Raw genomic sequence first — 273,091 nt, forward strand, 5'->3', positions numbered from 1 at the left:
GACGGGTTGAAGTTTTCTGGAGGGTCTCACAGCTTGATGCCAAAGTCACTTCTCAAAGAAGTGATCGACATGGCTCATCACCATGATGTGTACGTTAGCACTATTGTTGAGGTTTGAGTCTCAGAAATTCTCTTTATTTGTTTCTAATTAGTTATTTGTTATTGTTGTGCTAAGTCAATAATGACTTGTCAGAAGAAAGCAAAAAATGAGTTTTGAACTTTTAACACAATTGAGCTCAATGTGGGCTCACTTGGGATTTCCAAAGATATTCTTTTTCTTTATCATTGTCAACTGATTAAATTGAGGAGAAGGAAGAAGAAGGGGAGAAAAGGTACGGAGGAGGAAGAGGGGGTGATGGTGGTGGATTGGTAAGGTACGATTGATGGTAGTGGCAATAGAATGGTGGGAGGTTTAGACATTAAGGAAGATGAAGAAGCTAAAAAAGGGGTAAAATGACGATGTTTAGATGCAAACAACAAAACGATTTAATCGTGTCATGTCATTTTTCAAGTGATGGAAATGGATAGAGATATCAACTTAAATCCCTCTTTAAAGTTTTAGATATAATATGAGTCAATTGAAAATTAGAAAGCTAAAATGAGTCAGAAATCAAATTTTAGAAACCATTTTTAACATTAACTCGATCTTTTTAATTAAATATGAGATAATAATGCTGTAAGTTCTCTCATTAAGGTGATAACTGTTCCATAAAACATATTTAGATGCATCTTTGCATATTCAATGAGAAGTGCTATAAAATGGGCCAAGTTCCATATTTGCAATGCCACATCATGCTCTGTCCACGCTCTCAAATCCTATTCCACAATCACTTAACCAACATTATATTATCAAATTTCACATATGAATATGAATATGAATGTAAATTCCTTTGGTATATTAAACCTACAATATCATCATGTTGGGAGTGGAAGCACTCTATTGTAATATTCTTTCAATCATTTACTTGGTATAGTCAAAGGCATTTCATCAGGATGAATGCACCATGAAGGAAGCAGCCACAATCATATTCAAGAAGTAATACAACTGAGCCAAGAAGACTTTTAAAATGGATAAATTTCATTCACCAAGTACAAACAATACAACATTTATTTAATATCAAAAGTTAAGATAAAGGTATCTATTATCAAACAGGTACAACAATAAACCAGATGTTAATAAAGGATACTTATTTTGATCAAGAAATTGAACCTTAAGAATTGTGGGACGCTTTTTTTGCATGCATGTTACATGGTGAAGATCTTGTTAGGAAGAACTCGATTTATGATAGTAGGGTTTTTGGCACCTAGAATAGGAGCATTAGTGTCAGGGAAGAATTCAACTCCTGAGAGATTTGTGAGTGTTCCATCATCAGCAGAAATGTCAACAGGATATCGAAGCAAGTGACCAGGAAGGTTATTAGATCCAAGTAAATCCTTGTTAGAATACAACTCCCAATACTTGTCTCCAAGTTGCTTCACTTTGTTAATACATTCTTCACTTTCTGGGTTGAGGAAGGTGTCTTCATGCATGCCAAGGTGCTCGTACCATAGGGACATGCGAAAGCCATGGATTTGGCCTCTTGCACCACCCTGGCTGGTAGCCAAATGGTGCGGTTGATAAGCTCCCATGGCAATTTCGGTGTCTCTTCCACCATCCATGGATCTCTGGTTGATGTTGGCAGATCCAATGATTATGTACTCATCATCAACTGTTAAACAAGCAAACAAAAAACAAACAAGAGAAAAAATTAATGGAGCTACTCAAATGAAGATGTCAAAAATATCTTTTTATGAAGATATTTTGCATAAAAATGTGATTTATTTATTTGGCTATATTTTAAATGAAAACAACATCTTTATAACATATTAAAATTCAACCCTACAATTCATCATCCAAGGGTCAAAAAATTTTTTTTATACGAAAACAATTATAAAATCTTCATTGGAATATTCAACAAAAATAAAAGAATCCACGTAAAAAACTAGGTAAGTTTTTACAATAAAAAATTACTTACTTTATCATAGGAAGGCATATAAACTAAATTAAATGGCATAAAAATCATGCGTTTATTTTAATTGACTAATAATATAAAGACTTTTTATGGATGACATTTTAAATAACGAATGCAAATATTAATTATTATTTGTATACGAAAAAGAGTACCTGAATATTAAATTCAAAATAAGGTAGAAATTCGGGTGCAACTAATTTCATGTGAAGTTGATAGTTAGAATCGTTAGATGATAATTTAGTCAAGGTAAAAACTCAAGTACGTCATGAAGTTGATAACTGCGAGTTGTTAGATGAAAATTTAGTCAAATCATTTAACCGCTCTCAGCTATGAACTTCACGTGAAGTTAACTCCACGTGAATTTCTGTTAAATCATTTAAAAACTATTAGCTATCAACTTTATATAGAGTTAATTGCACCTTTTCACTTCAAAATAATCATTGACTTACCTATCATCATCTTGGAATGCACATAAATCATGAAGCGTCTGGCTTCTTGAGCTTTCTGGTAATCAGAACCTTGTTCTGGTCTCTGTGGAGGCACATACTCTCCGTCCTTCTTTACCTCTCGATTGCCAAGACAGAAGAATGACAAATATTTCCGAGGATCTTGTTCAATTTTCTCTTCCTTGAGTGCTTCAACAATGTCCTTGTACATCATCTCTATAGTCCTCCTCTGCAAATATAGTATTTTCTGAACAGTTCCAGTAGTCTTATTTATTGGAACACCCTCCGGCCACATTGGAATCACTACATACACCATGAACTTCTCCTTAGCTTTAATCTTGCTAACAATTTTGAGTGAAAGCTCCTTTGGGATAAGATGAACAGCATCAAATTCTGTGCTATCCACACTCCACCCAAAAGCACTTCCTATGAAATATTGGTTCTCAATATATATGAAATTCTTTGCTCGCCGAATAGCATTAATGTATGCATCTTGAATGCTTCGATCTATCATCTTGTTCTCCCCACTAACAAGCCCATGTTCAAAAGCTTCTTTAGCAGTTTCTGGAAAACCAAGAGTAGCTGTATCATCAATGGATCTGAACAACTGAACATTCCACGTCTCATTATCATCATCAGGGTTCGTTGCTTGAGATGGTGCAATGATGAAATCCTTAAGCTTTTCTTCTGAAAGAAGCATCCCCTGATCTGTGCCCTGTTTTCGAAATCTCTGCACAAAGGTGGAGTAAACATTCCATGCAATAGGCCCTTCAAGCTTACAGTGTATATCATGCCATGGCTCCCTAGGACCACCCTTTTCAATTGCAGATCCAGAAATACTTGGTTGATAAAAATCTTTACTGTGTTCAGCAGCTAAAGTTTGAAAAAGAGAATGAAATTGAGTATCATATCTTCCATTACAGAGATCAATACCTCCAATGAAACTCACAATTCTTCTTTGATGATCTGAGTCCTTTCCATTTGGCAACTTAGCATCCACCACCACAATCTTTTGGTGATGAGTGTAAAAAACACTGTCACGTGGGCACAAAATGCAGTGGACATTTGTGTCCTTGAAATAGCTTTGGGTTTCTTTATCATGAGTACCCATGGTTCTGGCGTAGCTTCCAATTCCTGGAACTCGAATTATTCCATCCTGCCATAGAAGCAGAACAACCCTGACTCCATCTTCCTTTGCCTTTTTCTTGAGCAACTCACCGAGTGTTATGTCTCCACCATGCTTTGGCCTCTTAGGATCTCTTATCAGAGAAATTTGAGTGTAAAGAGACCAACCAGTGATGTATATAAAGTGTTTTGCTTCGTTGATTGCATCAAAGATATCCTCCCAGCATCTTTGAGGCTCGTAAGTCTTACTTCCATCAAGCACTACTCTTGGAGAAAAATCATCTAGGACATGAGCATCTTGGTAAAGAGTAACCTGAACATATTTGCATACAAAAATGTTATTCATACATCAAAATTAATGTATTTGTGTATAAATATACGTATGATTTAATTTTTTTTATGTATATTTATATTTCAACATATGACTGATTTTAATGATTGATTTTGTTGTACACGTAGTATAATAGTTTTAGATAATACTAATTAGTTGAACTCAAAGTAGGAATGTGCATGTACTTAGATCTGAATATATCCTAATATTTTATAATGGAATGGATATTCTCACTCCAATTTTAATAACATCACTCTTTTTTTACAAATTTATGCAATATATAATGTAAAAATTTATATATAAAGTAACATTATAAAAAATAAGAATGAAATTATCATTTTTTTTAATTTTTAATACACGAAATTCGACCTTAAGTTAATCCGAATATAAATCAGATTAAATCAAATCGTGACGTATAATTGGTGTATATATATATATATATATATATATATATATACTAAAGATAGGGAGACTCAAACCCACGACTTCTAAGTAAGTATAGAGAGACTATGTTATTTAAGTTATAACTCATTCGCTATAATTAGTATATATAATTCTTACAAATTTTGTACAACAAATAATAAAATATGATATTTAAATGTTAAATTTAATAAATATTATGTATATTTATATTAAGATAAATTATTTAAAAATAAAATAATATTATATAATATAAAAAATAAATATGATATAATTATTAATTTTATTATAAAATATATATTTTAGTTATATAACATAAATTTAGACCGATCAATTTGCTCCATTTAAAACATAACTTTTTTTAATTTTATCAAATAAAAATAATAAAAATAGAAATTCAAGTGCAATCAACTTTTTACGTAAAATTAACAACTGAGAATCGTTAGATAAAAATTTAGTCAAATCATTTAATCGTTCTCAATTAATTTTACATAAAATTAAATGTACTTAAATTTTTATCTTTAATAAATCTGACAAAATATATTCCGAGCAGAAATACCGCTAACAAAGTGTAATTTAGCTATAATGTCTAGACTTAACAAATAATAATAATAAAGTAAGTAATTTTGTTTATCATGATAATATATACCTTGCATCCCTTATGCTGGGAGAAGAAAGTGCGAGGAACTCCAGGGAAGTCAGGAGATTTGATGCCTTGAGACCAGTTTTGGTGTCGTTTAGCATCAAAAAGTTGTAGCTTCACATGGATTTTTGGACCCCCAGATATGGGCTTTTTACTGGCATCAACAATTTCAACCCATTTGTCAACTTCAACACCATTTAACATTTTCTCATCAACTTCCACATATGCTTCTCCAATAACACCTCGTCCACGAAGAGAAGAAAGCCATTTGTCACGTTCCAATTTGACTACGATATTTGATGCCATATGGGCACAACGAATGTAAAAACACTCTTCCAATTTAGGGTTAATAGGCTCTTTTAAACGCCTGCTTTCAATCTTTACTTCATCCAGATAAATGCTTGCATAAAGGGGCACCTGGAATAGGACGAGGACAAACTTTTTGTAAATGGAAATATATATATATAAAATCTAAAAATCAACTTAAAATAGTCGAAATTTATTTTTATTTTATATTCATTAATTCTTGCTGAAATAAATAGATAATTTTACATATAATAAATATATAATTATAGATATTATAATATAAAATTATAAATATTAAATTAAATAAAATAAATTTGTTTATTATTTTTTTAATGTTACTTTTATTTTTATTATAAAATAATAATAATAATACTGATTTTTTATGTATACATAAATTTTTGTCATTTATAATATAGGTACAAATCTTGTTAAATTCAAATATTTTTTATAAATCAATCTAATAAAAATTTTATAGAATTTAAAATTGATAGCCAAGGGGCCAACAGGGCCTAGGGCCATGGACCCCAAACAAAATAAGTAGTTTATATATGTGCACAGGCAATTTTGATTATAAATAGTTTAATATTCGTGTAATATATTTTTATATAATGTTGACTGACTCTATAAAAAGAAATTAAATATGTATATAACTATATAATGTTTACATAGAAATTGAACTTTTCAAATTAATTTTTGTAACAACAAATTATGATGACCCTCGTGGATAAATAGTCACAGAAACAGGACTAACCGATGAAAAGGTGTCGAACTTTTGAGTCTCATAAATGGTTGCATTGATATCTCCATGCAGTAAAAATGGTGCCATCACTTATACCTGCAAGTAAAAATGCAATTAAAGTTCAAAACAAAGCACGCACGTTAAGGTTTAGAATAATTAGATGGCCATGAAAATTAAATCAAACTTGAAAAGAAAATAAGAAAAGATTGTGTGAGAGAGTACGTAGTTCTGACTTGGGAGAGTTGAGAAGAAGCATGGAAAGAGAGGACATACCATATACCTATTTATAGTTGGCGGATAATGCATGCATTCCTTAGTAACCATTAACTTGCATGCTATTAAATTATATTTCAAATTAGATAGTGTGAAATAGAACCACATGGAGGAATTTATTTAATATCACTATTTCTTCTCTTTTACAGATTTTTTTATCTAATGCTCCCATCTCCGATCCAGGGCAGAACCATGTTCATGTGTAAAGGTTTGTTTCAATTATTTCAGGGTCAAACATTTTTTTAATTAAATAATTCCAGATTTTCGTGTATTCTCACCAAGATGATTTTAATTTTATTATTGTTTCAATTTTATTTTTAACATTCTATTTCATTTCAATTTTATTATTTGCTAGAGATAATTTTATATATGTAAGAACATCTTTAGAGATAATTTTGGACTAGATTTTCACAAATTGGAGTTCAATTTATAAATTTGACACTGATTAATGAATTATTACATACACATGAAATTTTATCAAAATACTTATTTAAACAGACAAGTGAATTAATTATTTTATCGATTCATGTTTGTTAGCATTTATTTATAATTGTAAGGTCTCAGTGCATCACCAACAAAATATTAAAAATAAAAATAAATATATTTTCAAAAACTGAATATATTTTAAATTATTTGGTAAAATTACATAAATAATTTTATGTATCATAAATACAACAAATATTTTAGAATATCATATATGAATAAATTATATTAAGTATATACATATTAAAAATAAATTAAATTACACATATATATTTATACATAAATATATAATAACTAATTTTAGTCACCTATACAAATAGCATTTTTTATACGAATACAAATTAAATATGTGGCAATGTGGCCCTAAGTTGCGTTCAAAGATAATTTCTCATACTACATGATGCTACTTTGTAAAAATGTTATTTGTATATTAAAATTAGACACTAATATATTTGTATATAAATACATGTGATTTTATTTATTTTCAATATGTATTTATATTTTAACATATATTTTATATTAATAACTGATTTTAGCAACTGATTTTAATATGTACGTACCATAATTTAATAACTGACTTTACTGACTAATTTTCCTGTATGCGTAGCATAATACAACTACTTGAGATCTAAGCACATGGAGAAAGAGACCAAAAATTAGACAAAAAGAAAGACCAAATTGAAAGTCTTACAAAAATTATTTCCGAATGAATATATATGCAACAAGTTGCGAAGAGAGCGGAGAGGTATGGCTCGCCATGCACCAAGCCCAAGGGACGCGGGTCAAACTTTTTTTTTTTAAATTACATACATTATTCATCCAAGACTTTTTTGAATCAATTATCTAACAATATTTGTTGAAAGTCTTGTTTTTAATTATTATTTTTCTTACGATTAGTCATCTAATGGAAGTTGAAATAGTGATTTGTTCTAAAATTCAACCATTATATATATATATATATATATATATATATTATTGCATATTAATTTATATATTTTTAACGTTGTATTTTGTTTTAGCTTTGTTTTCACTGTTTAAAATGATAAGAAAAATTAGTTAAACCTTTTTTGCACTTTTTAAAATGATAAAAACAATGAAAGTCAATTAGAGCATGCTTGTTAACGTGATAGGGAACGAATTTTCCTAATAAAACCCATATTAAACCACAATTATTATTTATTAACAAAGTCTAATTTTTATTAATTGAATAATCAAATCTTAGGTCCTAGCTAGTTTGCTAAATTATAATATGCATGATTCATTAGACAAATTAATATGGAAAGTAATTTTCAGACAAATTGATCAGTGGTATTTTTTATTAAATCTGAAGTAAGAATGCTGTAAGTTTTCTTGGTAAGTTGGAAACTCGTGTACAGTGTAATTTCACGTAAAATTGATAATTGAGAGTCGTTAGATAAAAATTTAGTCAAATTATTTAACAATTTTTAACTATCAACTTCACATAATTGCATCTGAATTTTTACCATATATGAATATGCATGTAAATTCTTTTAGTATATATTAGACCTATAATTTCATTTCATTTTTTATAAGATATTTATTATTTAAAAATTTAAAATGCATCTGTGGGCAATTTTTTGTGACAAACTCCTGTGTTTCTGATAGTGAAGACAAAATAGTCAAAAATATTTGACACATATATACCTTTGGAAGATGATTGAGGAACAGAGTGTCTGAACCTCCCATCACCCAATTGCCATCACCTTCGACCAGGAGCTGAGCTTAGTTGAAACAATTGAGGCTATGACTCCCCAAATTTTTTATAAAAAAAAGTAGTAATACTTTTTTAAAAAATAAAAAATAATTTATTTGACTTGGATATTTTACTATAATTTAAAGCACCTATCTTCAATCCTCATCTCTTATTTTTATTGCACAATAATTTCTACATGTTGAATTTGGACTGAACTGAGTGGGTCTTTGTTGACTTTCACAACACATCAAAATTAAAAGATAAAATCAAATTAAATCAAAAAGTTATCTAACAAAAAGGATAAGAATAAAAAAATCATCTAACAATCAAATCAAATAAAAAAAAGTAACTTTTCTATTCGTATTTTACAGCTCTCTATTCAACAAGTAACATTTCTTCTACCTTTGAGTCAAATATAAAAAATTAGGTATTTTTATTTATTTAATTTAATATTATTTTATATTTTATTGTTTATTTAATTTAATTTTTTAATTATAAAAAATATTAGAATATTCAATAAGTATTGATATTATTGTATTTGTATAAATTGATAAAAAAATTTAATAAATATTATAAATTGCTGAAAAGTTCAATTCTGATCCAATTATTGAAGATTTTAAGTCACTAAAGACTCGAAGAGTACCATTATAAACTATTTTATATTTTTTATCTATAGAATTATTTATTTATTATCTTATTAGTAACAAACTTAAAAAATAATTATATTTATAAAATTTATTTTAATATAATATTATTATTAAATTTTTATATTAAATTTTTGCCCCCCAAATTTTATTTCAAACTCCACCACTATCTTCAATCATACTTTTCCAACTCCACCACTCTCACCACCACCCTCCTCCTACTCCTCACCTCTCCCTCACCTCTCTCCAAAGTCACTTCTCAAAGAAGTGATCAACATGGCTCATCACCATGATGTGTATGTTAGCATTGGTGATTGGTGTAAGAATCCGTTTTTCTGCAACAGACTTTTTTTACTATTTTAAAATTTATTTTGCAAAATTTCGACCCACAGCCCAATAAAAAATAGTGAGGTTGACCCAATATTAGCCTAGGGGTGCACAGACCCGGCCCGGCCCGAAGGCCCGGCCTGGTCCCGAACACTTTTGGGGCTAATTTGGTGTGATTTCATCGGGTTTTTGGCCGGGTAAGGGTCTAAAAAATAGACCCGGTCATTATTTTGGGTCGGGTCCGGGCCATAGCTCGGGTCACCCGAAGTCGGCCCGGTGACCCGGTCATCATACACAATTAATATTTTATGTTATTAGTGATGGATCATGACTATTCTTATGTGGAATTTAAGTATTGTAAATCTTAATATTTTGTGTTATTAGTCATTATAAGACTCTAAGTTAATGTTTTATGTTTAGAATGCATAAGACTTTAGACTAATGCATAATATTGTGTTATTTGTATTGATTTAAATATTTGGTATTATTAGACAATATTAGTATTGATTGTGGTTATACTTTAGTATTGATTGTGGTTATGCTTTAATTTTAAAGAAGGGTTGGTTCTTGTTATATTTTTCTAAGTGAATTTTACCATGTTAAATAATGGTTGGAGTCTTAGAAATTTGGATATTTTTACATGTTAGCTTACAAGAAGGTATCAACGTAATGTAATGTTAACGGCCCGATTTTCACCCGGTTTTCACTCGGTATAATTGTGGCCCGAAAGTGTATTGATTTCATCGGGTCTAGGGTCGGGTTCGGGTCTAATAAATAGACCCGGTATATATTTCGGGCCGGGTCTGGGTCACATCAAACCCGGCTTCACCCGGCCCATGTGCACCCCTATATTAGCCATCCATTCATGATTTACTCCGTTAAGAATAAATATTAGCTATTAATTATTTCACTACACGGTAAAATTTACTCCGAACCAAATTTCTGACTAGTATCCCGCAAATAACTCCTAGAGACCCAAAATCTTCTTACTTGCCACCCAAGTAACTTGTCTCTCCTTCTCAGCCTCTGGGCTGAGACTATCTCAGCCTTTCACCCCTCTCTGCTAAGTTTTTAACCTTGAGTAACTAACTGTGGTTAACTGTGGATAAGCTTGACACGCAAGCGCTGACCAAGCTTCCTCGTTTTCATGCCCTTTATTCATTGAAGCCCAGCCTTGACCATAAAAATTTCAGTCACTTTTATCATCATAAATTCAGCAAGACTTTGATTTTTTTTATTTAAGGAAGCACTGACCACAAAATTCACAAAATACTTTACACATTTTTACACTATTTTGACTGAATTCTTGAGAGAGAAAGAGAGAAAATTCTTGCACTTGTTCTCTGTACCCCATCCCCTATTTCAACTCTTCTTCCATTATTCTTCATGTGTTCTTCAAGTACTCAATCTATACAAACACGAACTCTTGCCCGTTTTTGCTAATTCTTGCATTTATACCGAAATTTTGGCTAGGTAAACTCTTGTTCTTTCTTCTTTCATTTTTTTTAAAAGTAGTAGTCATGATGAATTCTTACTCTCCTCCATGTATAGAGAACTCCTCTTGAAGCATCCATGGAGCACGCCTAAGCAGTGGCGGATCCAAAAATTTTATAAGAGGGGGACCAAATTAAATATAAAATAAATTAAAATATAACATAACAAAAAATCAACAAAATATAATTTATGGTATATAGGTCAAAATTAATAAATATATTATATAACAATTAATATTCAACTACATACTTTAAGATTTTGGTATTTTTGAATTTATTCTGCGATATTTCATATAACTAAAATTATCAATTTACCATCTGAAATAAATTTTGAAGTATTCTCTTTTCAACATATACAATCATATAATCTGTTAAAAGTTCGTCTTTCATCTTGTTTTAAAATATTGTTTTTATAATTTTTATTGTTTAAAAAATCTATTCAGTTGTTATTACTGTTGTCATAGAAAGAGTCAAAATAATTTTTTTTTAATTGTCACTTTTTATATTAATCCAAATCTATATTTTTCAATAATTTTTTAATTATTTATATATTTATACGCTTTTATTATTTTTTAAACCTATTTATTAATTTCTATTGATATATTATAATACACATTATAATTTATACATATAAAATTACTAACATATAAATTTTTTTAGTGTGTAATATACAAAAATATATTTAATCTATAATATATATATATATATATATATATATATATATATTAATTATATAATAATAAATTAATGATAAACTAATAGTAATATTTTTTTTTTTTTGAAAAAATTTTAGGGGGACCATGGCCACCTTAGGCCCCAGCCGTAAATCCGCCACTGCGCCTAAGGAGTTAAGGAGTTTCGAATTCACATTGGTCGAATTTCGACGTTTTGCGACGCTTTAGGCCAAAAACGAAACTCACCACCACCAGCTGTGTTTCTGCCCTTATGTGCATATTTTCTAGTGTGTGAAAGGTTTAGTAACCGAATTACATAAGAGGTAAGGATTATGATTAGTTAGAGTATGGTTGTGCTTGTTTTCGGTGATTATACGAGCCACTTTGTGGTGAATTTGTGCTTGTTTTGAATTTCTGAAAATTTTGTGAGTTACCACTGTTTTGGCTTGCTAAATATGTGTAATATACTATTATATTGCCTCTAGATTTTGTGTGAAAGTAGCCGGAAACATGGAAGCACTTGGGGTTTAAGTTTCGAGCTTTAAACGTCACAAAAAGCGAAGAAAAATATAAAAACTGCACCTTTTAAATTTTTAGTCACTAAGAGAACGAAAATTATGATGGAAAAGAATTAAAAAATAGTTATAAAAATAGTTTTAATCCTATGGAATAAAGGTGTAAATGTAAAAAGCGTGTTATGGTCATTTTTAGGCAAAAAGAGAGTTAAAAATATAATTTAAACGAAAAATAAATAAAATTCTGAATTTGGTGTCATTAGTGGTAAAATAATAATTATATAAATTAGTTGGGTCGAGATTAAATTACAATAAAATTTCGGGCCTAAATAAAAGGTGTAGTAAAAATTAGAAGTAAAACGGTAAAAAGCGATAACTAGAATAAGTAAGTAAATTTAATAAAGGATAAAATGATCTTTTAGGTCTCTAAGAGTATAATTGGCATTAATTAAAAGTATTAAGGATAATTTGGTCATAGAAACGTATTAGGATTAATCCGATAACATTTTGATGGTAAAGCAGGTTAAACGGTAAAACTAGAGTACTTAGGGGTATATTAGTAATTTTAGGTATAAAATCAAAATTAAAAATCATTAATTAACTCAATAATGGATAAGAAGGTATTTTAGAAAAAATATGAGAGTAAAATGGTGAAGTACACTAGTGGTGAAAGCGTCACTAAAAGGCTAAAGAAAACTAAAAAAAAAACGAAGTTACGTATAAATCGGGTAAAATTGAAAATGTACAAAATACCAAGGGTAAAATAGTAAAATATGTGACAAGGCTGAGATATGTTAAGAAAGGACCGGGCACAAGTTTTATTTAATAAAAAGGACAGAGAAGTCCTTTAGAGATAAATTTTATTGAGATGTGCCGCGGAAAAGGAACTGTAAACCCCAAGGTGTTTGAGGTTGTTTGGAGGCGGGTATTACCCACTGGCTGCTAAAAATCTATTTTTCCTTTGTGCGTATATTATGGCATCAAGCTTTGCAATGATTGTCTGTTATCACAGACTGGTGGTATTCTTAACCACTTCGACACATATGCACGGACGAACGCAATCGGGAAACTAGGACTAGTTGTTGTAGGTAGTCAACTGACGCATGAGCTCATGGCCTGCATAGGATCAGGTATGCATCATACTTGGTTGTTGCATTTATCTATGATTGTGATTTATCTCTATTTCCTGTATTTTGTGTTTATTTACTATTCTACTATATACTTGTGCTTGTACTTATTTGTGTGACTTACCAACCTAATTGCGCGAAGTCTTAGACTTAGGCTGCAAAACCCCTTAGGCTTTCCTGTTAGTACCTTGCTAGGAACCTTAGGTTCTCACCCCTTACTTCCCTGTTCCACATATGCAAACCAGCGAGATCTTCTTTGAGTTTCCTGCTTTGGGACTAGCGAGAAACAGTAGCATTATCGGAGGGTCAAAGCAACTTCTTTTACTTCCACACAGCACTTTCGTGATTCTTCAGCTGCCAAAGATCGGTGACCAGTAGTAGTTATAATAGTCATAGTAGTAGTCTTTGCCCTCGCTCTGTATTAACTTTTAGAGGGCTAGGTGCTTTTGTAAATATCTATAAAAACAAGTTAGAACGGGTCGCAGACTAGAGTAACTCTTGTGAGTCGAGGCCTGTTAGTATAAATATGGAATCTATAAATATTTTCATGAATAAGCAATGACGTAACTTGGTATTAATTATGATGTACTAAATGATCCTTCGGGCATATATGTATGATTTTACTATGTTTTCTGTATTTTCTGTGCATCATGTATATATTATCTATTTAACTATTATCTATTTCGTTATATCTATATATCTGACACGCGATCTCGACTAGCACTACAGGCTCATATGTATATATTTAATATAAAGTCTAGAGTCTCTAGAAAAAACCATGTAGTAGCGCCTAGCGGTTAACATTGGTCATGACGTGCTAGAAGTTGGGTCGTTATAATTGGGCTGAGTACACCATTCCCTCTGCTTTCAAAGATTTTATTAAGGTTTGAGTATGAGAATTCTCTTTATTTGTTTTTAATTAGTTATTTGTTATTGTTGTGCTAGGTCAATAATGACTTGTGACAGGAATGCAAGAAGATGGGTTTTGAACTTTTGACACAATTGAACTCAATGTGGGCTCACTTGGGATTCCTGAAGATACTCTTCTTCTTCTTCATTGTCAACGGATTAAATTGAGGAGGAGGAAGAAGAGGGAAGAGAAGTGAAGAGGAGGAGGGTGGTGGTGGTGGTGGTGGTGAGGTTGATAGATTGGTAAAGTATGATTGAGAGTGGTGGCAATGAGACGGTGGAAAGTTTATACATTAAGGAGGATGAAGAAGAAGAGGGGAGGAGTAAAATGACGTAGTTTAGGTGCAAATAGCAAATCGACGTCATTTAGTTGTGTCATATCATTTTTCGGGTGATGGAAATGGACGCAGGGATCAACTTGAGTCACACGTTAAAGTTTCAAATACAATTTAGGTCAATTAAAAATTAGAGGGCTAAATTGAGTCAGAAATTAGAATTTAAGAGCCATTTTGAAGATTAACTCGTTCTTTTTTATTAAATCTGAGATAACAATATTGTAAGTCAGTAGGGTGATAACTATCCCAAAAGACATATTTAGATGCATCTTTGCATATTTTCAATGAAAAGTGCTATAAAATGGGCCAAGTTCCATATTTGTAATGCCACAACATGCTTTGTCCATGCTCTCAAATCCTGTTCTTTGAGAAGTATATATATCAAATTTCACATATGAATATGAATATGAATGTAAATTTTTTTGGTATATTAGACTTAGAATATCGTCATGTTGGGAATGGATGCACTCTACTGTAATATTCTTTCAATCATTTACTTGGCATAGTCAAAGGCATTTTATCAGGATGAATGGACCATGAAGAAAGCAGCCACAATTATATTCAACGAAGTAATACAACTAAGCCGAGAAGATTTTTGAAATGGATAAATTTCATTCACGAAGTACATGGAATACAACATTTATTTAATTCAAAAGTTAAGATAAAGGTATCCATTATCAAACAGGTACAACAATAAAGGATACTTATTTTGATCAAGGAATTGAACTTTAAGAATTGTGGGACACTTTTTTTGCATGCATGCTACATGGTGAATATCTTGTTAGGAAGACCTCGATTTATGACAGTAGGGTTTTTGGCACCTAGAATAGGAGCATTAGTGTCAGGGAAGAACTCAACTCCTGAGAGATTTGTGAGTGTTCCATCAGCAGAAATATCAACAGGATACCGAAGCAAGTGACCAGGAAGGTTATTGGATCCAAGTAAATACTTGTTAGAATACAACTCCCAATACTTCTCCCCAAGTTGTTTCACTTTGTTAATACATTCTTCACTTTCTGGGTTGAGGAAGGTGTCTTCATACATTCCAAGGTGCTCGTACCACAGGGAGATGCGGAAGCCATGGATTTGGCCTCTTGCACCTCCTTGGCTAGTAGCCAAATGGTGTGGTTGATAAGCTCCCATGGCAATTTCGGTGTCTCTTCCACCATCCATTGATCTCTGGTTGATGTTGGCAGATCCAATGATTATGTACTCATCATCAACTGTTAAACAAGCAAACAAAAACAAACAAGAGAAAAAAGAATCCACATAAATAGCTAGGTAAAGTTTTTACAATAAAAAATTACTTACAATATAGAGAGTTTTTAAATATTAATTATTATTTGTATACGAAAAGAGTACACGAACATTAAATTCAAAATAATGTAGAAATTCAGGTGCAGTTAACTTCATGTGAAGTTGATAGTTAGAGTTAGTCAAATTTGTTAAATCATTTAACGACGGTCAACTATCAACTTTACATAAAGTTAACTGTACTTAAATTTTCGCTTCAAAATAATCATTGACTTACCTATCATCATCTTGGAGTGCACATAAATCATGAAGCGTCGTTCTTCTTGGGCTTTCTGGTAATCGGAACCTTGTTCTGGTCTCTGTGGAGGCATATACTCTCCGTCTTTCTTCACCTCTCGATTGCCAAGACAGAAGAATGACAAATATTTTCGAGGATCTTGTTCAATTTTCTCTTCCTTGAGTGCTTCAACAATGTCCTTGTACATCATCTCTATGGTCCTCCTCTGCAAATATAGTATTTTCTGAACAGCTCCAGTAGTCTTATTTATTGGAACACCTTCTGGCCACATTGGAATCACTACATACACCATGAACTTCTCTTTAGCCTTAATCTTGCTAACAATTTTGAGTGAAAGCTCCTTTGGGATAAGATGAACAGCATCAAATTCTGTGCTATCCACACTCCACCCGAAAGCACTTCCTATAAAATATTGGTTCTCAATATATATGAAATTCTTTGCTCGGCGAATAGCATTAATGTATGCATCTTGAATGCTCCGATCTATCGTCTTGTTCTTCCCGCTAACAAGCCCATGTTCAAAAGCTTCTTTAGCAGTTTCTGGAAAACCAAGAGTAGCTGTATCATCAATGGATCTGAACAACTGAACATTCCATGTGTCATCATCATCATCAGGGTTCGTTGCTTGAGATGGTGCAATGATGAAATCCTTAAGCTTTTCTTCTGAAAGAAGCATGTCCTGATCTGTGCCCTGTTTCCAAAATCTCTGCACAAAGGTGGAGTAAACATCCCATGCAATAGGCCCTTCAAGCTTACAATGTATATCATGCCATGGCTCCCTAGGACCACCCTTTTCAATTGCAGATCCATAAATACTTGGTTGATAAAAATCTTTACTGTGTTCAGCAGCTAAAGTTTGAAAAAGAGAATGAAATTGAGTATCATATCTTCCATTACAGAGATCAATACCTCCAATGAAACTCACAATTCTTCTTTGATGATCTGGGTCCTTTTCATTTGGCAACTTAGCATCCACCACCACAATCTTTTGGTGATGACTGTAAGAAACACTGTCACGTGGGCACAAAATGCAGTGGACATTTGTGTCCTTGAAATAGCTTTGGGTTTCTTTATCATGAGTACCCATGGTTCTGACGTAGTTTCCAATTCCTGGAACTCGAATTATTCCTTCCTGCCATAGAAGCATCACAACCCTGACTCCATCGTCCTTTGCCTTTTTCTTGAGCAACTCACCGAGTGTTATGTCTCCACCATGCTTTGGCCTCTTAGGATCTCTTATCAGAGAAATCTGAGTGTAAAGAGACCAGCCAGTGATGTATATAAAGTGTTTTGCTTCGTTGATTGCATCAAAGATATCCTCCCAGCATCTTTGAGGCTCGTAAGTCTTACTTCCATCAAGCACTACTCTTGGGGAAAAATCATCTAGGACATGAGCATCTTGGTAAAGAGTAACCTGAACATATTTTGGATACAAAAATATTATTTGTACATCAAAATCAGTTATAAAAATAAGTTATCTATGTATAAATACATATGTAGTTTAATTTAATTTTTAATATATATTTATATTCCAACATATATTTTATACTCATGATTGATTTTAGTGGCTGATTTTAGTATATACATAATATAGTCGTTTTGAATAATAGTAGCTAGTTGAATTCAAAGTAGGGGTGTGCATGTACTTAGATCCGAATATGTCCTAATATTTTATAGTGAAAAATGGATATTCTCGCTCCAATTTTAATAACATCACTTTTTTTACAAATTTATGCAATATATAATGTAAAAAATTGTATATAAAGTAACATTATAAAAAATAAGAATGTAATTATCATTTTTTTTATTTTGAGTACACGAATTCGACCTAAGTTAATCCGAATATAAATCAAATTAAATCAAATTGACTCGACGACATATAATTACTATATATAATTCTTATAAATTTTGTACAACAAATAAAAAAAATATGATATTTAAATGTTAAATTTAATAAATATTATGTATATTGATATTAAAATAAATTATTTTAAAAACAAAATGATGTTATATAATATTAAAATATAAATATAATATTAATTACTAATTTTATTATAAAATATATATTTTAGTTATATAACATAATTTTAGACTGAATTTGATCCATTTAAAACATAAATTTTTTTAATTTTGTAAAAAAAAAAATACCAAATAAAAATAACAAATCTGACAAAATCTATTCTCAACAAAAAGACCGCTAACAAAGTGTAATTTAGCTATAATGTCTAGAGTTAACTAATAATAATAATAATAAAAAACTAACTTTTAGTTAGCCAATGTTAGGATTATAATTTAAAATTTAAAATTAAAGATTTTTTATTTAAAATCTAAAATTTAAAATAAATAAAATTTAAAAAAAATGGTTGATATTGACGAAAAGAATTAATTCTCTAGTATTACTCTATATAATAATAATAATAATAATAATAATAATAATAATAATAATAATAATAATAATAATAAAAAAGTAAGTAATTTTCTTTATCATCATAATATACCTTGCATCCCTTATGCTGGGAGAAGAAAGTGCGAGGAACTCCAGGGAAGTCAGGAGATTTGATGCCTTGAGACCAGTTTTGGTGTCGTTTAGCATCAAAAAATTGTAGCTTGACATGGATCTTTGGGCCCCCAGATATGGGCTTTTTACTGGCATCAACTATTTCAACCCATTTGTCAACTTCAACACCATTTAACATTTTCTCATCAACTTCCACATATGCTTCTCCAATAACACCTCGTCCACGAAGAGAAGAAAGCCATTTGTCACATTCCAATTTGACTATGATATTTGATGTCATATGGGCACAACGAATGTAAAAACACTCTTCCAATTTAGGGTTAGTAGGCTCTTTTAAACGCCTGCTTTCAATCTTTACTTCATCCAGATAAATGCTTGCATAAAGGGGCACCTGGAATAGGAGGAGGACAAACTTTTTTGTAAATATATATATATATATATATATATAATCTAAAAATCAACTTAAAATATTCGAAATTTATTTTTATTTTATATTCATTAATTCTTGCTGAAATAAATAGATAATTTTAGATATAATAAATATATAATTATAGATATTATAATATAAAATTATAAATATTAAATTAAATAAAATAATTGTGTGTTATTTTTTTTTATGTTACTTTTAATTTTTGTTAGAGTAAAGTATCATTTTTGTTCTTAACGTGTATTTGGGGTAAATTTCAAAGTTGTCCCTAACATTTGAATCGTCATATTTAAGTTTCCAACATTTCAAAATTGACTCAATGTTGTCCTGACGTTAGAAATCTGTTAACGGAATTGATGGCGGGACAAAATTGAGACGATTTTAAAACGTTAGGGACTTAAATAGGACGAAAACGTTTGGGACTTAAAGGTAGCGTTTGGTAGAGAGACAGAGACGAAAATACTGAGACTGAGAGACAGAGACTAAGAGACAGAAATTGAAATAAATCTCAGTATTCTATTTGGTATAAAGTGGGAGACAAAAATTGAAACAAGAATGAAATTCTAATTTAATTTGTACAAAAGGATAAAATTGAAATTAATTAATTGAAATGAAGGTATTTTAAATATAAAATGTTATTAAAATTTTAGTCTCAATCTCTAAAAATTTTAGTCCCTTGTATCCCTACTTTTTGGAAGTACTACTGAAATTTTGGAGACAGAGACAGAAATTTTAGTACCAGTCTCTGAACCAACAAACATGATACTAATAAGTCTCAGTCTCCTGGTCTCTGTCTCAGTACCTCAAAACAAACGCTACCAAATAGAACGAAAATGTTGGGGACAAATAAAAATGATATATATATATATATATATATATATATAGAAATAAATTTTAATTTTATCCTTCACTAATATCAATCTTTTACTGTACATAGTTATTCAATTATTTTTTAATCACATTTAAGTAAATTACACTTAATCACATTACTTTGATTCTAAATAATTTTTTTTTAATAATTTTACTTTTAAAGATTTTTATTCATCATAAAATATTTGTAAAATGACTAGAATCACATTACTTTATGTACTAGTCATTCTACAAACATTTTATGATGAGTAAAAATTTTTAAGAGTAAAATTATAAAAAAATAAAGGGTAAAGTATACTTTTTGTCCCTGAAGTTTGGCAAAGTTTCAAAAATACCCTTAAATTTTATTTTGTTTCAATTTTGTCCCAAAAGTTTTCGATTTGCATCAAATATACTCCCGACGGCTAAATTTTCAAAAAAATTAAGACCAATCTAACAATAATATGCATGAAAATGATGCTTGATTTGCTTATGTTAAGGGTTGTTCTTATGAAATTGTTGTTGAATTGGTCTTAAATTTTTTGAAAAATTAGCCATCAAGGGTATATTTGATACAAATCAAAAATTTTTGGGACAAAATTGAAACAAAATAAAACTTAGGAGTATTTTTAAAATTTTTGTCAAACTTTAGGGACAAAAAGTATACTTTACCAAAAATAAATTTATTTAGAATAAAATTAATGTGATTAAATGTAATTTACTTAGATGTGATTAAAAAATAATTGAATAACTATATACCATAAAAAATTGATATTATTGAAGGATAAAATTACTATGGATCGTTTTTGTTCCCAACGTGTTCGTCCTATTTAAGTCCCTAACGTTTTAAAATCGTCTCAATTTTGTCCCGCTGTCAATTCTGTTAACAAATTCCTAACGACAGGACAACATTGAGTCAATTTTGAAACGTTATGAATTTAAATAGAGCGATTCAAACGTTAGAGATAATTTTAAAACTTACCCCAAACGTTGAGGATAAAAATGATATTTTACTTTTTTGTTATTTATAATATAGGTATAAATCTTGTTAAATTCTAATATTTCTTATAAATCAATCTAATAATAAATTTATAGAATTTAAAATTGATAGCCAAGGGGCCTAGGGCCATGGACCCCAAACAAAATCAGTAGTTTATATATGTGCACAGGCAATTTTGATTATAAATAGTTTAATATTCGTGTAATATATATATTTTTATATAGTGTTGACTGACTCTATAAAAAGAAATTAAATCTGTATATAACTATATAATGTATACATAGACATTGAACTTTTCAAATTAATTTTTGTAACAATAAATTATGATGACCCTCGTCACCGAAACAGGACTAACCGATGAAAAGGTGTCGAACTTTTGAGTCTCATAAATGGTTGCATTGATATCTCCATGCAATAAAAATGGTGCCATCACTTATACCTGCAAGTAAAAATGCAATTAAAGTTCAAAACAAATCACGCTAAGGTTTAGAATAATTAGATGGCCATGAAAATTAAATCAAACTTGAAAAGAAAATAAGAAAAGATTGTGTGAGAGTACTGACTTGGGAGAGTTGAGAAGAAGCATGCAAAGAGGACATACCATATACCTATTTATAATTGGCGGATAATGCATTCCTAACTAACCATTTGCAATTTTGCATGCTATTAAATTATATTTCAAATTATATAGTGTGAAATAGAACCACGTGGAGGAATTTATTGAGGAGTGCTAGAGGTCAGTAACTTTTGTGTTTTGTAACTATCAATTAGCTATCAATAGTATTTTTAATAACGTGAGATTAAATCCAATAGTGTGAAATCATTCAATTTTCTTTTAATGATTAAATATTGACCAATTTTTTAAAAAATTGCTGGCCTCAGACTTTTTCGAATTTTATTTAGCTAGCTTCTTTATTATTAGAGAGGATTTTTCCTTTCAGCATTTGAGATTCACATTCACTTGCACTTGCATTATTTAATAGATACGAAGTCATTAGATTTGATAAGTTTGATTAAATTATTATCTAATTATTTTTAATAATTAATTTTATATGAAGTTAATTGTACTTGAGTTTTTTTTTATTTTTTTTTTAATTTTTCACGATACTTTTTAACCTAGCAAGCCAAGGATTAATCTACCACAGTACTGAGCTCCATTTAAAAATTTACCGTTAGTTAATGAGTTGCTACATGCATAAGGTGGGATCTTAACTTTCAACACTTACTTAAATAGACTAATGAGTTAATCACTATAGATTAAATTTTCACCTATTTATAAATATCACTATTTCTTCTGTTTTAGAGATTTTTTTTTTTTTTTTTTTTGTGTGTGTGTCTAACGCTCCCATCTCCGATCCATGGCATATTCAATTTTTGCATGTAAAAATTATATTCAATTTTGGTCTTTTTTTTTTAATTTGATCATACCTAATGATTCTAATAGACCATCCATATATATGTATATAATCAGATGCGGAATTAAATTAAATTTAAGAAAGAATAAAAAATTAATTTCATAATAAAAAATAAATAAAAATTTTAGAAGAAATTAAATTTAAATTTGTAATTAATTTTTAAAAAATTGAAATTTAGGAACCATATGAGACTCCGCTTTTGTTTGAACAATATGACAATTTGGTCTTTGAAATATCAAATAAATAAAAATATGGCAATATGACCCTAAGTTATATATGTTCCAATCCAAGAAAATTTCTCATAGTTGAATCTTGAGATCTAAGCACATGTAGAAAGAAAGACCAAGCTAAAATAATCATTTTCAGGTGGACATGTGCAATAATAAGTTGCAAAGAGGGAAGAAGATATATAAAACTGGAGGGTCAAACATTTTTTTAATTAAATAATTTCAGATTTTCGTGTATTCCCACCAAAATGATTTTACCTTTATTATTGTTTTAATTTTATTTTTAACAATCTATTTCATTTTAATTTTATTATTTGCTAAAACTTTTTTAAAATGATAAAAATTTAGTGAACCCTTTTTTGTACTTTAAAAGTCTTGCTTTTTAATTAGAGAAAATAATACTTTAATTTCTTCTCTTGTAATTAAAATGATATGACCAAAATACTCTTCAATAACTATTATAATTATATATAAATTAATAATTATTATTTGATTGATTCAAATAATAATGATAATGTAAAATATTTTATTTTTTTATAAAAATATATAAATAAAAAGAATTAATAAGAAATAAGAAAAAATAATAAGAATATTTTATATATAATAAAAGAAACATGCACCCTTAGTATATAGGTAGGATACTAAAGAGTAATATAAATATAATTTTTTAATTAATTAATTGGTCCATGTAATAAGAAAATAGATATAAAATTAAAGAAAATAATAAATATATATTAAAATTATTGTTTTTATATGATAAAAAATTATATTATTTATAAAAATATTATCAATTAATCTCATATAAATATCATCTACTAACTCTCAAGTGTCAACTACTTCTCATTATTTTGATACAATGCTTTATTAGCCGTGGGTCAAATTAGTGGCCATTTGCATGCATGTGATTAAATTCTATTTTAAATCGTTTGAAATAGAACCACTAGGGGTAGAGCATTCAATTCTACATAAAATTACAATACTTTCGTGCTTATAATATAAAAGTTTTTAACATTAAAATAACAAAAAAAAAAAAAGCACTGATGAATACCTGTTAAATGCTTTTGTATTTTACGAAGTATTTCTACATTATTATTAGTTAGTTAGTGATCATTTGTGAATAAATTTGTTATTATAAATAATGTGAGAAATTTTCAAAGAAGCAATTTGCAACATTAAGATCTTCCGTTGATAAAATTTGGAGTTCGGAAGAAGTTGCACGAGTGAAAGAAGGTGTGAGAGGAGAGTGGCAGAAAGAAAGTGTGGAAGTGAATGAAAATTAGGTGCTGAAGAATAATAGAGAGTCACATTTGTAAGAATATTACAATACAGTATTTATACATCAGACTAACTAGATTCAATTAACTATGGCTAATTCTAATTCACACTAATGGACATCTAACTACAGTAATTTAGTTACTTTTTGACTATAACTATTCATTAACTTACTTCTATAAATATTTAGGTTGGAGTGGCACCTATATCAGTTAACATTCCCCTCAAACTAGGAGTGTGAAGATTGTGAATGTCCAACAATCCTAGTTTGGAACAACATGGGTGGAATGGTCCTGGTGCCAGTATCTTTGTCAAGAGGTCAGCCGTTTGATTACTTGAGGTTACAGGTAGTAGCTTGATTACTCCCTCATTTGCTTTGTCACGAACTATATGGCAGTCCGCTTCTATGTGTTTTGTTCGTTCATGCATAATTGGGTTGGCTGCCATGGCTAAAGCAGACTGGCTATCACTGTACAGAACAAGAGGTTGGGCATGACTCACACCAAGCACATGTAGCAGGCGAAGAAGCCAGAGAGATTCACAAGTGGCATTGGCCAATGCAAGGCTCAATATTCCGCTTCAGAGGACGATCTCAACACAGTTTGCTGCTTGCTGCTCTTCCAAGAGATCAGCGTTGTGCCAAGAAAGAAACAGTAACTAGAGACAGAGCGCCTGGTATCGGGGCATGTTGCCCAATCTGCATCGGCAAAACCAGTGAGTTTGAAGTCAGTAACAAGAGGGAAAAAGAGACCCGTGGCCAGAGCGTTCTTCAAGTAACGTAGAACTCGTAGGGCCGCTTTGTAATGGTCTTGAGTAGGAGACTCCAAATATTGACTTAATTTTCCCACTACAAAAACAATGTCGGGTCTGGTGTTGGTAAGATATTGGAGCTTGCCAATGAGCTTTCTATACAAAGTGGCCTCGGTGAGGGGTGCTCCTGAGGTCCTGGAGAGATGCACTGAATAGTCCATCGGTGTTGAAGCAGGTTTTGCCTCCAATAGGCCAAAATCCTCCAAGAGATCTGTTGTGTACTTCTTTTGATACAATGCCAAACCCTTTGGGTTATAAGCAACTCCATTCCCAAGAAGTATTTGAGTTTTCCTAAATCTTTGATGCTAAATCTGGCATCCAGAACTGATTTGATGTTTTCAATCTCATTGGTGTCATCCCCTGCAAAGACAAGATCATCCACATAAGCTAAAATTGCAGTGAAACCTGAAGCAGTTTGTTTGGTGAATAAGGAATGGTCTGACTTAGACTGTGTGTAGCCAGATTCAGTGAGCACAGAGACAAGTTTGGTATTCCATTGACGGCTCGCCTGTTTGAGGCCATATAAAGACTTGTTCAGTTTGCAAACTGAGCCTGGAGGTGCTGCTAGACCTTGAGGAACTTGCATGTACACTTCTTCAGGTAAATCGCCATGAAGAAAAGCAGTGTTCACATCCAATTTTTGGAGAAACCAATGCTTCAGGACAGCAACAGACAGGAGAACTCTTAACGTAGTCATGCGAACAACAGGGCTGAAGGTATCAAAATAGTCAAATCCGGCCATTTGAGTGAAGCCCTTTGCCACCAACCTGGCTTTATGCCGTTCGACAGTTCCATCCGCATTAAACTTCACTTTAAAAACCCATTTTGATCCAATAGCTTTCTTCCCATGAGGCAGACTAGTAATAGTCCATGTTTTATTTTTCTCAAGAGCTTGAAGCTCAGCATCAATTGCATCTCGCCAACAACCCAATTTCACAGCGTCATCATAGGTTTTAGGTTCAGAGATGGCTGCCACCGCCAATGAAAAACTTTTGAAATTTTGAGACCGTTTATTATAAGAAATATGTTTCGAAAAAGGGTACTTGTTGGTGGATGAATATGCCAAAGTCGATGGAATGGTGGGACAATCATAGTCATGCAGGTATGCAGGTATTTTTCTAGTCCTAGATGATTTTCTGGGAGCTGGCTGTGGAGTTAAGGATGATGATGCAGTATGAGTGTGCAGGGGATGTATGTCACACTTATTAGAGGGTGTGGGGTTATCATGTAATGCAGATGCATCATTAGAACATGAGTGATATGGTGAAGGTTCTACTAGTGATTCGAATGGAATGGGTGAAGTATGATGTGAAGTGAGAGGGTTAGGCATGTGTGACCCATGAGGCAAATCAAAATGCAGCAAGTTGTCATAAAGATGCAAATCATGAGAGCTTGAACTCGGATTAATGCCATCTATTACCAGCTTGCTTTCAGATGCATTGGGGTTAAAAGCCTTTTGAAAAGGAAATACAGTTTCATAGAATTGTACATGTCTGAAAATAAAGATTTCTCGTGTGTTGATATCATGCAGAACAAACCCTTTAGTGTTGAATTTATATCCTAGAAAGACACATTTTCTAGCTCTTTTGTCAAATTTTCTTTTATCAGTAGTTAGTGTAGTGGCATAAGCTAGACACCCAAATACTTTCAAGTCCATTAAGTTTGGAGGTTTCCCAAAAATGACTTCATAAGGTGACTGATTTTTCAAGTTTGCATTTGGAATTCGATTTATAAGATGAGCAGCATGCCCAACTGCAGCTGTCCAAAAACAGGTTGGAATTGAAGAGTGATACATGAGTGCTCTAGCCATGCCTAAAAGGTGTTGGTACTTTCTCTCAAACACCCCATTTTGTTGGGGTGTCTCTACACAAGAAGTTTGATGCATGATACTATTTTCAGCAAAGAATGTTTGTAAGTTCCATTGTCTAAATTCTGAACCATTATCTGATCTAAAACACTTTACTATCTTGTTAAACTAGGTTTGGACATAAGCTAAAAATTGTTTTATCAAAACTGGAACCTCAGATTTTAATTTCATGAAATAGAGCCAAGTCAATTTGCTTTTATCATCAATGACTGTCAAAAAATATTTATGTCCAGCAGTTGAAGGAGTAGCTAATGGTCCCCAGACATCAAGATGAACCAAGTCAAAAATTTCATTAGAATCTGAAGAGCTGTTTACAAAAGGTCATTTCTTTTGTTTGGTTTAGTGACAAAAGTCACACGATTGTACATTATCAGTACAATTTATTTGAGGATAACTCCTCTTTATTACATGCATTCTATCTATAGGTATATACCCTAATCTAAAATGTCACAGGGTTGCTATGTTATTCATGTCCAACGGTGCATCAAGTGGACCTGTATGTCTAAAATAAGATGCTGATGACAATGCAGTGTGATTTTGTGGTTGTAATCTCAATGGAGGAATGGTCAATGTATATATACCTCCACTTTTTTTAGCATATCCAATCATCTTCCAGGTTTATATATAAATCACACTAACGGACATCTAACTACAGTAACATAGTTACTTTCTGACTAACTATTCACTAACTTACTTCTATAAATATTTAGACTGGAGTGGCACCTATATCAGCTAACATCTGTTTTTTTTTTTTTTAAAAAAAACCTATTTTAGATGACAAAAGGTGAGTTCGAGCTGCATCTAAAAGGAGTGACTTAAGAACTAGTGGATTGTGGAGAGAATATTTCTCTACACATTCTTTTGTTGAGAGAATTTTATTGAAATTGGATTAGTGTTTGAACAACTTCTATCAGTTACATGTTTGTGTATTTATATATAAACTTGCTAAGGAGACTAACTGGCTGACTATAAATAGAGTCAATGCTAACTAATTCTAACAAACTTAAAGCAGTGCTAACTAATCTAATCTAATCAGGTGAGTTATCAAGTTACACCCTGCCTCAAGTCAGGCGCATATATGTTGAGGAGCCTGAACTTGCGATGACGTGAATTGAACAACTTGGGACTCAATGCTTTAGTGAGGATATCTACAGCTTGCTTTTTAGACTTAATGGGCAGTAGCTTGATCATTTATTCCTTGATTTTGTGGCAAACGATGTGGCAATCTGCTTCTATATGCTTTGTTCTCTCGTGAAACACTGAATTAACAGCTATGTGTAATGCTGCCTGGCTGTCGCAGTAGGTGGCTATTAGCTTCATTGGTGGGAATTTGAGCTAATTTATGATGAAGCGTATCCACTAGGCTTCACATGTTGTTGCCGCGAGAGCCCTGTACTCAGCTTATGCTGATGATCTGGCCACCACATTTTGCTTCTTGCTCTTCCATGTTATCAAACTTGTTCCCAGGAAGAAACAATAGCCCGTTACTGACTTTCTCGAATCGGGACATGCAACCCAATCGCTATCCGAATATCCAATTACTTCAAGATCTGACTTGGTAGAAAAGAACAAGCCTTGTGCTAGGGAGGATTTCAGGTATCTTAGTACTCTTAGGCCAACTTTGAAGTGTTTGTTAGTGAGGCATTCCAGAAATTGACTTAACTTGCCGACTGCATAGCTGATTTTGGGTCTTGTATTTGCTAAGTAGAGTAGGCGCCCAATTAGTCTTCAATATTCAGTGTTGGTCTCTAACCTTGTTCTTGTGGATTTTAATAGTTGACTGGAGTAATCCATTGGAGTTGTGGCACTCTTGGCAGCCAGCATACCATAATCTTCAAGTAGTTCAAGACAATATTTGCATTGGTACATTGCAATCCCTCCCTGCTTCTGGGAAACTCGATGCCTAAGAAGTACTTAAGTTCACCAATGTACTTGATCTGGAATAATTTGTGCAAGTGATCCTTGACAGCCTGAATCTCAACCATACAATTTCCTGCCAAGACGAGGTCTTCCACATACACAAGTATGGCGGTGAAGAAATTATCGAAGCCTTTGGTGAAGAGACAATCATCATGCTTTGATTGATGGTATCCAAAACTGGTCAGAGTGGTGGCAAGTTTGGTGTGCCACTATCTACTTGCTTGTTTTAAACCATAAAGCAAGGGACCGTGTAAGCTTGCAAACCAAAGCAAAATCATCAACCTTAAGGTCTGGTGGTACTTTCATATACATATTTTTAGGGAGATCGCCATGGAGGAAGGCTATGTTGACATCAAGTTGATGAATGATCCAATCACTTGTGGCTGCAACAGCGAGAAGAATTGAGTGTGTTCATTTTAACCACAGGGCTACACGTATCGAAGTAGTCATGGCCAGGGACTTGGGTGAAACCCTTTGCAAAGAGACGCGCCTTGTACCGCTCAACACTTCCATCAACTTTGAGTTTAGTTTTGAATACCCATTTGCAGCCGATCGTGCGTTTCCCTTTCGGCATAGTAGTAAGAAACCAAGTGTTGTTCTTCTCTAGAGCTTCAAGTTCTGCACTAATGGCCTGCTGCCAACAAGGATGCACAATCGCTTTTTGATAGGTTTTTGGGTCTTCAACGGTAGAAAGTGCTAAGGATAGGTTTCTATGTGAAGATGACAGTGACTGGTAGGATAAGACATCACTTATTGGATATTTGCATCGGGTTGCAGGAGCTGAAGATGATTGGTAAGTTGGTCCTGTGTTTAATAAGGAGCAGTGAAAGTATCTCAAGTAAGAGGAGGGTCTCCGTTCTCTTGAGGATCTCCTAATAGACCCAAAAGGCAATGTAGTGTTTTGATGTTGTGCAATAGTGTGTGATGCAGTTTGAAATTCATGTTGTGATGGTAGATGATTATATGGTGATGTGTGTGAGGGAGAAGTCGAAACTATTTAAGAAGATGCACACGGTGTATTATTGGATGAGAGGTGAGTGATATTTTGTGAATGAGAGTGAATGGTTGAATCAAAAGGATCTATGAATTGATGAATATGATTTTCTGGTTCGGGTATAGAATCAGAGATGTCATGAGTAATTGAATGAAAAGAAAAAAGGTGCTCATAGAACTCAACATCTCTAGAAAGTAGAAAGGAACATTTCTCTAATCTTTAGATTATAGAGAAGGTAGCATTTAACTTCTTGCTTATGCCCCAAAAAAATGCATTTTCTGGCTCTTGAATTAAGATTTTTTCGATGAGTTGAAGTGGTGACAGCATAAGCAAGACAGCCAAATACTCGAAAGTAGTTGATATCTAGTAGTTTGTCATATAGAATTTGGTATGGGGACTTATTTTTCAAAATTGTACTAGACATTCTATTGATTATATGAATGGCTTGAGCACTTGAATAATTTCAAAAACATTTTGGAATATTTGCTTGAAACATGAGTGCTCGAGTCACTCCTAGTATGTGTTGATGTTTCTCTCAACAATGCCATTTTGTTGAGGAGTTTCAACACAACTAATTTGGTGGATAATACCCATGGCTTCATAGTATGCTTGCATTTGGAACTCTAATCCATTGTCAGTTCGGATTTTTTTAATTGTTTTGTTGAACTGAGTTTGGATTAGTGTCACAAAGCTCTTGATTAATTCTTTGACTTCAGACTTTAATTTCATAAAAAGAGCCATGTATATCTACTTCTGTCATCCACAATTTTAAGGAAGTATTTATGACCAGCAGTAGATAAGTTATTAATGGGTCCCATATATCCAAGTGAATCAAATCAAAATTATTTTCTGCCTTTGACAAACTATGTCCAAATACCAATAATTTTTGTTTTGAGAAATGACATGAGTCACATAGTTTATTACAATGTGAGTTTTCTATGCAAGCATAATATTTTTGCATTACAATAATCTTATCATTTAGTAAATGACCTAGTCTACAATGCCAGATGTTATTATACAATTGTGTGGTGTCCCTTTTGTTGTGGTTGTGTGTGATGAGTGCTGCTGCTGGTACCTTGTTAGTTGACTGAGTTGAAATTAAATTATCAAAAGCATATAGCGCTCTTCTTTGCTTAGCTTGACCAATCATCTTCCTGGAAGAGCAATCATGAATCTTGCAGCAAACATCATTAAAAACAAATTCACAGTGAATGGAGCTAGTTAGTTTAGAAACTGAAACCAAATTGAACTTAACATTCTGGAATGAAAAGGACATTGTTAAGAAAGAATGACTTTGAGAAAAATATGGTTCCCGCTATTGAGGTGTTGGTACGGGTTCCATCTGAGAGTTTAACAGTGATTGGATTAACATGATGATATTATTAAAAGGCATCTAAAGAGAATGACACATGGTGTGTGGCCCCTGAGTCTATTACCACTGCTAAACACATTGAGAGACATTACGAAAGTTATACCTTGGTTTGATGGGAGTGATACCACTTGATTTGTTGTACCTATTGTCTTTTGTATTTGTTGTGCATCTGATTGTTGTAGCATAGACAATAGCGCGCGTTTTTGCTCTAGGGTAAACTCTAGCTCAGTCTTACTGTCCTCTCCAATGGCGCTGCTGTTTGTATCAGGATTCTCTTTAGCAGCTACATTGTTGATGAAGCTTGTTCCACCTTGTTTGAAATGAGGTGGCATTCCGTGTTTTTTGTAACACATATCAATTAAGTGACCAGTCTTACCACAATATGAACATTGTTTTGAAGATCCTCTTCCTCTGCCAGCTCCTCTATCATGCCCCCTTCCTCTATTTTCTTGAGGAGTGTTGCTTGAAACGCTCATGAGGGTTCTGGCATCGAGTATCGGTTCAGTCTGATGTATTTGCCTTTCTTTCTGAAGTAGCAGGGAGAAGGCTTGGTCAATATTTGGCATTAGTTTCATCAACATGACTTGAGACTTTACACGAGAATAAACTTCATTTAATCCTTTCAAGAATCAGATGACATATGCATCTTCTCTGTACTTTCTGACAATCTCCAAACCACACGCACAATTAGTCACTACACACGCTACACAAGGGGGTATAGGTCATAGGTTTCCAAGTTCTTCCTAAATTGCCTTCAATTTGGTGAAGTATGTTGTGACAGAGAGTTCACCTTGCTTGATTGTGCTGAGCTCATCATGAAGTTTGGCCATCTTGAATATATCCCCTTGACTATACCTGTATTTTAGGTCTCGCCACAAATCTGCTCTTCATCAACAAATTTTACCTTATTTTTCGACCTCAATGCTCTCCACATTGCTGTTTTCCAATTGTGGTAGTTTAAGGATGTCAAGATTGTAGCGATCAGAGGGGATCGTGGACTTTCACAAGGATGCAGGTAGTATGGGTTCAACGGAATTGTGAGAGGACTTATGTTGTTCCCTGCTTGCTGAGATTGCATGATGTTGAATTGATTCATCATATTCGTAAAGATGTGTATGTCCATGTTTGGAAGCTCGTTTCTCTAATCTAGCGCCATATACATCAATGAATCTTTTAGCGTTCAAGATTCAAAACTTCTTCTCTAAACTCGTTGATCGAAAAACAATTGTTAGTATCGAGAAAACCGAAAATTTGCTAAGCTCATTGTAATCTCATCAATCTCTATCATGTGAGTGAAGAGGAAGAATTGGACAGAAGCGAAAAGGAGAAATTGTAGATTAAAGAATTTGGGGAAGAATTAAAGAAAATTGAATCAGGAATTGAATTTCAAGGGTTTGAGGCAAGAAATTGAAATTGAAGTTGCAAATGAGGATTTGATGCATCAATAACAATCAAGAATCGAATATCTAAGGTTTTGAGGCAAGAAATTAGATTTGAAGTTTCGAATGAGAATTCGATTTGATGTGTTAATCACCTCTTTCTCGCTGTTTGTTTGAATCTACTCGACCTTCAAATTTTATCTTTCACACTCACCGCACCATGATAAAAGGTGAGTTCGAGCTGTATCTAAAGGGAGTGACTCAAGAACTAGTGAAGTGTGGAGAGAATGTTTCTCTGCACATTCTTCTGCTGAGAGAATTTTGCAGAAATTGGATTAGTAATTGAACAACTTCTATCAATTACATGTTTGTGTATTTATACATAAGCTTGCTATGGAGACTAACTAACTGACTATAAATAGAGTCAATACTAACTAATTCTAACAAACTTAAAGCAGTGCTAACTAATCTAATATAATCCGGTGAGTTATCAAGTCAGGACTCAAGATGATTTTATATATGTAACATCTTTAGAGATTATTTTAGCCTAGATTTTCTTTTCTTTTTAATTTATTCATTAACTACACTACTATACATGCACCGGGTATGTTGAAGTTGAGAGTTGAGATCTAAGCACATGAAGAAAGAAAGAGTATGTAAGCCTAAAAACAGATTAAAAAAGAAAAGGCTACAATTTTTTATTATGAAAGAGAAATATGTATAATTTAATTCTATTGGTTGTGTATGTATTTTTATTTTAGTATGGGAACCATTAATCGAACTTATCGATTATTTTGTAAGTTAATTTTTAAAATTTTTTTAATATCAAATCGGAGAGTCTGATTTATTTGTTGTTATTTTTTTTAAAAAAAATCATAAATCAGAACGTCTGATTTTTACATTTTAAATTCAAAAAATTTTATATTTAAAAATAACACTCTTATAATCTATGATCCTAATACCATTTTCACTCTAATATAAAAAATTATTTGAGCTATTATCCAATTTTTTTTTTAAGTTCAGAATAAAACTCGAATTCACAATTTTTAAGGTGAATATCGAAAAACTATGTTATTTAAATTATAATTCATTAACAAATCTCTAATATTTACTTAAAGAGACATATAAACTAATTATTTTGACCATTCATGTTGGTTATATCACCTATTTATAATTGTAGGGTCGTCACCAACGAATTCGGGTCAACTTTTTTCTTGAGGTAAATGGCGAAATGCCTAAATGCACTCTATATTCCAATAATATTCTTTCAAGCATTTACTATTGATATTAGTCTTCTAATAATATAATTAACGAACACACTTGATCCTCTGACTTAATCAAAGGCATTTCATCATAATGAATGGACCTGGAAGGAGCCAGCCACAATCATATTCAACGAAGTAGTTTGGGTAATAAAAGTTACCACCGTATTAGAGGTCTACACTAAAAATCAGTTGCTAATATAAAATATACGTTGAAATCTAAAAGATACATTAAAAATGAATTAAATAAAATATATTTTTTTGTGATGATTTTAGTTTAAAAATGGTGATTTATTTATTTTGTCACATTTTAAATAAAGATAGCATTTTTATAATATACAAAAAAATTTAGTCCTAAACTCTATTATTCAATAGTCAAAATAAAATATCTTCATATAATGATAATTATAAAATCTTAATAGGAGTATTCACCTTAAAATAAACCTTCTAAACCAGTGTCCAAATAGAAATTATCCATCATATTAGATATATATAAAAAATTAACTATTAAATTAATTAATAATATAAAATTTATTAAAATATAAAATATATATTAAATGATCTCATTAACTAATATTTATTTAGTTTTTTGGGGGTTGCATAGTAAGTAGAAATAACTGAATCTCATACAGGTTTTCAGATAACTATTTGTTCAAAGAAGTGAAATTCTTCAAATAAGTTTCTTGAGCTGCAAATTTAATTAAAATCATGGCCTGTTTTGTTGAGTTGAATTTTAGAGGTTTTTGGCGTATCAAGTTATTGAAGGAGGTGAGGCGCAGTTAAATGCTGGATCTCTTTCATGTGAGTATTCATGGTTTTTTGTTTTTGTTTTCTTCATGTGATACCTTTCATTACTTTTTACCCCTTTTTCTTTTGACTTATTATTTTGGGCCTTATGATTTACTGGGTTATTGATGGGTGGAAAACGATCTAACACAAAACTCAACGGCAAGTGTACCGGATCGCATCAAGTAATAATAACTCACATGAGTGAGGTCGATCCCACAGGGATTGAGGGATTGAGCAATTTTAGTTTAGTGATTGATTTAGTCAAGCGAATCAAGTATTGGTTTGAGTAGTTTTTAATTGACAGAAGCTAAATTGCTTGAAATGTAAAGGGAGAGGGAAGAATTGCAGTAAATTAAAGAGTAGAGAAAGTAAAGAGGCTGAATCTTAAAGTACAAGTAATGTAAATTGCAGAAACTTAAATTGCAAGAAATTTAAATGGCTGAAGATTAAAGTGCAAGAAATGTAAATTTGCTTGAATTATAAAAGGAATTGGGAATTGGGATTGCAGAATTTAAATAAGAACAAGTAAATTGCAATAAATAGAAGAGTAAAAGATGAATTGAATTGAAGTAGATCTCAAACAGAAAAGTAAAAATGCTTGAAGAATTAAAACAGAAAGTAAAATGTAGCTTAATTGCTGAAACAAATAAAGAAATGGTGGATCTCAGGAGTGGAAGAGACTAGAAAACAAGTCTAGATCTCAAATCCTTCCTTGATCCAATAAGAACAATTGCAAAAGAGAATGGAAAAGTAAATTGCAGAAGAAAAGAGAAGATGAAGGCAGTAAACAGAATTTGAATTATGCAGAAAGATGAATAATAGATCTCAAGGTGAGATTGAAACAGAAGTTCTTCAATTCTCCACCCAAGATCCAAGATAAGAAATAAAGAGTGCTCAAGCAAGAACAAGGAAGAAGAGAGATCAATTCTCCTTCCCAATTCTCTAAGATCCAAATTCAAAGTAAAAAGCTCAAAATTACAAAAATAAAAATTCAAAAGAAGCAAAAAGGTAAAAGTCCAAAAGTAAAAGTCCCTACTAAATCAAACTAGTTTCTATTTATACACTTTCTATTCTTGGATTTAAGAATTTGGATGGGCTTTTTAATTTGGTGAAGAATTGGATTTAATTGGATTTTAAATTTCCAGCCCAAGTGTTGCTCCCAGTGGAATGCTCTGCTCTTGTGGGGAGCGGAGCATTGAAGCTTATGTTGGAGCCCTTTGTTGTGTGCCAAGGCTGTGAGGCATTCAGGATAGCGCTCCGCTCTTGTGGGGAGCGGAGCATTGGCTTGTGTTGGCATGGGGTGTCTTGCGCGTCTTGCCTCCTTGCCCGTGTCATGTTGCATGTGTTGCACCAAGGAGTAGCGCTCTGCTCTCCTTGGGAGCGTAGCTTTCCTTGTTCTTGGGTGAGGGTCCAAGTTCGAAACCTTGGGGAAGCATGCGCTGACTAATTTCTTTTGTGAAGGAAGTGGCGCCTTACTCCTTGCTTCCTTAAGGTGCTGTGTTCGATCCTTGGAGGTGGCAATTTAGCCAAGTGTGGCTCATTTTTCCTTGTGAGTAGCGCTCCCCACTCCCCCTTGCTCATGGATTCGAACCTTGTGGCAAGCATTGGCAAACTTTTTCCCTTGCAATTGTTTTGGTTGGAGCCCGATAATGCTCTTAAGGAGAGCGGAGCGCTATTCTTCTCCCTTTTCTTTCTTGGTTCAAAAGTGTGCTCCGCTCTCAAGGGGAGCGTAGCATCAAGCCTTGCTTTCTTGGTCCATTGTTGTGCTCCCTTGAGAGAGTGCTCCGTTCCTGAAGAGAGCGCTATGCTTCCTCCTTCCATGTGCCATGCTCCATTGTTTCCTTTGCCACACTCTTTTCTTCCTTGGGCCACGCTTCTTAGGCCACGCTTTCTTGTTTTCTTCTTTTCTTCACCTACAAGTAATCAAAACAACCAATCAAAGTATCACCAAATTCACAAGGTTTATAAATCAATTAAATATCAATTAAATTTAGCTTAAACCTCATGATTTAGTATCAATTAAATGGTGGTTGATTGATTCAAAGAAACCATGCAATTTCATTCTAAATTACTTACTTATAATGCAAGAAAGTGCATAAAACTTAATAAAAACAAAGAAAAAGACTAGTGAAACTAGGCTAAGATGACTTGTCATCAGTTATTGTCACTTCTTTTGCCTTCAATTGTCTCAGTCATAAGCGTCCAAGGTACCATGACACAATCATGGAAAAGTTCTCTAAAGGTATTGAACAACTCTTTGAAGGTATATCCAATACTTGGTAACAATTTTTGAGCTTCTATTTTATCTTCTTGAAGAGAGGAGTGACTTGCCAGTTCTCTTTGGCTGGGATTATGATATTCTAATATTTAATTTTTTAAGAACTAATTGTTGGATCTCATTTTGTTTTGCATCATGTTACCCTTCTAGCATTTTCTTTTATTTTCTCCTCTTAAAAATATCTAATTTTCTAACTTCAGACACTGCAACATCAGGTCAGGTCCTTATTCTTGAGTGGAATATCATAAGAGTTTACACCAAGTATAACAGCCCCTAATTGTAACTGCTGAAGATATGTGTGAGAGAGAATGCGACAGACAAGTTGTGATGTGTTTGCGCTGTAATATAGTTTTGGAATGGACCTCTGTTTCATGTCTTGTTTCTCAAATGCAAGATGTGCCTTGGAAGTCCTTTTTCCGAAGCCCTGCTATATGGGCAATGATATATGCTCACTTTTGAGGTAGCTGGGGTCACTACACTTGACTATCATGGCTCCCAACATATTTTAGGTACCCTTTGATAATTTAATTATCCACTTGTTGCTACTTTTTGCTTTTCTTCATTGCAATCCAGCTGACGAGGGAATTGGTTAACACTTACACAATTTTGTTCTTTCATATACTGTGTTTTTATGCATTGTTTATTGCTGACCAGATGTTGATAATCACTGACAGCCATTTGGCAATCTTTTTTAGTTTTAGAATTATTTATAGGTTTGACCCAATGGAGAATCTAATTCTAGTCAAATGGAAATAATTTAAAAATTTTTTATTTAAAAATAGAAGAATAATTGAAAGTCTAGGATGTGATTTGTATCTGAGTTTTGCTCTTGCAGTTTATGATTGTTTCTCAAATTATTCCGGCATTGCTTAACAAGTAGTCACCAAGATCCTATCCACGTCTAAGATTGTCACATAAAGTCAGTGACTCAACATCTTCTATGTCAGGTATATATTATTTAGAATCTTAAAATTTTGTTCATTGAAAATCTGGGATGGAAAATTGGCTTTGGAGTGCCTACAGGACTAATGTTCATATCTGCTCTGTTTCATCATCGGTTCGCCGTTGTATGTTAAAGGTAAACCAAGGAGCAGCTTACTTACTAGCTTTGTTCAAGTGGCTGTCGTCGCCATAAAGAATCAGAAACCCTGTGTTCCTGATTCAAACTTTGATCAGTATTATCAAGGCAATGATAAAGAGCTGGTGTTTTCAACGGATAGCCTAAGGTATTTTATTGATAATTTTTTCCATCATAATTTCTCTTCTTTTCATTTCACAGTGAATGCTTCTTTCATTAAAGAAGATGCAAATTTTGTCTGCATTCGATTAACTTTTTTATTATATATTGATTAATGAAATCTTTTGCTAACATCTTCAAAGGCAATTTGTTAGCGCCTTAAGTAAAGGATCATTTTGACTTTTGAAATTGCAGCCAAATTCAAATTAGTCCTCAATATTTCAAAAATAGCAATTCATTCCTTGAAGTTAAACTTTCTAATTTATGATCAAGATAAAAAGTCAAACCGAATCACACAAACCGTAATTTTAAGGACTAAATTGCTAGTATTTGAATCTCAAAGACCAATTTGAATCATGGTCGCAATCTTGAGGACCGAAATGAACATTTACTCATTTGATCTCCTTTTGCAACATTCTACTTTTGTAAGAATGCAGAGTAATTTTGTAATTTAGTACTTGTCCTAAATTTGAACAAACATTATCATATTATTATTCCTTTTCAGGTTTTTGAACAAAGCTTGCATAATAAAAAACCCAGAGAATGACTTAAATCCAGATCATTCAATCAAAGATCCATGGAGCCTATGCACCGTAGGACAAGTTGAGTAGCTGAAATCGTTGCTTCAAGTCCTTCCCATGTGGACTACCGGCATCTTCATGATGGTTTTCCTGAGCTCCTTCTCCACTCTCCAAGCAAACACTATAGACACAGTTGAGTCTTCAAGTCTTCATGATTTGTATGTTGATAATAGGTTAATGAAGAGTTTTGATTGAGGTGAATTTCATGGAATTTATGTTGAATTCTCAACCATGGAAGTTTTTTCAGGTCACAGAAATGGTTTGCTTGGTTCAATTCACTAGAAAATCAGTAAGAGTACAAAAGTGCTAAGTGATGAAAGTGCAGAGAGTGATGCTGATAAGAGTACAAAAGTTTGTTGTTAATATGGAATATTTGTCGAAGTTTTATATACTTTTGCTCAAAATTCATTAACCCCACTTACAAGCCTTTAATAAGAATAACCAAATAATTTTCATTTATTTTTAAGATTAATTATAAAGATGTCAGATTGTTTTCATAGTATTCCCCGTTTTATGATTTTAGAAGTGATACAACTTACAATATTTTCTTATTTCATTGTTTCCTTTAGAAAAATCTAAAACCATTTAGCTAAATGAAAACAAGTTGGCATTCTTTAGTAAGAGTGCATATAAGAGAGATATCATTCAATTCAGGTCCTAGAATTCCAAGTACATTACAGTGAATGATTTTCCTCACATTTATGTGACCTTTCTATTTGATCTTGTACGAAATAATCTAGTTGTGGCTGCGAAAGCTAAGGAAGTCACATATGTACTTAAAACTTAAAAGTAACTTGCATACTTCATTCATGAATATAAACTTAACTTCATGTTTTGATTTAAGGGTAATCTCAATGATTATTCAATTATTTGTTGGTGATATGAAATGAGTTGTCTTGCATGCCAAGCTGACAAACTTAAAATTTTGTTTCAGAAATTACTACATAGGAAGATCGTTATGATGACACGAACTTGTAGGCGAGGATAATCCAGTGAAGCAGGTGAATTGTGAATTTTGTGCACCGCTGCTGTTGTTATTGTATTTTGGTTTAAGACATAAGACGTTTGGTTTATCTAGAGCTAACTTGGAGTGCCTGTTTTGAGGATTCAGTCAGATATAGAGATAGAAGTTACATGGGGGAATGTTGAAGAGGAGAGAGTGGTCAGAGATAGAAAAGCTTTCCTGCTGTAGAGTCGATTTGTTGATATCTCGATATTCATGGCCATCAAGGCAATACAGCATGTCATGGAATCCAATATAAAGAATGAATCAAATTCTCCAAATTCAATTATGCATGAAGAGCGCGTAGGAGACTTGTCAGTTGTTGTCAAATGCGATATTCGCAATGGAAATAGAGTTTAAGTACTATAAGTATTTTTTTCTCATTTTATTTGCATCATGAAGCAAACTTATACAATGATTATTAATTAATAAAAGAGTCTATACAAATTTTATTTTGTGAATTTAATGAAATATTTTATGTTGTAGTAATTAATTTTAGTATATTTATATTGTGTATAATATAAAATAAAAAATAGTATAATATAACTAAAAAAATATTACTAAAGATCTTTTGTAATATTTTTTAAGTGTTACAATAAATATCTATGGTAACATTTTTCTAACTATTACAAAAAATATCTATGGTAACATTTTTTTAAATGTTACATAAAATATCTATTGTAATATTTTTTAAGTGTTACAAAAAATATTTATGGTAATATTTTTTTAAGTGTTACAAAAACTATCTATTGTAACATTTCTCTAAGTGTTACTAAGAAATATCTATTATAACATTTCTTAAAATATTACTATAGAATATCTTTTGTAACATTTTTACTAAATGTTATTAAATCTTTAGAAAAATATTAGTAAAACTCTTTAGTAACATAGGGTATATTTAATATTTGTTAAAATGTTACTAATATACATAGATAATATTTTAATATAATTTGGTAACAATTTTTAAATGTTAGTAAAAGTCAATTATGTAATAGTGAAGTTGCGTTCAAAGATAATTTCTCATACTAGAATCTTGCATTACCCATGACAGCAAAAAAGAGTTGAGAAGAAAAACTAAACGATGCTTAACTACTTGAGATCTAAGCACATGGAGAAAGAGACCAAAAATTAGATAAAAAGAAAAACCAAATTGAAAGTCTTACAAAAATTATTTCCGAATGAATATATATGCAACAAGTTGCACCAAGGGATGCGGGTCAAACCCTTTTTTTTTTTTTTTAATTACATACATTCATCCAAGACTTTTTGAATCAATTATCTAACAATATTTGTACTTGAAAGTCTTGTTTTTTAATTATTATTTTTCTTACAATTAATTATCTAATGGAAGTTGAAATATTGATTCATTCTAAAATTCAACTACTATATACTTGTGTATATTATGCATATTAATTTACAGATTTTTAACATTTTATTTTGTTTTTGTTTTATGTTTTTTTATTTTTTAAAATAATAAAAAAATAGTTAAACCTTTTTTTATGAAAATCAATTAGAGCATGCTTGTTAAAGTGACAGGGAACGAATTTTCCTAATAAAAACGATGTTAAATCACAATTAATAACAAAGTCTAATTTTTATTCATTGAAATAATCAAATCTTAGGTCCTAGCTAGCTTGGTAAATTATAATATGCATAATTCATTAGACAAATAATTAATATGGAAATTAAATTCAATTTTAGACAAATTGATCAATGGTCTTTTTTATTAAATCTGAGGTAATAATACTGTAAGTTCTCTCGGTAGGATGATAACTGTCCCAGAAGACATATTTGGATGCATCTGTGCAGATTTTCAATGAAAAAGTACTACAAAATAGGTCAAGTTCCATGCTTGCAATGCCACAACATGCTCTATCCACGCTTTCAAATCCTGTTCCACAGTCACTTAAATAATTACTATATATATCAAATTTCCCATATGAATATGAATGTAAATTCAAGCGTAGTTAACTTCACGTGAAGTTGATAATTAAAAGTTGTTAGATGACAATTTAGTCAAATCAGTCAAATTTTTTAATCACTCTCAGCTATTAACTTCAGATGAAATTAAATCCACGTGAATTTTCACCTTAAAATAAAGACAGATATAGATATAGAAAATAAACTGACCAAATTGGTTGGGGTGTTGAATAAGCATATTGAGTGAATTATGAACATCAAGGTATACAATTCTGGAACCAGAGAGGGTCTTCTTGAGAGCCATAAGTGATTGATAGAGCATGGTATTGTAGACTTGTGCTGCCTTTGTTACTGGTTCCACACAATTCCTTTTTATGCCTCCTCTCACTGTCCTCTGCATTGGGATGCATCCTAATGCTGATAAGCTCACTGTTCCAATCCTTCTTGCTCCCAATCGATATAGTTCCTTTTATTCATTCAATTCAATTCATCATCATTATATACTATTTGTTTGAATCTAATAATTCAACTTTTTCAATAGTTAAATGACTGATTATGGTAAAGTAGTGTTATTGATAAAGGAACATGAGACATATTATATATGGGTGGAAACTCAGGTGAAGTTGACTTCACGTGAAGTTGATATTTGAGAGCCGTTAGATGATTTGACTGATTTGACTAAATTTTCATCCAACAGCTCTCAGGTATCAACTTCATGTCAAGTCGACTTCACTCGAGTTTTCACCTTATATATGTTCCTTGTATTAAATTAAACAGTTAAATGACTGATTAATCCGATTAAACTAATAGTCTATCTAATCGGAACCATAATAATATCACACACAATTCAATACTACTTGATTTGTATTACCCTTTGCATTTTAAGAAGTACCATATTCTAATATCACTTAACTTTAGGCCTAGGGAGTTAAAAGAAAGAACCACTCATTAAACAAAAACACTTGTTCATAATTCGAAGGGAGTCACTTAGATAAAGACACTGAAAACGTTTTTTTATAAAGATGTTTTTTAATAATTAAAATTTAACACATATAATCGATTAAATTGTGTTATTTTTATTAAAATTAGGCTAGACAAATTGATTTGACCGAAAAATGGTGAATCAAATCTTGAACTGGTCTAAATTAATATCATTTTTTATAGAAAATGACTACAATACCCTATTATAAAAAATGACTAAAATACTTCTATTATATATATTAATTTTGAGAATCCTAAATTTTAGTTCTTTATTTTTCTATTGTAGGATTATGATTTAGAATTTTTAAAATTAATATATATATATATATATATATATATATATATATATATATATATAATAAGAGTATTTTAATCATTCTCTATAATAAGAGTATTGTAGTAATATTTTTTTATAAAAAAATAATATTAATTTAGACCAGTTCAAGATTTGATTCACCATTTTTTCAGTTAAATCAATTTGTCTAGCCTAATTTTGACAAAAATAACATAATTTAATTGATTATATATATTAAATTTTAATTACTCAAAAACATCTTTAAAAAAAGACGTTTTAGACGTCTTTATCTGAGTGGCTTCTTAATCCCAAATTCATATTCATACAAACCACTAAATATTTTCTAGCATTATTCTTGCATTTGAAAATTTTAGGCCAAATTAAAACTACATACTACTAATTTCATAAGTGAGAATAAAACTCTTATCTTATTTAACCAACAATTCAAGCTATAAGTATTATTCAAATAAAGGTCTTCTAAATATTCAATTGCATATAGAGTAATTAAGTATTTACATACCAATATAAATCTTGTTGTTAATCTGATAAGCCTTCTTGAATATTGTCTGACATTGTAATGGACTCTCCTATATGGTGTGAGAAAATATGTTCCTGCAATATCATTGCTTCCCATGCTGATGAGAACTATGCTCTTTTCAAGAATGTAAGCTGTTCTTTCTTCTCCCACAGCACCCTTAAGTTTTCCAATGTATTCTTTGAACATGTCTAATTGATCCTCTGTTGACAACACTGACTGATATATATAACAAAATCATAAATAGAAAAGAAAATTGTTAGAGGATCTTGTAACACATACATAGTCTTAGGAGTAATTAAGGTTTTGAATGAGCACTTATAGTTTAAAAATTTATAATCAAATTTATTATAGGTTTAATTACTCTGTTGGTCCTTATAGTTTTGTGAAATTTTCAATTAGATCTCTATACTTGGTTGTAAAGCTACTGAAACACCTATAGAGCCTAACTTAAAATTGAAGCCAGCTGAACCAGAAAATGTAATGGACAAAGGGAGATATCAGCGATTGGTAGGGAGGCTAATCTATTTATCCCATACCCGCCTGGATATAGCCTTTGCTGTGAGCATGGTAAGCCAGTTTATGCATTCACCTGGTCAAGAACACATGGATGCTGTCTTTAGAATCCTAAGGTACTTGAAAGGGTCGCCTGGGAAAGTGTTACTCTATAAAAAGCATGGACATCTTCAAGTAGAAACTTATACAGATGTAGATTGGGTTGGGAATGTCATGGATAGAAGGTCAACATTTGGGTATTGTACTTTTATTGGCAGAAACCTGGTTAGTTGGAGGAGTAAAAAACAGAGTGTTGTAGCACGAAGTAGTGCAGAAGCCGAGTTTAGAGCAGTGGCTCATGGAATATGTGAAGCAATATGGGTAGAGAAAATCCTACAAGAACTAAAAGTTTCCATCCTCCACCAATGAGGTTGTATTGTGACAACAAATCTGCAATTTTCATTTCTCATAATCCAGTGTTGCATGATAGAACTAAACATGTTGAAGTTGACAAGCATTTTATCAGGGAAAATATTGAGAGAGGACAGATTTGCATCTCATATGTTCCAACCACGGAACAATTAGCAGATATTCTAACTAAAGGATTACCCAAGAAGACTTTTGATAGCATAATAAGCAAGCTGTCAATGAATGATATCTTCAAGCCAGCTTGAGGGGGAGTGTTGACTAAATCAAATCAAAATCAGATTCCTAATTCCTTTAATGAATCTTTTATGTAAATAGAATTAATTATAAATCTTTTCCTTTTTGGGTTTAGCTTAATTTTAGGGATTTTATGATTAGAAATCTTTCCTTTATTTTAGGCTAGTATTTTTCCTTCTTTCCTATTTTCTAGTTATTTCTATTTCTGTAATTCCTCTATAAAGAGGCTGATTCCCTGTACATTTGATAACACAATACATTTAAACACTTCAATTCTGAATTTTTTTGTGGTGAATTAATGGCTTACATCATTTTTTAGAGGCAAAGCACAATCTCAAGCATGTAAATTTGGGATCTCATTGGATAAACAATTTGCTACTACAATCATCTCCTCGATTAAGCCTCAAATCAAATTTTAAATCCTTAATTTTATAGTTTCAATGAAGAAAAGATAAAAAAGATTACAGTTGATTCAAGAAATAAGGAGTTGAGCTTGAGAAAAACCCCTAGCTATGACTTAGAGCAGATAAGAAAAATTGATTTTCATTTGAGCTCATTACACCAACACTAAAAAAAACAATTCGTCAAGATAAAGAACAATGTTTTAAGTTTAAAAATTGAATTTAACATATAGAATTAAGGTTGTGATTCATTATCTCCTTTATGGTTTGCTGTTTGTATTTTTGTGTCAATGTTATATATTTTTGTTTATATTCAAATGTAAAAAGCAAGAAAATAAGGTATTGTGAAAAAGCTATTAAGTGAAAAGACTGAGGAAAACAATGTTATATATATATATTTTTTTTGTTTACATGTTTCCCTGTGTGTTTTTGAGCAATCTGAAGCACAGTAGCGCAATGTATATATATTTAATGAAAAGGAAGCCAATTAAATTCTAAGTTAATTACTATGGTGTGCTTAAAGATAGTATCTAATTTATTAAAATTTATTATAAAAAGTAAATTAGAAAAAGAGAAAATATAAACACCCATTCATAATTATCATATAATTACCCAAATTCCAAGCTTTTTGCAGCAATAGAGAATCTAAATTAAAAAAAAAAAGGTAAAATTGGAAGTCTTGTAATATCATATATGAAAAATCAACTGATTCTCTTTATATTCAATTTCTTGATGCAACAAGAAAAAAATACCTCAATCTAATTTATTCATTGGTTTGAAAATTAAATCAAAGAAACTCACTCAATTTTAGGTTAAATAAAGAAAATTCTAAATTCTCTGACATAAAATTCAAATTAGTAACTAAATAAACAAAATTAAAATACGTAAAATTAAATTAAAATTAATTCGTCATATTACAAACATTTGAATGAAACAAATATCACTTCTAAAAATCTAAAAAGAATATTTAATTTTTACGTGTAACTCTACTATTAAAATTATGGTTGATGAATTTAATTCCACTAATAAAAAAATAGTTTAATTTTTCTAGAAAAAAGTGTATGGAATAATAATTTTGGACTAACTTTTTTTTATTTAGATTCAACAATATAGAACATACATGTCATTCTTAAAACTCTGAATCTAAGACATAATAATGCTTAATCAACCCAAATAATTATCACTTTTATGTTAAGTCTCGTTGTTAATAAATTCGTGCTATCTATTAAGTTTAACATTGTTTGCTCTCCGTCCACATGTAAAATATGGCAGAATGCATTAGATGCAAAACTTAAAACAATATTTTTTTTTAATTTATTTTCCAATTTTAAGTAAAATCCTTCTCCGGTCCCCTCACCATTAGAAAATAACAACACAGTCCTTATCTATTTTCTCTGTGTGACTGAAAGGACCCTTTTAACCGGAAGTACCGATAAAAGAATTTTTTTAATCACATAGAGAGAATGATTAAGGACCGCGTTGTTAATTTCTAATGATAAGAAAGCGCTAGGTCAATTTCGTAAATGGTTAAGAATCGGAGAGGGATTTTACTCTTTATTAGCGTAGAGTTTGATTCCTACTCCAACTCTATCAACACGTTGGAGTGGATGTGAACACTCTGGAATGGAAGAGTGAGTGGGTCAGTGGTGGAAGTGACTGTGATATATATGGCTCTCCATCAAACACGTCAATGAGAGTGGCGATATTAACACCATCGGTCCATCGCTCAAGTTGTTAGAGTGGCGATATTAATACCATCGCTCAAGTTGTGGTTGGACCGTTGATTATTTAAAGGAATAACCACTTTGTTAGCTAACAAGAGCTGCATTCAATGTAGGGCTGGTAATCGTAGGGTAGGGTAGGATTTGAAATTTACTCTAATTTTATCTATAAGTTAAAAATTTTATTAAAACTTTATTCTATTCTACTCGTGAGTTGAGAATTTCTCAATCCTAACCCTATCCGCACCTTAAAATTCTAAATCATACCTTATTCTATCCTACCGTAGAAATATCAAATCTTTCTAAAGTAAATATAAAATTCATTCATTTTGAATTTTATACATATTAATAACATAAAAAATAAAAAACTAATACTTTAAATTATTAAATTAACTAACTAGTTTAAAGGCTGTTCACTTATTGTAAATCATTACGTAAGGGAGGTTGTGGATTTAACTCTCACTTCCTTTATTATATATCTAATTTTTAAAAAATATGTGTTATATATGAGGTGTGGATAGAATAGAATAGGATACACCCTAAACTCGTACCCTACCCTACTTGCAAGAATACCCGAGCCGTACCCTACCCTACCCAAACGGGTTGGACCGGGTTGGATACCCGCGCCCTATCCTACCCAAACGGAGTGAATCGAGTTGGATACCCGCAGCTAGGATATAAATTGTCAGCCTAATTTAATGGTAGCTAATTAGTAATTTTTTTAATTTTTTTATAAAAAGAAATGTAAATTTAAGTTATCATTAAAAATATTTAAAATTAAAAAATATATATCCTGTAATAATTAAGGGTTACTAAACCCATCAGCAAGGACGGATTTATATTAATTAGTGTGGGGCAAGTGCCCCACTGAGTTTTAAAAATTTTATATGTAGTATATAGTAAAAATATTTTTTTGTCCCCACAAAGTAAATAAATTTGACCCCATTCATATTTATTTTTTTGGTTCACAACATCTATATACAAATAAAAAAAAAGAAATTAAATGATTTTATTATTTTATAAAATATTATATTAATTATTTAATAAAAATAATTAAATAAATAATAAAAAAACTAATAATAGTAATTTAATCAATTTGAATCATTTTAATTTTTCAAAGTGTTGTTTAAAAATTATTCAAGTAATTTAGATATTTAATGTTGTCATCTGTTTTTTCTCTTGAACATTATTTTGCTCCATTGACTACGTGAATGCGTGATTGTTGTCTCTATTTTTAAGAATAATATCTTCCATTTAAATATATTAAGATAGAAATTCAGGTACAATTAACTTTATGTAAAGTTAATAATTGAGAGTCACTAGATAAAATTTTGGTCAAATCAGTCAAATTATTTAACTGTTCTCAACTATTAACTTCACTATCAATTTTGATTCATCTTTCTATATGATTTTATTTAAGATCTTTTTAGTGAAGTGAGAATTAGTTCATATATGTGAAAAAAAATTAAACTCATGCCTTATTACATGTTTCTTTTTTTTCTTATTTATGTGATTAATTTTAGCACAAAATCAAAAAAAATTATAGCCAAAGCAACAATAGTATATTGTGTATATATGGTTTCACTACTACTTTTACAAGTGTTTTTTTATTTTGTTTTATGAATTGATTTTAAAATTATATTTGATTAGTGAATTTAATTTTAATTTTAATTTTAATTTTGTGATGTTGAATTATTAACAGATTATTATTTAAATAATTATTTTATTGTTTTAATTTATTTGTGAGATAATTTGAAAATTAATTATATTTTATAATAATAAATATAATTATAAAAATAATTATCATGTTATGTATATTTTGTCCACTCATAAAATTTTCTGGATTTATCACTACCCATCAGAATGCTCTTTACATATATATCCTGTAATAATTAAGGTTACTAAACCCATCAGAATGCTCTTTTCATTAAAAAAAAATCAAATCCACCGCTAACTAGATAACCAGTAATCCACGTACCTGATGGTTCTATATTTCACAACATTTAAAAAAGAATTTAATCACATGCAAAAAATGGTTATTAATAAGTAATAAGTACTAATGCGTGTTTAAAAAAAACCAAAATATTTGGTATTTGATAATTAAAAAAAATTAATAAAAAATATCCATAAAACACACTACACCTCCAAATTAACCCTCTAAATTTTAATATTAAAATAACCATCCGTACACTAGTAAAATGAACATCCGATATATCTATTGTTTACATTGTTTAATATTTTCATTGTTTACCTATACTTTTCCTTAATTGAATTCAAATTTGCCGATCCTAAACGAAACACACAAAAGAAAGCTTAGATTATTAAGAAAAGATACCCGGTGGTAGGTGCATGTGAAGTTCAAAGAACCTCCCGAAAACATCAAATGTCATGAGATAGTTAACTCTCAACATGCAACTAAATTAAAGACAAGTATTAGTCTGAAGCAAAAAGAAATCAAAATGTATCAGGATGCCACCATAAATAAAGCAACGAAGGAATACCTCAACCTAGAAGAAGATCCCGAATAAATGGAAGCCTCGTGTATATGTCATCCTTTCCTAGAATCTCAGCATTAGTGTCCGGAAAGAACTCAAATCCAGGAAGCTCTGTGATGGTTCCATCGTCAGAAATGTGATAAGGATAGCGAAGAAGGTGGCCATGAAGGTCAACGCTAGATATATCGGAATATGATTTCCAATTCTCCTCAGCAAACTGGTTCACCTTCTCAATACATGCTTTACTCTCAGGGTTGAGGAAGGTGTTTTCATGTTTGCCAAGATGCTCCAACCACAAGGACCTGCGGAAATCATGCACCTGGCCCGTTGCACCGTTTGGCCCGCTAGCCAAATAGTAGGGTTGGTAAGCTCCCATGCCAATCTCAGTGTCTCTACCACCATCCATGGATCTCTGGTTGATGTTGGCCGATCCAATGATTATGTATTCATCATCAACTGCCAATAATAGAGAAAAAGTAAGATTATGTTTAGTTTGTGTTTTTATTTAAAAAAAAAAAGTAAAAATTATTAGTCATAGCATATATTTATACGGTCTGTTATAACTTAACAAGTTAGTTAGAATTTGAATTAGTTATATTAATTAGTCGCCTTATATACATACGATAAAAAAAATTCAGGTGAAGTAGACTTCACGTGAAGTTGATATCTGAGAGTCATTAAATAAAAATTTAGTCAAATCAATCAAATTATCTAACAATTTTTAGGTATCAACTTCACACATGAAGTCGACTGCACCTGAGTTTCCACTGTATACAATAACAACCAAGTTCACCTTCTCACTAGACGCACGTATCATAAGTTTTTAACTGAGTTTGGTAGTCTTAGTGATTTAATATAGTAAAAGTTTAGATTAACTTTCGACATACCTATCATTAGCTTAGAATGTACATAAATCATGAAGCGCCTGGCCTCTTGGGCTTTCTGGTAACTGGAACCTTTGGATGGCTTGTCTGGAGGTTCATACTCTCCTTGCTTCTTCACCTCTCGATTTCCAAGGCAGAAGAATGCCAAATAATTTTGAGGTTCTTCATCAATTCCCGCTTCCTTGATTGCTTGATTAATGTCCCTGTACATCTTTTCTATTGTTCCTTTCTGCAAATCTAACATTTTCCGAACAAAGGAACATTCTGGGATACCCTCAGGCCACATGGGAATGACAACATACACAGCGAACCTTTCCTTGGCTTTAATCTTACTAACAATTTTAAGTGTAAGCTCCGTTGCAATTTGATGTGAAGCATCATTTTTTTCAGAACTATTTCCTATAAAATACTGGTTCTCAATATAGATGAAGCGCTCGGCAGCTCTAATAGCATATATATACGCATCGTGAATGCTCCGATCTGTCTTCTTATTCTTCCCTCGAAAACCTTTTTTTGTTTCAGCAGCTTCTCTAAACAACTGAGCATTCCACGTCTCATGATTAGGCTCAATTATTTGTTGGTCACTTATGACATCTTTAACCTGTTTCTGTGGAACAAGTATGCCCTCTTTTCCTTCCTTCTTGCAGCTCTCCACAATGCCACGGTCACCCATGACATCTTCAACCTGTTTATCTGGAACAAGTATGTCCTCTTTACCTTCCTTCCTGATGCTCTCCACAAAGTTTTTATAAACATCCCATGCAACAGGCCCTTCAAGGCGACAGTGCGCGTCATGCCACGGTTCTCTAGGGCCTCCTTTTGTGATTGCAGTACCTTCAAAGTTGGGTTGATGAAAATCCCTGCTGTGCTCACCGTCCGGGCCCAAACTGCTAAAAAGTGGATGTGATGGAGTGTCGAATCTTCCTTTGCAGAGATCTAAACCCCCGATAAAACTCACTAATCTTCTCTTCGCATTATTGGTCAATGGAGCGTCCACAATCACCACTTTCTCGTGATGAGAACACATCCATTTCTCATGAGTACGTAGAACACACTCCACACCAGTGCCTTTGAAATACCGTTCCGTTTCTTTGTCACAAGTACCCATGAGTCCTTCATTTTTAAATAACCGAACAGCTGTTACATCGTTCCAAAGAAGTAGTACAACTCTTACACCATCTTTCTCTTTTTTCTTGAGCAGCTCACCAAGTGTTTGGACACTTCCAGGATTCATCCTTGGATCCCTTATGAGGGTTATCTTAGTGTCAAGAGACCAGGCTGTAATGTATATGAAGTGTTTTGCTCCATTGATTTTATCAAACATATCCTCCCAGCATCCGTGGGACTCGTATTTCCCAAGTCCGGCATCGGCTTTTCTCTGGACAAATTCATCCCGGGTATGAGCATCTTGGAAAAGAGTTACCTCACATCCAATTCTCTGTGGAAAGCATCTGGTGGGAAGCCCTAGCCATTTTTTAGCTTTAGAAAACTGCAGCCTCAGGTGGATTGATGCATTCAATGGCTTCTCATTCTCATCCACTAGTTCGAGCCTTCTGTCTATAGGACACTTTTCCGAGATATCCCCAGCAAGTACCCATGCTTGTGCAAAGGCATCAATTGGTAGCTGACCAGTAGGTTTTGCATAGTTGTCGTCACAGTGCAGGACGAATACCATTTTTGATGCTTTAAGGCAACATACAAAATCCAAGCGCACTTCCCAACTAGAATTGTTGGGTTGTTCTATATTTTTGCTTACACATTTGGTTTGCCCCACAAAAATAGCCACATGGTATCCAGTTACATGTTTCCCCGTGTTTTTTTGAGCAATCTGAAGGACAGTAGCGCAATGTATATATAATTAATGAAAAGGAAGCCAATTAAATTCTAAGCTAATTACTATGGTGCTTAAAGATAGTATCTAATTTATTAAAATTTAATATAAAAAGTAAATTAAAAAAATTTAGACACCCATTCATAATTACCATATAATTAGCCAAATTCAGAGTACATATTTCCTTAAGCTTCGGGATTGTCTTTCTCTGACAATATGTACAATTTTAAATACAAGAGTAAAAAATATTAGCTCTCTCTTAGGGTTAAATGCAGCAGTGAAAGCAAGTCATTGGAAATGGGACTAAATGACTAACCGAGGTAATGCTACCGGCCTTGGTGCCATTTTCAATCCCCGAAATAACTACCTGTATGGTTCCGTTTAACAAAACCGCTGCCATTGCTAGCCTGCTGGAAGTGAAAAGATTGAATGTAAGATTGAAGATCGCACGAAACAAAAGCTAACTGCTTTCACATTCTTATCATCTTTCCTGTCAGGATCTCCTCTCCATACAAACACATACATACAAAATCTAAGAAGAAAAGAATGAAAAAGAACAAAGGCTAATAACAAAACCTAGAGAGCACTCTTAACGAGTTTCAGGAAACAAAGATCAGCTTAAAAGAGAAGGCGCAATTTTGTGCGACTGATGAAGTAGATATGGGGAAGTATAAAATAAGATTATTCTCTAAAATAGCATAAAATTTTCATTTTCGTTTATACCCACATTGCAAAAATGTTTAGCAAAACCGCTGCCAGTGCTAACCTGGAAGTGTGGACAGATTGAATGTAAAATCGAAGATCCCACGAAACAAAAGCTTAGTTCCCTGTACAATCACGTACATACAAAATCTAAGAAGAAAAGAATGAGAAGGAACAAAGGCTAATAACAAAACTTAGAAAGAGTTACCGAGTTTCAGGAACCTATCAGCTTGAAAGAGTTAGCAACAATAAAACACATCCCAGGGGTGTGACATGTAAATAATAAAACAATATGGTGAGATGCAACATAGTTTTAGATTTTTGTTGACTAATAAAACACATCCCAGGAGTGTGACAGTAGACGATGAATATTCTTGAAATTTGATTCGACATTGCTCAAAATTATGTACGTGATTGAAAAAAGTAGGGGCAACTGTATAAAAACAGGCTGGCCAATGATAAGGAAAAGTCATATTACATAATTAAAATTATGCAATAAATAATTATATTCAACCATTTGTAATATTTTGCCAAGTTAATATAATTTGTAATAAATAATAAATGAAATCATATTTGTTATGAAAAAAAATCTATCTATGTATTATGCTTTTTTTTAAACTTAAATAAAAAACATAATTTATTCCATTAATTATTTAAGACGAGATTGATGGAGGCATGAAATCACGTATTAACAAATATTAACTAAAAAATTATGTAAATAGGCATCATTTCATCGTAATTTTATGTTATTGACTATTAGTTGGTGTCTTAATTTTTGTAGAGTATTTTATCCAAATATTGTTACTATAAAACAAAATATTTATATTATTAATAATATATGTTATATATAATTATAAATTTTGAATATTCTAAAATAAAAAATAGTTTAATTTATTTTACAATGATATTTATTTTAGAATTACTTTAAATTATAAATTATTTTAATATTTTTATTATTTGTGTAATACATTATAAGTATTATTTATCTTCTAATTTATTTAAGTTACAACTATGTATATGAATGAAGTATTCGGTAAATAAATAACAAAATTAATATTTACCTGCATTTAAGAGTATATTCAAGAGTAAAACACACTGATAAATCATTTCCGTCTTAAAATTATGTTAATGTCCTATTTTAATTTTCGTTACAAACATATCTTAAATGATTCTATATAACTCAAATAAATTAGATTTACTACTATTACAACATATACATGCTAAATTGAATCAAATTGATTCGATTTACATAAAATCAATTTAGAACATGCTTGTAACAAAAATCAAAATAAGATATTGGCGTAATTTTGAGACTGAAATAGTTTATTAATATGTTTTATCTAAGTAAATGTACTTTTCAGTTAAATTATATTTATTTTTATTTTAAAAATCTTTATTATATATTTTTTTTATTTTTATCTTATTTGTTAAGTAAACATTTTATAAAATTTAAACTGAAAATTTTATTAAATATCCTTTCTTGATATGAATTTATTGTAACAGTATAATTGGTAATTCAATGACACATAATATATATAGAACTTAGATTGTAAGAATGATCATCAAATATTAAAATTATTTTGAATTTTACACTTTTAATTTGTTTATCATTTGTGTAATGCATGATTAGTATATACCAATTATCTACAAATTAATTTTAAGTTATAACTATATTTGAATTAAATATTTTTTAAGTAAATAAAAATATGATATTTATCTGCATTTAAGATTTTATCAACAAAAATTTAAATTAATTATTTCTCTTTTTTTGGTTCCATAGGAAAAAAGAAACAAAAATTGTCAAATTTTATTTGACTATTATAACATTTTTAACTTATACTTTTAACTTATAGAAATATTTGCAGTCATTTATTTAATTGTTTTTTAAGATGTAATTTTTCATTTGTAGTTATTTTTTTTATTTTTATTTTTATCTCATTTGGTATTCAAACTTATTATGAAATTAAAATATTTAATATTAAAAGTTTAAATCTGCACGTAAATTATGTAAATTGAGAAAAGCATTGTTTTCTTACTCTCATATAGCAAAATTATTATCTTCTCCTATCTCACTATTAACTTTAGACAAAAAAGTTTTACTCTTAGAAGATTTTAACAGATCTTATTCTCACAGTTAGTTACATATTTCCTTCCACTTCTCAACTCCTCCAAATATTTTATTTAGCCATTTTAGCCACCAAACATATTTATTCATCATAGACGTCACCAATATATAATTAAATACACATACAAAATTTTTTAAAAAACAATGCCGTAATTATACACGAGTCAACATTCTGTGTACTAAGAAATTTGCTGAGCATTTATTCCTTAGGTGTGAGGTAGCTGTGTGGTGCAAGTGGTTGAGGTCACTAGGTGGAGAGTGGGTGATCCCTAGAACCATTAGAGAAATGTTTGAAAATTGGCATGGCTTACATAATAGACAACAAGGGCAGAAGATGTGGATGATAGTGTTCTTTGCAGTAATTTGGAACATTTGGTTGGAATGGAATGCACAAATCTTTAAGAATACAAGAGCAAGTCTGGAGGTCATTCACACAAAGACGGTGATGAGCTATACAGAATGGCGTGGTGGTGATTCTGGGGGAGGCTATTGATAGGTCTGGGATTGTTAGGTGTTGGTTTCGTTGGTAGCTCGTTGTATGTCTTCTTCTTTATTTCTTATGCTTTACTTTAATGTGTTGAGCTTCCTTTATTTCAAAAAAAAAAAAAAAACAATGCCGTATAAAAATTAAGTCATTACAAAACAGTATTGTGTTCGCACTTTTTTTTTTTGGAGGGGGAAGGGATAATAACTTATCGAGATTTATTTTTATTAATTGAAAGTACATAAACTTGCTTATTAAAAGTAAATCTACTATATATCTAGTGTAACAAAAAAAATATAATTTTCCATATATATAGTTTTTGGTAGACTACCATATATAGTTTTACAAATAAATTAAAGGAAGAGTTAAATTGATAATGTTGAGTAAGTAGATAAATTAAATATTAAATAGTAATCATGTATAACATAATGCATTATGCATATGTTTGTTGGATATTTAAGTTCTTGTACAATACTGTATTTGGTATAATTTATTTGAGATGTTAATCCTATTAGAGAAGCAATTATGTAGCAAATTCTCTAATTTCATGTTATTATAATTATTTTATGAATAATATTTTAATTTAAAAGTATAGGAAAAATTAAAATAATGTAAATACCTTATAAAAAGATCATCTATCTAGTTCAATTTTGTAGCATCTCATTATTTTTAATGAATGCAGTGAGCATTCAGTGATCTAATACTTTATTGAATTATATTTATTAGTTGATATACATAACATAATCATTATTTTTTATATATAAAACTTATGTAAATATAAGTACAAATTATTATTGATAAGATATTAATAAAATAATAAAACATATTAAAATTTTATTATTTATTAATTATTATTATTTAAAAATATAAAATAAAATATATTATTTAATTATTAAATTAAAAAAATAAATTAATAATAAAATAATAAAAAATTTTAATATTCCTAATATTTTTTAAAATAATAATATTTATTAGCCACTGTTCGTTACTTAATTTATAATTAAAAACAGTACATAGAGCGTAGACGCAATGAGGCAACAAGGAATTCTCGAGAGGGAAAAGTCTAAGGGCCAGCAATTTTTATATTTTTTGCCCAACACTTAACCATCAAAATAAAAGTGAGTGATCTTTTATTATTAGATATAATTTCACACTATTAAAAATACTATTAATGACCAATTGATGGTTACAAAACACTAAAATTACTGGTCCCCTAGCATTCCTCTTCTCGAGAGTGTCTGAAAACCCATTTTCAGCTTCTTCTCTTCTCACAACCCGACAAAACTCTTCTCTTTCTCTTTCTCTCTCTGCTTCAGTGGCTGTAGCTCGTAATTTTCCGTCAAAAACCTCACCTTTTTCGATTCCCTTTTTTTTCTCTCATTCATTCAACTTTTTGTAATTAAAGGGATGGTTAAATTTTTATTAACATCTTAACCAATGAAAAAGCAGCTAGCTTAGATGCATTTAACTATTTATGTAAAGTTACATAATATCTAGACCAATTATTGAATCGATAAATTTAGAGCTTTGAAAATTTTAAAAATTTAACATGAGTTTATTAAATAATATATAATAAAATAACTTTTTATATATAATATAATATATATTTTTAAAAAGCAACTTTTTAAAAATTAAATTTTTAAATCAATTTTTTAAAGAACCACACCGATTTTTTAAGTTCCGGTTCATTATTCAACTCAATTAAAGAAGGAAAATAAATAAACGAATGGGATTTGCGTTTTATGTGAGTTTTGTACTTGCGAATTGTGATGTTAAGCTTTTTTTTTTTGAGAGAGAGAGAGATAGAGAGAGAACCTTTTTAGGCGTGATTGTTGGAGGAGACAGCTAATGTTCGCACTTTATGCGCAGGTAACTGAGGTAAGTGTGTTTTTGTGGGGTGAGAACAATTAGGGAATCAAAAGCATATCAGCCAAAAATCAGCCAAAATGTGTTTGGGTTTCATGAAAAATCAGGTTTTAGTTTGTGTTTCGTGATCCCAAGAGCAGTTTTCAAATATATTATTCAAAAAGTGATTCTAATTAAACGGTTTTGTTTACTTTTTGGCTGATCACCTTTTGTTTGGTTCCATATACTTTTCTAAAAGTATTTATGATGCTACTATGGCACTATGTTAAATAAATTTAATTTGATATTACTAATAATTAAAAATGTTTTGTAAAATTATTTAAATTTATTCTTTTAGATAATTATTTATATAATAGATACGAAAATTTATGCCAGAGAATATATTTATGCCACTGTCTCAATTCCTCTGGTCCCCAACTTTTGGATGGATACCAAATTGGGCATATTTTGGTAGAGAAAGTATTATTCACAATTTCTTCTTATTCACATTCATTAATGGGTTGAACTTTTGCCTTATAATCCCTCTCCTACACTCCCCTTGAAACTGGCATTTACTCGAAGAGTCACACATATCATGCCAGGCATGGGATTATTTGTAAAATGATTGATTTTGTGTTTTGAATTTCACTTGTGCTTCACGTCAAGTGAAAGTACCAACTTAATTAATAGCATTGTTGATTTGTTCAAATCATTATGCCGCCTCCAATTGATAGAATGTTTTGTTTCCAGTTATAATATGTCCTAATTTTGACTGTCACAGCAACAGAAAGGAAACCATTCATGGACACACAAAGTGAGACTAGGAAGTTGGGGCAGGACATCTTCAAGGGAAGGCATCGAGCGCGAGCTCAGGTCAAACTTAATTCGACTGTCTCTAGCAGCAGCATTAGCAACAAAACTACCATTGAGACTTGGAACTTGGAAGGTTTCATATTGAAAATTATGCATCTCAAGGTTCTAAATTATAATTTTAGTCCACATTGGAAGTACTACTCTTTGAGGACTTCATACCCTTTTCTCTCCTATAAAGGCTTTTTATTTAACCTTAAGAATTTTCTCTATATTCACCTTTCTAAGTTAGAAATTCAGGTGAATTTTTTTTTATTTGAACTAGCATTGGAATTAGTTAAATAAAGCGTGTGTTTTTTCTCTGTATTCCAATGCGTGTGTTTTTAATTGTCCATTTGTCCTATCTGGTCACGAGCAAATTAATTTAAATTCACCCTCTCCAAAAAAGTATATTTTTTAATTTCATGGTCAATTTCAGCTGAATTTTTTAATTTTCTTTATAGATGTCTTTGATTTTAATATTTATTTGATAGTGTTTCATTTTGAGAAATCAGTGTGACGTGGCTGACTGTATTCTTGATTGGCATATAATGCAGCTTAGCACATTTCCTGGTCCATGGTGTGTGACAAAGAAACAGTTCCGACAGAAGCCGAGACTCAACCTCATTTGGTGTTTCACCCAACTCATCTAAATCTTTTTATGAATGTAAATTATTCATCTTCCTCCTGAACAACAGCAGGAGTGAATTATACAGCAGAATTTCTTGTATGCGTAAATAATGTGATGTCTTTCTTTACAAAAGTATAGATGGTAAATGGGCTGATTTATGTACACAAAAACAATTGGATAAAAAATATTCTTATAAACCAAGTTGGGTTGGTCTAGTGGTTAGCTCACTAGTCCGCTTAAGCAAGTGTTGGGGGTTCGAATCTCGCCTTGTGCATGCAGCAACCCATTGGCCAACGGCAAACCCTTAAATGGAGCTCAGTACTGCGACGGATTAGTCATTGACCTGCCGGATTGGGGGATACCGTGGGAAACAAAAAAAAAAAAAAATTCTTATATTGCATCTTGCGACGAAGCTACAAATAAAATTGCAGTCCACAAAATGAGGGATTCGATGTATCACAAACGATGTTATGGTAGTGAAATACATTGTTATGATTTTTCGGCTACTACACTGGCTTGGCTAAAGGCCTATTAAGTATTGTACACAAAATATTAAAATGTATATCAATGTCAATCAGTATGATTATAACAAACATACCCTGTCTCCACATTGGGTCAAGAACAGGATCAGAGGGATCAAAAACTGCTAATTCATATAGAGCCATCGAACCGGTCCAACCAGCAACCAGAGCCTAATTTTTATAGGTCTGCTCAAAAGAGAAAAAACACAACCAAATTATGCAATAACAATTCACAAAAGAATGATTTCATTATTCCCATAAAAGCTAAGCAGATACACTATATTAACTACAAAAGCCATGAAGCTGTTTCATTTAAATATTTCGTTACAGCCAACAAGGTGGTGTGGGTTATAGACCTATGAATTTATATATATCAGAATTTACATGTGTTGCGTCTTACTATTCAAGCTCGCAGAAAAGTCAACCAATCTGAACCATAATTGATGCAAAATCCAAATCAGATTCTCCTTCTAGTATTATAGAAAGATCACGATAGACTCTCAGCATTCAAGAGAACACAAAGTCGGTGAATTATCAAAGCACTTCGTCTAGAGCATTAAGAAAAAAATAATTTAATAACTAAAGATAAAAATAAAAGCAAATACATAATTTTAGTGAAACTGCATAAATAAAGATTAAATTTTTGAACAAGAAAAAAGCATACTTCTCCAAAAGAGAATTGTCTATCCGAAATTTCTCCACCTGAAAAACAACAATCTACCGAAAGTGCTGAGGATCTTTTGCAATAGCTGCATGAACATCGAGAACTAGTAGTACATCCTGTTTAATTTTGTTTAATTACAAAAAAAGAAAGATGAATAACTGATAATATAGTAGTGCATGCTATATAGTCACAATTTTGATCGAGTTAGACTTTTATTTTTATTGTATATTTTAATTACGTTAGGACTTGAGAAAAAAAGTCTAAATATTGATAAAGCAAATTCAATACTCAGTATATAGTAAAAGCAAAAGCTTAATGTGATTTACCATTCTAAACTATATTCTGTTAATGACTTAATTATAGTACTAAACTCATTATACTCAACCCTAACCCATGTTTAAAATGGATACACATTTGCTATAGAAAAAAACATTCACACATATTTCTAAGCAGGAATTATTTCTAAAACACAAAATGCATTACCTTAATTATTAAGGTAGCTCCTTGATAATTATCATGAATTTGATATCACAAGCTCATCAAAGATGACAATAGTAAAATCTGCATTCAATTTAGCAAATGACTAAACAACGATCAATTTTTTTTTTGGTTTCTTATACATATTTTTATTCTATTGTTTAGATTATTTAAAAGTATAAAATTATGATTAATTGAATTCTAAAATTTGATTGATTTAAAAGATATTTTTGTCTAATCGAATAAAGTAAGGATGTTTAAGATTTTTTATAAAATTAAATATTTTTATTTTTATTTTTATTTAATTAAAATGATATTTTAGTAAAAGTTGTGATATAATATATAATTATTTTTAAAAAAACTAAATGTGGATGTGAAAAATAAATTCCACGTGACTTATTATTATTTGTTCATATTTTAAACGTATAAGTACGTATGAATTTATCATCATACCGTAAAAAATACCTGTATTTATTAGTTGATATAATGTAATCTATTTAATTTGGTAACAATAATTAAGTAGAAACTAATTAACTAAATACCATTATAGTGAAAGATAAATTTTCAATTCCCAAAATAGAGAAAATACCGGATGAACTACATGGTGCAGTGTTCTTTTTAAAAATACTGGATGAGCTACATGGATGAGTAGTTGAAGCGCTGATAATTATTAATTTAATTATTAACAAGTAATATATTATTATCAGATTTATTGAGAGACAAATTTAATAGTAAAAAACACTCAAAAATCTAATTTATAGCACCAAAGTTATCCATGAAAATTTTCCGACAATAACAACCTTTAGAGTTTTGTCAACTAAAAATTTATATTCGCTAGTAAATAATTATTTACGAAGTTTTTATTGTCTAATTTCGTTTCTCACTAAATTCAATAGTAAATAATTTTCCAGCGGATTTTTTAGTTATTTTGCCAATAAATCAGGCAGATTTTTTTTTGTAGTGTTTAATTCATTGCAATAATCAAATCTTAGGTTCTAGCTAGTTTGGTACAATAACATGTATCATTCATTGGACAAATTAATATAGAAATTGAATTTTAGACAAATTGATCAATGGTCTTTTTGATCAAATCTGAGGTAAGAATGCCGTAAGTTCTCTCAGTAGGGTGATAACTATCCCAGAACACATATTTGGATGCATCTTTGCATATTTTCAATGAGAAAGTGCTACAAAATGGGCCAAGTTCCATACTTGCAATGCCACAGCATGCTCTGTCCACGCTCTCAAACCCTGTTCCACAGTCACTTCACCAATTAGTATATGTATAAAATTTCACATAGAATATGAATGTGAAATATTTTTTAGTATATTAGACCTATAATTTCATTTATTTAAAATATTTATTATTTAAAAGTTTCAAATTATGTCCTTAACTTGTATAATTATTTTCAATATGTGTAACTACTCTAGTCTTATAGTTAAAATATTGTTTATATATGTATAGAAAACTGACCAAATTGATTGGGGTGTTGAATGAGCATATTGAGTGAATTATGGACATCAAGGTATACAATTCTGGAACCAGAGAGGGTCTTCTTGAGAGCCATAAGTGATTGATAGAGCATGGTATTGTAGACTTGTGCTGCCTTTGTTACTGGCTCCACACAATTCCTTTTTATGCCTCCTCTCACTGTCCTCTGCATTGGGATGCATCCTAATGCTGATAAGCTCACTGTTCCAATCCTTCTTGCTCCCAATCGATATAGTTCCTTTTATTCATTCAATTCAATTCATCATCATCATATACTATTTGTTTGAATTTAACAATTCAACTTTTTCAATAGTTAAATGACTGATTATGGTAAAGTAGTGTTATTGATAAAGGGACATGAGACATATTATATATGTTCCTTGTATTAAATTAAACAGTTAAATGACTGATTAATCCGATTAAACCAATAGTCTATCTAATCAGAACCATAATAATATCACACACAATTCAATATTACTTGATTTGTATTACTAGGGGTGAGCACGAGTCGGTTTAATTCGGGTTTATGGTAAAATTAGAATCGAATCAATCAAAATGTAATTGGTTTGGTTTGGTTCGGATTTGCATTTTTTTGTATATGTACCTGAACTAAACCAAACCGATTAAGAACGGGTTGGTTCGGTTCGGGTAATTGGGTACCCAATGACTTTAAAATTTATAAAAAAAAAAACCAAATTTTTATGTTAAAAATTCAACAAGTACAATAAATATGTAACATCAATAGAAATAATCCAAACATGTTAAACACCAAATATATTAAAAACTAAACTCATTAAAATCCAAACATATTAATAATGAATAATCATTGTCTAATGAAAAAATCATATATATTTTTTATTTTTTTTATTTGATTAATATATGATCAGGTTCGCGGGTTGGTTTGGGTTCCGCACCCCCAAAACCGATACCCGAACCAATCACTAACAAAAGTCATCGATTTGGTTCGAATTGGACCTGATTACCTATTGGTTTCAGAAATAATTTAATTGATTCGGTTCAAATTCGGACAGGTAATCAGGTACCCGCTACCCGTGCTCACCCTAGTATTACCCTTTGCATTTTAAGAAGTACCATATCTTCTAATATCACTTAACTTTAGGCCTAGGGGAGTTAAAAGAAAGAACCACTAAATATTTTCTAGCATTATTCTTGCATTTGAAAATTTTAGGCCAAATTAAAACTACAAACCACTAATTTCATAAGTGAGAATAAAACTCTTATCTTATTTAACCAACAATTCAAGCTATAAGTATTATTCAAAGGTCTTCTAAATATTCAATTGCATATATAGTAATTAAGTATTTACATACCAATATAAATCTTGTTGTTAATCTGATAAGCCTTCTTGAATATTGTCTGACATTGTAATGGACTCTCCTATATGGTGTGAGAAAATATGTTCCTGCAATATCATTGCTTCCCATGCTGATGAGAACTATGCTCTTTTCAAGAATGTAAGCTGTTCTTTCTTCTCCCACAGCACCCTTAAGTTTTCCAATGTATTCTTTGAACATGTCTAATTGATCCTCTGTTGACAACACTGACTGATATATATAACAAAATCATAAATAGAAAAGAAAACTGTTAGAGGATCTTGTAACACATACATAGTCTTAGGAGTAATTAAGGTTTTGAATGAGCACTTATAGTTTAAAACTTTATAATCAAATTTATTATAGATTTAATTACTCTATTGGTCCTTATAGTTTTGTGAAATTTTCAATTAGGTCTCTATACTTTTTTTTTTAATTGGGTCCTTGCACCAAATTTTTTTTCAAGTAAGTCCCTCTTAGTAGTAATTAGCTTAATTTTATAGGGACCCAACTAAAAAAAAAATTGGTGCAGGGACCCAATTAAAAGAAAAAAAAGTATAGGGACCTAATTGAAAATTTTGCGAAACTATAAGAACCAGTAGAGTAATTAAACATTTATTATATATAGTATAATAAATTTTAAATAACTCATATATATATATATATAATTTAAGATTTAATTATCTTGTTTACTTTTATAATTTCACAAAATTTATAATTAGATTTTTATAATTTTTTTTAATTAAGTCTTTACACTAATTTAAATTTTATAATTAGGTTCTTATTAGTATAAAAAATATTAGAGTTAATTAATTTTTTTTTTTTTGCAAATTGAAAGTACCCACAATTAAAATTCTAATTAGATTTTTGACCACATGTCTTTTAAAATGAATATTATGTTAACTTTAATGTTTCTAATACAAAAATAACCTAATTACAAAATTAAAAATAGTATATGGACATAATTAAAAAGAAAAAAATATAAGAACCTAATTGCGAATTTGGTGAAACTATAAAAACCAATCGCGTAATTAAACCATAATTTAAATATTTCGAGTTAACTAAGTGTTTATATTTTATGATACTTTTTCAACTATGTTCTTAAGAGACAATAATGGAGGAGTAAAGTGAAGATTACAGCTAGTTCAACTGTGAGAGGATCATATCCTGAACCAGCAGAGGCAAAGCTCACCCCACTTAAGAGATCTTCAATCTCCAAATCTGGATCAAGATAAGGTGGCATGGAATCCTTAATTCCAAGTATTTCAACTGAAAAAAAAAGAAAAAAAAATCCAAATCTTTTAGTACAAGTTTTTTCCTATTTGTGAATTCATAATAAGTATTTTATCAAAATGACAAATATTACCACTACTAGAAATATGATTTTTTCGGACGAATTTTGAGACGAAATTAAAATAAATTTCGAACAAATTAGAGACAAATTTTTTTTCAAACAAAATTGGAACGAATTTTTTTTGTCCCAAAAAACTTTGTTGCTAATTTACATTTTGTTTAAAATTTCGTCCGAAATTTTTTTCAGACAATTTTGTAAGATAGATATGAATAAAAAATAGTCTATTAAAATGTACTATTATTTTAACTAAAAAATCATATCAAAATCTTTTAAGGTGGTATGAAATATAGAAACAGAGTGAATATTTAACTGGCCATTGGAATAAGGCATTATTATTAGTTAATAATTAATTACCATAAAAATCTGAAGGGATTCTGCCATTGCAAAACCTTCCGGTGGATTCTTCTGCAAAGAAATCTCTGCCATAAGGTTTAAAATTGGACCTCAAAGCTGTTAGAATGTAATTGTTGTTGCCAGTATCCAAGATTGAATCACCAAAAGCTATGACAGCAGGAAATGAATAGTTCATATATGTAGGTTGTTGTGACGATTTGGCTACTGTCACAACAAATAATGAATAAAACAAAACTAGAAGAGGAGAAACATAATTGAAGGTTGAAAGCTTCATCATGTGATTTAAATTTCACTCTTTTGGTTCCCCTTTTTGGAATATAAATTTATATTTGGAGAATATTTGTTGAGTCAATCATCATATATTGAAACATTTTGTTTAAGACAAAAATATTCATATTATAGTAATATAAAAATATTATTTGTATACTAAAATCAGAACTAAAAATTAGTTATTATATATTTTTATATAAATATAATACGTATTTATACTAGTGACTAATTTTGTTGATAATAATAATGTTAATTCTCTCACGGAAAAAATGTAAAATTAATGTTAAGCATATATGTTAATTAATTATAATTATTAACAAAATATTTGAGAGCTCTAGGTGTTACTTGTAAGTAAATGAAAATTAAAATAGATAGCAATTTAAAAAATTTGTGAAAACCTTATTAAAGTGTGAAAGTAAATTTTTTTTTCTTCCTTGAATATAAGTCAAACCTTAAATTTGCATTATAAGGTTACTAATTCTACCTTTTAATTGTCTCATTGGTGAACAAAATTCATGGTATGATATAGTTATATTACACACTCATTTGGAGATCTTTGTTCTTCACGTAAGATAGGTCATACATATGTTGTGTTTCCCTAAATACATTCTCCCATTGATTGGAAAAGGAAAACCAATAAAAATAGGTCAAAAATTGAGGTCATGCATTTGATGCTTGGAGACAATCACCACTAATGATGGGAAAGGAAATTTTGATACTACAAGAAAATATAAACTAAGGAGAAGTTTAGTTTTTTGTAAAAACACTCAATAAATTTTTTATACCTAGAAAAATGTATGAATTGTGTTTGTTATGTTGTTAGAAAATTTAAATAGAACTACCATTACTATTAGAATTTAATTTTAAGCACAGTTAATATTAAGTAATTTTATATATGTATTTAATCGGCTAAAACTTTTATATATGAATAATTTTAATGTAAAATACAAAAATATTTGATTATTTTAGTATTTTACACTGTTGTGATAGCAGCATAAAACGTTAATAATATTTTGTAATAAAAAAATTTAATTATAAAAGAACAAAACGTTACATTTTGTAATAAAAAAATTATTTTAATTATTAAAACATAAAATATTATTGACATTTTGTTAAAAAATATTATTTTAATTATCAAGGTACAAAATGTCAGTGTCGTTTTGAAAATGACCATAGCAATGTTTAATACATAACTTAGTTCATTATTATGGAGGATTTCACATCTAATAATACAATATAAAAAAAAAGTTTTATCCAATTATATAATACTATATTAGCAAAAACAAATTATTTTTATATCGACTGTAAATAATTATCTAAAAGAACAAATATAATTACATAATTACGTAAAATATTTTACACTGTCATTACATTAAAATTAAACTCGTACTATTACGTAACTAATTAAAATTCTATTCACAAGTCTTAAATTGAAAACCTCATTTAAATTAAGATAATATTAAAAAGTATATGATCCACTTGAATCACCACAACAATGGTTTTAACTAATGCATGCAACAAGATAAATAAAATTAGCAAAACATATAAAGCTATAGATTGAGTATTAATTAAAATTACATATTATTATTCATCATAACATCAAAATCACTCAATCTTCACATGAACACGAAAAATTAAAAGCAAGCAATTCTTCCCATTATTATTACACTTATAATAATGTTCTCCTAATTAAGGATCATTGACCCTTACTACTAAAATTGAGGACTTATGAAGTAATATATATAATGGCCCAATAAAACACATACACTATGGCATGAGAATTAAGAATAGTAGAATATATAATAATCATAATTAATTTCATTAATAATTGTGGTCAAAAGAAGTCTTTGATTTTGTGATCAAGAATCAAAGAACTAAGCACAAAATAAGCCTTTTGAGTAGGATGATAACTATCCCAGAAAATGTAATCAGAGTCGTTGGAACATGTGTTAAGGCTGTAACGGTTGCACAATATGCTCACTTCTATGTTCCCTGTGCCACAGCATCCTTTCTCTACCTCAGCAAAACCTATGAGCCATAAAAACTAAAATTATTATCCAAAAAGGTAATAATAATTTATTATAAGTTACAAGAAAGTTATTCAAAATAGACCTTATTATTCTTAGATGCTCCTTGTAAAATAAGTACTATACTTTTTATAATTAAATCATTTTAAATTTCTATTTGTTTATTTTGATATCAATAGTAGTTTAATTTTAGAAGGATAACTTGCTAATAAATAGGTTAATTATTTTTTTTTGGGAAAGATTATAAAAAAATAAAAGTCTAAAATTTACTAATTTATTTGTTACTTTTAATAGTAGGTTATTTTTTAAAGAGCACTATATTTTTTATTTTTTCTAAAGTGCATTAGTATTCACTATTGTAACAATTTTTTATGTAGTTAAAAAAAAGTTAAAATTGATTTTTTAATAGAAAATACTCTATAAATATGTAAAAAGGTTATTTTTAACATATATATATATATATATATATATATATATATATATATATATATATATATATATATATATATATATTCAGAGAAAGCTAAAATAAATGAACCTTTACTTTATTTATACAAAAGTTGATACATCATTTTGCTCATTAAAAGTATTGAAATAATGTATTTCATATATATTGGAATTAAATTTTTGTTACTTTATTTCATGCATACCTACCTACAAAATGAAATATCATATAAATAAAGGGAATTAATTGATTGATAATGGAAACCTTTAAATATTATATGACTTAATAATGAACAACAACAATGATGTGCTATTATTTTTTCTTTATTATTTATTAATACACAAGTGTTATTCTACAAAAGTAATAATGTCACATATCATGTACAAAGAGTATTAATTTCTCCTCGGCCATGTCTCAACTATATTTTTCCATTTAAGTTGGTAGTTGAGGGTATTCTCATGCTAATTATTTGTGAGTCACATGGAAAGTGCATGAAGGAGCAACTAAGAGTAACACATATACCCCCAACAATTATATGAACATGGAACAACTAATAAAATTACAACTTAATTTTAGTTTAAGTTGTGCTTTAAATAACAATTAGGTTAAACTATGTTTATGTTAATTCATATAATAACGAATTTCATTCGATTCGATACTGCAACAAAAGCAGCAGATAACTCCAGCTTATTAGTAGCGATTTTGACAATCGTCACAATCTGCTATCTTTTTGTAGTATATAAATCGATCATTTTATATAAAGTGAAGATTCACATGCAGTTGTCTTCATGTGAAATTGATAGTTGAAAACTATTAGATGAAGCTAAGATATCTGACGATTCTCAAATATAAACTTTATACGAAGATATCTGCATGAGAATTTTTACCATTGTCTAATAATAAGTGATGATATATTTGTTTAATAATGCCTCATAATATGTAGCTTTTTATTAAAAAAAAATAAAAATACTTGAATGAAATTGTGATTAATAAATAGTAGTATATATATGATTACCATATTTTGTAGGGTTTTGAAGCATATCAAGGAATGGATTGTAGGAATCAAGATAGACAAATCTAGCATCTGGAAACTTCTTTTGAAGTGCATCCATTTGGTTGGAGAGCTTTGAGTTAAAGAGTATTGCTGCTTGGTTTGTAGAATATGAACATGCTCTAAGGATGCCTCCACTAATTGTTCTTTGTGAGGGCACACAACCTATAACTGGTACACCAAACACTCCAATCCTTCTTGCTCCTAATCCATAAAGTTCCTATAATATCACAATATCAAGCTTCATATATATTAAAAATAATTTTTTCTAAAAAAAATGATAATAATAATAACAATAAAAGAAAGATATATACAATAAAATATATTTAAAAATTAAAGGAAAATCTTTTGAGGTGAATACTCGCATACAGTTGTTTTTATATGAAATTGATAGTCAAGAGACCTTAGATAACAATTTAGTCAAACATGTCAAATCATTTAATGAATCGAAACTATCAATTTCACATAAAAATAACTGCATGTGAGTTTCCATCTTCTTTTGATACTCTTCAATTTATTTATAAGAGTATGCGAAACTTTCATATATTTAATAGTTATCATTTAATTGTAATTATTTAATGTAATTAAGAAAATATTTTAAATTTTAGTGCAATTTTTTAAAACTTAAATTTGCAATAAATAAAAATATTCTTAAATTTTAATTTAGGATAGGATAAATCTCTAAACTTAAAATGTCCATAAAATTTAGACAAAATAACAAAATTATTCTTGTTTGGTACAGTGATTTTGCCAGATGTGGACAGCAGAGAAATTCAAACAATAATTAAATCCATGTTTCATATATAAATAGTATAGTAGTTCTATGTTTGTTTATTCATATTCCAAATTTGTTCATTTCATATTTGAAAAAAGAAAAGGAATTTTAGCTAGCAATGTATTGGAACTAAGACTACATACATATAAACAGTTTAAAGAAGATGCAACTGCCACACTGCTAGACCTAATTTTGACAAATAACATATATAGTATGGGAAATATTTCAAGTGCACCGGTAATACCGGTGTTCCAGTTATTTTAACCGTTCATCTGAATTATAAAAAATATATATAATATATATTAATTAAAATCAACGGTTAAAACAATTGGTATATCGGTACTCTCCGATGCACTTGAAATGTTTCCTATAGTATGAAATAGTAACATAACCTAAGATTGGAAAAAAATTACAACTATAATTTAGCATTGCATTTATAAGGTAACTAATAACTTTGGAATGAACAATATTCAAGCACATGCATTGGTATTTTCAGCATCAAAATGTTAAATAATTTAATGTTAAATAAAACAATAAATAAATGTTAAATAAAACAAGTTTAAATTATCTAATTTTTTTTCCTTCCTAACATACCGATTCAGCATAATATATAGTTTGATAATTAATTATCTTGTTACTACATAAATTAAATTAAATGTGGGCATGTCTTAAATAATTATATCAAACCATACCTGAAAGAAATTTGAGGCTTCAGAAGCCATAAAATCTGTGTATGATGGAATATCATACTGAATTTTTCTAAATGGTGTCTGAACATAAGTGTTGGCAATGTCATCACTTCCAATGCAAATTATGTATATACTCTTTGACACTATCATTGATGTTCTGTTTTCTCCAACTGCTTCCTTAATCTTGTTTATGTACTCCTTAAACATGTTTAGTTGTTCTGTTAATGATATCACAGACTTACAATAAAAAGAACACAAAGTAAACAAGAGTTAGGTTTCATACTTTCATATATATCATATGCTTAAGAAAATTATTCAAAAAATAATAGATATTGTAGAATAATGAAAATAGAGTATTTATATAAAGTTGCATAAATAATTTATTTATTTACCATTAATTTGGATGTTAGAGGATCATATCCGGCACCGCCGGAGGCGAAGCTTACTCCGGTGAGGAGATCTTCAAGTTGCAAATTCGGATCAAGGTAAGGTGGTAAAAGTTTCTTGACTCCAAATCTTGCAGCTGAAAAATTAAAATTAATATTAAAAAAAATAAAACATATTATTTTGTTAGGTTTTATGTTTTCATAATTATAAAATATGCATAATTGTAGATTTAAGGATAATTTTTTACCAATAATGTCTGATGGGACTAAACCGTTGCTAAATCTTCCGGTCGGATAATTTCCGTCACCAAAATCTCTTCCGTATGGTGAGAAATCGCACTTGACAATAGTACTGATATAATTGTTGTTGCCGGAATCAACTATGGAATCTCCAAACACAATCACTGCTGGCACAGTTTCATTGTTTGGTAGATTTTCAGCAGAAACATGTTGGAATAATATGATGATGGCAATGATGAGAATGGAAGAACAACACCAAAGAATTGCTTGAAACAATTGAAAAAGAAGCTTTTGCAAGAGTAGTGATGGCCTCATTTTTTTTTTCTTCCTTTGATGATATTAGTTTCTTACCTTTCTTTTTCAAGAAGTCTTGTATATATATAAGAGATGTTATATTGTATCCAAGTTAAGGTGGAGCCACTTATAAGAAATTAAATTTAGGTTTAATTACTTTATTAGTCCCTATAGTTTCGCAAAATTTTCAATTAGGTCTTTATAATTTTTTTCCTTTAAATTGGGTCTCTGTACCAATTTTTTTTTCAATTAGGTCTCTCTTAGTAGTAATTGACTTAATTGTATAGGGACTCAACTAAAAAAAATTTGGTGCAGGAATTCAAATAAAAGGAAAAAAAAGTGTAGGGACTCAATTGAAACAAAAAATTGGTGCAAGATCTAATTAAAAGGAAAAAAAGTATAGGGACTTAATTAAAAATTTTACAAAATTACAGGACCAACAGAATAATTAAACCTTAAATTTATTGTTATTTATTTGTTTATTGAAAAATGCCATCATAATTATATAATAAAAAAAAACTTGAATAAGAAATAATAATATAATAAGTAAAAAATTATTGATATGAATTTTTTATCTTGATTTTTTCAAATAACAAAACTTTTAGCATAATATATATGAATATGGGAAGAATTAGTATTTAATTTTTTTTTTAAATATTTTTTTTTAAGTTAAGATCTCTTAGGTAAAAATTATATATAAGCCACATATCATCTTAACAAATTCATTTTATTATTATTTTTATACATATTTGATAAATAAAAAAATAAATTATTAATAGACACAATAGTATTAATACAGTAGTATATATAATTAAAACAAATGTGACTTGAATGCGCAAATACCTAGTATATATTGATATGGATAAAGTAGGTATATACATAACCAATTAATACCTTATAAAGTATCCTTTTCATCATTGGGCAAATGCAAATATATACCAGACTCATACACAAAGCTATTATAAGTAATTGAAGGAAAGAAGACACTCCATGCATCCAATAGATGAGTCTTGTAAGTTAAGCATGCACATCATCACTAATATTAATTTTTTTTTGTGTAGTTTCTAGGGGTGTCCATGGATCGGATCGTATCCGCAAATTCGCGGTAAGTATCCGCATCCGATCCGAAAATTGCGGATACGATCCGATCTGCAAATTGATCGTATCGGATCGGATCCGATCCGCACCCTTTGCGGATCGGATCGCGGATATCTGCTTTACATTCGCATATCCGATTTGCGGATCCGCAGATCCGCACTATAATAATTAAAAAATAAATAAATATATATGTGTTTGGTATTATATTTACTTGTTTGTATGTTTTAGTTAGTAATTATTATTCATATATTGTATTATTTTATTTTTGTTATTTAGAGAGAGTTCGATTAAAAATATTTTAGGAATAAATAAGTTTAAAAGTATGAAAGAAATATTTTTATCGAATTCTTTTATATAGAAATATGATTAAAAAGAGAATGTTTAATTATGCGGATATATCCGATATCCGAGGTGCGGATCGAATCGGATCGGATCCGACACTAAAAGCGCAGATATCATATCCGATCCGATCCGATTGAAATTGTGCGGATCGGATCGAATTTTCGGCCATATCCGATTCGATCCGATCCGCGGACACCCCTAGTAGTTTCCACGGTATTCCCTAACCCGACACGTTAATGATTAATCCGTCACGAATTTGAGCTCTATTTAAAGGTTTGTCGATTTGAATTTCCGACACTAACTTAAACGGACGAGTGAGTTGACCACTCGACCAATTCAAGTTAGTTATATTAATTTATTTATTTTGGTGATTCTATCAATTTGGATGTCATATATATTATTTTTGAATACCAAGAAACTTTTCTAAATTAAAAAGGAAGTGTATGATAAATGATACTGCAATACTTGGGCCAGTAGTTAATGTTTAAAATTAATTTTACATTATTATTGAGTGAATTTCAATGCAAGAATATAATTATTATGTTATGTTATCACTAATGCATTAACAATAACTAACTATAGAAAGGCTTATTTGAATTGAGTATGTAATTTGATATGATAAACACCTTTGTAGTAAAATAATATATGATACTATACGTCTATACCATATAATAATACACATTAATATAAGATCACCAATCATCTTCTCTCTCACGTGATTAAAAGCATTATTATGTTTGATTTAAAATATAGAAAACATATATTTGGATTTTTGGTTATTGACAAGAAATAACTTATATTATTTCATCATCAAAATTCGATAACCAGCAATCGTGTTTTTATATGCGAATTAATTAAACTGAAAAATAAAGACAAAAAAACTATCATATTATTAACAAAATTTATATACAAATTAAGGATCTCTTTTAACCTTTACTATGAATCCTATCTATACAAGTTTTGGTATAAGCATATAATACATCAAGTAATCCAAATTAGTCACAAAATTTGCATGGGCCATCAATTTATAATTTTTTTTTTTGTTGGTAATCAATTTGTAATTTTATATCATGGTTGAGCTTCCTTACTCGTTGGAACATATTTAATGCATAATACGCTTATTTTTAACGTAACATGCATATAATAATGTAACTATCAATATATAATTGACAAAAGTAATTATGTAATGCCATAACGTAGACTTCTGCTGAAAGCTCATTTTATGATCATTACTTCATCAACTTCTTCTTTATGTTATTATTATTATGAGTTTAATTTTAATGTATAGAAAATATTATTATGAGTTTAATTTTTATTATAACACATTAACACAACACAATTAATATTTTTTTAACTTTTTGTCCTTTTGGGGTCTTTCCCTCCTTATTTTCTGCTAAATTTTGTGCAAAAGCCCACCATCGTTAAAAGGGCAAAAACGATATAAAAAAAAAAAAGCAAATACATTGTTTGTAGTGGTGACACTACCAAAAAGAAGGGGTTTAGCCACGGAAAAATCCGTGGCTAAACTCCAAAAAAACTGTGGCAATTATGCTTTTGCAACAAATGAACATCCGTGGCTAGGGAGGGCGACGCGTTTTTAGTTAGCCACGCTTTTTACTCCAATAGCCACGGTTTTAACATCCGTGGAGACATTTGGTTAGCCACAACTTTAGGACGTTTAGACACACTCTTTTCTGTGGCAAAATAAAACATTTACCTGTGACAAAATTGACCAGGCCGGGCTTTTTTGCCATACTTTTTTCCGTGGCTAACGATAGAAGTTAAATTAAAAAAAAATATCATAATAAAAATGCTCTTTAATATAAAATTACATCATATAATATTAAAAAAATTAATCACATTCTTATACGTATTATCCATAGTATAAAAATATAAAATTAACAAATACTTAGTATTGAAAAGCAAATATCCTAGATTAATGGATTTAATGTTAAAAAAATATTCAAATAAAACTATTACAAAATAAATATCAAACTTTGCTAAAATGATACAAATCTTGAAAGTATCAAAATAATGAATTTATCAAGCTCTCCATTTCTTATTACAAAGACAATCTACATGCAAAAATATTTTCAGGTAAATAGTAAAAAATACACATAACTTCAGCCACTAAATTATACACCACTGAATTATACACGCTGTCGATACTCCAGTTGCTTTGTGTACTCCAATAAAATCTGTTAAGCAAAATAGAGATCAAGAATTAAGCTAAAAAATTAATAGGTCATGATTTGACTCATTCGAAGATGATAAAAAATTAAGGTACAATACTTACTTCTCGGATGTAATTTGCAGCTGCTTTGCGGCCTTCAATTGTCAGTTACATAACATCTTTCAAAATGCCAATTGGTGATTTAGAATCTATCTACAACCAGTAACAAAAGAAAGAATGCATGTTGGAATAAAAAAAAAAAAAAAAGTCTAAAATTAACTTTCATTGTTGACTAAAAGAAATATAAAAAACAAAATGATGTCATGAAAATCTTCTTCGCAATTTGGGTTTACAGATAGAATTCTGATTCCACCGATTTTGCTTGCTTCTTCGGCGACTCAAACTGACGGTACTCGAACTGCAAATCATGGTCCCTGCTCTTTCACAGAACGTCCGGTGTGATCGTACTTAGAACCTAAAAAGGAACGTCTTGAGCGAATTGCTCTGAAGGTTAGCTGAATTGATCTGAGTGCAGGAGTTAAGAAATTACGATCGGGAGAAACGGAAGAAAATATTATTAACGAAAGGGTTGGCTGCATGTTATCAAACTTGAATCAATTGCAGGAGCTAACAAATAGGAATTTTGGAAATAGTGGAAGGGAGTTATTGTTAAGACTGGGTGAGTGGGCTACTTAATAAAAGTTGCGCTTAACATTGCCGCTCAAAATTTCATTCGTCTTATTATAGATGTTAATTTGAATTTTATTTAGTGAACTAACTATAACTTTTTAATTTAGTGTAAAATTTAATTTTAATAAAAAAATATCAAATTGTAAAATTTACAACTTTAAATTATATTCAAAAATTTCACATACTAATTAGAATTTAGAATTTTTACTCGTTGAATTTAAAAAAAATGGCATCAGTAAAAGTTAAAATAAATAAACTTAAAATTTAAGAATTTGATACCTTTAAATTGAAGAAAAAAAAATTTGTACATAATTAAAAAATGAACTCCCATAAAAATAATTTTAATTTATTTTTCAAAATAAATTAATAAAATATAGATATAAAACTAATATTCTGAATTTTAAAAGTTAAAATTCTGCTTATTAATGTTGCCATAAATTAAGAGTGAGTAATTAAATAATGAATAATTAAATTAGTTATTATTTCAATAAATCATAGTTAGTATCTTTTACTTTCTAGAATTAGTTAGAACTATTTTATCAAAGATAAATATGTACTCTTTTTATAAGTACTCTTTTTTATAATTTTAACATTTATTTTCAATTGAATCATTTTATTCTATCACCAAAGTCTCTAAATAATGCATACGGTAAAATTGGACATTGAAACTGCATTTGACCAAAAAGAACATACACAAAAAATTAACAACTAAAATATAAATATTGAAATTGTATGTATATAATTTAGTCTTTTTGGTTACATTACAATCTGATTTATTAACAAGTAATGAATAATACAACCACGTTAAAAAACTACTGTTAAATCAAAAAGAAAAAATTAATCAAATCAGCGCATAGCTAATACTAAGTAAAAAAACACATGATTCAGAGATATGGCCAAATTCAAGGATCATATGAAGTGAGAAAATTGCACATCATCAACAACATCTAAAATCAAACTATTAGCATACTTTATTAATTTCTCATGGCAGCACTCAAAAGGAGGGAGAAGAATTCAACAATTAAAGAATTGGAAAACCCTGCACATGATAAATCGAATTTATCTTTAAGTTACGGTTTAAATTTTGAAAAAGTAAAAACTGCATAAAAATATTTTGAGAGGGATGGAGGACAAAACTAAATTAAACGCGAAATTTAAAAGTGAAAATCGTTCGATTTTGCCACGGTAATCATTGAGTCTGTGGTCATTGAGAGAACTCATCTCAAGTTAGCCACGAACAAACAAAATCGTCGAAAAATTTCACAAAATTTGGCCACGGAAATATAAGACGTTGCAAGTGATTACCACGATCATATAAATTTGCCACTCTTTTTAGTTCGTAGGTATCTTCCCGTTGGTAATATCCGTATTTCTGGTAGTGTGAGTATCTCTCTAAAGTAGTCTTTGACATTGGTATTATATATCAAAATGGTTCATGGAATTTAAATTATACTAATTATATCCTGAAATTCATAAAAATATATCATGTTAGTCATTGATTCTTTTCCTGTTAGTAATATACTAATTTAATTTGATGATGATATAGCTTGATTTTATTATATGTGGTCAAATTATGATATTGTACATACATGTATTAATAATTTATTTATGTCATTAAAATACGTCAGTATATTATTAATAGAAAATGAATTAAGAACTTACCTAATATATTTTTGTTAATCTTAAAAATATAATTAGTAATTTAAGTTTTTAAAACAATTTTAGACGCAAACAGTAATTTGAGGATTATTCTTTTTAATTTTTGTACAAATTAAATTAGAATTTTATTATTGTTTTAATTTTTGTCTTTCATTTTGCACCAAACAAAATACTAAGATTTATTTTAATCTCCAATTTTTAATTTCTGTCTCTCAATCTCGATCTTTCTATTTCTGTCTCTCCACCAAACGTTACCTAAGAGTCTATTTGTGTCAAGTTCCAAATATTATTGACAGCAATCATATTTTACTTGCAATTTAAATTTTTTTTCCAAACACATTTTATAAATTTTTTTTTATCGGAAATATAGAAAAAAGAAAAGAAAAAAAAAATACAAACAAATGAAAACGAGAGAGAGAGAGAGAGAGAGAGAGAGAGAGGGGTTAAACGAGTTTATTGGCGAAGCGAAGATTGGTTCGCTCAACGAACGCTTCAACGGCAAAATTTCCCGGGCGAAAAAAAGAGGAGGGGGTTCGTGTCTCTCTCTTTGATCTCGTTCTCGCAACAATTCCCTTCATTCCCCCCTCACGCATCCACCATAAGGTTTAGGGTTTCTTAATTTCCATTTTCCTCTTTCAAATTCCCCCTAATTTCTCATTTCGTTACAATTTAGTTTTTTTTTTTGTCCTTTTTGAAAGTTCATTTTGATTGCTATCCTCTTGCATTTTCCGGTTGAGCTTGTTCCCAATTTGATTTGTCCATTTTTCAAAATTCCACCTTTTCCCCCCTTTTTGTTCCTGATTGTTGATGGACATTTCTGGATTTTTTTTTGTTTTTCTTCTTTTGGATGGTACAGACGGTGATTAATTGAAGCGTGAGGAAGTTGCAGCAAGTGGAGGAGAGAGAGAGAGAGAGAGAGAAGAAAAAAGGGGTGGTGTTGTTTGTGTGTTTTAGAGTGATTCAGAAAAAAAGGGGTCCTCAGGTGAAAGATCTGAGGCTTTTAGGTTTTTGAGGGTGTAATCGAAGAAGAAGAAGAAGAAGATGAGCGCTTCAAAGTTCATCAAGTGCGTTACTGTTGGGGATGGAGCTGTGGGCAAAACTTGCTTGCTAATATCCTACACCAGCAACACCTTCCCCACCGTAATTTCTCTTCCTTTCTCACTTTTTCTGTTTTAATTTTTGCCTTTTTTTAATGTATCTGCTGTAAAAATATTTAATTTTTTTCCCTTTTTGAAGTGAGAATTTCCTTGAAAAGTGGATCCCCCACCCCCACCCCCCTTTTTTTTTTCCGGGGTGTTGTGATGATTGTCAAAATTTTGTTGCTCAACTCAAATTGTGAAATGTTACTAAATAAGAATGCTGAGTGACCTCAGGATTCAAAGTGTTCAAGGAAATTTGGAGTATGCCTTTTCTAAGGAGGCAGTGATTTTGAGTTGGGACTGGTTAATTTGGGAAGTTGGGTTGGCAAACAATTAATGAGATGAAGTGAATGGAAATGTCTCTTACTTTAATGGTAAAAAATATGTACACAAATGCATATATCTCCATTTCATGGTGGGGGAGTAATGGAAGATGTCTAATATGTGTAGTAAATGAAATGAAATTGGTTTCCTTGAGAGAGTTTTAATGATTATATATAGGTGAAGAAATCAATGTTTGCCATTCATGTTTGGATTGTTCTGCATATAATGATTTGTTCTTCTTTGAATTTTTTTATTGTATTGTAACCTTGTAATATGATATATCATTTACTTGTACTTATTGAAAAAAGAGAGATGGTTATAATTTTTCTATCTCCTTTTTGCTTGGAAACAGGATTATGTGCCAACTGTGTTCGACAATTTCAGTGCAAATGTTGTTGTCAATGGAGCCACAGTTAATCTCGGTTTGTGGGACACTGCAGGTAATCCTACATATTTACCCTTCTTTTTGGATTTTTATTGTGTTGTTTTGTGAAAGATATTTCTTTTTGGATTTTTATTGTGTTGTTTTGTGGAACAGGGCAAGAGGATTATAACAGACTACGACCTTTGAGTTATCGTGGTGCCGATGTTTTCATATTGGCTTTCTCTCTCATAAGCAAGGCCAGTTATGAAAATGTTTCCAAAAAGGTACTTAGCCTATTGTGTTACTATAATCCTAGTTTTGCAATAGTTTAAATTGTTCTTTTGATATGTATAGAGCTTTCTATACGAGCTATAATGAACAATATTCTGTTTATCTTTACTAAAAGTTGCTGATGAATTGAATATGTGTTGTTTGCTTTTCCAGTGGATCCCAGAATTGAAACATTATGCACCTGGTGTCCCCATCATTTTGGTTGGCACAAAGCTTGGTAAGTTTCTTGCTGTCTATTGTGTACCTCATATTTGTGAGATCATGCATTTCGTCCTTGCTTTCTTCTAGCATGTTAACTGATGTTGATAATCATTTCGGGTTATAAAATGGTAGACTTAATTTTGTGGATTCACTGTTTTCAAGAAAAAGATGGAGGATTGTTACCGCAATTTGCCTCTTATGAGCCTCTTTTGGTAGTTATGGTCATCTTGTTTGTTTCTAATTGGGCATCGTGCTATAACTTTTCAGACTTGTGTCTATGGTCTGGTATGTTTTGCTGGAGCGAATTCATGAATACTTTACATTGACCAGTTTGAAACCTAACAGTTGCTGGGAGGGTCTCATCTGATCATATCTTCTTTAAATTTCATATCGATGGTCTTAGCAGCAAACTTATTAATAACGTTTAAACTTTTAAAAAAATTATTACATACTCAATAAGTCTATATGATGATTGTGCTTAGTTCTGTTTTCTGACTTTTCTCCAATTGCCTGTTATATTAACGACCAGATTGAAAGCACTGGTTGAGTCTAGTGCAGTTTTCATGCTTGACTTTGTATTGGATTGGGAGCTGTGAGATGAAAATGTTTTAATATCTGGCATTAATTTATTGTGTTGTCCATAATATAGTTGTTTGAACTTTTGGATACATTCGCAAATCTGCATATCCAGATGCAACTTATATTTTAACACATTGATTTATCGATATGGAAACGCGGGAGTTATATTTACAAACGATCTAGTAACGATTGTTTTGAATCTTCCTGATCTGAGCATGTTCTATATAATTATAATGTTCTCTCAGCTAAGATGTGCCCTTTATTGTTGTGTTATTTGAAATAAAACAGATCTTCGGGATGACAAGCAGTTCTTCATTGACCATCCTGGTGCCGTACCCATCACTAATGCTCAGGTGAATACTGTTTCTGGCTCCCCTCTAATTGTTCTAAACTCCTATGACACGTTCGTCATCTGTTTTCTTTTTACATAAAATTAAAAATCTGAAATTTACATTTCCTTCCTTGCTTTTAAGGGAGAAGAGCTCAGGAAGCTTATCAATGCACCAGCTTACATTGAATGCAGTTCAAAATCTCAGCAGGTGGATACTTGAATCCTTGTTCTTTGGTTGACGGATTGTATTGGTTAACTATTTCTAGATGTTCTTACAGTTTATAGGATCCTATATTGTATTAAACTTTTTAATCAAGCATTTCTCATTTACATCAATATAGTTTGCACAGTACTTTTGTACAATACAAAGACTTAGTTAAAAACACTAATTATAAGAACCTAATTAGATGGTACTTTGTAGAGCATAATGGTTATTCTAAAATCGATTTTCACGGTTGATGCAGAACGTGAAGGCGGTCTTTGATGCGGCTATTCGAGTCGTTCTTCAACCCCCTAAGCAGAAGAAAAAGAAGGGTAAAGCACAGAAGGCCTGTTCAATATTGTAATTCGACTAGGATTCTAAAGAGAAAGATCCATATATGTCTCCTACTTGTATTTCCTTCCCTCCCTCCTACTTGTATTTCCTTGTCTCCTCTTCCCTTCTTCCTTTTCTTCATTCCCCTTTGCAGTTGAAGAAGTTGGTGTCTATGTGAGTTTATTATCTGTCATATATTCCGAAAGAAGAAAAAAAAAAACTTCCTTGAAGCTTAAGGTTGTTGATGCATTGCATTAGTGGAATTAATTGTGGAAAACTTATTGTCAAAAGTTGCATTTCATGGTTCCAACTTCCAACCCCTTTATTAATGTTTTATGTATTAATATTAATATAAATCTATAAATTAGGATAACCACCTTGTTTGCTTGAGGATACAGAAATATAAATTATTTGTGCATGAATCTCTAATGCTTCCTTAGGTGTCATTTGGTGGTTTTGGAGTTAGTGGGAGCAGTTTTATTTGGTTTCATGCGTTATTTTTTTACTTTAAGGCAAAACAAAAAGACCCTAAAGTATAATATTAGAGTTTGTTTTGGACGTGATATTTCATATTATAGATTAATTTTAATGTATTGACAGTGAAAAATGTTTTTATAGTTGTCTAATCATATTTGTTATTTTGAATAATTATTCACACGGTTAATGTAAAATATAATTATTTTTTATGAAATGGTATTATGTAATTAGATACTCATGTAAAAATTTTTTATTCTAAAGATGTATCAACATTAAATTCATAATATTATAATAACTTAAAAATGATACTAAAAAAGCGTTTTATGAAGTAATCTATGTTGATTGTTCAAAAATTTTAATTGATATTTAAGGTTTTTTTTAAAGTGTCCCATCCCAAGCCTTTAGCTATGCTTGTGAAGCATATCATTTTTCGGCTTTTTATCTGAACTAACCCAAAATAATATTTGTCCAATTGGTCACTACAAACCTAACCCCACTAGATCGTTGCTCTTCAACGTCTGAGGTCAAGTTTTTCAAGTAACACATTTTTATTAAAATAAATTTAAGTGTTATTATGAACTTAACTCAATACTAGGTTGGTTTAGTGATAGATAAACTTATTCCCATGACATTTCTCTTGATTTTGAGCCAAAAAAAAAAAAAAGAATTAATACGTTATTGTTTTTGTCAAAAGTAAGACTTAATGGTGTTACTAAAATAAAAAAAAATGGGCTAGATATGGGCCAAGAAGAGAACATAAGGCCCATAATGATGATGGGCCCACAACCCCGAAGGCATGTTCCCAAAAAATCAGAGAAGCAGATACCCGCGTAATTTCGAAACCCCCGCACTTCGTCTTTCTCACAATTCTAAAATGGTTCCCAATTTCGCTTTACCATCATCACCATGAGCAGCAGAGTCTCTTAGTTAATCCTAAACCGCGAACTCACAATCCTTGATCGAGTTTGTTAGTTCGTTCCTTAGTTAGTTATTATTCAATCAATCAATTAGTTAGTTAGTTAGTTAGTTGTAGGGTTTTTACTTCCTTCAGCAGCTGCTCATGGCAAAACGAAACGGCTTCGTTGTGATCTCTTCCGACGATGAAGGAGGATCCGAGAATCGCTCGTTGAAAGGGAGTAGAACCAGAAGCAGCACCAGAAACTGTAAGAGGCCGAAGTCGAGTTCGAGTTCAACAAGCTCACGTGGAAAGAAGAGGGCTAGAGATTCTGCTTCTCGTTCTCGCCTCTCTAAGCTCCATGAGGTATCCATTTTTTTTATTTGTTTTTTTCTTCAAAGTTTTGCCAATATTTGTCGAAAATGCTAGGTTAGGTTTGTGGACTTCAATTTAAAATTGTTAACTATTGTTTTCTATTTTTTGTGGTGTGACATTATAGTGATAATTTTTTGATACTGTAGTGTGAGTTTGGTATTTTTCTGTTAACATGATAATGCTTGATTGAATGTTAATGTAAAGAATATATTCTGTTTTAAAGTGCCAAAACGAGTTGCATTTCTTTTGGAGGTGTGTTATTTGACTAAATGAGGATGTGTTGAATTGAATTTATTGCAGATCAGCTTATTTGAAGATGACTTCAATGATGTGTTCACAGGGTCAAAGGTATCTGCTGGTATGCTTTCTCTTTGTTCATGTTTCAACACAGGACTTCGTATTTTTATGATGAAGCTGAGAACTTAATTTTGGAATACTGGAAACTCTTTAAGACAGGCATGAGTCAAAGTTCATTGACTTGGAGAAAAAATTTGATTTAATGAATTTAAAAGTTTCTAGTTCACAATCCTATAGTCATGGAAACTTTTTTGTTTTCTGAATCTGTTGTATTCCCCTCTCTCATGAGTCATAACTTTTGCATCAGGTACTAGGAGGAGCATTGGAGAGGATCTGTGGGTTGATAAATACAAGCCCCTTTCTGTGGAAGAACTTGCTGTTCACAAGAAAAAGGTCAAGACACTGATCCTTAAGTTGTTAATTTTGGTGATATAAATGGCGTCTTAATTTGCTCTTTCTGCTTTGTTTTACAGGTTGATGAAGTTAAGATGTGGTTTGATGAAAGGGTGAATCCTTCAAAGGTACATTTAGCAAAAGAGGTTTTAGGATTTTAACTGATGTTTGTGTTTTGTTCTCGGATTATAGAATTTGGGTGATTATAAAAGGAGGACTGATGTTAGTGCCTTGTTTGCAGATTATACAATTTGGGTGGTTAAAAGGAGGATTTTTACTTATTAGAAAAAGGGTCACTTGTTGGCTTTTAGTTATTTTGAGTCACTTTTTCAGTGTTTCTCCATATGAATTGTTTACATTTGGAGTTTAAATTTCTATAGAAATGCTTTCCCCAGAATTTCGTTATACTAATAAACAGTGAATTAAAATTTTTCTGATCCTTAGATACGTAGTGTGTTGTTTGTCTTTTCATATTGTGTTTTTTTTAATCCCCCTCCTTTCTTTTTGTAAACCTACAGGATGTCATCGGAAGTAATGTTCTTGTCATCACTGGACAGGCGGGAGTTGGAAAATCCGTATGTACTCTTCCATTCTCTTGTTAACACCTTTACCCTCCTGCCTTTTTTTATAGACACAACCCGACTCTGGGCAATCTAGATTTGTCGAAATCTGGTGCATGCTAATGTGGCTTGGAATTCTTTTATCAGCATTTTGATTTGTTTCTTATTTGGATTTCCTTCTTTATTTTAGCTACGTATATATGCACATGTTAGTTCAATTATTACTGAATTTCTGCATTTCAGAATTATGAACTTTCCTATGAATTCTACATTGACATTGGAAATTTTATTCTTGTTATGTAGGCTACTATTCATGTAATTGCATCTCACCTGGGCGCAGTAGTATGTGGATGGGACACACCTACGCCTGTACTTTGGCAAGAGCATCTTTACAATTCTGGCGCAGGTGGGTCAAGCTAGTCTACACTTGATAAGTTAGTACGAGAAGAACTTAATTCAATTCTTTTCTGCTTTAGCCTCTCTGATTCTAAACCATGAGGTTCCTTGTGTTAGTGTATGTTCAAAATCAAATGACAGTGTGCATTTGGTTTACAGTCCAAATAGGAAAATGCTTACATTAAATTTTGGAGAAAGGAAAGAGCATTCTAATCAGTTGTACCTAATTACATATTTTCCCCATAATTTTATTTTCTATCGTCAGGAGTAAAATACACATCCAAGTTGGAAGAATTTGAAACTTTTGTTGAGAGAATACGGAAATATGGAGTAATGTCAGCTTCTCTTACAAGCGAGTCAAAGCCATCTGTCATACTTTTAATAGATGACCTTCCCTTGACAAATGGGAAAGCTGCTTTCGGAAGGCTTAAAGATTGCTTGCACCTTTTAGTGCGCTCAGCTCAGGTACCCACAGCAATATTGTTCACCGACTATGGCAATACTGATTCAGCAGATCCCAATGCGCGAAACCTGCATGAACTTCAGCTATCTCTAGAGAGTTCTGGGGCTTGTAAGGTTACTTCCTTGAAAGATTCTCTTGCATTTTTTGACTTCTTGTTAAGAGAATTCTAACCCAACTTTTGGGAAACTTTCAGGTGGCATTCAATCCAATCACTACTAATTCTATTAAGAAGGTTCTCTTTAGAATATGCCAAATGGAGCAGTGTGATATTCCTGCTGACCATGTTGATCTAATAGCAAAAGCCAGTGAAGGTGACATCAGACATGCAATTACTTCGTTACAGTTTTTCTGTCTGAAACCAAATCAAGTCCCTTCCTTTTCTCAATCCGCTGATGCTCTTGGTCCATTACAAGATCACAGTAATACATCTGAAGGATTAGAGGATGGATATTCATTGAATTTTGGCAGAGATGAGACACTTAATTTATTTCATGCCTTGGGGAAGTTTCTACACAATAAGAGGGAGGCTGGTGCTGCAGTAAACTATGGTACTATAATTTGGTGAAAATTGACACTCATATTTTCTTTGGATTGCAGCTTATTCACATTAAGTTGTTTTTCTTATTTTGTAGACCAACATGGCTTTCATATACAAGAAAGATTTTCAAGATTACCTTTAAAAATGGATGTCCCAGAGAAGATTCTTTCTCAAGCCCATGTACAGCCGGGACAGGTTGCTGATTTTCTGCATGAAAATGGTATTTTTCCTGGCCACTTTTTGTTGATGTCCTTTGTGAAAACTTTATAATGAAGATGTTTTATTCCATTATTTATTTTCAGAACCAAAGCCAGTAAGTTTTATTTTTCCCACATTCTGATTTCTTGCAGTTCTGGAGTTTGTGGATGATGAAGCAATAGATGATGCATGTACCGTGTCTACATATCTAGGTGATGCAGACATCCTTCTTTCTAAACTTCGGGGAACGCTATCTAGTTATAATGAAGCAGAGAGCATGCTGCAGTCAGCTGCTGCATCAATTGCTGTGCGCGGGGTTCTGTTTGGAAATTCTCATGTAGTATCATCTAGGTTAGGATATCACTTATATGGATGCGTCTGTTGTGTGAGCAAAATATCTGTTTCTCTGTCATGTTTAATATTGTTGACTTTTACAGGTGGCATGCAATTCGTAGACCAAATCTCTGGCAGGTTGAGAAATCATCACTTTACAACAAGGTGTTTGATTGTGGCCTTTCTTTCTGTAAATTTTAACATCTTCCAATTTCCAATATTGGAGGAGCTCATTTAAAATATGCTACCTGTTCATTTAATTTGAGAGAGAAAAGTAATTTAGAGAGCAGAAATAGAGTATAGTTTTCATCACACTAAAAAATTGTCTTCTGTTCATGATCTTCCATTGCAGGATGAGTTGTTTAGATTGAGAGACTCTGATTGGAAATTGAGTTCTTATAATACATCTGTTATGGCCATGGAGTACATGCCTATGCAAAAACTGCTTGGAGATAGGGCATGTTATCAGGATTCAGTGCAGGACTTGGATATGGAAGATGTTGATGTTGACAAAATGAATTTAGATGCCCAAGAAGATGATGATGATGACATAGAAGATTGGTAGAGATTCTACAATTAAGGAGGTTGACATTTTATTGTCGATTCAAGGACTATGGGGAATGATAAGTTGTGAGTAGTTTTTGTTATCACTGTGATGTAACAACATACGTGTCAAGGTGGTAAAGTGTTAGTCCAATTTCCTGGATTAAATTTTCGGTCTGGGAAAACCATTGTAAATATCAACTTTTATTTTATGAAAGTGTTTTTATTATATCCAAGTTCATGGAACAAATAGGGATCGATAGAAAAATGTTCTATCATTTGTCAAGGTGGTAAAGTGTTAGTCCAATTTCCTGGATTAAATTTTCGGTCTGGGAAAACCATTGTAGATATCAACTTTTATTTTATGAAAGTGTTTTTATTATATCCAAGTTCATGGAACAAATAGGGATCGATAGAAAAATGTTCTATCATTTGTTTTCTATTTCTCAAAGCTCAGAAAGGAAAGGCCATAAAAGAAAAATTGCAACATCCTCAAACTCCCCTATTTCTCATTCAACTATTTGGCGTGAATAGAACAAACTAGATGCAGCAAAGCTACGGAATAATCAAATTAATTTGATTTCAAGATGTATCAACTCAAAATCGGCTTATTACAAAGTCAATGTGCCTGGATTTACAAGGCATAACAAATAAGTAATAGACAAAGTAAACTAATGCAAAATAGTCTACATGCAGCTACTCCTATTCGTAGAACTGCTATAAAAATGTAGCATAAATGCATAATACACTTCATCTTCCTCTAGCATGAAATGAAGTTACTTAAAAAAATGGAGACCAAGTTCATCTCCAACCTAAAAAAAACTATGTTATTTAGGTAATTAAATTATTAAATCAAATTGGTTGGTTTTCAGGCCCTAGGACTCAAAGATAATGTAATATCTTGAAAAACCTTAAGCCTCTTGTCAATCTTGTTCTGGAAAATCCCAGTGCTATTTGTGTCATTTGATGTTGTTGTATGAGACTCATTTGGGGGTCCAAGAATTGCAGAAAGAATAGCATCTTCAAAGTCCTTGTTGTTGGGTAACAAATCTGTTAACTTGTTCTTCTCATCATTATTGTCCTCTAATGATAGCCTCCTTCTTGTTTTGTTCTCTGGCACCTCAATTTCCCTATGCAACTTGTTGTTATTGAGCTCTCCCACATCATTCAACACCCTCATGGATCCTGCAGCATTTCCAGACCTTGTTCTCTTAAGGGTCTCCGAGAAAGGATTCTCAATAGGTGGCTGTGGCATAGGCTCCTTGAAAGACAAAGAAGATTTTGATACATAAAATGGTGGGGCTGCAACATTGAGTGAGTTATTCCCCAACATGGCACTAACAAGTTTGGTACTTTTCTGCATTGGTGGTGGTGCTGGATTTATTGTTGTTATGTTGGAATTGATGTTTTCATCGGCGAATTCATCCTGTGCTGCTGCCTTATTGTTCATCATTGATGATGGCATCATGCTTGTATGATGATCCTTACAAGGCTGAGGCTGCCAAATTGATGATGAACCCAAGAAAGCCTCAAAGAGTCTCTTCTGTTCAATCCTATCACCATTTCCTTTGCTCATCATCTCGGATTCGAGGTCTTTGAGCATTTGCTGTGCCCTTTCATAGGCCTTGAGATGGGAATCTGAGCCTCTTGGGCCGTCCGGGACAGCCGGTTTCACTCTAAAGAGGGTCTCTTTCGCCTCGCTTATCCTCCCTTGCTTCATCAGACAGATGCCTAGATTGCACATCTTGTTGTTGTCTGGAGCTATCGATAGCGCGCGCCGATAGGCCTCTTCTGCTTCTACATAGTTGTTCTGCTGCATCAATGCCCATCCCAAGTTCCCCTACACATTCACAACAACAAATTCAGCTCAGTTTCATGTAATTTGTGATGGAAAAATTCACTTAATCACAATGCATATCAAATAGAGATATAAAAAAAAAAGGAAAAGAAAACAAAGTATTCCCAAGTTAAGTGATCACAAGGACACATAAATATAAGAATCAAAATAAATAAATGACACAAGTTAAAATTGAGACTCTGAAGTTTACAATTTTCTTCATACCAGTAACCTTGTGGCTTCTTGTTCCACAGATACTTGAAACTTTTTCCCTTGAGATCTAGCAGTCTTTGTACGCTTGCCATTGAAAGCCAAACCTTGTTGAATCAAGAACAGCTTGTGCTTCAATAGACCAATTTGATCATCAAGTCTACCACATCTCTGTGAAGAAAACAAGATTCAACATTGAGTTTTTCAGCATTGCTAGTGAACAATGTTGAAGGACTAACACTTACGAAACTAGAAACAATTAAATACACTGGTGCACATTGGATGCATCATCATCATCATCTTAATAATAATTACCTTGTAAAGATCCAAGAGGATGTTATCAAGGGATTCTTGTGCTTGATCAGAGCATCTACTTCGAAGAGATTTAATGGCTTCGATGGCTTCTTCGGCCCGGTTCTGCTGCTTCATCACAATTGCCATGTCTTTCAAAGCACTATCTACTCTATCTCCGGCATTAATGGCTGCCCAAAACAGTGGAATTGCTCTCTCTGGATCCTTATCCACCAACTGAAACAAAGAAAAAAAAAGAATTAGATAAAAAAAAATCATAATTAGGTTGGAGCATTTTATGAATCAAACACCAAGAAAGAAGCAAGTTAACCAAGATCCTAACCTGAACATTTTTTGCTCTAACATAGGGACTGTCACCAACGGGAACCTTGTGAGTGACGTGGAAGGATTCGGAGCGTGTTCTTGAAACCCCGAGAGGCTTCGCCGGCGACGAAGGTGCAGACTTTGTTGGTCTGAATCCTGGGGGAGCATTCCACATATCTTGCAACATTATTATCAAAACTGAAAGGAAAAAAAAAAGATAAATTCTTTTCTTCTTTTTGTTTCTGTTGAGAGAAGATAGAGTAGAACAGTGTTGAAAATGAAGAAGCAGAAGAATGAGTGATTAGAAGAAGAAAAAGCAGAGAGAAGAGAGTGTGGGATTGTTCATGCGGATGAGTTCAGGTTTTTAAGTTTTTGAAAATTGAGTAGCCGTTAGAAAGTAGCCGTTGGAAGATGTAATATTAGATTTAGCGGCGTTAACACGTTCGGGTTGCTCATACCTTAAATAACTTTGCATAATTTTTTTCTTCTAATATCGGAAAAAATTGCACAGTTTTTTAATCTATTTAATAAAAAATAATGTTGTCTTAATTTCTAAAATGTAAATTTGTTTTTTGTTATTAAAATGAGAATACATTAGTGCATTTATATTTGATTATTGTAATTAACATTCTTAGATTAATATTTTCATTACTTTTATTTAATTATTCATAAGTTTTTTTTGGGCACATGAAATATTTTTAGTTGTTGACTATATAGTTTTCAAGTATATTTTTATTTTATTCATTCCAATATGGCATAAAAAGAAATTATAACAGTATTTAATTATTTATTGAGATAAGTAAATAATTTTGGTTATTCATATTTTTAATAAAAATTTGACATCCTATATAATAGCCTATGTAATATCGTATATCATTATCGAATTTTTTTATGTATTGTGGTTTATTATATAAATAGTAAATGAATACTAAAAAAAATTATTAACGAATAAATAAATACTTACAATTTGTAAGACTTTTGAAATATACATGGTTTAGTAGGATACTTTTATTAATTTCACCAATACATAATTCTGTCCTAGTTTTTTCTTCTTCTTTAGATTGATAGTATATACAAACAAAATCCTATTATTATTATTATTATTATTAAATAGAAAGATAACTTTTAGCAATATCTAAATATTGATGTGCATTTAACTAATTAATAAAATGATTAAAATCTCATTTTTTTTCCATATCTTCCGGGGAAAAAAAACCTAAAGAGAAGATCTAGGGTATTTATAATGACAGTAACATAATTTTATGAGTTCTACCAGAAAAAAAAAACATAATTTTATGAGAAAAAAAACTTCAAAATTTTTACAAAAAACTCATTAAACAAAAGTTATTTGTAAGGTAACACTTTTTGGTAATCAACCTTGTGCTTAAGAAGAAAATGGATAATATATTTTCCAAGAAACAAAACATTATTACACTTTTATAAAAACTATGAGACACTACACAAAAGGATAACATAACTTGTGTACCAATGCAAAGATGCAGAACAGTGCTTCTAAGGAACCACATATGAACAACATCAACAAAGGAAATCTTGTCACATAAAGTGAGATCAACTACATAGATCAAATCAGATAGGACATGAAAAGTAGTCATAATTCTACTTCTTAAACAATAACTATGACAATTAGCAACTACAGTGCGCGGAAACTGTCAACTTTATCAAGTCTAGCTGTTCCTGAACTTGATGACTCCCCCATTGCATCGGGAGAGGCTGCGACCTGCGTTGATTCTCTATTTAACGAAGTTGGCATACCTGAAATCTCCTGAAAGTGATAAATGGCATTTATGAAAGGATGGAAAGCATAGATAACTAAACAAGTGTTACAACAGGCACAGGGATGTTGTCTCATACCTTCATCAAATGTAACCTCAAATCACAGGGTCGAACCTGGTTTCCAATGGATGCCATCACGAATTTCGAGTATTGAAACAATACATCAGCAGCAGCTTGCTTTTTCTCTTCTACCTGAAAAACCAAATTCAGTTCAGTTCTTTCACAAAAATTGTTCAAAGTGAATGCAATTACTCGCTCCACAGACTGCGACCGGTAAGATGGAAACCCAAAGGGGAAGGAGAAAGAAACCAATGCTTTTTTCCCCAAAATCACAAGCTATTTTGAATTCCAAGTATTGGAGTTGTTGTTAATGCTCAAGACCAAAACTTCTCTATCAATTCATACATTTAAGGTATATTGTTTTATTTGACATGTAAGAACAGAAGCATCACTTTTTTCCTACTATTTATCTCCCAAGCTTTCAAAAAAGATAGCTTTCCATGGCAATAACAAACACTAAAGCAAGAATCAGAATCGAAAAAGCAAATCCCGAGTCAAACATCATACAAGATTCTGAGTTAATGCTTACTGAAATTCAGGGGAACTTAACTATCTTGCCATCATATGTATGATCAGGTAAGAGATAAAGCATAGCTTCAAACCAAACCACCAACCAGAATCAGAATAAGTCACATCAACACTTAGCTTCAAACAATGATTCTCATTTCCAAAAACTGTAACTGAAATAAATTATCCATATGCTTATCTTCCCATCCTTATGAACTAGTACCATCAAGAATCACAATTAAAATGTGTTTGAGACTTTTGAGGTGCAAGTGTGCAACCTCTTACAAACATAAATTATATGGAAAATTCTAAGAGGTTTACTATCTTCCATGAATGAACCCAAAACTCTAACCCTAGCAAAATTAATGAAATTCTCTCAAGAGTTATCATTCAGCTGGAAAAGGAAAAGAGCAAAGGCAAGCATAAACTAACAGATTCATAGCTCAAAGCGAACAATTGATCCAAAACAATCAGAACGATAACCAAAAATGATGCGAGAAACTGAAAATTGACGTATTCACAGGAAATGGTATCAACGAGATCGACAGAATATACTGAATCAAAGAAAACAAATACGAAATTAGGGGTTTTTACTTTTGAAAGCATTTAAAAATAGGAAATTTCGAATTTTTACTTTAATTATTATCTTGAATGAATTTAGGGGAAAAGGAAAAAAGAACAACAGAGAACCTCGTAATCTTCGATCATGGCGGGCGTATGTATGGCAAAATCTGAAGATGTTCCTTCCTCTTGATGCTGTCGATGAAGTTCTTCAATTATATTCTTGTGGAGATTGTTTATGTATACATAAAATAATAACTAGCTCTATTACCAACTGGCCTATTAGCTCAGTTGGTTAGAGCGTCGTGCTAATAACGCAAAGGTCGCAGGTTCGAGACCTGCATGGGCCATTTTACAATTTTATTCTTCCTTTTACAATTTTGCCACTTCTAGTCCATTTTTCTCCCTTCCTATAACTATCAGAATGATATTACTCCCTATTTTGACTCGCTTAATTCATTGATTTTAATCATAAAAAGGCAATGATAATTTCTTGGTAAAGTACATATAAACTTCATGAAGTAAAACTGCTGCACTGGGTATTCAGTAACGAAGACAAACTACTACAACTGAATTTCGAAGAAAGAATGTACGATGAATATTCAAGACCAAATATTGTTGATGCATTAAAGCTCTTGATTACTCTTGATTACTTGTTGATGCATTCAAGACCTAATAATCTAATTTAGTTAATGCATTAAAGCTCTTGATTACTCTTATATTCTGGTTAATATGAACTTCTACTAAATATTGTTGTATGCCATAACTCAAACTGTTTATATACTAGTTGCTAGTGCCTGTCAGATCATGGTTCAACACAAAACTCAATTTGTGACGATATAAATTAAATTCTATATGATTTGACCCACAAATAATTAAGCACTCATTTTGTGTGGACCAATAGCACCTACAAGAACAATTCATGAGAAAAATTGAAAAAGAAAAACATAAGTAAATAAATGTCTCCTCAAACGATCTTTCTTTGCAGCCTCAGCAGCTGTTTTTCTTTTGTTTCAATATTAGCCACAGTGGCTTTAATTTTTGTTCACTAAAGTACGGCCAACACCTAGTAAGAACATTGATCGCATAATACAAAACAAAAGAAACAGAAAATTCATGTCTCCTTAGGAGGAGCTTTCTTTGCGGCCTCAGCTGCTGCTTTCTCGGCTTCAATCTCGGCCACAATAGCATCGATTTCGGCTTCCTCAAGTTGACGCAAGCCTTGCTCTTTCGTCATCACAGCAACTTCAATGTTCTTGCCTCCGCTCTCAACGACCTTATTTCATACACCAAGAAGGAAAAGTCATAAGTGAAACAGTCATTATTGATTTATCCAGTTCCATATAAGATGAGTTACTAGCTCACACAAGCACTGTAATCATTCAAAACACATAAAAGAATCACTTATGACGATTCTATTGTTAGGTCGTGTCAAGCCAGTGTACAACCATCAGATTTATCAGGTTTGATTGTAAATTTGTCAAACAATATATGAAGAATCTGGCAGATGATTAAAGTAATAATGTGACTCCCTCTTGCAATCATGTACTATACACATCCTAATATAATTGCTTAAAAGTTCTGGGCTGTGTCGCAGCATAACAATTAAGGAACCCCTCACATAAATATTTTGCTTTTTAAGAACAAATTATCAGACAAGTGCTTGCTTTAGTCAATATATTATCAACCCACTAAATGATATTAGTGGATTTTTAAAGAATTCTTAAGTATAATTCAGTCGAACAAAACAAACAATTAACTGGAAAAATGGATAATGATGAAACTTTTGAGGCTAATACTACTTACCATCATCAACACTTATAACAAGCTGAAGTAAGGAAATATTAGATTGGATGCCTGAAATGATTTCATGATACTCACACAATTGTTTTTAATAAAACAACTGAAAAATAAAACTATTTAGTATTTACATGAATAAATTGCTAGATTATGTACCACATAGTTTGCCAGAACATGCATCAAGGACAAAGACTTGAAAGATTGGTACATTTTATGTAAGCAGAAAGGTTAGGCATGATTTCTGTATTGGAAAAATGAATGTAAACTCATAATTGAAGAAACCCTTTTAAATTCAAAGCATCATAAGATAGACACATGCAAAGAACAAAGGAGAAGAGTTCCCTTTAGCATTTGAAAGAAGAAAAACCTTCAAAATATTGCAGCAAGAAACCAAGATACATAATAAATTCAAGTATGCTTCCACCAAGACGAAAAGAACAAATGACCTCACCTCAAGCAATGCTCGGATAGCCAATTTTATGGTTTCTTGGCCAGAAACTTCCTTGTAGTTCTTCTCTAGGAACTCCCGGATGGAATTTGAGTTTCTACCAGTTGCGTTGGCTTTCCAAGCTGAGAATGTGCCAGAAGGATCCGTTTGGTACAGGGATGGTGTACCAGTGTATGGATCAAAACCAACAATCAAGGTTGAAAGGCCAAAGGGCCGAACACCACCACTTTGTGTGTACTTCTGCTGAAGACCTGCAATGTAACGAGTTATGTACTCTACCGTCACTGGATCCTCGACAGTAAGCCTATGGCTTTGACATTCAACTCTTGCCCTGTTTATAAGGACACGTGCATCAGCTTTTAGTCCTGCACAAGCAAGAGCAATGTGATCGTCCAGATTGACAATCTTCCTCACCGTTCTGCAAAAATATAATGCAACATAATGGTGAGACAAGTAAACACCATACTATCTCCTATATTGCTATATATAGCACACAACAGAAACTGCAAAACTCAATTCTTTGAGTGCTTCTAAAGAGGAGCTAACAATTCTTGCAAAGCATTGAGGGTTGTGGCAAAAGCATCTTAAAGGCCTTCCTGAAACTAAGAAATTACTTCACATCAAAAGTCCAAACACTACCGAAGGGATCCAATATTCTCAAACCTAGTCATTAGTGATCAAATTATATGCTAACCAAGCAACAGAAAGGTTTCAAAATGGAGCATTATACAACAAAATCAACCTATATATGTTCTATATCATACTTCAAAGCTAAAACAACATTTCTCTGCAAAATCATCCCAAAAATATCTACATTCTAGTGAGCATCCAAGTAAAATCAGCATATCAACACTGAAGTCAACATAGAATGCCTAATTAGAGAAAGTTCCAAATAAACATAAACCCTAGAAGCCATTCTCGGTACCAAAGGGATCTATCATCTATCTACCCTACAAAAATGTACTCAGCAAGATCACACCCCAGAAAGCCTAACCACAATAATTATCACAATAACAATTAGAAATACATTAGAAAAATTGAATCACAGAACTAGTAATTGGGGAGTGGAGGGTCCGAAAGATCACCATTTCAGGCAAAGTAAGAAAATTTCGGAGAGGGATTTTATGAAAAGTCGCAAACTTTGGGAACAAAAGTTTAAAATATAGGATTAGGGTTATGGTGTTACCTGGAGTCTTGGAGCTTGGCGGTGGATTTCTTCTCGACGCCGAGCACGACGTTGTCGGTGCCACGGACTCCAACGGCGGCGTTGCCCTTGCGGACGGCCTCGAGAGCGTATTCGACCTGGAAGAGGTGGCCGTCCGGCGAGAAGACGGTGATAGCTCTGTCGTACCTAGCCATGGGTGGTGGTGCGATTCAAATCTGTGTTGTTTAGTCAAAAAGGTTTCTTCTTTCTTTGCTTTGCTTTGTGTTTTAATTTGCTGATTCTTCTGTTGAGTGTGATGATGCAGTAGCAGCTGCTTAGGGAACAAGTATACTATAACACATTAACACTATTATTCTTATTGGGCTTTTTGGTCCTTTATTGGGCCTTCAATTTTTTGGTATTATGGGTCCATCTTTGCTTGCCAATTCCCCAACCACTGGCTCAATACTATTAACAAATTTTCTATAACCAGCTTGAATTGATAGAGTAGTCAGTCTACTCGTCTACTTAAATAAGTATCGGGTGTTCAAATTCTGTTTTGTGCATGCAATAATTTATTAGTTTAAAGAGTATTTCCTTACAAAAAGAAATTGTGAATGGAGTTTAGATCTAAAAGATATCGTGGGCAACAAAAAAATTTTCTATCGAAAAAAGTTTAAAGAGTATTTCCTGACAAAAAAGAAAGAGTATTTGGTTTGTATTTTTTATTTTTAATATTTTTATTTTATAGAATTTCATTTTTTTTTATTTTATAAAATCTTTAAAAAATAGAAAATACTAAATATGATAACAGAAAATAAAAATACAAATCAAATAATAACTAGTTCATTGAACTGAAAAAAAAAGTTTAACTAATTTAACTATGATGTGTGGTATGGTGTGGTGTGGCAAAGCTTGTTTTGTTCACTAATTATGTGGTTGGGAATTTGATTATTACTTATAGAAATAAAAAATATCTATGATAAATTATTTACTTAAAAGTTTTTACATTCATTGAGATTATATATGAGTCATTTATCAAAGTCCACCTTTCATTGTTAATGAAAATTGAGCTCATATCCTTGTAAAATATAAGATCATTATTACAAACCTTGTTAAGCATATATGGTAATTCATTTGTAATGCTTTCCCTTTTTATTCTATTCTTCAAGAGTATTTAATTTTTTTTCCTCTTATTTAAAAAAAAAAAAAATCACACAAGAAGAAATGTGAAAATATGAGGAACAAAAACAATAAAAAGATTAAAAAAAAAAAAAAAAAAAGAAGAAGAAAAGAAGGCCTTATCTGAATAATGGAAGAAGCAAAGAGCAACATTTACAACTGAATCAATTAAGGTAAATATGTTGAGCTATATTTTTCTTATGTTAATATATATATGTAGTAAACTTGAATACATATATATTATTCTTTTTGTACTTGCCTATGATGTCTAAAAAGAAGAGACTAAATCTATAAGTTAGGATATTGTTCTTCTTGTGAGAGAAAGAATAGTGGATTCCATCAATTTGAAGTCAATTGGTTTGGTTAAATAAGCATCCATTCCAACTTCTAAGCATTTGGCTTCATCACATGACATTGCATGAGCAGTGAGAGCAACTATTGGAATGTGAACTCCACTTCCCACTTCTGATTTTCTTATTGCTTTTGTTGCTTCATATCCATCCATCTTTGGCATCTATTTTCATCACAAAGACACAAACAAGAATTAGAAGCTAAACTCAAGTGTGACAGTTAACTATGATCTATATGGATGAAAAATTGAAAACAACTACTTTACATGAGGCACTATTTGCCAGCAATATCTGGGATCTTGGTAATTTTAATTAATTTTCAACTAGTTCTCTGTAGTTTAATAGTTTGTAAATAAAATTCTATGTTGTACAAATTTTTTAACCTAATTTAAGGTGAGTTTGGTTTGCGTTTTCATTTTCAATATTTTTTTGTTTTCAGAATTTCGTAAAGAAAAAAAAAACGACGTGAAAACAGAAAAATATAAACACGAACCAAACGTACATCTAAAACTTTTCTAACAAAGTCGTAGTTTTTATAGTTTAGATTTTGAGAAAATAAATAGGTCCTGACTTTATAATTCAAAGACACATAAGTCTCTAAGTAATGAAAAATACAAAAACGTCCCTCACTTTTTATAATAGGAGACATTTAAGATGTCTCGCGTTTTAGAAAGTGACGGACGTTTTTGTATTTTCATTTAGTCGAAGACTTATTTGTTTTTGAGATAAAAGGTCAGAGACCTATTTGTCGTTCTAACAAAGTTCCTATACTTTTGGTTTTTTTGTATAATCATGAAGGAGCTTCTAAAACTTTTAAGATAAAATGAATACTAATACAGCTTTTTTTCATTTTCAGTTCATACCTGACAATCCATTAGGACCAAGTCATATGAAGGGAAACTGAGAATTTCAGTTTGAGAAGATGATGATCTTGTGTTCCTTTCATTCAAGTTTGAGTCTCTTCTAAAATCTTCAACACCAAGCAAGCCATTCAAAGCATCCACTGCTGCTTGTCCATCACCAACTGCTACAACACTTGCTCCCATCTTCTCAAGCATTATGGTTGCAACTCTTTGAATCACAGGTGTGTCTTCTGCAAGCAATATCCTTAACCCTTCAAGAGATTTCTTTCCATTTACCGGCCTAGCCGAGCCGCCGATGATCCTATGCTCTTCTTTGCCTCTGCTCTCAGAATCTTCACCTTGATGAGCTTCTCTTGGAAAATAGTCTTGTTCTGGAGACAATGATTTTGGAGAGTTTTGGTTATTTTGACATAACTCTTCCTTCTTTGGAGTATTATTAGCTTCTGAATGTTCATCTGTTAATCCTATTAAGCAGTTGTTAATCCTATACAGTGATAATCTATGAAACTGCTCAACCTTCTCACTTTTTTTTTCATGATTAGTACTACTAACAGGATTACAAGGACCTGATTCGGATATGTCCGAATCGTCCGAGCTAGCAGCATCACAATGAGTATAATCACTCTCATGAAGCTCATCCATGTTCTTCTTTTGCATCTCATGATTTCTCTCTTTTACAACTTCCTCCAAAATGTGAACAATTTTTGCTTTGTAAAGTGGTTTGTTAACTGTCATCATATATCCTTTTCTTCTAAGCTCCATTTTAATGGTGTTAGAGGTGTCATGGTTTAGAACCCATATAAATTTCGCCCTCCCCACATATCTGTGAAGAAAGTTAAGCTGCTCCTTCCATATATCTGTGCTCAAATCGAGTAGTCCTATGTCGACTGCGATGACAAAAACTGGATTCTTGATTTCTTGTATGCTAAGTAACTTGGACTTCAAACTCTCATGTATTGGATAGTGTAAATCAAAGTCATTGTTAATTCCTGCTGAATTCCTTGTATGAAAGAGTTCCCTTAGAATTTGTGTTAATCCATTCCATTCAGATGCTTCCATTGTGAACACCCCATTTTTCTGCAGCCACTTAGATGTGATTGATCTTCCCATGTTGCCGTGCAGTGCAAGCAATACCTGAAACAATGCATATTATTTCAGGACTTAGGCCGTGTTTGGTAAGCGTCTTAGGAGAGAAATACAGAGACATTAAGACAAAGACAAGAGTGATAATTCTACTCACCACTAAGCCATTGTTTGCAATATCTACCAAACAATGTTGTTCTGTGTCATCCCCGGCCGTATCGAGGCGCAGGTATAATCTCATCAGTGTTCCGGGACCTTCCTTTTTGACAACTTTGATTTCTCCACCCATCTTATTAACCTGCCACCCCAGAGAACTAAAGAGATCAAATGCATTTATATACAAATCTAGGCATGAAAATCTGATTTTCTAAATAATGTTCTCTATATGCAAAGTAATGTTAAAGCTTAAAACATGCAACTGATATTAGCATATGCTTCATGCTAGCACAGGGTTTTTGTTGTTACAATCACATTAATGGTGATTTTTAATGGTATTTGTACTTGAATTGTGGAAAACATAACATATTAAGGGTCTAACTCACCAAGCTTCTGACAATGCAAAGACCAAGGCCAGTACCTCCATGCCTGAAAATAAGTAAAGGTTCCATAACTACCTAGGCCTTCAGCCCATATCATTTCAAAGGTTCTTTCTACTATTGGATATATGTTCAAAATAAATTGAATTTGAAAGTGCAATTGACAACTCTAGATAATAATAAATAAAATCAGGTTCATTTGTTAGCTAAAAGAAAATTTCAGCAGATTTTATGTTAAAACTTAAATTACTTACAGTCTAGTAGTTGAGGGATCTGCTTGCTCAAAGCTTTCAAACACAGAATCCCATTTACTTGGATCAATACCTATAAATGCATGAGATTCATATGAATAAGTTATATATAAACATGTCAAATAAATACAAACAGCCTAACCTGATAATTACATAAGGATTCCACGACTTGAACCCGTGACCTTGAGGTTTCACAGACACAGGCTAAATCTTTTTAAGACAAGTTTAGCAAGGTTCTTACCACAGCCGGTGTCATCAACTTCAAACCATAGGATTGCTTTGTTATCCCTCTTAGAAGTCCTCTTTGCATGGTTCTCATGTTGCCTTGCTCTAGTCTTTTGTGCACATTGTAAATTCTTCTCTTCCATAAGATAATTTGCATTATCACTACATGGATTTGGATTCTCAAACCATCCTCTCAGAATAATGTGACCAGCTGAAACCGATTCAAAGGGTTAAGATTAGTAATCCTAGTTATTTATTTATTGATTGATTTATTTGATTCATAGTAAAAGAACCAATATGACAAATCTTTATAAGATTTTCTTAACTTCTTCACCAGCACTACTTGTGTAGAAAAACTTGAACATAAATTTTGGCTTACAAGGAGTAAATTTAATTGAGTTGTTGATCAAATTTGCAAAAATTTGGACTACTCTAGCAGAGTCGCCGCGAACTAGCTTCGGCATATCATCTGCAAAAAATTAAAATGTTGCATCAGAATCATTGTTGAAGAGATTTCTAGTCACCAAAATAAGATTTTAGATTCATACTAAAATATGATTCATATTATATACTAACCAGATAGGTCTAAGACAGTCTCTACACTGTGATTCATGCATTGCACTGAAAACATATCCACTAGTCCTTCAAGTTCCCTTCCCAAGTCGAATTCAGCATCTTCTAGAACTAGCTTTCCTGATTCCACCTATATTCTATGAATCTTTAGAAAGTTTTTCCAAACAAGTAAGTGCATATTTTTTCAAGGAACTTATAATTGAATGTTCTTGAGCAAAATAATTAAATATGTCACCTTGCTGAGATCCAAGATGTTATTAAGAAGCCGGAGCAGCGCAGTCGAGCATTTTCTTATCTGAGTAACCGTTGCACACTGCTCGTTGGTTAGACAGTCGTCGGACATAAGAATGTCGAGTAGGCCAATTATTGCAGCCATAGGTGTCCTCAATTCATGGCTGCAATGCACCAAAAAGAAGGATCCTAATTACATGTTTGATAAAACAAAAGTAGATACCAAAATCTATACACAATTTTAGCATAATCAATCAGATTGAAGCTGAGAAAATCAACCTCATGTTTGCAAGAAATTGGCTCTTATAGTTGCTTGATGCCTCTGCCTTTCTTCTAGCTTCAAGCTGACTAATAAGTTCTGCTCTTAGTTTCATTTCTTTTGAGACTCCATTTGTCAAAATCAAAATGCAAACCCATCCAATGACTATAATACACATTGATGCAGATATCAGAATAACCAAAGTCTTGAAGGCTCTTTTATCTTCCTGGCCTAATATATGCTTTCTTGGAATGATTATTACACCAACCTGCCACAAAATTCAAGCAATTAATTTGAAATATAGTAGTAGTTGGTTATTCACAGATTCTTTTTAAATCCTAAAGGCATTGTATTTGTATTCAACTGTACCATAGGAAGTCTCTTCAAGTTTAGGAAGAACGAATCGATGTAATATCTGTCGTGGCCTAGCCTGACATTCGCGACATGAACCTCATGGCTAGGAGGGAATTTGTTACCAGAACTTTTCTTCAAATACTCAGCTCCAAGCCTTATCACTTCATCTTCACAATCTACAGCCATCTTAAGCTTAGGAGGCTTTGTTGAATTTGTAAGAAGAGGTGCATCAGTGGAAGTTGCAAGCAAGTAACCTTCTAGAGAAGTTAAATACATATGTCCACTATGCAACTCAACAAGCTCCTTCATTAACTGTCCTACACTATAAAGTGCAGTTGTTACTCCCACCACAGCCACAATACTCTTGTTAGAAGGATCCCAAACAGGCAATGCAGCCGAAAGCAAAGGCGAATCTGTGAACTTGCTCACGACGACACGCCATGAAGCCACCCCATCAGGGACTTGGGATAGGCCTGCTATGTGGATTGAGTCTTCTGGGGCAATCTGCATTGCTTTTCCAATCTTTTCGCCGGTGACAGGATCCAATGGCTGGCGATACCATACAGCAGACTTGTTATCATGATCATTCCAAGATTCTTGAGAAGAAAGTGATGAATAATTAATGTCACTGTTAGAGCTACTTGCACTTGCACCAATGGAATAATTTGCAAGATCAGAGTAAATATAGAATGTGTTGTTATCTTTAAGGTCTCTATGGAATGCTTGAACAAAACCATTATTGTATTTGACAGTGATTGAGTTAAGAGCTTTTCTACTAGCAAAAAGTGCCCATGTTACTGCTCTCATTGCTTCATACATCTGCTAAGAATTAAAAAAACAGAACAAATAAGCAAACTGATAGTAAAGTGATATTACCAATCACAAGTTTAATTTTGATGCAATGATAATGTAAATTACACAGTCGTTCAATTATATCCCTTCTTTCAGATGATTATTCACGCAATTAATGTAAAAAGTAGTTCGTTTTTATCGACGTGTCGTTATGCGATTGAATGATAAAACTGCTTTATGCATCAAGATTAAATTCAAAACATAACTATAAGGTTTAATTATTTTGCAGTCATTATAGTCTGGCCTAGTTTCCAATTTGATCACTATAGTTTAACAATTTCTATCAAGTCCCTAGAGAAATTTACCATTACAAGAAGAAAAAATGCTTGAATTGAATAAACTGTTGTTTCACCTTACAAATTTAGATAAAGATCAATTGAATTATATGAAAATTTGAAAACTTTGCAATAGTAAGGACTTGATTACACAACTTAATTAAAATTGAATGGAAAAACAATGAAAATTGATTAACCTCAACTTGGTTTTCTTGAGTGGTAAGATTGCCATGGCTTCTAATCACATACTGAGAAAGCTTGACCTGAGCCATTGTAATTTCAGAAGTAGAATTCAAAATGTTCCACATCCTCAAGATTGGGCGTTGTAGAAGCTCATAACGCAAGTCATAGGCTAAGCTATTAAGAGATTTTGTTGTATAAATCTTTGTGAAATGCCATGTTAGTATAGTAAGAAGACCAATCAAGATAGCTAGCATAACCTACATGATGAAACAGAATCAATGGTTAGAAATTAGAACAACAAAAATGGTTATTTCATTTTATGCACATCAAAGGATCAAATCTAACTAAGCCTTGTAATTAGCACTAAGAATTTCTCTCAGCAAATCATTCACATTGTAACTACCAACATAGGTTGGTCGAGTGGTAGACTAACTAGTCCACTTTCTGATAGTCTCAAGTTTGAGTCCTACATACAGATTCTCGAGACAAATTAGTCGAATTTCTGGTAATAAGATCAAAATACTAACATAGGCCGAAACAATTCTCCGGCCGAAAATTAGCCTGATTTCTGATAATATGATCCAAATACCGGTGGCAAAACCAAACAAAGTTTACACTTTACATTGTAACTAACATCTAAAACTTAAAAACAATCATATAAGTTAGAATTGAATTGATATTTTACCATGATTGCAAGACGAACCACAAAGACACTATAGTATTTTGATAGGCACAGAGTACTAGCATACTGAAATTCTTCCTTTTCCACATCCCTTTGGAGAATTCTTGAGCCAATTGGGGTGCTACTATTTTTCTTACAAGAAGTAGCAAAACCCCATAATCTACCAAAGACATGTCTGAACTTGGTAGTAGCCATTGTTGTTGTTGATCTTGATCCTTGTGAGCATATGTGGAACTACTTTAAGAAGATGAGTTTATAAAGTAGCTAGATAGATAGATAGCAGCACATTGGATTCAAAGAATTCAAGGTTCCATTTTCAAACTTCAACTTGTTTTTGTGTTTGTGTTTGTTAAGATTATTAGAGATAAGTTCTTCACTGTTTAATAATGTGCTGCTTGTACTTTGTGTCATTTCCCACTCTTAGTGTAGAACTCTAAAAGAGTGTGTTATAATAATTTATTGTTATTTATTTGAGTATTAATTTTTTGTGGACAGCATTCACACAATTGTGGAATTAAATTAAATCACATACATGTAAGTGATCACTGGTAATTTCTCTGTTGAGTTATGATGAATTTAAATATCTGAACTTGTTATGAGTATACCACTACTGATGAAAATTGATAAAAAAATTTAGAAAAAAACCCAAAATAACCCTGACAATTACTTCAAAAGACAACGAGACCCTTGACAAAAAAAATCCAACTCGGCTCTTGACAATTATCTCGAAAGGACAACGAGGCCCCTGTGTCAAAAAAAGTCAATGTTGTTTTTGTTTTGGCACAGGGGTTAATCAGTCAAAAAAAAAAAAAGATCAGGGGCCAGATTATGTGTTTTTATTTCTTGGGGGCCTCGTTGTCCTTTCGAGGTAATTGTTAAGGGTCAGGTGGAGTATTCACTCTAAAATTTACTGTATTTCAGATTTATTTATTATTTGTCATTAATATATTACAACCATAATTATTATCAAAATCAAATTGGTAATAATGACTTGATCCAAATACTGAATCATTGAATTAGTAGTTTTTGTCTTTTTATTAATATTTTCTAATTTAAATCTTTTAAAAATATTGTACTAAGAGAATTAACTATAATTTTTCTTACAAAATTAGTTAAATTCTTAATAATAACATTTGAAAATTAATGATAGATAAGATTATTTATAGTTATTTATATTTTATTTTTAAATGTAAAAATAAGATCTAAAAAAATTGCTATTATGTTTAGAATTTGGTCATAATACTTTTAAGGTGACTATTCTATAAAATATTTTCGTATTAAAATAATAATTGAGAACTATTAAATAATTTAATATTAGATTACTACTTGACATATACATATTTGTATCTCAATATATATAGTAAGAGAATTAACTATAATTTTTCTTACAAAATTTGTTAAATTCTTAATAATAACATTTGAAAATTAATGATAGATAAGAAAATATTATTTATAGTTATTTATATTTTATTTTTAAATGTAAAAATAAGATTTAAAAAAGTTGCTATTATGTTTAGAATTTGGTCATAATACTTTTAAGGTGACTATTCTATAAAAATATTTTCTTATTAAAATAATAATCGAGAACTATTAAATAATTTAATATTAAATTACTTCTTGACAATTGACATATACATATTTGTATATCAATTATCATTTCATTTTTCACAAGAAAACTAGTTATTTTTAAATCCTTAAAGAGTTGTTCTATTCCTTAGTATGTGTTATCCTTGGTGACAATATTTTTTATGCCAAATTTGCCCTTATGCTATGTCCCCTTAGCTTGGCCCAAATCCACCGTTGGCGCCATTTGAACCACACTTAGGGCTATTGCAAGTTTGCAACGAACAAAAGGAAGGGACCATGACCATGACCAATCATGATTCATTGATTCTTATGTTTGGGTTTGGATACTATGAATTTGTGCAATGTTGGTCCACAATCTTAACTTTTGTCTTCAATCATGCTGCTTCCTCCAACCAAGGAATAAAAGTTAAATAATTAACATCTTTCTATGTTCTTTATACTTATATCTATGATTTTTAGTTTATTAAGTGTCACTAATAATAATCCTTTTTAAAAGGTTTTATGCGAATACTATATTGTTTTCATATTCTCATAACATGTATTAGGAGAAATTAGAGAACAACTTGGTAGACAATAAATTGGTTTTCAACTATTAGATAGCCAACATTATTTATTTTGGCTTTATTAATTGTAAATATCTCTACAAACCTTACAATTATTCATACTAAATTCAACTTTGAATTTTAAAATTAAAAAATTGCAGAATATTCTCATTAATTAGACAATCTTCAAAATAAAATGTCCAAAATTTTAGCATTCAGATCATTTTTCTCTTCATTTCATCTCTCTTATATTTATTTCGCAGTTTCTATAGTTTCTAGAAGGGTAAAGTATCATTTTTGTCCCCAACGTTTGGGGTAAGTTCTAAAGTTGTCCCTAACATTTAAATCGTCTTATTTAAATCCCTAACATTTTAAAATTGGCTCAATGTTGTCCTGCCATTAGGAATCTGTTAACAGAATTGACGGCGGAACAAAATTGAGACGATTTTAAAACATTAGAGACTTAAATATGACAAAAACGTCGGGAACAAAAACGATACATAGAAATAAATTTTAATTTTATCCATCAATAATATTAATTTTTTACGGTACATAATTATTATTCAATTATTTTTTAATCACATCTAAGTAAATTACACTTAATCATATTACTTTCATTCTAAATAAATTTATTTTTTATAATTTTACTCTTAAAAATTTTTACTCATCATAAAATATTTGTAGAATGACCAGTAAATAAACTTGCGGAAAAAAATTTCAATTTTTTTACGACAAATAACTACTTAATTTATTTTACAACATTTCAGACTATATTGATCCCAAGAAAATTTTAAATTTTACACTTTAATTTTTAATAAATTTTTATTCTCTATAGGTCCACAAAAATTATTTCTTTCAGACAAAATTATCCTTCTGTTGTTTTAAAAGAGGACTAATTTATCTTATAGTAATATTTTTTTATCTAATTCTCTTATAATTATTTTTTTAAGAATTTATGTATCCAGCATGTATAATAAAAATTTGATTGAAAATGATAAAGATGCTAATTTATTTGACAGAATTTGATCACATACATGTGTAATTTTGATTTATTTCAAGAGATGTATGTGATTTATCTTTTATTATTTAGTAATAGAAATGGTAGATAACTTAGGGAAACCATAGTAGGGCATCAAAATGAGGGGTAGGTAGTTAATATTTTATCTAATATATTGTGATACCTAAAAGCAGAGATGCTTTTGTAATCTAAATTGTTGGCATTTATTTGGCAAAGGAAATTAAAGCCAAATTGAAGTAGCATGATAATAAAGTGAAAAGTAGGGCAATAATCAAATTAATTAAAAATGAGCAAATGTCAATCTCTTTTTTCTTCAATAATGGGTGGTAGCTGTTAATCAACTCATGATGATGATGAGATCATTATCACAAATTTAAACAAATTAAACACATGTGAAGCAAGGAGCATGTAGCAAAATTAATATTTAGTCAACCATGCATAACCATATAACAAAACTTTTTGTGCTCCAACTCACTAATCCATATCCAACTCACTACATTTTTGAATTAGAATAATATGGATTTAATTTTAAGCACTAAGTGGCTAAAGGGTAATTAAATGATATCTTTCTAATGTTTTAATTTCAAGTGGCAAAAAGCTTGAATTGCTATTTGCTTGGTGCAAACATCCTCCACACTATTACATTTCCATTGCACCGCTAGAAGAAAAAATAACCAACAAATTATATTAAAAGATTCAAAAAAAAAATATATATATATATATAAGGTAATTATCTTTTCCACTAAGTTACAACCAAGTTGTTTTGTTTCAAAGTAAAGTATTAACTAAAGTTATATATTGATTGTGCCACAAAATAAATTATCATGTGTTTTCTTCACTTCTAAATTTAGGTATCTTCTACAAAAAGAGACAAACATATCATCAATCTTGGTTAATTATATTCAAGTGTACCAAATGAAAGAAAAAATTTTTTGAATAATGGATTGGGACTTTGAGTCCATTTTATCCTATTCACTTTATATGTCTACTTTGAATATGTAAATATAAGCTAACATTTATCAGAAAAGAATTTTGATGTTCTATTCTATTATTCCATGAATTAATGTAGATACCAGCTCTTTGGGCCATAAAGGAATTACATTCCTTAGGTCCATTAACTATGTGAATATATTTTCTTAGCAGTGAAATTTAGGTTTAATTACTCTATTGGTTCCTATAGTTTTGCGAAATTTTTAATTAGGTTTCTATATATTTTTTTAATTGAGTCATTGCACCAAATTTTATTTTTAATTAGATTCCTATACTTTTTTTCTTTTTATTTAGGTTCCTGCACTAATTTTTTTCCTTAATTGGATCCCTATATAATTAAACCAATTACTGTTAAAAGGGACCGAATTGAAGAAAAAAAAATTGGTATAAAGACCCAATTAAAAGGAAAAAAAAAGTATAGAGACCTAATTGAAAATTTTGTGAAACTATAAAACCAATAGAGTAATTAAACCTAAAATTTCTCTAAAGAAAAATAATATTTACTCTATTGTTTATACTTTTTTTGTAGTTGTCGTTGTATTACTGTTTATACTTTTTATATTTTTTATGATATAAAAAATATTTGTTTTCTTTTTTATCATTAGTTTTAATGTCAAGTAAAAGTATATATATATATATATATATATATATATATATATATATATATATATATATTTAACATCTGTGCCATCATCTTTTTACTTAATTTTTTTCCTATTAGTCCTATTAATCTACAATTTTATTTATTAAATATGTAAAATTATAATAAATGTGAGATTAATTAAGATAATAAGTAATTTATACTCTAACAAAGAACTCTTAGGTTCGAGTCATATAAATAGCAAAAAAATATTTGTTTATATACATGATAAAGATACTTTAGGGATAAAAATGTGTGCATAAACTCCTCTTTAATCCAGATTATGTTTAGTAGATTAAATATTAAGGAGAATTAGTGTAACACAGGAATCTATGTCCAATCCTGCTTAAAGAACTCTAAGCAATTCATCACTTAATCTATCAAAATTAGTGGACGATGTTTCTTTTGCATTTGGATTCATTCATTCTGGATGGAATCTTCTGTAAAGCAAAATTATCCAGATATCATAAAAAAACTAATACAAAAATAAATATAATTAATTACAAGACACTAAGCTAGCTAGTGAGTGCACCATATGCATGGTTTTAATTTGATTAAAATAACATGATCTGCATGTGTCACTTCATTCAAAATAATTAAGCAAATATATGGCATGCATATATTTTTTTCATTTCTAGTTATTAGATCGATGTCTAGCAATTAATTTTATTGGATAAATTGGAATAAATTGGTTCTTCCATCATTTTGAAGAGGAAATAATTTATCTCATAATAATATTTTTTGAAATTTAATTGTCTTATTATAAAATTTGTTAAAAATTTATTTATCTAATAAGTATATTAAAAATTCGATTGAAAATGAAAAAAGGACTAACTACTTATCCAACAAAAATAATTTTTAAAAAATTTTAGAGAATAAAAATTGATTAGCAACTAAAATATCTTATTTGAAATTCGTTAAATATCAAATTTGAATATTTACATACAAGTTTTTTATATACTCATCATATATATGAATTATGACTATGTAATTAAAACTTGTAGAATTTAACTTTTGAAATGCATTGTTGTTATTTTTGTAAAATTTGTGGGATTGAATTTGGACTTGTTGAAAAACAATGTCATTTATGGAGAATTCAACTTTTGATAATAGAAATTTTGATGTTGAAGAGATTATGATAGTTTAACACAGTCACTAAATACAGGAAAAAATTGTCACAGGAATAAATAACTTAGTAAATAACTTAGTAACAGTTTTAAATCGAAAAACTGTCACTAAAAATATTGTGACGGTTTAAATAGTCACTAAATATGCCTAAAAATTATCGTAAGAACTACTAACTTAGTGACGGTTTAAATAGTCATTAAATATGTCTAAAAACTATCACATGATTTATTAATTTAATGACAGTTTCAAAACGTCGCGAAATACAGTATAAAAAACACCTGTTACAAATTAGTGACGGTTTTATACTTTAAAAACCGTCACAAACAATTTAGCGACACTCCTTATTAACGGTGGTCCAAAACCGTCATTATGCCAACTGGCGACGTTCAAATCTGTGACGCTTTTTTTAGCGGTCACAAAACCATTTAGTGACAGTTAAAACCGTCACCAAATATTAAATATGCTATTTTGTTATAGTGATAGTAGGTTTTAGTATTATCAAAGGTGGCAATGAAAGGACTTTAGTAATTCAAAACTTCAAATTCTAAAGCCAGCATGAGCGTATATCATTAATTAGCATAACAATCAAAATCAGATACTTCTAAAATACAGGGTATTTTTACATATTAATTGTGTCAATTATTTTTTTTTATCTATTTTACTATATTTATGATACATCATATAATTCACATCCTTTTCTCATATATATATATGGAATAAAATTTGACCATGGTGGCTGTTACATGGTGTAGGGAAACCCTTGGACATGGTGTGTGTTACGTTACATACTTACATGGTATTATTATTATAACTTTATAAGGTATTAGGTAAAGGTTCACGTCCTATGTATATAGTAAGGTTGATGAATGATGAAGCAGCTTTCCACACAAAAGAAGCATTTGATTCGCTGAAAATACTTATAAATTAAAGTCTTATTATATATAATATAAGAATTGAAAAAAAAAATAAAAATTAGAGCTTGTGGCATACATTTAAAGGAAATTAAAATTAAAGTGTCATTTGTCACAATCATAAGATAAGTTGGTACTCCAATAATGGCCACCTCCAAAAAAGAAAACAAAAAGAATTATTAGAAAGTGTCTGCATCATCTAAGATGCCATAGCCAACAGGTTTTGGACCACTCATGTATCCTCAGTTCTCTGAATATGATTTATCTATGCTCAGAAATTGGATCAAGACAAATAGAGGTGGTTGGTTGAACAAGTATTATTGGTTAATAAAAAACCGAAAAAAAAGGTTATGACAATTAAATTTTTTTTTTCAGATACGCTTTTCCATAACATGGAATGAGTAATAGTTTTCGCTCAACTGTTCATATGAGAAAAAGTAATCTAAAAATAATCCTTTAATTTGGTTACATCCTGGTATATTACACATCCATATATAGAATTAGATAGAGGGGGATAATTTTGAGATTTCATGCAAAACCACTTTGGAAACTCTTAAAACATTGAGTTTTGTTGTGAATATAGATAAAGTAATTAAACTTGGTTGTTACAAATTTTCTTTAGATAAAAAAGAAAAGAAAAGAAAAAATAGAAAGAAAGATGAAGTGAAAGAGAGAGAACTTCTAGAAGGTCAAAGAGAAGATAAGAAATTAACAGTTATTATTTTGTGCTTATCCTAAGTACTAGTGGTAATCATGCTAGGTAGCATGATTATATAGTTGGTTTTATTATACTTTGAGTGATCTACTCTAATATATATATATATATATATTTTTTTTTTCAGTTAAGTATACTGTGTACATCATCATAATTGCGGATAATATGAATTTTTTTAAAAAAAAAACAGTTAATAACCAATCACCATAAGTTTTTGGAATACGTAATTTTAGATTTTAGACGTGTAATATAAGATTTTGAATTCTTTTAATTGATTATTGGTTGATTGTTGTTATGATCATCTAGCAAAATTGTTCAACATAAACTTTTAGCCAGAAAAAAGAAAAGAAGAGAAAATTATTCAAGGAGAAAAGAATGTAAAATATAAGAAATGTATGTTTCAACTATAACACTGTACAATGAACATACACCAGTGATTTATTTTATTTGATACTTTTTCTATAGTGGAGGCACAAAAAGGGATCGACGAGGTTGGGTTGGTGTCACAATCTCAGTCAGCTCAATTCATAGTTCAACACACAAACTTGTAAGGGCTGATTTTACAAACACAATTTTATTCTTATCACATTCAAATTTAAAATGTTATATGGAAAACTAAAAGCGGCACAATATTAAACATCTTTTCTCACAAAGTGAAACTGAAATGTGATTATAAATGACTTCTGAAATTCATTAAATTGCAAAATTCATCTCTAAAAATGAGTATTGTTCTTGCCACCAAATTAAAACAATTAAAACAATAAAAACCCAGTTATGAAGAGTATATATATATTATATGGTAAAGAATAAACATCAAATAACCTATGGGACATGACTTAATTAAACAAACCAAATTTAACTTGGTACATCATGATACATTAAAACGATCTAATGATGTAGATCTAATAAAAAAATGTTAGTATATAGAATTATATAATACTACAATCTTATAATACCACTAGATTAGCATTATAGCATTGTCCTAAGTCCTAACCTATAATATATATCTATACAACAACAATATGGCCACCTCTCCTAAGAGTACTGTGGGCAATTAATGAATAGCAGTGGTGACTTTAGAGTTTTGATATTAGGATGGTGATCAAACCTTAAAATATTGAATAACTCATGCCATAAATCGTAATCATCATCACTTGGCCTTTTTTTTCCTAGCCTCTAATTCTTTAGATGCAACTTTGCTGACGTCGACAGGTTGTATCAAACTCTTTGGAGTAAAGGCCTGCCTTATCTTAAATGTAGCCCATGCAGCCCCAACTGCATGACCAGCTGCATCTAGCCCTTCATTTGCAGCCTTTGCAGCTTCTTCTCCATATCTGCATGCAATACACACATTGCCAAATTTCTCTCATCAGCATCATCATTGCAATATTAAAGAATTAACTTTGAGTAATAAATCCCTAGACTTGTTTCTAACCAGAAATATAAGGGACAATTAGTATTTTAAAATTTGAACATGTTTTGCTTAAGAATTATGCATGTATTGAGATTATTTACCTGTGTTGGACAAGTTCAGTTGTCACAGTTGATGATGTTGTTAAGACATTTTTTCCTGTTACTTCAACCGCATCACATACTTTAACTATTCACAAAAATGAATTATAAAATTAAAACTTGTTCATGACATATTTAATAATGTAACATCATCAGTATAATAACCAACTGAGTATTGCAAACAAGTTAGAAAAAAATTGTTGTGCAAATGAACTAAAGATTAGCATTGCAATATTACAGACAATAATACCAGTTTAAAGCTGTTCATGAAGTTTGCAGTTGCAAAAGAACTTTAGGAATTAATAGACCATATATCAGCTGATTTTTCATAATTGTTTATTCCATATATAATTTCTAACAATCTTATGCAATAGTTCATAGTTCATAGTTCATGCACATGCATTTACATGAAAGTGATCTATTTTGAATTGATAAAAACATGATTTGAAATTTTGAGTTCTCTAAATCTGTTGCACATTGAACTAAGTGAAGGCAAGAATTCCAAGTTTTGGAAAGAATGTATCAATTAGTTTTGGATGAACATTTATCACCCTGCTGATTTACCAAGTTATGATGCATTCAACAGAAGATTTTTTTTAAAAAAAATGCTGTTATCTTATTTTTTCTAATAACATCTTATTTCCCCCTCCTTTTAATTAGAAAACATCATACTTTTTGGCTCTGTCCAAATTAAAGAAGATACATGATTTTATCTATTTCTCTTTTGTGATTATTTGGCTAGAACCTGGAAACTCATATCAGCATTTCATTTATGCATGTAGAATCATTAGCTCCCTTAAAAGGAAAGGGAATGAGATAATTGACATACTGAATCCATCCAGTGATGCAATCACAACTTCTTCAGGTAGTAGTTTGATAAATTTCTTCCCGGCTTTTGAATTTGATGCTTTAGTGGCAAAAAATCCAGAGACTCTCACCACCCCACTGAGGACCCCATTGGCTACTTTCTCTGTCACTTTAGTCACCTTCTTAACCCTATATACAACATTAAAAAATAAAAAATGATACATCATAGATCTGAATCTTTGGTTTTGGACCTTCCATGGTATAGTAATATTAAATTTCTACATAGTAGGATTTATCTTAATATAACCCTTTGAATCTTAATTTTACATATTGCAATATTAAATCCGTCATTTAAAGCAGATTATTGTTGATGAAATTTAGAGCCATTATAATCAATTTATAAACAAGATTATTACATGAGAAATAAGAAATATTTTGTTTAGTATTGATATTATCCAGAACATCCAATTAATATTTATATATTTTTGTAAAAATTAGATGAATTTTAGAATGAATGGAGAAAAAATATCATCCTACCTTTTAATCCGCTTCATAGTTTGAGGACTAACCTCGACATCGGAACCACCAGCCATCCTCTGCTTCAGGAACTCATTTCCCCACTTCAACCGCTCCACCGTCACATCTCCACACCACAATATCCCCTTAATCAGCTGCCCCGATCCGGTGGCGATCAACCTCGCCGCCGTTCCATTGTATTCCTCCACATTCGGAGCCAATGTTGTCCAATACGCCGCACTCATCTCCTCCATCAATTCCTGCTTCTCCCCCGATTTCATATCCTCCGGCGAAACATCCGCCGCCACCGATCCGTCCAACGCTTCCCCCTTCTTCTGCGCATCCTTACTCACTTCGTGTACGGTGAAACAGCTGCATTCGTTTAAAATCTCATCGAGCTTCAAAAGCAGATCTTCTTGTCCTTTCGATGCGATCGTCAGGCCGTAACTCAGCACCTCTGTGGCTGCGCCTGAGCTCGGTTTCTGATCGTCGGATTCGATCGGGACACGGAAGGAGAAGAAGTAATGTGAATCATCCACCTTCACGGCGGCCTCGTCCTTCGCCAGCGGCCACTGTGTCTCGCCGGCGAGGTCGGCATAGACGGCAACGATGTTCTCGTCTTGCCGGAGGCGAATGATGGTGAGGTTGCCGCAGGCTAGTTCCACGCTGTACTCCTTATCGATTAGGTGGAGGATGGCGCCGGGGACTGTGATGAGGATCTCCTCGGTTGCCGGCGGCGCCGAAGGAGAGGCGTCGGAGGAGGAGGAGCTGGAGCTGTCATCGTCGGCAGCAGTGGCTTTCTCCTCCGGGGAGAGATTCTCGACGAGGTCTCCGACTTCGACGTCGACGGAAGGGTAAACCTCGACGTTAGGATTTTCTAGCGCCATTGATGAATGGTTCAGACTTCGAAGGTCGTTAACTGTGTTTGGATTTTGGGATGGAGAGAGAGGGAAAGAAAGTCTAACGGACTAACGGTTGTAACTGTCTGAAAGGACACGTGGCATAAGATAAAGGATCGGAGCCAAGGGTTTAACTAACTTGGAAGTTTCCCGCGCGAATACCGGTATAAACTCTCTTTTTGTTTTTTTATCTTATCCGATTTAATTTTTATCAGCCCCATACTTAATTATTTATATATAAAAAAAAAAAAGCAATTTTTAATAAATAGATAATGTAATACAAGGGTATATACTTTAAGTTTTATTCATTTGTCATAAACGTTATATCATCATATATAGACTTGCATAAATCAAATTTAATTAATAACATTTTTTTTATGTTAAGTTTGTGAATTCTGGAGTATTAAATTTTTTAGTTTAATTTTGATGTATTGACAGTGTAAAATATTCTGGAGTTATTTAATTATATCTGTTTTTTTTTTTTTACGATTATTCACATAATTAATATAAAATATAATTATTTTACTTACATGACATTACGTAATTAGATACGTGTTAAACTTTTTTACACTTATAATATATCAAAATTAAAGAATTTGGATCCTCTAAATTTTAGACTTTTACTTGAAAGGATAAAGTGTGATATTTCATCTTTGAATATTTTCTCTTTTATATTTTCTCTTGTCCTACTTATGAAATAAACGGTAAGAGATTATATTTTATCTTCTAAAGTGAAATTCAAAATTTAGAGAATTCAAATCCAAAATTAAATACTTGAATTCACACCATAAAACATTTTTTAAGAGTGCAACAAGGAATTATGATCCACTTTTATTAAATAGATGAATAAGCTTTTGCAAATACTAATAAAGACTGTATAAATAGGAACCATGTTTATTTATTCAAATGAAATCATCATTATTCAATTTTTATTTATTTATGTAAACCAATGTTCACTTTTGAGAATAGATCATATAATACATAGTTCTCTAAAATTTCAACAAGAATGTGCGTATTTCCATAGGACCAAGCTCAACAACAAAATTGAAAGTATTAACAGGGCGACCCCTAAGTGGTTTAGGTTCTTTTCCATTAATCTCCCCTTCAACATTCCAATTCATTTTCTTGATTTCTGATTTCTCTTGGTTAGCTGATAAACTCATCTCCTTCAACTCTTTTATCTGAACAATTAATTAAACACCAAGAACATATTATAGTAGTTGTTAACAACTTAACATAGTGAGATAACTTAATCTAAAGTATGCTCCTAGGAAGTATTTGATCATAATAAATAAACAAATAAAAGGGGGAAAAATTGCTTTGCTTAAATAGAAATGTTAAGTGACTAGTAAATGCCTTGCATTAGAGACAACACTAGTTAACTTTCTATTTTTTATCCACTAAAAATATTAATTCTCTAACATTTTCCTTAATTAAAATTTGATTATTGGTTCATGCAAGCCTCCTTACCTAAAGAAATTGAGCTTAATAAAATCATTAATTATTAACTAACAACTGAGAATATCTTGCAAAAAATGAGGGTGCGAAAAAAAAAAAGAGGGTTTGAGAACAAGTATTATGTACCTGTTTTCTGGCAAACAACTTCTTCAGTTCAACTTTGGCCAGAGTTGAATACTCAGCATCTTCACTTTGCTAATTTCATTTAAAATATAAGAGAAATATATGAGAAGTACATCACAGTTTACAAAATAATGCAGCTAGAGACAGAAAGAGAAATGCTCAAGGGTTAGCAGAATTCATTGTTTTTGGCCATCAACCCAATTTCTTTAGTCTAGTAATTCAACAACATACTTTTAATCTATATTTTTAAACATTAATGGCTAACCATTGGGCAAAAAAAATAAATTCTGCTAACCCTCTAGCATTCCTGAGAGAGAAAATATTACTTAATTTTGCTTGGTTCATCAGAAGGTAAATACAAGGAGGGGGATGATGATAGTCATAGATTTTACCTCATATAGATGTGCCAAACGGAGAAGCACACTTCCACCATCCAACTCCTACACAAATAATAATAATAAAAAGATTATTAAGTCTGAAAGATTCAAGAGAGTTATATCATTCTATGCTGAATTTGATATACCTCAAGAGTTAGCAGAGCAACATTGGGAGGCAAGCTGTAATTTGGCTCCAAGACAGTTCCTTTTGTCACATGAGATGACTTCCAATTTTTCAAGCTCTGCACAAATGATAACATGCCACAGAATATTTAACATTGTAACTACTATTATTATTTCATGAAGCAAGCATGCATAACTGACTCATACCTCATATGTGAAAGCCAACAAGAGGGGTGAGTAAATCTCCTGACCAACTGTCCGACGCCACCGGGAACCAGATCCTAGCTTGTGGATGCCAAGGTAGTAATTTCCTCTCACCTGATACATGCAAATTCAATATTGCATAAAATATGAAAGAAAAATTCATCACCCAATCTATTAATCAGGACGCGCAAGAATGAATTTAATTATAGTGTCATTGCCATACTGTTAGTCCTTTACATCCATAATCTTTTGCACAATCTATTTCATCAAGAGCTTCTCCTACTCCTCTACCATCATCTTGGAGAATACGCCTAGAGCATTAAGCATTGACCATTAGCAGTTTGTAACTGTTCATAGTAAAATAATCTTGAATTTGAAAAGAAATGGCATGTTTATATATACCTGTGAAGCATTAGTTCCATCTCTCCATCTCTAATGCTCGCTCCACCCGTGGCACGATCAACTAAGACAGAGAGTTCAGATTTCTGATCCTTAACATAAATTCCAAGATTAATCTACAGACAGGAAATAAGTAGTTTAGTTGCATTATAACAAACTTAACCATAATATCATAGAAGCTCATAAACTATGAAAAATAAATAAGTAAGAGATCCAAGGAATTTTACTGGATAGTAGTTTCCTGCCACAGGTTGAGTAACTTGAAGGGGCCAATCTTCTCTGTGATCTCGAACCTGCATAAACATTTTTGAGTCAGAAAACTCAATGTTGAACATCTTTCCCAGGAGGATTTTTTGTTACAAACAAAAGAAAATTGACATCAGATTTACCCTTTTCAGGAAATCTCTTCCATTAGAATCAGTATAAAACTCCTTGTTTGTAGCCATATTTGCTGTTATTTGTGTGATCACCTCTTTTCCAACTCCATCATCAGTTGGAATTGGACCAACCTTCATAAAACAATTTGTTTCATAACCTTAGACAATTAACAGCATAATATTCTATTTTGGCTGATGAAAAAAGTGGCTTCTCACTATTCCAAAGAAGGCAACTCACAGTGTATTCAACTTCAGCATGATCTTTGTCTTTGTAAAGCCTAATAACCTTCAAAAAATAAATGAAACAAATAAATAGGAAGCAAATGACATGCTTATGGACAAAGCAAACCCATTTAAGTATTTTGAAAATAATAGGACATACCATTATATGTTGAAAAATAAAAAAGACAATAAACACAATTGTTTTAAAGGACACTGACCTGGTAAATCCAAGAGCTAAACTCTAGATGAATCTCATCAACTAGTGGCCCGCGGATTACTTTGTAGGGAACCTATCAAATAGAAAACAAATTTAAATATAAAAGCTTCAAAGGAATTGGAAATGTAATATTGTGTGTATTGAGAAATCATGTAATCACAGTTCTTTTGTTATGTTATAACTAATGCCATGAACCAACTGATTGGAAAAGAAACCTACTGATCTTGAAACAACAGTTGGCGGGGATTCAGTAGGCCGGAATATGTATGCACCAGAAGCCTGCAGGAGAGATCACATTCACACCACTTTAGAAAACATTATAATTTAAACCTTTATTAGAATGGATGTTCTTGTTTGTGCAAAAATCACACACCTGATAATCAGGAAAGTTGCCTCCACTAGAAGCATACCAGAGATAGCTTTGTTGAACCGGTATATCAACCTGCAGAATGTTTTAGCGATCATGAAATATTCTTGACATGAATGAATGACCAAAAAAATGCCATCAAGAAGCAAACTATGCTGTGAAATCTATCGTTTATGGAATATGAGAACTGAGACTTTATGATTGTGCCAATATTTGTGCTAATAGCTGGTATCTGGTAATAGTCTTCAGTAGTTAGTTCTTTCTAGTGTATGACAAAATTTATTGGTTGCTTACATTGCACTATACTATAGTCGTGATTAATGACTCAATTAAAACTTAACAAAACATTATGAACACTTTACTGTGAGCATTCAAAGTTACTTACTCCAGTTTTGGAATTAAACATCCGTTGAAGTTGTCCAGAAGTTGAAGAAAATGACATCTTTAAATCCCCAGGTCCTATGGTAACGGTGTCGCCGCTGACGAGCTGTGAAAGGAAAGGACTTCTTTTTTTACCTATCAAGTGGAAACACCAAACAAAGCTTATTCAATACTAAAAATTAACAGAACATCAAATCTTACAAAAATTCATCTTTTTTGACAATTGCGATGAAAACCGTCATTAAGCTATTATTTGCACAACCATACAAATAGGAATCGCATTACATCTTTTCTCAAGTGTTTTAAGACAAAAAAAAAAGTCTTGCATATTTCTATATCTGTCTTCTTCTACCAAACAGTTAGAAACGGGCTTAAAACTATTGCTACTAGATTTTTTTTTGGGTTGGGGGGAATAATTTTACCATTTCCAGATGCTTTCGAAATGAAGTAGGTACTCCATCCAAGTGGAGGTACTGAAACTTGAAACAGAAGTGAATATTTTGGTGCTTCTTTTGGTTGCACCCCTAAATAGGCCTCAACATAGAAGCTTCTTAAATTTTTTGTTACATTATCTGTGTCCACATACTGTGCTTCAATGATATTTCCAGAAGAATCTTTGACAACAAGATTATCATCATTAACCTAGTACAAAATTGTTACCTTTCAGCATAGTGTTGGAATTGAATTATTCATAATGCCATAATAAGTAAATTAGGGATACTCACTGGTATTCTAACAATCTCAGTGCGATTCCATCCAAGTGGGTTATACAATACTACAACCTAGAAAAAAAAAAACATTCACTTTAAGAAAATTTAGCTAGAATAAACCGAGTTATGTTGGTTGTATTCATTTCCACCTCATACACAAGTCGGCACACACTTCTCTATTGTTAGATGGTGTGTGAGATCAACACAAGATAGTTCTCACATCTCATGTAATGGTGGATATTTGTATGTCAGATTGGTGTACAAGACAATATGAATAAATGAGTACATACAACAATTCTTAAAGAAAAAATAGTGAAAATATTACCAAACTCTTAGCCTCTGGAATATTGTCCTCTGTTTGTGGGCAGTAACTGATGTTGAGTAATTGACACTGCCAAAAGTCAAATAATAATTAAAACAAAAGAGTAGAGAAAGTGACAAACAATTCAATAATCAAGATTAAGATATTACAACATATCTACCAAGACACTATGGACACAATCTACAACATTTATTCATCGCTAGAACCTTGGACAAGAGTAATAAAGGGAAACTCGGTGCTAAATATCCTGCATTACCCGGTGTTTTAGAAAGAATCACACTCAAATATGTAATGTTGGCAGCCTAACCTGATTCAACATCGGTGGCTGATTCCATGGCAAAAACCCGTGACTTTAAGGTCACAAGGAAACAACTCACTCGTAGTTCCAAGGCTCCTCTTCCTTGGACAAGAGTAATAAACATCAATAATTTCATGAAGTTTTGAAATGTTACCTGAGCAAATTCCGTTGCAGGAGCTGAACAGTGACCATTTGATTTCTTGCCAGAAAGACAAGCCAGAGAAGAGCTAGTAACTTTTTCAGCCTACAAGAGAACATTGCTTGGTGAATATCACACTATTCTAAATTCAACTTTTTATTACTAATCATGATTAATTCTACAAGTTCGACTGATTAGACCCTTTTCTTCATTCGAAAACTCTCCTTCCTTCTTCCATTCCGTCAAGTAACCACAATCAATTCATTGAGGTTTTCAAGTCCATTTTACTAGGCAAAACTTCAATGAATCAGTTCACAAGAACTGGCTAAATTTTAAAGACAATCGAAACGAACAAGATACATTATCAAAATTCAGATTAGGAAAGTTCAAGCTCCTAACCTTAGAAGCTCCAATAGCCAGTCTTTTAGCATAGTCATTAGTTACATGTTGTTTGGCTGTGCCAGAGACAGCATCATGGTGTTGTGCAACTCCAAGAGCGTCTCCAAGGTCAAATGTATTACTTCCAGTTGCAGATTTCTTTCCAGCCAAAAACTCGAGTTGGCGTGCTGCCTATAACAAAATGTCATCAGCATATCAAACTGAATTTGTTCAGAACCATAGGAGGCAAAAAAAACAAGAAAATCCCACCAAATTTTATCATGATTGGAACATTAAATTATACCAAATAGTATCCACTTAGCGACCTAACGTATCGCTTGAGGGCAGGGTGACTCGTGTAGTATCCTGTCCAATAAGCATTTGCTCCATCAGCATACCTATTAGAACAAATCATCAAACATGTGGTGTGCATAAGTCACCAACAGATTAAAATGTTAACACAATGGAAACAATCATCAGTCAAAGAAGCATTCATCTAATAAATTCTTACGGGAAATAATCATCAATTTTCAATGGCAATGTTTCATTAGCAGCATTTTTGGCATCAGTGTAAATAGATGGAGTAGAATACAAGGCATTCACTCTCCCATCCTGAAAAAGATTAAAAACACAATAGAGAATGCATTTAAATTCCATATACAATCAAAACATGTATATAATAACCATATAAACCCCTTACCAAATTAACATAGTGAATCAATTTATCCATTTGCTTGAACCAACTTTCAGCATATTGGTATTGAAAATCATCACCCATTGTCCACATTATATGGTTTGTCCTTGTCACACTTGCCTATAATAATAGTACAAAGAATTAAAAGTAGCAAAACTTTGTATTGATGAAATTCTTGGAGGGATTAATGCTAAAAATTCTAAGGCGAGTCAAGTTAGTCATTCTGTTAATTTCTTGCTGAGGTGTCGCTAACAATTGCTTGACATGTGAGGTAAAATTTGCCACATGTCATGTCCTTAACATGTACTTAAGAGTGACACATCAGAAAGAAGTTACTAAGGTAGCGTTTGTTTTGAGGTACTGAGAGTCTGAGATAGAGACTGAGATTCAGTATTATGTTTGTTGGTTGAGAGACTGGTACTAAAATTTCTGTCTCTGTCTCTAAAATTTCAGTATTTCAGTACCTCAAAAAAGTACGAACACAGGGGACTAAAATTTTTAGAGATGGAAACTGAAACTTTAATAACATTTTATACCTAAAATATTCTCATTTCAATTAGTTAATTCCAATTTTACCCTTTGTACAAATTAAATTAGAGTTTCATTTTTGTTTCAATTTCTATCTCCCATTTTGCACCAAACAGAATACTGGAATTTATTTCAATCTCTGTCTTTTAGTCTCTGTCTCTCAATCTCACTCTTTCCGTCTCTGTCTCTCCACCAAACGCTACCTAAAGGGACTAATTTGACTCGTCTTTTAGGCACTAAATTAAAGCATTTGAAGAATCATATTGATTCATGAATAATCTTCGAAGAACTAATTTAAACATTGTCTTACTTGACTAGTAGCAGCATTAACAAAATCTTCAACACGCTGTTTGATATTGGTGTCAAAAAGAAGAGGATCATCCTGCACATGCAATAAGCCATATACTTAACAAAATATGCAAAGATATAAATACATTTAATTTGTAAAATAGCATGAGCATTTTAGAACCTGTAATGGGATCAAGTTTTCATTATTGACTTCAAAATTAAAAGTGTTTGGAGCACTATAATGAACAGGAAAAGCATTAGCAAAAATCTGAGCAGAAGAACCAAATGTTTTGGAACCACGCCACACAACTTCAAGTGACTTATCAACTTTGCGCTTTGCTCTGTCTTGATAATCAATCCTTGCAAAGTGAACTGAATCAAAACCAACCTGCAATCATTCATACAAACACATCAAAACAAGAACAATTATGTTACTATGACAAATTTATTCTAGTGATTAATTATTTAATTAAAAAAATATATGAATTAATATGTATAAATATATATAAATTATATAATAATTAAGTCAGTGACTAATTTTTAGTACGTGGAATTTATGAAACAAGATTACAACAACAACAAAGCCTTGTCCCACTAAGTGGGGTCGGCTACATGAATCAAACGACGCCATTGTGCTCTGTCATGTATCATGTCTACAGAGAGACCGTTTACATGTAGATCTCGTTTGCCCACCTCATTGATGGTCTTCTTAGGTCTTCCTCTGCCTTTCGCCCCTTGTCCATCTTCCATCTCATCCACCCTCCTGACTGGATGTTCTATCGGTCTTCTTCTCACATGTCCAAACCACCTGAGACGCGATTTAACCATCTTTTCCACAATGGGTGCTACTCCAACTCTCTCCCTTATATCTTCATTCCTTATTTTATCCAATCGGCGTATGACCACTCATCCATCTCAACATCTTCATCTCTGCCACACTCAACTTATGTTCGTGCTCCCCTTTAGCCGCCTAACACTCCATACCATACCGCATAGCCGGTCTTATGAAACAATATTAGTACTAAGTTATATCGAATTTTGTTTAGAAACTAAAATCTTATGCATGCATAATAAACTCTTGATATTAGTAATTAGTTTGAATAGAACGAAAACTCTAATGTTAATCTTTTTTTTTTCCCATTAACCAGGCTTATATTTGATATGTTATTCAAAATAAATAAATATCATGAATAATCCTTATTCTTAATAGCATGAATTTTATGTTTTTTTTTTTTACTAATGAACTTTTTACTTTATCCACTAGACAAATAATGTCACGTATAAAATCAAATTTCTCTCTCTTTTTCCTTTTTTTTCTTTTATTGATATGAATATGTCATGTAAAGGAAAAGATAAACACTTTACGTTTTATTTTATGATAATTGATAAAGAACCTTTTAGTTTATCCGCTGACAAATAATGTGTGACAAGGGTGTTTATGGATCGAATCTAATTCGCGGCATTTATTCGAATTCGATCCAAAAATTATGGATATCCATTCGATCCGCAAAATTTTTGGATCAGATCGGATCTACATACTAATAAAATCAGATTGCGAATTTTATGTAGGTATTCGCATATCTACAGACTCGCAAAAATAAACAAGTAAATATTTTTTTATATTTTATTTCAACTAATAATTATTATATTTATTGTATTATTTTATTTTTATTATTTAAAAAATATGTTTAATAATATTTTAAGAGTAAACATGTTTAAAAGAGTAAAAAAATAATATTTTATTGATGTTTTTTAATAAAAATAAATTTTTTAAAATATTTATATATTTTATGAATATATTCGAGATTCGATCTGCAAATATGCGAATTAGATTGAATCAAATACAAACTAAAAAATTACGAATATTATATCCGATCCGATTCGTGTTCACCCATATATATTCCATTCATATGAATATGTCATGCAAAGGAAATTAAAGATAAACTTATCCATTTAAATTGAACTTTTCAAACTAATCAACGCCATTCTTATTTACCTTTGTTTGACCGACCGGCCACTTATTTAAATTTTAAAATAGATCTGATTGATCGTCTTAGTCTTTATAGTTTATATTTAATACCATAAAATTAAACGTCCCATTCAAGTCATAGAAAATGTGATTTAGCATGTAAAACTTAAATATTTAAAAAATAATAATAGTTTGATCAATGCATGAAAGAAATACAATAATTTAATTTATCCTCTTATTAATTTATAAAATTGATGTTGTAACTTGAAAGACACAATCAAATCCCTCATTTTTTTAATATGCCAAATGTATTATTTGAAGGGGAAAAAAAATTTATATCTACCGTACACATACATAGATGAAAAATTAAAAACTATTATTCTAGGGACCACCATGTTAGCAAGTTGGTGATTCTTTAACATAAAAAGACAAATAGTATTCAATTAACAATAAATATGGAAAATTGTAGTGGGTTTTCCACTCATAAGAGAAGATTTAGAGTTCCTTTAGTATTAAGATATAAGTTTAAATATGTTCTCGCATTTTTTAATCTAATAAAGGTTTAATTATTCTGTTGATTCCTATAATTTTGTGAAATTTTCAATTAAGTCTCTATACTTTTTTTTTTTAATTGGGTTTTTGTACTAATTTTTTTTTTTCAATTAAGTCTCTCTTAGTAGTAATTGGCTTAATTTTATAAGGACCTAACTAAAAAACAAAAATTGGTATAGAGACCTAAATAAAAGGAAAAAAAAGTGTAGGGACCCAATTAAAAAAAATTTGGTGCAAGAGCTCAATTAAAAGGAAAAAAAGTATAGGAACCTAATTGAAAATTTCGCAAAATTATAGGGACTAATAGAGTAATTAAACCTCTAATAAAATAAGAACTAATTTATATCAAATCGAAATGACATAAGACGCGATTTATAAAATTAATATTTGTTTAAGAATGAATAAGCTGACTACTTGACACTCGACCAACCCAAATTGATTATATCAGTTTAAATATTGACATGTGTTATGTTTGATTTATATTTACTAGAGATTACTAATCAATTTTTTTCTTTTTTTTTTCTGTTGATTTATCTAAACCAAATATTTTTCTATAGAACCAATAACATGGCACATGGGAGCACAAAGCACTAACCTCAGCACCTAGAAGATAAGCTTGAACAGCAGAGTGTCCAAAAGGGTCAATTTGCCAACCAGAACGAGGTGTCTTGTTGAACTCTTGTTTTATGAATCTATGTCCCAAACTTGTTTGATCTATCATGTCTATGTAATGTGGTGCTGCTTCATCATGCATGCACCATCCTCCATTCCTAATCACATCATAATAACAATATTAATCATAGGATCATATTCACTTAATTTTATAGGAGATATCTATTTTACTAGCCTTAAATTTTAGTAGGTTTTGTTTAAAAAATTAAATAAAAAGAAAAAGAAAATATTCAAAACTCATATATTCTCTAATACTAGTGATAAATTGAGTTATTAAAGATGACTAGTTTGGCATAAATTTTTCTAAAAAAGAACATTTTTAAAATGCTCTTTCAACCACTTCTTTATATGCCTTTCTCAGTCTTTTTTTTTTTTTTTTGGTTACTTTTTTTTCTCCACTATCTATCTCTAGTCTTAACATAACCCATTTTTTAATGTTCACTACTTTATTTAATTAGAATGAGTAGTGTTGATATGTAAATGGTTTGATTATTCAGTTTTTTTAGTTTTATTAAATTTTTAATTAAATTTTTATAATGATTTTTATATTATTTTTAATTTTATAATTAAGTTATTTTATGTTAAAAATATTAAAAATAATAGAATATTTCTTTCAAAATACATGCGGTTAAAGATCTAATTAGATTTTTAATTATGAATACCTTTAATTTTTGAAAAAATATTCAATTAACTTTAACCTTTTTTACACTATAAAAAATTTAATTATAAAATTAAAAATAATGTAGAGAGCCAATTGAAAGAAAAAAAATTATAGAGACTTAATTGAAAATTTGATAAAATTATAGGGATCAATAGAATAATTAAATTTATTTAAATATACAAAAGTAAATGATTAATAAATATTACACTACAATTTAAAAGTAGTAGAACGAGTGTTGACACAAACTATGATCATAAGATATTCAAAAATCATTTTTTGGATCAAAATATTTCAACTTGCAACTAAATAAACAAAAGAATTAACCAAACACTCACTCACACACACTTACACGAATTCGAGCTGGCCAGCATCCACAAGCTTTCTCACTTGTTCTTGAATTTCTGGACTCTGTTCTACCCACCATCTATGAAAGAATGCCTTAAGAAAATGATAAATAAATAAATAAGTAAATAAATAAATAATGAAATCATTGCTCATTAAATAAAGGGTATCAAATAATTATGCTGATTATAATCTTTAAACCATATGAAACAAATAATCACATAAATTCCACACCAATTTAAATTTCGGAAATGTTTGGTAACCAAAGAAAATTAGCCAAAAATAGCCATAACTTGCCTTATTTAGCATTTATTAATTGTTGCGACAATTAATAAATGCTAAATAAGGCAAGTTATGGTTGTATTTTTTGTTTTCCTAGCATTATCCTTTAAATTTATATTTAAAACTATAGTAGATACAATTAATATAAATTCATATTAGAAATTGTATATTCAATTTACCATCTCAGCAAACACAAACTTTCTATTTGGATCTCTCTGAAGAGACATAACCACAGAATCCAGCACATTCTCAACACATGCACCCTACAAAAAAAAAAAAAAAAAAAAAAAATCAAACTATATTCAAAAAACCAAAGTTCAAAGTTTAACAAGTCAATAGTCATATGGTACTATATTAAAAAATATAATAAAAAGTAAAATATGCATAATCTTATGAACATGATTATTTTTATGAATTCTATTAGAACCTGAATGTTGTTTCTTGATCCAACATAGTATTGATCAATGGTCTTCAACCAACCAACATCATCATGGGAATGTGCAACCAAATGAACATTCAATTTCCCTTCATTTATAGAAGCATCAGTGTTGTACTTTATGTATTTGGAACAAACTAGTGTGCCATGGAAACAAAGAAGAAGAATAATAAGAAGAGATGAGAAGAGAGACTCTGAAGCTGAAGAAGAAGAACAACTCCTTATGTTTCTCATTTTCCAATACCCCACCATGCTTTGCAATTGCATGTGCTTTTTATTACAATCAGAAATGTGTCTTTTTGCATTTAGATATATAGATATTAAATTTTAGTTGTTGAAATTAAATAACACTATTATTGAAATATACAAGGGAAGGGTATTGTCCAAGAGAAAAGTCAAAAGTCAAAACAAAAAGGTTAAGACTTAAGTGTTATTCCATTAATATAATAATACTACAATATCACAAAATGGGGAATCTATATTTAGCAATTATTGTGGGAAATATTTGCCAATCATATTTTTAAACCCTTTTTTTCAGGTTTCTATTGATAAATTATATTCTTCTTGTTTGCAAATAATTATCCAATTTGAATTTTTTTTATATATATAATAATTTGTTAAGGTACATTAAAGAATAAAAAAGGTTACATTATGAAGAAAGTTTCAAGAAATACAATTAGATTACTTTAATATTGATGTGTTTCAACCTTATCCTATCCTTATGGATTTACTATTAGCTAAATATTTAATTATATAAACCCACAATATACAATGTGCTTGTGACTGTTTAAGAAGGATAAGGCATTATAGTGGCAATCTTTACAATAAATTATTATCAATTAATTTATATTTGACCTAACGTCCATGCTTGAAATATGGAAATTAAAACTTATAACTAATTTTTCAAAAATAATCTTTAATATTTTTTAATAAAAAACATAAAATACCAGAATGTTCAATTCATCAAATCATCAAATTTTGTTTATAAAAATATTTTTCCTTCATTAGTTAAATGCCATTAGAAAATTTATTTAAAAAAGTGATTATTTTCACTCTATCAATGTCATTCTTACATAACTATTTAACATATTTATTCGAAAATAATAAAAAGAAAAACATCTACGAAAATGAGATTGGTAATATTGACTCCAATAAAGGATCCAGTCTTAGGGTGCCGGCCTAGGAAACTATAAATATTAAATAGGTAGAGATAATCACGAGGGACATTCAACTTCAATCCCAGTTCTCAAAGTTATTTAAAAATATACTATCATTTAGCTGGATAATCTTTTAGAAAAATTTTCAAGTATACCGTCATCCCGGTGTTTCAGTTATTTTTAATCGTTGATCTTAATTATAAAAAATATATATAATATATATAATTAAGATCAACGGTTAAAAATCACTGATACACCGATATGACGGTACACTTGAAAATCTTCCTAATCTTTAAACCTATATATAATCACTTAATAAAAGGATAATACAAAAAGCAAATGAACAAATGAATGGATATGATCAAATCCGCAACAGATTAATGATTAACCTGTTATACTAAAAGATACCGTGAACAACCAAAAGAAAATAATATTAATTGCTTCACCACAAAATATAGGGATCGATTAGGATACCCTTTCTTAGCTTCTTAAATCTATTTCTTAATTTAAGATCCAACCTTTCTTATTTTCCTAACCGAAATCAAAGAATTAGTAGATCCATTCCACCCAAAACAAAAATGAGTTAGGGTTATGAACTTAGAATTTAGAATTAAATGATCGACTAAGTTCACTCCATACCACACTAGACCAAAGCGAAATAGGGTTATATACATCCTCATAATGAGAATTCACATTATGAGGGGGATAGATCCTTTCAACTTGAACTTTTGGCTATTTTGTATATAAAAGCAAAATGTAAAAACATGAAAAAGCTTTAAAGTGGAATTAAAGTAAAACTTGAAAATAGTATGGTATGTTCATTCACCACAAGACCATGTACGTTCCCCTTAAATGCCCCATTGCATATCAATACCATGGTGAAAAAAATAAGGCATGGCAAATAATAGCCTCTATAACCTGATCAATCCTTCATTCATAATCTTAAGACATACATCATTTCCAATTAGCAGAGGAAAATCAATAATTGAAATACATTCAACATGCTTCATGCCTCTACTAGAACCATAATCCAACATGCTACCATTATGTATCAAAGGAAACGAAATCGAAACCCGACGCAACCAAGAGATTCTCGAAATTACTTCTTTTCCTCCTCACTTGGTGGCTTTTTGTCATCATTCTTCTGCTGAGACTGACAAGATAGCACAATCAGAAAAATAGCAGCAGTGTTTAAATGTAACAAAATCCAGGAACATTAAACAAATTAATGAGGGTGGCAGTAAAGAAATACATATCCTGTCCAGCACATAGTCATTGACACACGACAAAATCCAATTTTCAGTTTACAAAGACAAGAATATGAATCAGGAGGAGTAAAATTTAAAGCAGACTTGCCTCAGATTGATTTTGCATGGAGGCCAGCAAATCTTTGACAGATGGATCATTTGGGTCAACCCCAGGAAGCTGCAGAAGAAACGAAATATTGGCGTGAGAACATATAACTTATCGTTCTATTTATACATCTGATTGCACATGCTGTATTTTACTGAAATTTTCAAACTTACCGAAGCAAGGATAGATGACACAAAGGATTGATCTGCCAACAATTTACTCATGTCTGACTGGCTAGATGAGTCCTTTGAACTGTCTGCTACCGATAATTGGAGAGCTCCAAGTGATAAAAATAATGAAATAGATAATCAGTATAAACAAAACATCTAAGGCAATTCTGGAAATTTATTAAGACGCAACACAATGCAAGCAGTGACAGTGAGCAGAGAGGAGACACCAAATTGTAACAATTATTAGATACATACGCAGCATATGCATAATATTAAAAAAATTGAAGAATTATTATTCACAATGTAATACATATAAGCTTTGTACATCCCCGTTTTGCAGGAGAAACTTGTCTTATCTTTGTTCAGTATTTTTTTTAAAAAAAATCATAATATAATAATAATAATAAATAAATGCCATAGTCTCTATTGTATCATGTCACATTCAAGTCAGAAAAGGAAAAAAGATTTAACATGCACAGACACTTGTCATCTTTATATCATATTCAATGTGACGTGTACATATATGTCGTAACAGAGGGGCACATGTTTGTTCTTTATAAAAGAAAGGCAAGGCGTGTTATAAACTAATAATCTATATAGACACAGCAATTCAATGCAATGAAATGATACCTGCACGACCATTAATACAAACTCCAACATAATTGATAGAATTTTCTCAAATTCAGAACCAAATAAATGATCAAGCAATATAACAAGAAAGTACTTCTCATGGATGACAAGACTGTATGCAAAGATAGACTTACAGAGCACTCACCCAATGTTTAAAACAAGAAAGATTAATAAACATTTTAACTCACCAAGTGCCAATTCGGGATCATCTGAAGCTGCTTCAGACATATCTGTATCTTTGGCCTCCTGGTTAATCGCAGGATCATCCATTGACATTGCAAGAGCCTGTTGTAGTAGTGCATTCTCGTCATCCTGCGTCAATTTGAAGGTAAGTTAAACCAAAGCAAACAATACAACTAGAAGTAAACTTTTAAAAGAAAAGTTTTTTTTTTAATCAAAACAATAGATATATAAAAAAATAAAAATAAAAATAAAATCAGCCCAGAAAAAGGGAGTATTAAAACAGCTTTTTTGGTGCTTTCTCAAACGAGGAAAAAAAAAAGAAAAAAAGAAAAAATAGCTTCTAATAAGCCAATGATGTCTGTCCATCTGAATTATTCTAAACCATCCAGAAATTGAATGGTACTTTGAAAGATCGAGAGGTGACATTGTTTCATCTTGTGAAATGGATGAATAATCCCATGGGGGAAGAAACAGAAAAATAAATCTGCCTAAAAGAACAAATAGCACCAACCATCATATCATTTGTCTTTGTCTCAGCTTCTGAAGCTGATGCACTAGCACGCTCAGTCATTGTTGCATCTTGTGAGCTGGCTTGCTGCTCACCACCCTTCTCTTGTTTAGAAGCTTCTTCTGCAGCTTTTTTTGCAGCTGCTTCCTGCCTGGCTCTCTCTTCTTCCATTGAAACTCTTAAAGCAAGAGCCAGCTCGGGGTCCAAGTTTGGATCCACACCGAACTCAAATCCAGATACACCACCAGCTGCAGCTGCTGCTGCAGCAGCTGCAAATCCACTTCCACCTTCACCATCGCCAGTAAAAATAGGTGTGCTGCCACAAAACAAGGTTACAAAATTTACTTCTCAATAGGGAAAGCAAATTTGTTATTGGACTACAGGAAAGAATTTAAAAAGAGTCGGAGCAACAATGAATCCTCTAACACACAAAAAAAATAGGATGACAGAATAAGTATGACAGATATTTCACGAGAGCCATCTAAAGCATGCCATTTCTGCTACTTGGGTTTGGCAAAGAAAATATATGAAGGACGAGCCAATGTCTATTTGGTGAGCTAGTAAATAATTGGGGAAAGGATTAAAAGAAAAAGCACAAGAGTCCAAAGCCCCAAAGTCCAATCAGAATTGGAAGAAAACAGAACAGAATTGGATAGAAGCCGAGCAGATAATAAACAAATTCCTTAACTCACATGTATATCAAAGAAGAAGTCCTGGATCAAATGGGAATCCTTATTAAAAAGTAAGAAACAGAAATCAAATAAGATGAATTGAATTCACAAACCTTATAAGCACATCAGAAAGAGCATTTGTACCAGCTGGAACATGAACAATGTGGCTGGTATCATTATTGTTCACAGCTGCAAGGAGTGCTTCCAGCTTCTCTGTCTTCCCCTCATCTTCCTCACCGAAATTGACAATGTCAAGTGCAACACTATTCTTTTTTAACTTTCTTCCAATCATCTCCAATACTTTCTTCTCATGCTTGACAGGACTTTAGAAACCATGAAATGAGATAATTAGATGAGAAAATAGCTACAAACAAATGAATTAAATATTTCAGAAAGGGACAGTTTTTTGTACCTTCCAGCAAAGACAATAATCCTTTGCTGCTGCTTCTTATTTTGCCGATGCTTAAGAGCCAATTGTGCCACCTGAATGCCAGCGGCTAGGTTCATATCACCACCTATTTCTAATCCTAAATCAGGAAGAAAAATAAGAAAGAGAAATCAGCTTTTTCACAATCAGGATAATCCAAGCACAATAGTACAATAAATACATAAAAAAAGTACGATGCTAGATTTTTATAAATATTTTTCAATCTAACGTAACTGAGGTTTAAAGAAGACCAAGTTACATTGATACACACAAGGTAAGAGAAAAGGTACATAGAGGAGGAATAAAAACATATTAAGATAACAACTAACCATGCATGCAAGCTAATATCTTGCCCAGATCACTGGTAGGAGTGACCAAAACACGAACCCCCTTCCCGGCCATGGTGAGAACTCCCACTGTATTTTCTGGATTAGACTGAATTATCAACACAAAAATTATCAGCACAAGTGAACCCGATGCACTTAATCACCCAAGCATCAAATCTACAATGGAACACTAGAACAAAAAGTAAGAGCTTCCTACATCAATTTGGGAAACACCGTTCCTACATCATGTATCAATAACTCCATTAATATGCTTGTAAGAAATCTTGTTTCACCAAATTGATATTTCAGTTATGGTTTATTAACAAGGTACCCAACATTCATTATTTCACCATATTCACAAGTGAGAAAACTGAAACCTCCAGTTATCCAGCAGATTCACAAATAACACAGCTCTAAATTACAAACTTCCCAGCTAACATTGATACATAATTCTCATCTCTAAAGCGTGAAATTTGAGTATTTGATTTGCAAATAATTACCATTTCTCCTATTTCTACTGAAAAACAACTAAATTATTAAAAAAGCAATGATTTACCACGAACCTGAGTTTTGGCACCGCAAATAAGATTGACAGCGTCAGCTTGAGCTTGGAATCGAGAAGGAGAATAATCCCCGTTTCGCATCCATTCCGAATTGTCGATACAGATCATCGTCGCCTATCGAATCCAAAATAACAATTACCAATAATAATAACAACAATTAATAATAACAATGTTGAAGTAACAGCAAGAAAGAAAAACCCTAATTGCTTACAGGGGATAAAAAAGGGGGAAACGTAGGAATGGTGGTGTTGGGGATTCGCTGAGGAAGGAAGAGAATCAGGGCTTACCTCGAGCACCATAGTTGCAGGATTCAGAAGCGAAACGAAGCCAAAGATCGAATTTTTCGAGAGCAAGCGAGTTCTTTTCGGATGTATTGAAGAACTATCGAGGTTTACTTGCTTAGTAGGGGAAGAGCTATTTTCGCGAAGAACAAACTTTTATATATAAAAAAATAAATAAATATTTATTACAGGTTAATTATTTTGTTTTGCCAAATATTAAGGAAGTGCCGCTATTTTTTAGAAAAATATATGCATAAGCCGGTTTACAAATTTGAAAAAACATAAGTTGAGTTGTTATAATATTTAGAATTAATCTTAAATAAGATTATAAAAAAACAGTTTTTTGATCTAATAAAAATATTAAACTAATTTTGCCATTCTTTTTAACAGATATATTAAAATAAGGTAAAAACTCATGTGCAGTTCACTTCACGTGAAATTGATAACTGAGAATCTTAAATGATTTGATTGATTTGACTAAATTTTCATCTAACGACTATCAATTATCAACTTCACGTGAAGTCGACTGCACCTGAATTTTCACCTTAAAATAATAATTATTATTTTTAAAAATATATTGGGATAGAGTGATTGGAATCACACAGGTTTTAAATTTAAAAAAGAAAAAAAGATTAAATAAGAGTGATGATACAATTAGAATTCATTAGGTTTTTTATAAAGTATATTTTATATTTTAATATATTATATAAATAATTAATTTAGTTATTTAGTAGTTAATTTTTGTATATATTTAATAAAATTTAAATTTAAAACTATTTAATTTAACTAAAAATAATATTTATTACTCTAACTTCTTCTAACATAATTGAATTCTAAATTTTTAATCACAACTCTAACTTCACCTCACTTTCAATTCCCAACCCTTCACTAATACTTAACTATCCTTTTCTTTTCCTTCTTTTTCTCATTTGAAGTAGGTTAGGAATAGAATTGTGGTTGAAAATTTAGAGTTAGATTAAAAAAAGTAATTTAAAAATGTTAGATAGTTTTTTATTATCCGAATAGACAGTATTATCCATTAGAATCCATCTTTATAGGTACAACATCAGTTTAATTGTTTTTTAGATAAATTTTTGTCAATATTATAAACATCTATCTATCTTTCTATCTAATATAAAAGTTAATACCTTTTTTTTTTTACAATGAGTTTAAGTCAATTTTTTTTTTGTTAATGATATCATATCAGCAATTTTAATTATTTAGTAAAAGATGAGAATTATTCAATTAAAATATTTTGTACTAATTAAATACAATAAATATATATTTAAAGTGTCATAATAATAATTATTATAAAAATTCTGCTACAAATATTTAAATTCTACTACTTATATATGTTAAGATTTTTATTATTATATTATTTAATTTATTTATACATGGAGCATAAGACTCTTATTACTTTTCATTTTTAATTTCTCGTACTAATTAGAAAAATTCTTTCAAGTAATTTTAAATTTGACACATCTTAATAGGTACAATCAAATATATCGTGATTATAAAGTTAATTTATTATTTTATATTATATTTTTTGTATTTTTCATTCTCATTCATTTATTTTTCTTTAATTATTTACAAACTAAAAAACGTTGCATGAAAAGATAAAGTATGACAAATAAAAAAAATATAAAAATAAAAACAATAAATAAAAATATAATTTTGTATAATTCTAATATAAAAAATCTATGTTTTTTTTTTCTAAAAAAAATTTGAATTCTTAAAACAATAAAATAAATTTCAAGTTGCATTATATTTTTAGTTGAATAATCATATAGAATTATACACAAATTATTAAATAAATATTTTGCAAAATAATTTTAATATAAAACACTTTAAATTTAACATTAACTTACATATTATCTAATCAATCTATAAATAATATAATACTTATTATAATACAATATATAGCCTCTCTGTGTATGGAGCGAATCTCACCTTAGTTCATAAATAAAAATGATAACTTATTCTTATAGTCATACCAAACTCATTTAAAATATGTTCACCATTAATTAAAAAAAAATTATCTGTATTTGCTGATCAATCTTGTTTAGCTAAACTTATTATTTTGGAGCATAATCCTCTTCTCACCTCAATCACCCAAATAGAAGAACCTAGTAATAGTATTAACCTCATTCTTCACTTTTAGCCTAGTTGATCTAAAATTTGGAGAAAATGCTATTTGTATATTAAAATCAGTTTTATGTATAAATACATATGTGGTTTAATTTATTTTCAATGTGTATTTGTATTTTAACATGTATTTTATACTAGTGGCTGAATTTGGTGGCTGATTTTGGTGTACACTTAGCATAATCCAAAATTTGGTCTACCAACAATAAACATATCAAAGTCTATTACTTAAGATAATCAACCAATAATACAATAGATTTTCTATGCAAATGGACATGAGAAATAAGAAATTAACAAGGATTTTGTCTGTTATTAATGGTTGTTCCCATTAATATAGTCCTTGAAGATTACAATTGCATTACAAGTTTACAACATATAGTTGCATTTCTTATAATTAAGGATAATAGATATACATACATACTATAGCTAGTGAGAACAATGAAAGTAGTTAACATGGATATTCATACAGAAAATATCAAAACCATTATTCAGATGAAATTAATGGATCCATGATCCTTTTATTGATTAGAGATCATTTTTCACTTTTGGTGCTTTCACTGGAAATTCATTCTTTATCCAGTCCAAATAACCTCCTCCCATGTTATTCACATCCTTATAACCCTGCCAAATTAAATTTCACAACAAAATCCAATCAATATAAACAAGTTAATTTCCTCATCCACATTGGTTGGTTCATACAATATGACAAAGCTAAGAGAATAAAAGAAAAATAAAGAAAAGCCAAAAACTAGCTTTTAAACATTGTTCATATTATTGATAGAGGACATCAACAAGGTTCTTAATTCATCATTTTTCTAAAAAACTACCCTTTTTAGAGTCGGATTGAGTCAAATTAATCGAGTTTCTAGTAATAAAATTAAGATATCTAAAAAATATTAAACGAACAAATCATAAAAGTTTAAACAAATTCGATATATAAAATTCGTTTGGATTTTCATAATCTCAATTCAAAGAACTACTTTTCATCTAATTAAGCCTTCTTAATAATATTATTATATGAGATAAAATCACCTTAATTAGGCCTTTGTCTCTATTGTCCATTCAGATAAATAATTATGCATATATTAAAAAATACAAAATGAATTTTTATTTTTTTATATTTTTTTTTAGAATTTTGATTGAAGAATGTGTTGAAGTAATTGTTGATATGAACTTTCAAGTTACCTCAGCAAGAAGATCAGCAGTTGCATAAAGAGACCTCACCCCACTCTGGCAACCCTAAAAAAAAGAAGAAACAAACACACATAGAATATCATAGCAATATGTATTAAGAAACCAAAAAAAGAAAAAAAAAGAAAAACTATTGACAATGAAAATAGATTTCAAATAAATTTACCACAATGATGTGATCTTCTTTCTTACAAGCAGATGAAACCTCCTTCAAAAACTCCAGGTTCTTTACCCTTCCTGTTCCTCAAAATCACATTAGTTAAAACATTCTAACCATAACAAGCACGAAAAATAGTTATTTTTACTAACGTATTATGATCTTTGACTGTTTTTCGAATTTTGTTATCAAGAATTTGACTAATTCGGCTTGAAGAACTATGACAATCTCTCTTAACACAAAACGGAAGATTAATTACTGTAGATTTTAATGTTACTAGTTATTTTTATTAACGTGACAGTATATGATTAGATTTATCACATCATTGAAAAATTCTTTTAGATTGATAGTGTTTAAGTATAATTTAAAATAAAAAAATTCAGCATACCCTGTGGTGTATTAAACATGTATGGAATGTTGATAATCTTATCTGCATCCACATGTCCTTTCTGGAACTCTTCCACAGTCCTAACAATTTGCAATATCAAAGAAATACCAGCATGAAATCTTAAAATAAATCCAAAAAATTCAAAGAGACCCAGAGATATAAAGAAAAATATAAATCTTACCTAACATCTAGATAAACATGGCCATTCTGGATAAGACCCTTAGTTGAAATTACATCAACTGTGGCAACCTCAACTTTTGGGCTAAAATCAAGAACCATAGCCAAGAATAATCAGCAACTCAAGTACTCAACCAAATGAAATTATTTCAGAAAAAACTATTGGAATAATGATGAATTTGTAAGCTAATTAAGCAAATATTTGTTACCTTTCGGTTCCAATTGAACCCATAGTAGAGATAAGCAATATCTATCTACAACATAGAAAGAAAAACTGGTGAATGAGGATATATATAATATAAGAATTTAATTTTGATGTACTATCAGTGTAACTTTACACGTATATCGAATTACACGATGTTACATCAATAAAAATAAATATCTTTTAACCGTATAATTCAAAAGAACGGATATGATTGCACAACTGTATAAACACTATAATATGTTACACATCTCATCATCCAATGATAGAAAAAAGTGAATTGATTCAGTATATAAATTACTTGGAACATAATTGATAAATGGAAAGAGAGATTATGCTTATGCTTTATGCACCTAGACGGGTTAATTGCAAAAGAGTGTGCTTGAGTGTGAGATTGGAATTGAGAAAGGATCCATTATTTGTGGAAAGGTTAGTTAAGTGGGGTGTGATTACACAAATATGATAAGAAAAAAAAAAAAAAAGCCAATGATTTTGTAGTGGAAATGAAATAAAATAAAATAAAATGTAGAGATGAATAGATTGGTAGATAAAGAAATGAAATAATAAATGGCAATTGAATTGCGTGATGCGTCAGCTTGATTTGTTGCGGAGTGTGTGTAGGATTCCAGTTAAGTTGTTGATTCCTGCATGGAAGGGAATCACACAAAAGAGATATTGCTAGATTCTCTTCTTCTCCCTTTTCTTTAATGTAGTTATTAGTATAAATTGAAAAATAATACATATAGGTAGCGTTTGTTTTGAAGTACTAGGACAGAGATTGAGAGACTGAGACTCATCTGTCCCTAAAATTTCAATATTTTAGTACCTCCAAAAAGTAAGGACACAGTGGACTGAAATTTTTAGAGACAGATACTGAAACTTTAATAACATTTTATACCTAAAATACCTTCATTTCAATTAATTAATTCCAATTTTACATTTTGTACAAATTAAATTAGAGTTTCATTCTTGTTTTAATTTATGTCTCCCACTTTGCACCAAACAGAATACTGAGATTTATTTTTGTCTCTGTCTCTTAGTCCCTGTCTCTCAGTTTCAGTCTTTCAGTCACCGTCTCTCCACCAAACGCTACCATAGGGACACAAAATAAATCATCGAATAAGTTATAAGATATCGTTTGGAAGAGAGATCGAAACTAAGAGATTGAGATTAAGAGACAGAAAATGAAATAAATCTTAGTATTATATTTAGTGTAAAGTGGGAGACAAAAACAGAAATAAGAATGAAGTTATAATTTAATTTGCACAAATGATAAAGTTGAAATTAATTAATTGAAATTGAAGCATTTTAGGTATAAAATGTTATTAAAGTTTCAGTTTCTGTTCCCAAAAATTTTAGTCTCCTGTGGAGGTACTAAAATTTTGGGACAGAAACTGAAATTTTAGTACCAATCTCTCTGTTAACAAACATGATACTTATTCTCAATCTCTCAGCTTTGTCACAATATGTCAAAACAAACGTTACTTAATGTATTTACGTATAAATATATATTGTTTAATTCATTTTTAATGTATATTTTATAGAATAATATTACATATCTAAATTTTTTTTAACCAAGTTCAATTAAGTTGGTCTAATATAAAAAAAAATCAGTTATAACTAATATTATTCAAAATCTTATTATTTAACTTGGTTAGATTTAATTCGTTAAAAAACTTGAATGCGGAATATTACTCTAATATATATTTTATGTGAATTATTGATTTAGTAGTTATTTTTTAGTATACAGGTAGAATAATTAAACTTTAAACTCTTTGACATTAACTAAAATGAATTTCTACTATTAGTAAAGTTATGAAAATGTTTTATGTATTTTAAAAATTAATCATTGATAAGCAAGTAGTTACCTATATTTATACATGTATTAGTTCATATTTTTTAAATTAAATAATTAATCATAAAAATAATGTATCTTAATAGAATAATTAAATTTGTAATAGACTAATCAAATTTATTTAAATAAAAATGTTTCATCAAATACTAAATATATAATTTTATACGTGAAGATTATAGTGGTTGATTTTGATTCTACAAGTAAAATGATTGGTAAAATTAATATACCAAGATGGCATTCCAATATTCATAAGCAGAGAGAAAGTGAATAATTAAAAAAAAAAGTTTTTAAAATTCAATGCTTATTTTTTATTTTGTTTTTATAAGTCCCAAAGTTACCTTAATCACAATACATAAGTGTAAGTAGTACTATTTAGCTCCAGTTTTGGTAACCAACTTAATTAAGCTTCTTTTGATAAAATAACTTAAATAATAAATGACTCCGTTACAAGTAACTTATAAATAAGTTATTTTGTGTTTGGATTTTTAACTCTAAAAGTGCTTATTTTATAGAAATGTGATGAAAAGTAGAAGTATTATGAGAGAAGTCATTTTTTTTAACTTCTCTATAAGCTCCTAAATAGCTTCTTAGAAAGTTACCATTTAATTTTAAAAATTGCACCCGACATTAATACTACTACTTTTCATAAGCCAAAAATAAAAAAAAGTTATTTCTAAAATTTTCCAAAGAGGCCCTTATTTCCATGTGGAAATAAGAATTGAGACAAAAAGTCTATTTCAATGGCTATGAATACATCAACAAGGATGGGCAAAAAATATAACTTTTGAATTGTGAGAATAATCTTTCATCATCATAGAAAATTAAATATGGATGAAGATGAGGTATGGAACAAATTAAACAATGGGAAAACTATTCATTGTCTACCTCACTAGTACTACCCATTATATTATTCTTATCACTTTATCATGCATAATTTTAAACTTTTTACATAATCTTCATTTACTTTTTTATTGTTATGTTTTTTGTTTTTATGAACATCACATTAAATAATGAGTGCATTGAAAATCACTTTTTCTTTTGGGGATTATATGCCTCTGTTTCTTAAAATTACTTATGGTGTAATTAAAAGTAATAAAGAAGAAATATTAATGTCTCTCTATCCTTGAAAGTTGAAACAAAAATTTCCCCTTATCTTCGATTACTATCTCAACAGAAATTAATAAAAATACTGGTAAATATATATATAAATTTTATTTCTTAATTTTTTTTAATTTACTTCAAATATATTTTTAATAGTTAAATTTAAAAAAAATATATAATCAATTCAATAATAATATTTAATAACTAAGAGTTAGTGATAAAATTTTGTGTCTAACATGGTTGTATTAAAAATTGTCTTTATAAATTTATTACTAAATTAATTCTAAATTTTGAATATATTTTATGGAAATTGAAAACTTTTGCAATATAATTAAAACGAAATAAAACTTATGAATATTTTTAAAATTTTTAACAAATTTTAAAGGCAAAATATAGATTTTATCTTAAAAATATTTATCCTCTTCTAGAACTTGATATGTAAATAAATTTTACTAATCTCACTAAAATCGTTTTGAAAAAAAATATAAAATATTATTTCATTCTAAATTATAATAGAATTATTTCACATACATTGTCTCTTACACTTAAAATATTTTTTTACTAATAATTTTAACTTTTGATTTTATTATACGAACTACTAACTAATATTTACCCGCCACTTTTACATGTCGTTTACTCCATAGACGACAAAACCTAGCAAGCGTTCGCTCTCGTCGAGCTTCCATGGAAGAAGACGCTCCAACGCTGCCATTGCCAGAAGCTTTCCTTCAATTCCTCGAAGCCAATGGCCTCGACCCTTCGATTTACACTGCAATCGATTCCACCCCACGATTCATTCGGTAATCCCAATTTCCCCCTTTTTTCACATTGTTTTCAATTTTGCTACTTTTTATTAAAAACAATTGTAACTTTTGGGTTGGAAAGGTTGAAACCCGGATTTGATGCTTGTGTTGAAGAGGTTGAAAAAGAGGTGAAGTGCAAACTTGAGAAAGTGCAATGGTTGCAAGGGTTTTACTCTCTTCCACCTCATGTTCAAATTGCTGGTTCTAGGGCATATCAAGAAGGGAAAGTAAGTGAAGAACGATTTTATTTAATACTGTTTAAACTCTTTGTCTTTATATTCAAAATTTAAAACCCCATTTTTGCAATTTTTGTTGTTAACTTTTTGTATAGTTTATTACCTTATTTGTAGCTTGAGCCATTTTGGGAGTTTTTTTCTATAATGTTATTTTTTATCTTTAGGGAATGAATTGGTATTTTTTATTATTTGTTTTTCTAGATATATGGAATTGATGCATCTTCGGGAGCTGCTGTTATGGCTTTGAATGTATCACCTGGGGATCATGTCCTTGATCTATGTGCTGCTCCTGGTAAAAAATTTCTTCCTCTTAAACTGTGCTAAGTCTTCACTTTCATTAATTTATATAATGTTAAAATCTTAGAAAAAGTACTATAAAAAGATTGTAAAAGGAAATATTATATGAGGGGGAACTTTTAAATGTGATTTAGTAATTTGCCAGATATGATTATGATGGTACTCCTTCAAAATTGATTTTTTTTAGGGGCTAAACTTTGTATGATACTTGACCTGCTTGGGGACTTGGGCTCTGTGACCGGTGTAGATGTTGCAAGGCATCGTTTGGCTGCATGTAGAACAATGCTGCAGAAATATGCATTGGGTGATCGATGTCGGCTTTTTGTTGCTGATGGAACAACATTTTCAGTTATTCCTGTGGGATCTCGTTCTGATTGCAAATCATGTAATTGAAAATTAAGTTGGAATAGAGATAGTCAATATTGGAATACTACTGTGCTACAAATTTAGTATCATATTCTTGCTCATTATCATACGTTCCTGAAATGTTTTCATTCTGTCTAGTATCAAACAGTTGAATCTGGATTGGAAGAGAAAGATGATGTGTTCAAGGAGTGGACCTCAAGAAGACCATGGAAAGAGAGGAGAAAAGCAAATAGAAGTGGTATTCCACAGTCACTGTCAAAGTCTCAGCCTCCTGAGCTCATATATTATGGTCGCCATTCGGGAGTAATTGGTCTTGCTAAAGGAGAGCTATATAAGACTGTATCTGATGTTGAGATGGGAAGTCATGGATATGACAAGGTAACTGGTAATTCATTCGAGTTAATGTTTCTTAGTTATTTGCTTTATTCTACCATGATAATATGTTGGATTTGGTGTAGGTCCTTGTGGATGCAGAATGTACTCATGACGGTTCAGTTAAACATATTCAGAAGTTTGAAAATTGGGGCTGGGGGACTTTTCAACGTCGAGTACTAGATGCAGAGAGGACTGATAACTTGCATGTTCTGCAGGCAAATGATTCATCCTTATTCCCTTGATCCATAATGCATCTTTTCTCACTAGTTATGACAGATTATATCATGATTGATAACCCTCTATGCTCTATTAAGTTAATCACGGTGGAACTTATCATTGCTGAACTGAGGCTCCTTCACTTGAATATCTGATCCTAAATGATCAAGCACCGAGCTTAAGCTTACAAGCTAACTCTTTTAATATTTCCAGGCTTCATAAAGAATGTAATAGAGATAACATGGGATTTTACACATGGTGACTAACATATATTACTTTTAAAACTAACATACTTTTCGTTCCTTTCTGCAGTTGAATCTTCTCCGTAATGGTTTCAGACTACTAAAAGTTGGAGGCTCACTTGTTTACAGCACTTGCAGGTACCTTTAAATTTTTAAATTCTTTGGTATTTCGAATGAAGTAAAAAATACGTGCACAGAAACACACACTATCATGTGATTTATTCTCACAAATACCTTCTTTGTTTATTAGCTTAACATTGGCTCAGAATGAAGATGTGGTGGAACATTTCTTGAAGGAAAATGTAAATGCTGGTAGGATTCTCATGCCTCTATGTGTGAAGCGTCAACCATATATTACTAATAATCTAAAATGATATTTTTAGCAGCTTTACCATGCTTTTTGTTTTTTTGGTCTAGTGTTATAACTTATAAACATGGTTTATGATACTATGTTATATTGTCGTCCCAATTAAACCAACCCCAAAGGGCAGTGCTTGGAGTCGGTGGTGGTTGTTCACTCATGCTATGTATAATATATGAATTTGGATCGTCTAAATTTTAAATTTTTACTTTAGAGGGTAAAGTGTGATCTCTCACCCTTGAATGGTTTTTCTCTCATATATTCTCTTGGTCCTACTTATGAAATAAATGGTGAGAGATTACACTTTACACTCTAAAATGAAATTCAAAATTTAGAGGATCCAAATCCATAATATATTTATTTCTTTTCATGTCTTTCAAAATAGTTATCATACGACATACATATTGTTGAGGTTTTTTCTTTTCTGATGTTTGACATTATTATGCAGAGTTGGCAGAGATAGATGGTGGTGCCAGAAATTGGCCTTGCAAAAGTGGTGGGATACCAAAAACATGGCGATTTGACCCCTTAACATCTCAAACTAGTGGACTTTTTGTTGCCAAGTTCACAAAAGTAGCCATTTAATCTCTTCGGCTGTCCCCAAAGTATTTTATTTATTTTCAGTTGCCAAAAAATTTTAGATATGTACCAGATGCATTAGAAAAATTCATTCACAAAAGTTTTCGTTTGAGTATTATCAAGATCTAGTCGATTTAGTTAAAGGAATTTAAAAATATTGTTATTCAATCGGATGTTTGTGCTTTTAAAATTATTAATAGAGTGAAAAGCTGAATTAAACACTTTTTTTGTGTGAAAAGAATTAAACATTTTTGTTGTTGATATGATAAAAACATATTTGAATTTGAAAATTCTTATGCTTATGGTGTCTACAGATTAAGTCAAAATAGCTTTCAATTATTATGCTTGGAAAAAGAAAACGTTACACAAAGTATAGAAGAGTCTCTCCATGAAGACAAACCAAACTAGCAATTCAGTACAATCTCGCAGAGTGGCAATGTCATTCCAAACTCGTTGGCCACTTGCAAGTTGCAACAGAAGTGTACAGCAGGAATCAAATCAAAGTGAAAACCTTTGTCATCCTCATCAAATTTAAAATTGAGATTCGATCAAACTACTTTGCTCTAAAATGTATCAACTAGTTTATGCATGTTAAATCACATTTATGCAAACGCAACAAAATGAAAATCTAGTAACAGGAATACAATTGAAAGAATAAAAATAAAAAGAATATGTTGAGGCATGGATTTGCAAGGGGCAGGCTATGTAGAAAGTTACCAATCAAAGATTATGAGTGGGATGTGAGCAATCTTGGGCCACTCTTTCCCTTTCTTTCTCTCACAACTTGCTTTTAACATTGGGCATCCCCGAATTTCTAGACGTGAAATTGAGGAGGGCAGCCTTTCTTTTGGCAGTGACTTGAGCTTGTCACATTCATACAACGAGAGAGTTTTGAGAGAGGTGAGATGCTGAAGCCACTTCCCATCCAAATGTTGTATTTCACGTGCTCCTTCTATTTCCAGCATCCGAAGAGAATTGGGCAACAGAGGCACTTGTATTTCCATCAGCTTCTTAACCAGATAATCACCTTTAATACTCAAATATGAAAGAGAAGTGAGTCGGTCCAAGCCCCACTTGGTGATAGCTGTATTGCTGTAAACCCCTTCTTCATTGCCGACAGTTAGTTTCCTTAAATTGATAGGCAAACCCTCTTCTGCAATGGATTCCAAATTCGGAACATCACAAATATATAATGTTTGGAGGCCACTGAGATTATTAATTGGTTCTGGTAATGAATTAATCTTCTCGCAACTCGTTACCATAAAATAACTCAGGTTAGGAGTGGACGAATCGAGTAGGGAAATCGACTCCAGTTCAGGACACCCATATACTTGGAGATCTTCAAGAAACATGAGAGACTGGCTTGCTGCTGCTTCTTCCGAAATTGAAATTGATTTCAAATGTTTACATTTCCAAAGTATAAGACGCTTGAGCACAGGGAGAGAACCTAAGGGAAATGACGTCAGCGAGCAACAGCTACTCATTATCCTCAGACCCTCAAGTGCCTTGCAACTCTGAAGGAACTCATGACTTGGGAATTCAAGCTTCTTACAATATTCGATAGAAAGTGTCTTTAACGCTTTGGGCAGACCATTGCTCGGGAAGGACGTCAGAGAACGAATTCGAACTAGAGATAATTGTTGAAGAGAGTTAAAATTGAATAGATTCAATGGTCTCATTATGTTTCTGTTATCCACTTCTCCTGAAAACTCTGATTCAAGTACACAACAATCCTCTACATCAAGTCTAACCAAGCACGGAAGATTGCTGGGTAAATTTCCTTTCAGTTTCGGACAGCTTCTCAGAGATAGGTGTGATAGACGGGGAAACTCAGTAGTTATACCATCTATCATGTTCCATTCCTCCCACTCTGCCATCGACTCAAAGCTCAAAGTCTCCAAGGAGGGAAAGGGTTGGAATGAAGGGGAATTACCTCCGTAAAATTCAGACCCAATACTCTTCACTGATTTCATACCCGAAATGAAGAGTTCTTTTAGACTCTGTAGTCGTCCCAGAGGTGGCAATGAAGAACAATGACGGCAATCTTCAATCCACAAACTCACTATGTTGCCAAACGAGGAATCACCCAACCAATTTGGGAAACTAGTTCCACCATAGCATTTAACAGTCAATTTCTTCAAATTAGTTGAGGGTTGCAGATGTTCAAGTACAACTTGATGGGACTCTTCCAAAGTGGAATGACTCCATTTCAACAATAACTCTTTAATTTGCTTTTTCTCCTTCAAATTAGCTTGACAAGCATCAGACGGATCAATAACATTTTCTAGTTTTGAGATGCAGAGTTCTCCTTGTAAAAGGGGAAATTTTCTCAATTCTGCAAGCTTCAGTCCGTTTTGTTGTTTGCTGACAATAAAACGACTCAGACTTTGCAGATTTTCTAGTTTGGCTATTTCTAAGGGCATCTCCTGCAAATTAGTACCATCAATATCAAGGCGGCGTAGATTCACCAATTTTCCCATCCCCTTGGGCAACTCTTTAAGATTCATACAATTATCAATAGCAAGGCGGCGTAGATTCACCAATTTTCCCATCTCCTCAGGCAACTCAGTAAGAGCATCACAATAAGATAACAACAAGGTCTGTAGATTGTAGAGCTTGCATATTGCAGGAGGTAACATTTTAATTCCAGTGAAAGATAGATCTAGATGTCGCAAGTGCTTTAAATCGCCAATAGAATTCGGCAAAACAGTGATATTCCAGTAGCTTGACAGGGATAACACCCGCAACTGTTTCAATGCTACCAACAACTCATGCAATACCCCATTCACTAGGAAATGGCCCCCATACCGGTTATCAAATGGTAATGGTAATGCTAGGAGTGTACGAAGACCTTTCAATCCATGAAAGGAATCAAGTTCGCCAAAATGGTTAAACATATTTTTATCATAAGATAAATGACGAATTTTGTTTTGATTTTCAACGGCCTTTTGATCCTCGCACCTCTTACAATATGGAGAAGAAACCATGGTTGCCAAATCGTTGATGAGGTCATGCATTTCAAAGTGTTGCCCATCAACAGATCGTCGTATCAACGACCTTGCTACTAGTTCATCAAAGTATTCACCGCCTACTTCTTCAATGCTCTTCTCATTTTGGGACACACAAACAAAGCCTTGCGCCATCCATAGCTGAACTAACGCCTCTTTTTGCAGCTTCGAGTTTTTTGAGAAAATTGCACAATAAGCAAAGCATTGTTTCAAAGAAGCTGGAAGGAAATGATAGCTCAAAAGAAGAGCTGGCTGCACGTCTTTCACTGTAAGATTCCAAATGTTGCTGTTTAAGACTTTAGTCCAGTGCTCGCTTGATACCTTTCTGCCAAGAAGACCCCCCAATGCAACCGCAGCTAATGGCAAGCCACCACACTTTTCGGCAATTTTTCTACCAATTTCTTCAAAGTTGGATGACAGTTCATTGCATTTGTGTGCTCCAAATGCATGTTTGGAAAGTAAAGTCCAACAATCTTCATTGGCCAATGGTTCCAGACGGCAGGTGCGCATAGCTTTTACATTATCCACAACATCTTGATGTCGTGTTGTAACAATGATTTTGCTTCCCATTTGTCCAACATTAAAAATGGGCATCAAATTGGTCCAAGCAACATACTCTGCATTCCATATATCATCCAAGACAAGCAGAAATCTTTTACCCGACAAGTTCTTTTGCAATTCTGCTCGCAAGGCATCGAAGTTATCCAAATTTGTTGCTGCAGATGTGATAGATTCAAGAAGAGATTTTGCCAACTTGACAACATCAAAATCTTTGGAGACAGATGCCCATGCTTTCACATCAAACTTTGCTTTAACTTGAGGATCATTGTATAGGAGTTTAGCAAGAGTTGTTTTTCCGAGGCCTCCCATGCCAACAATGGCAAGCACTCCTATTTTACCGCCACCATCAGCAACAGCATCTTCTGACAGCAAATACTCTTTAAGATTATGCTTTTCATCATCTCTCCCACAAATAGCAGAATCATCCACCGCAGAGTTTGTAGGTGTTGTGCGCCAATCACTACCAGAGACACCTTTCTGTAGTAGAAGGATGTGAGCTCTTTCTGCAAAGTCATTTAATCTTTCAATCAATTTCTGCATCTGAGAATTGATCTCTCCATAAGGCCGCTTGAATGGATAGCAAAGGACCTTCCTCACCTAAATTACAAGAATATGGATATTGAATAAGATACAACAATAATGTGTTTTGCAAAAATGTTACGGTACACAAAAAAATATAGATACTAAATCATTCATTATTTATTTTTTTAATTTATTTTCAATAAGTTTTTTTTTTTTAATTTTAACATATGTTATATACGAGTGACTATTTTTTAAAAACACATTACATGATAGTTTATCTAATAAAATTATAAAAACTGATATCTTGGTATGATGACTAATTTATATGAATCGGTACAATAAAAATATGAATGAACGAACAAATTACACTTGGATCATATTATTTATGTCAGTATTTATTTTTTTATTTATTTTTTAAAATAAATTTTATGTAATATACTAAAAAGCCATTATTATTAATTATGAAATGAATAAAATGTCTTTTTGACCAATTTCATAAAAAGAAAACTAATTTTGACAAAAAAATTTAATTCATTTTATAAAAGTACAAAAATACCCTCAATTAATTTTTCTTTTAAGATAATATTATTTAATTAGATTGTAAATTATAAATTTAATTTTAAAATAACTAATATACCTTTTAGTTAATTATAAGACTAAAATACCTCCTTTAAACATTAAGTTTAAAAAGACTGAAATACCTTTTTAAGGATTAACTTAAAAACTAAAATAACTTTTTAGAATTAATTTTGTTTACTTTTATTATAAATAAATTTTATTTTGATTTTGAAAAGACTAATATATTTTTTTTGTTAATTTAAAAAGACTAAAATTTTTCTTTTAAGATAATATTCTTTAATTGTATTAAAAATTAAAATTTGATTGTAAAAATACTAAAATAACCTCTTTTATTTTAAAAAGATAAAAAAATTCTTAGTATTAATTATAAAAAGATTAAAACACTCTTTTAGAATTAATATTATATTATTTAACAATTAAAACGAGTGTAACAGCAATAAATTCATATTTACTTTTATAATCTCTATGTTTTTTTTCCTTTAATTTTCAAAGAATATATTTGGATTTAATCCTTGCAAATCTTTTCTTAGCAAATTAAGTGGTATAAATCACATTATGATGATATCAAATAGAACTCCTAATACAATATTTCGATTAGAGTGATTGCTATAACGTGATTATATTACGTCTACACAAAAAATTAATTATTAAATAAATTATTTATAAAAATATATATTAAAATATAAATTATAAATAAATTAAAATATATTTATATATAAATATAAATATATAATAGTTGATTTTTAACATGCATATAATATTTTTGACTAAAATGCTATCACAATTTTAATTTTTCATTGATATTTAATGTATAAAAAAATCATAAGTTTAAAAATATTGTGTTTTATATATATTCTTGCAAAATTCTTAAAAAATACTACATGCAGCTTAAAAAATTAGTGAATAAATTAATTATTATATATTTATATATAAATATAATTATTATTTAATTTATTTTTAAATTGTATATACTTAGATCTAATTTTTGCATATCTTTTCTTAGTAAATTAAATGATATAAATCACATTATGATGGTATCAAATGGAACTATTAATATAATATTTTGATTAGAGTAATCTGCTATAACATGATTATATTATATCTATACAAAAAATTAACTACTAAATAAATTATTCATAAAAATATATATATTAAAATATAAAATATATATATTAAAAATAGTTAAACAAAATATTTTATATGTAAATATATAATAACTTATTTTTGATATATATAAAATAATTTTTTACTAAAATGTTATCATAGTTTTAATTTTTTTATTCATATTTACTGTATAAAAAATAATAAATTTAAAAATATTATGTGTTTTATATGTATTCTTGCAAAATCCTTAATCTTATAATAAAATACTACATGTAACATAAAAAAAAATCAATCAATAAATTTATTATAATATTTATATATAAATACAAATATTATTTAATTTATTTTAATTTATATTTTAATATATATATATTTTTTATATAAATAATTAATTTAATAATTAACTTTTTATGTACACATAATATAATATAATTAATTTATGGTACACAAAAATCATCATCAAATGAATTGACTGCAATTAAGCAACGAGAATACAAAGAAGAGTGCTAGAAACAGTAAATTTTGTAATTTATAGATATCAATTAATTATTATTAATATTTTTAATGGTATGAGATTATATATAATGATGTAAGATTATTTATTTATTTTTTAATTAAGTGCGATTAGATTTTAATAAAAATACTTGTATCTAAACTTTCTGGTGTAAGATATACGGTAAAAATGAGTTATTTGCGCGCGCACCTTCACGGCAAGGGAACGGCGGGGAACATAGCGGGCTTCCACTTTGCGACGGAGAGCCTCGGTGGCAACGTCGTCGAGCAAGTCGTCAGCATCAAAGAGAGCTTGAGTGAGGTCATCAAGCCATGCCTTCACAGCAGCGTTCTTGATCTGCTTTTCCTCAGCATCACTCAGAAAAGCTTGAAGAATTCGCATCGTCGATTCCAGCTTATCCAGCTGTGACTCATCCAGATTCTTGCTCCCATAGAACTCCGAAATCTCAGTTGTGATCTTCCCAATCATTGCTTCCACAGCAGCCGAGAGCAACGCTTCTCCCACAGCAGCAGCAGCCATGTTTTTCTCCTTAGCTTCGAATTCCGATTCAACTCACAGTATTTGGAAACAAATGCAATGTGGGAACGAAGCAAAGAGAATGTGATTTTTTTTATCGTTAGATTAGAAGCTTTCTTCCGTTAAAAGTAAGCATGGAATCCCCAACCAATAACTAACTTTTCCACTGGTTTTATTCTTGAAGTAACATTTTTTTTTTGAAGAAGTTCTTATATTCTTTCTTTTATCTTCATACACCTTAAATTAAGGTGAAAATTCAGGTGCACTCAACTTCACGTTCAAAATATATATTTTATATTTTAACATGCATTCATATAAATATTTAGGGACTAATTTTTAGTGTATACGATTTTTTTGCCAGTATTGTACTGTTCTTTACTTCTTTTCCTAATGTGGTTGTTGTCTTTTTCCTTTTTCATGACAGCTGAAATTAACTTGTTAAATTGTTGGCGACTTGGCGTATATAATAAGAAGAAGAAAGAAAAAAGTTCGGAGATCATTTCTTTGGCAAAGCATTTTGTAAGATTATTGGCGTAGAATAAGAGTAAGAAGAAAAGTTCGGAGCATAACATTCTTTGTTAAAGTGGGCAACCTGCGAATTCCTTGAGAAAAAGAAAATCTTCATTTAGTCACAAAAGACCTTATACCTGATGGTAGGATTCTCTGCTAAAATGTATTTTTGCTGCACAAAAATTATGTCCCAATGGAATCATCAACCATATGATTATTTTCACTTCACATGGTGCTTATTTTCACTCTGCATGCAAATGACTCATCATTTTTCCCTTCATCCATAATTGTGTCTTCTCTGCTATACAACATTGACAACAGATTATGCCTTGATTTTGGTCTACAGCTATAAAATTGGTTTATGATCCGATACAGTATTGTCAACCCAATCATATGGTTTTGTTTTTAAAATTGCTATTGTAGTGAATAATTTTGGGATTTTAGTTGAATGTGAAAATTTTTATACTGCTGAAGTGTATCTAGCATTTTGGAAAGACCATTGTTGGGGAAGGAAGTTAGAGAAGGAAATTTGTGATCTCATGGTGTTTCTGCCATCCACTTCACCTGAAATTTGTGATCCCAGTAGTGAACAATCAATTACCACAAGTCTAATAAAAAAAGATTGCTGGGTAAATTTCCTTCTCAGACATAGGCCTCATAGACCAATCAGAGAATATGAATGGGATATGAGGAATGTTAGAGTTGAACATCAAACCAATCTAATTGTCGTCAAATTAAAATATGTCTCCTGTAATTTGTATACAAGTAATAGTTTTTATTCATTAAATTGAAATCACATCAAACTACTTTACTCTACAATGTTTTCAACTAAGTTATGAATATATAAAATCAAATTTCTCCAGGACTTAATAGTTGGTAATATATAGAATCTAGTAACTAGAACATAATAAAAAGAACAAAAATCTTGAAGGCATGGATATGCAAGGGGAAGGGTATGTTGAAACCAGGAAGTTAATTTTCTGCATAAATTATTCTTGAGATGTGGGAAATCTTAAGCCACTCTTTGCGTCTATTTCATTGACAACTTTGTTTCAAAATCTTAAGGTAAATGATGTCAGGGAAAGACAGCTACTCGATATCACCAATTCCTCAAGTGCATTGCAACTCTGAAGGAACTCATGAGTTGGGAATTCAAGGTTCTCACACTGTCTGAGATAAAGTGTCTTTAACGCTTTGGGCAGACCATTGCTTGGGAAGGACGTTAAAGAAGGAATTCCAGTTATATATAGTTGTTGAAGATAGTTAAAATGAAGAATAAATTCAATGATGTCATCATGTTTCTGCCATTCACTTCACTTGAAAAATGTGATTCCAGTAGTAAGATGTTCAAGTATGACTTGTTGGGAGTCTTCTCCATTCCAATGATAACTCTTCAATTCGCTCTTTCTGCTTCAAATTGGCTTGACATGCATCAAAGGGATCAATAACATTTTTCCAATCTTGAGATGCAGAGTTTCCCTTGTAAATAGGGAAATTTTCTCATTGCTGCAAGCTTCAGTCCATTGTGCTGTTTGCTAAGAATAAAGAGAATTATGTTTTATGTTTTTTTTTTTTTAAATTATTTACATGAAGTTGTTTTTAACTGAATAGTTTCTCACCTAATGTATGTAAGATTTTGTCCATCAAAGTATAGTACCTTAGCGGTGACAGTATTTCTTATTAGGCAGTAAGACAATATTAGAGCCAGTTATGTTAGTGAAGCTTTATTTGTTAGATGATTGGTTAGTCTGTTGGAGGGTGAATTAGTGCTCTCTTGTGCATATAAAAGTCAACGCTGTCCTTCTCTTTCTTTCTTCATTGCTTCCGTTTGATGATTATTTTCAGCTATGGCTATCAGCAATTGCATTAAAAAATTATTAACTATAACTACGGTTTTTACACTCTGGTTATCAACAGACTATGGTTTTGGACTTTTGGTATAGTGCTGTCTTTATAATGCAATGCTTCTGCATTATTGCCAACTTGCTCTCCAATTATACATATTTTAAGACTTGATAATTAAAATTTTAGAATATTAATTTATCCCTTAAAATAATACACATCTCCAGAATATATTCAAATTGTTGTATCAACCAATTAGAAGTTTTATTGAGAGATTCTAATTTCCTTAAAAGCTGTATTCCAATTTAGTCAATTGTAGTTAATTAAGTTTATGATAAAAAAAATTAAATAACAAAATATTATATGGACATCAGAAATAATTTTGCCTCATCTCTGTCTTCCTAATTTTTTTCATTTGCTCTCTGTTTTGCTTTTCATTTCTTTTAGTTTGTTAGACACTAAAAAAAAGTACATTTTCTGCAGACAAATGGCTCATCATTGTTCCCTTCATCCATAAAAAGTTAACTGGAATTTTTAACTTTGATTTCTAGTTATGATTGCTGACCTGAGGCTCCCTTTGAATTTTCACAAAGTTTATTGCCTGTAAATTTTTGAATATCTGAGCTTTAATGATCAAGCATTGAGCTTAAGCTTACAAGCTAACTCTTTTAACATTTCCAGATTATATAAAGAATGTAATAGAGATAACAAGGAAGGACTAGGAGGGAACTGGGAAGACTTTAATTTAAATTGAAGCTGTTCAGTTGAATTTCTCCTGTGTTTCCAGTAGTATATATTATGCTTTCAACTTCTCATTCATATGGTTAAGTGGTTTGTCCTTGTAATTTTCATGTTCTTTGTTGTTTCAAATGAATTGAAACACATGCACACAAACACACACTATCATGCGATTCATTCTCACAAGTACCTTCTTTGTTTATTAGTCTAACATTGGCTCAGAATGAGGATGTTGTGGAACATTTCTTTAAAAAAAATGTAAATGCCGGAAGGATACCAAAAACATGGCGATTTGATCTCTTAAAAATCTCAAACTAGTGGACTTTTTGTTGCCAAGTTCACAAAAGTAGCCATTTGATTTCTTCGGCTGTCTCCAAAGAATTTTATTTATTTTCAGTTGCCAAATAGTTTTAGATAAACACCAAATGCATTAGAAAGATTCATTTAGAAAAGTTTTCATTTGAGTATTATTAAGATTTAGCCAATTTAGTTAAAGGAATTTAAAAATATTGTTATTCAATCAGATAGAGTGAAAAGTTGAATTAAACACTTTTGTCGTTGATATGATCAAAACATTTGAATATGAAAATTCTTATACTTATGGTGTATACAAATTAAGTTAAAATAGGTTTTAATAATTATGACGGAAAAGAAAGCGTTACACAAGTATAGAAGAGTTTCTCCATGAAAACAAACCAAACTAGCAGTTCAGCTGAGTTTTGTAGAGTAGCAATGTCATTCCATGGATTATGAATGTTGGGCCACTTGCAAGTTGCAACAGAAGTGTGCAGCAGGAATCAGATGAAACTAAAACCTTTCTCATCCTCATCAAATTTAAAATTGAAATCAGATCAAACTACTTTGCTCTAAAATGTATGAACTAGTTTATGCATATGAAATCACATTTATACAAACTCAACAAAATAAAAATCAAGTAACAGGAATACAATTGAAAAAATAAAAATAAGGCGTGGATTTGCAAGGAGCAAGGCTAAGTTGAATGTTCCCAACAAGAGATTATGAGTGGGATGTGAGCAATCTTGGACCACTCTTTCCCTTTCTTTCTCTCATAACTTGCTCTCAACATTGGGCATCCACTCATATTTAGATGTGAAATTGAGGAAGGCAGCCCTTCTTTTGGCAATGACTTGAGCTTGTCACATTCATACAACTTAAGAGTTTTGAGAGAGGTGAGATGCTGAAGCCACTTGCCATCTAAATGTTGTATTTCACCTGCACCATGTATGTATAGGGTCTCGAGAGAATTGGGCAACAGAGGCACTTGTATTTCCATCAGCTTCTTAACCAGATACTCACCTTGAATATGCAATTCTGAAAGAGAAGCGAGTCGGTCCAAGCCCCAATTGGTGATAGCTGTATTGCTGTAAACCCCTTCTTTATTGCCGAGACCAAGTGTCCTTAAATTGATAGGCAAAACCTCTTCTGCAATGGATTCCAAATTCGGAACATCACTAATCCATAATGTTTGGAGGCCACTGAGATTATTAATTGGTTCTGGTAATGAATTCATCTTGTCGCATCTCATTACCGTAAAAGAACTCAGGTTAGGAGTGCACAAATCGGGTAGGCAAATCGACTCCAGTTCAGGACATTTGTATACTTCGAGATGTTCAAGAAACATGCGAGACTGGCTTGCTGCTTCTTCCGAAACTGAAATTGATTTCAAATTTTTACAATCCCAAAGATCAAGATGCTTGAGCACAGGGAGAGAACCTAAGGGAAATGACGTCAGCGAGCAACAGCTACTCGATATCACCAATTCCTCAAGTGCCTTGCAACTATGAAGGAACTCATGACTTGGGAATTCAAGGTTCTCACAAAATAGGATAGAAAGTGTCTTTAACGCTTTGGGCAGACCATTGCTCGGGAAGGACGTCAGAGAAGGAATTTTATAGAGAGATAATTGTTGAAGAGAGTTAAAATTGAATACATTCATTGGTCTCATTATGTTTCTGTTATCCACTTCTCCTGAAGACTCTGATTCAAGTACACAACAATCCTCTACATCAAGTTCAATTAAGCAAGGAAGATTGCTGGGTAATTTTCCTTTCAGTTTCGGACATCTTCTCAAAGATAGCTTTGATAGACAGGGAAACTCACTAGTTATACCATCTATCATGTTCCATTCCTCCCACTCTGCCATCGACTCAAAACTCAAAGTCTCCAAGGACGGAAATGGCTGGAATGAAGGGGAATTACCTCCGTAAAATTCAGACCCAATACTCTTCACTGATTTCATACTCGAAATGAAGAGTTCTTTTAGACTATGTAGTCGTCCAAGAGGTGGCAATGAACAACAATGATGACAATCTTCAATCCTCAAACTCACTGTGTTGCCAAACGAGGAATCACCCAACCAATTAGGGAAGCAAGTTCCACCATAGCATTTAACGGTCAATTTCTTCAAATTAGTTGAGGGTTGCAGATGTTCAAGTACAACTTGATGGGAGTCTTCCAAACTGGAATGACTCCATTCCAATGATAACTCCTCAATTTGGTTTTTCTCCTTCAAATTGGCTTGACAAGCATCAGACGGATCAATAACATTTTCTAGTTTTGAGATGCAGAGTTTACCTTTTAAATGGGGAAATTTTCTCATTTCTGCAAGCTTCATCCCGTTTTGTTGTTCGCTGACAATAAAACGAGTCAGAGTTTGCAGATTTTCTAGTTTGGCTATTTCTACGGGCATCTCCTGCAAATTAGTACCATCAATATCAAGGCGGTGTAGATTCACCAATTTTCCCATCTCCTCAGGCAACTCAGTTAGGTCCCTACAATCAGATAACAACAAGGTCTGTAGATTGTAGAGCTTGCATATTGCAGGAGGTAACGTTTTAACTCCAGTGGAAGATAGATCTAGATGTCGCAAATGCTTTAAATCGCCAATAGAATTCGGCAAAACATTGATAGTCCTGTAGCACTGTGACAGGGATAACACCCTCAACTGTTTCAATGCTACCAACAACTCATGCAATACCCCATTCGATAGGTAATGCCTCCAGTACGGATCATCAAATGGTAATGCTATGAGTGTACGTAAGCCTTTCAATCCATGAAGGGAATCAAGTTCGCCAAAATGGTTAAACATACTTTTATCATAAGATAAATGACGAATTTCAGTTAGATTTCCAAGTTGCTTTTCATTGTCATGCCTCTTACAATATGTGGAAGAAACCATTGTTGCCAAATCGTTGATGAGGTCATGCATTTCAAAGTGTTCCCCATCCGCAGAACGTCGTATCAATGACCTTGCCACAAGTTCATCAAAGTATTCGCCGCCTACTTCTTCAATGCTTTTCTCATTTTGGGACACAGAAACAAATCCCTGTGCCATCCATAGCTGAACTACCTTCTCTTTTTGCAGCTTCGAGTTCTTTGGGAAAATTGCACAATAAGCAAAGCATTGTTTCAAAGAAGCTGGAAGGAAATGATAGCTCAATAGAAGAGCTGGTTGCACATCCTCTTTTGTCAGATTCCAAAGGTTGCTAGTTAACACTTTATTCCAGTAATCATTTGATAACTTTGTGCGAAGAACACCACCCAATGCAACTGCAGCTAATGGCAAGCCACCACACCTTTCGGCAATTTTTCTTCCAGTTTCTTCTAGGTTGGACTGCTCAGTGCATTTATCTGTTGCAAATGCATGTTTTGAAATTAAAGTCCAACAATCTTCATTCACCAGTGGTTTTAGAGGGCAGGTTTGTGTAGCATTTACAACACTCACAACTCTTTCATGTCGAGTTGTAACAATGATTTTGCTTCCCAATTGCCCAACATTAAAAATGTGCATCAGATTGGTCCAATCAACATACTTTACATTCCATATATCATCCAATACAAGCAAGAATCTTTTACCAGATAAGTTCTTTTGCAATTCAGCTCGCAACGTATCGAAGTTATCCAAATTTGTTGCTGCAGACGTGACTGATTCAAGAAGAGATTTTGTCAGCTTGACAACATCAAAATCTTTCGAGGTAGATACCCATGCTTTCACATGGAACTTTTCTCTAACTTGAGCATCATTGTATAAGAGTTTAGCGAGGGTCGTTTTCCCGAGCCCTCCCATGCCAACAATGGCAAGAACTCCTATTTTACTGCCACCATCAGCAACAGCATCTTCTGACAGTAAATACTCTCTAAGGTTCTGTTTTTCATCATCCCTCCCACAAATAGCAGAATCATCCACAGCAGAATTTGTAGGTGTTGCACGCCAAACACTACGGGAAACACCCTTTTCCAATGGAAGGTTGTGTGCTCTTTGAGCAAAATGCTCCAATCTTTCGAATGATTTCTGCATCTGAGAATTGATCTCTTGGTAAGGCCGCTTGAAAGGAGAGGAAAGCACCTTCCGCACCTGATATAAGTTGCACAAATATAAATATTGAATTCGTACATACGAAATACAATAATTTTATCAACAATTTTAAATAACAGAGACTCATTCTTAGCTTTTTCTACTCATACTTGAAGCTACTTGGTTCAAAATTGGCAGAGAAGTCATACCTCACCATATAAATTCATACCTAATTCAAGAAAAAACTTTTGAAGTATTATTTTGTCCCATATTCATAGCTAATGTATGTTACCTTAGCCGTGACAGTTTGACGGTGACGATAGTTGGCCTCGACTTTGCGACGGAGAGCGTCGGTGGCGATATCATCGATCAAGTCATCGGCATCAAAGAGAGCTTGAGTGAGTTCATCCATCCATGCCTTCACAGCAGCGTTGCTGATCTGCTTCTCCTCAGCATCATTCAGAAAAGCATGAAGGCTTAGCAGCGTCAATTTCAGCTTCTCCAGCAGCGATTCATCGAGATTCTTGCTCCGATAGAACTCCGATATCTCAGTGGAGATCTTCCCAACCAATGCTTCCACGGCAGCTGAGAGCAACGCTTCTCCCACAACAACAGCAACAGCAGCAGCCATTTCTTTTTCCCTTAGACAGAGAGGTTTGCAACAAATTAAAAGTCAACGCTGTGCTTCTCTTTCTTTCTTCATTGCTTCCTTTTGATGATTAGTTTCAACCATGGCTACCAGCAATTGCATTAAAAAATTATTAACTAATGACTACGGTTTTTACACTCTGGTTATCAACAAACTATGGTTTTGGACTTTGGTCTTCTTTGTTTCCTTTTGGTCTTTCTTTGTTGTTAACTATGTTTATCACTAATCAGCTATTCCATAAAAAATAATTAAAACACTAACTACGGTATTACAGACTATGGTTATCAATAAACTACCGTTTTCATTCAGTGCTTATTTTTCAAAGTGGATTAATTAAAAATTTAAAATTGCATCAGTGCATGTGTTACTATGTGTTGTTTATTATTTCCCAAAAGCAGTGTGTTGATTTGCGATTTTAATAGTAGATCAGATGTCAAGTGGCCTTTGGCTGGCTTTTCAAATCAATAAGGTTGATGGATGGGATGAGATAGATGCAGATAAATTATTGGCTATAGGACAATTACTTGTATCTTAGCATGGGATATGTATAATTCTCCAATGTGATTATGTCAACCAATAGTGTCAAACCAAGCTAATAAGGCACACCATATTTTACACTTGAATTGTTTGTTGTCAATAAACTCATCCAATCTTACTAAGAATAAAAGGCACAGAATAGTGTACGTGATAAGTGGGACAAAAAATCAATATGAGAGAGAGAACAATGAAGGGTTAAAGATCACACTTTACACTCTCAATTTTTTTTAACAATTGACAACTGATTATGCCTTGATTTATTACTCAACACATGACTATTAATGGTGTTTGTATCAAACAATTTTTTTTTGTGTATAGAAGACCTTCTATGGTCTTATCACGGTGGAATTTGTCAATGCTGAACTCAGGCTCCCTTCTGAATTTTCACATAGTTTATTGCCCGTAAATATTTTCAACTGAGATATGAATACAAAATCAAATTTATATACGACTTAATATATACGACATTATTCTAAAATGTTTTGAACTGAGATATGAATACAAAATCAAATTTATACAAAACTTTACTAGCTGGTAATATATATGATCTAGTAAAAGGAACATAAATTAAATAATAGATATACAAAGGCCGGCTATGCTGAAAGTTAATTTTCTACATAAGTTCCTTTTTAGCAGCTTTACCATGCTTTTTGTTTTTGTTTTTTTGGTCTCGTGTTATAAACATGGTTTATGATACTATACTATAATAGATAATATATTTGCTTTCATGTCTTTGAAAATAGTTATCACACCACATACATGTTGTTGAGGTTTTTCTTTTCTGTTGTTTGACAAATTATTATGAATTAAACACTTTTGTTGATATGATAGAAACATATTTGAATGTGAAAATTCTTATATTTATGCTGTCTACAGATTAAGTCAAAGTAGCTTTTAATTATTATGATGATGGGAAAAGAAAGCGTTACACAAGTATAAAAGAGTCTCTCCATGAAGACAAACCAAACTAGCAATTCAGCTCAGTCTCGTTGGAATGATTGGATTTTGAATGTTGGGCCACTTGCAAGTTGCAACAGAAGTGTTCAACAAGAATCAGATCAAACTGAAACCTTTCTCATCCTCATGAAATTTAAAATTGAAATCAATGTCTGAACTAGTTTATGCATATAAAATCACATTTATACAAACTCAACAAAATAAAAATCTAATAACAGAAATACAATTGAAAAAATAAAAAAGAATATATTAAGGCATGGGTTTGCAAGAAGCAAGGCTAAGTTGAAAGTTACCAATCAAACATTATGAATGGGATGTGAGCAATCTTGGGCCACTCTTTCCCTTTCTTTCTCTCACAACTTGCTTTTAACATTGGGCATCTCCGAATTTCTAGACTTGAAATTGAGGAGGGCAGCCCTTCTTTTGGCAGTGACTTGAGCTTGTCACATGCTACCAACTCAAGAGTTTTGAGGGAGGTGAGATGGCTGAAGCCACTTCCCATCCAAATGTTGTATTTCACGTGCACCTTCTATTTCCAGCATCTCAAGAGAATTGGGCAACAAGGGCAATTGTATTTCCATCAGCTTCTTAACCAGATACTCACCTTGAATACTCAAATATGAAAGAGAAGTGAGTCGGTCCAAGCCCCACTTGGTGATATCTGTATTGCAATAAACCCCTTTTTCATTGCCGACAATTAGTGTCGTTAAATTGAAAGGCAAACCCTCTTCTGCAATGGATTCCAAATTTGGAACATCACAAATCCATAATGTTTGGAGGCCACTGAGATTATTAATTGGTTCTGGTAATGAATTAATCTTGTCGCATTTCTTTACCCAAAAAGAACGCAGGTTAGGAGTGCACAAATCGAGTAGGGAAATCGACTCCAGTTCAGGACACTCATCTACTCTGAGATGTTCAAGAAACATGAGAGATTGGCTTGCTGCTTCTTCTTCCAAAATTGAAATTGATTTCAATTTTTTACATTTGCTAAGTAGAAGACGCTTGAGCACAGGGAGAGAACCTAAGGGAAATGACGTCAGCGAGCAACAGCTACTCATTATGGACAAATCCTCAAGTGCCTTGCAACTCTGAAGGAACTCATGAGTTGGGAATTCAAGGCTCTCACAATCTCTGATAGAAAGTGTCTTTAACGCTTTGGGTAGACCATTGCTCGGGAAGGACGTCAGGGAAGGAATTGTATTGAGAGATAAATCTTGAAGAGAGTTAAAATTGAATAGATTCAATGGTCTCATTATGTTTCTGTTATCCACTTCTCCTGAAAACTCTGATTCAAGTACACGACAATACATTACTTCAAGTGTAACCAAACAAGGAAGATTGCTGGGTAAAGTTCCTTTCAGCTTCGGACAGAAAGAAAGAGATAAGTGTGATAGACGGGGGAACTCACTAGTTATACCATCTATCATGTTCCATTCCTCCCACTCTAACATAAACTCAAAACTCAAAGTCTCCAAGGAGGGAAACGGTTGGAAAGAAGGGGAATTACCTCCGTAAAATTCAGACCCAATACTCTTCACTGATCTCATACCTGAAATGAAGAGTTCTTTTAGACTATGTAGTCGTCCAAGAGGTGGCAATGAAGAACAATGATCACAATCTTCAATCCTCAAACCCACTATGTTGCCAAATGAGGAATCACCCAACCAGCTTGGGAAAGTAGATCCACCGTAGCATTTAAGACTCAGTTTCTTCAGACTAGTTGAGGGCTGCAGATGTTCAAGTACAACTTGTTGGGAGTCTTCCAAGATGGAATCACTCCATTCCAATGATAACTCCTCAATTTGGTTTTTCTCCTTCAAATTGGCTTGATAAGCATCAGACGGATCAAAAACATTTTCTAGATTTGAGATGCGGAGTTGACCTTGTAAATGGGGAAATTTTCTCATTTCTGCAAGCTTCAGTCCATGTTGTTGTTTGCTGACAATAAAACGACTCAAACTTTGCAGATTTTCCAGTTTGGCTATTTCTACGGGCATCTCCTGCAATCCGGTACCATCAATATCAAGACGACGTAGATTCACCAATTTTCCCATCTCCTTAGGCAACTCAGTAAGAGCACAACACCAACTAATATCAAGGTGGCGTAGATTCACCAATTTTCCCATCTCCTTGGGCAACTCAGTAAGATTTATACAATTATCAATAGCAAGGTGGCGTAGATTCACCAATTTTCCCATCTCCTCAGGCAACTCAGTAAGATCCCTACAATAAGTTAACAACAAGGTCTGTAGATTGTAGAGCTTGCATATTGCAGGAGGCAACCTTTCAATTCCACTGCAAGATAGATCTAGGTATCGCAAATGCTTTATATGGCCAATAGAATTCGGCAAAACAGTGATATTGTTGTAGGATGACAGGGATAACACCCGCAACTGTTTCAATGCTACCAACAACTCATGCAATACCTCATTCTCTAGGTAATGGCGGAAGATCATGTAACCAAATTCTAACGGTAATGCTGTGAGTGTACGTAAGCCTTTCAATCCATGAAGGGAATCAAGTTCGTCAAAATGGTTAGACATACTTTTCTCATAAGATAAATGACGAATTTTGTTTAGATTTCCAAGTTGCGTTTCCTTGTCATGCCTCTTACAATATGGGGAAGAAACCATGGTTGCCAAATCGTTGATGAGGTCATGCATTTCAAAGTGTTCCCCATCGGCAGAACGTCGTAACAATGACCTTGCCACTAGTTCATCAAAGTATTCACCGCCTACTTCTTCAATGCTTTTCTCATTTTGGGACACATAAACAAATCCCTGTGCCATCCATAGCTGAACTAACGCCTCTTTTCGCAGCTTCGAGTTTTTTGGGAAAATTGCACAATAAGCAAAGCATTGTTTCAAAGAGGCGGGAAGGAAATTATAGCTCAAAAGCAGAGCTGGTTGCACATCCTCTTTTGTCAGATTCCAAAGGTTGCTAGTTAACACTTTATTCCAGTAATCATTTGATAAGTTTGTGCGAAGAACACCACCCAATGCAACTGCAGCTAATGGCAAGCCACCACACCTTTCGGCAATTTTTCTTCCAGTTTCTTCTAGGTTGGACTGCTCAGTGCATTTATGTGTTGCAAATGCATGTTTTGAAATTAAAGTCCAACAATCTTCAATCACCAGTGGTTTTAGAGGGCAGGTCTGTGTAGCATTTACAACACTCACAACTCTTTCATGTCGTGTTGTAACAATGATTTTGCTTCCCAATTCGCCAACATTAAAAATGTGCATCAGATTGGTCCAATCAACATATCCTGCATTCCATATATCATCCAACACAAGCAGAAATCTTTTATCCGACAACTTCTTTTGCAATTCTGCTCGCAAGGTATCGAAGTTATCCAAAGTTGTTGCTACAGATGTGACAGATTCAAGAAGAGATTTTGCCAACTTGACAACATCAAAATCTTTGGAGACAGATGCCCATGCTTTCACATCAAACTTTTCTTTAACTTGAGCATCATTGTATAAGAGTTTAGCCAGGGTCGTTTTCCCGAGCCCTCCCATGCCAACAATGGCAAGCACTCCTATTTTACTGCCACCATCAATAACAACATCTTCTGACAGCAAATACTCTCGAAGATTCTTTCTTTCGTCATCTCTGCCACAAATAGCAGAGTCATCAAAAGCAGAATTTGTAGGTGTTGCACGCCAAACATTGCTAGAAACACCTTTTTCCAATGGAAGGTTGTGTGCTCTCTGTGCAAAGTGCTCTAATCTTTCAAACAATTTCTGCATCTTGGAATTAATCTCTCGGTAAGGCCACTTAAAAGGAGAGGAGAGGACCTTTCGCACCTAAATCGCACAAAAATATGATTATTGAATAGCTGCATTAATTTTATCATAAAATTTAGTTCAAGGACGTGAAATGTTAAATGCACCATTTTTTAGATGCTTTATGTGTACATGTTCGATACTTTGTATTAAAACTTAAAAGTGATTGTTATAGTTAGAGTATGTAAAAAGGGGCACTCTACTATACAGATTAGGATTGTATAGAGAAAGAATTAAATTCCTTTTATAGTTATTTTTTATTATTTTATTAATATTCAAAATGTAGGTCCCATTATTTTTAATCTCTCTTTCATCACATGAAAGGAAAGATCTATAAACTTACATTTTTACCTTATAATTCACCATGTAAAAAATAAGGGGAAAACTCAAGTGAAGTCGACTTCACACGAAGTTGATATTGAGAGCCGTCAGATGATTTGACTGATTTGACTGAATTTTTATCTAACGACTCTCAGGTATCAACTTCACGTGAAGTCAACTGCACCTGAGTTTTCACCTAAAAAATAATTGTATTTTAATTTATACTTAAAAAAAATGTACCTTTAATGTTATACACTTATACTAAAGAGTTGAGTGGCGCGGATATAAACTTCCGTAATAATAAATGCTCAAATATTCACTTGTGTAATCTCTATGTTTTCTTCTTTAAATTTCTAATAAATAACTCATTTAGTGGTTATAAATCTTTGATAAGCAAACTCAATGGAAAAACTCATATCTATCAAATAACGAAACCAATATAATATGATGAATAACAATGTCTAAACAATCATCGGATCAATTCTGTTTTTTTTTTTTTTTAAATTTCAAGATTAGCCCTAATTCTTTGTTTTCTTATTTAAATATATGAAAAAAACTTAATGGTTAAAAAGTTTTCAGAAGTAACCAAAATCAAAACCTGTATTTTTTTTTTAATGATATGATCGCTATACGTCGCTAAAGAAAACTATATATCAAAAATTCAAAATCTAGTGTCATAATGAATCTAGTTTGTATATCATTTTTATCTATATTCAGGAGCTTAGCAATCGAACCAGAAAACAAAATCATAAAATACCCAAATTAAATAAAGAGTAACAGTAAGTAACTACAACCAATAACAATAAGCAGGTTTAGAAAAATAAGAATAGTCTTGAACAAAATTCACGCGCTAAATAAGAATAGTCTTGAACAAAAAGTCTTGATGAACACCTAATGATGAATAAAAGATCAATAACTGAATTAAGAGTTGAGAGATAGAAGTTGGAAATTATAATATAATAAATTAATAATATAGTAGTTGTAGCAAATTAAATAGGTCTATTATTATACCAATAAAGAAAATTTATACTTTAAATATATTAATCTTTAAAAAATATATCAATACAATTTTTTATAATAATAGATGTGAATAAATTATCTTTTAAATTAAATTTTTTTATCTGATGATAGAGACTAATCTAAAGATAATGTATTTAGTTTTACTATCATAAAAAATTTTGTTGATATATTTTTTTTCGAAAATTAATCAGTTCCAAATATAAATTTCCAGAACTTATTTATTATTGTTAGAGAATCATTAGAATCAATTTAGATCGGTTAGTATCATATATATTTATATAGCATATCTGTATATTAATTGTAGAATTCTATACTTTTATTATTTTGATTCTACTAGCAGCTATATAGACCTCTTTATATTGTACTTTTCCTCAACTTGAATAATGCACAAAACACTTTCTTCAGATTTCTCTCTTGTTTCTAATATGATATCAAAGTGAGTCTTGATCTTGCATACCCATCTACTGCCCACAATTTCCTTATTAAAAGGAGGATTAACCAAATCCCAAGTGTGTGCTTTTTTAAGTGCTTGTATTTCTTCCTGCATTGCTTGTTGCCACTTTGGATTTGCGGAGGCTTCTCTGAATGACTTAGGTTCATGTTGATGAAGAATAGTAGAAAAGCAATGATAATCAAGAAGATGAGGAGGTGGATTTCTTACCCTAGAAGAACGAGTGGGAGGAGGAGGCATGACGGTAGGAGCGGGATCGCCATCCGGTTTAAAATCATCGGGAGATGGAGAAGGCGGAAGAGCAGGAGGCTGTAGAGGATGACCCGAGATAGAACTTATAGAATCTTCACTAGGAAAAAGGTCAACAATGGGGTTAGTGAAGAAAGGTGACTGAGTGGGAAGAATGGACTCAAAGGAGAAAAATCGAGAAAACATGTGATGCTCCCAGAAGACAACATGATGAGATATACGAATACGTTTAGAGAGAAGATCCCAACAACGATAACACTTGTGTTCAGTGCCATAACCAAGAAAACAACACATGCGAGCATGAGGTTCAAGTTTACTGTACTCATGAGGCTGAAGAAGAACAAAACAGACACAACTAAAAACTCGAAGGGAACTGTAATCTGGAGAGGCATGATAAAGACGTTCAAAGGGAGTAACATTACTAAGAACAGAAGAAGGAAGTCTATTGATAACATGAATAGCAGTAACAACAGCTTCATCTCAAGTACGCTCAGGACACGAAAAAGAAAGAAGCATTGCACGAACAGAGTTAAGAATGTAACAGTGTTTACGTTCAGCTCGGCCATTTTGTTGAGAAGTACCTGGGCAAGAAAACTCAGACAAAGTACCCTGTTATACAAGAAAGGCTAAAAGTTTGGAATCACGGTATTCCATAGCATTATCGCGTTGAAAAACTTTAATGACATCGGAAAACTGAGTTTTAATCATAGTGGCAAAGTTAATATAGATCTGAGGTAACTCATGGCAATTAGTCATCAAATAAACCCAAGTAAAGCGTGAATAATCATCAATAAAAATAACAAAGTATCGAGCTCCTCCCATAGAAGCGGTGGGAGCGGAACCCCAAACATCAGAGTGGATAAGATCAAAAGGAGAGCAAGCAAGAGAGGAATTATTGTGAAAAGATAAAGCAGGTTGTTTGGCAGTTTGCCAAGAAATGTAATCAAAAGACTCATTAGGAACCTGACCCAATACACCCTGAGACACAAAAGGATGACGTTGATGCCATAAGTGAAGGGTAGATGGAGAAGAAGCAGCACAGAGATTTAGTACAGGAGGAATATGAAGATTCTCGAGTTCAAACAACCTTCCGACTTTATGTCCAGTCCCGATGATTTGTCCCGTCCGACGATCCTGTACACGACAACCAGAAGTGAAAAAAGTGACATTAAATCCCAAATCAACAAGTTGACCAACAGAAATAAGATTAAAGTTTAAGTTGGGAATAAAATAAGTATCAGGAAGATTAAGAGTCGATTGGGAGATAGAACCCTTGTGTGTTGCGTGCAAGAGGGAACCATTAGCAGTATTGACAGAAGGTGCATTTGTAGTGGTAGACAGAGACGAGAAAAAGAGATTACGCAACGGAGACATGTGATTAAAGCATCCCGAGTCAAAATACCATTTAAAATTACCTGGAGGAGTCGAAAAAGCAGCAGGGGTATTATCAGAAAGGGAGAGAAGACGCTGAAGAAGAGACGCAATATCAGATAGAGAGACAGAAGATGGGTTGAGAGGAGCAGAGGTGGTAGATTCAGTAGTAGCATCAACAGCAGAAGCAGGCTCAGGACGTGGTGGGCGAGTAGGACAGGTAGCAATCAAATGTCTTTAGAGCTTGCAATAATGACAGAACAGCTGTGAACAATGGTAGCTAATATGACTTTTCTGGTGGCATGTGTGACATTCAACAGAGGGACAGACGGAGAAGAGGTGCCCAAAGCGGTTACAATTTCGACAGAATTTATCCTTTGTCTGTGGTAGCAAAAACATATAAAGATCAAGGAAAGGAGAGAAAAACTGCAACTTTGGAGCCGGAAACGAAAAAACGGAGGGCAAAATTGAAAAGAGTGCACCAAAAAATTCTAGGGAGGGTCCCACTGTGTGCCACGTAAGCAGGGAAATGACACGTGGCGACACGTGAGAGGAGGACCAAGACACATCAGCAAACACGTCAGCGCTGACAGGAGGCGGGTCCACGCGGGTTGCGAAGCGGGTCAGGTCAGGAGCGCGGGTCTGATGGAGCTTCCGTCAGACACGTGGCGTGACAGGAACCATGGATTTGGGGTGCTGATCCAAAGGCACTAGAGGCGTCTGGAGGGAGAAATTCTTCACGCGGACAGGTGACTTTGGGTGGCGCGTCCGGCGGTGTTTTTGGAGGCGTTGAAAACCTGGCAACGAGGAGAAGGGTGGCGGCGATGACGAACCAAGGCGTCGGGAGAAAGGCAAAAAATAAGGACAAAGTACTGCCGGAGGAGACAAAATAAAAGAGCTAGAAACCAATTGTTTCTGGAAAAAAAAAAACGAATCTCTCTCAGACAAAGTATGCTTCAAATCTTCTTGCTCGCGCTGGGATTACAGATAGTCGCACTAATAAGTCTACTTCTCTTGAGCCTAATGTTCGATTAATCCCTATGGATGGCACTGGTTTGGATAATCCGACTCTCTATCGACAGTTAGTTGGAGGTCTCGTCTACATGACTGTCACCCGACCAAACATCACCTATCCAGTTTATGTACTTAGCCAGTTCTTATCAACTCATCATACTACTCACTATGCGGCAGTTTTTCGCATTCTTTGCTACATCAAAGGCACTCTATTTCATGGCCTTTATTTTTCTGCCCATTCCTCTTTGTCCCTTCAGGTATACTCCGATGCTGATTGGTCTGGTGATCCCACTGATCGTCGTTCTACTACTACTGGTTACTATTTGTTTCTTGGCGACACTCTCATTTCTTGGCGTGCTAAGAAGCAAACGTTCACTACTCGCTCAAGCACAGAAGCTGAGTACCGTGCCCTCGCTGACACCACTGCTGAGGTTATCTCGATTCGTTGGCTTCTCGAAGATTTGGGTCCTCCTCAGTCGTCTCCTACTGATGTTTTTTGTGACAACCGCAGTATTATTCAAATTGCCCATAATGATGTGTTTCATGAACGCACCAAACACATTGAGATTGGTTGTCACTTTATTCGGCAACGTATCGTTATTGATGCTGTTCGTCTCATTGCTGTTGGAACACTAGATCAGACTGCTAATATCTTCACGAAAGCTCATCACCCGACTCGTTTCCGGACTTTGTTATCTAAACTCAAGATGGTATCCTTAACTTTCACTTGAGTTTGAGGAGGGATGTTAGAAAATCATTAGGGAATCATTAAAATCAATTTAGATCGGTTAGTATCATTTATATTTATATAGCATATCTGTATATTAATCGTGGGATTCTATACTTTTATTACTTTGATTTTACTAGCAGTTATAATACTATATATACCTTTTGTACGTTATATTTTTCAACTTTAATAATACACAAAATACTTTGTTCAGATTTCTCTCTTATTTCTAATAATTATATTACTCTTGTTACGGTGAATGAATTTCTTTTCTTGTAGCGTATAAGTCATACCTTAGAACTGACAGGATGATAGCGGGCTTCCACTTGGCGACGGAGAGCTTCGGTGGCGATGTCGTCGATCAAGTCATCGGCGTCAAAGAGAGCTTGAATGAGTTCATCAAGCCATGCCTTCACGGAAGCAATCTTGATCTGCTTTTCCTCAGCATCATCCAGAAAAGCATGAAGACTTAGCAGCGTCAATTTAAGCTTCTCAAGCAGCGATTCATCAAGTTTCTTGCTCTGATAGAACTCCGAAATCTCAGTGGAGATCTTGCCAACTAAAGCTTCCACAACAGCTGAGAGCAACGCTTCTCCCACAATTGCAGCAGCCATTTCTCTTTCCTTAGCTTAGATTCGATTCAGCTTCAGCTCACACTCGAATTGAAGATGGAGGTTAGCAACAAAAGCAGCGTGGTAGAGGAGCTGTATTATAAATATGGTAGTCTTTATGGTCAACTGTTAGCAATGCAAGTCTACCGTGCTTTCTTTTTGGTCTTTACAGTCAACTGTTAACTACTCAACTATGGTTAGATTATGAGCTGTATTAGACAAAAGTAACCATGGTTTTTCCACTATCCTGGTTATCGATTTCTCTTTGGCCTGCAAATCATGAAGTGGAAGTCTATTTTGGACGGCGGTAGTGCTAGATAACAAAAAACATTCAGTTTAAATTTGTGGCCAAAAGTTTTTTATATGGACTTTTTTTGGTGGAATTATGTTTTAGAAATTAGAATGGGACCGAATGAAGATATACCTTCATGTTGAGGTTGAGAAATGAGAATTTCATTTTTGTTTTTTATTTTTTTAAATAAAAGAAACTCGCTTATGACAAGAAGGTTTTATTTTATTTTATTTTTAATTTTATTAAAATGTATCTTGTAAAGAGCGAAAAAAGTTTTTTTTTCTTTTCTAAAAAATACATCTTGGGAAAGAGCGAAAAGAGTTACTATTTTTTTATTGAAAAAATTAAATTCGTAACATGCCACAAATTAAAACAAACATTTTTTATATTTTAATCATCAATACTCAGGAAGATTCAAACTTTTGAAGAGAAGAAAAAAAAGTTATATTTGAAATTTCAATTCCCAGTAAATTATTGTTCAAACTTCAAAGATACTGTAGATTGTAGAGCTTGCATATTGCACAAGGTAGCGTTTTAATTCTAGTGAAAGATAGATGGAGATGTCGCAAATTCTTTAAATTGCTACGGTCGAATCATCTTCTAACTAATTGTTTTAAACTACTGAAAGGTGCAGAGACACTTGCTTACAGCACTTGCAGCTACCTTACCATTTTTAAGCTTCTTGTGAAAACTAAATCACAAAAACACACACTATAACTTGTGATTTATTCTCACAAAGACATTATTTCTTGAATAGCTTGACTCTGGCTCAGAATGAAAATGTGGTGTAACATTTCTTAAAGAAAAATTTATCTGCTGGTAAGATTCTCATGCTTCTATTTTTATTTTTATTTTTTTTTGCAGCAGAAAAGTTATGTCTGAAGCATCAACCATATATTATATTACCAATCATCTTTAATATATATGATGCATATTTATTTTTTGAACACCTGATCTTTTTTTATACTCCTTATTGATATCTATCTTCTTGTTCTTGGATTTTCATATATTATGGTCTCAGCCATATCTATCTTTTTTATACAAGTCTCAGCCTCCTGAGCTCATATATTATGGTCGCCATTCGGGAGTAATTGGTCTTGCTAAAGGAGAGCTATATAAGACTGCATCTGGTGTTGAGCTGGGAAGTCATGGATATGACAAGGTAACTGGTATTTCATTCGAGTTAATGTTTCTTAGTTATTTGCTTTATTCTACCATGATAATATGTTGGATTTGGTGTAGGTCCTTGTGGATGCAGAGTGTACTCATGACGGTTCAGTTAAACATATTCACAAGTTTGAAAATTGGGGCTGGGGGACTTTTCAACATCGAGTACTAGATGCAGAGAGGACTGATAACTTGCATGTTCTGCAGGCAAATGATTCATCCTTATTCCCTTGATCCATAATGCATCTTTTCTCACTAGTTATGACAGATTATATCATGATTGATAACCCTCTATGCTCTATTAAGTTAATCACGGTGGAACTTATCATTGCTGAACTGAGGCTCCTTCACTTGAATATCTGATCCTAAATGATCAAGCACCGAGCTTAAGCTTACAAGCTAACTCTTTTAACATTTCCAGGCTTCATAAAGAATGTAATAGAGATAACATGGGATTTTACACATGGTGACTAACATATATTACTTTTAAAACTAACATACTTTTCGTTCCTTTCCGCAGTTGAGTCTTCTCCATAATGGTTTCAGACTACTAAAAGTTGGAGGCTCACTTGTTTACAGCACTTGCAGGTACCTTTAAATTTTTAAATTCTTTGGTATTTCGAATGAAGTAAAAAAAACGTGCACAGGAACACACATTATCATGTGATTTATTCTCACAAATACCTTCTTTGTTTATTAGCTTAACATTGGCTCAGAATGAAGATGTGGTGGAACATTTCTTGAAGGAAAATGTAAATGCTGGTAGGATTCTCATGCCTCTATGTATGAAGCGTCAACCATATATTACTAATAATCTAATATGATATTTTTAGCAGCTTTACCATGCTTTTTATTTTTTTGGTCTAGTGTTATAAACATGGTTTATGATACTATACTATATTGTCGTCCCAATTAAACCAACCCCAAAGGGCAGTGCTTGGAGTTGGTGGTGGTTGTTCACTTATGCTATGTATAATGTATTTATTTGTTTTCATATCTTTCAAAATAGTTATTATACGACATACATATTGTTGAGGTTTTTTCTTTTCTGATGTTTAAAATTATTATGCAGAGTTGGCAGAGATAGATGGTGCCCGAAATTGGCCTTGCAAAAGTGGTGGAATACCAAAAACATGGCGATTTGACCCCTTAACATCTCAAACTAGTGGATTTTTTGTTGCCAAGTTCACAAAAGTAGCCATTTAATCTCTTCGGATGTCCCCAAAGAAATTTATTTATTTTCAGTTGCCAAATAGTTTTAGATTTGTACCAGATGCATTAGAAAGATTCATTCACAAAAGTTTTCATTTGAGTATTCTCAAGATCTAGCCAATTTAGTTAAAGGAATTTAAAAATATTGTTATTCAATCGGATGTTTGTGCTTTTAAAATTATTAAAAGGGTGAATAGCTGAGTTAAACACTTTTTTTTTTTTTGTGAAAAGAATTAAACACTTTTGTTGTTGATATGATAAAAAATATTTGAATTTGAAAATTCTTATACTTATGGTGTCTACAGATTAAGTCAAAATAGCTTTCAATTATTATGCTTGGAAAAAGAAAACGTTACACAAAGTATAGAAGAGTCTCTTCATGAAGACAAACTAAACTAGCAATTCAGTACAGTCTCGCAGAGTGGCAATGTCACTTGCAAGTTGCAACAGAAGTGTACAGCAGGAATCAAATCAAAGTGAAAACCTTTCTCATCCTCATCAAATTTAAAATTGAGATTCGATCAAACTACTTTGCTCTAAAACTTATCAACTAGTTTATGCATATTAAACACATTTATGCAAACGCAACAAAATGAAATCTAGTAACAGGAATACAATTGAAAGAATAAAAATAAAAAGAATATGTTGAGGCATGGATTTGCAAGGGGCAGGCTATGTAGAAAGTTACCAATCAGAATGTATGAGTGGGATGTAAGCAATCTGGGGCCACTCTTTCCCTTTCTTTCTCTCATAATTTGCTTTTAACATTGGGCAACTCGAAATGTATAGACTTGAAATTGAGGAAGGCAGCCCTTCTTTTGGCAGTGACTTGAGCTTGTCACATTTATACAACCCAAGAGTTTTGAGAGAGGTGAGATGCTGAAGCCACTTGCCATCCAAATGTTGTATTTCACGTGCACCTTCTATTCTCAGAAACTCAAGAGAATTGGGCAACAGAGGCACTTGTATTTCCATCAGCTTCTTAACCAGATACTCACCTTTAATTTTCAAATATGAAAGAGAAGTGAGTCGGTCCAAGCCCCACTTGGTGATATCTGTATTGCAATAAACCCCTTCTTCATTGCCGACACCAAGTGTCCTTAAATTGATAGGCAAACCCTCTTTTGCAATAGATTCCAAATTCGGAACATCACAAATATATAATGATTGGAGGCCACTGAGATTATTAATTGGTTCTGGTAATGAATTCATCTTGTCGCATTTTCCTACGCAAAAATAACTCAGGTTAGGAGTGCACAAATCGAGTAGGGAAATCGACTCCAGTTCAGGACACTCATCTACTTCGAGATGTTCAAGAAACATGAGAGATTGGCCTGCTGCTTCTTCTTCCAAAATTGAAATTGATTTCAAATTTTCACATCGCCTGAGTACAAGACGCTTGAGCACAGGGAGAGAACCTAAGGGAAATGACGTCAGCGAGCAACAGCTACTCGATATCACCAATTCCTCAAGTGCCTTGCAACTATGAAGGAACTCATGACTTGGGAATTCAAGGCTCTGACAACATTGGATAGAAAGTGTCTTTAGCGCTTTGGGCAGACCATTGCTCGGGAAGGACGTCAGAGAACGAATTTGAAAGAGAGTTAATTGTTGAAGAGAGTTAAAATTGAATAGATTCAATGGTCTCATTATGTGTCTGTTATCCACTTCTCCTGAAAACTCACTACCATCCCGTACATCAAGTGTAACCAAGCAAGGAAGATTGCTGGGTAAAGTTCCTTTCAGCTTCGGACAGAAACCCAGAGATAAGTGTGATAGACGGGGGAACTCAGTAGTTATACCATCTATCATGTTCCATTCCTCCCACTCTGCCATCCACTCAAAACTCAAAGTCTCCAACGAGGGAAACGGTTGGAATGAAGGGGTATTACCTCCGTAAAATTCAGACCCAATACTCTTCACTGATCTCATATCCGAAATGAAGAGTTCTTTTAGACTATGTAGTTGTCCAAGAGGTGGCAATGAAGAACAATGATCACAATTTTTAATCCTCAAACTCACTATGTTGCCAAACGAGGAATCACCCAACCAATTTGGGAAACAAGTTCCACCATAGCCTTTAACGGTCAATTTCTTCAAATTTGTTGAGGGCTGCAGATGTTCAAGTACAACTTGATGAGAGTCTTCCAAAATGGAATCACTCCATTCCAATGATAACTCCTCAATTTGCTTTTTCTCCTTCAAATTGGCTTGACAAGCATCAGACGGATCAATAACATTTTCTAGTTTTGAGATGCAGAGTTTACCTTGTAAATGAGGAAATTTTCTCATTTCTGCAAGCTTAAGTCCATGTTGTTGTTTGCTGACAATAAAACCACTCAGAGTTTGCAGATTTTCTAGTTTGGCTATCTCTACGGGCATCTCCTGCAATTCAGTACCATGAATATCAAGGCGCCGTAGATTCACCAATTTTCCCATCTCCTCAGGCAACTTAGTAAGAGCCCAACAATAATCAATAGCAAGGTGGCGTAGATTCACCAATTTTCCCATCTCCTCAGGCAACTCAGTAAGAGCAACACAATAAGATAACAACAAGGTCTGTAGATTGTAGAGCTTGCATATTGCAGGAGGCAACCTTTCAATTCCACTGCAAGATAGATCTAGGTATCGCAAGTGCTTTAAATCGCCAATAGAATTTGGCAAAACAGTGATATTCAAGTAGTGTGACAGGGATAACACCCGCAACTGTTTCAATGCTAGCAACTCATGCAATACCCCGTTCGCTAGGTAATGGCGCTGGTACGGAGCATAAAATGGTAATGCTATGAGTGTACGTAAGCCTTTCAATCCATGAAGGGAATGAAGTTCGTCAAAATGGTTAAACATAGTTTTATCATAAGATAAATGACGAATTTTGTTTAGATTTTCAACGGCCTTTTGATCCTCGCACCTCTTAAAATATGGAGAAGAAACCATGGTTGCCAAATCGTTGATGAGGTCATGCATTTCAAAGTGTTGCCCTTCCACAGAACGTCGTATCAATGACCTTGCCACTAGTTCATCAAAATATTCATCTCCTACTTCTTCAATGCTTTTCTTATCTTGGGGCACAGTAACAAAGCCTTGAGCCATCCATAGTTGAACTAACTTCTCTTTTCGCAGCATCGAGTTCTTTGGGAAAATTGCACAATAAGCAAAGCATTGTTTCAAAGAAGCTGGAAGGAAATGATAGCTCAAAAGAAGAGCTGGCTGCACGTCTTTCACTGTAAGATTCCAAATGTTGCTGTTTAAGACTTTAGTCCAGTGCTCGCTTGATACCTTTGTGCCAAGAAGACCCCCCAAAGCAACTGCAGCTAATGGCAAGCCACCACACTTTTTGGCAATTTTTCTACCAATATCTTCAAGGTTGGATGACAGTTCAGTGCATCTGTGTGCTGGAAGTGCATGTTTGTAAAGCAAAGTCCAACAATCTTCATCGGCCAGTGGTTTGAGAAAGCAGGTCTTCGTAGGTCTTACAGCATCCACAACATTTTCATGTCGTGTTGTGACAATGATTTTGCTTCCCGTTTTCCCAACATTAAAAATGGGCATTAAGTTGGTCCAATCAACATACCCTGCATTCCATATATCATCCAGCACAAGCAGAAACTTTTTACCCGACAAGTTATTTTGCAATTCTGCTCGCAAGGTATCGAAGTTATCCAAATTTGGTGCTGCAGACGTGACAGATTCAAGAAGAGATTTTGCCAGCTTGACAACATCAAAATCTTTGGAAACAGATGCCCATGCTTTCACATCAAACTTATCTTTAACTTGAGAATCATTGTATAGGAGTGCAGCAAGAGTTGTTTTTCCAAGTCCTCCCATGCCAACAATGGCAAGCACTCCTATTCTATTTCCACCATCATCAACGGCATCTTCTGACAGCAAATACTCTTCAAGATTCTGTTTTTCATCAGCTCTTCCACAAATAGCAGAATCATCAAAAGCAGCAGTTGTAGGTGTTGCACGCGAAACATTGACAGAAGCATCTTTTTCCAGTCGAAGGTTGTCTGCTCTCTCTGCAAAGTGCTCTAATTCTTCAAACAATTTCTGCATCTGAGAATTCATCTCTCGGTAAGGCCACTTGAAAGTAGAGGAGAGGACCTTCCGCACCTAAGTTGCACAAAAACATGATTATCGAATTCCTTTGCATTTAAAATAATTGATATAAACTTAATGATATATTAAAGAGTGGTACAAATATAATTTCTTATCATCACAATAAAAGCTCGAATATTTACTTTCCGAAGCTCTACACTTGCTTCTTTAACTTTCCAATAAATAACTCATTTAGTCGCTATAATCCTTGATAAACAAATTCAATGGAAGAACTAATATCTAAATAACATGAAAACTAGATACATTATGCTTATGGCACTAGATTTTGATATATAGTTTTCTTTAGCGATGTGTAGCGATCTTATCACAGACAAAGAAAAAGAAAAAACAGGTTTTATTTTGATTTGATTAGTTCTTAAACTTTTTAACCATTAGTTATTGGTGTTTGCTACGGTAAGATGATAAATTTATACGTATCTATATGTTTAAAATATGGACAAATAATAACAATCCATGTGAAATTTATTTTCCACATCAACATTTAATTTTTGTTTTTTTTTAATATATATTATATCACCACTTTACTAATACACCCCTTTAATTAAATAAAACTAAAAAAAAAAATTTATTTAATTTTATAAAAAATCTTAAACATCATTCTTTTATTTGATTAGACAAAAATATCCTTTTAAATTAACGAAATTTTAGAATTCAATTAATCCTAATTTTATAGTTTCAAATAATTTAAACAACAAAACAAAAATATATTAAAAAACAAAAAATCAAAATTTCTTCGTCTTCTCCAATTTCTCTAATCATTCGTGCCCCTCTAAGCAAAATATATCAAAGAAACAAAAAATCAATTGTTCTTCATCTTCTCCAATTATCCCTCTGAAACAAAGCAATAAAAATTTCAAACCAAAACCTAGGTTCTTTGCCGCTACCTGATTATTAATACGATGAAGAAACCAAAGAAACCAAATCAATCGTATTATAAGCAGCTTCTCGCAGCACTCTTGTTTCTCTTCCAAAACAACCATGAGAAAAAGACGAAAAAGATTCCAATAAGACCCACACCGTCCGTCTCTGCATCGGAGAACAAAATCGCCTTTCAGATTCACACAACACACACAATGATTTGCTACGTTGGAAAAGCAACTAAGATCTTCATGTTCATTGTCACCCTTCTCGTTGTTATTGGCCTCGTATTAGGACTTGGGATCCTCCACCGCCTGATTTGGTTTCTTTGGTTTTTTCATCGTATTAATAATCAGGCAAAGAACCTAGGGTTTTGGTTTGGAATTTTCACTGTTTTGTTTCAGAAGGGTAATTGGAGAAGATGAAGAACGATCAATTTTTTATTTTTTTGATATGTTTTGTTTAGAGGGGACACGAATGATTAAAGAAATTGAAGAAGATGAAGAAATTTTGATTTTTCGTTTTTTTAATATGTTTTTGTTTTCTTGTTTAAATTATTTGAAACTATAAAATTAGGATTAATTAAATTCTAAAATTTCATTAATTTAAAAGGATATTTTTGTCTAATTAAATAAAAAAAATGTTTAAGATTTTTTATAAAATTAAATAAAAAATATTTTTTTTATTTTTATTTAATTAAATGGGTGTATTAGTAAAAGTGATTATAATATATATTTTAAAAAACAAAAATTAAATATTGATGTGAAAAATAAATTTTACGTGGCTTGTTATTATTTGTCCATATTTTAAACGTATCGGTACGTATGAATTTATTTTCGTACCGTAACAAACACCTTAGTTATTTCTTTTTTTCATATATTTAATTAAGAAAATAAGAGTTGAGGATAATTTTGTATAAGATATGAAAGTGTAAATAAGAAGAGAGAGTTTTATCAATTTGATGGTGACATTATTTATATATTCCCCTGATTTTTTTATACAAATACAAGAGTTTAATTTTAAGGCACGATTTAATGTAAAATACTATTATATGTATTATGTCAATAAAAATAATTATTTTTTATATTAATTGTGTAAATAATTAATTAAAAAATAAATATAATTTAAATATTAAACTAATATGTAAAATATTTTTTACTGTTAATATATTAAAATTAAATTTTAAAATTAAATTATAAATATAATTAAAATATTTTATTGTTGTATTTGAATGAGACATTTGTTTACAAGACTTTAAAAGAAAAAAAAGGTGAGAAATTTCTTTTGGTATCATAAACAACATTTTTGAAATTTGGCGTGGATAAAAGAGTTTTGTACATCCATTATAGTATTCAATTCTTTAGGTTGAATTGATCTCACAGACTGATATTTCAGCCACTATGATTCATCAATGTTATACAAGAAAAGATTATCCCTCAAAAGAATATTTCGATTCTCAACTCTTTTTTTTTATTATTTTAGAATAATACGACTTTTTAATTAAAAAAATTATTAAATAGTAACAAAAAATTAGTTTATAAAAAATTTTATTTGTAATTTGTAGGAGTTTTAAATTTTCATAAATTATTAATAAATTTATTTTTAAAAAATTTTTTTAGGACAGTGGTTAAGTAGAGAAAGACTATCACTAAAAATGATAACGCAGAAAGAAAAATAATTACAATACAAAGACTTTTTAAAGAAAAAATAGCATCAAATAAAAAATCAAATAAGATAATATTAATATTGATGATATTTGTATTAGTGATAATAACAATAGAAGAGATAATAACGATGATAAAATATGGTTACATAATAGAAATAATAAAAGTAAAAGTGATAATAATAAAGACGAAAAAGATAGTGGTAGTAATGATTATGATTGAATATATTGTTAAAAAAAATTTGTGAAAATTTTAAACCCTCACAAATTTATAAATTAAACTTTCATAAAATTACTTTTTATTATTATTTAACAAATTTTTTAACAAAAAACTTGTATTATCTTAAAATAAAAAAATTAAAAGTCGAAACATCTATTTTTTTTTTTAAATAAAAATCGGGTTAAGTCTTTATTCTTATTTTTATCCGTATTTAGTAGTTTACCAATCCAACCACAAAATAAAATCCTAAAAAAGTAAGTTATCCAAATCCAATATAGAGTAACAATAATCAACCACAACCGAAAACCAATAAAAATAGACATGCTTAGGAAAACAAGAATTCACGTGCTAACTTCATTTGTTCAATTCCAAAATATCCTAAAAGTTTGTGTTATGAGATATGAGAGTAGTTTTAGAAAAAATGAATGACTCTTTTTAATTTGTTTTATGAAGTATGATTTTTTACTCTACAACATATTTTTTTATATGATTTTTGTTAGTCTCACTAGAAAATATATGATAAGAAAAAACATTTTATAACATCAATTAACAAAAAATAAAATGATCGATTTTTGTTCTAGAAGAAGATATAAGAATGTAACTAATAGGGAGTGGCTACACTCCCAAAATTAAGAAATAATACTAATTTTTAACTAATAATTTATTATATATTTTATTATATATTACTAATTTTATTATTAATATGCATTATATATCACTTTTTATTATAATTGAAATCAAATTTTTTTCTTCTTTTCTCTAAAATTAAAGAGTTGTCTCTTTCACTTTCTCCCCTTTCTCTATCTCTCATTTCTTTACTTACTATATCTTTTTTATATATCATTATTAATGACGAATTACAAATTTGACAATCAAAATATGCAATATAATTTTTTTAATTACAATTAAAATAAAATTTACTAATTTAACAAAAAAAAATTCAAATATATCACATAACACTCTCTAATTAAAATCAAAATAAAATATTTATTTCTAAAATTAATAATCTCCCTTCCTCCGTTCTCTTATTTACCTTTCTCTTTTTCTGTATTTCTCTTTATCTTTCCCACTCTATATATAATTTATAATTTATGTTTTATATTACTAATTTGATAAATCAAAATGTGTCACGATATATATTTTTATTACAATTAAAATAAAATTAATTTTTTTAAAATTAACAAACTCCCTTTCTCCTTCGTTATCTTTATCTTTATCTTTCTCTTTCTTTTCTCTCTCTACCTTTCTATTCTATAAAAAATAAAATTAATAAAATAATATAATTTAAAGAAATTTATAAATATATTAAATTTATAATTAAATATAACTAAAAAATAATTCCATAATATTATTCACATAAAATAATATATTATTATATGCATATTTTTTATTTTTTTTATTTAGTTATAAATTTTCACTGCTTATCTTTCTAATATATTGTCACTTCTCTTCCTTCAAATATTTATTACATATAATTTGGAGAGAATATTAATATAGTGATTAATAATTTAAATCAAGATTCAATTGTTTCAAAAAAATTAATTTTGAGTAAATTTTTTAACTATCAATATAATTTTTTTATACTAATATATATATATATATATATATATATATATATATATATATATATATATATATATATATATATATATATATATAGAGAGAGAGAGAGAGAGAGAATATTATTTTTATTTGTGCAACAAAATTAATACCTAATCAAATATAAAAGTATACAAATTAAATTCTTTCAGTTTTTAGATAATGAATAATGTTAAAATTAATTATTAGTAAAAAATTAAATTCTTTCACATAAAAACAATAACTAAAATGCTTATTTTTTTTTTTTATCTATGAAGACCCTGATTTTTAGTCAATAAAAACTTTTGTCCTCTATGACATTTTTGCAAATCTTTTGTCATAATCTATAATATCAGGATAAAGCCGACGTAACTTTAAAATACTTGTATTCTCATAATGTTATTATGGGTAAAAACACTAATTCCTTTTATAAAATTATGCATACACTAAAAATTAATAACCATATTATTATAGTAAAATATATTGAGAATAAATTAAAAAATTTAATTATCATTTGCTTTAAATTAAATAATATATAATGATTAATTTAATTTTTATATATATTTATTATTTTTGTTTTTGATAAATACTTAATGGTGAATATAGGCTCTAAGTCGAGACTTAGAAATTTATATTATCATAAAAAGTATAAAAAATAAAAAATTAATATTAATTATCTTTAGTGTTTAAATTTATAACATAAGATTTAAAATAAAAAATTTAAGATACTTTTAAAAAAGCTTTTCATATTGATTAAAAAAAAGTTTTACCTAACAATATTTAGTTATTAGCTGCAAATTAATAATTCAATGAGGTATCTTTTAAATTATTTCTTTAGTTATTGTTTTATGGGTAAATTACTGTAATAAACCAAGTGCAAATTAAAATTATCTAGATTCTTCAAAATAAAAAATGCTACTTGAATGTCCCAAGTTGCATTTCTATATAAATCGAATTAATTAAATTCGATTTATGTAAACTAGTACTAAATCGAATCTATTAGATTCGAATTGTATACAAATAGAAATTTTCCATAAATTGAAGCTATTCGAATTCAAATTGTATGTAAATCGAACCCATTAAGTTCGATTTCAATATGCATGTAAATCAAACCCATTAAGTTCGAATTGTATACGTGAAACAGCTACCCATGGTAAATCGAGGTCAATGGTTTCGATTTAGTGGTTTATGTAAATCGAAACCCATAGATTCGATTTACAAGCAACTTTTCTCTCAAGTAGTTCGAATCTAATGGATTCGATTTAAAGGCAATGTTGCTATATATACAAATCGAATTTCATTCATTTGAACTACAAAACATACAAACCCCACACCCAATCCCACCATCCAGATCCGAAATTTTCGGAAAGCCACCAAGGGAAAATCGAGGCTGGACACATGGAAGACGATCCGAATCGTCTATATCGGCTAGATGGAGTCGCTCATATTGCTGGCGCCATCCACCTCGAGGTTAGTGAAAAATTTTTTCCTTTTTGAACATAGATTAGTCATTCTAGTAATGTTAACATAAATCGTGTGATAGTTAGTTAGGGTCTTTAATTAGAGAATAGGGGAAAACATTGTAATACAAGTGTATGTTAGAAGTAGTAAGCTATTAGGTTGTTAGATTTTGATAAGTTGAAATGGTACTTAATAAGGCTGTTTTGGAATGTAGGTTATGTTAGATTTTTGAAGTTCTTAGTCTTATGTGCAACGAGACTTGGTTTATGAGTAGCGATAGCTATAAATTTCTTGAATTCTTTGAAAAAAGTAATATAAATATTTTTTGTAATCTTGATTTTCTGAGTTAGATAATTATGTTTAGAAATGTTATGATATGTTAGATTTTTTCAGTTTTTTAATATTTTTGAATTGTATGTGTAAATGTGTGGAAATAAATGCTTTGGGTATAAGGTTATTATTATTATTTTTTTTTTTGGAACATGTTCATGAGTTATTAAGGATTTTGTGTTTGGTTCGATTACTAAATTTTGGGCTATACTGTAAACAAGTTTTTAAAGTTAGATCATGCCATGATTATCGTTTTCAGATTTTTATGCATTGAAAATTGTATTGTGACAATTGTGATAAGGAATTTTCTATCTATGTGCAGCCCCAACGCTGCATTAGAAGCATGAGACGGCAATACGGTATGCCGTTGGGCGATAGGATCGTTCCGTACTTGCAGATGGCAGGGTTATACCATCTTGCAAGACTTAACGAGACATAGTTTCGACTGAACGAGCCATTGGTCAACGCATTCGTAGAGAGATGACGGCCTGAGACGCACTTTTCACATGCCGTTCGAGGAGTGCACGATTACACTCCAAGATGTGGCATACTAGTTAGGGCTCCCGATCGACGGCCAGTATGTCAGTGGATGCCTTACGGACCTTGCGCAACATATTCAGGGGGGTCGGCCAGTGTGGGTATAGTTTGAGGAGTTGTTGGGTGTTTTGCCTCTTGCGAACTACATCGAGAAGTTCATGGTGAAGTGTAGATGGTTTCAGAAGACATTTAGTGAGCTACCGCAGGGGGCAGACGATGAGACGGTTAGGAGGTATGCCCGTGCATATATCATGATACTCCTATCTACACAGTTGTTCGGGGATAAGTCCGGTACCCATCTCCACATTCGTTGGCTACCCTATATTGCCAGGCTAGAGGACATGGGTCAATATAGCTAGGGTCAGCTGCACTGTCATGGCTATTCAGGTGCATATGCCATGTGGCAAACAGAAATGTCGTCAAATTGGCCGGTCCACTACAGCTTCTCCAGTCGTGGATCTTTTGGAGAATCCCTGATTTCCGGCCAGACGGATTCAATGTCTTCTATTGGCCGTTGGCGTCTAGGTACTCTCCATTTAACTATGCATCATCTTTCTAATGATATGAGTGTTTACTTTATTTTTAATTAAATGTTGTGTATTTCAGATGGCTAGGTTATCAGCCAATGTTGAGTGACAAGGGGCCTCGTGTAGCGCATTGGAGAGTTAGGATAGATTTACTCCAGCCCGGGAATGTAAGTATCATTTGGTTTCAATCTAACATAACTAGATTAGTATTTGCATATTTTACTATTTATGGTGACTCACGATAACTACTTATATGCACGTTCTTGTGGATGCCATATAGCTTGCCGGAGGTTGTTCAGGTGGTTCACCCCGAGATCTTAGAGCCACGTCATATGTCGTTGTGGAGGGCTGCGACAACGTTGATCTATTTCGCTGTCATTGAGTGGCATCCGGTAGATCCGATGCTGCCGCAGTTTGGTGGGGTTCAGGGTAGACCTCGTGCTTCCTTGAACATAGATTTTCTGATGTCGAAGAATGGGAGAGGCAGAAATCGTTGGTTTTCTTATACGCTACAGAGTTGGACCTGCATTGGGCCAACAGGGCGCAACATGTGCTACAGTTTGACGTGGTTGCGGATCCATGACCTTCCCATGAGTACCTGGATTGGTGGTATCAGTACGGCAGGAGGTTCTTGTCGCTGGAGCTTCTCCTAGGTGATCCCAGGGCTGCTACGATTCCAGCTCAGGCGATAGAGCGGGGTCCTGGACGAGTCCCTCACATGGATCATGTGCCAGATGTCCCAGACAACCGTCGAATTGCACGAAGGCAGCGTGTTGGGACACGATCGAGCCAGCATGAGTGGATATGGTTAGAGGAGGCCATCGATGTGATGGAGAGGAGGGGTCATGGGAGGCGTGGTGGGAGGGGTCGTGGGGTGCGAGGAGCTGTAGGTCATGGTCGTGGTCGAGGAGGAAGCAGAGGTAGAGGCGGGCAGGATGAAAGTAGCGGTAAGGACGACGATGGTGGTGACGGCGATGACAGAGGTACGGACGATAGTCACGGAGGTGGGGGAGGTGGTGGTGGTGGTGGTTTAGGGGGTTCAGGGGAGGATAGCATGGTGTAAGTGGTAGGGCTGGTAGTGGGGGATTTAGCAGGGATATCAGTCATGGTCAACCTGAGGGAGTGGAGGGGAGCCATGTAGGCGGTGGAGTGGGTGGGGGACCTGACGTAGGCGGCAGTGTCCCTGGTCGCGAATTTGGAGACTATTTCGTTTGGGTTCCTACGTGTGACGATAGTTTGGCTGAGCATCAGACATATATTAGCCTAGGTCAGATGCTGTCCGAGCTGATGGGCAGTGAGGGCCTTGACGTGGAGTTTGGTGGGTCACATTTTCTTGATGAGATCAACATAATCATGCAGGAATATGAGCTTGCCAGACGCAGGTCCCGAGTAGTTGGATCCTAGGCTCAGGTTGATGTGGACATAAATGAGCCTCCTTCCGGACCTGTGGACGACACATTTGCATTGGGCAGGACACCCCCCTCTACGTTCGATGCACCCAGTACATCACAGCCTGGTCCATCCGTATCACAGCCTGGAACACCAAAGGTTGTCCCGCAGAAGGCAGCCAAAGACGGCGACCGAGGCGATGAGGAGGACGATGTCCCTCTGGCAGAGAGAGTCTGGCGGGTCAGGCGTCCTCGACGATGCTTCATCGGATTGCATCTGCTCTGAGGATTGATGTGACTATTTAGTATCGTGTTTTATGTATTTCATGTTTTTCCCATTCCATGTTGTATATTCCATTTTAGTTATGTATGTCGGCTAGTTATGTATTTTAGTTTGTTGTCGTGTTATGTCAGAAAAAATACTAACAAAACTTTAATAAAACATGTAATCCATTTTATGTTATGTATTCAGTTTTAGATGAGTTCGTTACTTCACATTTTACGATGTATCTTTAGTAAAATACAAGTCAATATCCGGTGAAACAAATTGCTCAAACAAACCAAATTTAACAGAAAGCATCCCTGGTAAAATAAGATTAAACATTGTGAAAACACAAGACACGATGGCTTTTAAATTAAACCCTAGACACACTACAATAAAGCTAAAGTAAACCATACAACGGTGAATAAATACCAGATAAAAGATAACATGATACAATAAATGAAGTGAACCCTACACGTTATCGGCAGATGCAGAACCGAGTGCCACTCCTTTCTAGGGACACTTCTTACGTGTGTGGCCAGGCTGTCTGCAAAGCCCACATCTCTTGGGCCTGTTTGGGTCAGCCTCATCCATGGTGGTTCGGATCCTGGTGGTCCTGGGACGCCCCTCTGACGCACGTCTCTTGGCCGGGTCAGGTGTGACGGTCGGACCATCATACGATGGCCAAAACCCCTCAGGAATTGGAGGTGTGAACCCTAGGCGATACACCTCGTGTACGTAGGTGGACCAGGTTAGGCGTGCATATGCACAGTAAGCCAAGACATGATGACATGGATAGTGAAGTGCTTGGAAATACCCGAAATCACATGTTTGGTCGGTGAGGGATACTTTGTATGTGCCGAGTGAAAAACTCCCTGTAGGAGTGGAGTTTGCCACAGTAAACTCTGAGTTGTCTCTGTTATACAAAGTCACCATGAAATACCTTGAAGCCTTCAGATTTGCCTCAATCGCATTAATCATATGCTGACTAAACTGCTGTCCGGTTCCTAACTATGCCTCCGCTTCTCTACCTTTTCGGACGAATAACTCGGCCAATCTCTCGTAAGTGGCCTTCACCAACGCACAGACTGGAAGGTTCCTCACACCCTTTAGTATTGAGTTCACACATTCAGATATATTCGTAGTCATGTTCCCAAATCTCCGACCTTCGTCCCGATGCTGAGTCCAATGTGCACAGTCAATCCGATTAGCCTAGTCGCACATAGCAGGATCTTCAGCACGAATAATGTCAAATCAGTAGTGAAACTCGACATCGGTCTTGGCATAAGCAACATTCACTAACCACCTCCGTGCATCCTATATATATTTGATTATGGAGTTAAATCTCAATTTGACCCCTAAAATTTGGCATGATGCTTAGAATGACCCCCACAATTTCGTTGGCCCCAATTAGAACCCCCAAATTTACAATTGTGGCTCCAGCTTGCCCCTGCGATCATCTCCGTCACCGAAATGCTGATCTAGCGCAATTGCATGACATGATGGACACTACTTAAACGACGGCGCATTGGTTTCGCGCGCAAACCCTTTGGAAACCACGTAGTGTAAATGTTTTCTTGATGTTTGGCAACTTATGATCGTCGTAGTGGAAAGAAAGAGAGTTTTAACCCACAAAAAACTGAAATGACGTGGTTTCCAAAGGGTTTGGGCGCGAAACCAATTGCGCCGTCGTTTAAGTAGTGTCCACCGTGTCATGCAATTGCATCAAATCAGCATTCTGGTGATGGAGATGATTGCAGAGGCAAGTTGGAGCCACAATTGCAAATTTTGGGGTTCTAATTGGGGCCAACGAAATTGTGGGGATCATTCTGAGTATCGGGCTAAATTTTAGGGGCCAAATTGAGATTTAACTCTTTGATTATGATTTTATTTTACCCAGAAGGATAGGAAATGTTTTCGAGTTTTATATTGAATTTGTTTGTATGACATTTATTATTAGTAATAACTATGTGATTATTATTACTTAGTGATCTTTGATATATGATTTTAAGTAATAAAAATAAATTTTTTAGGCATTTTCTTAAAGCGACATCGAATTAAAGGCTCAATATTAAATAGTTAATAAGAAAAACGAGTTAGTAACGCCTTACTTTTGGTACGATTATGACGTACTAAAAGTTAGGGTGTTATAGTTTCTGGAGTATAGTATCCTTAAACTCAGCAAAACTCGTCGAAGGTTTGAGAAAAACACTCAGCAGGTCCTTTTCAGTAAACTTAATACCTGATCGCGTTTTTTTTTTAATGGACCCTCTATAATGCACAAGAGCTACAAAACTCTCATCACTAGCCATTGTGAATCTTACTATAGTAAAAATTTCACGTTGAGCTCGTATTTATAAACGTCAATAATGTATAAATTGAGTTAAGAGCATTCGATTTACTCACATAGTGTAATATATACTATATCGATCCTATTGGATTTGATTTACCTAACTGGCCACGTACCATTATAAATCGAACTTAATAGGTTCGATTTACATGCAGTTTGAATTTGAAGCCATTAGCTTCGATTTATGGAAGATTTTCATTTGCATGCAATTCGAATCTAATAGACTCGATTTAATACCAGTTTGCGTAAATTGAATTTAATTAATTCGATTTATATAGAAATGCAATTTGGGACATTTAGGTAGCATTTTTCATTTTGGGGGATCTGGGTAATTTTGGTTTGCACTTGATTTATTATAGTAATTTACCCTCATTTTATTATTAATTTTAAAAAATAAAACAAACACAACTAAATAGATTTAGTATTTTTTTAAATTTAAAATACAAATTCAAAAAACAATTTAAGTAAGACTAATACTTTGTTTGAATGAAATGAAAATGAGTAAAAAAATAGAGATAATTTTTTTGGATAAAAAAATATATAATAGAAAAAATTACATTAATATCTTAGATCTTTTAATTTTTTATTAATCAAAGAATAAATTAATTATTTTACTTTTATTTATACATTTTTCCTTCATTTTCATATTATCTTTGAAAAGAAAAAATTTTAGTAGATCCTACCTTTTTTTTTCCTTTTACTCAATTATTCTTTCTCATTCAAATAACAACAAACTCACATTTTCAACTTTTTTTTCCTTCACATTTTCTTTTCTTTTATATTCTCTTAATTCAAACAATATATAAAATTTAGAATTTCAATTTAAATATCCAAATCTTTTTTAAATCCTTAAACATTTACACATTAAAAAAAATCCTGAAATTTCCAGACACATCACAGTCCTAAAACAACAAAATACATAAGAGAATCTTTGTCTTCGAGCTCCTTATCATCGTCGCCGCTTCCTCTTCTGCGTCGCGCTCATCATCCTCGTCGCCGCTTTCTCCTCGTCGCTGCGCCGTGCTCTTCCTCCGCGCCGCGCTCCTCTTCTGCGCCGCACTCTTTCTCGTTGCTACTTCTTCTGTGTCGGAAATGCGTTTCACGTATTTGGATGTGTCTGTGTTAATAATTTTTTTTTCACTATTCTGTTTGATAAAAAAAAATATTTTTTTAATGACAAATATTTTTTATTTTTTATCGTATTTGACAAATTTCGAATAATAAAAATAAAAATAATAAAAAAACATTTTTTTTAAAAAGTTATAATTTATATATTTTTAAAATATTTTTTTTAAAAAATATATTTTTACATAATAAATAAATAAATATTTATATATTATTATATTTAAACATAATTAATAAATAAAATTTTTTTTGTATAAGATATTCAAACATAAAAACACTTTTATTTTTTTATAAAATTTTTTAAAAAAATAACTCAAAAAAAATATATTCTTTTAAAAACTCATTCAAATAAACCCATTCTCTATGTTATTATAGTGTTTAATATTTTCTTTTTTTATTTTTTTTATTAATAAAAAATATAGATTTCGGAAAGATAGAACTTTTTACGGAGTAGTGTCGCGCGGAGGAAGACCGCAGCGACTAGAATGAGCGCAGCATGGAGAAGAAGCGTGACGTTGAGAGGAAGGCGACGCAGAAGAGGGAACAGCGACAAGGATGATGAGCACGGTGCGGAGAAGGAAGCAGTGTAGAGGAGTAAGCCCAAGATTCTGCTAATGTGTTTTGCTGTTTTAGAATTGAAATATGTTTTAGGATTTTAAGGGTTCTTTTTGGACATGTTAGTATTTAAGTGTTTAAAATAAATTTGGATATTTAAAATTAAATTTTTGAATTTTAGTTTTATTTAAATATGTTTATTTTAATTTTTTAAAAGTAATATAATAAAAAATTAGCTAAAAGATAGTTTAAAGAATAGCTCTCTAGCAAGTTGTATTGTAATTGAGCAATGTTAGGGCCAGCAACTTTTGTGATTGTTAGCCATCAACTAGTCATCAATGATGATTTGATGGTGTGAGATTGGTGTGAGATTTCATCCAATGGCTCACCTTTCTCTGCTGGTTACATACTGGCCAAAATTCATTAAAATTGCTAGCCCCTAGACTTTTTCATTGTAATTATATTGAATGAATCTCTTTTGTTACCTTAGCAGCGACACTTTGATGATAGCGGGCTTCCACTTTGCGACGGAGAGCTTCGGTGGCGATGTCATCGATCAAGTCATCGGCGTCAAAGAGAGCTTGAGTGAGCTCATCAAGCCATGCCTTCACAGGAGCCTTGCTGATCTGCTTCTCCTCAGCATCATTTAGAAAAGCATCAAGGCTTAGCAGCGTCACTTTCAGCTTCTTCAGCAGTGATTCATCAAGTTTCTTGCTCCGATAGAACTCCGATATCTCAGTGGTGATCTTTTCTGCTAAAGCTTCCACAGCAGCTGAGAGCAACGCTTCTCCCACAATTGCAGCAGCCATTTCTCTTTCTTTAGCTTTGCTTCGATTCAACACAGACTAGAAGATAGAGGAGCCAATAATGCAATGCAAGACTACTGTGCTTTCTTTTTGGTCTTTATGGTCATTCGTCAACTACTAAACTATGGTTACATTATGAGCTGTATTCCATAAAATGTAACCATGGTTATTGATTCCGTTCTAAGCATGGAAAACAGGAAGTACGTGGAACCCCCCAACCGGTAAGTCAGTAACTATGTAGGCAAAGTATTCAGATCAATGAGGGTGGGTTGGTGAACCTCATTAAGGTGGTGAAAAAAATTACTTACAAGTCCCCAGTAAAACTTTCTTAAAACTCTATCTGAAAGGTATCAATAAAATTTTTTGGATAACAAAGGTAGATAAATTAAATCAAATTAAGATCTTTTATTTTAATTGTAGGAGCTAATTTTAGAGAATTTTATTAATATTTTTTTAGAAATCAATCTATTCAATGAATAAATTCTCATAAATTTATTTGTTATTTTAGTCTATTTTGTAAATTACAATTTTATGCAAGCTACACGGTGTATATGGTTATTATGGATTTATGGCCACTGAATATATAATTTTAGTAATACTTAAATTCATGAGGCTACCGACATCTCATTGAATATTTTGCTGCTGTACAATGTCCTATTACTGGTTTTTTTGTCATTCGTGAAATTCACGTGTTAAATTATCGAAGTAGAATTAAAATTTGTTTGAGCGTCGTTAAACTGTCAAAATTTATAATTTTTAATAAAAAATTATTTTTCAGTATATTTGACAAATTTTTAATAATAAAAAATAAAAGTATCTTTTAAAAAATTATAATTTATAGCTTTTTCAAAACAATTTTTTTTACGTAAAAATATTTCTGTTCTAATCATATTTTAGTTCTTGAATAAATAGTTAAATACATACACACTTAGCATGTTAGTCCGTAGAAAGATTTTGTTTTAACTTTTAACACTTCAGTCAATAAAGTATTAAATATAAATACTTTACTCCTTGAAACATTTTAGTCTCAATATTTTATTTCTTTAAAAAATTAAGGTATATATACCTTTTAGTTCTCAAGAGGTTTAATTTAGTCTTTTAATAAATGAAATATTAAAATTAAACATTATATATATATATATATATAGAGAGAGAGAGAGAGAGTATTAAAACTAAACAATAATTCAGACTGATATATGTATGTTTAATAATTTAGGAACAGAATTGTTGAAACAAAAGTCTTTTACCTCTTTTAATAATTAAGTATGTCTACATTTAACCTTTTAGAGGCAAAAGTGTTAAATTTTGTGAGCTATTAAATTGCTTCACTTAAATAAAGATGTGTATTATAATTGACGCAGGGAAATACTATAAACAAGTACCTGAGTGGTGGTTTATTTGCATTCTTGGCATCAACGTATTGTTAGAAGCGTTTATGGTTCGGATTTGATCTGTATATTGGTAAATTTGATCTGTACATTAATAAAATTAAATTTGATCTGCACACAAATAGAATTGAATTATAAATTTTATGTAAGTATCTGCAAATCTACAAATCTACAAAATTAAATAAATAAATATATAAATATTTTTTTATGTTTAATTTTAATTAATAATTATCATTGTATTTTTTTTATTATTTAAGAAAAATATGTTTAATAATATTTTAAAAATAAACATATTTAAAAAAATAAAAAAAATTTTATTGATATTTTTTAATAAAAATAAACTTTTTAAAATATTTTTATATTTTACAAATATACCTTATATCTAATCCATAAATGTACAAAACAAATCAAATCGAAGCTGATAATTTTAATAGAGATTGGATCAAAATTTTAACTTGAATACGATGTGCACTCACCCCATGATAGGGTGTAATTTTAGCTTGTGTTGTTGCCATATCATTCACACTTCGAGTTGGAGTCATTAGAGCCACAACAAATTAGATATGCCCTTAGTTTATTATTCTACAATTTTTTTTAGATAAAATACTTATATAAATAAAAAATAATTTAATATTATATAAATCTTCCAAAACAAATAACGTTACATGCATGTTTTTATTTATATATAATTTTATATAAATCGAATTACTTAAATTCAAATTACTCATCAATTAATTCGAATTTAATTTATATAAAACTAAGAATAAAGACATGCATATAACGTTATTTATTTTAAAAAATTCATGTAATATTAAATTGTCTTTTTTTTATATAAGTGTTTTACCCTTTCTTTACTTCATACATATCATTACTTTACTGTATTTCATTATTCTACATTTCTTTGCTAGCTTTGTTATTTTTTGTCATTTTATATTGTGAATATGTTTTCAAAGAACCATATATATACTTACTTACTTGAAATTCAATCTATTGGTCATTATTAATGTGAAGCATTCAACAGATTAATAATGGTTTTTACTCCTTATTTAATTTCCATATATATTTATGTTATGAACAAGAAATATATAGGATAATTGATATTGTATAACTGTATGTCTATTTTATTATGCATTTCATGCCGTAAATTTTAAGAAAATGTACAGAAAACTTCTTTAATTTAGTGAATTGAATATCACTTTTTTTTATTATTAAAATTGTTTTTTTTTTTTTACTTTTATTTTTCGAGAGTTTAAAATTTAGATTTTTTAATTTAATTTAGAATTTAGAATAATAACCAACAACGATATCGAAGGACAACAAACCAAGGATGAAATTGCAATTATTAAGGGGAAAAAGAAGAAAGATGACAATAATTAGTTTGAAGGCTTGAAGTTATAAAAAATTAATGGTGTTTGCTATAGTACGATGATAAATTTATACGTACCGATACGTTTAAAATATGGATAAATAATAACAAGGCACATAGAATTTATTTTTCACATCAACATTTAATTTTTATTTTTTTAAATATATATTATATCACCACTCTTACTAATACACCCATTTAATTAAATAAAAATAAAAAAATATTTTTTTATTTAATTTTATAAAAAGTCTTAAACATCCTTCTTTTATTTAATTAGACAAAAATATCCTTTTAAATTAACGAAATTTTAGAATTCAATTAATCCTAATTTTATAGTTTCAAATAATTTAAATAACAAAACAAAAACATATTAAAAAAACAAAAAATCAAAATTTCTTCATCTTCTCCAATTTCTTTAATCATTCGTGTCCCCTCTAAGAAAAATATATAAAAAAAAAAACAAAAAATCGATCATTCTTCGTCTTCTCCAATTACCCCTTTTGAAGCAAAGCAGTGAAAGTCTCAAACTAAAACCCTAGGTTCTTTGCCGCCGCCGTTCCAAATCAAGTGGAGGGTTGGGTTCCTCCAAAGGCACGCTAACGCTTCGTTTCTTCCTTCTGGGGTTGATGTGAATGGATTTAAAAGTGTACATGTCGAGAAGAACGAAAGGAACATCTGATACACAGGAGTAGCCTTCGTAGTCATGGCCGCCGCTTCGGATTCTGAGCTGAAAGTTGCTGGCTTTGGAGCATACAACTGCCGCCTGAATGTGCGATTCGTGAAAAGGGGTTATGATGGCGATGGGTTTGGGTATGTATGGTCTGTTGAACCTCTTGTTGCGGGTGTGGAGGCTGAGGATGTCGGAAAAGGATGAGTTGTCTCTGGTGTATAGCGCTCCGGTCACGCTAACAGGAGCTGATGGGTTTTTCCATCTCTTGTTTGAGAGACAAGTGTGAAAGTAAGCATCTGGGTTTGCATGTAAAATGGAAGATTGAAGAAGAAGAACAATGGTGGTGCTAGCAGAGTTGAAAGGAGAAGAAATGACAATGATGATGATGATGATGTCACCATTATTGTTATGAAATGAAAGTGGTGTTTGCTAATTGCCGCATTTTTAGGGTTGCTTCAGAACAGAAGGGTAATTGGAGAAGATGAAGAACGATTAATTTTTTGTTTATTTGTTTCTTTGATATGTTTTGCTTAGAAGGGGACACGAATGATTAGAGGAATGGGAGAAAATGAAGAAATTTTGAATTTTTATTTTTTTAATATGTTTTTTGTTTTGTTGTTTAAATTATTTAAAACTATAAAATTAGGATTAATTGAATTCTAAAATTTCGTTTATTTAAAAGGATATTTTTGTCTAATTAAATAAAAGAAGGATGTTTAAGACTTTTTATAAAATTAAATAAAAAATAATTTTTTATTTTTATTTAATTAAAGTGGTGTATTAGTAAAAGTGGTGATATAATATATATTTAAAAAAATAAAAATTAAATGTTGATGTAGAAAATAAATTCCACGTAGATTATCATTATTTATCTATATTTTAAACGTATCGGTACGTATGAATTTATCATCGTACCGTAGCAAACACCAAAATTAATTAGTTCTCAGCCTAGACTCAAATTTTAAGAATCATCATTTTAGAAATATCAATAAAAAGAGTTGTAATCAATTTGAATTAATAAAATAGTTAATTTATTTATTTATTTAAATAAGTGTCAGAATTTAAATTTTAACTTCCCTGCGATGAGTTAGGGAATACTTTGAAAAATTATGATAAATGATTATGATATCTGTATCTCAATTATTATCGATCTTTATATATCATTTATTATTAAATTGTTTTTTACAAATAGCTTAGCTAATTGAATTTTTTGCTCCGAATTCTTTTTCATTTTTAAGCATAAGACTAGAAGAGTATGTATTAAGATCCTTACAAATGTTATATTCACACACAAAATTAGCCACTAAATTAAATTTATTTAATATATATTTTATATCTTAATATATAATTTATATAAATTATAACTAATTTGATGACTAATTTTTTATAAATACATAATATAATTGTAAGATATTTCATCACCTAAGAAATAAGATATTGATACTCTTATAATTTTGCTTTTAAATTTAATTATTGCATTAATTAAAATCTTATCATCTCTTATTTATTAAATTGAAACGATTATTAAAGGAGAATATAATAACAAACGGAGTGTTCAATTTTTTTTTTTTAACAAAAGCAATAAAAAAACACACCAGCTAATATTCAAATAAAATAAGAAAATGTAATTATAGATTGTAGGCCAAACCGTAACCGGAATATTCAAATAAATATTTTTAATTTTTCCCCCTTTGTGCGAGTGAATAAATAATACTATACTACTAGTATTTATTATCATGTTTGGAGAATACATAGATTACCTTATTTAGGCTACAGTTGGAAGGAAAATTAAAACTGAAATTAAAAATAGAGATTAAATTAAATTTGTATATTATATTTGATATAAAATATATAAAATTAAATTATATTTTAGTATTATATTAAATTTAAAATAAATATAAAAAATAAATAATAAATTTAGATCAAATTTAAAATTAAATCATAGTATTTAAAAATATATATATTATTAAAATTTTAGTTTTTATTTCTAAAATTTTCAGTCATTTCTACTTTCTAAAAATATTAAAAAAATTAAAATTTTATATTTTAAAATTAACATTTTAATTTCAGTCTCGGATCACCAATCAAACAGGAGAACATATAAAAATATCTTCTCATGCAATATAATGTATCCTGCCCATAAACCAGTCCAAATGCGATGAATTGCCCCCTACGGCCTACCATATGGAAATGAATTTTCCTTTATTCTCCATCAAGATTCAAACTGAGGCAAAAAAAATTTTGATACGAAAACAAAATGAGTGATATACTTTAATATAGTAATTTTTTGTATTTTTTAAAATTATGGGAGTACACAAATTGGATTCAGTTAAAAAATTGAAAAAACTTTAGAGGGTTCGATTTATGTTAAAAAAATTGAAAAAATTCAGACTACACAACTCGGACCATGTGAGTTCTTTGGTTATGAAATTTTGCTTCACAAATCGCATAGTCCGATTTGCAGTCCATGGAATTTAAAATCTGAAACGTGGAATTTGGACTCTCCGTTTTTTTTGTTCTGGGTAATTTTTTTTACATTTTGAGGACACAACTCGCAGAGTCCGAGTTCTGCTTCCTCTGATCCCATAACGAGGTGAAGCACCCCTTCTCCCTATACGCGAGTCCAACACTTCCATTACTTTCATATTCAAATTAAAAAGCGTCAAACTGATACACAGAGATTAAAATATAAAATATACAACATATAATAAGATTATATATCTCATTAATTTACTAAAATTACTCGTTATTATGAATGAATAACATAATTAGCATAGCCAACAAGCAGATAACGTCATCAGTGTCCCAACCATTTTGTGTTCTAGCTCATGTCTTATCTACCAATCATGCAAACATATATATAAAGAAAAGATTCATAATTAATATAAACAAAAAAAAGCATCCCACCATTAACAAAATCAGATCCGATCCCTTGTTAGTTTTCAAACTCCATGATTCCATGCCCCTAGTTCCTACTTCCTACCAAATAAAGAGACACAAAAAACACTATGGCTAGTAGTGAATATCAGGAAATCAACGAGCCTCTTAGTATGCACCTTAGCTCAATAACTCTATTTCCAAATTCTTCTCTTAATTTTGTTTTTTTTTTTTTCCTTTAATTTAGTTATAAAACTTCTGCTGAGTTTATTATTGGTCAGTCCATTGTCCACTAAGAATAAGAAATGTATCTCTAAATCTAATGATTTCTTAGACAGTTTTTTAAATTGCATTTTTATTTATATATTTATCATTTGTAACCTTTTTTAATTATTTTTTAAAACACTTTAATCAGAGTGTATATATATAGAAGCTCCTTAATTAAGTTCTAAATATTAGAGATTCCTTCTCAATAATTTTATTTTATTTTATTATTATTAATTTTTTTTTTCAGTTCAGAAACAGAAGCTGAGTTACCATGGCGGTTCCGGTTCCTCATGGCCGGAAATATCACCGGATACTTCGCCGGACGGCGAGAATTCTCCAATCGAACAGGTGGCGCTGACGGTTCCAATCACAGACGATCCCTCCCTACCAGTCTTCACGTTCCGTACATGGATCCTCGGAACTCTAGCATGCGTTCTCCTCTCGTTCCTGAACCAGTTCTTCGGTTACAGAAAAGAACCGCTATCGGTGACGGCGATTTCGGCGCAGATCGCGGTGGTTCCGGCGGGACACTTAATGGCGGCGACGTTGACGGATCGGAGGTTCTGGAAGGGAACGAGATTCGAGTTCACGATGAATCCAGGGAAATTCAACGTGAAAGAGCACGTGCTAATCACGATCTTCGCGAGTTCTGGAGCTGCGAGCGTTTACGCGATTCATATGGTGAGCTCGACAATCGTGTTCTACAAGAAAGAGGTTTCGGTGGTGGTGGCGATGATGGTGGTTTTGACGACGCAGGTATTGGGCTTCGGTTGGGCCGGGATTTTTAGAAGGTACCTGGTTGAGCCCGCTGCTATGTGGTGGCCGCAGAACCTTGTTCAGGTATCGCTCTTCAGGTGCGTTTACTTGCTTCACTCGCACACCTATCACGTTAACGGAAAATTAAAATAAAATAAAATAAATTAAAATGAATTCAATTATTGATTTTCCAACCATGCACATTGGATATTCAATATTCCATACCCGCCGCTTATATGATCATTTTACTTCCACGCAATTCTTTTTTTTTCTTTGTGAAATATCACTATTATGCCAGCTATTCTGAAATATTTCATTTTCACATTTTAATACCTGGCTAATAAAAATAAATCATATGTATACCATATATAGTTTTGTATCTAACATGGTCAATTATTTTGAATTTAGCTAGTTTTTTTTAAAAAAAAAAGCAAAAATAAATCAACCAATAAAAATGTAATTATTAATTGGTGGAAATTCAGCTGCAGTCGACTTCACCTAAAATTGATAGTTGAAAGCTGTTAAATGATTTGACTGATTTGACTAAATTTTTATCTAACGGCTCTCAGCTATCAACTTCACGTGAAGTCGACTGCATCTGAGTTTCCACCTTATTAATTATATATGCTGACTAAAATACTATTGACCACCTGAATTTGCTCTAAGAAAAATAGCGACTTTAATCTGTCGTTACTTACTGCTTTTTGGTAAAACAAAATGCAAGATTTATTTATACATATAAATATATTTTCAATACATGTTATAAATTGCTCACTGAATATATAGTTTATTGAAAAGTTTTAACACGTGTTTGAATGTTATTGCAATTAAACATTCAAGTATTTCAACAATTATATTTATTCAATGATTAATTAGTAAAATTGTTTTTTTTTTTTTTATGGTTTCTTAAAATATTTAAGATATACTTGTTTTTATACACTATCATTGTTAATGCCATAGTAACAGACTATTATATTAGCCAATGAGTTATAACTCAAATGACATAGACTCCCTATACTCAATTAAGAAGTTGTGGGTTCAAGTCTCAATATCTTTCAAACTTTTGCCAATGAGTAATAGCTCAAATGGCATAGTCTCTCCATACTCAATTAAGAGGTTGCAGGTTCGAGTTTCCTATCTTTAGTAAAAAAAAAAAAACAGACTATTATATTATTACATCATTATTATAATTTATCATAATAATATAATAAGGATATTATAAGCAACTTAGTTTTTTTAAAAAGTTAAACAAATTCTATTATTAATACGAGCAACCTTTTTTCATAGTGTAAATATCTTTACCAAATATCCAATATATATATATATATTATTTTTAATATGTATTTTATCTTTTGATATGTATTTATTTTATAGGATTTTTTTTTTTACATTTAACGTGCTTTTTTTTTGGTACTGGATTCACCAAGGTAATGAATGTTACCAGCTAAGGAATTTCAGCTCAAGTAATAATCATATCAAATGCATATGTAATATGTATCATTTGAATAATTCTTATTACATCTTACTTGATCAATAATGAAATATTACAATCGACTAGTGCATAACCTTATTGATTTTCACTTTTCAGGGCGCTGCATGAGAAAGAAGAGAGACCGAAAGGCGGTTTAACCCGGAACCAGTTCTTCCTCATAGCATTTATTTGCAGTTTTGCTTATTATGTCTTACCAGGCTACTTATTCCCAATGTTAACTTCACTTTCATGGATGTGTTGGATTTTTCCCAACTCCATTGTAGCACAACAAATAGGTTCAGGGTTACATGGTCTTGGACTTGGTGCCATTGGTTTTGATTGGTCCAGCATATGTGCTTATCTTGGTAGCCCTCTGGCTAGTCCATGGTTTGCAACTGCCAATGTTGCTTTTGGTTTTGCCACCTTCGTTTATGTCATTGTGCCCATTGCTTATTGGATGGATCTTTACAATGCAAGAAGGTTTCCTATATTTTCTGATGGTTTGTTCATGTCTAATGGTCAAGAATATAACATCTCAACTATTATTGACTCCAATTTTCATCTTGATATTGAGGCCTATGAGAGTGAGGGTCCTCTTTATCTTAGCACCCTTTTTGCCATGTCATATGGAATTGGTTTTGCTTGCCTTAGTGCAACTCTTGTTCATGTGTTGCTCTTCCATGGGAGGTATGTATTAAATCATGCATGTTCTAATAAATAGTTTCATAGTTTTATTTTATTTAAAACTACTCTTGGTTATGAAAGATTTCTGTTTTAATAATATTTTAGTTCTTGAAAGATTGAATAAATACATACACTTTTTAGTCCGTAGAGATTTTGTTTTAACACTTCAGTCAATAAAATATTAAATACAAATGAATACTTTAGTCCTTGAAACATTTTATTAATAATTACTGAAACAAGTGTCTTTTTACTCATTTAAATAAAGATATGCATTATAATTGATGCAGGGAAATATTGCAGCTAAGTAAGTCTGCCTTTCAAGAGAAGAAGATAGATATACATACTAAGCTCATGAGGAAATACTATAAACAAGTACCTGAGTGGTGGTTTATTTGCATTCTTGTCATCAACATTGTTGTCACTATGTTTGTATGTGAGTATTACAATGATCAACTCCAGCTGCCATGGTGGGGTGTGGTGTTAGCCTGTGTTGTTGCCATATCATTCACACTTCCAGTTGGAGTCATTAGAGCCACAACAAATCAGGTACATCCTTATCTTATTCTACACTTTTTTTTTCCTACTTACCTCATACACATTTCACTATTGTATTTCGTTATTCTATAATTCTTTGCTTTGTTGCTTGAAATTCAATCTATTGGTCATTATTAATGTGAAGCATTCAACAGATTAATAATAGTTCTATCCCTTATTTAACTTCCACATATAGTTATATTATGAACAAGAAATAGGATGATGATATTTTCTGTTGTATTGTGCATTTCATTTCCTAATAACAACTACCTTTTCTTTTTGCTGAGAAGGCACCTGCTTTGAATGTGATAACAGAGTACATAATTGGATACATTTACCCAGGATATCCTATTGCTAACATGTTGTTTAAAGTGTATGGCAATGTTAGTATGAAGCAAGCAATTTTCTTCCTCCAAGACTTTAAGCTTGGTCATTACATGAAGATTCCTCCTAGAGCTATGTTTTTTGCACAGGTTTGCACACCCAATCTTCTTCAACCTAAACAAAATAGACAGCTAATTACTCTGATATTGAATAACTGACTAACTGCATGTTTTTCTATTAACAAAAGTTTTTGTTGAAATTACACTTATTCAATAGAATGAGTGAGCTTTCAACCTCATATTTATAAGAAATTTGGCTTATATATTTTTAACAAAGCTGAATGCATTATTTGTCCACTTTTGCTGAAAATGCAAGCCATATTTCTTACAATATTACCCTTCAATTCTAATAATCTTTTCATGTAATTCTGATCCCTATTCTGTGATTGCCTTATATGTCTTTCTTAGGTACTTGGCACCATCATAGCAGCATTGGTGCACTTAGTAACCGCATGGTGGCTTATGAACTCTGTTCCAAACATTTGCAACAGAGAGCTTCTTCCATCGGGCAATCCATGGACATGCCCCAGTGATCACGTATTCTACGACGCGTCCGTGATCTGGGGCTTAATAGGACCTCGGAGAATCTTTGGAGATCTTGGACACTACTCAGCCATAAACTGGTTCTTCTTGTTTGGTGCAATTGCTCCTTTCTTAGTTTGGTTATCACATAAGGCATTCCCAAGTAAACAGTGGATTAGACTCATAACTGTGCCAGTGATTTTAGGATCACTAAATGACATGCCACCTGCTACAACAGTGAATTATTCTAGTTGGGTTCTTGTTGGATTTGTATCTGGGTTTGTTGCATATAGATACCACCGTGGATGGTGGATCAAACATAATTATGTGTTGTCTGGTGCACTTGATGCTGGGTTAGCATTCATGGGGGTTTTGTTGTATTTGTGTTTGGGAATGGAAGATATAAGCTTGAATTGGTGGGGTGGTAATTCTGATGGATGTTCATTAGCTTCATGCCCAACTGCTCAAGGTGTTCAAATTAAAGGGTGTCCTCTTTACTAAGTGTTGTAGCAGTAATCAAATCTAATTGCTGCGATTTATCTGTAATGAAAACATGATGTAAAGATTAATATTTCTAAATAGAGACAGAAAAAGAATTGAATATTTTTTTTATTTTTTGAGTGTGAAAAATCCTAAAAAAAATGTCAATACTATTAAATTAAGGTTTGAATTTTATTATGTCATCACCTTATATAGAAAGTGACGGATATATGTCAAATAATATATTTTTGTCCAAAGTTATATTTTAAAACCATAAGCTCTATTTAAGCCAACCAAACTTGTTTTTCCAACATTATTCTCATTAATTAAATGGAAGGCAAAAAGCTATTGTCATAGGGTTTTAGTATTTCAGGTTTTTTTTTTATGTAAAAATAATCATTTGTCATATATTTGTATAAATTCTATAAAATTATTAAAATAACAAATTTCAGTGTTCCCCAGAAAGCTAAACAAAATAGCTTATGTTTTCATCTTCCATTTCTAAAGCTTGAACTCATGTGAATTGATTAAGAACTAAATTATTACACTTTTGTAAGCCATTTTTCCCGCAATTTTTTTCTATATCTAGCTATATATCTATAGAGTACATATATATAGTTTTTGTTAGGATTTTTTTTTTTTGGGACAGGATTTAAACTTGATACAAGTCACTTGTTTAACCATTAAATTATAATATTTTTTTTATGGTATCATATAGAATATAATGGTCTAACAAACACGAATTCTAGTTACTATTAGATTAAGAACTTTTATTGTAAATTCATCTTATTAAATAGAAGTTACAAATCCAAAAATAATTAAATGTGATCAAACCTCTTTTAAATTTAAGCCTTTTCAAACTTTTTTCTGACTTTTATATTAAGATTTAAGAACCCAATCTCCTATGTTAGCGGGTCGGGCCCACAATCTTTTTTGTGTAAAAAAAAAAAACAGAAGAAATGACTTCGAATCTCATTCTCGTCCCCAATGCGAAATAGCTGAAACCTGCTTTGTCCAAAAAAAAAAATAGCTGAAACCTGAGAAACAGTCTCAGCTTTTTTGTTTCAAAGCATCGAAAGGTCGAAACCCTAAGGTCCCCAAATTCTCAAATTCACAATTCAAATCTCATTCTCGTCCATCATCAGGTTCGCGGTTGATATTCCATCGATTCACCGTTGCCGTCACCTTGCCATTGTCGTACTAGTCGGGATTCTGTTTCATGAGTTCGTTTTCCCATTTTCCCTTTCTTCTGTTGAATTATTAGGATTATTCTACCATATGATTGATTGTTTTAAAGTATATATAGTGCAATGAAATGTAGCCAAATAAAAAACTAAAAATTAAAAAAAAACGAAGAAAAATTTCTTGTGTTTCAAGGCACTAGGGTTTTTAATTATATGTACTGAATATCTATAGCTGTTACATTTTTAATGCATAAGTTTAAAGTTGGATCTGATTTAGTAGCTTGTATCATGTTACTTGAATACTTGATAATGTTTCATGGCTAGTGATAGATTTCTTTGCTTTCTAGGGACCTTGAGATTATGATACTAGCTGAATAGTTTGATATAACTATCTGCATACAATTTGTATTCGTTCTATTAAGAACACTGTTATTTTTTCTATGCCAAATATGATGGTGTATCCATAACTTGAATATTTGAAATTCTACATGCAGATTTTTCTCTCTTTTTTCTTTTTAATTACGAAGTTATTTATTTATGTAGAGTATGATGGCATAAGGTAAAAATCAAGACCAAAGATTTAACTATAAGAGATGTAGAAACCAGAATATGCACATTACTTCTTCAATTCTCAAGCCCCTAATTGATTTGGTTGCTTGAAAATGGAATCCGAAGGTAACCCTTCATATTTCCCTTTACCCTTGATTTTTTGTTTGAGTTCTTAAAGTTGCAACAATGTTGTTTTTTGTTTGCCTGAGCTTATGTTATAGGACAAAAGGGTACTGTAAACCCATCTGCAATGCTGGCCTCGCTGCTTAGTAGGAGAGCCAAGCTTCACGATGAGCTTCGCAGCATTGAAAAACAGGTAAAATTTTCAATGGTTGCTTCTAGGGTTTTTTCATTGCTTCAAAACACGGGTAAAGGAACTATTTCTCAAGATATATGGTCGCTTTACTTTTATTATTTGAAGTGTATATAAAGGTTCTATGATATCAATTGGAAAAAATGTCATCTATCCTAAAATTGGATACTTACACTGGCTAAGGTTCCTCGCTAATGCAGCATCATAATAAGAGAAGAAGACAGAAAATTTGTTGTAATATGATCCGCCATCATTTATATGCAGCATCCTGTCTTTATTCTCATGATATGACACTAGTGCTAGCGGGATATGTTACAGAATATTAATCCCTTCACTTGTCCAGCAATTTCTTGTTCACGTTGTGCAGTTAATTCCAATTTTATTGTAAGTTTCTTGTTGAGTTGGCATGCAATGATGCACTCAGGTGCAGTATCTTAGATCATTGGATGCTCAAATTGGATGCTTGTCTTCACTAACATGAAATGATTTAATGAAGTTAAGCTCTTTGAAGGACCTTTTACATGGTTTCTAGCCATAACGGGCTAACATTTTGCCATTAACATAGGTTTATGATATGGAGACAAGTTACTTACAGGATCCTGGGCAGTGTGGAAATGTATTGAAAGGATTTGAGGGATTCTTGTCTTCCTCAAAGAACACTGCACTGTACGAAGTTTCTTCTATTTGGCTTTCCTTTTAAATTTTGTTTTGAAATAGTCAATGTAATATCAAGAAACCTATTCTTCAGTCTCTTACCTTATGAAGTTTATTTCATTTCTCCTGAGCAGTAGTAGCTTCCATATTTTATATTACAATCTTTGATTCTAATAATCCGTAGGAAAATAGGATGGGTAATGTGTGTTCTAGAGTGAACGATCTTTTGTGCATAATTAATAGTTGTGTCTATCAGGAACCTATTAGAAAGACTAACTCATGAATTCTGTTACTAACTGCTAAATATCCCGCCTTGAACAAGGTTTATTTTCCATGTTTGTATATTGAATGTTAAAATTACACACAATGGAGTTTCATTCATAGGTGTCGTCTTATATATCTGAGTTCTATGTAGTAATGAATTTTATTGAGGGATCTGTTGCACATCTCCATCTGTATCCTGTAGTATATGGCATGCCATTTTTAATTCAGGATTATACTCTTTTGACCAAAGTCTGTGGCTGTGCATTTAGAACTTTTTATCACGGATGAGTTAATGTGTACACTTGCATGTGCTCCTATTCTTTTTTCATTTTCCCTTCTTTTTGAGATATGAAGGTAATTGTATTTTGGCTTATGCTTGTTGATGTAATGTTTGTATGACATTGTTGAATCTATTTTTCTTCATTACAGCTTGAAGCGGTCTAGAAAGTTTCATCCTGAAGATAGGCTCTTTTCATTGTCCTCAGTAACCTCACAAGCGGTGTGTTTCTGATATTTAGTGATTAGCAATTCACGAATAGAGAAAAAGGATTCTACCTTGCTCTAGTCTACATTAAACCTATGTCATATATGATTAAGAAGTTTAGCTAATGAGCCTAATCTTATGATACCATTCTTGTCAATTTGAGACCCAAAAAACTATCTCAGAGGCAATATTTATGGAAACAATAAATGAATTTGAAGCTTGGTTCATTTTTTTTTTTCCTTTAAGTGTTGGCAACCTTTTACAAATAGGTTATTTTCTGACGTGAATTCTATTTTCATTTGGTGTATTATAGGCAGAAGAGCTTGCAGCTGGACGAGATGGTGAGTTCATATAAATGTTCATCTCAATAACTTCCCAGCATGAATTTTATTGCCCATTCACTGTATTCTGTTGGTGTCAGATGGGAGATCTGATTTTGGTCCTGGTCGTTCAAAAGGCGGAGGAATTTATGCGCATGGACCGTAAGCACTTAACCAGTTTATCTTTGATCTCGATCTTATTGAATTAAGCATTTTGCTATTTTCTTTTAGAATTATAGAAATTTGTTGCAAGTCCTGGCAAATAGTTATATGTTGGATGAGCTAATATATGTGCATGTAATCCATAGGGGTAAACCAAAGAGGGGAAGAGGCGGACCAAGAGATGCAAAGAGACTAAGGCATTCAAGTGATCAAGACTTTGATTATGAAGATGATCCAGATTTGATATTTTGACTGAGAATGTTCGTGTTAAGTTTTCTATTAATCTTAATGGGAAGATTCTGTTCTGATAGGTAGCGTTTAGTTTCTATGAGAGACAATGGGGATAGAAATAAGGTATTAAGATTCAAGATAGAAATCAAATACTTATCATATTTAATGGATGTGTAGTTGGTGCTCTCTAGTTGTGCGCATATGAACTATTGATAGTTCGTTTGGCAAGTTTATGACAGTGTTCTCTCTGGTATTATTTGTAGAAGGGAGAAATATTTTGCAGAGACAAATTTTATTCAGTAAAATATACATGCTCTAATATGAACTGATTCAGATCTGATTTCTATGAATTGAGTAATTTAATTGTTTAATTCATAGATCCGCCAAAAAATGTTTAATTAACACTTCAATGATGGTATATTTATGGTTCCCGATTATAATAAACAAGTTAAAATAGCCGTGCATACGAAGCTCATGAGAATATATATTTATAAACAAGTTCCTCAATGGTGATTTATTTGCATTATTTTGATAAACATTATTATCTTTATATGGAACCTCACTATATTCATATGTGACAATGTGAGTGTTCTAATGAGTAATGATCAACTCCAGCTACCATATCATCCGTGATTTTCTCTCCATATATGCGACAAAGAAAGGCATGAAGAAGACGATTGCATAACATATTAATTAACTGGCTACCGTACAGCGATCAATAGTGTTGTGTTCCCTGTTGACTATGATTGATTATGAGTTTTATGACACGTTCCTACTCTTGCTTTTTGTTTTCCTTTCTTCAGATACAATTAATTATCCAGTTCTATGATTGCATATAGTTGCAACTTGCAACACACTCCAGCTGCAAGCGTTGAACTCCACACACAGTCCTCACATGTCGTTCTCCCTGGATCCTCATCTTTTCAATCTCATGATTCAATCCAAAGAAAAGCTTTCCCCAAACCGGATAATAAATTCACTAGTAACAATAATAAATTAATAATACAAACAATATTCCACTCGAATATTCAAAAATTCATAGTCACACAACAATGAATAATCTCAATATTAGTGAGAGTGAAAGTTAGTTTAGTCCTTTAAAAAAATTGTTTAGACAAAAAAAAAAAAAGCAGAAAAATCTGGTTTCAGTTTCATACCTTCTCCAACTTCGCCGGAACTCTATGGCTGACCACCACGAAATCCACGCGCCACTCCGTAACGCTCAGTTTCACACTTTCTCTTCTATTATAGTATGGTTTTCACTTTTCAGCTACACTAATACGCTGCGTTTTCGTGTTTCTTTTGTTTCAGTTCACACAGAACCACCATCCACCGTGCCGGAAAACTCGCCGGCGGAGGAGGACTACGAAGACTCTTCGATTGAGCAAGTCTCGCTGACAGTCCCGGTCACCGACGATCCCTTCCTACCGGTATTCACCTTCAGGACATGGATACTAGGAACCCTAGCATGTGTGCTTCTCTCGTTCCTGAACCAGTTCTTCTGGTACCGGAGGGAGCCGCTATCACTGACGGCGATATCGGCGCAGATAGCGGTGGTTCCGGCGGGGCACCTGCTGGCGGCGACGGTGACGGATCGAAGATTCTGGAAGGGAACGAGGTTTGAGTTCACGATGAATCCGGGGAAGTTCAGCGTGAAGGAGCACGTGCTTATCACGATTTTCGCGAACTCCGGCGCGGCGAGTGTTTATGCGATTCATTTTGTGAGTGCCGTTAAGGTGTTTTACCGGAAAGAGGTTACTGCATTGATGGGCTTTTTGGTGGTAATAACGACTCACTTGTTGGGCTTTTGTTGGGCCGGGCTTCTAAGGAGGTACTTAGTTGAGCCTGCTGGTATGTGGTGGCCACAAAATCTTGTCCAGGTCTCACTTTTCAGGTACTCACTGTTTCTTTCACCAAGCTTTGTCTCAAAACAATGACGTTGGACAATGACCAAAAAGTAAAATAGAGTCAACAAATGACCCATAAAAATAAAGTTTCGTTATTTAGACCAATTCTGAGCTCTGTCCAAAAAAAAAAAGACCAATTCTGAGAGTTTTTTTTTTTTTGGTGACAATTCTGAGAGTTTTTAAGATTAAGCTTTATGGATTGATAATATAAAATCATTTTAAGCTTTGAATTTTAATCAATCTAAAACATTTATAATACTTAGTAGAATTTGAGGAACTAAAAAATAATAGTATAATACTGAATAGTTATCAATCATAGTTTAGTAATTTTTTTCTTCTTCAAATTATATAAATTGAATACACAAATGAAATTCTAAAAATATAACAGGAGTGTAATCTTAAAGCAAAGTAAATATTTGTGTAATATGACAATATATGCTATATATTTGTAAAAAAAAAAATAAACAATTTATATTGACTATCAATTAAATTTAGATCTATATTACTATTTATAACGACAAAAATATAATTTTTTTTTGTTAAATGAAAATAATTTGATGCATAAATAAGGGACTCACTGTGGAAAACAGAGAAACCAAAACAACAATCAAGTCAAGAAGAAAAAGAAAAGGAAAATGTACAACTAAAATGGCGAACATGATTAGCTTGCACCAAAATTGAATTTGGAGAAAGAATAGTGATCAGTGTCACTGTCACATGTACCCATTTTCAGCCATAAGCATTTAGAATTTCCAACACAACTGTGAATCGAAATCACCAAAATGTTCATAGCAAGTATATTCACTGATAAATAGGAAAAGATCACTCTTCTAACTACTAAGTTGATGTAATAATGGTTTTCAGGGCACTGCATGAGAAGGAGGAGAGGCCAAAAGGAGGGTTAACTCGGAATCAGTTCTTCTTCATGGCATTTGTTTGCAGTTTTGCTTATTATGTCTTACCAGGCTACCTATTCCCAATGTTAACTTCACTTTCTTGGATGTGTTGGATGTTTCCCAACTCCATTGTAGCACAACAAATAGGTTCAGGATTACATGGTCTTGGACTTGGTGTTGTTGGTTTTGACTGGTCTAGCATATGTGCTTATCTTGGTAGCCCTTTGGCTAGTCCTTGGTTTGCTACTGCTAATGTTGCTGCTGGTTTTGCCATTTTTGTCTATGTCCTTATTCCCTCTGCTTATTGGCTGAATATCTACAATGCAAGAAAATTTCCCATACTTTCAGATGAACTATTCATGTCCAATGGCCAGAAATACAACATATCAGATATTATAGACCCTAACTTTCGCCTCGACCTAGAGGCATACGAGCGCGATGGCCCTCTTTATCTTAGCATAAGCTTTGCAATGGCATATGGCTTTGCTTTTGCTTGTCTTTCTGCAACTCTTGTTCATGTACTCCTCTTCCATGGAAGGTACAAGCTTTACAAGTTTTTCTTTGGAAAGTAATATTAGTATGTTATGCATGATACCATTTCATTTATGAATAAGACTCTAACCATTTGATTTACCTTTTATTTTTCATTAACTTTTGTAACTGTGGGTCTGTCAATGTGATTGAAGTATGTCTTTCAATGGAGCAGGGACATATTACAACTAAGCAAGTCTGCATTCCAAGACAAGAAGATTGATATACACACTAAGCTGATGAGAAAAAATTATAAACAAGTTCCTGAATGGTGGTTTATTTGCATTCTATTGTTCAACATCACTGCAATTATGTTCATATGCAGATATTATAACGATCAACTCCAGCTTCCATGGTGGGGTGTGGTGTTAGCATGTGTTGTTGCTCTATCATTCACTCTTCCAATTGGAATCATTAGAGCTACAACAAATCAGGTATAAAAGCATTGCATTTATGATCATTTATGACAATTCCCTATGCTATCATAATGCTGAATTGACAAAACTTGTGGCACAAAATTGCACTTATGCAACAATTAGATGACAATATAACCTGCTAAATAATTGAATTTAAAATGATTTAATTTGAAAAGTTAAAGTATAGGTGCTGTCTCATAATCCTTTTACTGTTGTAATATCAAATGGATAACAATTTTGTTTTGGTTCCTGATGAAGGCACCGGCTTTGAATGTTATCACAGAATACATAATTGGATACATCTATCCAGGATATCCCATTGCAAACATTTTGTTTAAGACATATGGGAATGGAAGTATGAAACTGGGGATTTCTTTTTTGCAAGACTTCAAGCTTGGCCATTACATGAAAATCCCTCCTAGATCAATGTTCGTTGCACAGGTTTGCACACACAATCTACCTCATTATTCATAGAAGTTGAGAGAAAGATCAGTGTGACTTCTTATATTTATGCTTGTACATGGAAAATGATTCTTGAATATTCAATTCTTCGTATACTCTTGAATTTTGATCTGGCCCTACAATATCATACAAATTCTTTTTATTCATCCTTGCTTTATAATGTTTAAGTAATATCACACTACAAATTTGAAATTTACACTCACATCACCCACTCTCATGCATATCCACTTACCTTATGAGAAATTCTTACATGAACACAAGTGTAAGAATTAAACACATTTGCAAAAAAAAGTACGAGACCCAAAAATAAGTGAGTATATGTTGCATGAAACCCACTTTTATTGTAAATAAACTTGTTCCTATGTAAGAATATCTTAGCCCACACATTATGTGCAGATTTTATGCAACTATTTCTTCTTTTTTTTCTTCCAATTCTGAATAGTTTTGGGCGGTGTTGCATTACTCTGTTAGATACTTGGCACTACTATATCCGCTTTGGTCCATTTAACAACAGCATGGTGGCTCATGAGCACTATTCCAGACATATGTGATAGAGAATTGCTTCCAGGAAGTAGTCCATGGACTTGTCCCACTGATCATGTATTCTATGATGCATCTGTCATATGGGGTTTGATAGGTCCTCACAGAATCTTTGGAGATCTTGGACACTACTCAGCCATAAACTGGTTCTTCTTGGCTGGTGCTATTGCTCCTTTATTAGTATGGCTAGCACACAAAACCTTCCCAAACAAACATTGGATTAGACTTATAACCATGCCAGTTATCTTGGCTGCCGTAGCCGAAATGCCTCCGGGCACTCCGGTGAACTACACTAGTTGGGTTCTTGTTGGATTCCTCTCAGGGTTTGTCGCCTACAGATACTATCGCGGGTGGTGGAGCCGACACAATTATGCCTTGTCCGGAGGACTTGATGCCGGATTAGCATTCATGGGAGTGCTGCTTTACTTGTGTTTAGGGATGGAAAATGTTAACTTAAACTGGTGGGGGAGTGAAGTTGATGGTTGCCCTTTAGCTTCATGTCCAACTGCTCAAGGTGTCACAGCTCAAGGGTGTCCTCTATACTAAGTTTGTAAATTACACCATTGTTGTAATTTGTAGTTACTAGGTTCAAGGTTGTATATAGCTGTTTACATGTCATTCTTGATGCTTCAACCAATATTGTATGACTTTTGTAATAGTTCATTTGAATGAAATGAAAAAAAATGTTGGATTATTATGAACATTCATGTAAATTTGAGTTCTATTATGAATTATCAAAGATGTCCAGCAATTCATGTCCCTTTGGATTTTAAAGTTGTTTGACTTTTATTGTCAATGCATATAAATTAACCTACATTAGAAATTAAAATCTTATGATAAAAATTAAAAAAAATACAAAATCTGCACTTATTATTATTATTATTATTGATACTTAATTTTCTTTTATCCAAAAAGGTTTTAATTAGTAATTAATACAAAACTAGTTCAGTATTTCACACTTTCAGTTTCAGTTAACCAGCTCACCTTACTCTTCATCGTCGTTTTGGTACTCTGCCTCAAAACGGCACGTTGTGAAACCAAAACGACATTCTTTGGTTCCCACTTCGATGGAAAGTAGCAGAACAAAGGAGAAAGCTTCCTCTTTGAGATGGCAGATCCTCCGCCACGCTCTTCTCCCTCGCAATTCTCATCCTAAGCCACGTAATTCAACTCTTCCGACTTACTTCACTAATTCCATTTTTACTCTTTCCCCCTTTCATCGCCAAAATGCTTCAATTTTTTTTTTTTTCAATTCCTGGCAGATGAGGAATCTGAAACGCGTATTAAGAGAATTTCGAGAAGAACAACGCATGGATTCAATTTGATACACTGTCATGAAGTGAAAGTGAATGCTGATGATGAATGTGGCTCCAATACACGCAACGGTTCCACCATGGATATGCGAGTTTGTTACACTCTTCCTGTCCCTGGCTCTCAGCAACTGTTTTTGACGTGAGTTTTTTCAATGTTTTTTGCTGGAAAATTTGTTTAATTAATTTAGTTATGTTCACAATGTAGTAATATTTAGTTTAGTTGAGCTCATGTGTATCAGGCTTTAGTTTCAATTAGTGAGATTGCTTGCTTTCTGTGAATCATAGAAAATTGTTTTTTAAAAGCTAAATTGTGTCAAGGATTCGTTTGTTTGAATTGATTCTTCTTGTGGTGTGTATGTTGTTTCTATAGAATTCAATGACAATCTCATTCCCATGTGACTTTCTTGGTTGAATATTTAATTTGCTTGAATGATAATGTGGCGTATTTTGGTTTTGCAGACAAAGAGTGGAAAACCATGCTCAGCTCAGTGATTTTGAGATATGCAACAGATACAACATTGACAACACTGGCCTTGTCTGTAGGTTCCTTTTATATCATCCTCAAAATACTTAGTGTGTGTTTGAATTCGCTAGACAACTAATTACTTTTGAATAATTATAAAACATGATCTTGGTCTTTTATTGATACAGTTTGTACCTATAAATCATGATGTCTTCTGCAGGTAATTGGCCATCCGAAGATGTTCTTGCTCACTTTTGCTTGTCGCAAGCAGATATATTCAGGTTCAAAAAACTATATTTCTTTCTTGATTTTACTCAAGTTTACTTTGAATTTTGTTGCTCTGTTTACTAGCATCTTTTCTCACTTTGCTCTGTTATAATGTTTATGTATGAATTTAAATTATCTTAGGTCTAAAAAAGTTATTGAACTTGGTTCTGGCTATGGCTTGGCTGGGTTTGTTATTGCAGCTGTTACTGAGGCATCAGAGGTTGTAATCTCAGATGGAAATCCCCAAGTGGTTTATTGTATCCTTTTGGTTTTGTTATATATAATGACAAAAGTTCCTCTTCTTCTTATATTTTGAAAAGATTGTATTTTTCCGAAGTCAATACATTTTCACTTTAAGCTTATCTAAATAAGGATACTATGCTGCGTTGAGGATACGGATAACAGGGCTTTCTTCTGATGATCTTATTTTAAAATTTTGTTTGTGAAGGAGAGTAACTATGTTATATACATCAAATCAAAATTGATAATAGCTATGTTGCGATGGTTAGTTGATATCTTTTTTCTCTAATAAATGTTGGCTGAACTCATTAACCGTTGTGGTATTAACTGCAACATGTTCAGTGATTCCTGAAATTAGTGAGAACTTTGAACATTTTATTCGAGAGTAGAAGTTGACAACTGAGACGAGTTGCAGCATGTTTGGGACATTTTGTTGTGCTTTGTAGAAGTGTAGATGTGTAGACTTACTTTTTACAATGTGAAAGTGATCAAATGTGTGAATAATGATGACTAATTTTTGGGCATCCCTTTGGTGCTCTTCTCATGGTCTGTTTCATGGTGTTTCTTTATCCAATGTACAAAGAAATATGGTTTATCAGCATAGAATGCATGAGGATTTCTGATCCTCCTTTGCAATCTCTTTCTTTTCTAATGAAATTTCTTTAAATAAGCACTCAAATTGGTCCCAAGGAATTTCAGATTCGACATTGTGATTTCTAATAAATTTTTATTACTCTGGAAGTCCCCAAAAATTACTTCCATCAGATAGATTAGACTCTCCGATGCTGTCAATAAATTTTTAATATGCATATTGGACAAATAAATTCCTAATAAGTTTCATTATAAGACAATTAGGTTTAAAGAAAACATTATTGTAAGACAAATTAGTCTCTTTTATAGAGTTACCAATCTGTTTCGAGAACTTCTAGAGTAATAAAAATGTGTTGAAGACCAAAGTGACCCAATCAGAAATTCCTTAGAGACCAATTTGGGTGGTTACTCTTTACTTCGGGAAAAAAAAAGGTTTTACAATTAGTCTACATCTCAGTTCTTTGTTCTCTTCAGAAATACAGTCGTCATTTAATACTTTCTTGAATGTAATTGATTGTCCATGACAATCAGATACTCAGCGTAACATTGAAGCCAACTCTAGAGCATTTGGGGATACAGTTGTGAAGTCTATGCGGCTCCATTGGGATCAGGAAGATAATATTGCAGACACTTTCGATATCATTGTTGCAAGTGATTGGTGAGACTTTCTTCTTTTGAGTTGTTCTCTGCTGTATAGCTGGTTTCTGTGCCTCTTTTTTCCATTTCTACTTAAACGTCTTATTTACAGTTGTAGTGGTATCATTGGAAGCCTTTAGCTTATTACTTAATGGGAAATGTTATTTCATGACTATAGCATTTGTTTTGTCATATTGGATAAGGATAACAGTTAAACAATAGATCAGCATGAGTTGGTAGTCATAAGGCTCCAAATCTCTTGTTTTTATGAAGGAAGATTTGTTCTTTTCTGATGAATAAAATTTTACATTAATGTAATGGTTGGCTGGCAAATGGGGTTGCTTTTCTTTGTTTCTTTTGTTAACTTTTCTATCAGTTTCAATTTTTAAACTTGGAGATATGCAGATATTCAAATTTATTCTCCAGTGGGATGAAAGGCATTACGTGTCTCACGCGTAATGCCAAAACAGATTCACATACATGTAGCTTGACTTGCTTTTTGTTTCCATCTTTATGCTACTCTTATCTTATATTTGCGGCTTAATTTGTTCTTTTCTAAAGCACTTTCTTTAAGGATTTCCACGGAGGCCTTGTTCGAATTGTCAAACGGCTATTGTCCAAATCAGCATCTTCAGAGGCTATATTTTTAAGTCCTAAAAGAGGCAACTCATTGGACCTGTTCTTGGGGGTGGTTGAAGAAAATGGTTTGAATTTCAGTGTCACAGAGAAATATGATACAGAAGTATGGAAACGTCATGAGGGGTTCTTGAATGGTGAAAATAGGGACTCTTGGCCAAGTTATGAGAAAGATCACTGCTATCCACTATTAATCAGAATTACCCTATGAACTTAAACTTCCAAATGTTTCAAATGGGGACTCACTCCATTGTTGGTTGACTCTTATTAAGTCATGGATAAGATACAAATCTATTCTTCCAACACAGTAAATATGCTGTTGATGCATGCTTCAATTTGTTGGGGTCATATCTTCAATAGACAGTACTATTCTCAAATGAAATATGAAGCATATTCGGTGGCTCATCTTTAAAGTGAAGAATATTAAAATTTGGGGCCTCAGAAGCAGTAGATATATCAAAATATGGTTTCCTTGAATCTTATTAGTCTTTGCAACCCAAAAAAAGGGGGGAAAGAAGAAACTTATCAAAAGTTCTGTATTTGATAGATAATATTTGCTATTTAGTGATTGAATATTTGCACTATTGTTGTCTCCCATTTATGATTTAAATATACAATTTAGATGAATCATGTGTGGATTTGTTAGTATTTTATTGGGATATATTTTTTTTTGGTGACTATTTTATTGGGATATATACACATGGGGTGTGTGGGACGATGTTGACTCACACCGTGTTCATATTCATTATTGAGACGTGGGTCTTAGATTAGTCCACGTCTCATTAATGATAAGAAAAGGTGTGAGTCAGCATAATATTTAATACTACAGTTTATGGATGTATATGAAATTAATTATTTTTATAAATAATTTGATTTGATTTCAAATGAATAAAATGAAAATTTGAATATTGTTTTTAGAATGAATAGTTTAAAATAGGAATTAAAATGATTTACAAATCTATATTTATGTTTAAATTGTAATTTAATGATAAATAATTTGATTTAAATCAGTGATTTCACCTTTTTATCCTTTATTTATAAAATAATTCTACATCACATATTTACATGTCGAAAAGTTGTTGAACAGTCGTTGGTGAGTCAACTTGAATTTGACTCGTTAACAGTATGATAAGTTGAGATTATGAGATTGTGAGCCAAGTTTAAGCTTAAATTTGAGCTCATATATATATATATATATATATATAACTTGTTATAATTATTTATATTAATATATATTTTGTCTTTTATACACACATAGCATATATAAATTTTATATATAATTATGATAGAGGACATAAATTATAATTGATAGAGACATAAGTTTTTATTCATATAAAATTATAGTTGTTAGTTGACCAAATTCGTGAGTCTTTGGTGAGTTGAATTTGAACTGTACAAATAGGCTCGACTATAAATGAACTGAACCATAAGCCAAGTTCAATTTTCGTGAGTTGAATTGCGCTTGAACTTAACTTGACTCACTTTCTGCTCTAACTACCATTAGACTTTCATCATCTCTTCCGCTCTCCAAACAATTTTCTTTTATATTAATATCTAAAAATTAAAAAATAACTTTTATTTTTAACCTATTAAATCTTTTAATTCCACTCAAATCATCTAAAAAATAAAAAATTTTTATATCAGTTATAACAAATCAAATTAATTTCCATATCTTATATATTCTAAACAAAGAATTTTGATTTGAAAATCATAACAAATATACCAGATATGAATATATAATTTTTTTTTCGTTCTCACTAACTGGTTTCAAGAATCATATTAAACGAGTAAGAAGCTTTTAGAAAATTTGTCCAGAGTGTAAACAAAGCAACTCCACCATTTTGATGAAGCTGCAGTGTGTCAAAAGCTATATCAACGGGTTCAATTAAACTAGAATTTAGATTTTAGACCAAGTGGGGAATTCATGCTTTCCTTTTCCTATATTATTGTACATTAACAGAATCATGATAATATGATATGCTTTGTCTTTGAGATTATATTGTTAATAACATGACCTAGGATACTTAGCTCTTACGGAAGCGACTAGTAGTATTAAATTAATTTCTTTTTTTGTTTGTTTGGTTTATTTGTGGAGTGGACTTTTATGCATTTTTTAAAAAATATTATTTGTACACTAAAATTAGCTACTAATATATTTGTATATAAATATATGTGTGGTTTAATTTATTTTTAACGTATATTTATATTCCAATATATATTTTATACTGATAACTGAATTTGATGGCTGATCTTAGTGTACATGTAGCATAATCGATTTTTTTTTTTTTACCCTTTGTCCAATCTTCCTTCAACTTTCTAAAATAAGGATGATTTTGCTGATGGCAAGTGTCTTTGCCAGAAAAAGGAGTGGGGGCTATATTTATTAGAGACAAGCCTATGACATTTCATGCTTCGTTATATTTGCATTTTCATTTTGTGCACTCTGTCCCACTTTAATTAATCTTAATGTATGTACATCTAAAGTTCTAAACAGCTAATTAAGATTGTGGAAAATACCTTTGAGTTCATACTTTGTTTTCACACCGTTATTTGGTTTATTATTAGGTTTGGTTTTTGTTTTTGTTTCTTGTGTGATTGAGATACTGTGAAGAAATTAATAAAAATAACAAATGAGAAAATAATATTTTATTTTCAGTTATGGTATATGAATTGGAGGGTTTTTTTTTTCCCCTAATTCCGAAAATCAAAATGACAAGTATTTTTCTATTTTATATAAAGTTTCTATAAAAAAATTTATCTAGTATCGACAAAATTTATCGGTGAAAATGATTTGTCAAAATTACTAACAAAATTTATCTGTCAAAATTATCAACAAAATTTACGATAAATTTTAAGTCAATAATAAACGAGCATGATTTTTATAAAATTTACGAATGAATATGATAATTAATCAATAATTTCATCAAATTTATTAATAACCCAGAGAAGGTGAAAACTCAGGTGAAGTCGACTTCACGTGAAGTTGATATCTGAGAGCTGTTAGATGAAAATTTAGTCAAATCAGTCAAATCATCTAACGGCTTTCAGGTATCAACTTCAGGTAAAGTCGATTACACCTGAGTTTCTATGCCAGAGAAATAAGTGATTCTACTCAAGGCAAGTAGGATTAACATGAAAAAATAAAATAATATTTTCCTTCTAAATTTAATTGCAACTAATATTCAAAACTCGAAAAAATAATACATATATTATTTTTGCTAACACTATGTCTGCTTTAATTTTAGGTTGTTTTATTTATTTTCCACTTACTTTCTCATAGTAATATTATTTAGTACGAAGAATGGTGTACAATAATGTAACAACCAATCAAGCAATGATTTGTTTTAAAAGTAGAAAGAAAACAGGAAAAACAAACCCTTTATTACAAAACCCTACTTTTATTTTTGCTATCCACTTCTTGTACACTATTTTTATGACTACTTTACATACCATTAAGCAATTTTCACTTCCTTTATAGGCTGGTTTGATTTCAATACAATTCATGTTCCATTTTTATTGTACATTTTTTCTATCTATCTAACCAACGGTGGGTATTATTGCGTTAAATAATTATATGTACATTTTCCAATTCCCATTGCCTTATTAGCTTGTTGTGTAGAAACAAGGAAAAAGGTTCAAGTTGCAAAGTAATAAACCATTGAGAAAAGGTCTTAGCTTCAAGTTGTTATCTTATCTTGAGGCCAAAAGTGGGTTGTTTCATTTTTTTTGTACTAAATTGTGATCATGTTCTTCTTTCTCCAAAACCCCCCTCAACTTGGTGAAAGAATCAATTGTACTTCTTCTCTTTGTGTCTTCTCAATTGGAATCTCATTAGGGTAAAGCTTCTTTTTTAACTTTCTCCTCACGTTTTATATAGGCTACTTTCATTTGATTTAATTTGATTTTTGCATTGGGTTGTATATATATTGAAACCTTTAATTTCTAACTAAAATGAATTTAGGTATACTACTTAACTAAGCTTGAATTAGTTGTTTATTGAAAATTTAAAGTTTAATATGGTAAAATGTGCCTATTTATTGTTACTTTTAATTATCGCACATATAATCATGCCCCTAATTTATATCTTTAACATTTAAAAGTATATAATTTTTAAAATTTGACAAATTCATAACTACTCCTTGCATACATTGAGATCTAAAATGTATCTAAATACATCGAAGTATAAATATGTTAAATTATTCTCCAACTTAGATTGGTGGTTCGAGTGGTTAGTTCACTTGTTCACTTAAGAAAATATATCCTCTCAATTTTTTTAATAATTAAGAATAAAATATAATCTCTCACCATTAATTTTATAAGTAGGATCCAGAAAAAATATAAAAAAAAATATTAAAAATTAGATATCATACTTTGCTCTTTCAATTATTAAAAAAAATTGAAAGAATCTATTTCTTCTGCTTAATTAAGTATCTTTGATTCAAATTTTATCTTATAAATTATTAATTCTTGATCTACTAGACTTAGATATAGCGTAAAAAACTAAATTAATATATTAAATTACTAAAATGACAAGTGTGATTGTGTGGACATAAATGAGCATGCAAAAGTTTTGTCTAATTGTTAAAGTTATAGGAAAAATTTTAAGTGTATCAGAAATATCGGTATTTCAGTTATTTTAACCGTTGATTTTAATTAATATATATTATATATATTTTTTATAATTCAGATCAACCGTTAAAATGATTAAAATATCGGTGTATATTTTCGGTACACTTAAACTCTTCCAAAACTATATTCATCACAATCACATACACCCAAATACTACTCACCATGCATGATTCACTCCCAATAAATGGGGAATAATGTGAGAGCATTGTATTTTATATTCACACAAAGGATTGGGTTTATCCATCATAATAAGCACTTTATTAAAAATAGTAATAATAATAATAATTTAACCTAGCTGGCTCATTTACGCATATATATAATACTACTACCAAATTGCATTACCTTATTCGTATGCTGCGTTCACAATAGGAAAGTAGAGTGATTAAATTATATGTTAGACTTTTTCAGACCCTATCCTTTGATGTGATGAGATGAGATGATGAAAGTAATTGAAGATTATGTTACAATATCTTAGCATACAAAAGTAGAGAACGGCTTAATATAAATAAGTGTTTTTCTATATGTCATCATGCATGCCTTTTTCTTTTTTACTTTGGAAGATACTCTTATGTATTCATGAAGAAATCTTACATTTAGGGGAGTTTATATAATAAGATCAAGACCTTATGTCTTATGTATGGTTATCATTTAATACTATTATACTATTTCTCATTTTTTTTATTGGTATTTGTTAATTATTAGCAGAAGGCAAAAGGTTATATGGTAAGGACTATTCAGATAAAGACGTTAAAAATGTCTTTTTATAAAAATATTTTTTAATAATTAAAATTTAATATATATAAGTGATTAAATTGTGTTATTTTTGTCAAAATTAGATTAGACAAATTGATTTAATCAAAAAATGGTGAATCAAATCTTAAACTGGTCTAAATTAATATTATTTTTTATAAAAAATGACTACAATATCTTATTATAAAAAATAACTAAAATACTTCTATTATATATATTAATTTTGAGAATTCTAAATTTTAGTCTTTTATTTTTCTATCGTAGGGTTAGGATATAGAATTTTTAAAATTAATATATATATATATATATATATATATATATATATAATAATAATAATAATAATAATAATAATAATAAGAGTATTTTAATCATTTTCTATAATAAAAGTATTGTAGTTATTTTTTATAAAAAAATATTAATTTATACTAGTTCAAGATTTGATTCACTATTTTTTCGGTTAAATTAATTTATCTAGCTTAATTTTGACAAAAATAATATGATTTAATCGATTATATGTGTTAAATTTTAATTACTGAAAAACATCTTTAAAAAAAATATTTTAGGTGTCTTTATTTGAGTGGATCCCATATGATAAACTATGTATTTTTAATCAATATATTTTTTAAAATTTCTCCTTCTTTCTTTACCGTAAAAATCTACACCCTTAGTTTTTAGTTACTTATTTTCCATTTTGTTGATTGTTGGTTAAAACAGAATTAATTTCCTAACGACACAAATTATATAAAAGAGTATTTAATTAAATATATTTTATGGATATTAAAATTGACACTACTGTTTGTTAAATATTAAGGTGTCAATATTTTATATTAATATTAGCCAATATTTTAGACCACATCTTATTTTTATACTATTAGAATTTATAATTTAAAATTTAATCTTTTATATTTAAAATAGATTAAATATTAACTAAAAATAATAAATTTTATTGGTGACGTAATATTGTTGGAATAATTTTTGTTGTAGTGTAATAAGTTTTATGCGGCACATTAATAATGACCATGGCACGTAACAAGGTTTGCTTATCATGTTAATATATTATAAACTTTTAACTAATAGTTTTTTTAGTTAATTTAGAATGATCCAATGCTTAGTTGATTGGTTAGTTTAAGTAAGTATTAGTATTTGAATTCTATTTTGTGTATGTAGTAATTTATATATTAGTCAGTAACAAACTCTTAAATAGATCTCTAATCTGCGACCATTAGTTATTGATTTGTCGAGTTAGAAGTTATCGTGAAAAACAATTTCATAATTTAATAAAAGAATCAGCTTGACTTATTTTTCGTATTTTTTAAAGATCAAATTGATTTATAAACAATTTTTTAGAAATCAGCCATATTATTTAACGAAAATGTTTTGTAGTCAAAGAAAATCAGCCAAAAACAGTCATAATTTACTTTATTTAATATTTATTAATTATTATGATAATTAATTAATGCTAAATAAGACAAGTTCTGACTGTTTTTTTTGTCTACCTAGCATTGACCCTTATAATTGTCCCTCTAGCTAACTAACAAAATAATAAGTTAAATAAATATGATGCAATTAAAGTATGCCCGATGTTTCAATTATGATGTAATATAATAATTTGATTTATTTATTTATTCTGGGATTCATACTTGCATTGTCACTAATTAAAGCTACGACGATATTATTTTACATCTTTAATATGATTTTGGAGGCATGACGATAATAATTAAACAGAAGGCGCATGCAATTTGATCACAATATAGATGGATGACTCATATGATGTCAATGTCGATAATAACATTTCATCAAAGCTTTAACATCTTAAATTGTCATTTTTATGTTCTTTCATCTCATCAATTTTATCATCATCACTTTTTTCCTTTCATTAATTAGAAACCAATCTCTCTCTTATTGCTTCCACTTAAAAGAATATATATATATGATGACAACATTTCACAAAAGTGTTTGAAAATACATTTAAGCATTATTCCAATTTGTTTGTAATTATCACAAATCTTTCCCTGCCAATTAGCTGGCCATGTTTGCTTTATTTTCATGTGGACTTTCAATCCAACATTGTATTCATCCCAAAGTTGAAAGCCATTGTTCAAGCACAATATTCTCTAAAAATATCTATAAATAAATAAATATCTTTTAAATACTAGTGACTTAATAGTTATTAATAGATTTATTCATCACGTAACTCAAGTCTAATTTAAGGATATATATATATAATATAACAGTCCAGACCACCCGCTAGTATGATATTGTCCACTTTAGCACAATGTCTCGCGGTTTTGTCTTTGACGATAAGGATGATAGCCAAAGCCCCCACACTCACTCGTCAAAACGCGTCATGCTAGGGAGAGGTATATACACCCTTATAAGGCATGTTTCGTTATCCTCCCCAACCGATGTGGGACCATACAATCCACCTCCCTAAGGGAGCCCATCGTCCTCGCTGGCACATCGATACAGGCTCCAACTCTGATACCATCTATAACAGTCTAGATCACCCGCTAACAAAATATTATCCGCTTTAGCATACAAAGTCTTACGATTTTGTCTTTGACGATAGGTCTGATAGAAAAAGCCATAATATTTTCTTATTGATACACTAATACTTATCTAGTAGTATTATTAATTATTAATAACATTGTTTACTCTCTTTAAATATCATAGCTAGTATGAAAAAAAATCAGTAATATTAGAAAAATAAAAAATAATCGATCTAAACAGTTTAAATTTATTTTATTTAATATTTATTTATTATAAAATATATTAAATAAAGTTAAAAATAGTAAATTTTGATCATTTTTAATTCATATTTTTTGTTATAAAATATTTCTAAAACTTTATATATCTAAAATTAGAGAGGTACAATGTGTGAGTAGATGATAATAATAATAATAATAATAATAATAATAATAATAATAATAATAATAATAATAATAATAATAATAATAATAATATATGTACAATAATAATAATGACCAAATTAAATTGATGGTTAACCTTAGTAATTAACACTCTATATACATAGAGGAAATACATGTGTTTAAGTAGTATTTAACCACATTATTGTTATTGAGCATCATGTCATATATAGTTGATGATTTTTTAGTCCACATATAAGACTAGTCACTTTCATTGATCAATAATTTGTAATTTGTTAAGTGCTTTAACATGTGTGAGTCATAACATAGAGCCTTAAAATTGCAGGATCTCATCACTCAAATTCTTTTTAATGTTGAAAAATCTTAGCAAGCCAAGCATGCATGGCCTCTACTTTATCATAATTTTTTCCCTTTTTTTTTGGAATAATCCTTTGACATTTATGGGGTTACATCAATTAGATTATATTGCATGTATAGTCTTTAATTTCTTGCAATTTAATTTGTTAATAAGATCAAGTCAGCCAGAAAGGTAACATAATATATACTCAATATTGTTAAATGATTAAACTGCTTACTAGTACTATAAATAATTTACATTGAATTCAACAATAATAACAATACTATCTATATATATAATTTAACAACAAACAAATGTTGTTAATCCTATTTCTATATATGTTGGAAAATTAAAAAAGGTGAGAGGATGGTGCAAATCAATGCAATTGAGATGTTACTTCCTAAAGGGACATGCATTACATGCATACACACATAGGTAGAGAAGCTAAGAGATTAAATTAGAAAGAATAATGAAAGTAAGAGCTACAAAAAATGGAGAAATGGAAGGTGCAAAATGTTGAGTTCTTGTGGAAGCTCCTGTTGCTAAATTTGCTATCCATGATTTTGTAGCTACGGCTGCTTGCTCAACTGATGATCCTGCTCCAGAATCCATCAATGATTTCAAACTGCAAATTCAATCACATAATATCAGCCAATTTTTTTTAAATTATTTTATTTATATTAAATTCTTATGTCCTAAATCATACGCTCTTAATTTTATATTCTAATTTATAAATCTAAACGTTAAAATTAGTTAATATTAACTAATTAAATTAATTTTTTATTTTTTTTTAAATTACAAATCAAACTCATTATCATCTTTATTTTTTTCTTTTCTTCTATGTTTCCTTAAACTCAATATTAGTATTTTAGATACTTTAGAAAAAGTTATTATAACATGTAATATACTAATATTATTTTTAAGAAAAAAAAAAGAGTACTAGCTAAACAATGATTATCTTAAACAACATGAATAACCACCAATCAAATAAGAATACATTACATTCTAATTTAATGCTACTAATTAAATTTAAGATTGATTTACTCTTTTAACCCTATTAATTCACATTATTCACACATTGTTCAAAAATATTGTTAGTTACCTATACTTTTCCAAAAAAGAAAAATATATTTACCTTGGTAAAGAAGTAGGACAAAATGTGATGGTGTAATCAGCACCAGAACACGTAAACGTGCTCGTTGCGTCATCAAAAGCGTAGCTATACGCTTTTGGACACGCCGATTTGAATATCTCCGAATACACCGACGGTTTACACGCCGCCGGCGAACCAAACTCTCCGTCGCAGCAATACTCCGCTTTCCCAAACGCACGGCACGCGCTGTTACACGCGTCTCCCCCGTCCACCCTCAGTTCCTCCGGGCATCGCCGGTTCAGATCCGCGCCGCACCCCGTCGCGGCGCAAGAGCCGGTTCCGCCACTCGCCTCCACCACCATCGGCACGTTGTAGCCATCAACAAGGCTTACGTCGTAGTAGTCCTGGGCGCCGCCGCCAAGTGTGAACTCCGCAAGAGTAGCCGGCGGTGCGGCGCCATTGCCGTTGCAGTTGACCTCTCCGGATCCACAGTCACCCGTGGAACACGCGCCGTGTCCTGAGTCATCGAATTTACAGCCTGTTCGAGCCCAAAACCGGCCCGACCAGGCTGGAGGCGCGTTAAAAGAGCGCGTGTCTCCACCCCTGAGCTCGAAGCCCGTGGCTCCGAGATCAGGCTTTCCAAGAATGCCGGGCCAAACTGTGTGTTCACATTTATTCTCAAATGTGAATGTTGTTGCTGACACCCATAACCCTACATTGAAATTATAGAAATTAACATTAATTAGTTTAAAATCAAATACAGCATGTTATTCTCACGGTGAAAACTCAGGTGAAGACGAGAAGTTGGTATCTGAAAAACTGTTAGATAAAAATTTAGTCAAATCAGTCAAATCATTTAACGACTCTCAAGTATCAACTTTACGTGAAATCGACTTGCAACCAAGTTTTCACCTATTTTGATATATGCTAATACAATAATATTATTGTATTAAAAAAGTCAACATTAAATGTGTTATGAATTAGGACTAATGAAAGTCAGTTACAATAATAATGTAATGTAGATATAGTTATTATATTATAATGTTATATGAACCAAAATTAAAAGCATTATTTTACAAAAGTAAAAAAGTTGCATGCATAAATGTATGTAGCCTCTTTGGACTCCACCATAAAAAAGGTTTCTGCTGCATCTGAACTACTTTTTTTTTATTAATGAACATACATGATAAACCTTGGAAATGCTTATTAGTTTCTTTGACAATAAGGAGTTTAGAAGAGCCATGTTCAAAAATATTCTTACGTAAAATTAATAGTAAAAAATTATTAAATAATTTAATATATATTTGATTAAATTGCTAACATAATATGTTATAATATGTACCTGTGGAAGCAAGTAGATGTAGGAAAATGAAGAGTGATTTAGAAGAATAATAATGTTGTTGGTGATAATAATGATGTGAGAGTAGCAGAGACATATTAATTAATAGTAGTACTACTACTTGGTTATAGATTGAAATTGAAATCTTGTTTAATTTCAAGTTCAAAATAAAGAAGAAAATGAAAGGAATAATGTATATATGTATACACTTAATTTTGGAGAAGAATGAAATGAAGAGAAATAGAGAGAGTAGTGGTGAGGGGAGTTTGAATGCTAAGACATTCATTGCTATTTATAAGGAGAAAATGCCACAAAAATTAAACAGTTGGTGTTCGGTTTTGTGATGATTTGATAAGAGTGAGAGAAAAAAAAAAAGGTGAAGTTTCCACCCCACCTCCTATGCCCATTGTTTTTTAATATTTTTTTATTATAACTTTATCTGCTAATGGTTTATTATAACTTTATCAGCTCAAAATAAAGCTAAGCTACACACAAAAAGTTAAAAAAAAAAACCGGAAATATACTTTGATATAATATTATATGATATCGGTTCATATTAAATAATAAATAAAGTGGAAATGTAATTTAATTAGTTTCAGTGAGTTCAATATTTTATTATAATTTTTCCAATTTTATCTATTATATATTTTTTCTATATATTTATAATTAATTAGTGATTAATATAAAATTATTTATTTTAAAAGTTTAAACTAATATAAATAAAGATATGTAAATAATTATATTTATCTACTAAAATGATTGGTGTGTGTTAAGAGTTAAGACCAAACTCCAATTTAAAAGAAAAAATTTGAATTTTAAAACAGAAATCATACTAAAAAAATTAATTAATCATAATTAATATTAACAATAATAAAATAGTATATTAGTAGTGTATAAAAAAATATATATATATTAAATAAATATTTTTCAACTGAAGATAAAAATTTAGGTGTGAAATTTATTAAGGAAAATGTTGTGTGGTGGGCAGAGTCGGTTAATTTTGTCTTAAGTGATGAGTGATGAGATGGCAAAATGTTGTGAGTTCATTAATCGACAGATGCATGGATTTCACCATTATAGCGTGGACTCATCCCATTCTCCCCCATATCTTTTCAACTCTTTACTATATATATATAAAAAGAACAATATTCGGCTATTTTTTTTTAATATTATAAACAAAAGGAGTGTAATACATTGATATTAACTAATTTAGTGTAATGTATTAATATGAGAGTTGTTAATTATATATATCACAAAAAATCGTGATTAACAATTTTAGAAAAAGACAAAAAAAAAAAATGAGACTAATGACTTGAAGTAGGATAAAAAATAAACTAAAAAGAAATTAACGATTTGAAGTAGGACAAAAAAATTTTAGAATTAGTTAAATCGGTAATCTCAATTTCTTAAACTGATCTTAGCCGTTGATCAATGATCCAACGATTTTTTATTATTCTTTCATCTTCTCTCTTTCTTCATTGAAATCGTCAGTAATAATTTCTTTTCAAAGCATGATTAACGATTTCTGTAGACACTAATATAAAATTTATATCTATAGATTAGACATTCAAAACCTCATTTCAGCATATTACAAAAATCTAATTGCAATACAAAAAATAATTAGCGATAATATTAAACTACTTTTTTTTGTAACATAAAAACAAACATTCCATTCATAAAATAGTTACAAGACATTTACGGAGAATAAAAAAAATATTAAATCTAAATCTAAAAAAAATTATATATTTTTTATGTCGAATTAAAATAAAAAAATAAATTCAATATTTGATTCTGAATTTTAATATATAAAAATAGAAATAGATTCTAATCTTATTTGCTTCTAAAACTACACAAAAATATTATAAAATATATTTTTTTAATCTAAAAATATTTCAATAAACAAAATATTATCTCTAATATATTTGTCTAAATTTAAACTCTAAACTAATATGATAATCAGAATCTTTCAAAGATTTTTCTTTCTTTAATATAGTTTAGAGAAAGATCAAGCACAGCAAATTAAAGAGATTTTCTTCAATAAAGGAAAGTCCCTATAAAAATTGGGAGATGCTCCCATAGCAAAAAACGTCTTTTTTTTTTTTAAGATATTTTTTAATAATTAAAATTTAACATATATAATCACTTAAATTATGTTATTTTGGTTAAAATTAGGTCAGACAAATTAATTTAACTGAAAAATAGTGAATCAAATTTTGAATTTGTCTAAATTAATATTATTTTTTTATAAAAAATACTACAATACTCCTATTATATAAAATGACTAAAACATTATTATATATATTAACAGTGAGAATTCTAAATTCTAGCCATTTTCTTCTCTATCGTTATAGGGTTAGAATTTAAAGTTTTCAATATATATATATAGGGATATTTGAGTTGTGTTTTATAATAAAGATATTGTAGTAATTTTTATAAAAAAATATTAATTTATACCGATTTAAAATTTAATTTATTAATTTTTTTTGCTAAACTGATTTGTCTAGTCTAATTTTAATAAAAATAATATAATTTAATTGATTATATGTGTTAAATTTCAATTTTTGAAAAATATCTTTAAAAAAAGACGTTTTTGACATGTTTATCTAAGTATTCCCATAAAAATTACCATTACATTATTTTCATTTTGGAGTGTACTAACATAATTATTTGGAGAATAATTTTAAATTAGTTTCTAATTTTTTTTAGTAAACGACTTTAGTTTTTTTATATTTGTTTGCTATTAGTCATTAAACTTTGAAGTTTTAAACTGTGAGACGAGTCTTTATGTATTTATTAAAGCTTTTTTATGTATACAAAATGTGAATTTAGCTAAAACAGGATATGTTACAATAACGTTTCTGTTTATTACCAATATGTTATTACTTGATCATTAAGTTAAGTTATTATTAGTACTCTCTATTTGAAAACTAACATTATACGAACATAGTATTATATATGATCGGTTTTTATTAAGGAACTAATTTTTCTTAAATCAATAATCACTCAGTAAAGTAACGAATAAATAAAAAAAATATTAAGGGAAAAAAATAAGTTTTATTAAAAAAAATATTAACTCATTGTTAGTTGAAAAAAAGTAGTTATCAGTTTTGTCCTATTACAAAATCAGATTGAATATTAATCAGAATTCCTCCTCTCTCTCACGATTACACTAATCTTTATTTTCTGTTCTGCATGATTCAGCGGATCCATCAATTCACCTTAAATCATCACAACATATATATTATATATCATAGTATGTTTGAGTTACGAAATTAATAATATCGTTATTATTAACTTAACTTTAAGGCTGTGGCTAATAATATTATTTATTTATTGATATAATCTGTTTGAAATATTTTCAAAACTAAGATGAAAAATTGAAACCAGAGACTCAATCACTCAAGCTTATATTTCATGAAAAGAAATGAGAAAATTATATATATATATATATATTGTGCGAACAAATTAACTTAAAAGTTGAAAGGTTATATAATATGTGGCTTTTATTTTCTTCAAAAGAAAATAAAATAAAAATTTAATATGTATTTAATTAATCAACTTGAGATAGTTAAATAATCAATCTACTTGTCAATTTAAGTAAATATAAAAAATTCTAATTTCATCTAATTTGTATATATAACAATTCATAAGTACAATTTTGGTCTAAATATAGACCAAAACTTTTTTTGTCTCTAACCTTTTTTACTTTAAGATTTAATTTGGTTTTAAAATCATTCTTCGAACTAAAATACCCTCTTCCTTCCTCACCAAAATACTCAGTTTCTATTCTTTTTTTTCATCACAATAGCATCTCTTCTTTTTCTTTTTCTTCTTTAACAACAACAACAATAAAACAAAAACAATATAATAAACATAAAAAAAATAAAAACAAAAATAGAAATAAAAGCAAAAAAAATATAAGCATAAGCAGAATTAAAAATAGGAGCAAAGACAAAATTAAAAACAAATATAGAAGCAGAATTAGAAGCGTAAAAAACAGAAACAAAATTAGAAGTAAAAAAAAATAGAAATAGAAGAACAATAGATTAACAAAATAAGAAACAGAATTAGAATTGAAAACAATGTGATTAACGTACAATGGATTAACAAAATCAGAATCAGAATTGTGGTGGGTTAACAAAATCAGAATCAAAATTTGTGGGTTTAACAATCTTATTAACAAAATTAGAAACAGAAGCAAAATTGGAACTCTAAGAAGCGAAGATAGGTTCCCCAATCTGATTAGTCCATTGCAGCTTCAGCACGATCCTTGAGCAATTGGAGGGAGAGAGAAGTTGGTACCTTTGAAATCAAAGATGCTGACGAGGAGCCAAAGTAAGTCCCCGTTAAAAGATTCTAGAAGGTTCCAGACCTTGCGGAAATTGCCGGTGGTGGTGATGGAGAAGATCTAGTGGAGGACGCCGTCGTTGCGACGGCAGCAACGTAGGAGGACGAGAGTGCGGTCGAGGGTGACTTTGGCGACGATGCGACGCTCGTTGAGGGGTTGGACAGTGACGACGCGGATGACGGAGCAGAGATTGTCGCAGAGAAGTTGAGTTTGACGTAGTTGCAGTGGCTTTCTCTCCTTCTGGTTCTAATTCTCGACAGCGACGGCGGCTCCAAACCTCACCATGCCGTCCCCCCTCCCCCCCCCCTCTTTCCCCTTCTTCCTTTATTTCCCTTTTTCTTTCCTTCTCCCTTCTTCTTCTTTCCTCCCCTTCACGTGATTTCCTTTTTCCTTCATTGTTCTCTTTTTCTTCTTTTTTTCTTTTATTTTATAATTTTTAGATAAGAATAATTTGATAATAAAATTTAAAAATTAAGTGAAAATAATGATTTTAAAATAAAGTTAAATTTTAAGGATAATTTTATATGTAAAAAAAGTTAAAAACAAAATTTTTTTAACTTATTCCTTAAAGACCAATGCAAAAACATACTTAACCCTTAATTAATCGATCATAACTCTTAAATAATAATAAAATTTGAATCTATAATAAATTATTTTGTTCGGTATCCGGATTTGAGATAAAGCTTGTCATGTTTTCTTAGGCTAATTTAAATCAGAAGGATTCTAATCAATTGATTAAGCTACAAACAATAATGAAAGAGGATCTATATTTCTTTCTTATTAGAGTCTATCCTTTCCTAAAAAACACATAACCTTTTTTTCCGGGGGGGATTAATTTTCCTTTTCTGAAAAACACGTAACATCACTTTAATTTTTCATTATGAGAACATAAAGGGATTAATAATGAACTAAAAAGGGATAAATATTTTGTTTCCAAAGCCCAAAATAAAAGAAGGAAAAATGCGTTGGAGAAAAACCATTGCATGAGAAGTAATAAAAACTAAATGGTGTTCACATATGATTGGAGCAACGGCATGAAAAGGCTCCACGTGTCTGCCAATTAAGAAAGCTATGTTCTTCCATGCAAAAACACATCATCTACGTGTGCTCTGTTCCTTCACTATGTAAATTATACAAAAATATATAATCTAATATAGATTTAGCTGTTCATTATTTTTGTTTTAAAAAATAAAAGTTTGCATAACTATTGATGAACTCAATTACATAATACATACGATGGAAACTTGTTACGGATCCGGTCCACGGGTCCTACACCCGGAATAATTTTTGATTCGGCTATTCGGGTCCGACCCACTAAGACCTTTTAGAAGGCTCAAATCGACCTACTAGAGTTCCTAATTAATTTTTGAATTCGAACATCTCTCTTATCTTAACCAAATAGGATAAGATAAGACAGTTACCATCACCTATAAATAAAGGACTTAGGTCCCTCCAGGTATTCATTCATTCCTCATATCTTATACCTCTCATTCATTCTGACTTGAGTGTCGAAGTATCTTTGCAGGTACCTCCTCCCATTACTCCAGTCAAATGATCAGGCATCTTACCCGCAAGTTCTCGATCCATCTCTCAATCTGTACCAGAAACATCTCGTACAAAACTAATAATAAAGACATTATTATTTTAGAGATAATCATATTACTCTAGCTAAGAAAAGAAACTAATTGAAAAAGCAAATTTGATTATATGTACTCGAAAGGAGATTATTAATTTGATGAGAATAAAAAATAAAAACTCAGTCGGTGATATTACATAACCAATTTATTTTAGTAATTAAATTCAACAAAATTGATTCAATAATTTATTTACATAATAAAAATCAGGTAAAAACAAGGAGACGGAAAAAAAAACTTTACTAAATTTAACTACAAAAATAATTTATTTATCTAATATTTTTTAAAATTAATTATAATTTTATCAAATCAACTTGAGTTAACTAAATGATCTATTCACTCATTTACTTAAAAAATGTCAAGATTTTGAATTTTATTTTGTATTTACAGTCATTTATTATTAATTAATCATAAACTCTTAAATAAAATTTGATAGATTAATTGTTGATTTGATGAATTGAAAAATATTCTGAAAATTAAAAAAAAAAAGTAATAATATGATGCAGTTAGATATACTTTATGTTATTAAAAATTTGATTATTTTTGTCATGCCTATATAAAACTATAGTTTTCGTTAAATACAAGTTTTTATATTTTCTATTTTATTCTTTTTATTTCCAACTTTTGAATTTGAAACATTAGATATGAAAAAGGAAACTTTGCCTACCACTTATGAGTCGATCAATTTGATGTAACTGAGATTTTCATAATCAATAAACAAAAGTCTTATATTATATTATTGAAAAATACTTATTTAACAACTAAAGACAACAATAACAACTACTACATACATATAAAGAAAAAAAAATTAAAAATATATGTGAGGATGCATAAAGTATATGTTGTTATTATTATTATTATTATTATTATTATTATTATTATTATTATTATTATTATTATTATTCAAAAAAAACCATCAATGACCTTGTCAGAAATGAAAGACAAATTAAAGAAATTGTTAGGGGCATTTTTTTTTTTTTTTGGCAATAATTAAGAAGAAGCATCTTATGTGGTTGTAGAGTTGCCTTAATTTGATGTTTAACTGGGAATAGAAACTAATCTCAGTACACATGCTATGCTATATTTGTCATATCCACAAAGACCACAAATTCAAAGTCATTGTTAGGTAGACACTTAGTTCAAATTAAAAGACCTAAGTTCCATTTATAGAATCAAAATTTGTGTGGTTCATATAAAAGAGGGGGATTATTGTATGATTTAATTTTAATTTTTTGAGCTTTTGATAAAAATTAATTAGTACATGATAGATCAAAACTTTGACGTTAAGAAACATTTGTGAAATTTAATTATTCATTGTGATAATAATACTATTAAATAATATATAAAATATAATAATGATGGGGTGTTTCTAATTGTAATACTTAGAATTTGGGAATCCAGGTATATATATATATATATTCTACTTCACTTAATTAATTGAGAACAACTGTTATAATAATTAACTACTAATTTATGCAATTGTCAAAACTCTCATAATAAAATATTTTAATAAATTAATATATAAATATAAAAAATTAAACTGAATATCAAATATAAAATTCTAATACATAATATTATTTCATCTTATGATCTTTCATCTATCATCTCATGATGCACGTTGAGCAGTTAATTAACGAATTGACTAGCAAGTTAATTTTATAAGTTAATATTAATTAATATTTTTAATTATTTTTAAAAAAAATTTAAAATTTAAATTTTAATTTAAAAAAAATTATAATAAAAAAATTTTTAACATTAAATAATGAAATTTGGTTTCTTATACTATTTAAAAAGAAAATGGAATTCAGTTAAAGTGATTATTGCTAATTTTATAAACCAAACATCACGTGTTGACGAGATAAATAAATTGGTAATGTTAGAAAAATAAAATAAAATAAAAGAAAAAATTTTGATTGAAATTTCAGATTGAGTTTGAAAAGATAAAACAATGGCACATGGTTGACGTGTGAATTCTCATCAAAATGTCCGAAAATGGATTTCATTGCCAAATGCCAAAGCTTCAAACCTACTTTACAACAATGCATGCAGTGGCACCTCTACATTGTTTAATTTCCAAATGGAATATCTATAATGTCAATTCGGATCATGCTCACTGAAAAGCATTTATCTTTCTTTAATTAAGTATATCGATATTGTTTGACCGTTATTTTTTTTTAAAGCCAAGATAGGATACTCGAACCCGCAACTTCTTAATTGAGTATAGAAAAATTATGTCATTTGAGTTATAACTTATTAGTATTGTTTGATCGTTATTTGAGTAAAAATTTTTAAAAAATGTTATTAGACTAATCAATTATTAATCAAATAAAAGTGACTACAATTTAACATTAAATTAATCATTATGTTTAGCAGTAAATTTTTTTGTGGTAAAAATATATCATATACTTTTTTATTCTTTAAAGGTGGTAATAGAATATCTTTTTTTCTTTATATCTATTTATTGTTTTTATATTTTGTTTGAAAAACTGTATCCAATTGAAATCTTAATGGTTGAAATGTTCGTCAAAAGCAATTTTTGCATTACGTGGAATTAATTAATAACGATCACTTTCTGTGGCAGCAAATGGATAACAATGCCATAACAACTTAGTGGTTAGTAAAATAAATATCTTTCTATATATGTTTTTTTCATTTTTTTTAAATATTTTTTTTGCATGGTATATTGAGTACGACAAGTCAACAATTAATCCGTCTTGTCTGAATTTTATGTAAAAATTTATTATTGGCTAATAAATTGCTGCATGCACAAGATAGAATTCGAATTTCAACACTTTTTTAAACAGACTAGGGAACTAACCATTAAACTATTGGTATATAAAGGATAAATTTTTATCTTCTTTCATTTCGTTTTTTTTATTATCATCGGGATACATTATATTTTTTTTGTACAGTTTTTCGAACTCGACGAGTAAAGAATTAACCCGCCTCGTCTGAACTTTATTTAAAAATTTGTCATTGACTAATAAATTGATACATGCACAAAGCAGAATTTAAATTCCAATACTTTTTTAAATAGATCGATGATCTAATTACTAAATTAACTCCAGTTATTTTTTTTTATATTTTTCTATTGGTATGAAAGATAAATTTTTATCTTCTTTTATTTCATTTTTTTATTATCATCGGGGTAAAAAGTCTTAAAAAATTATAAAAAAATAACACGAAAAAATATAACTTCGTTAAAATCTAAGAACTAGAGCGAAATTATAGTGGAAAAGAATCATAAATAACTAAAAAGAGAGATTGACTATATTATATGGTGAAAATTCAGGTGTAGTCAACTTCATATAAAATTAATAGCTGAGAGCCGTTAGATAAAAATTTTATCAAATTAGTTAAATTATCTAACGATTCTGAGTTATCAACTTCACGTAAAGTCGACTGCATATGAGTTTTCACCCTATTATATAGAGGTAATAATGAAATCATGTATTATAATATACAAGAATTGAGAAGTCATGAAGAAATAAGAACTGACCTTTGGGATATTACTAAAACCAAAATAAAACCCTAGCTCCAATTGAAGCTCTAATTTGTCCCCAAAAAAAGTGATCTATAAACATGTGGAAAGACACCAAGGTGATGTGTGCTAAATGCCAAAACTTGCGTGGTTTGATTTAAAATATTGCGTGGATAACGATTAAGACGGGAGTAGTAACCCTAATTAATAGCTATAGCTAGGTGTTGAAATCTAACAAACCCTAGATAATAGCTCTATGAATATGCTATGATTTGTGACTATGCATAGCACCCAATTTTTTTATTTTTTATATTATGTACGTATTTAGATGCAATCAAAATTCAGCACCTAATTGTGTTCTTGTTTTGTGTGTGGCTGAAAATTAAGATTATAGCAGCCTAGTAATAATAAGTTAGACCTCAAAATTGATTCTAATAATAATATCTATACATAGATATAGATATTAGCTTTAAGTTGCTTTGTGGCATTCACGTCATGATTTGCTGTCACACTACACCAAGAAATTAAACCTAGCTATATATATATATTGATGAGATGAGAGGGAAAGCAAGTTTAATTTCTTCATTTATTTGATTCTATCTCTCAACTAAAATCTAACTTAGAAGTTCAGAAGTTGGGAGAATTTTGTCTTTAATTCATCACCTCAAATATTAAGAGTTAGATAAAAGGATGTCAAATATTATATTACGGATCAAGCAAAATCAATATCAATCACGCTACGTTACCAACAGCATTTCTGCTAACATCTGCCAACTCTTATTTATAACTGTTTAATAAAAGTGTATTTGTGGATGTGTCTAATAAAAATATCTTTTTTATGACTGTGTTTAATAAAAATGTCTTTATAGATATATTTTCTAGATGTGTCTTTTTATATATATGTTTAAAATATAATAATTAATTATTGTTGACAATAAATTGGCAGATAATATGTTAGTACCCTATACTTCTATATAATTTACTTAAAATTATATGATGAAATTCTAAACCCAAAATGTTAAGAAAAATGTAGGGTAAGAGAAGTGGGGAATGTCATGATATGTACAGTCACATGTCTCGCGCATATATATATATATATATACGTCTATGTTACAGTAATTACAATAAGTATAATATTTTAAATAATATTATTAAAATTAAAATAATATTTTTTATTATTTAATAATACTTGTTTTATATATGATGTTTTTTATGACCATTTATTGTAGGTGGTTAAATTGACTAGATATATATGATAGACGATGAAAAATTTAGCACTTGATTATAGAGAATTTAAGATATATAATCCTATCATATATATTTTATCTCCATCTCTAATATTATATATATAAATTATGTATGTAATGAAAAAAAAAAGTAGGTATTGAATTCATAATTTTTTTTTTATAAAAATTTGTAATAATTATTAAACTAACTGTTTAATTTACTAATTTAATATATTTATTGTTTTTATAAAATTAGTCTAAAATAAAAATAAAATTTAAAAATAAAATTTAGATTAAGATATCATATATTACACCAAGTGAATTCAGAAATCTTAATGCCGTTTCTTAAATTAGGTTCACTCAGTTTTTTATTAATATATATGAAATTTGAAATGATTGAATTTTATATTTGTTTGAAAAAATTTGATTTTCTACGAGTAAGGTAGAGTTTAGAATCTTAAGGTGTGCGTAGGGTTAAGGTTGAGAATTTCTTAATCCGCAGTTAGAATATGATATATTTTTTAAAAAATTTTTAATATGTAGATAAGTTAAGATTAGGATAATGTCCAAACCCTACTCTACCATATCCATTGCCATTTTTACTGGACAATTATCAAAAGATAAGGTCAATCGAAATTGATGATACTATAGCATTTTTTCACTTAAATCAGTCTATAAAAAAAGATAACCCTAACCAAAAGAAAGTACATTATTTATTTTAAATATATTTTATACTAATTTCACACTCTTTTATACTTGAGCGTCGGAGTGTCTTTACAGGTGTACACAGCTACCATTTTTCTTGAAGTCGACATATACTTCATCTATTCCAACACAAAGAAGAGCTCAACCTTAAACAGAACGAATTATACATCACCTAAAATTTACTATATAGGAGCATCTAGTATATTTTGTTTGTATTTTTAAAATTGCTAAAGAAAAATTGAAGAAATGAGGGAATAAATATGCATGATAACCTGTTGAAAGGTGTTAAATATCATGGAATAGAATATAAGTAGAAGATGTGTGCATGTGAGATGGGTGAGAGTAGTTAGTTGAATGTCACGACAGTGTTGATGCATTGGTCCATGAAATGATTCGTTCACATGGCGTGTAAAGTAAATTTAAATGATGTGGATAAGGATTTCATTTCTAAACTTTTCTTTTTTTCTTATCGTCATCGTCGTCATATCCTTCCTTTTTCTTCCCGTTTTGCATGCACTCTTTCTTCCTTTATTAAAGATTTGCATCACCATGTTTCGTAGCAAATATATTATTATTCATATATATGCATGCATTATGCAATAATGCTTTTTCTAATTGTTTTCTAATATTTTGCTTTAATTTGGTCATTTAGTTAATATCATAAAATTATTTTTTTTTAAAATTAAATTGATAATAATAATAATAAGACATGAATTATTATGTATTTAATACATATGTTTGCCGAATAACTCTGGTGGCGGTTATTCCAGCAATTCTTTAAAACCGTCGCTGTTGCTGTGCCGACGGTTGACCTGATCGCGTTTTATTCACCGCCGGTAGCTAATTCTAGCGGCAATACCCCCAAAATAACCGCCGTCGCGCTTTTTTATTGTAGTGTTGTGTTATGAATGTTGATTTAAATATTTTGGTTATGAAAAATATAATTTTGATATTATGTTTATCTCAAAAATTAAGTTGATTAGTAAGACAAATAAATAATTATTAATTATGCTATGTATGTACAAAAAATTAACTATAAAATCAATCATTTGTATGAAATATATGTTAGAATATATACAAAATATATATTAAAAATAAATTAAATATATATTATTATATGTGTATTTATATATAAATATATAGTAATAACTAATTTGGTTTTTAATATATATCCATGTAATATTTTTGAGTAACTAACTAACTATATATCTAAACTAATGTTAACAAAGTTTTTAAAAAATAACACCAAAATTAAATCATTTTTCTTTCCATTTATCATATATATGGTTGAATCTGAAAAGATGACATAATGAGGATGGGGACGAGACGAATATACGAAGAAGAACAATGAGGGGATTTTAATATGAAAGCGATAACATTACAAAAAATACTAAATGATTTTATATATATATATAAAAGAAGGGTAGTGTAAGAGAAAAGAACAAACAAGATGAAAAGTAGAGTCAAAGGAAGGAAATACCGAAAAAGTTAAAAAGCAATATATATATATATATATAGAGAGAGAGAGAGAGAGAGAGAGAGATGAAAAAAGTAACAAGGATTGGCTTTTCACGTTGTAAAAAAATTTCAAGATATTGTTTCCTCTTTAAAGTGTGCCTTTCATTAATTTGATGAATCTCCTTTTTCTTTGCAAATTCTATTGTTTCATAAATGTTTTATTATTATTGTATTTTAGGGTGTATTATTTTAGCATAATATATATTTTTGAGTTTTAATTTTTAACCTTTGAAACAACCTGAAAACTATATATCAACACATCAAAACATGTAAAAAAAGTATGTTCTGTTTTTTCTCTAACCAATTAGAGACTTTATAAATATAATATATTATTAAATAATGTATAATAATAACTTTAAGAAACTCATTTAATTTGGCATAATATAATTATTAATTAATAAACCTTGTACTTCAAATGTATTACAGAATTAGAAAGCTTTGAAGGGAAACCAAAAGTGATTCTTGCAAATGCAAAAGTTGGTAAACAACAATATTATTAGCAGGGGCGGATGCAAGTGCAGTGGTGTGTGGCAAGCCCTCCACTATAATTTGGAATTTTTTTGAGTAGTATATGATAATAATATTTATTTGTTTCCATTAGATTATTAAATTTGATCCTACAATAATTTTTTATTCAACTTTTGGAACTTAATCGTTAATTTAAAAATTTTATATTAGATATTTGTTAGAAGATCAATTCTCAGATTTAAACGAAATTAGTGTTTTTTTTTTTTTAAATCAACTCAAAGAATATTATTTATCTTATTTTCAAATTAGCTTTAATTTTTGCGTAGCAACTATATTAATTGAAAGAACTTTTTTAACTAAGAATATCAATAAGAGTCGGCTTCTAATTGTGTTGGGAAGTGAATTTTTAAATAATTATTTAGTAATATATATGGAAAGAGAGAAATTTTGATGGTAGTGTTAAGAGAAAAATTACTTAATTTTTTAAAAATATAAAACCTAAAAGAATAGAATTTTAAATTATATATTATTATTTAAATTACTATTTTAGTGTTTTAGTTTGTATATTAGATATTTTAAAGGCTAATCATATTTTACAATAACAAAATATAATCATAACAATAATCATGCTATATGTACATAAAAAATAATTATCTATATAAAATATACAATACATGTATTTATACATAGATATATAGTAGTTAATAGATAATTTAATATTTAATTTTTATATACACATATTATTTTTATTATAAAAATTATTATCATATTATATACATTTTGCCCCACTACTAAAATTTTCTGGATCCGTCACTGATTATTAGTATTTTCAAACTTTCTTTGAGAATTCGATCATATGCAGTTATTTTTACATAAAATTGATATTTAAAAATTATTAAATAATTTAATAAATTTAATTAAATTATCATCTAATAATTTTTAACTATTAATTTTATATAAAAATAACTATATATAAATTTTACTAAATTTTAATTTTTATTAGTTACTTTTCTCCGGTGAATAATGATCAATTAGTAACATAGGAATTGCACATGTGTTTGAGAATCTTTGAGATTATATGTGCCAATTGCCCAATTGACATTACAACACCAATCCTTAGTTTAAATTATGAAATCTATTATATGTGCCAATTCAATCATATGTATGTATACTAACATAGAAATTGCACATGTAACTCTGCCATTACTTTATGTTAGTATACATATACATGTGTATATGGATAGGACAAATTATTTAAGTAATTAAATGAATAATTTAATATTTTTGTTATTACCTTATCATTTTTAATTACTTCATATGGCAAGATATTGTTTAGAATTATATATAGTAAGACTAAAATTCTATATTTCTGAGAATATGAATTCCAAATTAATATTTGTTTGCGGTATTAAACAATATAAATTAATTAATTAATTAATTAATTAATTAAAGCTATATATATGTGTGTGTCTGAACACATACATATTCTATATAATTATTTGTTGATAGACAATGAAAAATCTTACATCATGATCACAAATAGAGTTTTATACCTAAGCAATAGTAGGTAAAGTGAAAAGGATCTAATTAATTCTATACATATCCACCTTTAATTTTGGTAGTAACTTTTTCAGCTTCATTATATATTAAGATGTATAAAGTAACACACAAATTTTAAAAATAAAAATATTATTATTTCTTTAAATACTTTTATAATAAAAACGAGTTCCACTAGCTAATTTTGTTTAAAATTATAGTTTTGGTCGATTATAAATACCCAAACTTTTTCATATGGTACCGAAATTTTAATACTATATATAATAAGTAGAAACTTTTCTAAATATGGAATATAGAATTGTCAACTACCACACCGAAAGATGCAAAGATAACAACATGGTTGCGGTTCATATAGGTTTTTTTTTTTTTTTTTTTTAATTAAGAGTGAGATTTGAACCCCAAACTTCTATTTGAAAAAAGAGAGATTATATCATTTAAAATATAGTTTATTGGCCGATTCATATATGTTTTACTTTCTCATTTTAGTATAATATACATTGTTTAACCTATAAATATTTCGGTGGTTGATTTTACAATTTGAATATGTAATTTTAAAGTTTTACAAAAATAACTCAATTATTATCCTAGGTTTTTTTTTATATAAAATGTACAAAAAAAATGTGTTTTATGATAATTAATCCTAATAAATATCACAAAAGGGTTTTATGTTTAGTTACAGACAATTATATTCAATTCAAGTAAAATGTTTTAGATATAGATTATGTCACGTGTATATAAAAATTAACAATTAATCAACTACTCTTATAGAATATATATAATAAAAATTTATAAAATAAAACAAGTAAAAAATTTTAATAGTATTTTTATTAAGAATTTGTTTCCTCCAAGCTTTAACAGAGTTGTACATTTAAAACTTGAAAGCTCAAACCTCTACTAAGAATTTAAGATAATATAGTGACCCACCCCCTTAGCCTCGCTCCCATACCAATTAATTGACCTATGTACTTATGAATTTAAATATGGTTAAAAATACAATTTGTATATAATATTTGTTTGATAATATCTTAATACACTATTAACCACAATTAATTGTCTGATGAAGTTATTACGTAGAGAAGAGTATACTAATTAACATGATATCTCACAATGACACACATATAATTGCTTTTCCTTCTTTTTTTTTTTTTTTGAAAAACCACAATACAAGTTTGTCGCTAAAAAACATTAACGGCCCATAAGTTAAAGGCAAAGTTATGGGCTGATTATTTAAACACTTTTGTGAAGCCCACTAAATATTTCACTTTTGTTTCGTCATTTTTTTAATTTCTGTTATTAATTTAATAATAATATAGCAAAATTTGATAGTAGCGGATTAAAACATTTAAAAAAAAAAAAGATGTATGTAGATGAGATGAGATATATAGGTCAAAATTTTTAAATTTCTCTCTCAAATGTACATTCTTAATAAATATTAAATTTTAACCTACAAAAATAACATTACTTTCTTGTACAATTAATATTCAATTTCACCATGCTAATGAGGTGTGTTCCATTGGGTTGTTCTTCTCACTAAACATTCATTTAATTGAATCTCCACCAAAATGAAACTAAAATAGCAGTAATAGCTATTGTCATGTAAGTGGCTGATTCATGTTTGTGCTTGTGGCCTCTAGAGATATCTGCTGCCGTTGGAAATTTTCCATTTACTACCTTCATTGAACTGCATCAGTTAATCCTTAGGTCAATTTTCAGTTGTTAATTTGATAAAAAAATAAAAATAAAAAAGACAAATAAGTTTATAATCTTTTAATTCGAAGACACATAAGTTTTTAATTAATTAAAAATATAAAAAAAAATCATTACATTTTAAAATATGATATATTTAAGTCTTTTCATCTAAAATATATAAAGATAAATTAGTCTCTCAAAAAAATTATTTTTTAAAAATGTGAAATATTTTTATATTTTTAATTAATCGATAATTTATTTATTGTTAAAATAAAAGGTAAGAAAATATTACGTGTACATAAAAAATAGTCACTATTATATAAATGTATGTGATATTTAACATATATTTTATATTGACTATGTTATGTATACACTAAAATTAACTACTAAAATCAATCACAAATATAAAATACATATTAAAATATAAATACACATTAAAAATAAATTATTTATATAAAAATATATTAATAACTAATTTTAATAGCTAATTTTAGTATATAAATTACATTTTTGAATTTATATTAGGGACTAATCTAGTTACTGAGCGTAGTACATGCCTAATATAGTTGATTTGATTTGGATATGTATCACACTATCACATACTTTACTTGGCCAAAGCTATTGAATTTGGTCTCTAGTTTTTAAGATTGGAAAAAAATTTTAAGATATAGATATGTTAATTAAATAACATGTAACAAAATGATGAATACCAAGAATTTTAGTACCTTTTGGGAGGTTTGGGACAGAAAGTGATGAGATAATCCGCAGAAGCACAAGTGAAGGTGCTGGTGCCATCATCATAAGCGTAGCTATAAGCGCGTGGGCACGCGCTCTTGAAGAACTGCGAGTACGAAGTGGGCTTGCAACTCTGCGGCGTCGCGTAATCTCCACTGCAACAGTACTTCGGATCGCCGAACGCTTCACACGCGCTCTTGCAAGCCACGCCCTCGTCACGCGCTTCCTCTCTTCCCGCCTTCACCTTCAGCTCTGATGGACACCCACCATTCAAATCCGCCACGCATCCAGTCGCCGTACAGTTTCCGCTGCCGTGAGGCACCACCATCATCGGGAGGTTGTAACCGTCAACCAGGCTCACGTCATAGAAATCTAGTCCTCCGGCGCCGTTTAGGGTGAATTCCGCCAGGGTCGCCGGAGGTACGGCGCCGGCGCCGCCACATTCTACGGCGGAAGAACCGCAATCTCCGGTGAGACATGAGAATTTTCCGACGGAGTCTGTGGAGCAAAGGGTCCGGCCCCATACACGGCCGGACCATCCGGCTGGGATGGACACCACATTAGATTCGCCCGGTTGAAGGGCGAATCCGGTAGTGGAGAGTTGTGGTGTTCCGGCGCCGGACAAAAGTCCCGGCCAAACTGGGTAGCTGCACTTGTTTACAATATTGAATGTGGCTGAATTTGCACCTGTAAAACAACCATAATATTTAATTAACTTTTGATTTCCTCATTTAATTTGAGGTTGCTAATTTCAAACTAATTATAATGTGCATCATGTTCGTTAAAAAAACTAATTACTAAAAATGCATGTTGCATTATTTACTCATCAAATTAATCAATATATATGTTTTATTTTATATTTTTTTTAATATAAGTTATATTCTAATATATATTTTTATGTTAGTAATTGATTTAATAATTAATTTTTATGTATATAAGGTTAAATATAATGGTATAAATTTAAAAGGATTTTCGTATCCCTAATTATAGACGCATAATTTATACGACATTATAACTATATACTATTTATTTTATACGACAGAAAAATAATCAAAATTTATTTTATTTACCATTTATTAATAGTAAACTTTTGGCTAATTGTAACTAATTTTTTTTAGTTATCAAACATTTTCTAACCTAATTATGTACTCCATGAATGTCACCTATATACTCTACTAAATTAATATGGCTAAAAATAATTAAGTTGCACCTCATGTTGCATGGAAATATACGACGAACCACTGACTTTGACCTGAGTTTTAGTAGTTCAATTTTTATATTAACATTCAATTAAAATATATATATATATGAGTGAATTTTGTTGTATAATAGATGTATAACCGCAATTGATCGAATATCATTTCTAAGACAACTAAAACTCTATAGAAACGAACAAGATTCATTAAGTGATGATGAATCCAAAATGAATAACATAAAATGAATAATGTATGTTTACTTAGAAATGTTTAAAACATGCCATGATATGGAAGAATCACCTGTGATGAAGTGAAAGAGTGAGATGAAGAGTAGAATAGCAACTGCCATTGCTGAAAATGAATTAGCAAATTGATGAACTAATGCAGCATAAAATGTGAAATGTGAAATGACAATGGAGTATTAATCTCTATATATATGAATGAGTGAAGTGAAAGGGGTATTGTATTATATAGAGAGAATATTTGTGTGGGGAACATGTGAATAAGGGCAGAATATGGGTATGTTTATGCAATGCACATGTATGCATTATCCGTCATACTCTAGCTAGGTTTGAGAAAGTGTGTCTGTTTTTTCCTTTCAGCATATAAGATCCAGATCCAAAGAACCTATGCATATTAAAACATGGAGATTATCAGGCTTTTCGAATAAATCAAGAGTAGTTTGTTTTGTTCAGTGTACTGTGGACCCTTCTTGTTGAAAGCGGTCCAATGGGATTAAGGATGGAGCTACCAATTTTACACCATATTTAGGGGTATAAAATGAATATCTCAAATTAGACGCAATGACATATAATGTGTTAAATGTACTAGGTTAAAAGGACTTGGTGCACTAAGTCATTTATCGTACACTTTTTTCATGAAGTTTGATAAAATCCTGTCCATGATATAAGTTATAATTTATCGTAAATATTCTTTCAGGGAATGAATCACCTATATTATTTATAAAGTAGTGTTTGATAGAGAGACAAAGATCGAAAGACAGAGATTGAAATAAATCTCAATATTCTGCTTAGTGTAAATTGGGAGACAGAAATTAAAATAAGAATAAAGCTCTAATTTAATTTACACAAAGAGTAAAATTGAAATTAATTAATTACAATGAGAGTATTTTAGGTATAAAATGTTATTAAAATTTCAGCCTCTGTCTCTAAAAATTTCAATCTCCTGTGTTTCTATTTTAGTGTCTGTCCCAATATCTCAAAACAAACGCTACTTATAAATGTATTATTGTCATATTTTATAAAATATAAACATATCAAATATAATATATTACTTAATGAAATAAGATGAAATATATTTTTTTTTAAGAAATAAAGAGAAATTTGGTTGAATTTTACCAAATATTAAAAGAATTATATTTAATTTACCCTTAGAATTAGATTGTCTGTTTAGAATGAATGAATGATATTTAATCAGACGGAGCAATTATGAACAAATATTTGAGGTCACTTTAGGATTGAGCAGTGGAAGTAGTAGTAGTAGTGGTGCTTTTTGTAGTTAAAGTATTGTAGTTTCAATGTGACTTTTGTCCCTCTTGAATCTTGATACTGTCATCAAAAGTTGTCAGCTACTTGTGATCACATGCTTCCTACTATGAATCCCATAAACCCATATGCAATACGATGCATTTTGCAATTATAGATGTTTTATTTTCATTTCAAAGTTCAAACAGAATAATTGGCTTAAAAGCTTTTGTTTAAAAAAATATATCAGATTCCATTTGTCTTCTAAAAGCAGCTCTCAGTGAACATTAACTAAGTAGAAGAAGATTACAAAGATTTTTTTAATTAATTTATTAATCAATAATCAATTGTAGCTTCAAGGAATATTCAACGCTACCACAATTAATTACTCCATTCTATTTAAAATAATTGAGCTTTAGATGGATGTACGAGATTAGAAAGGTTAATATTTTTTTACTAACACAAGTAACCAATTGTACATAAGAAGAATCATGTAGCTAGATGACTCATCCTAATGCAAGTTGATGCATCACTTAAATGCCCCTTGATTAGTCTATTGGGCAAAAACATGAATACTACTATGAGGAACTGTTTTTTGATGAATTTTAATTCTCATACATCCATCAATTGAGAACCAATTCTAATTTTTAGCCTCATCAAAATTCACCTTTTTTGATGAGTAAGAAACTGACCAGCATTATCATCAGAACCATGAACATCACATTCTCAATGGTTGTTAGAAGTTAGAACATAATACAGTCGTTATATTAACAAATAATCAAAATACTTGTGACTTCTCCAATGAAAAAGTTAACTTTGATTCTAAATTTATATCAAAGTTGGCTATCTTCAAAGAGAATTTGATTCTTTTAGGTAAGACTACAAAAAGATAACTATATGAAAATATCTTTATATAAAAATAATAGTTCAAAATTGTTAAGTGAATAAAGTGATTTAACATGTTTTACCTAAAGAGAAAGTCTATGGACCAGCAACTTTTGTGTTTTGTGGCCAGCACTTAACCATCAAAGGAAAAGTGAGTGATCTCCCACCATTGGATGTAATCTCACACCATTAAAAACACTATTGATGGTTACAAAACACAAAAATTGCTGACCCCGTAGCACTCCTCATAGTTAAAATGTTGATATGTGTCAATGTTATGTTAAGTTTAGTTAAGAACATTGACACATATCAACATTTTAACTTTTTATCTTTATACGAAAATATTTTCATGTGAATAACACCATACAAAAACGATGCTTATTCTTCAAGCAGATATGATCTTCAATGAAAAAGGGTGCCATTAGGGATGTGTCTGTAGCATATCCTTTTTAGTTGTGAAAATACACACAACTACACCAGAAATAACCAGATTTTCTTTGGGGCAAGTAATAACAATTCGATCGAATGACCAAAACCATCTAGATTATTTGGTATTGACAACCATCTAGAATTGGAAGTTACCAAACACCAAAAGTTCCCAAGACCCAAGGAAAGGTCATCAGAAGAGAATCACTTCTATGTCAATGCAGAACTGAAAATATAAGAAACTTGTAATATTTGCCAAAGTACTAGGATTAAATCCAATCTAAATATCAGGTCAAATGGCTGCACTAAGATTAAAGGCAAAATTGCAGATGGAGTTAGTCATCTTTTTCATCTGCTGTTCTGACTTCTGAGTTAGTTAATGCAAGCTCCCATTGTTACAAATCTCAATCCAACTATTCTAAATGATAAATGAATAACCTGTGATCAAGTCCAACTCCACAAGACATGCATATTTGAAAAGATAAAGTCATAGTGCTTTAACATTCCAACATAAGAAAGACTCTACCATGGACTAATATCAAATTTTCGTTCTGCTTGTAAAAGGGAAAAACTTCACATTCACAATGTCCCATGAATTTCAGTCAAACCTACAAATTACAATCCTAAGTGGTGGAACCTTTCAGTTTACACTAACAATGTCAATGAACTCTATGCCACAACGCAGCAACATCCTTCTTGGGCCAAGGCTAACCCCTTCTCACACAAAAAAACTAGGATAAATTTTTTTTTCTACAACTCAACCTAACATTGCAGACTATAAAATCAGAACAAGGTATTAACACATGTCTGTTAATGACAAGACACACCAATAATGCATAAATATAAAATATAAATTAACAAGTACAAATCAAGGCAAAATTGCCTATGAACTAGTACTTACTAATAGTCAAAATTAAGATTAAGATTCTATCTATAAACATCCCCAAAAAGAGATTAATAAGAGACTAATAACAATAATAATAACAATAATAAATAGGTTAACTGTTAAAAGAGTAGCCAAAAGAAAAACAAAAAGAGTTATGTACCATTCAACCTTTTTCACCCTTTCTTTGCAAAATGTACTAACCCCTCTGCTCCATATTCATCACTATTTTTTATTTTTTTTTATTTTATGTTTTTCTTTTCAATTCAACCAGAGGCTTCAACGCACTCCCTTGCAAAATGCCCAGGCTTACCACAATTGAAGCAAGTGCTTCTAGAACCATTACCATTGCCACCGCCGCCTCCGCCACCATACCTTCCACCTTCATTGCTGCAATCCCTAGCCAAGTGACCAACCTCACCGCACCTATAGCAACCACCACCACCAGCGCCGCCACCTGCACCGCCGCCAGTTCTCGCGGTAGCACAGTCCCTCGCCATGTGACCAAATCCACCGCATCTAAAGCACGAAACACCACCGACACCTCCACCACCACCACCACCGTGAACATTACCGTTACCGCCACCGCTTCCTCGCAAGCAATCCCTAGCGAGATGCCCAAATCCGCCGCAATTAAAACATGCACCACCACTACCGCCACCAGCGCCACCAGAATTGTTGCTCCGGTTGCAATCCCTAGCCAGGTGTCCGACTTCGCCGCAGTGGTAGCACCCGGCGCCACCTGATCCCGCAGCACCACCTCCACCTCCACCGGCGCCGCCGTTTCGCCTCCATCCGGCGCCAAATCCGGATCCGCCGGATTCCTTGGGACGAGAGTGTAGGGGATTGCCGTCGGGAGCAGTTACATCAACGGCCTTGGTCTTGTGGTTGTCGCCGGTGGCGATGGAGAACTGGACGCGATCGCCTTCGTGGAGAGTGCGGTAACCGTCGGATCTGATGGAAGACTGGTGGACGAAGAGATCTTCGCCGCCATCGTCGGGCTTGATGAAGCCGAAGCCCTTGGTGTTGTTGAACCACATAACAACGCCGGTGAACCGCTCTTCCGCCATCGGAGAATTTTTTTTTCCCTTCTTTATCTTCTGTGAGAGCAAACCCTAAACAGTGTTGGATTTGCGAAAGCAGTAAGAGTTTGTAACAGAATCTGTTTATATATATAGTGACGCCACTTGTGATAGGTGAAAAAGCAAAATAACCACCAATATATCATATCAGAAGAAAATAATTTTATTTTTTTAAGAAAAAAATTATTTTTATTTAAAATTCAATTCTATTACTTAAAATAATTATAATATATTATAGAATAAAAGTTAACTTTTAAAAATGTAAAAGTTGATTCAGAAATCAAATTTCTTTTAATTTAATTTACAAACGAAGAAAAAATGAGAATTATACTTTTTAAAAAAATTTAAATTATTATTTTTAATTATTTCAAAATAAAAAAATCAACTCTTGAATAAATTTTAATTTCTAACATTTTAAACAAGTTTTAAATAACTAAATTAATGATTTAATTAGTAAATTATTAGCAGGATTAGAAGTAAATTAAAGCACAACTCATCTCAAATTCAGCTCATTAACAATTTGATCAGGATTTATGGATATGTGTGAAATTTAAGCTTTAAATAAACTCAATTCATTGATTCATGAATTGATTATTACAAACACACACATAATTGTAATATTTATATTTATGTTTGTTAAATATAAGAAAAGATATTGTTTTCTTGTCATATCAAAATTATAATATATTTATTTATTTTATTGTAGGTTGAATAGATAATAAATTATAACCTAATAAATTTAATTAAATTATTTGTGAAAAAAAGAGCAATATATTTATATATTGATGTTTATAAAACATTATATTCATCTTTTTATATATAAATTTAATAAAAGATATAAATGATAATTAATAGATAAATAATAAATATAAATAATATTTTTATATAGGTTAATTTATTGTTAGAGAATGGTAAATTATAAATTACATGCTCATTACTTTTTGCTAAACTTCGTAAGTTCAGGCCAGTTAATAAATTTTTGGTGAATTAAACTTAGGTTTGGCCTAACTTAAGTTAGATGGGTTCACTTGGGCCCTAGTTATTAATCAAATCATTTATGAAGCTGAAAGATTTGTATGGATAATTAAGTTAGGTCAATTTAGTAATTAGCTTACTAGATTATTTAAGTGTTGAGAGTTTGAATTTTATACTGAATATATAACAACTTATTAATTAATGATAAATTTATAAAAAAAAAAGACTTGTATGCTGACTTTTCATCCAAAGTCACTTATTAATTGTGTAATTAGTGGAATTGAAAAATAATTATTTTTTAAAATTCTTTATATTAAAAATACGTGAAAATTAAATCTAAATTTAGTACTTATAAATTTATTTTATATTTCATCAAACATATTTATTATCTTTAAATAAATTTAAGGATTTAGTTAACATATATTTTAATAATACAAGTTAATGTTATTAATTAAAAAAATAAACAAAATACAAAATTTATTTTTAATGTATTTATTGTATATTTATTAAAATAAAAGATTTAAAAACTTTTATTAATAATAATCTTAATATATGTTCTAAAGACACATGATAACTAAACTCTAGATTTAATTAATATTGGTTTACATTCTAAGAACCGAATTTTTTCTAAAAAAATTGATCCTTTCAAATGAGAAGATGTTTATGAAAATTTTAGGAATAAATGACTATTTTAATACTAAAAAAAATATATTTTCCAATGAAATAATTTTTCGAAAAAAAAATGACATTGATATCCTAAAAGTCAACTATAGTTAATTCATTTTATTACTTAATATCAATTATTTTAATATATATTCCCTATCATATTAAATATTGTTTTTCAAAGGGATTAACTTTTTGCCCATTAACACTGAAACGATTTACCAAAGATTGTTTACAAGTACCGCTAACAACATGCTTAAATCATTTAAAATAGAAAACTTTCACCATTCACCAAGGTGTTTAATTTGAAGTATGATATGTATAATTTACTAATCTTCAACAAAAGGCATGAAATTAGGAAAATTGGTACAAATATGAAGGTGTGAATTTTGTCTATACTGCATCATCCCTCAAAAATTAAGGCCTTTTTTCCAACGAAGTTGTTACATAAACATGGTAAAAACAAATCATGAAAGAAAAATTACAAGTTGGTAATTTATCTACAGAATGCAGAGAAAGGGTAGTGACTATTTTGTTTCATCATAAAGCATGAGTTGATATATCTAATCAACTGAACTTAGTACACTTCCACATTCCATTGCTCTGCTTTCTTCAATTGTCTCTTGTACTCAATCCAGTCAATTCCTACAATATATTATGAAACACAATACATAAAAATGTTTAAAGTAAATTGAAATTTTGTTATGAGCACTCTTAGTCTTATAATATTAAAAGTTACTTCAAAGAGCAGAAATGTATAAGATTTATAAAAGTTATTTACACCTTATTTCTAAATAGTGTAAGACTTTAGTAGTACATTATTTTACTCTCAAAATTAGATAATGAATTAGAATTTGAAATTGATTAACTTGACAAATACATGAACTAACTCAATAAATATTGTCAAAGACTCAAAACTATTTGAGTTTATCTTTATTTCTAATTGATTGAAGACTCTAATAAGAAAATGACTTCTAAGTGAGACAAGAATTCAATAGAGAAAAAGAAGGTGGTTAAGATGCTAGAGGTGCTCTAAAATGCTAATATGGCAAAAGGAAAATGATTTTTTCTTTTTTAAGAAAAAATTGTTACCATCTCTAGCAGCCAAAGAGACCATAATGTCATCAATTCCTTTCTCCATTCCTTTAAGTCCACACATGTAAACAAAAGTGTTATCTTTCTTGAGCAACTCCCAAAGCTCTTCTGCATACTCAGCCATTCTGGTTTGGATGTACATCTTCTCTCCTTTCTCATTTGTTTGCTCTCTGCTCACAGCAAAGTCAAGCCTGAAGTTCTCAGGTGCTTTCTCCTTCATCTTCTCAAATTCCTGCCCCCCCAAAATCCATGTAATTGGAGTTCAATCACCAAATATATAACTCAACTTTTCGAGTAATGATTAATCACTGTCACGAAACTACTTATCCTAAAAATTTAAGTTGATACGAAAACATACACAAATGATTATATCTCTAACATGTCTACTCTTTTTATATTTGAAGCGTGAATTATTTTATTAAAGATATAACTATTTATGTATCACTTTCTATATCAGATAACTTTTGGGATAACTGGCTTCATGAATGAATGAAAATGCTTTGATTCTTCTTACCTCCTTGTAAAGCAGTGAGCTGCTTGTGGGAACACCCAAGAAGAGCCATGCCAAACCATTGAACTACACATGTGTAAATATATCAAAACATGGTTAATAATCAAATGTGATCACTACAATCACATTCTATTTTAACAATTGACAACAAAGAAGGATCGACTATATAGATCAAACAACTGTCACAATTCTCTATTATCTTTGATAGCAGTCAAATTTTAGTTGGCATATGCTAATAGAATTTTTTTTTTTTTTTGCTAATTCAGCAATACCTTAGAGCTAAGAACTATGAATACATATCAGTTATCAGTGTCTGGGCTTCAAATTTGTTTTATGATACTGATTGATATTCTAGGAATTCTATAGCATATATTGTCCATGTTAATGTTCATGCTAGATACTCTCAAGAAAGATGCTAGTTTCTGTGAACACTTACCTTGTAATCGTCGTGCTTTTCGAAGAACATTTTCCATAAAAATGAGCGGAATGGGGCAATTCCAGTTCCAGTTGCCAACTGTAAACGAAATCTCAATGATTTAATGGTACTAAAAATCAAAACAGCAGTGATGATCATCACATATATATAATATTCCTTTATATCTACTGATTAAGATGGTAAAATGAATGATAATGTACCATGACGATGGTGGCATTAGGATCTTTTGGCATAAGCATTTCTTTCCCAACAGGTCCAGTAATTGTTACTTCAGCTCCAGGCTTCAAGTCACCTGCATCAACAGGACCATTGTTAGTGACTGGAACAAAAGAAAATGAAAACAATTTCTTGATTATAAAAGACTATAAATTTCTTCTAAAACTATTGATTCTCACACAAGAAATTTGAGCAAACTCCTTTGACAATCTCTCCATTTTCATTTGTGTAAACAAGCCTCTTCACACATAGTGAAACCTGCATGAAAACATATACAACTCAATGTTGATGTCACTGATGAATGTTAGCATGCACTTTCTGAACTCTCTAATTAATTTGGCACAAAAGTTGATAAAGGCTCTATGAATGAATTTATGCAATCAAACTCTAACAATGACTCACAGTTTTGGAGTCTCCAAAGTCACCAAGGGCACTGCTGGCAATGGAATACAATCTGAGTTTATGAGGCTTCCCATTCTTGTCAACTCCCTCTGGAATTACCCCAATTGATTGCCCTTCTCTGTATGGAACCTCTCCTGAAATATATAATAATACACACTCAAACTTTTTTGCTCAAAACAATAACTTCTAATAGAAATCTTAGATATAAATGTTTAAATAAAGGATATGTTCAATTGGCCTAATGAAAATATTTCATAAACATCAATTGTTTTTATATAAATACGATAGTTGAGAACCATTAAATAATTTGACAATAAATATCTATATATCAGCTGTCATATTCGCATGAAAATATCTTCGTATAAATAGCCCTTACTAAGGTTAGATTAGATTATAGATTAACATAATAAAACTTTGGTAAAATTCAGGTATAGTTAATTTCATGTGAAGTTGATAGCTGAGAGTCAGTAAATAAAAATTTAGTCAAACATATTAAATTATTTAATGACTATGAAGTTAACTGCACCTGAGTTTCTCCCTAAAATTTTTAGAAATTGAATTAGGAAAATTGAAAATGTATTACCCTCAGTGCTAAAGACCATGTGCCAAGTTTCACCAGGAGCATCATCACCAGTGATCTTAGTGTTGAGCAAGCACCTTCCAATGTATGGGTTCTTAGGCTTGAACTTGTTCACAACCACACCTTCTTCCTGCTTCTTGTGCTCCTTCTCCACCTTTGTTGGTGTCTGTGTCGTCTCTGTCTCCGTGGTTGTAACTTGAGCTCTTATTGAGACCGAAACATCTCTCCATTGCAATGAAGCCTGAAAATTAAAGATTGATCAAAACCATTACATCAATTAAATTATTATCTAACAGTTTTTAACTACACAAAAATATTTGTACCTTTTTGAATACGACTCTCTCCGGAGCGACGATGGAGGTGCGGCTCGAGAGAGAGGCAGACTTGGTAGATGGGAAGGAGACTGAGGCCGTAACGGCGGCAGCCATTTTTTGAGCAGAAAAGAGTGAGAGAGAGCAATGTAGAAAAGAAGTGGTGGTGTCAAGTGAAGGTAGTTTAAACTTGAAAGGTTGTTATGTTGTGTTATTTTTTGTTTTGGTTTTTGCAGAGAAAGAGAGAAAGGATGGATTGGCGATTATTAATTGATTGAGTGGACGAGAATTGGAAAGCAATGCAGTGGAGGATATGACATGAGGATAAAATGTACGTTCTAGTGTGGAATCTATGACACTCATAAATTAGGAAAAGTTTAGGGGCAGCAACTTTTGTATTTTTTGGTCAGCACTTAACTATCAAAATAAAAGTGAGCAATTTTCTACTATTAGATATAATCTCACACCATTAAAAACATTATTGATGGTCAATTGATGGTTACAAAACACCAAAATTAATGGCCCCTTAACATTCCTCCATAAATTATTATGTGATATTTTCATCATTAACATGTGCCATATGATTTCCCAAAATAATAAATATTTGAATAAATATTTTTTTTCCTTTGGTGAACCTTTGAATAAACATTTAAGTTAGTCCAATGAATTTTTTATGAGATATTTTAGTTTTTAATAATTTTATGTTATTTTAGAAATTCTGAAAATTACTTATGTGTTTCAATAAAATTATACACTCAAATTAATCTTTACAAATTTCAGAACATTTTGGTTTTTAATAATTTGCATATGGAAACAAATGCTCATTTCATTTTCATTTTGTCCATACAAAAATAAACAATACAAAATAAAATGTGAACTAATAAAGTCCAATGTAGGTTGGCCCAACTCTAAGCCCAATTTGGGCCCAATACCATGTGCAGAATCAGATTACGCGGGAGTTGGGCTAAAAACGTTAGAAACTGGCGCCTTTAGGCGCTACGGAGCAGAAGCTTGAATTTTGTTTATTCTGAATAAATCTGTGTCACTCCTTTCACATTAACAAAACGCCATGAACTCATTACCGAATCACATTGCTTCAGCATGTAATTTGAATTTAAATAAAAAATTATATTTAATGTGCATACATGACTGAAATTTGTTTCTCTCAGAAACTACGTGCATGAGGAAGAAAGAACTGAAGAATCCAGCGTCGATTCGAGTGTCCTTTTCTCCTCGTCGGATTCAGATTTCAGGTACGCCGATTTCTCCGTTTGGACATTGATTTGATGCTATTATTATGTATGCTGCAATTTTGGTGATTATGTTTCTGATTAACACATTGCGAGAATCTGATCCAATTAGGTAATTTTATTTTCGATCTTTGTTCCTTGGTAGAGACTAGGGAACAGATCAGTAGATGCAGCATTTGAGTTTGTTTAGTTGCCAGCTGCTGGCTCTCCTTTTTTTATTGTTCAGATTTATTAATTTATATTTTCTAGAACTTAGATTTGTGTGCATTGCACTCAAGAAATTTTTGTGAGAATTGTTGAATTAGATATGTTACATTTTTAATTAGCCAATAGTGATTGCAATGTCTTGGAGATTCATAAATTATAAATTATAAGTTAATTGAAAGTTAGCTGGTAGATATGGAGAGGATTTTGATGTGATTTATGTAGAATCTGCTGGTTCTGCTCTCATGTCGACTTGTATAGCAAGTCAATTATTGTTGTAAAGATTTTCATGAAACTTGAGTTACTGTATAAATATATGTGGTCTGCACTTACTGTTTAATACTTTAATCAATGTTCATTTGTTATTGATTTATTTCCCTCCTTTTCTGTCTATGTTGTGTGAAAATGGAATATTAGATTGGTTATGATGTGGCTGATAGTTCCTTAAATAGTTTGAGAGAGAGAATACAAGATTTACATATTATTCTGAATTCTGGTTTACAATAAAAAAAATAGCAAGAGATTATTGAAGATTTGAAGTAATACCTATCACGTGAGAAGAAGAACAATGATAGATACTCAGTTGATAAAAGTGAATCAAATAGAAGATATAGTCTTCTCAAAAAGGGGCAATGGAAGACAAATATAAACATTTGGAGAAACCATTTAAAAGATGCTAATACTCTAAAATGGTTTTACTAAAAATATCAGTTTTTGATAGAGTAACATGGTTACATACATGGCATCGAATAATTCATTTAGCTACGTGGTGGCATAGGAAACTTTTGTGGATGTTACTTTATATGCCCAATTGGACAATAGGAAAGAAAAAACCCAACTTTTTCTCTTGCACTGCTCTGATTTTTTTTTTTTGTGACTTTGCAATGCTCTGATTTGGATCTTCATTTCAAGCTTTAGGATTTTTCTTTTAATTTTTTCATTTCTTGCTTTCTGTTTTATCTATTGTGAATAGAGGGATTCTCTTGTTTGGTTGAATTGATTCTCTTTGATATCTTGTTTGGTTTCTTGTCATGGTAGAAAGATACATATCAGTTTCTTAGTCTTTGTATTTTATTTCTTAATGGATAGTTTTTTATAAAAGATAGGATCTGAATTGTATAGTCATTTATTCCTTGTTAGAGTTTAGATGAAGCCTTATTCTTATTTATCTTATTGGATGTTAATATTCATTCATATGGGATTGGAAAATTTTTTTACAACACCAGCTTATGTGCATTAACCATTCCATTTTTTTAGCTAGTATCTAGATTCTTTTCAGTTTGACTAATTCGATCCGAAAAATTGTGACAATGTCTCTTAAATGAGTTCTTTTCATTTACAAAAACTCGATCTCAAGGCCAATGAGAAGAGCGCATTCATTAACCATTGCATTTGGAATGCTCATGTTCTATTTACCTTAACAAGATAAATCCTTAAGCCATCACCCATCAAAATTTAAACACATTATTTTGACTATTTAATACTTTTTTAGGGTTTATCTTTTGACCAAGTGCCGTGTGGATAATGATAAAACTATTCAAAATTATATATTCGTCAATTGATTGGTTATTAGAATCTCTAAATGCATACCACAAATGTGATCTTATTCAATAATTGACCCATGCCAATGACTTTACCGTTTGCAAGCCACGTGCTTTGACTGTCCTAAGGTCCATAGAGTTCTTTCTTTTGATCTTGCATTTGATTCTGAGTTCTTGTTTTTTACCTATTCCTACCATATTATTAGTTTCCTAAGAAAAGAAGAATTGTGATTTGTAAGAATATAGATAACTACTTTTTTTTTACCTTTTAAATGGTTGTTAGCGAGCAATTGGGAGGTTGTTTTCACTTTGCATAGACAGATACACAAGTTTATGGTCTTGGTTGTTATGACAGACTGTATGCCTTTGCAAGTTGCAATTAGTTGACACTTGACACTAGTGGCATACCTTAATCATGGTTCCACTTTTATCCTTTTAAAAAGTATAGTCAATTTCGCCTTTATTAGTGCATGATGAGGGATGATATTGTTTTAGAAAACGAGTGAGTTACTTGCATGTTTGCATAGTATTTTTTTTCTTGGTCAAAATTGGTGTGGCCATGTGTGACTGATAGTTACTTCAACCAAAATGAAAGAGATTAGAGTACATGTCAAATAAGTTGATTTACTGAATTACACATGGTGCATCATGAATCAACATTATTCAAATGTTTAGATATATTACAAATTACTTATACGAAGTTATATTAAAATTTATAACATTAGTTTTTCTCAGTGCATGATATATCAAAATAATAAAACACTTGGCGCCTTTGGATCAAATAAAATTTTCTTGTTAATCTGCATATGAAATTATGAACAGATGAGAAAATTATTAGAGTATTATTCTCACGGTATACCTTTGTGTTTCTTACTTTCTTCTGTATGAGCCCTTTTTCATATTAATAGAAATTAGTTTCTTACTTTCTTCGGTTAATTGAAATTAGTTCAAAAATAAATAATGAAAAAAATTGGGATGAGTTACAATTTCTTATATATATATCATAAATATTTAATAGTAGATTACCGGTTATCGAATCCTTGACCAAGAAAGATTAGCTACAGCAAAAGATCATTCCATTAGACTCTGCAAACATTCCATGTTGGTCATCATCCCTTCCCCCAAAATCTATTCAACTAGAATGCGGGAAAAATATCGGTGCTATAGTTAAAAGGGAAATAGAAACATCAAATAAGATGGGTTAAAAACTAAAAATAGCAGATGATGATGATGATGATAAATAAAAAATAAATAAAAAAGAAGAAAAACGAAAAAAGAAAGTGAGGGAAATGATATAATTTCATGTGGTACGTGTCAGTTGTTGTCCATGTAACTAAAACTACCTAAAGTGAAGTGTTTCCATCTGTTTGATATTACGAGTTGATTTACACAAAATCTATAACTTGATATTGACGTGTGGGGTCTTTACATTCTGCTACAATTGCCAATGCATAATTGGATTTGTTTCTGTTTTCAGGGTCGCAAACTATAAATTGACAAGTTACAATAAAGAAAACTTTTACCTAAACTTTATGTGTAGGTTATAGCTTTCTACACCAAACAACTCTGCAGGTAACTGAAAACTAAATCTTATCAATTTAAGAAGGCATTACATTTGATTGTATATACACTCACAAGAACAATAAATTAGAGATAAGAATAAATTGATTGAATAATGAAACCTTACAGAATAAATAACAACAATAACGCATTTGTCTTGCTATTGATGTAGTTTATGGAACCCTCTAGAACCTCTAGACTGGTAAAGCTCTAGCCTACTCTTGGATTCTTGCAACAAGGCTTCCAGCGCCTCATCTTGAGTCACATTAGGTTGTTTGGATGCCCATTCAAGCACTCCAAGAACCTCGGCTTGGGCTAGCTCTTCGCTATCCGGCACGTGCAATGCAATGTAAGATAGCAATACCAGTGCTGATTTTTGAACAATTTGTTCTCCTAGATACACAAGCTGAACCAAGTGTTTAGCGCCACCAGCGCTAATAATTGCCTTAGAGTGATCAACATGGAGGTAGTTGTCTTTGCCAGCGAACTTTGTGAGCGAAATTGATGCCTCTCTTGATATCTCGGCCTCCCTTTCGTCCAGAAGCCGCACCAAGGGGCCAATTATCCTTGTCTCTGTCGCCCTGAATGTCCTTGCCAGATTCCCAATAGCCTTGACACAAGGAATGAGGAGGTCCGAATCGCCTTTGTCTATGATCTTGAGCACTTGATCAACAACTGCCTTGCAAGCAGGGGAGTTAGGCTTGAAGGCAGACCTCCTTAACTCTGCATCTTTCTCTGCCACAGCCGTTATCTCCATCACGGCCATGGCAGAATTGTACTGCACATCTTCGCGCCCTCTCTCGAGCAAAACAGCAAAACAAAGCAACGCCCTTGATTCCGTGATGCTACGACAAATAGCCGAGTTTTCCTTGGCCAAGTGCCATAAGGCTCTGGCAGCCATGGCCTTCATATAAGCCTTAGTCTCAGGATCCTCAAGCTCCCTCCCCTTCATGTTAATGCCTGAATACGAATAGCTTTGCTGATGACTCTGCTTCCCATGATTCTGATTCACATCATTCCCTTGATTCACTTGCTGCTGGGACGGCTGCTGTTGCTGCTGCTGCTTGGAAGCAGCATGCATAGCCATAGTACTAGTAACCACTCTATGCATCTGGTTTGTAGAACGATCCCCCAAAGGATGCTGCACTCTACTCTTATCCTCATCTTCATTCCCATTAATCTTCTTCAAACCATTCCCATTCCCATTAACATTATTGGTATTATTTGCCATCACAACAGCGTGAATCGAATTTGGCTTATTACTAACAATAGCATACTTACTATGCTCCTGAACAGTCTCAAAAGCAAGATGACCAACTAACAATCTTATGATATTATGCTGAGCAAAAAGATCTTGGCATTTAGGGTAGTTACCTGCAAGCTCAGAAACAGCCCAAGCTACCACTGCTTGAACCTTCATAGGTCCTTCTTTAAGGATCTTAGCAAAAACAGAACAAACACCAGAATGGATCATATGCTCCACGCTCTCGGGATCACGCGCCAACAACCCAATCGCTCTTGCAGCGTTTTCCTGACCTTCCATCTTCCCTTCTTTCACAAGCTTCAGTAACGGACCAACGCCACCTTCTTCAATTATGAGCTTCCCGTAACGGTCATTATCACGCGCCAAAGAAACAAGCTGCGCCGCGGCATCGGCGCGTTCATCCACGGAGCTCGTGTGGAGCGTCGCGATGTATTCCCAGATTAGGCCGAGTATTGGCTCGTTGGCGGCGATTGGAGGAAGGCCGAGATACTCGTCGGCGCGGTCGTCGGCGGGGGCGGAGACGCGGAGAAGCCACGACACATCCCCGACGGAATTCTCAAGCTGTGACGACATCTTGCGAAACGCGGCGGCGGGGATGATGGTGAAGACGCGCTTTACGAGGCCGTTGTTGCGGCACTTGAGGACTAACGAGAGTGCCTTCTCGAGAACTATATCGGTATCGGCGACGATGCGGCGCGTGGGTCGGTCGTAGAGGTCGCCGCTTACTCTTGCGGCCTGGCGGAGGAGGGCGGCGAGCTTCTCCGCCTTGGATTTGAGCTCCTGACAATCGTTCTTGAAAGATGCGCTGGCCTCGTCGGCCGCCTTGGTTACTTGGTCTGCCAGCTGGATCGGCCTTGCCAGTAACTGCTTCACTGAGTCTCCCATTGGATCGATCTCTGATCTCAAAAGTCAAAACTTGACGAGACTTACAGTTGACCGTTTATTTGGCACTGGGAATTGTTTGATTGCTGCTTTGATGAAGGATCGGAATTTGTTTTATAAAAAGCAAAAGGTTTAGATGAAAGAAGATTGGAATTGTGAGGAAATGATTGATTAAGTGAATGAATGATTGGTTATGATAATGGAGTGAGAAAGGTGAAGAGGGTGGTGAGGGGGGTGGGGCTTATAGGTTTGGTGAGTGAAAGGAGAATGTATTGAACAGACGAATCTCAAGACTGAAGAAGTGTATACCCATGGTGCTGTGGTGTTCGACGGGGTTTACAACACACCAAACGCGGTTTCTTCTTTCTCTCTCTTGAGTAAACTTTGCCAAAATTTAGGACTTCAAATTTAGGAGACTATATTTGACTCATTTTAATAAATGGTTAAATCTACGTATTTATAGATTTAGATATTTTAAATTTTAAATTTTTATTTTAGAAAATAAAATAAAATATTTTATTTTTTAATAATTTTTTGTATTTTTTTATTTTATCTATAAAATAAATAATAAAAAATTATTTTTTATTTTCTAAAATAAAATTTAAAATTTAAATGATTCAAATTTCTTAGACTGCGTTTGTTTACAGAGACAGGACACTGAGACAGACAGGGACATTGAAACACAAAATTGTGTTTGGCAGAGGAGACATGGACAGAGACAATGTGTCCAGAGATATTGAATTAGTGTATTTTGTGTCCATCCTGACAGGAATGACATAGAAACACTAACAAGAGACACAACTTATAATTATATTTTTTATTGTTATATTTTTCATCTCAAATTTTTTGAATAAAAAAATAAGAATAAATTGAATTTTCATAATTTATTCTAGTTTATCACCAAACAAAATACAATAACACAAAATTTTGTGTCTTTGTTCATGTGTCTTGTCTTATCTTATTCTCAGTGTCTTGTCCTGTCCTCTTCTTAGAAACAAACGCACCCTTACTTATAACCAACTTAGTTGATTTAACACAATTCACTTAAATAAATATCAAGTATTTGAGTTTTACTTTATGTACACAGTAATTTATTGATTAGTTTTTGGTCAATTGAGATGAGTGATATTATTTTTTAAAAAAATCCATTTATTAACCCTCTAAGTTTTTAGGCTTGTGGTAAGATACTTACATCAAAATGGATAAAGTGGTTACTTGATTTTATATAAAAGGAATAGTTAAAATATTAGTACTATTATATCAGATAATATAATTAAATATATTAAACTATTTAACAGTTTTAATTATTATTTTTATATAGAAATATTTTTATCTGAATAATTACTCATAGATAATCAACTTGTGATTACTACAAACTCTTATGTTTTATATTAGTTTTATGAAAATCATCATTTTGACTTGTAAAATAAAAATCTATTGACAAACAACTATATTATTTTTGAAACTTATTATTTGGTTCACTTTCTTTTGCAACTTAATGTGCATATGTTTTCTTTCATTTTTAAGAGTGTATAGTGAGAAAATTTCATTTTTATCTCAACATATTACCAAGTATACCATTCACCATCAAAATTTGTTTTCACGTAACTTTCTATGTTAAAAAAAAAAAATCTTTCCATATTAGATGAATTTACACGCAAAACTAATCTTGCTTGTGGATATTATTATAAGGGAATTAATTTCTATGATGCACGGATACTAATATAGACACGGGACACGATACGATACGGATACGCAGATACACGAATTTTAAAATTTTATAAGATATAGAAATACATACATATAAAATATAAAGAATTTGTTAGATAAATCGTAATGATATTTTGATATTTTATTGATATTAAAATATAAATTAATTTTTTAATTATTTTTAATATCTTATTTTAATTATATCAAATATTTAAAATATTTTTTATTTTAATAAAAAATAATATATACTATATCTAAATTTATTTCAAGAATATATGTTAACAATAAAATTGGACACGCTAACACGGGATGGTATTTAGATGTGTCAAAACATGTTCGGAAAAAAAAATTTATTAAGACATGGTTAGACACAGCTGACACGCATGTCGGACGAATATCGGTGAGTGTCGTATCTGAAATGTGTCCGATACGCGAATATGACAGTTTAACAAAATGTCCGTGCTTCATAGAAAATTACTAACCTTTAAAGAATAAACCTATTTGTAAAATAATTTTCTAAAATTAAAATGATTTTTACATGAATAATAATGTTAAATCAAATATCATTTCATATCTCCCTCCGTTTCTTTTTTTTTTTTTTTTTCCCAGTTTAAACCATTTAGGAATCAAACTCTATATCAAGTAGATCTTAAGCTATTTAACTACATGCTCCATCTTCTTTTGGTAATAAATTTATGTGAAGTGTAGTATTTTGAAGGGGTAAGTACGATTTTGGTCCCTTAAATTTAGTGCTAGAATCGAATTCGTCCCTCTTGTTATTTTGCCATTAAAGTCGTGCTTAATATTTTTTTTCGTATTAAAATCGTCATTTTCAATAAATTTTTTTGTTTTATTCCTAAACTACCCCTATCCTATTTTAATAATAAAAATAATAAAATTAAAAAAAAAAAGAAAACGCGTAAAAACGCGTTGGGGGGTGGGGGAAGAAAAGGGTATACGAAGGGGGGAGGGGAGGGGAGGGGAGGGGAAGGGAAGAGGGGGAGGGGGAAGGGGGGGAGGGGGACGGCGCCAGGGAGCCTCCGTCGTCGCCGCCGCCTCCTCCAGAACTCTGATGATGATGACGATGAATGGAGAAGAGAAGTCGCCGTCCCGCCGCTGCAGCCGCTGCCTTTCTTCGAACCAAATCTCTTCGTTGTGCTTTGAATTTCTGTTTCTCTGTGTTTGTCTATTTCTCTATTTCTCTGGCTTTGTGTTTCTCTGTTTCTGTTTGGGGGTGGGGGGAAGGGGAGACGGGGAGGGAGAGGGGACGCGGGGTGGGGGTGGGGGGAAGGGAAGACGCGCGGTGGGGGGAAGGGAAGACGCGTGGGGTGGGGGTGGGGGGAAGGGGAGGCGGAGAGGGGGAGTGGACGTCGGGGTGGGGGGAAGGGGAAGGGGGCGGGGAGGGGGAGGGGGAGGGGGAAGGGAAAAGGGGGGAGGGGGATGGTGGCGGCATTGGTGGTGGTGTTGGGGAGGGGGAGGGGACGTCGGGGTGGGGGGAAGGGGAAGGGGAGGTGGGGGCGGGGAGGGGGAGGTTGTGGTGGTGCTGTTGGTGGTGGTCGTGGTGCTGGTGGTGGTGTTGGTGATGCTGTTGGTGGAGGTTGTGGCGGTGGTGTTAGTGTTGGTGGTGGTGGTGGTGGAGGAGGTAATTGTGTTGGTAGTGGTGAGGGTATTTTTGTCCAAAAAAAATAAAAAGGACAATTTTAATACAAAAAAAAAAATATTAAGGACGACTTTAATGGCAAAATAACAAGAGGGACGAATTCGATTCTGACACTAAACTTAAGGGACCAAAATCGTACTTACCCCTATTCTGAACAACTAATTTTACTAGTCCACACATTATTTTTCCAATTTTCTTAGTTTCATTACTATAAGAAAGCAATGAATTGAAATCGTGCGCTTGGAGAATTATAAAAGTATAAATGTTACCATAGATGCTTTTTTCTACTCTTGCCTTTTCTTTAAAGCGATTCAAAACACCTACTCCAAAAAGCAAAGAACTAAAGAAGTTTAATTTATTTGATGTGTAGCTTATGTCTTATTAAAAAAAATATATTTTTAATAAAAGAAAAAAAAGAAAATCCTTGAATGGTTTTGGATGGGGAAAGAGTTGTTTTCTTTTTGTAGAAAAGAAAAAGCAAATGGCAAAAAAAAACTAATATTAACGGAGCACTACGTATCAATGGAAAGAAAAGTATTTTAAATAGTGTATACACACGTTTAAAGTTAGGGGAAATATAACAGGTTCTTAATTCTTAGAACTAAATTAGGAAACACAAAAATTATAACATAATCTCATTTACATTTTGTGTAAGATTAGTGAATAAGATTCAATGGTTTTATTGAGTATAGTATACACATAATGAATTATGACATTTGGAATGGTTTAAGAAACTATGGTTAGTAATTAGTAAAAAATAAAAGGGAAGTGTGAGGTGGTATTTGCATATAGTTAAAAGGAAGAAAGACACCTAAAAAAAGGAAAAACAAATTTTTATATTTTGACATCATAGCGATTCTGCAAACTGGCAACAAGATAAAATAAATGTCATATAATGGCGTGGTGGTGTCGAAGAATGTACTCAAATACTATGATTTATATATATGTGCTGTTTCCTTTCTTTTTTTTTTCTTTTTTTTTTTTTCATATTAAATTTTCTTTTCGTTCTTCTTTGTTCTCGCTCAAAGCGATTGTTTTAATATTCTCATCGTGTGTATCTGTCAACGCATATATTTAGTATTTACACGTAGATCTTATATTCCAACACATTTATGTGTGGATGATTTTTTTCTAGTTCTGTTTTATATATATAGAAAAAAAATGATGATCACCAGCCTTTAATAAATCGCCGAATGATATATTCCATGAGCCCCCCAACATCAAATCAAACACATTTGTGGTTCATACAAATAAACCATATTAGAAATAAGAGATTAAATTAAAAAAAATATGGTGTATCGTTGAGTCAATTTAAAATGATACAATATATAACAGTATATATAAGTATTAGAAGAATTAAAATAATAAAAATATAATATTTTATGATAAATATATAGATATACTAAATAATGTTAATTGATCTAATGATTCTAATTATATTTTAATATTCCCCTCAAACTCAAGTGGGAGTTAAAGATACTATTTTAAATTTGGACACTAGAGTTCGAAACGAGTAGGATTATGAGCTTTCGTGAAGATATCAACAGTCTGATCCAGAGTCCCAATAGCTACGAGACGAACAGCATCAATAAGAAGGTGTTGTCGGACAAAATGGTAATCAATCTCAATGTGTTTGATGCGTTCATGAAAAACGTCATTATGAGTAATCTGAATAGCACTGTGGTTGTCATAATAAATATCAGTTGGGGATAATTGAGGGGCACCCAAGTCTTCGAGAAGCCAACGAATCAAGACAACCTCAGTAGTGGTATCAGGGAGAGCACGGTATTCAACTTCGGTGCTTAATCGAGCAGTGAACGTTTGTTTCTTGGCTCACAAAGAAATGAGAGAATCACCAAGAAACAACCAATAACTAGTAGTAGAATAACGATTAGCGGGATTACTAGCCCAATTAGCATCTGAGTACACTTGAAGGGTTAAGGATGAATGAGCAGAAAAATGAAGACCATCAAATAGAGTACCTTTGATGTAGCGAAGAATGCGAAAAACTGCAATATAGTGAGTAGTACGGGGAGCTGACAAGAACTGGCTAAGAACATAAACTGGATAGGCGATGTCTAGTCTTGTGACAATCAAGTAGACGAGATCAACTAACCGTCGATAAAGAGTAGGGTTATCCAAAATAGTGCCATCCATAGGAGTAAACAGAATATTAGGCTCAAAAGGGGTAGACATAGTGCGACTATTTGTAATTTCGGCTCGAGTAAAAAGATCAGAAGCATACTTAACTTGAGAGAGATAGATGCCATCATCTGAGGATATGACTTCAAGACCAAGGAAATAACTGAGAGAACCAAGATCTTTCATCTTAAAAGTGTGGTGAAGGGATGCTTTAAGATTAGAGATACCATCAACATCATCTCCAGTAATGATCATGTCATCAACATACAAAAGTAGAAGAATACAAACCGCGTCCACTTTTACGAATAAAGAGAGCATTCTCATGAGGGTTGCAAGTGAAACTGAGATTGCATATAGTGGTGCTAAACTTTTCAAACCATTCACGAGGAGCTTGCTTAAGACTATAAAGTGTCTTACGAAGGAGACAGATTTTGCTAGAAGGACAAGGATATCTCCGGGGTGGTTTCTTATAGACCTTCTTTTTCAAATCCCAATTAAAAAATGTATTCTTCATATCCATCTTACTGAGAGACTATTTTCTGACCGCAGCAATAGCAAGGAGAGCGCGAACAGATGTGAGACGAGCAACAGGAGCAAAAGTCTTTTCATAATCAATACCATACTCTTGAGTACATCCTTGAGCGACTAATCGTACTTTATAACGGTCAATAAAACTATCAGAGCGAATCTTGATCTTATATACCCATCTGCTACCCACAATTTCATGATCAAAAGGAGGATCAACAAAGTTCCAAGTGTGTGCTTTTTAAGTGCCTGAATTTCTTCCTGCATTGATTGCTGCCAATTTAGATTTTTTAAGACTTCTCGAAATGACTGAGGCTCATGATGAAGAATTGTAGAAAAACAATGATAATCAAGAAGATGATGAGGTGAATTTCTTACCCTAAAAAAATGATTGGAGGGAGGAGGCATGACAGTAGGAGCAGGATCATCATCCGGTCTGGAATCATTGGGAGATAGAGAAAGAGGAAGAGTAGAAGGCTCGAGGGGTTGACTGGATATAGAACCTATAGAATTATCACTAGAAAAAAGATCAACATTGAGGTTAGTAAAAAACGGTGACTGAGTATAAGGAATAGACCCAAATGAGGAGAACTTAGAAAACATGTGATGCTCCCAGAATATAACATAACAAGATATATGAATACGTCTAGAAAGAGGATCCCAACAACAATAACCCTTGTGTTCAATGTCATAACCAAGGAAACAACACATGCGAGCCCAAAGTTCAAGTTTATTATGTTTGAGGCTGAAGGAGAACAAAACAGACACAACCAAAAACTCGAAGAGAACTGTAATCTGGAGAAGTATGATAAAGACGCTTAAAGGGAGTAATGTTACCAATGACAGAAGAAGGGAGTTTATTGATAACATAGACAGCAGTAAAAACAACTTCACCCGAAGTACGCTCAGGACACGAAGAAAAAATAAGCATTGCATGAACAGAGTCAAGAATGTAATGGTATTTGCGTTCGACTCATCCATTTTGTTGAGACGTACCAAGGCAAGAAAACTCAGACAAAATACACTGTTCAGCAAGAAAAGTTAAAAGTTTGGAGTTACAGTATTCCATTGCATTATCGCGTCAAAAAACTTTAATGACCTTGAAAAATTGAGTTTTAATCATAGTGGCAAAGTTAATATAAATCTAAGATAGCTCATGGCGATTAGTCATTAAATAAACCCAAGTAAAGTGTGAATATCATCAATGGAAACTACAAAATATCGAGTCCCTCTCATAGAAACAGTGGGAGTGGAGTCCCAAATATCAGAATGGATAAGATTAAAAGGAGAGCAAGTAAGAAATAAATTATTGTGAAAAGACAAAGCAGGTTGTTTGGCAGTTTGACAAGGAATGCAATCAAAATACTCATTATTAACCAGACCCAAAACACCCTTAGACACAAAAGGACGTAATTTTTCTAAAGAGCTGTGGACAAGACGGTAATGCCATAAGTGAAGGGTAGATGGAGAAAAAATAGTACAGAGATTTGACATAGGAATATGAAGATTCTCGAGCTCAAACAACTTTTTGACCTTACGTCTAATCCTGGTGATCTGTCCCATCCGACGATCCTGGACACAATAACCAGAAATAGAAAAATTGGCATCAAAATCGAGTTTAACAAGTTGACTAATAGAGATAAGATTAAAGTTTAATTTTTGAATAAAATAAATATAAGGGGATTAAGATTGGACTGTGAAATAAAATCTTTATGTGTCGCATGCAAGAGGGAACCATTAGTAGTGTTGACAGAAGGTGCATTTGTGGTGGTAAACAAAGATGAAAAAGAATGACGCAAAGGAAATATGTGATTAAAGCAACCATAATGAAAATACTATTTAGAATTACCTGAAGGAGTGAAAAGAGTAGCAAAGGTATTACCAGAAAAAGAGAGAAGTAGCTTAAGAAGAGACTCAATGTTGGATGGAGAGAGAAGGTGGATTGAGAGAAGCAGAGTTTGTGGATTCAGTAGTATCAACGGTAGAAGCAGGCACATTCTGATTAGTGTAGTTGGAACAAAAATGATACTTGTTTTGATCTAAACATGGTGGGTGAGTAGGACAAGTAGTAATCAAATGTCCCAAGAGCTTGCAATAATGGCATAACAGTGTTGGACAATTGGAGCCAATGTGACCTTTCTGTTTGCATTTTCAATATTCAATAGAAAGACAGTCTAAAAAGAGGTACCCAAAACGGTTACAGTTGCAACAGAATGTACTCTTTCTCTTTGTGACAGCAAAAATATCTTATTGTTCCATGATAGTAGATACAAAGACGAGAAAGAGAAGGAACTGCGAAATCAAGGCAGAAATCGAAAAAATGGAGGCTAGAATCGGAAAGAGCTTACAAAAAAATTAGGGAGAGTTCCACTATCCGCCATGTCAGTATGGGAGGACACGTGGTGAGACCGGATTGGAGGAAGAAGATACGTCAAGGATGACACAGTGATGAACTGGAGCGTGGAGCTGGCATTGGGTCGGGTCGAGACAACGTGCAGATCTGGCATCGGGTTAACTGAGGCAACGCGTCTTCGACACGTGGACGGTTCGGGAGCGTTGAACTTCGACGCAGATCAACAGTTTTGGATGCGTCTGGAAGGGAGAAGAGGTGATGGCGGGCAGGGAGCTTGCAGCGACGCGTCAAGGCGTTTCTAGCGACGTGGTTGGACTACAATATATAATAGTATATATAGGTGCTAAAAGAATTAAAGTAATAAAAGTATAATATCTTGTATAAATATACAAATATGTTAAATATGCTAATTGATTTAATTCATCTTTATAATAATAATAATAATAATAATAATAATAATAATAATAATAATTTGTTAAGGTGCATTTTGTTCTGAACGACAATTCCACCACGGCTTTCTACTCTATTTGAACAAATTCAATTCTGAAAAATAGTAAACTACTTATGTTTATGTACTAGTATCGATTAGTTGAACAGCTAATTATTTAGATCAAATGAATAATCAATTAATTAATTCATCCTCCTCCTCCTCCCCCGGGAATTGTTTTTTACTAACTAGAACTTTCCAAAGATCAATGGTATTTAATTTGTGGTCCTATAATTGTTTTTATTTACCATATGCAACAACGTTTCTAGCTTGGCAAAATTGTTAGCTAGCACATAAGTATAATTCAATTAACCATGTGAAAGCAATGAAGAAGATGTTAGGTTGTTCATATTAATTTTTGTTACCAGCAAAATTATATATGATAATATACTACGGAATACTCACCAATCTAGCCTATGCAACGTGTCTTGCACAATCATTTTGTTGCTTTAATCTTATTCTTATATACGGGACATTCAGAATTCAATGTTTTGAAAATTAGATTAAATTATATTAATTTAACTAAAGTGTGATTGTGTAACAATTATAGATTTAATAATTTAATCAATCAATTCAATACCCATATGCGATAGTTCTATCTCCCATTAAGAACTCACCAAAAGAATAAAATAAATAAGGAGATGTTACCATAAAGACGCAAAAAATGTCTTTTAAAAAGATATTTTTTAATAATTAAAATTTAACATATATAATTACTTAAATTATGTTATTTTTGTCAAAATTAGGTCAGACAAATTAATTTAATCGAAAAATAGTGAATCAAATTTTGAATTTGTCTAAATTAATATTATTTATATAAAAAATGACTACAATATTCTTATTATATAAAATGACTAAAATACTCTTATTATATATATATTAATTTTGAAAATTCTAAATTCTAGCCATTTTCTTTTCTATCGTTATAGGGTTAAAATTTAAAATTTTAAATATATATATATATAATAAGAATATTTTAGTTGTGTTTTATAATAGGAATATTGTAGTAATTTTTTATAAAAAATATTAATTTATACCAATTTAAAATTTAATTTATTAATTTTTTTTACTAAACTAATTTGTCCAGTCTAATTTTAATAAAAATAATACAATTTAATTGATTATATGTGTTAAATTTTAATTTTTTAAAAAACATATTTAAAAAAAGACGTTTTTAACATCTTTATCTAAGTGGCTCCCAATAAATAAACATAGTTTGGGTTGGTTTAATCTTCAAATCTTAAAACCTTGCTACAAATATAGTACATTTTATGATTGATAAATGGTTAACCCTAAAAAGTCGAAGCAAAATTTTGTACTAAAGATTCTTGGGACCCCATTGTTATTGTATACAAGATTGCTTGAAAAGAAATCTGCATCGAACAATGTTCAATAAGAACAATTTGCATCTTTAAATTTTAGTGGCAACAACACCAACCACCAATGGAAACTATATAAGCAAATTGAAATTTCACTAATATATTATGTTGCTTTTTTTTGTGTACCCTATTTTTCCTAACATCAAATGTTGTATCGTGGAAGCATCATGGTTTTGGACTATATATCTATGCACAAACTACAATGAAAAAAAGTTATAGCTTTCAATATTGTGATGATGTTTGCACATTGGTAGCATCTTGGCCATAGTAATGGTACATAACTACATATAGACATATTTTATGTCTAACTCTCATTATGTTTAATTTAATTTCTTAGTACTTATAATATATCCTATCATTAGAACATTGCATATAAACACCATTGAAGTTTCCTATTAACTTATTAACTATGTGACAGATTACTTTGTTTCTCACAAGAATTATGTGTATGAATTCGCCACATCTTAATTTGTAATTAGTTGGTAATAATGGAGTGCTAAATTTTATGTCCGAAAAATTTAAAATTCGATCTTTTGGTGAAGTCCAAAAATATAAAAAATAGCATAAGATAAATAAAAAAAATTAAAAAAAATCTATACAAAAGTCAAACAAATTTAAAATAAACTCTTACTTAAAAAAAATATTAGAAATATATCTATTTATATTGTCTTTTCTTATGAAAAAGTGAGATCACAACGGTTATTAAATTTGTGAAATGAACATTAACCAACAAATACAAAAGTATTTCTTGAGTTTAGTTGCTCCTTACACCTTCAAAAATAAATAAATAAATAATAAATAATTTGCATATTGTATTGTAAGATAAAATTACTGAAATAAGGTTTTAGTAAAACTTGGTGTAGATAATTCTAAAACTATAAATAAAAGAAAATTGTATATATTCTTTTTCTTTCTCCCCTTATATAGATTCCAAATGCTCAATCCTTACATGCATGTTGGGTTTAAAGTTCTTAAAAAATCCTCCAAGATCAAGATGATTCACATTAACGAATTAAGAGAGGAAAAAAATAAATATACATTTTAATTAATCTAAATTTAAATTATATGAGACTTTAAAATTCACACATGATTATATGAAATTGAAAACCAATATATAGTGCTAGCCCTTTTCTTCCTTACCTTTTCTCTTTTTGGTCTTGGCTGGGCCGAAGCCTCGAAAACGCACCCTGGTTTGTAGCATGTTGCATTGTTTTCAGCCCATTATAATTATTCGCCTATAATGTTTTTGTAGCCCATTTTTGTGCAATGAGAAAAAATATTTATCTTAAAAAGAATTTAAGGATCTTCTCATCTTCTGAACCGTGACAAATAAAAAAAAAAATCTTCTGACCAAAAGAGAAAAGTTTAAGAACCTAGTTCATGATACTTTAATTTAGTCACAAATTTTGGTGTCTCTTAAGATGTTATATCCACCTGACAAAAAAAAAAAAAAAGAGATCCTATACTGGATTTATTATAATGCTTAGGATTAAGAGGTTGTTGTTCAATCCCTCTAACAAAAAACCTAGTTCCACAATATTTTTTTTATTTATTTTTGTTTTCTCTTATTTACCAAAATAATTCCTACCTTTAACGAAATTTACTTTCGTTTACACTGTAAATGAGATATATACGTTTTTTCATCCATCTGTCTTATCTCGTTTACACTGAAAACGAGATACATACAAAATTATCTCGTTTACAGTATAAACGAAATAAGAGAGGGATATTTATTTCGGTAAATATTTTTTAAATTATTTATTTCGATAATTATTATAATTAATTTATGTATTAAAATAAAAATCCCTTTAACGTGTCGATCGTAACTTTTCATGAAATAATAATACACCATTCTAAATTTTTCTCAGAGTATGAGGTCATCTTGGAATAATGTAAAGTATATTTATTCATAACATATGATTTGATATATATAGAAAGAATGCTTGAATTCTTTATTGAATACATTAAATGTGTAAAACATAAAAAATTAAGGCTATTAATTCTCAAAATCAAAATTATATAGTTTATAATATATACATAATTATCTAAATTTGGTAAAGTAAATTTCAAAGATGAAAAATACTAAAATGTTCGTATATCTATGCCTAAAAGGTAAAAAAGGTTGAATTTTATGTGTGTTTCCTGTGTCAACATTTATGATTGATCTCTGTTTTGTGATTAAAATTATATATTTTTTTCTCAGTCCGAAAACCTAAATTGGTCAATTAGACATGCATAAATAATATTATTATTTGTAAAGAAATTCTACAAATATAAAATTAAATGAAAAATATCCAAAAAAAAAAAAAAACAAGTGGAGTTATATTGACGTAAAGAGATATGAATTAAATACGAGCATAGTTTATTAATTAGTTATAGAAATCAAAAGATTACGTTTGTGTGTACATTAATTGTATTATCATTGATGATTGATAATAAACGGATGAAGGGAATGAGAATATTTG

At 31.3% G+C, this 273,091-nt stretch overlaps 31 protein-coding genes and 1 non-coding gene across 41 annotated transcripts; 9 read left to right on the plus strand and 23 right to left on the minus strand.

The window, feature by feature from the left end:
- Positions 1–1,167: 1,167 nt before the first annotated feature.
- On the minus strand, positions 1,168–6,277 carry LOC107634518 (phospholipase D alpha 1). Of its 2 annotated transcripts, XM_016338259.3 has the most exons (5): positions 6,244–6,259; positions 6,034–6,117; positions 4,983–5,393; positions 2,461–3,895; positions 1,168–1,708 (listed from the first exon to the last, which is right to left on the minus strand). In XM_016338259.3, exons 2-5 carry the CDS (start codon positions 6,106–6,108, stop codon positions 1,245–1,247), a joined length of 2,385 nt encoding a protein of 794 aa, XP_016193745.2. In that variant the 5' UTR covers positions 6,109–6,117; positions 6,244–6,259; the 3' UTR covers positions 1,168–1,244. The 2 variants fall into 2 exon arrangements, with proteins under 2 accessions (XP_016193745.2, XP_088356839.1); XM_088500713.1 differs by having other exon boundaries at positions 6,025–6,277.
- An 8,808-nt stretch (positions 6,278–15,085) lies between these two features.
- Positions 15,086–21,294, minus strand: LOC107633570 (phospholipase D alpha 1). Its single transcript, XM_021115157.2, has 4 exons — positions 21,217–21,294; positions 18,566–18,976; positions 16,047–17,481; positions 15,086–15,738 (listed from the first exon to the last, which is right to left on the minus strand). Exons 1-4 carry the CDS (start codon positions 21,289–21,291, stop codon positions 15,278–15,280), a joined length of 2,382 nt encoding a protein of 793 aa, XP_020970816.1. The 5' UTR covers positions 21,292–21,294; the 3' UTR covers positions 15,086–15,277.
- Positions 21,295–40,964: 19,670 nt separating this feature from the next.
- Positions 40,965–48,833, minus strand: LOC110268613 (GDSL esterase/lipase At1g20120-like). Its single transcript, XM_021115124.2, has 5 exons — positions 48,780–48,833; positions 48,614–48,693; positions 42,984–43,217; positions 41,398–41,653; positions 40,965–41,158 (listed from the first exon to the last, which is right to left on the minus strand). Exons 2-5 carry the CDS (start codon positions 48,656–48,658, stop codon positions 40,965–40,967), a joined length of 729 nt encoding a protein of 242 aa, XP_020970783.2. The 5' UTR covers positions 48,659–48,693; positions 48,780–48,833.
- LOC107635449 (phospholipase D alpha 1-like) lies at positions 43,090–51,332 on the minus strand. Its single transcript, XM_016339305.3, has 3 exons — positions 49,661–51,332; positions 48,780–49,229; positions 43,090–43,217 (listed from the first exon to the last, which is right to left on the minus strand). The coding sequence occupies exons 1-2, from the start codon at positions 51,330–51,332 to the stop codon at positions 48,781–48,783; spliced, it is 2,121 nt and encodes a 706-aa protein (XP_016194791.1). The 3' UTR covers positions 43,090–43,217; position 48,780.
- Positions 51,333–60,843: 9,511 nt separating this feature from the next.
- Positions 60,844–64,594, minus strand: LOC107643727 (GDSL esterase/lipase At1g20120-like). Its single transcript, XM_016347454.3, has 5 exons — positions 64,321–64,594; positions 63,751–63,881; positions 62,610–62,843; positions 61,261–61,516; positions 60,844–61,037 (listed from the first exon to the last, which is right to left on the minus strand). The coding sequence occupies exons 1-5, from the start codon at positions 64,592–64,594 to the stop codon at positions 60,844–60,846; spliced, it is 1,089 nt and encodes a 362-aa protein (XP_016202940.3).
- A 1,630-nt stretch (positions 64,595–66,224) lies between these two features.
- On the minus strand, positions 66,225–70,519 carry LOC107643732 (GDSL esterase/lipase EXL3-like). The gene is made up of 5 exons (XM_016347462.3): positions 70,212–70,519; positions 69,970–70,100; positions 69,581–69,814; positions 68,078–68,333; positions 66,225–66,618 (listed from the first exon to the last, which is right to left on the minus strand). Exons 1-5 carry the CDS (start codon positions 70,516–70,518, stop codon positions 66,425–66,427), a joined length of 1,122 nt encoding a protein of 373 aa, XP_016202948.1. The 5' UTR covers position 70,519; the 3' UTR covers positions 66,225–66,424.
- A 6,314-nt stretch (positions 70,520–76,833) lies between these two features.
- LOC107638170 (rac-like GTP-binding protein RHO1) lies at positions 76,834–80,533 on the plus strand. Its single transcript, XM_088500728.1, has 8 exons — positions 76,834–77,062; positions 77,316–77,599; positions 78,275–78,362; positions 78,461–78,570; positions 78,731–78,794; positions 79,646–79,710; positions 79,831–79,896; positions 80,153–80,533. Exons 2-8 carry the CDS (start codon positions 77,501–77,503, stop codon positions 80,252–80,254), a joined length of 594 nt encoding a protein of 197 aa, XP_088356854.1. The 5' UTR covers positions 76,834–77,062; positions 77,316–77,500; the 3' UTR covers positions 80,255–80,533.
- Positions 80,534–81,524: 991 nt separating this feature from the next.
- ATRAD17 (RADIATION SENSITIVE 17) lies at positions 81,525–86,073 on the plus strand. Of its 3 annotated transcripts, XR_015900792.1 has the most exons (13): positions 81,529–81,961; positions 82,271–82,328; positions 82,575–82,660; positions 82,741–82,788; positions 83,179–83,235; positions 83,524–83,626; positions 83,882–84,192; positions 84,273–84,627; positions 84,712–84,837; positions 84,968–85,166; positions 85,253–85,313; positions 85,501–85,825; positions 85,979–86,073. XR_015900792.1 is itself a non-coding variant. In XM_088500718.1 (12 exons), exons 1-12 carry the CDS (start codon positions 81,761–81,763, stop codon positions 85,711–85,713), a joined length of 1,818 nt encoding a protein of 605 aa, XP_088356844.1. In that variant the 5' UTR covers positions 81,525–81,760; the 3' UTR covers positions 85,714–85,941. The 3 variants fall into 3 exon arrangements, 2 of the variants coding, with proteins under 2 accessions (XP_088356844.1, XP_088356845.1); XM_088500718.1 differs by lacking the exon at positions 85,979–86,073 and having other exon boundaries at positions 81,525–81,961; positions 85,501–85,941; XM_088500719.1 differs by lacking the exon at positions 85,979–86,073 and having other exon boundaries at positions 81,525–81,961; positions 82,271–82,318; positions 85,501–85,941.
- A 166-nt stretch (positions 86,074–86,239) lies between these two features.
- On the minus strand, positions 86,240–88,693 carry LOC107639027 (Tetratricopeptide repeat (TPR)-like superfamily protein). Its single transcript, XM_016342773.3, has 4 exons — positions 88,373–88,693; positions 88,054–88,266; positions 87,754–87,909; positions 86,240–87,531 (listed from the first exon to the last, which is right to left on the minus strand). Exons 1-4 carry the CDS (start codon positions 88,538–88,540, stop codon positions 86,560–86,562), a joined length of 1,509 nt encoding a protein of 502 aa, XP_016198259.1. The 5' UTR covers positions 88,541–88,693; the 3' UTR covers positions 86,240–86,559.
- Positions 88,694–89,715: 1,022 nt separating this feature from the next.
- On the minus strand, positions 89,716–91,556 carry LOC107639832 (uncharacterized). Its single transcript, XM_016343684.3, has 3 exons — positions 91,405–91,556; positions 90,226–90,339; positions 89,716–90,136 (listed from the first exon to the last, which is right to left on the minus strand). The coding sequence occupies exons 1-3, from the start codon at positions 91,420–91,422 to the stop codon at positions 90,005–90,007; spliced, it is 264 nt and encodes an 87-aa protein (XP_016199170.1). The 5' UTR covers positions 91,423–91,556; the 3' UTR covers positions 89,716–90,004.
- On the plus strand, positions 91,552–91,625 carry TRNAI-AAU (transfer RNA isoleucine (anticodon AAU)). Its single transcript has one exon. It is a non-coding gene; the product is annotated as a tRNA-Ile (tRNA).
- Positions 91,626–92,207: 582 nt separating this feature from the next.
- Positions 92,208–95,027, minus strand: PAD2 (proteasome alpha subunit D2). The gene is made up of 3 exons (XM_016344412.3): positions 94,710–95,027; positions 93,527–93,941; positions 92,208–92,551 (listed from the first exon to the last, which is right to left on the minus strand). Exons 1-3 carry the CDS (start codon positions 94,880–94,882, stop codon positions 92,390–92,392), a joined length of 750 nt encoding a protein of 249 aa, XP_016199898.1. The 5' UTR covers positions 94,883–95,027; the 3' UTR covers positions 92,208–92,389.
- A 928-nt stretch (positions 95,028–95,955) lies between these two features.
- On the minus strand, positions 95,956–102,970 carry LOC107641453 (histidine kinase 1). Of its 2 annotated transcripts, none has more exons than XM_088500721.1 (13): positions 102,570–102,970; positions 101,899–102,141; positions 100,590–101,396; positions 100,241–100,488; positions 99,966–100,125; positions 99,734–99,860; positions 99,537–99,626; positions 99,174–99,368; positions 98,936–99,005; positions 98,688–98,730; positions 98,303–98,443; positions 97,063–98,196; positions 95,956–96,363 (listed from the first exon to the last, which is right to left on the minus strand). In XM_088500721.1, exons 1-13 carry the CDS (start codon positions 102,759–102,761, stop codon positions 96,145–96,147), a joined length of 3,669 nt encoding a protein of 1,222 aa, XP_088356847.1. In that variant the 5' UTR covers positions 102,762–102,970; the 3' UTR covers positions 95,956–96,144. The 2 variants fall into 2 exon arrangements, with proteins under 2 accessions (XP_088356847.1, XP_016200731.1); XM_016345245.3 differs by having other exon boundaries at positions 100,590–101,393; positions 102,570–102,922.
- An 8,119-nt stretch (positions 102,971–111,089) lies between these two features.
- LOC107643748 (protein EARLY-RESPONSIVE TO DEHYDRATION 7, chloroplastic) lies at positions 111,090–113,819 on the minus strand. Its single transcript, XM_016347481.3, has 4 exons — positions 112,954–113,819; positions 112,439–112,605; positions 111,613–111,697; positions 111,090–111,431 (listed from the first exon to the last, which is right to left on the minus strand). Exons 1-4 carry the CDS (start codon positions 113,817–113,819, stop codon positions 111,248–111,250), a joined length of 1,302 nt encoding a protein of 433 aa, XP_016202967.1. The 3' UTR covers positions 111,090–111,247.
- A 905-nt stretch (positions 113,820–114,724) lies between these two features.
- On the minus strand, positions 114,725–126,659 carry LOC107642476 (Glycosyl hydrolase family 38 protein). 2 transcript variants are annotated; one of them, XM_016346233.3, is made up of 28 exons: positions 126,342–126,659; positions 126,094–126,177; positions 125,640–125,728; positions 124,553–124,727; positions 121,618–121,824; positions 121,459–121,530; positions 120,627–120,740; positions 120,438–120,538; positions 120,231–120,324; positions 119,948–120,118; positions 119,564–119,653; positions 119,115–119,180; positions 118,805–118,861; positions 118,502–118,721; positions 118,084–118,214; positions 117,705–117,773; positions 117,551–117,610; positions 117,333–117,404; positions 117,131–117,178; positions 116,905–117,024; positions 116,743–116,808; positions 116,519–116,631; positions 116,340–116,427; positions 116,120–116,230; positions 115,936–116,031; positions 115,805–115,852; positions 115,416–115,484; positions 114,725–115,012 (listed from the first exon to the last, which is right to left on the minus strand). In XM_016346233.3, the coding sequence occupies exons 1-28, from the start codon at positions 126,615–126,617 to the stop codon at positions 114,821–114,823; spliced, it is 3,099 nt and encodes a 1,032-aa protein (XP_016201719.2). In that variant the 5' UTR covers positions 126,618–126,659; the 3' UTR covers positions 114,725–114,820. The 2 variants fall into 2 exon arrangements, with proteins under 2 accessions (XP_016201719.2, XP_088356848.1); XM_088500722.1 differs by lacking the exon at positions 117,131–117,178 and having other exon boundaries at positions 116,905–117,050; positions 117,329–117,404.
- A 1,615-nt stretch (positions 126,660–128,274) lies between these two features.
- On the minus strand, positions 128,275–132,806 carry RPN10 (regulatory particle non-ATPase 10). 4 transcript variants are annotated; one of them, XM_088500723.1, is made up of 11 exons: positions 132,626–132,782; positions 132,339–132,452; positions 131,779–131,884; positions 131,435–131,549; positions 131,136–131,345; positions 130,548–130,667; positions 130,355–130,502; positions 129,849–129,972; positions 129,034–129,137; positions 128,864–128,932; positions 128,275–128,660 (listed from the first exon to the last, which is right to left on the minus strand). In XM_088500723.1, exons 1-11 carry the CDS (start codon positions 132,635–132,637, stop codon positions 128,607–128,609), a joined length of 1,176 nt encoding a protein of 391 aa, XP_088356849.1. In that variant the 5' UTR covers positions 132,638–132,782; the 3' UTR covers positions 128,275–128,606. The 4 variants fall into 4 exon arrangements, with proteins under 4 accessions (XP_088356849.1, XP_016202797.1, XP_020970317.1 ...); XM_088500724.1 differs by having other exon boundaries at positions 128,350–128,654; XM_016347311.3 differs by having other exon boundaries at positions 130,355–130,667; positions 132,626–132,806.
- Positions 132,807–134,954: 2,148 nt separating this feature from the next.
- On the minus strand, positions 134,955–137,326 carry STR18 (sulfurtransferase 18). The gene is made up of 7 exons (XM_016348292.3): positions 137,233–137,326; positions 136,887–136,931; positions 136,682–136,762; positions 136,501–136,580; positions 136,122–136,192; positions 135,950–136,003; positions 134,955–135,385 (listed from the first exon to the last, which is right to left on the minus strand). Exons 2-7 carry the CDS (start codon positions 136,907–136,909, stop codon positions 135,290–135,292), a joined length of 405 nt encoding a protein of 134 aa, XP_016203778.1. The 5' UTR covers positions 136,910–136,931; positions 137,233–137,326; the 3' UTR covers positions 134,955–135,289.
- Positions 137,327–140,452: 3,126 nt separating this feature from the next.
- Positions 140,453–143,531, plus strand: LOC107646992 (S-adenosyl-L-methionine-dependent methyltransferases superfamily protein). Its single transcript, XM_016351368.3, has 9 exons — positions 140,453–140,635; positions 140,721–140,865; positions 141,076–141,166; positions 141,359–141,556; positions 141,686–141,915; positions 141,996–142,127; positions 142,441–142,508; positions 142,621–142,682; positions 143,180–143,531. The coding sequence occupies exons 1-9, from the start codon at positions 140,520–140,522 to the stop codon at positions 143,314–143,316; spliced, it is 1,179 nt and encodes a 392-aa protein (XP_016206854.1). The 5' UTR covers positions 140,453–140,519; the 3' UTR covers positions 143,317–143,531.
- A 94-nt stretch (positions 143,532–143,625) lies between these two features.
- Positions 143,626–150,176, minus strand: LOC107643756 (putative disease resistance RPP13-like protein 1). Its single transcript, XM_088500725.1, has 2 exons — positions 149,788–150,176; positions 143,626–147,476 (listed from the first exon to the last, which is right to left on the minus strand). The coding sequence occupies exons 1-2, from the start codon at positions 150,115–150,117 to the stop codon at positions 144,024–144,026; spliced, it is 3,783 nt and encodes a 1,260-aa protein (XP_088356851.1). The 5' UTR covers positions 150,118–150,176; the 3' UTR covers positions 143,626–144,023.
- Positions 150,177–154,008: 3,832 nt separating this feature from the next.
- Positions 154,009–158,358, minus strand: LOC107643766 (putative disease resistance RPP13-like protein 1). Its single transcript, XM_016347501.3, has 2 exons — positions 157,812–158,358; positions 154,009–157,579 (listed from the first exon to the last, which is right to left on the minus strand). The coding sequence occupies exons 1-2, from the start codon at positions 158,148–158,150 to the stop codon at positions 154,196–154,198; spliced, it is 3,723 nt and encodes a 1,240-aa protein (XP_016202987.3). The 5' UTR covers positions 158,151–158,358; the 3' UTR covers positions 154,009–154,195.
- A 1,389-nt stretch (positions 158,359–159,747) lies between these two features.
- LOC107645015 (putative disease resistance RPP13-like protein 1) lies at positions 159,748–169,582 on the minus strand. The gene is given in 5 exon segments (XM_088502184.1): positions 159,748–160,138; positions 160,140–163,474; positions 165,456–165,731; positions 166,113–166,628; positions 168,900–169,582. Coding segments are annotated over 5 exon segments (4,635 nt in total). The 5' UTR covers positions 169,221–169,582; the 3' UTR covers positions 159,748–159,951.
- On the plus strand, positions 169,275–176,132 carry LOC107647833 (uncharacterized). The gene is made up of 6 exons (XM_088502192.1): positions 169,275–169,379; positions 170,531–170,671; positions 170,752–170,883; positions 171,197–171,264; positions 171,377–171,438; positions 171,749–176,132. Exons 1-6 carry the CDS (start codon positions 169,275–169,277, stop codon positions 171,880–171,882), a joined length of 642 nt encoding a protein of 213 aa, XP_088358318.1. The 3' UTR covers positions 171,883–176,132.
- Positions 172,271–189,761, minus strand: LOC148575522 (putative disease resistance RPP13-like protein 1). The gene is made up of 2 exons (XM_088500729.1): positions 189,350–189,761; positions 172,271–176,004 (listed from the first exon to the last, which is right to left on the minus strand). The coding sequence occupies exons 1-2, from the start codon at positions 189,671–189,673 to the stop codon at positions 172,573–172,575; spliced, it is 3,756 nt and encodes a 1,251-aa protein (XP_088356855.1). The 5' UTR covers positions 189,674–189,761; the 3' UTR covers positions 172,271–172,572.
- A 6,210-nt stretch (positions 189,762–195,971) lies between these two features.
- Positions 195,972–201,200, plus strand: LOC107648556 (oligopeptide transporter 7). The gene is made up of 6 exons (XM_016306256.3): positions 195,972–196,142; positions 196,486–197,092; positions 198,583–199,152; positions 199,437–199,695; positions 199,974–200,156; positions 200,475–201,200. The coding sequence occupies exons 1-6, from the start codon at positions 196,103–196,105 to the stop codon at positions 201,087–201,089; spliced, it is 2,274 nt and encodes a 757-aa protein (XP_016161742.1). The 5' UTR covers positions 195,972–196,102; the 3' UTR covers positions 201,090–201,200.
- A 785-nt stretch (positions 201,201–201,985) lies between these two features.
- Positions 201,986–205,568, plus strand: LOC107605179 (uncharacterized). The gene is made up of 8 exons (XM_016307336.3): positions 201,986–202,291; positions 202,796–202,927; positions 203,023–203,117; positions 203,680–203,780; positions 204,462–204,531; positions 204,830–204,857; positions 204,938–204,998; positions 205,145–205,568. Exons 2-8 carry the CDS (start codon positions 202,915–202,917, stop codon positions 205,248–205,250), a joined length of 474 nt encoding a protein of 157 aa, XP_016162822.1. The 5' UTR covers positions 201,986–202,291; positions 202,796–202,914; the 3' UTR covers positions 205,251–205,568.
- Positions 205,569–206,095: 527 nt separating this feature from the next.
- Positions 206,096–210,682, plus strand: LOC107606060 (oligopeptide transporter 7-like). 2 transcript variants are annotated; one of them, XM_016308922.3, is made up of 6 exons: positions 206,096–206,444; positions 206,541–207,123; positions 208,001–208,570; positions 208,739–208,997; positions 209,238–209,420; positions 209,913–210,682. In XM_016308922.3, the coding sequence occupies exons 1-6, from the start codon at positions 206,411–206,413 to the stop codon at positions 210,525–210,527; spliced, it is 2,244 nt and encodes a 747-aa protein (XP_016164408.1). In that variant the 5' UTR covers positions 206,096–206,410; the 3' UTR covers positions 210,528–210,682. The 2 variants fall into 2 exon arrangements, with proteins under 2 accessions (XP_016164408.1, XP_016163878.1); XM_016308392.3 differs by having other exon boundaries at positions 206,195–207,123.
- A 252-nt stretch (positions 210,683–210,934) lies between these two features.
- On the plus strand, positions 210,935–214,758 carry LOC107607435 (S-adenosyl-L-methionine-dependent methyltransferases superfamily protein). Its single transcript, XM_016309635.3, has 7 exons — positions 210,935–211,142; positions 211,244–211,433; positions 211,754–211,833; positions 211,978–212,038; positions 212,166–212,281; positions 213,387–213,513; positions 214,053–214,758. The coding sequence occupies exons 1-7, from the start codon at positions 211,049–211,051 to the stop codon at positions 214,336–214,338; spliced, it is 954 nt and encodes a 317-aa protein (XP_016165121.1). The 5' UTR covers positions 210,935–211,048; the 3' UTR covers positions 214,339–214,758.
- Positions 214,759–222,934: 8,176 nt separating this feature from the next.
- On the minus strand, positions 222,935–225,423 carry LOC107608345 (thaumatin-like protein 1). Its single transcript, XM_016310406.3, has 3 exons — positions 225,167–225,423; positions 223,867–224,536; positions 222,935–223,356 (listed from the first exon to the last, which is right to left on the minus strand). Exons 1-3 carry the CDS (start codon positions 225,258–225,260, stop codon positions 223,176–223,178), a joined length of 945 nt encoding a protein of 314 aa, XP_016165892.3. The 5' UTR covers positions 225,261–225,423; the 3' UTR covers positions 222,935–223,175.
- Positions 225,424–241,480: 16,057 nt separating this feature from the next.
- On the minus strand, positions 241,481–244,169 carry LOC107615850 (thaumatin-like protein 1b). Its single transcript, XM_016317871.3, has 3 exons — positions 244,021–244,169; positions 242,515–243,211; positions 241,481–241,781 (listed from the first exon to the last, which is right to left on the minus strand). The coding sequence occupies exons 1-3, from the start codon at positions 244,067–244,069 to the stop codon at positions 241,643–241,645; spliced, it is 885 nt and encodes a 294-aa protein (XP_016173357.1). The 5' UTR covers positions 244,070–244,169; the 3' UTR covers positions 241,481–241,642.
- A 3,156-nt stretch (positions 244,170–247,325) lies between these two features.
- On the minus strand, positions 247,326–248,551 carry LOC107609770 (uncharacterized). Its single transcript, XM_016312114.3, has one exon. It carries the CDS (start codon positions 248,466–248,468, stop codon positions 247,665–247,667), a length of 804 nt encoding a protein of 267 aa, XP_016167600.1. The 5' UTR covers positions 248,469–248,551; the 3' UTR covers positions 247,326–247,664.
- Positions 248,552–250,417: 1,866 nt separating this feature from the next.
- LOC107610637 (ferredoxin--NADP reductase, leaf isozyme 1, chloroplastic) lies at positions 250,418–254,240 on the minus strand. Its single transcript, XM_016312897.3, has 10 exons — positions 254,201–254,240; positions 253,682–254,027; positions 253,362–253,599; positions 252,779–252,912; positions 252,556–252,634; positions 252,361–252,452; positions 252,161–252,238; positions 251,728–251,790; positions 251,211–251,445; positions 250,418–250,763 (listed from the first exon to the last, which is right to left on the minus strand). The coding sequence occupies exons 2-10, from the start codon at positions 253,784–253,786 to the stop codon at positions 250,696–250,698; spliced, it is 1,092 nt and encodes a 363-aa protein (XP_016168383.1). The 5' UTR covers positions 253,787–254,027; positions 254,201–254,240; the 3' UTR covers positions 250,418–250,695.
- Positions 254,241–258,237: 3,997 nt separating this feature from the next.
- Positions 258,238–260,793, minus strand: LOC107611452 (uncharacterized). Its single transcript, XM_016313630.3, has one exon. It carries the CDS (start codon positions 260,371–260,373, stop codon positions 258,385–258,387), a length of 1,989 nt encoding a protein of 662 aa, XP_016169116.1. The 5' UTR covers positions 260,374–260,793; the 3' UTR covers positions 258,238–258,384.
- Positions 260,794–273,091: the final 12,298 nt, after the last annotated feature.

This window comes from Arachis ipaensis, chromosome B1, assembly GCF_059453495.1.
Source record: "Arachis ipaensis isolate K30076 ecotype BB chromosome B1, ASM5945349v1, whole genome shotgun sequence".
NCBI classification, from domain to species: Eukaryota; Viridiplantae; Streptophyta; class Magnoliopsida; order Fabales; family Fabaceae; genus Arachis; species Arachis ipaensis.

Coding starts and splice junctions, on each gene's coding strand:
- LOC107634518 (XM_088500713.1), bottom strand. CDS start 6,108: ATGGCACCATTTTTACTGCATGGAGATATCAATGCAACCATTTATGAG. Junction 3,896..4,982: donor CCCAGCATAAGGGATGCAAG/GTATATATTATC, acceptor AAATATGTTCAG/GTTACTCTTTACCAAGATGC. Junction 1,709..2,460: donor GCATTCCAAGATGATGATAG/GTAAGTCAATGA, acceptor CTTGTTTAACAG/TTGATGATGAGTACATAATC.
- LOC107633570 (XM_021115157.2), bottom strand. CDS start 21,291: ATGGCACCATTTTTATTGCATGGAGATATCAATGCAACCATTTATGAG. Junction 18,977..21,216: donor AGTTCGACACCTTTTCATCG/GTTAGTCCTGTT, acceptor CTCCTATTCCAG/GTGCCCCTTTATGCAAGCAT. Junction 15,739..16,046: donor GCACTCCAAGATGATGATAG/GTAAGTCAATGA, acceptor CTTGTTTAACAG/TTGATGATGAGTACATAATC.
- LOC110268613 (XM_021115124.2), bottom strand. CDS start 48,658: ATGTTTTCGGGAGGTTCTTTGAACTTCACATGCACCTACCACCGG. Junction 43,218..48,613: donor TCACATGCACCTACCACCGG/GTATCTTTTCTT, acceptor TATATATATCAG/TCAGTGTTGTCAACAGAGGA. Junction 41,159..41,397: donor TCAACACCCCAACCAATTTG/GTCAGTTTATTT, acceptor ACTGTGGAACAG/GATTTGAAAGCGTGGATAGA.
- LOC107635449 (XM_016339305.3), bottom strand. CDS start 51,332: ATGGTATTCGTCCTGCACTGTGACGACAACTATGCAAAACCTACTGGT. Junction 49,230..49,660: donor ACATTCTAAGCTAATGATAG/GTATGTCGAAAG, acceptor TATTATTGGCAG/TTGATGATGAATACATAATC.
- LOC107643727 (XM_016347454.3), bottom strand. CDS start 64,594: ATGAAGCTTTCAACCTTCAATTATGTTTCTCCTCTTCTAGTTTTGTTT. Junction 63,882..64,320: donor AATCCCTTCAGATTTTTATG/GTAATTAATTAT, acceptor TTTTTTTTTCAG/TTGAAATACTTGGAATTAAG. Junction 61,517..62,609: donor TAACAACAAGATTTATATTG/GTATGTAAATAC, acceptor AATGAATAAAAG/GAACTATATCGATTGGGAGC.
- LOC107643732 (XM_016347462.3), bottom strand. CDS start 70,518: ATGAGGCCATCACTACTCTTGCAAAAGCTTCTTTTTCAATTGTTTCAA. Junction 68,334..69,580: donor AAGCCTCAAATTTCTTTCAG/GTATGGTTTGAT, acceptor GTGATATTATAG/GAACTTTATGGATTAGGAGC. Junction 66,619..68,077: donor TCAAAACCCTACAAAATATG/GTAATCATATAT, acceptor TATGGCTCATAG/GTTTTGCTGAGGTAGAGAAA.
- LOC107638170 (XM_088500728.1), top strand. CDS start 77,501: ATGAGCGCTTCAAAGTTCATCAAGTGCGTTACTGTTGGGGATGGAGCT. Junction 78,363..78,460: donor CGGTTTGTGGGACACTGCAG/GTAATCCTACAT, acceptor TTTGTGGAACAG/GGCAAGAGGATTATAACAGA. Junction 79,897..80,152: donor GCAGTTCAAAATCTCAGCAG/GTGGATACTTGA, acceptor CGGTTGATGCAG/AACGTGAAGGCGGTCTTTGA.
- ATRAD17 (XM_088500718.1), top strand. CDS start 81,761: ATGGCAAAACGAAACGGCTTCGTTGTGATCTCTTCCGACGATGAAGGA. Junction 82,329..82,574: donor AGGGTCAAAGGTATCTGCTG/GTATGCTTTCTC, acceptor CTTTTGCATCAG/GTACTAGGAGGAGCATTGGA. Junction 84,193..84,272: donor AGAGTTCTGGGGCTTGTAAG/GTTACTTCCTTG, acceptor GGAAACTTTCAG/GTGGCATTCAATCCAATCAC.
- LOC107639027 (XM_016342773.3), bottom strand. CDS start 88,540: ATGTTGCAAGATATGTGGAATGCTCCCCCAGGATTCAGACCAACAAAG. Junction 88,267..88,372: donor TTAGAGCAAAAAATGTTCAG/GTTAGGATCTTG, acceptor TCTTTGTTTCAG/TTGGTGGATAAGGATCCAGA. Junction 87,532..87,753: donor AAGAAGCCACAAGGTTACTG/GTATGAAGAAAA, acceptor GTGAATGTGTAG/GGGAACTTGGGATGGGCATT.
- LOC107639832 (XM_016343684.3), bottom strand. Junction 90,137..90,225: donor TGAGGTTACATTTGATGAAG/GTATGAGACAAC, acceptor TATCACTTTCAG/GAGATTTCAGGTATGCCAAC.
- PAD2 (XM_016344412.3), bottom strand. CDS start 94,882: ATGGCTAGGTACGACAGAGCTATCACCGTCTTCTCGCCGGACGGCCAC. Junction 93,942..94,709: donor GCCAAGCTCCAAGACTCCAG/GTAACACCATAA, acceptor ATATTTTTGCAG/AACGGTGAGGAAGATTGTCA. Junction 92,552..93,526: donor CTATCCGAGCATTGCTTGAG/GTGAGGTCATTT, acceptor GTATGAAATAAG/GTCGTTGAGAGCGGAGGCAA.
- LOC107641453 (XM_088500721.1), bottom strand. CDS start 102,761: ATGGCTACTACCAAGTTCAGACATGTCTTTGGTAGATTATGGGGTTTT. Junction 102,142..102,569: donor TGGTTCGTCTTGCAATCATG/GTAAAATATCAA, acceptor TTCATCATGTAG/GTTATGCTAGCTATCTTGAT. Junction 101,397..101,898: donor CTCAAGAAAACCAAGTTGAG/GTTAATCAATTT, acceptor TTTAATTCTTAG/CAGATGTATGAAGCAATGAG.
- LOC107643748 (XM_016347481.3), bottom strand. CDS start 113,819: ATGGCGCTAGAAAATCCTAACGTCGAGGTTTACCCTTCCGTCGACGTC. Junction 112,606..112,953: donor ACTATGAAGCGGATTAAAAG/GTAGGATGATAT, acceptor TGTTGTATATAG/GGTTAAGAAGGTGACTAAAG. Junction 111,432..111,612: donor ACTGAACTTGTCCAACACAG/GTAAATAATCTC, acceptor TATTGCATGCAG/ATATGGAGAAGAAGCTGCAA.
- LOC107642476 (XM_016346233.3), bottom strand. CDS start 126,617: ATGCAATTGCAAAGCATGGTGGGGTATTGGAAAATGAGAAACATAAGG. Junction 118,215..118,501: donor TTCGAAAGCATCTGGAAATG/GTAAAATTATTC, acceptor TCCACTTGATAG/GTAAAAAAAGAAGTCCTTTC. Junction 116,809..116,904: donor GAAGAGATTTCCTGAAAAGG/GTAAATCTGATG, acceptor ATGTTTATGCAG/GTTCGAGATCACAGAGAAGA.
- RPN10 (XM_016347311.3), bottom strand. Junction 129,138..129,848: donor TGATCCCGAATTGGCACTTG/GTGAGTTAAAAT, acceptor TATCACTTGGAG/CTCTCCAATTATCGGTAGCA. Junction 128,661..128,863: donor CCATGCAAAATCAATCTGAG/GCAAGTCTGCTT, acceptor CTATCTTGTCAG/TCTCAGCAGAAGAATGATGA.
- STR18 (XM_016348292.3), bottom strand. CDS start 136,909: ATGGGTTCAATTGGAACCGAAAG. Junction 136,763..136,886: donor GGTTCAATTGGAACCGAAAG/GTAACAAATATT, acceptor TCTTGATTTTAG/CCCAAAAGTTGAGGTTGCCA. Junction 136,581..136,681: donor CATGTTTATCTAGATGTTAG/GTAAGATTTATA, acceptor GCAAATTGTTAG/GACTGTGGAAGAGTTCCAGA.
- LOC107646992 (XM_016351368.3), top strand. CDS start 140,520: ATGGAAGAAGACGCTCCAACGCTGCCATTGCCAGAAGCTTTCCTTCAA. Junction 142,128..142,440: donor ATAACTTGCATGTTCTGCAG/GCAAATGATTCA, acceptor TCCTTTCTGCAG/TTGAATCTTCTCCGTAATGG. Junction 142,683..143,179: donor GAAGGAAAATGTAAATGCTG/GTAGGATTCTCA, acceptor ATTATTATGCAG/AGTTGGCAGAGATAGATGGT.
- LOC107643756 (XM_088500725.1), bottom strand. CDS start 150,117: ATGGCTGCTGCTGCTGTGGGAGAAGCGTTGCTCTCGGCTGCTGTGGAA. Junction 147,477..149,787: donor GCCGTTCCCTTGCCGTGAAG/GTGCGCGCGCAA, acceptor CTTGTAATTTAG/GTGAGGAAGGTCCTTTGCTA.
- LOC107643766 (XM_016347501.3), bottom strand. CDS start 158,150: ATGGCTGCTGCTGTTGCTGTTGTTGTGGGAGAAGCGTTGCTCTCAGCT. Junction 157,580..157,811: donor GTCAAACTGTCACGGCTAAG/GTAACATACATT, acceptor AACTTATATCAG/GTGCGGAAGGTGCTTTCCTC.
- LOC107647833 (XM_088502192.1), top strand. CDS start 169,275: ATGGAGGTTAGCAACAAAAGCAGCGTGGTAGAGGAGCTGTATTATAAA. Junction 169,380..170,530: donor TCTACCGTGCTTTCTTTTTG/GTCTTTACAGTC, acceptor TTATGGTCTCAG/CCATATCTATCTTTTTTATA. Junction 170,672..170,751: donor GAAGTCATGGATATGACAAG/GTAACTGGTATT, acceptor GATTTGGTGTAG/GTCCTTGTGGATGCAGAGTG.
- LOC148575522 (XM_088500729.1), bottom strand. CDS start 189,673: ATGGCTGCTGCAATTGTGGGAGAAGCGTTGCTCTCAGCTGCTGTGGAA. Junction 176,005..189,349: donor ATCAAAGTGTCGCTGCTAAG/GTAACAAAAGAG, acceptor TGTGCAACTTAG/GTGCGGAAGGTCCTCTCCTC.
- LOC107648556 (XM_016306256.3), top strand. CDS start 196,103: ATGGCTAGTAGTGAATATCAGGAAATCAACGAGCCTCTTA. Junction 196,143..196,485: donor GGAAATCAACGAGCCTCTTA/GTATGCACCTTA, acceptor TTTTTTTTTCAG/TTCAGAAACAGAAGCTGAGT. Junction 200,157..200,474: donor GAGCTATGTTTTTTGCACAG/GTTTGCACACCC, acceptor TGTCTTTCTTAG/GTACTTGGCACCATCATAGC.
- LOC107605179 (XM_016307336.3), top strand. Junction 203,781..204,461: donor TCCTCAAAGAACACTGCACT/GTACGAAGTTTC, acceptor TCTTCATTACAG/CTTGAAGCGGTCTAGAAAGT. Junction 204,858..204,937: donor GCTTGCAGCTGGACGAGATG/GTGAGTTCATAT, acceptor TGTTGGTGTCAG/ATGGGAGATCTGATTTTGGT.
- LOC107606060 (XM_016308392.3), top strand. CDS start 206,411: ATGGCTGACCACCACGAAATCCACGCGCCACTCCGTAACGCTCAGTTT. Junction 207,124..208,000: donor GTCCAGGTCTCACTTTTCAG/GTACTCACTGTT, acceptor AATGGTTTTCAG/GGCACTGCATGAGAAGGAGG. Junction 208,571..208,738: donor GTACTCCTCTTCCATGGAAG/GTACAAGCTTTA, acceptor TCAATGGAGCAG/GGACATATTACAACTAAGCA.
- LOC107607435 (XM_016309635.3), top strand. CDS start 211,049: ATGGAAAGTAGCAGAACAAAGGAGAAAGCTTCCTCTTTGAGATGGCAG. Junction 211,143..211,243: donor CAATTCTCATCCTAAGCCAC/GTAATTCAACTC, acceptor AATTCCTGGCAG/ATGAGGAATCTGAAACGCGT. Junction 211,434..211,753: donor TCTCAGCAACTGTTTTTGAC/GTGAGTTTTTTC, acceptor TTGGTTTTGCAG/ACAAAGAGTGGAAAACCATG.
- LOC107608345 (XM_016310406.3), bottom strand. CDS start 225,260: ATGTCTCTGCTACTCTCACATCATTATTATCACCAACAACATTATTAT. Junction 224,537..225,166: donor ACATCTACTTGCTTCCACAG/GTACATATTATA, acceptor ATTTCAATGTAG/GGTTATGGGTGTCAGCAACA. Junction 223,357..223,866: donor TGTCCTACTTCTTTACCAAG/GTAAATATATTT, acceptor TTGAATTTGCAG/TTTGAAATCATTGATGGATT.
- LOC107615850 (XM_016317871.3), bottom strand. CDS start 244,069: ATGGCAGTTGCTATTCTACTCTTCATCTCACTCTTTCACTTCATCACA. Junction 243,212..244,020: donor ACTCTTTCACTTCATCACAG/GTGATTCTTCCA, acceptor GTTGTTTTACAG/GTGCAAATTCAGCCACATTC. Junction 241,782..242,514: donor TGTCCCAAACCTCCCAAAAG/GTACTAAAATTC, acceptor TAACTGATGCAG/TTCAATGAAGGTAGTAAATG.
- LOC107609770 (XM_016312114.3), bottom strand. CDS start 248,468: ATGGCGGAAGAGCGGTTCACCGGCGTTGTTATGTGGTTCAACAACACC.
- LOC107610637 (XM_016312897.3), bottom strand. CDS start 253,786: ATGGCTGCCGCCGTTACGGCCTCAGTCTCCTTCCCATCTACCAAGTCT. Junction 252,913..253,361: donor CATGGTCTTTAGCACTGAGG/GTAATACATTTT, acceptor TATATATTTCAG/GAGAGGTTCCATACAGAGAA. Junction 251,791..252,160: donor AAAAGCACGACGATTACAAG/GTAAGTGTTCAC, acceptor ACACATGTGTAG/TTCAATGGTTTGGCATGGCT.
- LOC107611452 (XM_016313630.3), bottom strand. CDS start 260,373: ATGGGAGACTCAGTGAAGCAGTTACTGGCAAGGCCGATCCAGCTGGCA.